Here is a 269,739-nt window from a genome sequence, read left to right as displayed (position 1 = left end):
GGAAAAGGATTACTGAAAGTAATCATAAATAGAGAATCAAATACATATGAATACAAAACAAAAATATAGATGAAATCAAATCCAAGAAGATATCAAACTATATTTCATTTGTACGGGAGAGATGAGGCAGATATTGATTCCAGTTAACCAGATGACCAACGTCTGGATCAACTAGACACATAAAAACTCAGCATCTGGAGAAAAGCCGAAAGAGCAGAACAAAGGGAAACAAAGACAAAAGCCACATGACAGAGAAACAAGAATATAAGATCTATTTGGGGACGGAACTTGAAAAGCCACATCACAAATGCATCATTTTCATTGTGTGAGTGTGTGTGTGAGACTGACTCTTTCATCACAAAATTCTGTTTTTCTCTAGTTAGTTCATTTTACGAGTCAAATAACTAAAGAAATGAAAATGATAAGGACGAGGGTTGAGACGCCTCGTTAAGTCTAAAATCCGATAACATCAAGCTGCCGTGCACATGATCATGCAAAGACATTTTCCATGCAACAAAAACCAAAAATATATCAAACCGATGAATATTTTGTCGTTTGTATTGCCAATTGCAACATCTCAACTTCACCGTTTTGTGTAATGCTGAATCAATAGCTGATTAAAATAAAGTATTTGAAATAAAATACAGCCATATTCCTTTCTTTTTTTTTAATGATGATGAAGAAGTCCCTACAGCATTTTCCGATTTCTCATTCATATCGAGCAATAAAGAATGAAAATTCAGGGGAGTCTCATTATACAGACACAGGGCAGTTCAATCATGAATATTAATATGATGGAAGATTAACAATTAAAGTCAGGGAATTGGGATTTGACTCTTGAAATGGAAGAACTTGACCTGCGGCTTTAAAAAACAAAAATAGATGTTACCAGGAGGACTGATTGCCTTGATTGAAATTCTGATCCAGAAGTAAAAGCTAAGAGTAGTAATACGCACCGATACGTAGACGTAGAACTCATTTTGTTCCACGAAACCAGAACTTGAGTGTTTTTGGGGTCGCTGCACTTTGGTGTCGTGATGAAACATTTGCTATAGGACAAAGTATTAGTTGAAAAACGTCAATTGAAAGATAACAATAACCACACTAACAAGTACTGACAGTCAACAGCATTTCACCAAGTGAGGACAAAGAGTACAGAGAACAGAGATAAAAAAAACGAGGTAGTGCTTTTGAAGTGCGCTCCAAATGAACTTTAAAATACTTGTTTTGACATTCCTGTGAGCAAATTGCTCCAGATGTCTTCACTTTGAAGGCTAGGCAGGCGTAATTTGCCTCCTTCCACACATGTTCAGCAGGATCATAGAAGGTCACCTCACAATTCGACGGTCCAAAGCTTTATCCCAAGTCATTCTTGGCTTTAGCTGTGACTTTTGTGTCGTTTGACATGACCTTTCCGTTTGACACTGGACAGCACACGTCGCCCCAAAAGCCCTTGCTAGTCTTACGTTTTCATTGCACAGAAAGCAGGTCTGGAACCTAGCACAATCTCGTCTAGATTTCGTAGCAGCAAATACACTTTGGTCTCGTCCATCCAACAGGCAGTCTCGCAGGAGCTTTGAGCACGTTCTCATCCCCTCACTTTGTTATTTTAGTGACCGCTGTCTATTTTTTTTTTTGCAAAACATACATTAAGACGCCACAATTTAATACATCCGAGAGGGATTGCCGCACTTAGTTGTTAGCGGCCGAGTTCAAATGGGCTCAGCGCTTAAATGTTTGTCTTTTCGTGAACGCTAATAAATCCTGACAGTAAATTGGGACACGTTTATTGTTCAAATAGACGACGCAGCCGGCCACTAATAGAGACGCTGTCAGCTGATTTGAAAACGGTCCTCACTTTAAGTGAAAATCGGTGTACTGTAATTGAGAAACCCGAATACCGCTCACCTCTATTTTGAACTACAATCCATCCATCCATCCATCCATCCAACTCAGTGGGGACGGGACAAGCTTCAGTTCCCTGCAAGTGGATGGATGGGTGTAATTTGAGCACTTTCATTAGAATGTAAAATGAGTAACTCTAGTTTATAGTTCAAAGCCTCCATTTGTCTTCAGATGGCTGTTTCATTCCCCATTCCCATATTGCAATTACTAATTTGATGATGTAATTAACATTGTCTGAAGCAGGACAATTAGTCATTTACAGCATATTCATTCAGACAATTTAGAATAAAGTACAGACTTTTTTTTTTTTTTTTTACAGTGAGAGTACCCAGGCATATACATACACATAAAAATGATCTCGCTGCCAATTACCATCACAGCTTTCATCTCCACGTCTTGCTAATACACAGACTCAGAATTGCGAGTTGTTAATTAAGCATCTTGGAACAATGGAAGCAAAACTGTGCACTACTTGGCTGCAAACAACATGGGCACTGTTGATTCAGACTCATCAAAGATTAGCAGTACAAAATGGATGCATGCGGTGTGGTCTAAACAATATTCTGCTCAGTAAAACATTGAAAGCGGATCATTCCATGACCTTATCTTTGCCTTCTGTGACATCGTTCATGAGCACCTCGCTCGGCTTGACTGTTGATCTACAAAGTCGCAATACGTTTCAAAAAACAAAACCTGATTGTGGCCCACCAACCCTGCAAAGAGACATTTGATAAACACCAGGCAGATTTCCAGTGAGTCATTATGGACTATCACAACACAGAGGAGAGCCATGCAGGGCCTAATGGAGGAGGAAATATGAAAGCAGACATGCATGGCTCCAAATGACTCACAGAGCCAGCCCATCACTACGCAATGAGGGCTGAGCACCAGACCTGGAAAGAGTCAATTGCTAACACTCCTTCTCTATTACAAACGGGACGGTTGATCTGTGTCACCCCAATGACTAATTTCCTAGTTAGCGTGTTTCAAAGTAGATTTTCTGCTGGGAAAATAGACATGGCAAATACATCTGTGGAATCTTCCAATCAAGCAGTATCTAAAATAGTCTTTTTAATAACAGAATAAAGATGAGAGACCTGACAGGAGTTCCAGTAAGGCCTCATCAAAGCGCTCATATACGTCGTGGTGTAAGATGTGCTTTTGATTTTGTTTTATTCATTGTGCGATTGTCCTAGATACTCCTTTTAACGTCCTGACAGTTTGTGCTACTTTCTTTGCCTTCGTTAATATCCTTGCCAATATCAAAATATCGGGGTCTGCTTTTGATCTCCGATAAGTCTAAGCAGAAACAATTTGGGAATATTTATATGTAGTATATTTACGGAATTAAGTGTCTGCCAAAAACTTCGAAGGCAATAAATCCCAAGCGCCATGTTCAACTAAGAGCCTCAGAAGTAAATAGCATATTTAATAGGACACAATTCAATATCATGATGGACTTTAAAGCTCCTCCAGGAGGCTGATTTTTCTAAAAAAAAAAAGGTGTTACTGAGACCGTGATGGCTGCAATATTGTCAAATTGCTCGAGCAAAGCCAAACTACACACGTGGAAAAAAATGTTGGTTAAAGAAAGATAAGGAATAATAGGGGGCCACTTTCGAATAGTCCAATTATTTTGCGATAAGCCATTCTCATTATAGGCTGCACCAGCTGCAGCAAGAACAGAACATCTCCCTGTTTCACGCCAGTGTTCCTCTCTCGCTTCAGTTTTGCACCAATGAGCCGATGTGCCGTGCCAAAATGTTCCAGTTTTATCTCGAAGCCTTCAATGCGCAGTTTGGCATATTTCTTATGGATTCCTTTTCCACAATGGTCGTCTCCCAGGAAGTCCATTTCTACTCAAAAGACGCGAGATGACACTAATGTACCTCAAGTAAGGAAATGACATCACAGTTACTCAGTACTCGGGCGATGACTAATCATGACTCGCGTTATATTTTGCTTGCCACACCATCGCATTTTGCCTGCCAATCACACTGGAAGCTGCCCTAAAGCTCTCATACGCTAGCCCTTGTGCCAAACAAGACGCAGGAGAAAGTGTTGTTCTCAGACGAAGAATATTTCAGGGTGCTAAATGGAGCAGAACTCCATTGTAGCCCCCGCTCTTAACCTTCTCGTGCTTCATGCAATGCATGAAAAGCACAAGAGACACAAGACAAATAACACGGCAAGTTCACTGTAAACTTGACATAACACACGCTTAGAAGAGGAGAATGTGCTCGAGTTCTAATTGCCACTCTTAATAGTCCTTTTGTGAATTAATTGTGAAAAGGGTAAGGGAAGCGACGCAGGCTGATCCCCCCACCGGATAAGTCGCTGTTGAATTCCAATACGCTCACCATGGCAACCATCCCTGCAGTCATAAAGAATTGTGCTGACATTGTGTTACAAAATGCCGCCACTCACCGATGATTGTGGAGACAAGTTGACATTTTGATGAGTGACAGCTAATGGACAAGCATCAAGAGCCACCCTGATAGCTTCAGTCGGGCGTTGGTGTACTCCAAAACCTGATGGGCATCTCTTTATCATTTTGTTGATGAGACAATTACCATCTAAATGCCACAAGTCAACCTTCTCATTGGAGCCAAATGTAATTTATTAGTTTCACTAAATAGTGGGGCATACATATTTTAGTACACATTTATTTTAATAAGAAAAAAAAAAAAAAAACTCACATATGAACCACATATGTGTCACAAGATGTTAGAAAATGAGAAGTTGCAGTGTACCTCACGGGACCTCAGTTGTGCGGGGGGGGGTTCTCCCCCTTCTTTGCTCGACTCATTAGAAAACAAGGACTAGCGTGCTGAGAAGTTGTGTTATATCAAGTGCCAGGAATGCGAATGAGTGGCGGGGATTGGTGGTCATTGTCGTTGGTACAGAATTCATCAAAAGATTTTTTTTTTTTTTAACCATACAATATGTTCTGAGCAGCCCAAATTCCTCCACATTGTGCTTGATTGCACTGCAGGGCTAGAATACTCAGACATAATGCCTTACAGATGTTATGGATGCTTTTTTTCAAACCAATAACCCCCCCGGCATCCATACTGTATATGACTGTCTGTGTGTTTAAGTGTGTGCGCCCAGGTAAGCATAACAGCACGTGTACCTCAAGCCCTGACCAGAGTGAAATACTCTGAATTCATATCACATCTCCATCTTAGCATTCATGATTTATGTTGCCCGTCCAAGGCCTGTCATTGAATGATGGCCTAAAAAGTGCAAACCAATTTGCTGACGAACCATTTCACCCGCTTCTGCCGTAATGCTAACTGAGAAACAGGCTGTACTGTAATGACATCTAAAACTCACACTTGAATATGTATCATCGAATTCGACCAAATTCAAAATCCTTCCCTAATGTCTCCAACATTACAAATCCGAAACGTTGTAATCCCGCTAAATGACGGATGGCTGGAATTTGCACGGATTGTCGACTCTTATAAAATAGGAAATGAAACATGTGGTGGCTTGGAAGCTCAATCCGATTGTGTGTATTCCTGTGGTCGCTCTGGCAATAGGGGACCCTGTGGCTGAGGCCTACTGATTGAAAACACCAAGTTCTGGTCATGACAGGAAATGCCTCCGATGAGAAACTTCCCCCAGTAGTAGTAGTGTCATAAACCCAGGCTTTTCCAAAGAAACCATGTGCCGCCGCCGTGCTTCGTCATTTGGACTTCAAATGGATGGTTGCCAGGTCGGGAAAGCGCCAAGCCACCAGCTCACTGTACATTCAATTCAGTTGTCTTAAGAGAATAATCAGATGTGTCTGGTTTTAAAAACAGCACAAATGAAATGAACTATAGAGGTGGAGGATAACGGCGAGCCATGAAATGCCGCACAATCAGCAATCATTTTGTGCGGCAATCTACACAAAACAACAAACTCAGCCACTGTGTCTTCCGTAGGCACCCTTTGAAGAAATTAAGGAAGGCTTGGCAGCCTTTTGATACTCTGTCACAGTCTAACAGGTTTAGAGCACTTACAATGGGACCCAGGCACCGAGCCCACCAGTTCACACTTCTTTGTACACGTTGTGCATGTGACAAACTCATCTGTGCGCACACAAAACCCAATCCACTGCTTCTCAGGACAGAAAAGATGAGCACCATTTAGAAATATCCATCCCAAATTAGAATACATCAAAAATCTGTTTCAATATTTGATTTGAAAAAAAATCAGGCTCAACTTAAAGTGATTCCACAATGAATTGTCATTCAACAGGGCGGGAGGAAGTTCATCGTACTTTCAAATTAAAGTGCCGAAAATGTCTTCATTTCAGATGCATTGCCAGACTTAAATAAAGCCAAAGATCAGCCTGCCAAGTGTCTGAAGGAATCAACAAATCAAATATAATATCTATTTGTTTTTCATTCTCTCCTCCCTCCCTCCCCGGCCTGTAAATTGCTCCATGAAGGATGAGATGGCAAAGCCAGAAAGTCTGAAGTGAACATTTCAAGCTGTGTGCCCTACAATGTGTCCGACAACTTTCCTTTAATTAGGCCTTGAAGACACAACTCATTTCAAGTACTGTCCTGAGAGCAAAATTAATTACAGACACAAAGCCCATAGTAGCTCAAGGCGAAGATGAATCATTGCAGTATTTGTGGAATGACAAATGTTCCACATTCAAGGGCTGAGACGGGAACAAAAATTGACTCGTGTGCCTCATCGTCACACATTGTCCACCCAATAGTGATTCAATGACTGTCAATGAACAACCGGGTTTTACAAATGAATCAAAGGACTACGACTGGGACTTTAGTGATGAATACGATGTGGAACATCCATTTTTTGGTATGACTCGTCCTCATTAGGTCGGAGGCTTATCCAAGCTGAACAAAACACATTCACCATCCATTCCGGGTAGACGTCAGGTTTGTTGGAACGCTTTTCATAGGAATCAATGGACATTGATGGTCTCGTGTGTGGTAAGAGTCGAGGGACGGGCTTTACTTTCTGCCTGTTGACTGGCCACTTCTTCATCCAAATGACACTGTCATCTGTCGGCAAGTCATTAAGCAAATCACAACAGCAACGATTGAGCCACAACATACAGAGATGGATGGAGAGAGAAGACATTTGGTATTATCGGCTACCAAGGGCAAATCCGTGGGCTTGGTGGCCACGATTGATTCAAGCGGACAACAAACAAAGCTCCTCCTGTCTAGGAAAGACAATTTGAAGTTTTGTGCATTTTTCCAGATATTGTCTTTTGCGCCTCTTGTTAAAAAGAAATGCTAGTCAGCTGGCTAATGTCCATTATATAGTTGGGTAGGAATGATATCTACCAAGTAGCAGCAAACAATAACACACGAATACAAGCTCGAAGAAAAAAAAACACCTCCTATAATGAGTTGGCTTTCGATCTCCCGTCAGAGTTTTTCTTTCATCACTCTGTCGACGCAGCGTTTCTGCACAAGGGTGGCCTTTCCTGAATCATGCTGAGGAATTGATCATGCCATCAATATGTGTGCCATGGAATGGCAATAAAGTGCAATATAAGCAAAGTGGAAACACTTCTTTGCTATTTGTCGCTTTCATCCCTTCCGCTTCATGTCTCGTGCACTGATCCGCTAGCCGACAACCAATCGCAGTGATCGGTCTTCACGCTGAATCCGCCTCCTATACTTTCACGTGTGCCAAGGGCGCAAGACACACCTGAGCGTGAAAAATCAATGACACTCACCCACCGGCGGATGCAGTTAAGACCTGAAAGGTTGCGCCACACTTCTAATTAAAGAAGTCCTGTTGATGAGAGAATCAACACAGCCAGACAAACACACAGGCTTTCCCTCTTACACACATGGGAGAAGACCGGCCGGCTCTTAGGATGTGCTTTAAGAGCAGAGCAGATCTGTACATCTAGAGACGGGCTCTCAGCTCATTTTAGTATTGACGGAACGATTGCAAAGTCAGATGAGGTAAGTAACACCTTGCGTCTGCTCTGCAGATGTGGGTGGATTCAATTAAAGTGCTCAGAGGGCTCGCCATGTCCTGAGATAAGAATAACCGCCACTATTTGCTATACTTTGCAAACAGACACCGACTCTCCTTGCCAGCCAACAGTTGTCGTGGCAATCATGCAGCAGGGGAGTTATCAGACAGCAGCAGAATGCAGCTTCCGAGCATTGTGTTACAATTGCAAGCACTAAGACTACACAATAAAACAGTATTGTGATGCAAATCCATATTTGATTTAATGTTGTCAAATGAACCGCAATAGCAATCGCACCCATTCCGTATTGCCGGGCCAAAGCATATTTAGTTCTATAGCCGGACATACCAAAGGGACCGTAAATACGTATTGCCACAAATCATGAGAAAGTGAAAATACCAAGTGTGGTAATAAAAATGGGAATGTTAAACACACAATACGCATGCCAACAGAAATATTCGAACACCATCTTAAAGAATCATATCAGAAACTGCGGAATTCATACAAGCAAGCAAGCGCGGCGTGGAAAAGGAACAAAAGGATCAAGGTCGCATTCTTCTTTTAGAAGCACTATAGAGTGAAGTATTCACTGTTCACTTATTTGCCCATTCTTAGAAGAAGCGTAAACACCAAAAATGAGATTCTGTGAAAAGCGACGACCAGTGCTAACGTCAAAGTTACCGGGAGAGTTTATTTAACTAGTGTCGTTTTAATTCAAGGTCAAATAGCAAAAACAAGCCAGATTGGAACCAAGGGAGGTTCCTTGATTGTGAAACATTCCATGGCAGCCGTGCAGGGACTGGACAAATGTTTTGCAGCTGGGCTTGAAGAAAGGTCCAAAGTTGGAGAAATGAATTAGGTACTATGAAAGAGGAAGAGCCAATGAGGTCATTTATCATCGATGACGCTGATTAGGATCGTGCAGGACAATCACTTGGAATAAAGCTAGAAGTTGCAATGACATTTCATATAAAGTTGCATTGGATTTTACAACTTCAAAGACTGCCGACAATCGTTTCAGATTTTGGCAGACTTTCAAAGCAATATTGGAATTGGGATAAAAAAATTCCATTTTGAGGGCAGCGGGATCATTTTTTGTCATTCCACATGTTGCAAGTAGTTGCACATTTTGGGCCAATACTATTTCTTCCAGAGAGCTATTGTGCAAGTCACCACCTTCACTTCTTCTTTTCAAACAGCACAGTCAACAAACATGTGACATTTGTTTTTTGTCAGTCAACTCCACCACAGTCATAAACTTCATCATGGATGACAAGCATTGTAAGCAGGAAACAAAATAGAATGGATTTCCTCTGGCATCTTTCATCATTGCTCATCTCCGCGCTAACCAATAGTCCTCGTTGAATTATGGCCTGGCCTGATCATTTTTCCACCGGCCGGCCATAATCATAGCTTGGCAAGTAGGCCAATACAAAATGTATTTCTTTCAAATTTCGGAGGCAAATATATAACAAAGGTTGTTTTTTTATTAAACCTGCAAGCACTGGATGTGCTCAAATGAACAGAGCTTCATTAATATGGAGGACTCTCTAAGCTTGATTTATTTCCCTAATAAGCAAGCATTTGTTGGACATTTCAAGAAATCTGTACAGTATATTTGGATGTTCCGAGGAATAATGACAGCTATTTGTTACCTTCTGACTTCTATATGACTTTTGGTGCTGCTGTTTCTTATGAATGCCCCCCGAGCAATCGTCATCCGCTATATTAAGTATGGAAATATATCTGCTTCCATTGTAATTACAAACTCACCGGAGGCAAAGCTTTTTGATCCATCCGCGCTCCGCATGTTCTTTTCCTTTCTCTTTCATTTAACTAACCTCTCCCAGAGTCACACGCTGAGCTAAGAGTTCCTATCCGACCGACACTCTTTCGTTTCTTTTGGCATCTATGCATCGAGTACGCTTGATAAATACGCCGTGGAGGCGCTTATCCATTTAAAGCACGTCACTTTGGATATGAATGATGGGAATTTCTGTTTGCTTCCACGTGAGTTGCATGCGGAAGAAGCCTTTGAAAGTCAACAACGGAAGGCTTGAATTATGGCTTTGTTTACTAGGACTGTCTGGATGAGAAATCCTCAGACTGTGGGAATCTTCTGTCAGGTTCCACCATATTAGAAGACCGCTTCAAGCAAACCAGATTGGATCATAAAAATATCTCTCCCAGTTGTCCTTCAAAAGGGGGCCAATTATGAACAACAGTGCGTGTAGAATGATTCAAGAGAACGGCTGAGATGATGACACCGTAGTGACCTGAAAACATGACCAAGGGAAAAAAGATCCCAAAAATGACCAATCGTTTATTGTAAGGAAGATACTGCAGTGGAAAAATAAAATGGACTGAGAAACAAAAGCAAATAGATTTAATAGGAGGAAGCTATGGAAGAAAACAACAAAGTTGCATTTGTGTCCGTCTTCCAGACTGTGACAGCAGCACCATGATAATAAAATGTCGACATTTCCCTCACGCTTTGTTTCAGTCACGCCCAAATATTAGCAAACCACATTACACCAATAAAGACAAATCAAATGAATTGAAGAACAGCTATTAATTTCATGCATAATGAAAAGGGAAGCCATCCAAAACGGTCTCCATCTCAATTAGTTTGCCATTGCATTGGCGATGCAAAGGACAAATGAAAAGGTGGGGGGGGGGGGGACGTAAGGAAAATAAATAGGACAGTCGAGGCAAATAAATAGAGTGAAAACAATAATTAAGAGGTTGCCTCTGAAGATGTAAACTGATGATAGAGCAGTAAGTAAAAATAGGATACAAGGCAGCGGCTCCAACATAACTTGCAACGACCTGCATTTTTCTTGCCAAGAGAGCTGTGATGTTATTCGGAAAAAAATGGAATCGAAAGATAAGTATATTGACAAATGTTACCGTCATGAACAAGAAGAAGAAAAAGCTCAAATGTGACTGCCCATGCACCTGTATCCAACCCGCTGAGCTTCCATCTCCATACTGTCAAGACGTATTCATTCCGCCTCCAAACCTACAATATTTGAATTGTTTGCCTTTCACAATGTTCCCTTTGAGTGATTCCCAAGCTTTCTAGTGTGGCAGTTATGCATTGGATGAGAACAAGGTCCAGAAAACACAGTGGAAAGTGGAGACGGGCAGGCTTATGCCATGATGAGATAGCTTGCCGGAACTGTTACGGCCACTGGAGCAGGATAATACGCCAGGCATTTTCTTCACAGGAGCAAAAGCTACACACGCTTGCTGTTCGCTTTAAACTGTTAAAAGGAATCATTACAGCTACGTTCCGATTGTAACGCCACATTCTGGAATGAATTCTATTACATTATATTATGAAAGGCACATCAAGTGCTGTTTTACAAATGCTCCACTCTTTCCAAGTGAGGAAAACTGGTTAAAAAGTGTCCGTGTTCTTCTTCCTTCCAAATAGTATCTGCTAAGATCAATACAATGCAAAAAGAAAGAAAAACAGAAATGGTCGGTGATTTTGTTTTTCTCTCTCTTGCCGAGGTCAGGGGTGATTCCTTAAGGGGTACTGTGGAAGAGTGATGAAAGCAATATAGCCTCACCGGTATACTAGAATCCCAGCCAGTCTTATTCTTCATTAAAATAGAAACAAAGGCAAAAGGTAAAATAAACACTCAAATGATGCACTGCTGTACGAAGAAGCGCTTTTCGGGAAAACGACAAAAGTGCAGGAGTCGTGTATTTATACAGTCCAGTATAGAAAGTACAAATGATTTGATTCCTTTTGTTCTTCACAGATGTGACAAAAAAAATCCTGCTAAGACAATTCTTTTTTGGAACATTGTCTTATCAAAGTGGAAAAAGGAATTTCATACATTCTATTATGAAGTCTCCCACTGTGGTTCTTTCTAGTAAAGCAGAGAAAAATCCTCCAGCAAATAGGCCGCTCATATAACCTAGAGTACAACACAAAGAAAAGAAAAAAAAAGGCTCATATTTTTGGTTTGGGCGCTGAGAAATAAAAATGTTATCTTGTAGAAATATCAGCACTTTGGACTTACAGAAAGGTGAAACAAATCTCTGCTGTATAAGTTGGAACGCAAACCCGAGACATCTGGCAAAATGAGCTGCCATTAACAAAGCCAATGATGCCTGCTTGTAATTCTTTTCATGGCTTTTGCTCCACAATAGTTCATGGACACATGTATGTTACAACAATAAAAAACGTTCTGATTCTTAATACTCAGAGCTACTACATCAAAATGACTATTCTTTTTCTGAATGGAATACAACAAGCCCATAAAAAGCCCATTTCCAACTTCTACGAACAATAAGAGCGTATTGGCAATTTGCTTTACCAACCTCCATTCGGACCAAAAACAAACAAATGTGCCAAAGTACTTGTGTAGTTAAGGCTTATAGGAATGCTTTCAGCTTGATCGAGTCATCCGGCATTGCACTCGTTTGGGGATATTGTCTCCGAGAAGGCTTTTAATGCTCGGTTGCGTGGTTTGGCCAGCTATGAAAGAGATGCTGCCTTCCTTTGCCATCCCTGATGACAGACATCCCGGAAGCTGTGTTGCGTGAAATGGCCTCCTCTCCAACTAGTCCTTCTCCTTTGCCAATTGTCATCCGCTGACGCACGTGACTTCCCCATCGCCAAACGTACAGTACAAGCCTGTACATCAATGCTATGAAGGGCACTACTAACAGTTCCCCGTCAAAATAAAAAGGCTACCTCGACCTCCATCTTGTCTCCAAAACAGGCTGGGGTCAAACTAAAGGCTCACCAGGGTTGATCCAGAAACCAGTAATCTTCCTGATCCCTAGCACTGAGTCACAAAGCCTGACCGGGCCAAAATTTAAGTCCATAACCAATTATTTCACTTCCTTCCTCTTTTTTTTTTAATCCACCCATCCATTGTTCACACAGCTCTTGTGGTGCAGGGATGACATGGCGACATTTTGCTGTCCAAGATTACACAACACTTCCAAGTTTTATTACAGTTAAGAATAGAAACAAATGCTTACTTCATCGACACCAAACAGGCCAGTTCCATTTTTCCAGCGCCAAATAAAAGGGCCTGTCTAAGTTGAATGGAAGTAAAGGTTGTCACCTACATTTGAAGCTTCTTTCTTCAGCTTTTGAAACAGCCACTCCTGACACGGTTTCAGTTGGCCTCACTCTATCAACGTTCCTTTGTCCCGAACCCTTCAATCCGTCTCAAAGCCGCAGGGATGACAAATGGCTCGGATTGGCCGGGAGTGTTTTTTAAGCACGACACTATTAAAACAACAATGCCACATAGTCGCCATCAACATGAGAAATGGACTGCTACTGTGGATCAACAACATGAATCCATTTTTGGTATACCAAAGATAGGACAAAGGACAGTCACTTTGCAGCTACAGTGAGAAGATCTGCATGTCGAGTCATGAACACGTTCCATCTCCTCTGCTGACTGCTGACACAGGGACATGTCAGAAGAGTGGCTTGGAGCCCCTGGAGTTAGCTGTCAACGTTTTGAAGAGGACTGGACCACAATACCCAAGCAACTTGTCACATGATGTTGCTTTTTGGATTGCAAAACATTGCCCGCAGGCACATGATAAAGGACAAGGAGTTTATCTTGTAATGTCGTTTGTAACTTCATATATCATTTGATTAATTTCCTCGTCCTTCCTTTAATAATACGCAATATGTGGCCCTGGGTAGCTGTGAAAAATGGACGGAGGGATTTTTATTGGTGAAAATGAGGAACAATTTAGCTGCAATATGAGATTAGCCTCTGTAAATGTTACTATTCAATTTGGAATGAAATATTTTTGTTTGTAACCTTTCACATTGCTTTCAGAATATTCATTCAGATTTGTGTAACGTCATCAAATCTTTGTAAGCAATGACTTTTACAGCCAAATGTTTCAATGTTCATAATGTGAGCAGAAGACGTACAAGGGGGACAGGAGAAAAAAAAAAATAATAAGGATGCTTGACTCTCAGCATTGGAACAAGTAAGGATGCTTAATGTGACTTCCCTTAACGATTCGCTTGAGGCTTAGGCAGACCAGGCCCAAATTGAAAAGTGCTGAAGCATAACTGTGTCTGATGCCCGCTTTCCTAGCCCCGTAGCCCACAACCAAGTGAATTTCCTCCTTAGACATTTGCAAATCCGAAATTAATTGAGTCCATTTTCGGAGTCACTTTGATTTGATAGCAAATACTTCACAAAGTGTGCAATCCTAATCATAAAATCCCATAAGCAACAGATTGCTTACATCAACCCTGAACTACACCAAGAAGATTCATCTTGAATTCTCTGGCATCCAGTCAAACTAATATCCCATGAAATGAAAAACACGGCGCTACTAATGAGACAGAGTACACAATTTGACTTCATCGAAAAATAATGGACTGCTCAATAAATCGCTAAACTTATGCATGTTACGGAAGACGAGAACTTAAACGACAAGAAAAACAAAGGCCAAACAAAATTCATTGTGAAAGGTCAGTCAGGCGGCATATGGTGCATGCTGACCTCCATAGCTAATCATGAAATGGAATGGAAATGGATACATCCATCAACTCGTTATAGCGTTTCCCTCCTCAGAACGGTGTCATGTACTACGCGTGGAAGCTGATATTGGGAAAGCCAGCCAAAAAGTACAAATGCTTTGAATGCTACTTGTCGGAGTACTTCTTTGGAAATGTTTACAAAGCACCGCTTGAAATGCTCATCAAGCTTGCCTTGTCTCCCACACAGTGACTATTTCCGAACAACTTCCGACGTATTCTTTCCCCACCGTGTTCCAATTTCAGATATTCATCAATTCAATGATGAGTCTCCTAGGCTCCTGAGTGCTCATTAAAAAGGCCTCGTAAATTAAGTTGTGTATCTGGAGAGGCGCATTCTCCTTCAAAAGATACTCGAGTACAGTATAAAGAGCCTTGTAGCTGACAGTTGGAGCTAAGTGCTCCCAGAGACCGCAGATCACATAGCCACACAAGGCTAAAAAACAATGGTGTTGACAAGTGGTATCAGGACTCCAAGGATGACGGCGGGGCCAATCGACTCCACTTCCCAGACAAGCCTATTATCAGGATCCACAGACTTTACTAATGCCCGAAAACAAACAACTCACAGGCATCCTTACTAATTACACCCTTGAGAAGTGACGCTAAGTGCACAAGCATTCCTGTGTTGGACGCCTGTGAACAGGCTGATTGGATTCATCTGTACTTTGAATGCGCTCCTGGTCCCTCCCACAGGCCACTTGAAGACATTGTTTGTTTGTTTAAGACCTAAGAGGAACACAGAGACTGCCAATGATGACTGCATTAGTACACAGACAAGTCACCGATAAGACAAAGCATCAATAACCAAAATCACCTTGGTTATTATACACAGCCTGATATTCAACTACACTTTTTCATTAGCCTACAGTATATTCCCAGAATCCTATAGCCATGGAAAATAAATATATGTTTGATTGGCTGTGAATCAAATACATACCCACAGCGGCGCAAGCCGCCTGTTTCTAACTGCGCCAAGAATATACCAAAACATGGTTTAACCCGCCTCTCAGTACACTATAGCTCTGACGCAGATGATATATTTAGAGAAAAAAAAAAAAACGGAATGCACACTCAAAGTAAGCTGTGTGTAGTCTTTATGGGAGGGAATTTGTGTCCACCCGCCCTCAACATGTTTATCACCATGTTTGTCAAAGATATGGCTGAGTTTATTGTCTTTGCCTTTTTATACTTGTTTAACAATTACCGTAATGTCGCTATACCATTAAATTCTTTATGATGCTGACAATTTGACCCTTTGGCAAAAGAATTTCCGATATTGATGATCCCATTTTATTTTTTTATGACAAAACTTATATGGATTGTGGTTCCGCTGTTTACAAAATTGAAATGCTGCCATACGCAGTTTAAATATGTGGTCATATTTAAAAGTTCTTGGAAATGATTTCATAAAGTAGTATATATAATTGTGAAGGGAGCCTGGCTTGTAATAAATATGAGGAGCAAAATCAATAACTCTTCCTGCAAACTGAATTTGAATTAGGATCTACTTAGGCAGTACATGGAGCAAGATTAAAAAGTCCCTGGGCTTGACAGCGAGCGCTTCTCTCACAACACTCACTAAAAATAGGTGCGACTTCAGGGCAAGGCAGTAGCAAAGTCACAAGATGCACCGTCACACATCACCTAGCATGAAAACGTCATTCTTTATCGGAGGCAAACACATTCAATATACGAGTGCCTTTCAACTTGGGATGTGGCTTCCTCGCCAAGAACTCCTTCCCACCAAGGAATTGCAATTGGTTGCGCACGCAAACTGGGAGAAAGGAACTGCTTCATACATTTGGACAATTTGTCGATTACCGTGACTAAGCGTTCAGGGTGGAGCAATTCACAATTGAGAATAGGTTCACCTTGAGATACTAGACAACGCTTGTATAACCTTGTTGGCTGGGGATTCATTATTTAAACGCAAACTGCATTCATTAGCATGTGTACATGTATACAGTGTCGCTTAGTGTGCCGAGTCAGGTGAAGATAATAAAAAAGGTCAGGAGGAGGAGAAAGGTGAGTGCATCCAGGTCACCGTGCACATCCTTTCGACAGTATGAACAGCATGGAATGAATATCAAGGATTTCCAATGATAGCAGGCTATAGCTAGAGGTAAAGGTCTCCTCCTCCGTACACGCCATCTCAGCTAGAGGGGATCAGAGCATGCTCTGTCTTTACGCCTCCTCTCTCTCTCTCTCCACAGGGGAAGAGACAGTGTAGATAAAATAGGGTGCTTAAGCTCAGACACTCATGGGGAGGTGTCATCTCCAGCCTCGGGCGGCGCTTTCGGAAGCGCGCCTAAGATTGAAGTCAAATCGCAGCCATTGATCAAGGCCCGAGATGCTTCCTACATCAGAAGCGCTGGTCCGCTCACAGGCAAGACAGAAGGGGAAAGATGGAGAAAGGCGGATGGCACTTTTGAGTACAAGGCGAAGAAGGAGGAGGAGGAGGTGGAAGGAAAGGAAAGGAAGGAAGGGGAGAACAATGTCTTTATCCATCATAACAAAGACAAAAATGCTGAGGCTTCACAGAACGCCTCCCATGAGGCTGAAATATGACACGCCGCTTTCAAGCACAGTGCTGCTTTGGAAAACAAAAAAGACTGGCATTTGATTTGAAGGCAAATACAGGATACGTTTCAGCTCATGCCCGATGCGTACGCGCTATCACGGCATCTTTTAATTCCCAGACTCCCATCCGGCTGACCTCTGTGCACTCTACAAATCTCTGGGAAGAAAATGCCAGCACTAAATACACTGTTCGTTTTTTTTATTATTATTACGGCCGAGAAATGCACCCATGGCTACATCATATTTGCTGTTAACTAAAAGTCGTGGAGACAATTAGCACTGGTTGTTAAAATTAATCATTGTAGCAGCTCTAATCTCAGAGGGCAACAGAAGTCCGGGCATTTACGGTTTGTTTATCTGATCCCCCCCACCACCACCACCACACACACACACACTCAGCAACAGTATATCATCCAACTGCGCTACTAAAAACAAAACGAGGGGTTTACTTTGGCTGCAGTGTTGAACCATCCATTTAATCCTTAGATTAGATCAACAAAACAAAGTCCACACAATGTAAATGGCACAAACCTGAATAAACGTGCAGTCCATTTCTCAGATAGCTATTTCTCTTTTTCTCTCTCCATAATAATGCAATGTGGGCAGGATTAAAGAACGGCCCACGTTTGTCAACTTTGTGACTCGTAAAGCAATAACCGTACATTTATGATGAAATGATTTAGCTGGTGAGATTTTGAACGCAACTGTATTCATACTCACGGGACAAGTATTAAGCATATTGGAAGTCAACCAGAGTTACAAAAACAAAGTTTGCTTTCACAGAGTCATATTCATTTAGAGATGTTTTTCCATACCTTCTCAACTGCATCTGAGTTTTTATGAAGCCTTGTGGTATGGCCCAAAAGAGCAAGAGCAGCAGCAGCAGCAAGAAAATAATAGCCTTGGTCATGCTGCATGAAAAGCAAACAGTCAATGGCAAGCTTTGCAGAAACATAAATGAGCATTTCATGCATTCCATCCCTTTGGTTTTGTTCCTCTCCTCTCCTCTCTCGCTGCTTTCTCAATGGACCTGCTCGCTCAAAGCATCACTAAAGTTCAAATGGCGATACATAATAAAGCTATTTATGTTCCGTTAAATTCCTTGAAACCTTTGCCCGCTCAACACGGAGAAACGTCAACGACGCACCGTCGGTAAATTCTAAACTTGAATGCGACACGTGATTGCGCAAGCACCCACACACTTAGTTGTTTCTCAGAGGTCTCTGTTTAATAATAACCCGCATCACTTATAGAGAGCACAGCCAGCCGCTAAGCTCATTTACACTATATGTGCTTGGTGCAGCTGGGAGGAATTCTATTGGAATAATCTATATGGGATTTTTCTGCTGCTTTGACTCGAATGAATGGCGACGTCGTCAAAAGCCCATCCTTGGCAACTCTGTTCCAAAAGTTTCACTCGGAAATGTGTCTCACCTTGTCAGAGTGTCCAACAGCCTCTTGTTTTGCCATCACTACTCTTGCTGTGACTGTTATTAGAAGGGCTTTAATAATCAACCCAGCAGGCATCTTCTTCATTAGGCAGGCAGGTGGAGAGAGGCCACCGAGCCAGGCTGACCCTGCTACGCTCTCCTCATTGGGGATCTGGCACAAGAATTTTAATGGGGGAGTAACAGAGGCAGGCAGGCAGGTCAGTCCAGGGGACACCGTGTGCATGCCAATCCGGGCCGACCAACCGCCATGAACACAGCCGGAGCTGCGAACAGCTCGTCTGACAGTTTGGAACAAGCGTGGAGGATGGCGAGCCTATGGGGATGAAGTCGGAGACTGATGCCAAAGGGATCAAGTGAGGCATCCAGGTGAAAGCCAGAGACGGACAGAGTTTTCACAAGACCCCGGTGGCGTCGCCGACGCTCCCCCATCAAGCAGCTTACAGTTTCTTCTCATTGTCTTATTTATGCTGAGATATTAAGTTAATATATCATAAAAACTAATTTGGTCAATTGCGGTTCTTTTAAATGGTACGCCGAATATTGTCGGCGCAACCACGGACGGCTTCTTTTAGCAGACGAGAACATTTATCGACGTGTTTGACAACCTTGTCTTATTTCGATGATGTTCCTAATGTCGATCAAATTGTTTGTACGAGTAAAGGGCTCCTCTCACAACAATAAGAAAAAGGATGCATGTCGGTTGCTATCATTTCCTTCACGGCTCTTCGCCGTCAGACAATGCTAATAAACCCACAAATGGAGGAAAAGGTCAGTCACCCTTATACATACATACCAATGTTTTTCTTTCCTATTAGTGAGGTTTCACTGTGCATACTCACCTATTGGGGAAATTCACATTGCAATTTTTTTTCACAGCATCGACAGCTGCTATATTGGAGTTGAAATGAAAGATCCATAAATACATCACTTGCAATCGTCCGCAACCTTGTCATCAGCGCAATTACATTCTGCTTCGTCAAGAGTGGGAGACGAAGACTTTAATGAAGTGCGCCGTACTGCGACTTCATATTGTTCTCATTTCTTGCCTTGTCAGCTTTCCAAATGGAGAGTGATGTTTCTATTTGTTTCCAAATGTGTTGCTTGAAAAATGATTCACTTACTAGCTCAATAGTAAGACGCGAGGTACAGCCCCTCCCAAATGTCCCACGGAACTAAATATTGTATTTTGAGCCCTTTTGAAATCCACAAATAGGATGCAGGTAGGAAGACATGAAAAGACGCACGACTTCATAAAAAAAAAAAAAAAAGCACATTCAGACTGATTGAATACAACACATTAGGTTCAAGTAAAGGACAACAGATGTAAGCATCTCATTTACATTTTTAAAGCGTTAGGCTGGGCCTTTATCATGTACATTTGAAATGTCACTTGTAAATAACTGACAGTATGTGTGTGCGTGCGCTCAACGGCGGAGGCCAGCCCCGGTTAAACGATGCAACAAAGTGCGACAAAGTGGCCGCATTAATCCTCTTTAGTAAACTTGTCATTTAAAAGCTCACCAATTAGCAAAGAACACCAAATGACGCAGAAGATGTACAGATAGTGTGAACACATTGAGTATTGATGCACAATCAATTTCTGTAGTTCAATGATTGCTGGGCAGTAGCTTGGCCCCAGTTCAAAAGGCTGCAGCCCAGTTGCAGTTTGTGTAAGTTCTTGATATGACTTGCTTTGTCATCTGTGACCTTTCCAATAAAAAGAAGCGGCAGATTCAGAGTAGATCCCTACCTGTCTCCATTTCTTCTGCGTCGCACACATCCACAAGGAACGGCCGTATTGATTGTTGTTGCTTGTCAAAATGAGTCCCCGACAGTCAGCTCTCAAGCTGATCGATCATGACGGAACATTAGCTGGGGACAGCATGAGCCTGTTGGGGGGGAAGAAAAAAAAAAAGTGCTGATGCAATCTGATGAGAGTTCTAATTTATTTTTCCAGAAAGAATTCTACATGAGACTGTTTACGGAATTGTTTCCTTCACAGTCAAAAGTAAGATTTCAAAGATCAATAATATATCCATATATTGCTAACTTGCTTTCAGACCCACATCAGCCATGGCATCTTTTGGAAGGATCACCTTCAAATGGCTTTGAGTGGCTCAACCCACTATAACCAAAGACTATTTAACAAAGTATTTGTGAGCTCGATAATAACAAAGTACATTGACTTTGAGAGCACGGGTTAGCGCGCATAAAAGGCCACATGTCTCCAAGTTTTGGTTGCGCATGAGATTACCGCCCCATCACAACTTGCTCGTCCAGTGAAGCCATCAGTCCGACACTAATCCTCCTTTGATGAGGCTTGCTTCACAGGAAAACCACTGACATTTGCCGCTAAGGCCTGCTCGCTTCCCCTCACCCCCGATCACGCACACACGGAGGGATGGAGGGAGGTAGGGAAGGAGGGAGGAAGGGGCCTCGGCTCCGGTGAGATGCTCTTTCATCCCAATGTCGGCGAGACGTGGGATTCAGATGACTGCTGGATTAGATGGCAGTTTAAAGGAGACAAAGACAGATGTTGGCGCTCAAGGGACAAAGCCTTCGAAGACCCCAGATCAGCTCACATTTATCAATTCCAAAGAATTGCACAGAAGACATTCTTTTAATTGCTCACAAAACTTTTCCCAACACGAATCGTAGTCAATCGCATGTGACATGAGCAATTGAAGACTGCCTTGCAATCTCCACCCTATCAGAAGTGGTGCTCCTCAAGGCTCTGTTCAGTGCCCACAGATCCTACCAGAAATTCATGAAGCTTGGATTCAAAATCATGAGCGCAAACAGAATCAATTAACCATACGTGCAAATAGGAAATCGTGGCATGTATGGAATGAATCACCAAAAATATTTGATCTTCAATGTGGTGGAGACTCTAAATAGGTTCATTCCTTGCAGCGCTAATACTTTCTGCTTTAGCCAGCCAATAAGATAATGAGCCAGCAGCAATGACACCAAATCAAAGCACTGAACTGAAACCCTGATGAGATCAACACAAAATGGAATTTCACTTTACATGTGATTGACTTGCTTGGTTCATTAAGCAATCCAACAGGTGAATGAATACTTGAATATTGTGATGATGTGATTGATTGTGTGCACGGAGGCACCCAAAACTAACACCTGCTACACTGAGGTGTGTCACTGCCTCCCTCTGGTACTGCAGAGAAGCACACATTCTTGGTTGGACGTCTCCATCTTATTTGTCTTTGAAGCAAGTCTATGAGAGCAGATGCATTGCCACTCATATGTTGATCAATACACATGGTTGGAATGAAAAGGCATGTGCATATTTACACGATGCAGTCGATCTGATGGTCGAGACAAATTAAGACCTTGAAAGGATACTTTCCTCAACTAAAATGACGACCCCGCCCCATTTGGTCATTTAGCCCACTCTCTACAGATGATATAATGACATTCAGCCCGTGTGAAGAGTCATTATAGCAATGTTAAGTGTGAGGAGAGAGGTGGTTGTCACGGTTACCTGATCCAGCATGGTGCTGAGCCATCTGCCGTGGAAAAGACAACTCCCTGGCTCACTGCAGTAATTACTGCAAGCCTCGAGCAGCGTGCACACATGAGCGCAGCGAGTGAGTGAGTGAGTGAGTGAGTGAGTGAGTGAGTGAGTGAGTGAGTGAGTGAGTGAGTGAGTGAGTGAGTGAGTGAGTGAGTGAGTGAGTGAGTGAGTGAGTGAGTGAGTGAGTGAGTGAGTGAGTGAGGCAGTGAGTGAGTGAGTGAGTGAGTGAGTGAGTGAGTGAGTGAGTGAGTGAGGCAGTGAGTGAGTGAGTGAGTGAGTGAGTGAGTGAGTGAGGCAGTGAGTGAGGCAGTGAGTGAGTGAGTGAGTGAGTGAGGCAGTGAGTGAGGCAGTGAGGCAGTGAGTGAGGCAGTGAGTGAGGCAGTGAGTGAGTGAGGCAGTGAGTGAGTGAGGCAGTGAGTGAGTGAGGCAGTGAGTGAGTGAGGCAGTGAGTGAGTGAGGCAGTGAGTGAGTGACAGAATGCATCAGACACATAACAGCCCATTAGCTAAGACTGCTAAAATGCTTTAAGCAAATAGTCATGAGGCTGAATGTGATCCTTTTCTAAAGATCCATCTGTTTTGCCTTTGTTCGCTGTGACCCATTATGCTGCAGCTGTCAAACATACCCAGCCCTTTGAGCGCCGGGAAAAAAAAAAAGAAAAAGACTTAAGATACTAGAGATGAAATGATTCAGCAAACAATGAAATCTGTGAATAATAACATGCAGACACTTTGAATTATGTGCAACCTTTAGCAAGCACTAAAAACACATCCCCAAGATAAATTATTTCTCTCGTCGGACAAGCTTATATTTAAATGCAGTTGGAGATGATTCATGAGACAATTTGATGAATTGCTTTTACAGCAACAGTAGCTACATTTATACGGACAACAATTTTTGGAGCCCATCAGTTTGGATTAAAATGATAATCCCATACACTGTATTCATGGCCACTAAAAATATTGACCCGATTAGCATATCTGATACATGCACCAATTGATCAGTGAATTGTCCCAGCTTTTTACAGTATGGCCATAGGGGCAGTCTGGACAGTTTGGATTTAACAAGCAAACTTGCACATGCTACATTTTGGGTGCAAAAAGCAATTAAGAGCAAGGGTTTGAATTGCTCGGTGATCCAATTAAGACGGAATCCCTGCAGATAGCAGTCTGTTACTAATGAGGCAAAATTAGCAGCATTAACATGGCCTCATATGAGGCAAACATTTAGTCCTCTCTGTTATTACATATTTTTCCTCTCTGGGAAATAAATGTGTATTTGGATTTATTATTGCTCACTCATTTTCTGTAATGAAAGTGCTAGCACGCAATGGCGAAGAAGCCATTTTAATACAAGCAGTGAATATAGTCTTGAATATTAATGACCTCATTTGCATAAATTGTGTCACTCGACTCAGGATTCCAATTAAACCCTTGATTAATTGCTTGGCTGACCCGTTAAATAGAATCCTTTAAGTGGTTCAACGGGACACCGGTGCCTGTTGACACACACAAACATGTGTGCACACACACTTGGAGACTTCACACTTGAACTACTCTGAAGAAAATTAATCTTAAGGAATTAGTGAATAAGTGAAGATGCCTTGGCAAGTATGACACCTGCAGGATGAAGCCGTGCCAGCAATTGTGACTTTTTTCTTTAACTTACCCAAACAGCACTAAGGAACATTTCACCGTACAGTATTTGAACAAAAGGGGCATGCAAGCATCAGGTGATTGATACAAGAAACAAAGAGTCATGTGACAAAAGGTCAACTTGAAAAAGTGAGCTAATGAATGAATAAAAAGCTCAAGTGCAGCAATGGAAGACAAACACTGCAACAAACAAAATACAAAACAACCTAAGCAATGGCGGGAATAAACAGGAAAGGCACAGTTGTACTTACAGGCAAAAACAAGAGAGAAGAGAAGCAGTTGGCCAGAAGAGCACAAAAGAGTCCAAATGCAGTCGCAATGGCAACTAGCAAAACAGAAATCAAACTTTTCACTTGGTCAGGATGACAACTGCCTGCAGGCAGGTGTCCTTGCAAAAGACTCCGCCCACTGACACTCTCGCTCCAATATATTTGTTAATATTAACATTTGATATTTATTCTCTCTTGTATACTTAAACAGAACCTTTCAGTCTACATTGGGCCCGTTCTGTATAAAGACAAGTATAATAGAGTTCATTCAACCAATCAATCCAAGTTTATTGCTACAGCACTTTTCAAACATCAAAATCAACCCCATCTGCTACAAGGACAAAGACACACATATAAAGCTTAGAAATAAAACCGTAGTGACCTACCTGGCTTTAATGAGACATGACAATATATGTCTGTATGCATTTGTATGAAGTGTGGGAAGGGGGATCAAATCAAGCAGAGGCTGCAATCGGGAAGAAGAAGCAGTCCAGATAAATCACATGTTGCGGTGATGTCAACTAAAGCAATGTCATGTCATATGTTCTAGCACGCGATGGAAAATTCAAATCATATGTTCCAGTGTCCTGACAGGCATCTGTTTCTTAAACAAAAAGAATGACACGAACATACTGCATTGATCTATCATCTGTGCATGTCATATTGTCTTTGTTCTTGCAGTTGTTTGTTTTCGTCTCCCAAAGAGCATCTGGTATTCATTCAACCCCAAATAAATGATACATAAAGCAACCCAAAAAGAGAAATCCCACAAAACCCACCAAATAAAACAAAACAAAAGAACGAAATTGGGTGGTTTTTGCATTTTTCATTCGACCAAACCTTTTGGGGTTAAATGAATAACCTCGAAATTGTGTATGTTCCTCTCTCTCTGTCTCTCTGTCTGTCTGTGTTTTCTCCAAGGCAAATCATTTGGCCTATCAAGAGATAATTTTCTTTGGTTCCCAAACAAATGTACTTTGCAGAATGACCAAAACCCCAAATCTTCTCCATGGCTGTAATTCATTCAAAATATTGAAATCTACTGTGGGTTGTCACAGTAACAATAAGCATGATGCGTGGCTAATCGATAATCGAATGGAATCGTAAACATAATCCCATGTCGTGCCGTGAGATTCCCTCCCACCCTTTAGCGCAAACCGTGCAACGCCTCTTAAAGATTAATGAAACGAACAAAGCACCGAGTGAGTGAAATGCCGAGTCAATCTCATTTAATACCATCGGCTCATATAATGAGCAGCCTTGTAATGTATGAGAAATAACGAACTAACTTACTTAGTGATCACACTCTGCAGTCCTCTAATTATACCCTTGAGATAAGAGCGGCAGTAATACGCTTTCAATTGTTATCAGAGTTTACATAATTACACCTTACGCACATACATCCACACAACAAGGCTAAGATAAGCACCATTGTGTAATTAATGCCGGTGGGTGATGAAACCCTCAATTACAGTTTATTCACAAGGCTAGCGGCTGGCTGACCTATGCGCTCGCAAGGGGCCGAGATTTAAGACCAGCTTTAAAAACACCGATGACTTCATGAGTCGGCCGCAGCAAAGCGGACGGACGATTTATCCCTTGATTTTCCACTTTATTTCCTTTCGCAGTTAAAAGGTAACCGTCGTTTATTTCCCTAATGACCGCGCGAGTGGGCAGACTCAAGAGATTAACGGGGCCATGTTGCTTTGCTGCCGTTAGCGTTCATCATGTGGCATTCTTTGAAATGACAACACAAACAAGAATATACCTACATGTATGTATATCCATCTGAATGATCTCACAAAACTGAACTGTTTAAAAGACCCTGAGTCTAGTATATGCATGCAACCATATGCACCTTATGTCCACCATGGGCAGGAGAAAAAAAAAAAAAAGCAGCGTCCTTATTAAATGTCTCGTATGCCCTTGAGATTAAGCCAATTGATTATATTCACGGTCCGGTTGTACCTCAAGTGAATCGATTCTGCAGCAGTAGCCGTTGTAATAATGTTGTACTTTTCGTTTTTAATTAAAAGCAGCGTCGTTTGAATGACAGCGTAGGGCTTCAAAATGGAATGAAAGTAATTATCAGTATGAAACAAAACATTTCCCTCATAATGAAGGGAATTATGTTCGACGGGATTAGAACGAGCCAAACATGCAAGTCGTACGGGCCTATGAGAGGCCGCTAACCACAGGAAATATCACGTGACAATGAATGGGAAACTAAATACAAGCAAAGTGACACTGAGCTACACACGGACCATGGAAATACGCACACACAAAGGGTTCCTGCCAACTGACATTACGAGCAAAACTCTTTGACTGGCAAGATGGAAACTCTGCTCAATGCTGGATTCCTTCCATTCAGCGCTGCCAGGAGTCACTCGTGTCATCTCCATAATCTTTTCATTTTGCGGCGATGTCATCTGTTGCGTGTGGCCTGCAGAGTCTCTCAAGATGATTGACAGAAAGAGCTTCTGACCGCTGCCAGGCAGCCTTGGTTGACGTACTCGGACTGGAGGAGTGCCAGCAAGCATTTGACAGATTTTTAGATGTGTCCAGGGCTCCAAGATGACACATTTAAGCATGTGCTGAAGGGACAGGCCAGTGTAGTCTGTGAGCAATTTGGAAAAGGCAGCTAATCAGCTATCACAGGAGAATAAAAAGGACTTCAGACACTTTCAAAGTCAAAGCAACTGCCACTTCCAAATGGATTCATAGAAAAGTGGACAAGTCTACATTTCTTTTATACCTCAATAGACTTTATAGCCTCTTTTTTTCCAAAAAAAAATAGAATACAGACTTCCTTCATCAGGAGGAAGATAAAAATGCCTTACCGGTGATGTCTCATTAATGACCACAAGATGGCAACAACAGCCAATAAATCGTCCCAAATGTTGCCTTACGTCATTTTGTGTCATTCTGGTGCAAGCAGAAGGGAGATTGTCCAAATGAGTGTGTTGAGAGGCCCTCCCTCTCATTGCCAGAGAAGACAGACAAGCAGACAGGTGGATCTGCAAGAAGCATCTGTGTGGATCAGGGGACGGGCGAGCGAGCGGGCGAGCGAGCGGGATGATGCTGTGGACGGTGGCATCATCTCTCTCCATTTCTCCAGACAAGCAATGTGTCCTCATCCATACACAAGCCAGCAGTCAAATATGTCCGTGTGAGCAGACGACTGTGCCTATTGTTTGTTTGCAATGCCGCCATGATTTCCCTCTGAGGCCAGCCAGTGGAATGGGGTGCCAGGATGTGTGCAACTATTGCTTGCGCTGCAAACATTGCCATACCGTTAAGGTCATGAAACTGTCCGGGACAAATCAAATTGGTTCGAAAAAAAAAATCAGCATTGGATTGGTGTCATTTGCATCCCCGGGAATTAAATATAGGCCTGGGAATAGATTTCACTATCAACATTGTTAATCCAAATGACTTGCCTTGGTTAGAATTAGTAACAATGATAAGTGATTGAAACGTGTGTGTCAATGCATATTTGACCTATTTGTTGATTTTTTATTTTTCCCCCTCAGCCATGAAGACAACACACACTCCCCCAGTTTGCAGTTTTTTTAATGCACAGAAATGTAACACAATTTGTGTGAGACACAAAGTGCCATGGTGTTATTTGGTGGACTCTTTGATTACGGAATTTCAACTCCTGAGACCTTCAAATGAAGTCAGCATGCTGCAATAGAGATGATCCACTAGGAGGCACTTTGAGACTTTGCATCAAAAGCGTGACAAACATGAGCCTTTAAGTACATAACATTGGGGTTTTTTTTTCCATGAGAAAAATCATTAATCACTCAATAAATTCAATCATCTATGAGTATGAGGTGCAAGATTGTTTCAACCGCTAGTCTAAAAAAAAAATGTTGCCTGACACACTCCTGGGAATGATGATGTTGGACTCAAATCCAGTGTCAAGACGTCAAAGCTTTTACAAACTGATGCAAGATGTAAGTGAATCGCTCGTGTTTACTTTTGATTTATTTCATTGTCCATCCAAATTTGTAGGTGTTAAGAGCAGGCGGGAAAGGCCAATTGAAAGAGCTTCTTCAGCCGCCGCTCTCACAAGAGACTCTCGTCACTCTCAAAGCATAAAAGTGAAAATAGAATCAACGTCACATTGGCGTTTTGACATTTTCTACAATTGTTGAATCTCGGAGGATGGAGCTTGCACTCTAAATTGTTTGACCTTTGGTTCAGTTTTAGAACAGAGCAATATTTGGGGGTTTTGTTTTTTTGTTTGTGCATCCTGTCTGAATTAGATCAATGCAATTCATCTCAAACAAAAGAGCAAACTCGAATTATTCCGCCATTACAATAATGTGAGTGTTGTTCCTTTGCTAAAAGTAGAAAGACAAAAGCATCGCACCTGCTGCTCGACCACATGTCAAGTGTTTGTCAATTAATTGCGTACAAATGCGCGCATCGGTGTGAGTGCCTGAAGCCGCCATATGTGCCTGCTGCATAATGGCACAAGACTTTTCTTTCCATCCAGCATGAATTGAAAAGGATTTTCACCAATTTATTATTTACGGAATATGATCGAGAGCGCAACAACTGCAGCTAAAACCGCCGAACCCAATTGTTGCTTGGGTGTGTGTGTGTGTGTGTTGATGTTTCTTCCAAGCTGGGTTGAATAATTAGGAAGTGCTTCTTTCTAGCGAGGGCTAAGGAGCTGTCAGGAGACATTCACAGGCAGGTTTCGGCTTTGGAGAGTGTGAGGAGTCTCATCAGGGTCTTGGATGTTTTGCTGCGCCTGTTTCTAAAGAGAGCGCTTTATTTGGAGTGAATGCATTCTAGCAAGGTCTCCGCTGTTGCTGTGCGTTGATTACAAAGTGTTTTTCGCGATTACCCGTAGCGAGCCGATTCCAGCCTAACAGGGTTACGGGCGCTTTTAATCAAGCGGCACCAAATGCAGAAGAAAGGTCTTGAGGCCTCTTTTGATGTCTGCTTCTTGTGTTCGGAGACCTCCTTTGTTTTCTTTTCTTTTGTGACTGATTGCGCAACTCAAACTATCGTTTAACATGGTTTTTATTCATTGTGATTCTGAGCTAAACAATTAATTTTGCCTCTGTTGGGTGTTTGGAAGGCAAGTCAGCTTGCTCTTCTGCTACCGCTCACTGTTTTTTCCTGCTCAGCTCGTTTTTTTTTTTTGGCTGCGGTCGGCGTCTGCCTCTGCTGGTGTGAGCGAATTTCTCGCAGCTTCTCCCGAATGTGTTTTTTGAAAGTCCTTATTCAACATTTGGTGCAACTATAATCGGCACTTAGCCATCCTGCTCATGCAGACGTGTCTATGCTTTCACACATTTATGTCTTCAAGTGTTGTGCCATCTCTTTATAGGATTTCTTTTTTCATTTAACCAAAAAATGTTACACTTCTTTGGAATATATTGCCATGACAAATGACACCCTTATAGCTCAGCATAGACCAACAAGGCTGCAATAACATCAATATAAATTTTTCTATGATCAAACCAAACAATAAGATCTCAGAAAATCACATTTTTCACACAACGCCTGATTAACATACAGTAACATGTGCCTGGGTCATTCTCCGATGGGGCCAATAGATATAAGTACAACGTGCGAAGCAATAATGAAGTGACTAGCTTGTTATTGACAAGGGAGCCGCCGCCGTTGCTTTAGTGCAAAAGCTTCCAGCGGAGAGAGACACTCCGGTCCGTGCACACATTATTGGCCTGCCTGTTCAAATGAGCTAATGTCTCGGAAGGGACCGACACTAAATTCCCATCTCACAGCTGCAAAAAAGAGGCGCAAATGAAAGCTAAACAAAGTGAAAAAAAAAGGATGCAAGGCCTTGTTACAGTAATAATGTGGAATTTCTCCTCCCAGAGTGGAAGGTTGGCGGATTTTGCATAGCCCGTTCATTGAAGGTTAAAAAAAATAATAATAATCATAATTGGGGAAAATGGGGGGCTTTTTTGTTTGTTTGTTTTTATCCTACGGTGATGTCATCTTAAATGCCAGAGCAAAAGTCAAGTCTTTACGTAAGACTTTTGAAGTTCTCATCTAGTTTCAGGATCAGAAGTACAGCTCGTTCCTTCCCCCAGGTACTTATTAGCAGTGACAGGAGATGTCTAATTTGAACGAAGCATGGCAGGTGTAAATTTCACACCCAATTCAGCTCCACACATTAATCCAATTAATTTGGAGGATGTTCCTCCGCTCGTGCTGCGCTAGCAAAGTCATCAAAAGAAGACTTCATTTTCTTTTTGACCAGCAGCTTTCCTCTAAAGACCAAACCAACATGTCAATCCAAAATCAAAAGTACCATCTGATTTTGAAAGATCTGATATGAGAAAGGATATCAAGTGCTCACAAAAAGGCAACAAATGTGTTCATCTTGAAAAAGTAACGAATGCTGGGCAGGGTCGGTGGGGGGTAACAGTAGAAACAAATCTTCGGCTTTGAGAAAGTGCAAGAGCTCATGCAGTTACCTCTCTCCTTCTCACGCTTCATCCCTCCTCTCTGCTGGCGCTAAATCACACGTTAGTACAGCCAGTGGATGTGTTGACAGTTTTACAAACAGAAATGTAAAACGCCATACTCAAGGGGGTCCGAGAGATAACGGGAAGGGGGGTCCAAAGTAATCAGGGTAGGAAGGAGACCAAACGTGGCACAGGGAAAGAAACAGAGAATACCGCCTAAAACACCTCGCTTGGGTTATTTTAATTACACAATACGTATGTGCCGCACACCGTTTGTCATTCCGATGGGACTTCCCACGGCGTGCGCAGAAGGTGTTGCTGCTTATTTTGTATTTGCATGGCCGAGCCATTGTTTGAATTTTCTTCCTTCCATTAAAACATCCATCAAATGATGGAAAGCACCGAATCCGACTTTCACACTTTGAAATTCCCCTGCAGATTGATGCATTATCTCGCTATTGGACCCTGTCGAAATAGGTATATATTGCAGGTTGAAATCACAATGAGGAGCCCACCGTGATCGTGCACTTTGATTAAATAACTGATTGAAATATTAGCCTTGAAAATGGCAGGAGAATGGAATTAGAAACAAAACAGTCGGGAGTCGCTTCGATCCAGTTTTTACGAAGAACATAAAATGCCCGATAATGTTTTCGGATTTGTGCTCGTTGAAATAAAAGACTAGGGTGGCGCCCGTGCGTGCGCGTCTTTCTATCAATTGACGGCCAAATCTGAAGCTTTTCAGATGTACAGCATTTGGCTTTGCAGCAACGATTAGCCCGGCCCGACTTGCCGTGCTGCTGGAAGGAAGGAAGGAAGGACGCCGCCGAGCGGCCCAAAAGGGATCATTAGAGAGTGACAAAAGTGCCAGGGGCAAAACTGGCCTCCAGGACAATCATCAATGCGACAGACAAGATTGCATTTAAGGGAAAGCAGGCTTTGGAACCACTTGCTATACGTCGTCCAAGGCCCCCTGCTGCTTTAATTACTGATGTGTGCGTCTCCCCATTAACAGTGCACCTCGGCTCGCTCCCTCCCTCCGCCGGCCTCTGCAGGCCTTACACAAAGCTCCGCAGGAGAAAGAACGAGAAGCACGGGAGAAAACCAGAGACGCGCATAAAAAGCAGAGTGCTCATTAGCGAATGGTAATCGGCGGTCGAGAGGTTGGCCACTCGTCTCACAAAACGCCACATGTCAATTTGTCCCCTTCCATTCATGATCCCTCTCCCATTTTACCTCGCTCCTCATGTTCCCTTGTTGAGGAGAATTGGATGGAGCGCCGTGGGGGGAAACACTCGGAGGGAAATGTAAACACAGACTTGCCAGAGGACTACGGCTAGGACAAGGAGGGAGAGGGGCCACGCTCCTCAGTCGCTGGGCTGCTTCTAATCGGCGCTGGCCTCTGAAGGCCGCTGGACTTCAGACGCGGTCCTGTCGGAAAAAAAAAAATATATATATATATATATAATATATATGAGATGCATCGATAACGGGGGATATTTGAATGAGAAGGTTGCGAGAGATCCTCACCCCCACGTTAGTAGAACGGGCAGGTCCGTATCCCCCCCTTTGTCCGATGATGCGACAACGCACTGAGCCAATGCATTAAAGCCAATTCCATCTGAACTGAAATGGAAGCGGGCTATTGCATGCTCTCCCATTTAAATATGAAATCATACCAGCAGTCAAGTGGAATCAATAGAGCCCGCCATCTTACTTTGATATGAGGCTGATTCATTCTTGCGGATTACGCCATCCAATTGGAAGAAAGTCTCCAGAGATCCAAATCCATCCTGTTTTGTTTTTTTTTAGATCCAATCTCAAGGTTAAGAAGTAAATCATACACAGTTTGGAATCCTTCAGTTGGGAAACAAAAGCCACGTGGCTATTTCAAATCTTTTTGCACCTCCATTTTTTTCTATCCCGGCAGCATCAACAAGGTTTAATTGGTATGGAAATAGAAGTGGTTGAGTTGACAGGATATTCACGAGCCCTTTTATTGGTGTGTATTGCCCTTCAACCAATTATCGCCAATCTAGGGCTCAGCAACCCCCCCACCCGCCCGCTAACCTCCTCCCCGATCTGACGGCGCTTCACGCGGTGGCAGACAGGAAACTACAGGTCGATATACGACGTGCCATCCAGGGTAGTGCAAATTGACTTTCTGCAGGGGAATTATTGTATATTATTACAAATTACGAAGATCACACCTTAAAGAATGGTTACAAAAAGCATCGGGTAGTGAGATGTTATTTGCAATTCTCCCAACAAAATAATACCAAAATGCAAAATTATTTTCATATGATCTATATCGTATAGTATAAATATATAGTATGAATAAGTATATACTTAATTCTCTTATTGAGCGACTCAAAAAATAATAATTCCAGTCCTCCGACTGAATATCAAATATGAACAGAATGAAATGGAGAGTGAAAGAGCGCTTCTCAGTTTTTGTGACAGCATTTATGTGCCTGCTTTATTTGCACATAGCCAGGAAATATCACCTTGCAAAGAAAATTCACAGCTCCAACTGTGTGCGTTTGCCACATAAGCGAACATGACTGGACCTCCAAAGTAGCAGACAAAAAAGATGAATTACATCTGCACCAACAGATTTCCCATTTGGAATTAAGAAAAAAGCAACAACGCCTTTTCACACACGACAATATGTTTGGAAAAAGTCGATAGTACCAATGATTCCCCTAATATCTAAAAAGATCTTTTTTAAATACTCAAGTCCATTTGTGCATTTCCTACACTAGCAAGCAGACTTACTCCATCCTTGGCATCCCCATTTGGCCGGGAGCAGCTTGTTGTCTGGGCCATTGTTAGCCCAGGAGGCAGGCACCGAGCCCTGAGGGCTTGGTCAGCGTTTAGGCAGGGCAGGGCAGACTGGATGGGGTGGGTGAGTGAGTGAGGCGGGGCAAGGGCTGTGGAAATGGGTGCCGGCCAAGACTGGGCAAGGCTTAATGCCAGGCTCTCGGTGGGACACCCTTCTTTTTGGGAGCGTGCTCAGGCCCCCACCCGGGGCCCCGGCGGGGTACTGAGCTACGTGGTCAGTGCAAGACAGGTCCATCTGCCCCACTACCTCTGCGCCGCTCATGCCAGCACCCTCGTATCTATCACCTGCTCCATCGGCAGGCACCTTATGGAAATGACCGACTGCTGCCTGACCTATGTGACATGCGTGGCTCACCTTCAGCATATGCCAGGGCCTTTGGAACTCCAAATGAATGGTAGTTAAGTTAAAAAAAAAATGGTGTGACACTCGCACTATTCCTATTTCTGTATAAGTAGGATTTTTAAAAAAAAGAAATTTATACATAACAATGAAATGAATATTAAAAAAAAAAATTTGTCATTTGTTGAGCATAGGTAATTGTTTGGGGTTTTTTTTCAATGAAAATGATTTTAAAAGCATTATTGTGCACACAATCAATCGTAAAATATATGTTCTTCCCTAAGCTTTACAGAAAGGTAAATAATAGTTTAGTTTTTTAATAAACCGAGGTTTGCCGCTCATTGGAGATTCCAAGAGCGCTGCAAGAACAAGACGAATTTAAAAGCCAAAGCAAATGCCTCGGGCGTTTGGTGGCTGCCGTGGTGTTCAGTGCCGTGAATAGCAGTCGTGCCTGCCCTCTGAGGAGCCACAGCTGTCTCGGGCTGATAGCATGGAGGAGGGGGGATGAAAAGGTGTAAGAAAGTTCAGGAGGGCGCTAGATTTTCTACAGGACTGAACAGCCTGCCGAGCTATAGTCATCTCCGAGCGACTAAGCGAGCGGGCCGCCAAGCCGTGTGCTGTTGCGTTAACACCCCGCTCGCTCCGAAGCTCAGAGCAAGCTAATTAATGCGGCCAAATGAGATCAGCGGTGGAGGCCCGGGCCGGGCCAAGGCCATATTGCTAAACAGCTTCCTTCACTCAAGGCCCGTGCAGCGTAATTACCAGCGGGCCACTGCACAATGCCGCCTTTATTTGCCGCTGAAAGTGATTTCATGTCTCCCCAAAATGGCAGCAGATAAGATGAGAGAAAAGGCCGCTTTTATTTGAATCCTCATCTTATCTTATGCTTGATGAGCACAAACAAATTCATTCAAGGAAATTCCAGATACACCCCACCTCAAAAGAATAAAAGCAAGATGGCTAGATTTGGAGTCATCGTTTTGTCCCATCCTAATCAATAGGTTCAGTTCAGCGTGAATGTAGTCAAGCCAGCATTTGGTGTGCAATGTAGCAGAAGCGTCCATCTTTTGCTATCACTATAGTGGCACCCTGACACTGTCAAAGGTGCCAAGTTTAGCCTGAGGCAGTACCACACAATCAGTCGGTGGATCACCAGCAGGGTCCACTCATTCTTTACTCAGCCTTCCCACCTCCATTCTTCTCTTCTACTTGTTAAAACAGGCAGAGCCAGCATCTCATTGACCCCACGCTGCTGCCGCTGCCGTTGCCGCTGCCGCCGCCGCCGCCGCAACCACACCCCTTCTATTTTCTGAGCAGCTCTCCTCTGCTTCTGTTCCCTGCTGTTACCTCCTCGGACCACCAGATGCTCCCAAACTCTGCTCCACCTGTCACCTGTTTGCCCATTTCCCCAACAGTCCCACCTCCAGGTCAAGCAGGGATGCAATAGTTTCCATTTCGAAGCTTTTAGGCAACAAGTTGCACTTTTCAGCATTAACTCCAAAGAAGACCTATAGCTCTGTATTTTCTCACTTTGCCTTCAAGCTCCTGTCACAATTTGATTGGAGTGTAAACAGTAACTCCGGGAAGAACAAGGCACAGATTCGACAGTGTAAAGGGAAGAAAATGCATTGTATAGCGCCGACAAATAAAAGGTGTCATAGATAGAAGAGATGAAGGGATAATGGAAAAGCCTAGTCGAGACATAGAGCAGCGCCATCCTTCACAGGTCCGGCCGGATAGGAGGTGAGAATACAGGGTCAGGCTCCGACACGACTCCCTGACTCCTGATTGGAAGATTCTCATTTTCAGCTCCTGAACCGAGGGCAAGATATCGTACCTGTGAGAAGCCTTCAGCCAGAACAAGGAGAGGTGTGGAAGAATCTGTTTCGAGCAAGGATGAAGGCTGCGCGGCCCAATTCCAAAAGTTGACTGATAATGCAAGCGTGCACATTTTTCGGGTGGGGCAATGCGGTCACGGATTTCCGTTGTGTTCCCTAACCGCCCGCCATGACACACATTCATCCCTTACCGATGAGTGGGGTGGGGGTACGTACGTGTCATCTCACACCACACATTTGCTGTCTCTTTGCCCCGTCACATGCACCAGCGCTCAGAGAGCTGAGCCTCTGGCAGAGCCTTGCTGCATGGCTTCCAAGATGAGGTTAACTTTCCAAACATGCCCATATATATCATAACATCAAGGGTCACGTAGCACTGAGCCGCTCGGATGCTGTGATTTTTTCTTCTTTCTGCAGAACGTCACTTGGGTTGCAAGAGGTGACGCCAAAAATGGCAAGAAAAGCTGGATGGAACAGCTGACAGTTAATCGGAGCCACTTGACGTATGTCCTGAGTGACTCATGAATGGTAAGAGGCTAGAAATCATTTGTTTGGTTCCTGTCGTCAAAGGCCTCATTGTCTGGTTCGTCGCTATCAGGGGATTTGGTTTGTGGACCTCGCTGTGTGTTTGCCACTGCTTTTGCAGCCCTCGCCAAGGTTCAGTGAAGCGAGCGTCCGACATCTTCCCACAGAGGGCCTCGCGTCTTCATAATTCCCCACACTCCCTCCCCAGCCACACGCTGCCTGACCTCTCCACCCCAAGTCGTGCTCCTCGTCTGTGCCACTCCCAACCTTCTCATGTCCTCGGAGGAAAAGAGCTGCACTGAAACCACGCTTGTATCGTCAGAGGATTTGCCAGCACTTACCTCCACTTGAACATTTAGTGCTGTCTTGTCAGCCGTGGACAGAGAATAGCACTATAGGGTCACAGATGAATTGCTTTTTAGGGACAAGGTATAAACACACTGCTTTGTCAAGATTAGCTGTCCGGTCGCTCTGTGTTAGCGGGGGCTGAGATTTGGACTTTTTAGCCTCACCTAGTCTCCAGATGTTGAAATATGATGCATTGAATATGAATGAGCACAAGTCACTTTTGTTAGTCTTGCATGGAAAAGTCACTGTTGTCAGAAGAGAGTGGAGCAGGGTGACCCAATGCACCTTGGACCAGCTTGGCTGAGGCACAGCACCTTGACAAAGCTAGTTGAGTGACGGACTTGAGCGGAAAATGAGAAAACAAACCTAATATGGCATATTTCACCATTGGGGCTAGTTCAAGTTATGAACAGGCCCTGGAAGGATTTGATGCTTAAACGGCTGTCATGTTGTCTGCGTCTGTGAATTTGAATAATAAGGTGTTGACTCACCTTTGGGGATTCCCACCAGACTCTTTCAGACATGGATGTGCATTTCTCCCACTGTTTGGGAAAGGCAGAGCTGTGCATGGCAGTGCAACACCTGCCACAGACTATGGCAGAGGCTGTGTGAGCTGGAAAGGACACGGTGGAGAATTGCCAGCAGCACAAATGGATAGTGTGCATGTTGCATACACACAAAGTAAATGGTGCAAAAAAAAAAAAAAGCCCACACACCTAAATGTATGAGAAGCATTCTCTCCAAACACAAAAGTGGACGCAATAACCCCAGTGTCGCTGTGGCTGTGGCTAGGTCCCCGGCAGCTCGTAGATTACAGCAGTAGGCAGGGGAGCCCGGCAGAGTCAGCGGCCTGCAAAGTTCAATATGAACCATCAGTGGGATGGATCTCTCAGGGACCTGGCAGCCAAATGCTTTGCAAAGTTAAAGCCTCACCAGCCCTTCCCTGCTGATCAATCCAACGCAAACATCCCGCAATTATTTTTTCGTTGAAGTGACATCATAATCAACCTCTATGTGAAGAAGTCCTAATTAGCTAAAAAGTACATCAGCAATCAAAGAATATTTGCTCGATTCGTTTTGTGTTTTCTGGCCTAGGCGAAATAACAATCAACGGCTTGACTCCAATTTGTCTTCCCCTTCCCGGGCTTGCTGGAGATGCAATAATGAACCAACAGATGGGTTTGTTCGAGAGTGGTTAAGGCAGCCGGTGGGTGGTTCGCTCAAGCTGAAATCAAGAATTAAGCACGGAGCAAGTGTTTCCCTCTTTGTTTCTTGAGCTTATGTCGTTTTCCTTCATTGCTGCTAGCGTGTGCTGGCTTTTTGTCTTTGTGCGCGTAGCAAGGTGCCATCCCGATTGGTTCTAGAAGGGCTGCACCATTTGAATTTGGGCACGTCTCCCGGTGGCGCTTGTCAAGGGCTTTTGCCATGCAAATTTCATTGATGCGGCCTTGTTAACTACCTGCCTAATAAGGCTCCTTTAAATGGTCATCTGTCGCTTGACTGCGGAAGGTGGAGGGCTTTTTCTCTTTGCCCTCCCTCACGTGTCACAGGGGGGTCCTTTAAATCCTCGTTAGTGTCTCGGTGCGTGCGTGACGGTGAGACAATATGGCCCACATCAGATCATACAAAGGCCTCATTATTCTCCAACACTTGTTAGCTCTCACTTATTAATAGCACTCAATGGAGTCGATCTGACAAAACCAACATTTACTCCGGCATATGGGAAATGGGGCGCTTAGCAGCTCAACGACTTCAGTTTGCTTTGGAAATTGATCGGAATTTTAACAGCATTTCTGCCGCAAAAAAATGGCTGAAAGAATCGTGTGAAAACGACACCATCGTTTTGAATCGATTGGATTTGAAATCGATTGGAAATTTGCTAGCGGTACAATTCGATGCTTTGAAAGCGCAATTTAATAAAAGAAAAAAATGAGATCACGTTTGATCAAAAGTGTGTTTTACAAGAGAAAGAAAAGATCCTGTGTCAGGTGTCAAAAAGATTAAGGAATGTTGAAGGAGGAGATGACTCACTTGAGAGGACACGGTGCCTTGGTTGATCCGGGGGCACAGCGCAGCACACCTGGAGGCAGAAATCAAACGCTTGTTAGGGATGGCCCTTCACGGTCTCTCACCTCCCAATCCTCCTGAGCGCCGGACACCCCAACCCCACCCGGATGCTCCCTCCCTCCTTCTCTCCCTCCCTCACTGTCCTCCATCCCCCACCCCCCCCAAAAGGTCAGCCAACCCTGGCCCATGGCCCAGCGCCCATCCAAAATCCAAGTGAGCTTTTAGCCCCTTTTCCTCTCTGGGGCTCTCCTTTGTTGTCTCACATGAGCCAATGTGTCAGCCTCCAGCAAGCTTTACATATTTTCCACTTGGGAGTGATTGTGTGAACACAAACTATATCTTTTTGTCGCACATCAAAAGATGCTTAAGTGAATGTAAAGACTTTGGGAAAGGGATATCCACATCTGTAAGATTTGGTCGCCAGGGTATGACCTGGCTTGTCACCACTGTGTTTGGTTTCTCCTCATGGCAAGCATGTGGACAGCCCACGTCTCTTCGGAAGCTGGCCGCAGCCCTCCGGCCTCACCCCCCTAACCCTAACCCTAACCCCCCCCGCTGACGTGGCTCCTTCTGGCCCGGCCCGGCCTGTCTCAAGCAGCTACCGTCTCAGCCCCGGAGCCGACACAACGGTACGCTCTAACCTCCATTCAGGTGGCGTGACACGGAGCCGCTCGCGTGTGAGATGGAAACAAACTTAAGCATCGGGGGTAAGGAAAAAAAAAAAAAAAACATTCTTGCCTGACCCCCAAGCCTGCAGCATCACTCACAAGCGCTTAAAATATCCACCCTTGACAAAACGTGATCTCTCACACCTTCCATTTGCTCGTCTTTTGCCGTTTTGTATGACACTTGCGTTTGCACCAAGCGCCAATTATGGTGACAGTGTGACCCCCAACCTTTTCCAAAAGCATCCCTTGCACTTGCTCCTTTCCTTGTCCCCTTTTCAGCCTGTCTCCCACCCACACCCCCGATGACAATATCCCGGTAATGGCGGCCTGCTTTTTCTTGGCCCAGGCGCCTGGATTTGTCAGGACGCATTTCCTGCCTGCGCACTGAAGGGGATGCCGCTGCGTGGCAATCTGGGCTCACTTCTCAGGCAGCTAAACCCTTTGACACTGTGCTTTTTTAATTAAAATTACATTATGATTAATCAGGCAGAAGCGGAGGCCCTCCCCCCCCCCCCCCCTCCCTCCCACTTCAGCCAGGCCCCCCTGCTCCGTTTCCAGGCAGGTTTGATTACAACCCGTGACGGACTTACCTAAGTGCCAAGCTGCTAAAGATGTGCTGGCAGATGCAGCCACGCGGCCAGCTTGTCCAGCCCCGGGGTTGAAAGCTACCAGAAAGGAAATGGAATTGAAAGTTGAGAAAACGGAGTGACGGCGGAAAAATGTCAGGAATTCGGTCACTCGCTTCAATCCAGCAGACACTCCCGCCGGGACTGCGACAAGGCAGCTCCTGGATGCTGGTATTGATCTGCAGCGCTTGGCCCACAACAGAAAAGAATCATATCTCCCTACAGCTGTACAAAGTGCCTGCAAGACGTGAAGCGCCTCTTTGTCTGCGATGCTCTTTTGTGGGGCAGGTGAAGTGGTAGAGCACACGTGTTTGCTCACTCAGGCTGAAATACCTAGCCATGTCAGAAACATCGGAACAAAAGGAAGAGACCATGAAAAGCATGTCGATAGGAAAGCGCGCTACACGTAGACGTGTTCATCTTGTATTATCAGAGAGTCACTCACATGATTTATTTGGCTCAAGGTTTTAGGCAACCGGATGCCCTCGATGCCACAACTCCTCCATTTTTTTATCCGGGCTTGGAACCAGCAGTGGCTGGGTACAATTGAAGCTGCGCCATCTGCACGTACGGCAACAGCATGTAGGCCCGCCACTAAAAAAACAAACATCCAAAACAAATATGACACCATTTCTTTCCAGGACGTGTGCATTATTATCGTCCAGGGCTGGAAGAGCGATTGATGTGTGCCAGAAGTTGGTCAGGTAGATAGGGATAAATGGTCGAATTCAAAAATATATACAGCTCCAGATGATTTGGTTTGGTGCTTGATGAAAAAAAAATTAAAACAAGAAGAAAATTCATCGAAAAACTTTGCATACGTCAGTTGTTGATTCGATTCCCCCCCCCTGGAAAATAAGTTCAAGTATATTAACAGAAAGATGGTTAAAAAAAAAAAAACGTTAGTTTTATAAACAGAAGATGGCGTTTCAGTAAGTGTCTAATTTTTGCGCCAAAAAAAAAACCCCCGGTTCATTTGATTAATTCTTATGAAGTCTAATCACCTTAAATTGACAAAGGCCCATTTAAGCTTTGTGTATTTTCCAGAGAAATTGCTTGTGCCTGTCTCTCTGCATGACTTTCACCCACTCAGCCCCCCGAGTTGAGACATGGCCGCCGTATTGAGCGTCCTGTGGCCACATTGACAAGGCGTATGAAAAGCCAGTAGGTGGTCTCTTTCTGTCACCGGGCAGAAGCCTCTCGCCACACTACATTAATTACATGCACCTCTGCGCTTTATAGCGCTTCACACGTGGGGATGCTCCAACCAGCCAGGACTTATTTATCGGGTGCAAAATAAGCTTCATTCTTAAGCGCATCGTACATAAACAAACACACTGGCATGTTTATTGAAAACAGGTGGCTTGATGCGCACGCTTGCCCCTTTGCATGATTTGTCAGAGCGAGCGAGCGGGCGAGCGAGCGAGCGAGCGGCACACTTTGCTGACCTGACCCCAGCGTGAACTCTCTTGCCCTTGCAATCCATACGTATCATTTACCCAAGGCCCTCCCTGCCGTCTCGCCTAATTCATGGAGGCGTGAAACACCTCGTAATGCTCAATCACAGCGGGGCACAGCGCGCTAGGAGCCATCCAGAGTGACAGCGCAGGCCCGACCGACCCACCGACCCACCGGCCGGCCGAGGGGAGAAATGCCACATCGCCCTCAGGGAGAGAGGGAGAGAGGGAGGGAGGGAGGGAGGGATGGGGAGAAGGATGCGCTGCTACAGGGCTTTGCAGACAAGACAAGATGGGGGCGGGTATTGTCTTTAAGGTGGCGTTCCATTTGGAACACAGTTTATGCCAAATCATACCATATTTTGTTTCACTTCAATTCCTCCAAATGGGATCTCATGTAAATAGGAATGCGAATGCAAGCTTTGTAAAATTGAATGTACGCTTCCATCTCGTCTTTGTGTTATTCATAGAAACTCAAAGATACGTACGTCGCCACGACGCTCAATCTGCCTCGTCTGATTGTCTGGACAGTATTACATTTCAAATCAAGTCACCACGGGCAAAAGGAGAAAAAAATCATTTGTGGACTTAATGTTTTTGCTGAGCTTACATTTCACTAGACATATAGAAGATATGCATATGGAAGACGTAATCTCACGCTTGGCTGTGTTTTGTGATCGATTGTTTCGCCTCAACACTGTCCCATTTGCACTGATTTTCAAAACTATACAACTCCAAAGCGGGGATGTTAATTACTATCAATTAAAACGATTCCATTATGCCTATTCCAAAGTACTTTTACTCGTTTGATCCCACTCACACTTTTTTATTGTTAATTAATAGAAGTAACTTTAAATTACCTACAAGAAGGTGTCTTGCCTGATTTGCAAGTAAAACGGGGAGGGAATGACTGAAAGAAGTTGGGAAGGGAGAGAAACGCCATGGTGAGGAAAAGAAGCAACAGACGGAAGTCACACTCGAGAACAGCGAGGTGTGAAGGAAAACGACTTGGTGGTGTTTAACGGCAGATTTTTGGACTGCTGTTTTAAAATGCGCCAATGTGCTGTTTAGCTCTCTCTTTTCTAACACAGCAGTTGCTTTGCTTTTACCTGTTACTCACAAACAGAGCATTTTCAAAGTCTACGCGTTATTGGTTTCCATTTCGAACATGTTTATAAAAAATACACGGTCTATAGCGAATAGAAGTCAAATATTCATGTTTGGTTTTATTAATCAGTTCAAATTCCAAAAAATCCGCCCGGGTTGAATTCAAAAGCTATAATGCATCGATTTAGGGCCGATAAAAGAGCAAACGTGGCAAGCGTTATTCCACGTCAATTATTCTGACTCACTGACACCTGCGCTACTTGTAAAAACATGACTTGGTAGCATCTGAAGAATTTTTACACATAAACCTCCAAGTGTCAGACACTGATGGCGGAGGGATCCATCCGTCTGATGCAATGAGGTCCTATTTTTGCGCAAAGTCAGCACAATTGAGGGCTGGATCCGACTCCACACTGACATTGTCTCTCTTGTCCTTGCCCCCGCCCGTGGACCCGTGCCCAGGACCAGACAAGCTGCCCACTGCTCCAGTTAATCATATGCGGCGCCATAAGGAAGCTTATGCCGGTGGATGGCGTATGCGATGGATGGATGGATGGATGGATGGATGGATGGATGGATGGATGGATGGATGGATGGATGGATGGATGGATGGATGGATGGATGGATGGATGGATGGATGGATGGATGGATGGATGGATGGATGGATGGATGGATGGATGGATGGATGGATGGATGGATGGATGGATGGACGGACGGACAGCGAGAGCCTGCCTAAAGGAACCGACCGGCCGGCTTGGCACCAAAGGCCTTGGCATGAATTTGACAACAAGCAAAAGAAGTAGCGCTAACCCCCTCTGACTCCTCCCGCTGCCCAGGTCCTGCTGTGGGGTCCTTGACCTCACTGATTGTGGACACAGAGTCCCTGCTGACCAGGACAAACACCGTCACTTCAGGATCTGGGAAAGGAGACAAAAAAAAAAGAAAAAAAAATCATCAAGGGCACATTGAAAGCATGTTCCCATTCTAATCCCATCAAGCAGAATCAATACGGTCGGGAAGAGAAATTGCTCCTCAATTTGGAGCCATCTCACCATTGGGTGAGCCGTGATTGCTCAATAACTTGTGCACCTGTGATGTCATTTCCGAAACGGCCACCTGAGTTGGATTCGACTGCTTAATTCAGTCCTATTCCACAAATGCAATCATCATAATCCGAATGGCTTTTTTAGGTTAGCAGTGTTGTATAGAACATATGGTTGTCAAGAAGATTTCCGCTTGACTTGGTCACAATTTTATAGTAGTAGGACACATCCACCTGTTGGGGTCAGTAACAACTGAAGAACGGTGGATTGTTGAGGCATCAGTGCCCACGGACTCATATTAACGCATGCATGATGTGAGCAAGAGAATGTGGCGTAAATAGATAGGTGTCAAGCAAAGCATGAGTGACTTTGCTTTCAGTCAGCGCCATCCGCCAAAAGAGCAGCGTGGTGGATTGACAGTGCGCCCGCCGCTGAGGCTGGCTGGCTGGCTGGCTGGCTGGCTGGCTGGCTGGCCTCTGGCCGCCCGTGACCTTTGGTAATTCTTTATGTCTTCACACCTCTGCAAGACAAGCTCTGTCATAGCAGCACACATGACACGAGACACTCGACCTCCCCCCCCCGCCCTGCATTTTACCGTCTCTTCAATTAAAAGCTTAATGGATGCTCTGCCATTGGAATGATGGCATCCTAATCTGCCGCTGTTGGATCTCTGGGAGGTTGATGAAGGAGGACGGCTACACAATCTTACAGGTTAGGTCTGACAATCTAATCATGGTCATACTCACTCACGCGCAAGACCCCAATGGCTTGTCGTGGTTGGGCCAGCCTTCCAGCCGGAGAGGAGAGCCTGACGGAAGCCACCATGGCTGCCACTTTGCATCTTCCACACCCAGGGGGAGAGCACAAGTAGCCTGGAAGAATGGACAACTCAAAATGCTTAAAGACAAATTGGGATCTACCAAGCCAAATGTATGCCCCGCCCACTTTTTGGACAACACACCTGATTCAAATGGTCAGAAAATTTGCAAGGGCTGCAGAAGCTGCAGAGCAATGATTTGAATCAAGACATGGAAAACATGCAGGACACCACTCCTATTTAAAAAAATGCAGATGAACTTTTAGCTTTTGCATCTCACTGAGCATCAACACCTCTAAATCGCTGTCCGTGGTCCTGAGTTGGAGGAGATCCCGCCTAAAGAGTCTGGTGAAGAAGAATTCGCTACAAGCTCTGCACGTACCTTCCCACGCTGACCTATGGACACGAGCTGTGGGTCTCACTGGAGGTAAAGCGTTGCTACATCCATTCCATCCCCCTCACTCTCACATCTTTCCCTTGCACATTTGCCCATATGTGTGTGGGTTGGATTTTAATGTTCCATGCAATGCATGGAACAATAATGGGAAAAAAACAAGTGTCAAAATGAATGTTCACGTAGTGTGAATTCATTTAGAACAATTAGCATGAGTATTATATCACTTCTGAATACAGTCCAGGGATGATGTGAAACACTAAACCCATGTGCACACTTGTTCATATTATATAGATACGTATGTGTGTGTGTCTGTGTGTAAAAATATTGCATTTGCTGGCAAAACAATAAATCATTTCTGATTAGGAAACTAATAGGAAGGAATGACAATTCACTTATTGGTCGTAGCAACAATTTGCTACATCTTTCCATCCGTCCATCCTCAGCTGCTCCAAATATGCGTTCATTGGATCTGTCCTTTCACTTACGCTCTCTCCCTCCCTGGCTCCGTAGTAGCAAAGCTGAACTTGTGCCCTCTGCCTGCTTGTTGACCTCCTTGGTAGAGTGCTGCGATCCCTCCATGATCGCCCGGCCGCCCCCTCCCTCCCTCCCTCGTCCCCCCACTCCCCTTCTCCTCCCCTTGTTCTTGCTCTTTCAGCGCAGCCGACTGCCAATCCCGCCTGGCCGCCCCTTGTCGTCTCGCAGAAGTGCGAAAATAAGATGGCATTGGATCTATTAACACATTGGGCTGAGTGTTAGTGGGGGGGGGGGGGGGTGGGGGCTCAGCCGAGACCACTACTCTCCCAAGGTTCACCGACCACCGTTCTGGCCTGATACTCTGGCCGGGGGGCAAGGCGGAAGGAAGGCTGTGGAGGTGAATGTGGGCAATTAGAGAACCTTGATAGCATTGTGAGTGTTACTTTGGAGCACGCATACACTTGCCCCAATCTCCGTTATGGCAGACTTGATCGATAGCAACATGTACGGACAAGTGGAATCTGACAAAAGCAGCGCCAGATTTGGATTGACCTTAACGTGACATCATGGAGATGTGATTTTTAGAACATATGCCTGGCTAGGCACGTGTGTCTACACAGCATCAAAACCCTCGCAGCATATTTTCTATTCATAAAGGTAAAACATAAAGTGGCATTTCTCAGATAACCTTGTTCCAATGTTATGATGACTTTACACGTGCTCGCAGCCGCAGGATTTCATTCCTGAACTTGTTGGCACGGTGAGATGTAATGTGTGTGTCTATCTCTGAATGTCTCTACCTCGGTGTGATTGCACGCCCACAGATCCACCAGCGCCATCACAACAGCCACACAAAAAAAGAAAAAAATCAACCTCACAACTTTTTGTCACACTTCAATCACATAATATGTTGGGAATTAATAGTGTGTTTGCTGCTATTTACTACGTTTTGCTTTCGTCACAAGAGAATAATTCAACGACGGCATTTTGCGTTGTGCAAATCAGTCTATCTTTTTAAAAGTGGATGTTAAAAATGTGCTGTTCATTTGTTCTCCTGGCAAAGGAGCGAATTCCACCATGGCCCCTCTGCCGTACAGCATGTGGCCCTCTCTCGGTTACCGAGCAGACTAGACGAGATATTTACAGGTGTGAAAAGATGCATTTTTCTAATACAGTGTGAAATTCTTCTGTTAAGTCTGCTCTGTCCAATACGCCTGTTCACAAAGGGACGGACGGACGGACGGATCCAAGGAGAGACTTCTTGTCTTCTTTCTTGGCTCCGTATTTTCGAAGGAGCCGAGGCGTAGCTGAGTCTTAAGAAAAAAAAAGTGATAAAATATACAGTGAGAAAATGTTTCAAGTGTCAGGAATTAAAAGGGAGCGTGGTGGTGCAGCAGGATGTCGGTCGGTAGGGGGTTGCTCGCTCCTAAAGCGATGCTCAAGATCACTACAATCTGTTTGTCTGACTTTCAGAGCGGCCGAAGACTTGTCCCGCTTCCGTAACATCTCAAATGCCCAATTCAGGGCTCTTTTAAGACATTGATTGAAAATGTGTTGTTGACGGGGAAAATGTTGAAAAGGTTGTGACGAGGCTCGGTGAATGTGTTTTTTGCTTGTCAAATGAAAATCCAATTAGAATAGCACACTTTGTTTCACAGAAGAGAAAATAGATTTCAAATGAAATCCTCCAGTTTATAAAAAAAACAAGAGGAACTCCTTTTTGTTACCTCTTTAGTAAACTCATGGCGCTGCAGTAAACAAACAATTGAGTTTTGGAACGACACAATGTGGCAAGCAGTCAACTCAAATGCCAAAATATCGCTTTTCAAAATGGAGCGGTCTTTAGGGAAAATGATTGGAGTCAATTCTGACCAACGTCTTCCTGCATCCAAAGCCGTCAATATCCACGAGCCCATCAGAATTGGTGAATTTGCATCTTTCGGTTCAAAGCGACCTCAAGTTGCGCAATCCTTCACAAAGCCTCACAAATGAAAGTGATGGAATTTGTTTGGAGGCAAAGCGAAAAAAGGGGCAAAGGGAACGGGACAATGTGTTGAGCGCTGTCGTGACCACACACCCTCACCCGTCGAGCGTGGCTGGGAGCCCAGAATAAATCGACGCCGGGCGGGCGGGCGGATTGGGTCTTCCCTACCTTGCCATGGAGAGACAGACAGACAGACAGGAGTCAGGACTCCAAACGCGCCGCTGCCAAATGTCCTCCTTGGGAAAAACAAACACACTTCAAAGAAACGCTTCAAAAACATACAAAGAAATACAACAATGAATAGAAAGTCAGCCTGCAATATAGTTCTTGGTGAAAATTCTAATTTGCTGCCCAGTTGAGGCCTCTGCTTGTTTTCTCCTGCCACTTGTAAAGGCACTTTGCACAGCTCTTTAGCGCTAGTTACAGCCATGACACACCGAGGGGGCCCAGACAGCCCTTAATTAATGGGGGGCAATCTCGCAGCTTACTAGAAGCTTTTGATAGCTTTTAACCAAAGGATTATCATCACGCGTTAACATGGATTTAACCTCCAGCGCTAGCTCTGTTTCAATAAGTATTAAACAGACTATTAACTGAAGGAAGGAAGGAAGGAAGGAAGGAAGGAAGGAAGGAAGGAAGGAAGGAAGGAAGGAAGGAAGGAAGGAAGGAAGGAAGGAAGGAAGGAAGGAAGGAAGGAAGGAAGGAAGGAAGAAAGGAAGGAAGAAAGGAAGGAAGGAAGGAAGGAAGGAAGAAAGGAAGGAAGGAAGGAAGGAAGGAAGGAAGGAAGGAAGGAAGGAAGGAAGGAAGGAAGGAAGGGAGGAAGGGAGGGAGGGAGGGAGGGAGGGAGGGAGGGAGGGAGGGAGGGAGGGAGGGAGGGAGGAAGGAAGGAAGGAAGGAAGGAAGGAAGGAAGGAAGGAAGGAAGGAAGGAAGGAAGGAAGGAAGGAAGGAAGGAAGGAAGGAAGGAAGGAAGGGAGGAAGGGAGGAAGGGAGGGAGGGAAGGAGGAAGGGAAGGAAGGGAGGGAAGGAAGGGAGGGAAGGAAGGGAGGGAAGGAAGGAGGGAAGGAGGGAGGGAAGGAAGGAAGGAGGGAGGGAAGGAAGGAAGGAAGGAGGGAGGGAAGGAAGGAAGGAAGGAGGGAGGGAAGGAAGGGAAGGAAGGAAGGAGGGAGGGCTCAATTAAAGCATACAAAGGCCAATGCACTCAATGCCCAAGATGGAGCTAGATCACCCCCAAAAATGGTGTACATTTGAAAAAAAATTGAAACCTACTTTTATGAGCGTATATTCATCTTGAAATGTCCTTTTCTTTTCGTCCAATCATCTCGAGCACTTCCTGTTTTCAGCGCACGTGCCGAGTTGTTTAGCGAGAACTATCCAAGTGGTCTACCCACAGTGCAAACGGGAGCCAAAAATCTCCAGAAATCTATTTTCTAAGTTGTTGGCTTTTTACAAAAACAAGCGTGCTGTGCCACACCACGGCCGCCTTGCCAGGTCCCCCGCTGAACAACCATGCTATTGTTCTCTCCGAGAAGAAAAGTGGCGTGGGCCAGCACGTTTATCAATTTCCCCTCTTTCTCCTGCTTTTCGCCCACCGCTTGTTTGTCATGCCATGGCAAAGGCCCATGTTTGATCCCAGCAGGTTCTCACCGGTGCACACGGTATCACCTCAAATGATGCAAGAAGATCCAAAACGACTTTTTTTTTTGTTTTCCTGAAAGGCTTCTTGGTGGCATTTTAGTAGCAATTACAAGTACGGCCTAAAAATGCAGTGCTCGCTAAAAGAAAAGCATAAATGAGGAAATAGAAGGCAGCGAGCTCAATTGTCAACAGACGTGACAGCTTGGTCATGCATTTAGTGTAAGTGTTAATGAGTTTACAGATCCTTTCTTGCTTTGCCTTCCGTCTTCCTGCTATGAGTGGAGTGAGAATGACGTGGCTCACTAGTTAAATGCATTCTCCATCACGTGTCATCCAAGCCAAGCAGCCCGCCTCCTTTCTCGCTGCAGGATGCGGCGGAAGACTTTTCTCGCCTTGTCTTCCTTTGACATGATTAGCCTGAAAGTTTTTGTCAGGGCATGTATGTTCCAGACAGATGGAGATGGATTTGCGCTTGGAACGACACCATGAGAAACCTTCATTGTATATTATTCTACTGTATCTTAACGCCTTTTAGCATGGAGGCGAGCTTGGCTGGCGCTCTCAATATGGGAAATGACAGAGACATCAGGATTTAAACTGCCATCCAGACACACGCAGCTGTATTATGAGGATGCGTCACTTTTCCAACGGATGGCTTGGAAAAGAAATCGGAATTAGAAATAACAATTTTAGGATCGGATGGAACTGGCCAAATATGCTCTCAGTACCATCACCGCCGTGCTGTCTTCTTTGCCCACGCTTTCGGAGGTATTCTCGGCCTGTGAGGGACGGACGGACTGACGGATGGATAGATAGATAGATGGACAGTTGGATGGATGGATAGACAGTTGATGATGGTTGAAGAATGTTGCTTGAACTGCAAATTGCCCCTTTCGACAAAGTCATGTTGAATGGGGAAGAAAAGTCTGTCTGCGTGTTTGTGAACTTCCCCAATGCGCCCGGCCGGGCTCATGTGTCATTGCGCTCGAGTGTAACAAAGTTGAAGTGGGCCAAGCCAAGCCAAGAAGGAACGGAGGCCTCAGCTGCGACTGAGTGGAGCCAAGGCCTGCTGAAGGCCTTTGCTGAGGTGACAAGAGCAAGGGAGCACAGAGCCAGCCAGCCAGCCAGCCAGCCAGCCAGCGCATGTTAGTTCGCTTGGTAAAAGTGCAGACAGCTCGGGAGGTGCTAATGAATGCCGGGCATTGCTAAGCGTACTGTACGCCGGCTCCGGGCCGCGCAGCCTGCCAGCCTCCTGTCCCTCCTGCCCGTGCGAAATGTGAAAGATCAACCGGTTGGAGGGAGCAGACGCGAGTAAACACACTCGAGTGCACATAGCCTTTTTCAAATGCGTGCGCGCGTGCCTTGACATACACAAAAATACAATCGCGCACACGCTTCCGCTCGGCGCTCCGAGCCAGCCACACAAGCCCACTCTCGGGCCTGGCTCGCTCACTGTGCTATCGCATCATGAGGGCTCCAGCCAGGCCAAGCCATGAGGCCTCAGCTGAGATGATTCAAGGCTCCCTGCTGGCTTGTCACTCGCTCGGCCAGGTGGAGTTGGACTCCAGAATGGCAGGAGGGCACCGGCACCGGCACCGGCACCGGCACCGGCACACACACTGACTTGTAGTATTTGAAAAATACAAAAATTGGTGGTGTTCTATTTTAAAATGGAACAAAGTAGGGACAATGATAATCATTTCTAATTACTCAAGTAAATACATGCTGGGTTTTTTTTTTTTGTAGAAAGCTCCGCCTTATTCTGCACTTTGGTTGTGTGAATAATTACACGCTGATGAATCATGTTTCGACTCATTAATATTCATGCTTTTTCCACATTTTCAATATACATAGCTCGTTTAAACAAAACGGGTGCTTGCGAATTTCAGTTTCACACTTATGATCCATAGCTGACCATCTGTATGTCTTTTCATATGATTGGAATTTCAACTTTTAATTCAGTGTGGAAAAAAAGAGAAATAATGCACATCATTTCACTTCAAATGAAGCACTGAATATGTACGGCACGTTTGCGTTCAATGTCTTTGACGTGCTGCCTCAACTTTCCTCTTCGCAGTAAGTTGAGTCTCATTAAAAGCTCTTTGCAAGTTGTCTGGAGATGTATCTATTCATTAGCTTCAAAAGGGTGTCATGTGTATGAATTATGCTAACAGGATCTAATTAGCAGATGCAAATGAGGTTAGTCAAAAATTGTAGCGGGGGGGGAAAAAGAAAAAAATAGGAAGAAAAGCTCCATGGGATAGTTGGAGATCGACAGCTCACCATCCGCCCCCACGCTGGGCACCAAATGTGATGGTTCGCCCCTGCTGCTGCTCTATACAAGAGGCAGGACCGAACCATAAACACAGGCGTGGGGTGGACAGCTGTTCACAAGGGGACTTCGGATTAGATTGCTCAAGGTTCGCTCATCGCTATCACGTCACGCCTTACACTTGTCCTAACTACCGATGATTCCTCTCCTCTCAACTTGCATAAGCAGATGATGAGAGTTCACATGAAGAGGACTCACTAATAGCAGCCGCCTACAAGCTCCTGCCGCTGTGACATCAGTGGCCCCAGATTGTGGCGAAACTGGCAGGACTCGGGGAGCGTACCTTCTGGCCTCGGCGGCACGCGAGACCAGCGGGCTGGGCTAAGACGCGTGCTTCACCTATTCTAGTCAACATACACCAAATCTCAAAACAACCCCGTTCTAGAAATTGATGACCATTAAATGAATCAAGAATAAAACGTTGTTTTTTTTAAATAAACCCCCAACTATTTCATGATAACACTGTTTTTCGCACTACATACTAGAGATGAATTTAATTGATACAAATGTACTGCACACACGACCATTAACACTTCCAGACTGTACAGTACGTGCCATGAAGTGGCTCGGCGTGTGTAAAAGAAAAAAAAAAAAGCTTTGCAAATGGCTTTATGTTGTAGACCTCACCCACTCGCATCTTCTAGTATATATCCCTGCCTGCGTGACTCGCAAGCGACTGCCAAAAAGAATAGCGATCAAGTGAAGCATCGCTTTGAGGCCACCTACTTAGAGTTCAATTCAAATGTCAAAGTTTCTGCCAGCACAAACTTTGCGCCGCATTTATTCTCATTGAAATCACATAGCGAATATGGAATTTGTTTCCAACTTTGTTTTGGGCCTTTGTTATAAAGTTTCCTATCAAGGTGTTAACTGCAATGTAAACAAACGTATAGCAGTTCTTCTCTCTTCCTGTTTCCACACTTCCCACGTGAGCTGAACGTGTCGCATTGTCCCTCGCACGGCTGTGTGTAGGACTGAGACCCCCATCGCCATTGGGGAACTCCTAGATGAGTTTCTGATTTCTTTCAACTGGATCATCAGCCCAATTTTTTTCAAATAGACTCTTGATTTGAACCCCTATGAGCTTTGCCATGCTTGTAAATCCTTCTGGCTTCAAACGCCTTCCGGAATATCCCATCCATATACGAAACGGAGTCCACCAGGTTTACGTGCGGCTTATGTCATCTGTCCCGTCGTACGGAGGTCGTCACGCAGAAAGCTGTGCGCAGAGACCTCCCTCCGCCGTATCTGACCCACCAGCACAGAAGGATAGCCGAAGCAAACACTCGACAGACGACGGGAGCTAATCGATACGGGCTCGGTTCCTTGGTCACGAGACTTGGATGTGCATGCTCGCTGCTGTTCCTAATTTCTTCTCCTTGACACCTCCCTCCCCCTCCACATCCACACGTATACTTGTCAAATATGACACGTCAACCCACAAGGAATAGACCAGGTTGTGGTACCTCTACCAAAGTATACTGCCCCCTCGAATTGATTTGAACATGAGCAGCCTCCAAGTTGACAATGGAAACGCTTCACACTCAGCCCTCAGCAAAAGCAGGCCTTCTGTTTGTTCCCGCACATGAAGAAGACGGGACCGTGGACCATGTCCATGCTATGTGGGAGTCCCTGCTGTTTCGGTAGCTGCCAGGCAGGCAGGCAGGCAGGCAGGCAGGCAGGCAGGCTCGCTTCTCCTCGCTTCTCCTCTCCTTGGCTCCAGAACGGCGACAGCCCATCTGATGTGGTCCCCCATCTGACAAGCGGCTCGCTTCCCTGGGCCCAGACGGCTGGAGGGACAGAGCAGGAGAAAGAGGCCGCAGATTGTTGTAGAGCATTTACATGTAAATACAGAAAGCGGGCCTGGGTCTCAGTTCAATATTGAAGGTGTCTGCCGCTCTGAGGTCCCTCTGTGTATGCATATATGTGTCTGTGTGTGTGTGCGTGTGTGCGCGTGTGTGTGTTTCCATGTATGTGCATGGCATGATCCACGACATCTAAATTAAACAGCTGCCAAACTGCAACAAATGTTTTAATACAAAAGCCTCGTGTGGGCTGTAATTATATCTAATGGATGCTGGATGCAGAAACGGGCCCCTTTTCAGTGAATAATTGGCATTTCTTGAAGTCCCACAGTAACCCAGCCATGTAAATAAACACCAATTGACCAAGGCGTTCTTTTTTTTTTTTTCTTTTCAAAGTGAAGTGTATTATAAATAGAGGCAATTTGTACGTATCATTAATGCTAAGCTGCTCCCTCTTCGCATATGCCTGCTTGTTAGACAACAAGTCACTTCGGGCTTTCCTGTTTTTTTTGCTCAAGAAGCTTTCATACCGAGCGAGAGATGTGTTAAAACTCTACATTCTCACTTCTGACTCACTGATTTAACCACATTCAGCATCAGAATACTCCTGCGGTGTAAATCTGTTTGTGTTGCCTGCCCGCCACCCCCCACCTTTAAAGAAAGCAAAAAAAAAAAACAAGAGTCCTCTCGAAATGCAGTTTTGGAGTCCGGGTGAGCAATGTGATAAAAGCCCAGCTTGTTTGGCAGTAATTGTGCTGTGGGGAGAACACAGAGAACCAGAGCCGCTCCTGCCTTGCGGTTGGTTGGTTGCTCGCGTGCTCGCTTGGTGGCCGTCGTGGCTCCATGCGGGGGACCTTCTCCGCCCGCCTCTGCACGAGCGAGGCTTTTCTTTTTCCCGTCGATACAAGCGTGTCAGCCTCCCCTTACACCTCGGATGCCCCCGAACACATACATCCAGTCTACACTGTCAAACTTTTAGCACCTGCTAGTTTGCTGCGCTCGCTCGGTCCCTTATGTCGATTCAAAGAGGCCGGACGAAGAGAAATGGGTCAAGAAAGGTTGACGCCGAAACGGGGGTGAGGGTGAGAGCTGGGCCGGCCAATCCGTGGCCTTGTCGCTTTAAACACACAATGACTTAGTATATGTCACAAGCAGCTCAGGCGCTAAAGATTTTTTTAACGACTACTTTGCGTACCTTCTGCTTGCGTCGTGTTCTTAGCGACAACGCAGCGCACTTGGGATTTCACACTGAGGAGCTTTGTCACTGTGAAGATCATGATTTCAGTCGGTGTATTTTTGGTGACACTCTGTAACAGATAGGAAAATTTATTTGAGCATCATATGGCTGCCTAAAACTCCATATGGAGTGTCAGGGCTGCTTTTCCCTACTTTCTAATGCAGTAATCCAAAAATCATGTTATCATGCCTTGGGGATTGAAATACAGTGAGTGCAGCTTCAATCCGATTTCCATGAATGCCGCGACGTGGTTCCCCTTCTATTTTTTTGTCAGTGGATTATCACTGCCCACTGAGACCTGCATGCATGCCGCAACACGCCGACAGAGAAATTGACAGGATAGTATATCGATATGAGCCGAATATCCAACAGAGTGGTGTATTTCAATGTATTTCCAGGGATTGGAAGGTGGCGCATATACATACGTATATAGAAAGAGCATTCCCGTGGGTCTCTCTCGCTCGCTCACTGACTGGAGATTACTCTTTTATGATGAGTTGCCTCTGCTGTAATGACATTTGAAATAGGCATCAAACATGACTATCTATCGTTGTATTGTCTTTGAGTCGACATTCCGTAATATACATTTAGGCCAGTCATGGGTAAACGTCCTGTGCGCTTTACATCACAGTGAAGATAAGAATGGAGGTTAGAGTGGATAGGTTGAAAAAAAAGTCCATTTTGTGCACTATTGCATTCATATCATCAGCACTATCCAAAAATCATATACATACTACATGTTGGACTTGAAATAAGCAATTCAAAGTTGTTTTTGTGTCCAAATGACATTTTGCATAGCGTAAGTGAGAATGGAAATGATATTGAGGAATACGTCGAGTGCCGAAAATGAGGGAAGGTATTTCCAGCTTCTTACTCCTCAGCAAGTCCTCGGTCGGTCGGTCGGTCGCTCTGTTGCTCTCCTGGGCTTTAGCACCCATCTCGCTCCTCAAATCTCCTCAAGTGTCATTTGTCTTATCCGGGCTATTTGTTACGGAAAGTGGAAAAATCCCATCAGACAGACCGATTGAAATTGCAGGATACAATGGAGGGCAGTAGCAAAGTCCCAATTGGGGTAAATACTGTATTTATATTGAGCGCAACAAGCAAGGAGAACATGTGTTGAAGCAATATGAAGCCATCCATCATCAGCCATCCATTATCTTTATGGACGACAATGCTTTGATGACAGACAGACAGCACGTCAAAAGACACATCTTTGATAACGTCGCAAGATGAATTCCTTCCACTAAAAATGTTCTGGGGGCCGATGATTTGCGAAGGAGCGGGGATCCGGCGGCGCACGTTGCTCGAGCTCCTTTTCCCAGCAAAGCCTCCCTCCAGGGGTCTGGGTGGCGAGGATCTCTAATGAGACTTGCGTTATTAATCCTTGCAATGGGCTACATGAATTGTGTCCCGAGCAAAGGCGTCGGCGGCCACCTCGGCCCATAAACCCTGGAATGTATTCCTTTCATCTGCTCCCTTGATGATCTACTCTGACAACAATATGGTAGGACTTCCCTTCCCCTGTCGCGCGGGCCCCGGCCCAGGGTCAGCTCAGATCCACTTGGGCTTTTATGGGTGGTCAAGAAACATGCTGACAGGTCACAAGTGGGTGCTCCTTTATGAGGAGGACCTAAACATCTACCTCATTTGGAATTAGTTTATTTATAGCCGGCCCGTAAATCACGTTTATTTTGTTTTTTCGCTTTCAAGCAGCAAAAGAGTCTTAAGGGGTCCTTTTGGAAAATACTTGGATGGGTGTAGTCCAAAACACCGCGTCGTCGCCGTGGTGAATATCGTGGGGAGTGCTTTCCATTCCACCTTAAGTCATTTGTGGGTACAGTAGCGGATTTTACTAGACACATCGCAAAGGCGAGGTCATGAAAGCCAGATGTTAATGTCACATCAAGCGTCGGGCGGACGTTGATATGTGAGGCGGTCATTAAGTAAGTATGTGACAGCTTTGGCTTGAAATACTCCACCTTGGCTCTGGTTGCACACACACACACACACACTATTTCTATTCTACTACACAATTGCTACTTTGATAATCCAACAGGGGTCGAATAAAAACCGTTGTTATTTATATACTTTGGAATGAAATGCCTTTGAACAAGAAGCCGTACATGCGTACCTTTACCTGTGAAAATATTTGGAACTTTTCAGGTACTGCAAATTCATTGTAATCGATCTTTTCTAAGAGTTTTGCGTCGGCCTTAAAGAAGGGTTGGGTAAAATACGGGCCGGGGACCTCTGACGGGCCCTCGCATCATGTCAGATTACGTAACCTCAACGAACGCATGCTTTTATTTTGCAAGCTGTACACAAGCGTGAATGTGAGGAAGCGAGCACCGCTGTCGGACCTGGGATTTGGGGAAGGCTTTCCGCTTTTGATTGGCAGACGGTGTGCGCTGCGCAATTAGCTCCAGTCCCCCGATGGCCCAAAAGCCAGCTTCATCGACGGCACGAGCCAATCAGCCTCCAGCCGAGATCCTTCCTCAGCTTTTCACAGATTTTGCCCGTATTCATCTCATTCAGCTCCTTTGCACTACTATTTTATCCCGACACACATCCACCTATGGACACACACGCACACACACATTGTCACAAGTTCACTTTAGTTGAGAATGATGCAGTGATGTGATGCAAGTGTGATAACAGTAGGGAAAACCTGCTCGCTTGCTGTCAACTATGTGAAATGATACACCTGAAATAGCCACTAGAGGTCACTGTCTATGATACGTGCCGGTTTGAAAGTGGAGGTATGCAATTATTGTTTGAGAAGATATGCACCAGCACCTCCTCACTGTGTGAGTGCGTCCGTGCGTGCGTGTGTGTGCGTAAGTGCGTGCGCGTGAGCGCGCGTCTGCGTTTGCGCGGCTGCCGGAGAGCGCACGGGAGAATATTGGCCGTTTCACATTGTGTAGAGAATATTTAATCACACATTTCTGTTGTCCGTATTACATTGATGTATTTTTTTTATATGATTTCGTTTTTTTATTTCATTTGACCACCTGTTGGTTAGTGTCACAATGTTTTCCCTTTGTTTAAAATGAATTGCTCAACTGCGAGGTGAATTTTACAGCATCGTTCGGTTCTCAGAGGGTTTATTTTAATGCATTAAATGTTTATCATTGATCATCACGATAAAATGTGGGGGGTTTTGTGTCGATGATTTAAAAAAAAAATCAATTTCCAAATGGTTGCGTCTTTATTGTTTGATTTGCAATGGCAACTAAGAACCCATGTGAAATGTTCACGTTGGTTTTACACAAAATATGACGTGCGATATGTTTCAATTTGCATTTTAGTCGGCGGGCGAATCCGGATGGAAATACAGGTAAGTACTTGAAGTAAACCAGGTACACGTGTGTTGCTTTTTTTTTTTTTTTCATTTTTCTTCCCCTCGACGGATGGAAGTGTTGAGGGAATATAAACTGGACGTGGTGGTGGTCCAAATATCGGCAAGGAACACTGAGAGGTGCGTAAAAGGATCAAAATAAACAGTAAATTAGATCATGATCAGACTAGGTTTTATTTAATCACCATTTCGTGTGGGGGTCATTTGGAGTGCGATTAGGGCGAATTGTGCATGGCAAAAATACATTTAATCTGCAGATGTGCTTTTGGTCGTTTTGACGGAGGCTTTAAAAGACAAAAAAAAAGAGAAACGCGGCAACATCCATGACAAGCGCGCTTCCAATAAAAGGAGAGAGAGAGAGAGAGTGAGAGAGAGAGTGAGATTATTTCTAATTGAATTAGAGCTCCGGCTCAGCCATTGGCTACGTGAAGAGGCCCGGTGCCCCGGTGTGCTCCCCTAAAAGCTCCTCCCATCACGCTTCCAAACACTTGGCTGTGCGGAGGAGCACATTTTATAAGGGCCTCTAAAAGTCATGTCTGTGCTGTGCCATCATCTGACCTGAAAAGCCAGCGGAGATAAGGAGAAGGCTTGTGAACGCCCGCCTGCCCGCCTGCCTGCGCCCGCCCGCCTGCGCCCGAGCCTGCGCCCGCCTGCCTGCGCCCGCCCGCGCCCCCTTCCATCACTGATTCTGGAGGGAGCAGGGCTCTTCTTTTTTGCCTCAGACTGACCCCGTTGGCCACGTCTCCTGAACCATGCAGTTAGAGAACATCCTCCCCAGCGCGCTCCCCAAGACCTTTTACAACCTCTCCTCGACGGACAGCGCAAATAACAGCCCGAGGCCGCCGTCGCAGCTCGAGTACCAAGAAGTGGAGCGGGCGGAACCGGAGTCAAACACTGCTCCTAAGAAATACCTGGCGACCGTGGGGAACGGGATGATGGCTGAGCCAGAAGGAGACACGTTCGCTAAAAGCGGGCCCGATGGGAGGAAAGGCTCCCCGGTGCTCGGTGAGGACGAGCTGAGCAGCGGCCGGCGATACAACTTGGATGAACTCGCTTCTGATCGCTATTTCATCTCGTCTTCTCAGGCGAGTTCCGACATGGCAAGTCCGTGCTCCCTCTTCCCTTACGCAGGGCAGACAGGCTCCGTGTACACGGGCACCACCGGGTCCAGGTACCCGGCCTCCCTTCACTACGGCTCGGTCCTGCCGCCCGCAGGCTTCTCCTCTCCGTCCGTTTGTAGCGGCCGGAGTCAGTTCGGCAGCGGGGGCTACCAATTCAGTCAGGGTCCCGGTTGTTTGTACCCGTCTTACCCCGGCGCGGGCATCGGCTCCATGTCTCTGCCCGGCTCCGGCGCCGGCCCGAGGGCGCAGGTCTATCTCTGCAACCGGCCTCTCTGGCTCAAGTTCCACCGGCACCAGACCGAAATGATCATCACCAAGCAGGGCAGGTAAGCATGTGGAGAAGTCTTTTGTCAAATTAGACCGTCCGCCATTTCATCTATTTTGATTTACTTTTACGCATGGATGTATTTTTACGGGCGCATCTATTTTGATTTACGCACTTTTGATGGATTTTTACGCACGTTCCGTTTTTTGTTTTTTTTTAGTTTCTTTTTATTGCATTTAATAAATGTATTTTTCGTTGCTGACATATTAGTTCCAATCCAAACAAATTATGCATGATAAATAAAAACGAATGCAACTTTGAAATAAAAGTCCCAAATGTGTCGCTCGCTCCCTTTCGCAGACGGATGTTCCCGTTCCTGAGCTTCAACATCACCGGATTGAACCTCACGGCCCACTACAATGTCTTTGTCGAAGTTGTTCTGGCCGACCCGAATCATTGGCGCTTTCAAGGGGGGAAGTGGGTCACTTGCGGCAAAGCGGACAATAATATGCAAGGTGCGTTAAGAAATTCAATCAACCGCTTGGAAATAGAAAACGTTACAATCGTAGCTCTATAAATATTGAAAGGGAAAAATAACGATAAACTTAGAAATGTGGTTTTGATTATTTTAGGATCATAAATGCTTTTTGAGTGCTGTAACAGCTAAAATTCTAAGATGACAAATCTGCACCAACAAAAACATCAGTTAAAATTGGGATTATTATTCATAAAATATTTTTTGTTAAATGTACCATTTTATTTTCATGACTTTAAAATGAAGACGACAATTATTAGATCGGCGTAAAAATCAAATTGTCATGCCTGTTTGTTTTTCGGTGTCATTTTGCCGTAGCGTTTGAAATAACCTTCAGACAAATTGACAGGAGAGAAAGCGGTGGCAAATCACAAGTAGTTTCTTGCATTTTTTCTTTTTAAAGCTACATCATTTTCACATGTATATGATGTGAATTTCTTAGGTAACAAAATGTATGTTCATCCTGAATCCCCAAACACTGGCGCTCACTGGATGAGGCAAGAAATCTCTTTTGGCAAATTGAAGCTGACAAACAACAAAGGAGCCAACAATAACAACACTCAGGTATACACCCCCTGTCTTCTGTTTGACATTTTATTAATTAGTGTTATTTATTTATTTATTTTACATATGTAATAAGCAGGTTTGCCTTTTTGTTTTTGTATTTTTATCAGGCCGAGCACCAATTTTATATGTCAAATGTGAAGCCGGCTGTGCACGCCACTAAAGCTGTCATGCATTTCTTTTTACAGATGATAGTCTTGCAATCCCTTCACAAATACCAACCGCGGCTGCACATTGTCGAGGTGACCGAGGACGGCGTGGAAGACATGAGCAACGAGGCCCGAACTCAAACCTTCACTTTCCCGGAGAACCAGTTTATAGCCGTGACCGCCTACCAGAACACAGATGTAAGAATTCTTCTAGCAATTTTCATTTTTCTCTCTTTTTAACATTTCCTTGATTTGTTGTTCTCCAGATCACCCAGCTGAAGATTGACCACAACCCATTTGCAAAAGGGTTCCGGGACAATTATGACTCGTAGGTTTCAGTGATTACGCTTGCGTGGAATGTCGCTTTCCCGTCCGTCTAATGGTCAACCTTTTGCTCATTTAACCAGAATGTACACAGCTCCAGAGAGTGACAGGCTGACTCCATCTCCAACAGACTCTCCCCGCTCCACCCAGATTGTGCCGGGCGCTCGCTATGCCATGCAACCTTTCTTTCAAGAGCAATTTGTCAATAACTTGCCGCAGAACCGCTTCTACGGCGGCGAACGGGCCGTGCCCCAAACCAACAGCCTCCTGTCCCCGCAGAGCGAGGACGCGGCGGCGGCGGCGGCGGCAGCGGCGGCCGCCGCCGCCGCTTCGGCCCAACGCTGGTTCGTCCCTCCGGTCCAGCAGCCGGGCTCCAACAAGCTGGACCTGTCCTACGACAACGATTATTCCACCAGTAGCCTGCTGTCCTACGGCATCAAACCTCTGTCCCTTCAGACGTCCCACGCCCTTAGCTACTACCCGGATTCGGCTTTCGCCTCCATGGCGGCGGGCTGGGGCGGCAGAAGCTCCTACCAGCGCAAGATGACCACGGGGCTGCCCTGGTCCCCTCGTCCCAGTCCGCCGGCCTTTGCCGAGGAGCAGCTCGGGGCGGCTAAAGACAAGCTGGCGGAGGAAACGCCGGCGTCGGCCACCGCCTGGATGGAGACGTCGCACTCGTTGAAATCGGTGGATTCTAGCGATTACTCGGCGGTGTGCAAGAGGCGCAGGATGTCCCCCACCGGGGGCTCCAGCACCGACAACTCTCCCACCATCAAGTGTGAAGACTTGAGCGCTGAGGATTACAATAAGGACAACCCAAAAGGCATGGGTTATTATGCATTCTACACAAGCCCCTAAGACTAACTCAATATAGTAACCGAGTGCTCGCCATTCCTTGTTAATGTCTTTTTGTTTTTTTCTCTTTTCTCTAAAGGTGCCAAAGCTTAGTGTTGCTCCCCCCCCCCCCCCCCCCCCCCAAGCAAGCTGCACAAGGTTATTTTCCCAGGCCATACCTGAGCAGTAAACATGCATAGTGGTTGTTGCTTTTGAACAAGCCTGTCCATTTCTAAAATCCAATTCTCCCCCAAATGCCATTTGCTCTTCCCCGTTCTTTCCTTGTGTATTGAAGTCGATCCCATTGTACAGTATTTGTGCACTTTAGAATGTGATGTACCTTGTAAAAAGTTGTCTTCATGAAGGTGTTAAATGGAATTAAATAAAGTTGCTTTTCATGAAGCATCATCCAAATGTCTTTTTGTCTATGATTTCTTCAGCAGAGCATCATATTTGCTCCAGGTATGCATGTCGGAATTTAGGATTGCACATTTGGAGCGTGCATGCAAGATAATTCATGCGACATATGACTTGTATCATTCTGGCCCTTTTGTGAGTTCATTGCTCCTCATTACAGATGACTTATCATGCAAATAAGCTGTAAAGGCTGTCACTTTTCCATATACAAAACTGTCAACATGGTGTTCAAATATATACATGAATGCTCCATACAAAAAAAAAACAGCAAATGATATTTTGTGTCACTGCAAAAAGTATTCTAGGATTCTAAAAAGGATGAGCAGTGTAGAAAAATGGGTCCAATTCACTTTTCAGTATGATGCAGAATACATCAACAAACAACATATGACTTCTCTTGGATCATTTATTTTTTTTTACAAAAAGAGCAGAACTATGATGTCCTTTTCTAAGCAAAGTGGTCATAATATTTGCATAGTGTACGTCTCCTTCTCACCCGTTTGCCTTCCCTTCAAATTTGAATTGATTTGCATGCTGGCTTGCTAATTAGTTCTGTTGTCAGACTGCTTGACAAAAGGAGGAGTCTTACTCCAATTAACACCTCCTAACAAGGTAGATTACCACGGACTTTCAAGAAAGCTGTAAAAAAAGAAAAAAAAACAGCCTCTCGTGGGAATTGCAGCTTGAAGAAGTGAAATGTTTGCACTTATGTCAGCAATTTGTTTTTTTCCAAGCCTTCCAACTCTTTTTTTTTTTTAAATATCATGTTTATATTACAGGTGTCTGACAGACATTCCAAAATGGTGCTAGTCCTCAGCATGGCGGTCAATGGATGTATCTCCCTCGCTCAAGCCTTCATGCAAGTAGGACGCTGATCAATAGCGGGTAATCAATAGAATTCTGTGTTATGTCGATAAGTGGCGGTCTGTTAGGACAAGTTTTCTTTCTTCAGTGTGTGTCCATGTCCTCATCTGGGGCAAGTTCATGGCAGATGAGAATTTGGAAAGAGCGTAGCCAAAAAGGGTTTTTGACATCTTAACACAGATGACGTCCTTAGGCTCTTTCTTCACCTTCAGTCACACACTATTACTGCTCTCACAGGCTAAATTTAGCCATGGGCGCGTTTGTCTTTCGCTCCACATTTTTAGATGTCTCTTTGGCCAAAAGAAGAATGGAACAGTGGCCATTTGTCGGGATTGTTTTCACACTATTTAAAGGGATGTGTTGCCGAATGTCAAACGACTACAAACAATTCAATCAATAATTCATTCTATGTTTAGTGAATCCAAATATGACTTGTTGAAATATTTCATGATGTTCTAATTTGTTGTTGATACATGTGAAGTTAATAATTGAGCCATTATTTTCTGCAGGTGTACCCAATTTTGTGACCGGTGAGCGTGTTTACAGAACAAGCATATGAGAGCTAGGCATTGATAGTTTCGATGACTTGAGGTGTTTGGGCAAGCGCCATAACACCCTGGCCCGAGTCTCACTTAGTATCTCCTCCGCCCAAACTGCTTCATCATTGCTGGATGTTAGACGGAGCGCTGAGCGAGCGAGCGAGCGCACGGCTATAATGCTCACAGGTCTGTTGGAGTGAGACCGTGGTGTGAGATGAGTCTCAAGTTAGCGGGGCCACAAATGTTTGGAGGAAGGTGTTGAGTGTTGGCAGAGAGCACAAAGGTGACAGGAAGCCGAGTTGCAGGGGAGCCCTTGTGTGCTACTGCTGGCTGGCTGGCTGGCTGGCTGGCTGGCTGGCTGCGGGGAGATCTCCAGTCACTGGTGCATGCTTAATGTTGGGGAGGGAGAGTATCCCGCGGCTGAGCTGCACTTAACAGCACATTGATTTCAAAGCCTCTGGAGGCTGGTGGGACACATCCGAACAGGCCGAATCAGCCCGCTCCGTCCCTACTGACACCACCATTTACCGTCTCCGCAACTCCTCCCGCTGCCTCTGCGATGATTCGGATACACCGTACCGTGCTGGTCATTGGCCTCTTCTGGCCCACTCCTCTCCAGAGTCTCCAAGGAGTCAGTCTGGATTCGAGGGGCACTAGGCTTCCCGCAAGATCCGACATGTTTGGGGTAGGACACAAAGAGGCAGCCATGTGGAAAAGATAGGAATCCAAATCAATGCAATGGCACTTTGGGAAGAGTCAACAGATTTGGGGAGTTCCCTTCCTCTTCTTGGTACCGTCACCATTTGGGACAAAGCAATATGCACTGAACCCTTTGGGACAGAATAACTTGAAACAAAAAATAGGGCACAGTCAATACTCTTATGATGATCTTAACCTTAAATGAGACAGACGGCATTGACTCAAGGGCAGATTTGGACTCCATTTTGCCACCGAAAGTTTTTGCCTGTCGCAGAGAAACCTTTTCTCCAATCATCACAACACCTCGCAGTGACTGTTTGTTTGACTCCCATATTCCCTGCGCAGGTGGATGCCAGCACAGTTCTTCTTCCACTTGTCTAAATTCTGACTCACCTCATAGCTGCATTATTTAGCAGGCATGGAACAGCACACTTCTTCCTTGTGCGTGCTAATGGGCTGTCAGTATCTTTCCCATTCAGGGTACAATTAAGAGGTGAGAGTTGGCGCTCCCACTTTTTCACTTCTATTTCTGAGCTACCGAGTGATTATGCCGGCCGGAGGGTGACTGGCGGGTGAGGAATAGGCTTTATTTTGACTCTGTGAACACATTTGAGTTTAGATTCCATAGGTTCATGTTATCAAATAAGAGTAACGATATTCAGGAGTGAAGCTCTTGGTGTGGCTTTTTCAGGGGAAGTGTGTTCCATAATTTCCAATTCATTTAAGATATGACTGAAGCTTTAATTGGCCAATTAAAAGAGATTTTTAAATTTGCAGTAAAACCCAGCATGGGTTTTATGTATTCTGTCACAGTAACTATTTATCAAGGAATTATCACACATAAAGGGTCAGAGTATTTGGAATACCGGATTAATAGGCGTCTTTTTTGAACATTGAGCGCAGTTGTTTATACAACACTGACCTCTGCTGGTAGAAATGAGTTAAAACCTTTCAAAATGTATTTCGTTTTGTTTTGAATGAACATAATGAATGAAGTATGAAAGCATGAACACAATATACTGCATGCATATATGCACACACATACAAAATAAGAGAAAAAAAAACGTGTTTTAAGATGAATCCTCTGCACTACTAATCGCATCTGATCCGTGGACGAAGGAGCCCGGGGAGGTAAGGTACGTATGTTGCGAAACCATTTAAAGATTTCCAAACAAATGACAAAATCTTGCACATAAAATATAAATGAAGTAATAAAGTAAGAAAACAGAAGGGTGTTAGTTTAGTATGCAACAACAAAAGTCCAACCTTACAATGACGGCATTCGTTTCGATTGGCTAAAAAATGTTAAAATCCTATTGGCTACATTAGCTGTCAGTCATTGTGGAGGCGCGGCCTGCTACGTCATTGACTACGCCAGCCAGCCAGTCCCTCTAGTGTTCGCTCAAGTGTCTCACTCGCCGGGCCGGTTTCCTCTCCGCGACTCTACCGGCAAAAAACCAAAACGAAAAAAACAAAACACTGGTGGCCCAAAAGTCTAGCGGGGAGTGCGATGGACGAATCATCGGAACAAACACGGCCCTTCTTGAGAACCGTATGTACCCAGTAGTGCTTCCTTCACGCCACATCTGTCTGTTTCTTTGTCCCGCTGGCCGCCCGGCCGGCCGGCCGGCGTCCTTTACGTTGTGTTTGCCAGGCTAAGGCAGCTGTGATGCTGAAGGCAACCAATTGAACTCAACCAGCCGGCAGCAGCTGCTATTGTAAGCCAGCCGGACAGCCAGCCAGCCGGCCGGCTTTCTTATTCTGGACACGTGGCAGGGTGATAAGATGCGCTTTGGCTAGCTTCGCGAAATGGGGACTTTTCAGACCAACGCGTGGCGTGGAAATCAAAATTCTTGCTGTTTGGCTTTAGTTTGACGCAGGGATATACTAGTTACTTGCTAGCTATAATAATCTATATAAATAATAAATAAAGTTCCAGGTGATCCTGTGCAGTCAGTCGCCTTTGACAAACTTGTGCATGTTTTTAACAAAACGCCATTCACATTGACAATACGCCATGCAGTGACGAATCGAATGTGTCACAGGGAACGTTGAATGAGTTGAATTAGAGATGAGAAAGCGGAACCGCATCACAATGAGAAGAAAAAAAAGTGAACAAAGTTGGCAAGAGAATCCCCTAAAGCGTTAGTAACGGATGGGATCATGGCTGTCAAACTCCAGAGCTGTGCGAACAAATCCAAAAAAGAAACTGTGCTAAGTTTAAAATGACTGGTGTGATATTGCTTACTGCTATGTGTCTAGGTACTTATTTGTGCATGTATAAGCATGTGGTGGGGAAACATGAGCCCTTGTGTGCTCAATGAAAAGAGCTCACTTCATCACTGCCTACGTCTTTCCCCAGCCATGGAAGTCAGTGGCTGGGTTTAGTGTTGCAGAGGCAATGCTTAAGCTGCTGGGATGCATGCATGCATGCCTGCCTGCCACACAATTCAAATCTTCAATGAAGCATTGTCTTGCTCTGGGCAAGTCCTTGTCCATTAAAAAAAAGTTAATTTTGAATGGTTTGTATACACATAGTTGGGGTTTTGCATTCCTAGCTTGAAAACAAAGCCGCCGCCGCCACCACCTCCTGAAGTGCCTGCTTCCATTTATGTGTGTGGGGGATTGCTTTTCATTTGTGACCTGAATACCTCGGCGGGTAAATATTAGTATGTCCTCCCTACGTGTGCCTATGTCCTCCATGTGTCGCTGTGTGCGTGTGTGTTTTTTTTAGCTCCTGGCCAGGTCCAATAAAATATTAATGGTGCCATGGTGGGATTGGCTGGTGAGCAAGGAACGGGCTGACAAGTGGGTAGAGCAGAGCACTGTGTTTTGCAAGCAGCTCTCTCTCCCTCCCTCCCTCACACAAGCAGAGGAATCGGGAAGAGACAAGTGTGATTGTGTCTCCGCCGAGTGCGTTCCCTACGAGGTTCTTGTCAGGATTGAGCTAACGCGGGTTGCTCGGGTCTCAATGGACAGACAGAGGCAAGAAAAACATGCGCTAACGGTAGGTGCTCCCGTGCATGGTTTGCAGGTGCTGGACGGTGTGTCCCATCTCCAGTAAGGCTGCATGCATTGTTGATGACTTTTTATTTGGTCATTGGAGACAGGAGCGCCATTAAGCAGGCAGGGCATCCAAGATTTTAGAAAGTCAAATCCAAGGTGAAAGGAGGGGGTGGTGGGAGCTTGTTGTTTTCGTCGTCGTCGTCTTCTTCTCTCATTCATTTGACATGCGTCCTGAAATGGGGACGTTTGTTTTGTCATATTTGTTGATCTTAAGGAGTGGAGATGAGTCGAAAGCAGCAGGCAGAGAGTGTTATGGCTGCTTGAAGGACAAGGAGAAAAGGATACTGTTAGAGGTGCTCTGCCAAGGTGCTGGAACGTGCAGGTGCTGCATGCTGTTTGAACAGATGACGTTTTTCGGCCTCCCTTTTGGTTTTCTTCTGAGCGCTCTCGTGTTCATCCATATTCAGTGAGGAGCGGGGCGGAGCGTTCACAGAGAACAGATTGGGGGTGCTTAACTTCAAATTTCCAAAACAAATGGCATTAATATGGATTCATTTTTTGATGTGTACGTCAGAAAAATGAAAGAAATGACTATAAGAAGCCCGAGTGCTCATCGTGTTCCCAACATACTTGACAGCATCATTAAAGCCAAGCACTACACGAACAGGTGCTAGTAGAACACAAATGGAATTTTAAGGTGCTTATGAAGATTATTATTTTTTTCTTAACCAGCTTTATTTGCATGTAAACATTGGCTCATGTGATTCTTGCACTGATCAGTCTTCTAGTGGACGCAAAGTCATAACCCGGACTGAATAACAATAGAACCATTCTGCTAATACATGTGGCTCATACTTTATGGCTATAGCGTATTTTAACATCCGCCCGCTATAGTTGTAAGAAAGGGCTTCATAGCAATGAGGGAGCATGCTAAACTCTTGCCTTTCAGTCGTGCACAAAGTCATGCCAACATGAGGTCACTGTCACCTTGTGGTATTTATAAACCGTGTCAGGACCTCATGCTTCCAAACATGACTAAAGATTGTCATTCGTCTACCTAATTGACTTCTCATTTTATTTTTCTTCATGTTAAATCGACTTTATTTTTTATCTAATTTGGTGGTGGCGGGTATACTATTTTGGGAGGCATGATGTGGTCACATCATGTTTTCTGTGCTTGTAACACGGTGTGATGGTCATGTGACATCTGGTGCGTCCACACGTGCTGCAAGAACTAAAAACAGTTTCTCTGCAGCTGTCTGAATGACCTAACGCTTACGGCTAGCGGGTCAAAAGACCACTAATGACCTTTTTGTTATTGGACGAACTAACGACGTCTGATTCTGAGGACTTCAAGTGACCCACAATCTCCTGTAAAGAGGATCGAGTCAAAGGATCAAACTGGTTTCAAGAAGGCCAGATGACGGGGATTGAAGGGTCCAACAAAGCGGGAGGGATTCGATGCCTAGTAGAAGACACCCTATTGAAAAATGTTCAGTCTGTATCATTTTCAGCAAGTGTTAAAATGGCCGCCCCCACCCCGAGATGGATAAAAACAGAAGAATTTGAGTTGGGCTCCACAAAACTTCTCATTGCATAGGAAATAGTCCATGTATCCATCCATGTGGACCTAAGGATGTGTTCACACTTTGGTTTGGTTTTGAATTCTTCTTCTTCAAGCATCCCCTTTTTGTCTTTTTCCTAGGGTCTGGATGAGGAGGCAATCGTTGACCACGGAAAGAGCAGCTTCACCATTCAAACCAACTATGAAAAGGACGACTTGGAAAGTAAGTTGCGATGGGAGGACGGCGCATTTTATTTTGATCTTCGATTGTTTTTCTAGGCCACAGAGCAGTGTACGTAGGCGTTCATGTTCCTATCGGAAGGGAGAACAAGCGGAGGCACCGTCACAGAGGACACAGGCACCACAGAAAGAGAAGGGATAAAGACTCTGATGACGGCAAAGAGGATGACAGAGAATCTCCCCCCTACGGTTAGTGCACTCCATTTCTGTTCACCTCCGCAAAGCACTTTGGCCTGAAAGTCTCAATTGTGAGAAAACAGGTGAATATAGAATCACTTTGTACTTGGATATATTTTTTTTGTTCTCATCACTTCACTGAAAATGAATTTTCCTACTCATTATCACGGAAAGGCTTAAGTGGAAAGTACCTTTTTGAAGGACAGTACTAATTCCATTCCGTTCATTCAGGTTGGATGGTTTCATATCCTAGTATATCATTTGTTCCCACGGCCACACTTTCTATGTGACGTAGGCTCGGCCCATTTTGCCACATCTCTATGAAAGCCAAGTGCAGGAGAGTTGTGATTTTCTCGAATACATTCACATTATATCAAATACATGAATATTATTGCTGCAATGTAATGATGGAGCAACTACTAACCGAGTCATTGCTTTTTGGGCATTTCTTTTTCTTCCAGTCAGACATGACAGGAACGGTTCGAGAAATACCATCGTTATTTCTCTTTCACATTTGACCAATACAAAGCTGGAATGTATATCAAACAAATTATTTTAAGTGTATTTACCTGACATGTTTCGGCGGGTTCTTCCGCGGAAGAACATGTCCGGTAAATACACCTCAAATCATTAGAAGAACCAGTGAAGTAATTGAAAAGGAAAAAAAAGATGAACTTAGTACAAAGATGGAATGTATTTGTGCAGGTGTCGAATGGCAAAGTGACAAGCGATTAGAATGCAAATGATGTGCGCCGCTACTTCAACAGACACTCCGTCCCAGCGGGTTCAATTCATTCTGGGCACGGAAGATGACGACTTGGAGCACGTCCCCCACGACCTCTTCACCGAGTTGGACGAGCTATCCTTCCGAGCTGGCAGTGCCACAGAATGGAGGGAAACTGCCAGGTCAGACTAAAGAGAAGAAGAAAATAACATGTCAGCTTATGTCACAGGAGCGAGAGTCCTCCTGCACATCACAAATCTTTGCGTTTCAATTGGTGACGTCTGCATTGCTTTTGGAACTGCTCCGCAGGTGGCTTAAGTTTGAAGAGGATGTGGAAGACGGAGGAGAAAGATGGAGCAAGCCTTACGTGGCCACTTTGTCACTGCACAGTTTATTTGAACTGCGTAGCTGCATCCTCAACGGCACAGTCATGCTGGATATGAGGGCCAACAGTATCGAGGAAATTGCAGGTGGAGACTCTTTTTGTTCCTCAATGACGTGTAGAGGTTGCCATGAACTTTTGGACCCAAAGCTGCCTTTAATACTGCGTTAGCTTGGCTTACACACTCGGGTCCGTGTGCCGTTTCTTGCTTCAGACATGGTGATCGATAGCATGGTGGCGTCGGGCCAGCTCAAGGAGGACCTGCGGGCCAAGGTGCGTGAGGCTATGCTGAAGAAGCACCACCATCAGAACGAGAGAAAGCTCAGTAACCGCATCCCTTTGGTGCGCTCCATCGCTGACATAGGCAAGAAACATTCTGACCCGTTCTTGCTCGAACGAAACGGTGAGATTCTTCAATGCACTCACTTTTCTTTTTCCGCCATGCGATGGATCCCACGTGAAGTCTTTCTAAAAATGACATGTTTATATCTTTCAACGCCGCGTGCGTGCGTGCGCGCGCGCGCACAAGGTGGATGGTAAAAGTGAGTACCACCTAGGGATGGAGCAAAAACTGTGAAAGAGAAATCTGGGTGCCAAGTATTGTGTCTGTATGGCTGCCTTGGTTTGAAAATACTCATCTTGAACAAGCGCATGGCTGTAGCGCCGCTCGGTGTGAGCATTTTCACATTGGGATCGACATGAAGTGTGTCGTCGGTGATGGGATTAGCTCGAGTGGCAAGAATAAATTGGAGTGTGATCCCTGTAGGTGTCCTGGACTGATTTGCCTCTCGATAATTGCACCCATTTTGTCTTTCCTGGCATGCAATTTTGAAGCTTTGCCTAACCGGTCACGTGATTGTTTCAGCTTGAGTGAGAGAGACAGGACCCCCCTCCCCCTTCCTCACCGAATCATTTGATTTGCTCCCTCGATGCATGCGTGGATCTCTGGAATAACATTTCTGCGATGCCTGCCGCTCACCCTCTCTGGCTGGCTGCTTCCGATACCATCCTTCACCTGTTTTTCTTATGTGCTCCTTCATCCCTTTCTTCCTCTTTCTCCTTTCCCTGCCTTCTTTCTCCATTATTAGGAGAGGGCCTTTCCTCTTCGCGTCTGTCCCTCCACAAGCCAGGAGCTGGCTCTTCTGCCTCCAACCTGCCGCAGAGACGAGAGTCCCGAATTTCCGTCCTACTCAACCACCTCCTCCCGTCCTCTTCCTCCAACACGGGGCCCCGCCCCCCGGGCACCCCTCAAAGTACCCCCGCGTCCTTTCGCCGTGCCTCCCCGAGCCCCCCGCGCAACTTTGGCCCTGGTAGCATCCCAGAAGTGGTGGTATCTCCGCCCAAGGATGACGAGCCGCCAAAGTGGGCAGAGGAAGAGGCGGCGGCGGCGGCGCCATTGCCCCAGTTGAGCCGGCAATCTTCCTGTGCGTCCCAGGGATCCGAGCAGCTGCCCTTAGAAGGCAAATATCTGTGTAGCCCGCCAGTGTGAGTCACAGCTTGATCAGAAAACACTAGCACAAGCATGAAAGCTCTGCTTCCTGTTAACTTTGCGGCCATCTCATCAATTACCCATGGCGAAGTTCATTGCCCCCTTTTCCCACCAGCCTTTACACTACTGTGTAATGTCTCACTGCACTCGTGCGGAGGGAGGGAGGGAGCCAGGGGATGAGCCAGGGTGTTCAGGGCTTCTCCTGGCCACCCCGCCCCTGCAGGTCCTTTATTTTTAAGTCGAACAGTCAGTAGCATTGTGATTCTGGGGATGGACCCAAACCATGAAAATAGACCAGGTGTCTGCACCTTTATTCGGATTCGTACCAACATGCACTGTACATTACTACGATGTACTGTTTTACGAAATGAATCTTGAAAAAGCCCATTGAAAGAAGTTTGCACAGTAGTGTAAATGTGACTTTTCAAGAATCACTCGCTCAGTCCCAAGTCTCCTCTCTGACCGACCCCTGCACATTTTCAACGCATTCCTCCATGTCTTGCTTGATCAAGTTTCTTCAAGCTAGCTTTTTGGTTGAGGTGGAAAATGCTCCGCGCTCCGTCCCAGTGCTCTTTATCTTTCTCTGCCTCATATGCGGCATGTGCTGGGACGGCGCCTTGTTAGTTGGGTTGTTATTATTAGACGTCTGCGTGCGTAGCTCTGCGCTCGGCTCGGCCGGACCTGGCTCCGTATCAATGTATGGAACTTTGGCACAAGCTATCACTTGTTGAACCTGAGAAGTTGTGCAAAGGGTTCATCTTATTTTAGCCGCTAAGCGTCTGTAATTGAATCCTCTTTGAGGAGGATGTCAACTTTTTTTTTCTTCCCAAGAGGCAAGTGACTTTGGCTGTGGGGGTTGCCTTCCTTGAATTGGATTATCACGCTGTAATCACTAGTCTCATTAGTGTGCTTTGGTGAAAGTCGAAGACTTTAAATAGCTGAGCGCACGACTGTATATTTAGTGAAATAGTAGCGGGCAACTTTGGCGTGTCATTTGGGCTCTTTCTTTTGTCGCTATAGATTCTTGGAAGTGTAAGAATGTCCTCAGGTATCCTGTTCAAACTCTTGTGACAGTATATGAACACACAAGTTCTGTCTAGTTATGTATTTGAATGTTTGGCACAGATCTGCCCATTCATCACTTGTGTAAAAGTTGGTGTGTTGGACATTCCACGGTTTAGCCTTCCTTTTAGCGGATGCAACCTAGGCTGGCTAATCCCTCTCCTATTCCAAGAGGCTTTGTCGGGTATGTGAGCAATCAGGCTCCTGTTCACCGCTCACATCTATTGTTAAAAAAACGAGATAAATCAAAGGAATCCCACGTCAAGAATTTGCAGAAAGTAGTCAAAACAAAAATGCTGAAATGTAACCTGAAGTAGTTGGCTTGGCTATTCTTGAGTCGCGGTCATTAATCCTGTTGCCATATTTCCGCGTGATAAATTGAAATTAGCCAGGGATGACTTGGGTGTTCGTTTTTAATGGCCGACGTGCTGATGCAGTTGCTGGAAATAAATAGAGAGGGAAAACGCCGGGCTCTTGCCAAGGATCCACGGAATAGTATAAGGCATGACCCCCATTCTGCGTGGACATTACATTTCACAATTCATAACTAGCCGCATGTTAACCCAAGTGCTAGCGTTTCCTGTTTGCGTTTCATTACAAAAGCAGCTAGCATATATTCCATGTGAAGTTGCCGTACTCTCTATTTGTCCTGATTCCAAAAGCAGACGGTCACGTCCGAGACAATTTTTGTAGAACTGACGAATTTCACATTCCATATATGCGTTCAATTTCCTATGTAGCTTAATCATGGCTCGTGTTTGACTTGTGATTAACCCTTTAAATGAAGGTCATCCAATCAGGAAACTGCAGAACGTAGTCTATAACCTGCATGTGTGTGCGCTCTCCATTTCGATGTACAAAACAAAGCATTGAATTTCCGCTTGAGCGCAGTAAGATGAATGGAATGGGAGAAGTGTCAACGAAGATGTACCGATGGGTCGAATAACCTTCTGTTCTCACGCTGTCCGTTATCCGTTCCCCACCAGGACCACTTGTTCATCCCCACTCGGTCCCCAACTACCTGGACAGCGAGAAAGCGGTGGAGAGGCGGCCTTCCAAAGTAGGGGTCAGTAGAGTAAGCAGCAGTGTGGACTTCAGCAAGGTCACCTAACCGTAGTGCTGAGCACAGACAATCCATCCATCGCCGTGCAGGAGTTGTGTGGACCATTCCCTGATCCAGAGGGAACCTCACCATCTTCCTTTTGAAAGCAACATTCTGGAAATGTTTTGCTTTGCACGCTTGTCCATTTGGCCATTTCTATTGCTCCTCCAGCAAGCTGGCATGCAAGCTGGCATGCAAGCTGGCATGCAAGCTGCCATTAGTGGATTACAAAAGCACCCATCACGTGTTCCAAAAATAAGGTGCACTGTTTATGAGTCACCGCGCCACAGACTGCCATTGCACTCAATTATTCAAGTGTCATGGCAGGAAATGCTTCCCAGCTTTCAACAGTCTTTGCTCAGTACTCTGTAGGTGTCAGTCTACAACGGTCAGGAGAAAAAGTTGGGCTTCGCAATGTAGTGGTTAAATTCACCATGCAGATTTGGAACCAATAGACCTGCACCTGCGGCTGCACCTTCCATATATTGCCCCAACTTTTCTTCTGATTTTAAGGTTGTAGATGCTAACTCTCCTTAGCTTACCTTTGCTACACTAGCAACCTTCTGCTCTGCCTCAGAGCCCCGTACGTAAATGGCATTCCTCACACTTTACTGTCCGTCTTCTCTGTAATCGCATTCAGTGGTTCTCTTGGTTTAGGTGGATATGAATTTCATGAAGAAGATTCCTCCTGGTGCTGAAGCCTCCAATGTTTTGGTGGGAGAAGTTGATTTCTTGGAGAAACCTATCATCGCCTTTGTTCGGCTCTCCCCTGCGGTTCTTATCACCGGCCTCACCGAGGTTCCCGTGCCCACGAGGTACTCACTTTGTTTATTTCAAGAGGAATAATGCATTGGAAAAGGACCTCTGCTGCTTCTTATTTTCGTTTGCACAGTGAATGAAATGAAATGTCTGTCTTTTCCAAAGGTTTCTCTTCCTGCTTTTGGGTCCTCACGGAAAGGGTCCTCAGTACCATGAAATCGGAAGATCTATGGCCACGCTGATGACAGACGAGGTGCCGTCGTTAGAATTTTCATATGAACCCTCATTTTGTGCAAAATTCATGTTCCGTCAGGTGCATTGTAATGAATCTCACTGGCTTATTGTAAACAAAAGAAGATGCGAGTATTTATCCATGAGGGAACTCAGCAAAGACTTATTTGTGTGATTGTGTAGATCTTCCACGATGTGGCGTACAAGGCCAAAGACCGTACGGATATCCTGTCTGGGATTGATGAGTTTCTTGATCAAGTGACGGTCCTCCCTCCTGGAGAGTGGGATCCCACCATCCGAATTGAACCCCCGAAAAATGTCCCATCCCAGGTTGGTTTCTTTCGGTTAAGTGAAACTCATTCACTAAAGGTTTGCGTCTGCCGGGTCAGAAAATGGCTGCTATCGAGTGAGTTTAAAATTCTGCAGGTGTAACCCGGCACCACTGCACGTGCAGATGGCTGTGGTTATTCTAGCGAGGAGAAGGCATGGAACAGTACCTTCGTTGTGTTCCGTGCTATATGGAGGGTCTTGGACGTTTTTTTGTACCCTTCTCCTGGGTGATACCTTTTAACAATGAGGTCTCTGTAATGCTGTGGAAGCGCTTTTGCAGGCCGTGCCTTATCACTTCGATGTGGCTCCAAAAATGCCCGTCAACACGCAATAGAACGTTATTTGAGGTTAATCAGAAGCACTTGAAATTAGGGCAGGGGAAGAAAAAAAAGAAAAAGTCACTGTACTTGTCCGTATCTGTCTTCATATGTGTATGTTTGTGAGCAGCTCAAGAGGAAGAGGCCATCCCATCCAAACGGCACCGCGTCCCCAGCGGGAGAACTGGAAAAGGAAGAGGACCACCACGTGGGACCGGAGCTGCAGAGGACCGGAAGGCGAGTACCGCACATTTTTGTGGGACTGCAGAAAATCAGAAGGATACTTTGACTTCCTCTACAATTAGACCTTTTTTTTTTGTTTTGTTTTACATAATTTTCTATAAAAACTTTTCTCAAGAGGTGTCAATTTAGTTGAAGAAATAAGTAATACTAGAGCGCGTGAAACATTTCAAATGTCAGCGGTGCCAGTAGCCGGACATTTGTGTCTTAACGGTGACTGATTGTCTAAGGTTGTAGCCAGGCGTACAGTGCAGCTTTATATAAACCACGCACACACTCCAAGAACACTCTGCACACTGATTTATTTACACCTTGGTCCTGCTTTTCACCATTTCTATAAAAGGCGCAGAGCATGAGCAAGCCATAAATGTAACAGGGCTTAATGTAAAGAAAGATAGCAGAAAGTGGGGCAGTGAGCTTTTCAAAAGGCTGCCAGCAGCTGCGGCAAAAAGAAAAGAAATGAATGTCTCAGAGAGGATTGGTGGGAAAAAAAATCAAATGAGCAGTTAATCATACTTCTCTCTCTCTCTCTTTTTTTTTTTTTTGTAGGATATTCGGTGGTCTGATACTGGACATCAAGCGGAAGGCCCCGTTTTACTGGAGTGACGTCCGAGACTCGTTCAGCTTGCAGTGTCTGGCCTCCGTTCTCTTCCTCTATTGTGCCTGCATGTCTCCCGTCATTACTTTTGGAGGTCTGCTCGGAGAGGCCACCAAAGGCAACATTGTGAGTTTGACAGATTGGTCAGGAAATGCCAAAATGCGCGGCAGGTAGTGGCTTGACTGTAATGATTGTTTACTTGTGTCGCTCGGTATGCAATCAAGTGCTGCACAATGATATGAGAAGTGACACTTTCAATATCATCGTTTTTCTTTGCTTCCCTCCGCTTGCAAGCCGCGTTCTCTCTTTCTCATCGCTCTTTGTCTCTTATGTCGACAGAGTGCCATCGAGTCTCTTTTTGGGGCATCCATGACTGGAGTAGCTTATTCCCTCTTTTCTGGCCAACCCCTAACCATTCTCGGCAGCACAGGACCTGTTTTAGTATTTGAGAAGATCCTCTTTAAGTTCTGCGTGTAAGTTGAAGTCACATTTTGCATAGCGTATATGGGGGAGTTGATTCATAACCGTCCGTCCATGTTTTTTTTCTCCCACCTCCCTCAGCGATTACGGACTGTCCTACCTGTCGTTACGAACGAGTATTGGTCTGTGGACAGCTTTCCTATGTTTGGTCCTGGTTGCCACGGATGCCAGCTCCCTGGTCTGCTACATCACCCGCTTCACAGAGGAAGCCTTTGCAGCCCTCATCTGCATCATCTTCATCTACGAAGCTCTCGAGAAGCTATTCCACCTGGGAGAACATTATCCCGTCAACAGCCACAACATCTTGGAAAACCTCACGTCGTATTCGTAAGTATTTGCATTTTTTTAATGGGTCGTGTAGATTGAGGACACGCGGTGTCAAAAATGGATAGATGCACTCGATGCATACTTTGTCCGCATTTGGTATTGTCAATTGTCAACTGGGTGGCTTAAAAGTAAACAGAAGGGCACTCTGACAGAATGGAAGGAATGTAGCTTGCATATCAACAAAAGGAATTCCTGGCAAATGAAGGAGGTTGGGAGAAGTTTACTGTTGCTCTTTTTTTAGTATGTTCTTGGGAACGATCTCATTTGCTAAATTAACTTGGAGATGCTCCCATCACAATTCTCTCCCAAAGATTGAAATACTCAATCAGTCCATGAAATGTTCTTTTTCAAATGGTCTTGCTCGCAGGTGTCAGTGCTCTCCGCCAGCTAATGCCTCAGCTCAGCTCCTGAAGAAATGGAATCAGACTGGATACAGTCCAGACTCCGTACCCTGGAGTAGCCTCAATGTTTCGGTAAGGCCAGTGTCCAAGGCATTTAAAGACGACGGTTTGATATCGTTACAATGGCTGCACAGACTGAAATGACGGTCCTGTTTTCCGTAGATGTGTAAAATGCTCAACGGGGAGTTTGTGGGCACAGCCTGCGGCAGCCACGGGCCGTACATCCCCGATGTTCTCTTCTGGTCCATCATCCTCTTCTTCACCACATTCTTCCTCTCCGCCTTCCTCAAGCAGTTCAAAACGGAGCGATACTTCCCCACCAAGGTTGAGGGATTCAAAGCGACACTGCTTTAAAAATGGATTGCATAACAGCTCTCAGTTTGATTCGTTCTTTTTGTCGTAGGTGCGATCCACAATTAGTGACTTTGCGGTGTTCATAACTATCATGGTCATGGTGTTGGTGGACTATTTAATGGGGATCCCTTCCCCGAAGCTGAACGTCCCTGATCGTTTTGAGGTAGCCATTTTTTCTTCTTCTTCTTCCCCCACCCCCCCCCCCCCCATTCAAATGACTTACAGTGAGCAATGACTCCAATGATCTTGTGAGAAGCAGGTCAACACATTTCCAGGCTGTCCAACCCAAATTTGGCGCACTTTTGCCTCCTTCCCGCACAGCCTACTTCAAAGAACAGAGGCTGGCTGATGGATCCATTAGGAGACAACCCCTGGTGGACGCTGTTGGTGGCAGCGCTTCCTGCCCTGCTGTGCACAATCCTCATTTTTATGGATCAACAGATCACAGCGGTCATTATTAACCGCAAAGAGCACAAGCTCAAGGTCAGTCCCGGCCGCAATGTGCAATACGCGAGAGAGCGCAAATTGTACTCGTCTTCTTGACTGACCCGCAGAAAGGCTGCGGCTATCACCTGGACTTGCTGGTGGTGGCGGTCATGCTGGGCCTGTGCTCCATTATGGGCCTGCCCTGGTTCGTGGCGGCCACCGTCCTCTCCATCTCGCACGTGAACAGCCTCAAGGTGGAATCGGGCTGCTCGGCTCCCGGAGAGCAGCCAAAGTTTCTCGGTATCCGGGAGCAGCGGGTCACCGGATTCATGATCTTTGTCCTCATGGGCTGTTCGGTTTTCATGACATCTGCGCTCAAGGTGAGGCGAGGAGAAGCCACGCTTGTCTTTGTGCACTCTTTGATAACTCGCATGTGCTCTTTCCAGTTCATCCCTATGCCAGTGCTGTATGGAGTCTTCCTCTACATGGGTGCCTCCTCTCTCAAAGGCATCCAAGTACGTTTGGGAAACGTGGGCTCAGTTTGTCGGAAACTTCCCGAGGATTGATCCCTTTGATTCCCTCCACAGTTCTTTGACAGAATCAAGCTGTTTGGCATGCCCGCCAAGCACCAGCCCGATCTTATTTACTTGCGTTACGTGCCGCTGTGGAAGGTCCATATCTTCACCCTGGTGCAGCTCACCTGCCTGGTACTGCTTTGGATCATCAAGGCCTCTGCTGCAGCGGTGGTCTTCCCCATGATGGTAGTAAAGTTAACGTTACAATCGGAACGACTTGATCATTGACAAGAAATTTTTCCTTTGTCAGGTTCTTGCGCTGGTCTTTATCCGAAAGCTTCTCGACTTCTTCTTCACCGAGCGAGAGTTGAGCTGGCTCGACGACTTGATGCCAGAGAGCAAGAAGAAAAAAGAGGATGACAAGAAAAAGAAAGCACGCGCAAAGCTGGTACTTTCCATCGACGGCAAACATTGTGGTGTTGAGCCAGCCGGCCAGCCGGCCAGGTAGGGCCTCACTCACTTTTTCTTTCAGGAAGCGGAGTCTCGATTGCAGAAGGAAGAGCAACTGGGGCTGCAGGTCAGCTACGAAGGCTCCAATCTGCTAAACATCCCAGAAAAGTCCCTCTCGGGAAGGTCAGTCCATTACAATGAAAGCGCGTTTCTCATTGCACCTTAATTGTTCCGTGGCGTCAAAGGTCAACAGTGGCAAGAAAAAGCAAAAGCTGCGCTTTGAGGGCTGAGATGAGCAAAAACCGGTCCGAACTTTCTGACTGTATCTTGAACAGATCGTACAGAATAGGAGTAGTCGCCGACCACAGGCTCCCACAGGAAGAAGAGGTAGCAAGACAGTGTGTTTGGAAAACGACTGATGCATCCTAACCCTTCACACACACACAGACAGTTAGAGCATGGCCTAAACTCTACACATACTTTATAAAAAGCACTTTAATTGCTTAACCTGGTGTGTGTGTGTGTGTGTTTAAGCAACCTCACTATCATGTTCATCCGTGGAAACTTAACACTGCTTTTGCTGTGCTCTGTCAACTCTGGTGTTTGTGTGTTTGAGCCGTCCGTCCGTCCGTCCGTCCGTCCGTCCGTCCTTGGCTCCTCTTGCTTTGATGCTTGTCTTCTCTAAGTTAGTATTTGTGTATTCCCATTTCGGCACGGAGTCGTTCAAGTCTGATGAAATGGCCACAAGTGGACGGATCACTGAACTGGAGGGGTGACTCGCATGGCCCGCATTTGTATCGACAGTAGACGTGGATTTATTCTGCCGATTATTTTCCGATCCGAACGGGGGAAATGTGAGAGACGGACGGCGTAAGAACGTGAAGGGAATGCGCTGGCATTTGTTAAGCCTCCCAGACTCAGCAGCCCCTCCCTATTCCGTGACGGTCTTGTGTCCTTGTCTCCTCTTTCCAAAGTCTCATTTTGTCCTTCCTGTCAACAGCCGGGAGAAGGCGGCCTGCGTTAGAGTGGACGTCAGCCCGGACACACCGGGAGAGAGTTCCACCGCAGAGACCTTCCTGTGATAGCCACACAGCTGACATACTGTACACGCAGCAGGTGAGCTCCACTTGGGCGCTAAGTTGCCGAGGGTGTTTGGCGCCATTTTGGTTTTGACCATTTGCACCTCTGATGCCAAAGGAATGGGCCTCACTAGTGACTGAGTTTCATTTCCGTTTTATGATGTCTCTTTCCATACTGTATAGCGTTCACAGTGAGTGAGTGAGTGAGTGAGTAGCCCAGCGCAGTGTTTGAAGGTCATATTAAGAGCGCACCAGCACCATTCAATGAAGGCCATTCAGGAAATATCCGTGCCGGTGAATAATGTCTCCTAACTGATGTGTCAAAAACCAAAACCCGGGAAGGAATTAGAGAGAAGTCGACACCACATCATTGCAGGTCAAACAATCATCTTTTCTCATGCTGCTTAATTGTCATCCGAAACGTCTTTTTGTATCTAAATGTAGTAGGTTAAATATGAATGCAGGTATCCAGTATCTACTGTGATCGATCTTTTCATTTGTAATATGTCAAAGTTACTTCAGAGGCCATATGAAGTCTGTACTGTACAGTAAGCACTTTGCCAGCATCCTTTTCTTACCCATTATGAATTCTAGTGTACTATTATATGATTTTTTTTTCAACGTTGCTTCTTCTCCCGACTATTTGTTTTACGGCAATTTTGATTGTCAGGAATTTTGTGGAATTTTTGGTCGCACAATTTCAATGGTTTTGTTTTGTTACCCCCGAATCGGTCCCACAACAGTTTGAATCCGTGATTTTATTTATGAATGTTTGGAATGCAAACGGCTAACATCACAGCATCTCTTGATCTTTGCACAACTGGATGATTATCATTTCATCGATACGATTAGATGCTAATAATAATAATAAAGGATCTGCCCAAGTACAGTGGAACACATTCGATTGAAAATAAAAGACACTTACTATTCAAGTATTCCTTAGTGCCTGTTCTCACTCTCATTGCGAATAAATGGGAGACGATCGTAGAACATCACTTTGAGGTAGCCTTCCAAAACAGAAGCACACGTGCCATGAATCTCAACTGACAGCGACCGATATCCTCACTTTCATACGTTGTTCACTGCCACGTCACTCAACGGACCAGACAAATGGCGAAAATAGGATTTTGGTTTACAACCTTGGGTGTTCCACTGTACTTTGCGCCAGTCCCCGTTGTGTTTCGATGACGCCGACGACACGCACACACCCGGCCGGCCGGCATACTCCTGCACACAAAACACCAGCCAAATGTTGTTGTTGTTGTTGGGGGTAAAAAGAATCCAAGTGGCCCCAGTTAGTTGCACCTATTTTTTTATACCGTCTATTACTTTTATTGTGTGTGTGTGTGGTGGACAAAAAATGTTTTTATTGTCCTGATGCTAAACATTTTATGCAACGCATATATTTCTACTGTAAATGTGACATTTGTAATATTCTACAAAGCCGATCTAATTTTGGCAAAGTGCAGTCTTGTTTTAGCAATAAATGCTCCATAGGAATGGATCATCCGTGACACTAGCTAAATATCCAGGGAAGGAATCATTATCGCTCTATCTGTGTCTAGCTGTAGTGACTATGTGCCTTGTCAGAGCTCTTTATGTGCAAGTGTCGTACTTCCAATTATTAAGTGGTCAGATACATGTACGCGGTGGCGGCGGCGGCGGCGGCATCCAATTAATGAATGCCAAAGACAAAGCGGCGTCAGTTTAGAGTGGACCAGTGCACTATTTATTGACTGGTGTGTACTAGTTGGCCCATGTCTGTATTCAAGTTGTAGCCAGCCTCCGGCTGCAGACTCCACTTGTGGACTTATTATCTTCCATTTACAAACTGAATTGCTGTTTGTAAGTGTATTCTGTTATGTCTTGAATGTTAGATGGAATGAGTAATGCGAGGAGGATCTTGGGACTAAGTTGGCTCGTGCCACACGGCTTTTAAACTGGAAGTGAACTCTGACCAATGGGGTCATGTCATGCAAAACAACCGCTGTTGAGTCCAAAAAAAGACAAACGTTCTGGTTAGCAAGACTGATGACTTACTGTATGTCGCAGTGGAAAGCAATAAACATCAAAAGTATCAACTGATCCTGGTTGTTTCTTCTCATTTAGAAATCCAAAAGCAACTTCATTCATTGGTGCTGCATGCTCTGATTAGAGCTGAAGGATTTGGATTTAGTGGTTCTCCTCAAAACGGTCACGTTTTCTGAACCGATTGTATTTCTGGCATAAATGCAAATATTGAAGCTTTTTGTGTAAATGATCATTTTTACTTCCAAAGTTGAAGAAGGAAGGAGCAAGACCATTTCTTCATAGCCCCAGAATAAGGTCATTCTTTATGACTGATCGACCGTGTTGCTCAGGGTTAAAAATTCAAACAAAACACAACCCATGACAGCGTCTCCGCATTTTAAATATGTAACAGCAGCAGCCATTCTGTGGTGTCAGGCAGTTTGACAACAGCCAACTTTAAAAAGCCATCTTGTCCCACAAAGAAAGGATTGCATCCGTTGACCTTGTCTAGTTATAGTAGTGTTACTCCTCGTGTCTCCTGATGCATTTGGAATACATTAGAGACAAGCGGGTCAGACTAAGCTAACATGGCACCACCATCGATCGATCGATCGATCCATCCAACGTCCATTCTTCACATTACAATTTTCAGCCCAAAACAAGCAGAGCAGCTCGCCGCTTTATATTGAAGTCCAGCTCAGTTGGCAGCATTTTGCGGTCCCTCGGGAATGAGCGACATGAAAAAGGTGATGATAAATGCCCACATGGAGGACAGGATGCCCGTTTGGGGGATGACGCCGTTCGGGTCCTCTGCGCCTTCCTCTCCACTTTCCCCGCCTTCATCATCGTCGGAGCTGTCGTCTGCGACGTGTTCCTGTCAGGAAGGGGGAAAAAAAAAAAAAGCCAAAACCTTCTGTAATTCTGCAATGATTGCTCAATTGGAATGGAATGAAAAAATAAAAGATCACAAGCATGTCTTTCCTAATGTCATTCTTTTAGATAACTGGCCACAACATTACAAGCACTTGCGTAAAAGCAACCTAAGCGGTTAGTTAGTTCTATTGCTGTGGCCGGTGACAACATAGCCAATCAAGCCAATAGCCCAAAAGTCAGCCGCATACCATTCCATGGAGGTCATTGTTCTGTAGCTCTGCCTCCATCTCGTCCTGATTTTCTCCAGGAAGCTGCAGTTCATTTTCCAGGTTGAAGGGAAACCAGCCGGCCTGGTGGCTGTTAAGCACAAATGACGTTACACAATTTGGAAAGGCGTCGTAGAATTGGATTGCATAAAGCGATGCGGAGGAGCCACTCACAGGTAGAGCACCAGCATGGCCGTCATCACCATGAGAAAGCGACTGAAGGACGAGTAAAAGTACACGATGCTAAGTAAGACGGCGGCCCGGGAAAACGTGTACACCCAGTCCAGCCAATCCCGGTTGAGATCCTCCTCGTTCAGTATCTCCCCCCCTTGGGCGTTCATCTCCACTTCGGGGTTGCCGCGGCGATCCGCCCGCGGGCCCTGGCTCAGGGGCTCTGCTTGGGGGACGGGGGGAGTCCTGGGTAGGCCGTGGCTTAGGTTTTGGGAGGTGGCTGCCAGTAAATGACTGTTGAGAGAAGTCGTGCATTTAAACGAGAAATGACTAGCACCTTGGAAAAGTCAAGACTTACTAGTGCATGTAGAATTGGCGAGCGTACAACTGCTGCCACCACAAGAGCGTCATGGGGTTGTAATAGGGGGTCGCGTTTGTGGGAAGGGTGGACATTGCAGAGAAATGACTCCAGCTGGGAGGGGGGGGAGAAAAAGAAAAAGAAGACCACCACGACACCATGAAGCGCATGCAACAATCGACGTGCCGCTCGGTTAATCGATTGAAAATTCCGCACGACCAACACAATTCTTGACGATCAATAAATGGATAATCACGCTAGCCGACGAACATGGATATCCATTTTTTTTTGCATGATGATGATACAGTGAATCCCAGAGTACCTGTTGATGAATTGCTGATGCAACTGCTCGTAAGAGAACTGTACACCTCGTTGTGGGAGTCCGTCACCGCTCTCCTCGGATTGGCTGTGTCGACCGGGGAAGGAAGGACGAGCAGTTTGAGTGACCTGTCAACCAGAGCATCCAATTAGTACGCTTCGACTGGCAAGAGTGGCCGTATGGGACCTCTTTGGGCACGAAGGCGAGCGAATGATGAAACAAAATGGAGCTGATGACGAAAGAGGAGCGAGGAGCATGTCACCGATGCGCTCACTCACCGAGGATTCGGCCGCGCTCTCTCGAGGCCTGCGGGTGGGCTTCGGGGAGCTGGGGGGCGTGGGTGAGGGGCACACCAGATGAAGCATATGATACTCGTCTTGCTGGAAAAGGCATTGCAAAATGTTCGGACTCGTTACGCCCTCGCCTTTGCTTATACGACTGGGAGTTACGTACCTTTCGGAGCACATCTTTTAAAGTCAAGTGATCCAGAAGCAGCTTGCCAGAATACACCAGTCTCTGGTCTTTGGAGCTCTACCCGGAAAAAAAAGGAGAAATTCCTCATCTGGCCCCTCTATTGCACAAGCCACCACAACACAAAGTCTAACCAAGCCAGTGCACATAATGTCGCTATGTAAATCTTAACCACACCACTAACAATGTAATCCTTTCTAGACTGGAGGATTTGAAATCCCCAAATAGCACATATTGCTTGACCTCTTGACCTGGCTTCACATGTCCATCAATGCGCTCATATTCTTTCCAAGTCTTAACTTGCTCTTTCCAAATCGGAAAGAGAAAAATCGATATTTTCTACTTCTATGTTTGGCGCTAACGTACAGTGCATCATTTTCAATTGTTGTTGTTTGCATTTGTTGATTGACACTTTGATGTTTCGACAGGCGCCGGCCGACGAGACGGCTCCTCTTTGACACACCCAAAAGTGTGGAAAGGTAGGCTGCTATTTTGTGTCGTCTGCTTGTATGTTTATCGTGTACTGCGTCTCGTCACCGTGGGATGGAGGAAACGGAATTTGGCTTTCTTTGTGTGTCTGGACATATGAAGGGATTGACCATAGAGTGACTTTGAACTTTGAACTACTTCTTTCTCCAATTGACCTACTTCACATGGTTCTGAGGGGAAAACAAACATTCCATTTGCACGACGCCTAACGAGCATTGGTCAATACTACTCGGAAAGATGTTTCGAGTTCACGGTTGTTTTTCGACTCACCGGTTTGCTGGGGTAGACATCTGCCAAATGGGCTTTGAGTTTCTCCACAGTCCAGTTCTGGCAGCAATTAATAGTCTGGTCATCATATTTCTGGTTGGGCGCCCTGATGACAAGTGTAACCGCACCGTCCATCACACCTTGAGCCATCATTCTCAAGCATTTGTCTTGAAGTGCAAAAGGCAAACTTGTGGAAACACCAAACGTTACGTCAAGTTCATCTCTGGCTGCAAGGTGAACAAAACAGGGAGGGCAAAGAAAAAAAAAAGAAGAATATTTTGATCAGGATCTTATTTAGAGTGCTGAAAGAGTCGGACATTTCGCAACAATGCAATCGTCAAACGTACCTCCGTGCACGCCACAAACTGCTTATTATATTGTAATCATTCCTTAATTACCTTGGTTTGGAGAGTTCAATGTACACTGTTGACGCAACTAGCCGAGCTAACATTTAGCCCCACTAGATATTAAAGCCGCTGGTGCGTTTGATCGTGTTAAGCACAGGGGGGGGGATACAGATGCCTTTCAAAAGCTAAATAAAAGGATGATACAATTGTATGGATTGCTGTAAGATGACGATCAATTGGGTTTACCTTAGGGGTTGGTTTACGCCTACCCTGCCGAGCGAGCGAGCGAGCCCAGCTGTCTTCTTACTCGTTTGCCATAAGATGGCGTTGCAAGAAACTTCAATTTAGTACAGCGCCTCTCGGTGTTCGGGACACAAACTACTCTCTTATTCCAGAGCGAGTCATGTTTTGCACGCTTGCAAATTGCAATATTGATTGGTGGGAAAAGTCATGTCATTGTGAAGATTGTATTGATGCCATTTGATTGCTGCAAAAAGTATGACTTGCGATTAAAACCTCAATCGCTTCGAGGATTCCAAAAGGACACGCAACAGAACAGGAGCGTCTTTTCATTCCAAAATGCATCGAGACTTGATTCACAAACGAGCCACTAGATGGCAGTATGTAATCATTGTCACCACTGTGTGATGGATGCACTACAACTCAATTCATTATAATATATGGGGGAAAAGCTCAAGAAGACTTTTAAATTGTGAATGTATATCTCCCGATATAAGTAATAGGTATTTTATATACTAAAATGAGCAACAAACAAAGCATTATGGACTGATCGGACCAAAAGGCCAGCCAAGACTTGAGGACTAAGAAAGGATCTGCTCATGATCCAAAAAACTGCCCCCCTCTGATGGATGGATGGATGGATGGATGGATGGATGGATGGATGGATGGATGGATGGATGGATGGATGGATGGATGGATGGATGGATGGATGGATGGATGGATAGATGGATGGATGGATAGATGGATGGATAGATGGATGGATAGATGGGAGGGAGGGAGGTTTTCCGAAAAACAAGAATGAGTCAACCTTCTGTGAATTAGAGCCTTGTGCTTACGAGACCGAACGAGAACAAGTCGAAATCAGACAAGGTCAATTACACGTTACTGGACCGACGACATCCCTCCAACCTCCCTCCCTCCCTCCCTAACTGGTGCTTTAAATGGAAGCGATAATGACTAGGAGGGAGATGGTGGGTGGCTGGCGCTTCCTTCATAGTGATGGTATTCGTATCATCTTGCGGAGCGAGGGTCATTAGTTTACATCAAAGAGAGGACGACCCCGAGCCACATCACGGCAATGCACGCGTAACATGTGCTGCAATCATGGGCTATTTGTGGTCGCCTCATAATGGCCCCTCGCAGACCTTAAATATGCTTCTCAGCAGGCTACGGATACGCGCCACTGAGACAGGAACTCTTGGCCACCGATACTGTGAAAAGGAGTGCTGAATTTAGAATTTCCATTAAGTCAAAATAGTTTCCTTTTCTCGGTGGATTGACGCTGTTTCTGTGCAGGTAGTGGATTGGGTTTTTTAGACAGATGTAATTCTCAAGAGCAGGATGTAGCTCTTTGTAAGTGAAGATTAGTTTTCATCTCAGAGAGCTCTTTTGTGAATTTTATTTCGGTCAGGAACGCTAAAGACATATCCCATTGATTGTCTTTTTAAAAAGCAGGCAATCTTTCCATTCAACCTACCGAAATACATCATACTTCCCTTTTTGGTTCTTTGAAGAAAAAAAAACAAATCTTTTTCACTCAGTCTGTCTTTACCGTATTACTAACATAGAAAGTCTCTTGATATTGTAGAAATAATTATTGAAATGCCCAGATGAGAAGGAATCCAGAAAAGGGATGACTATTTTTTGGTCATCTGCAAAAAATTGATAGTCAAGGTATTTTCCAATAATGAATCATACTTCCACCATGAATAATGCAATAAAAATGGACTTTTATCTAAACAACTAGTGCACTCGTAGCATGGTGTCTATGTCTTGGAAAAGTGGTGCAAGTCCTGCTAAGATGTCCTCTGGATGCGGAATTTGTTGGCTTCCGTTTGAAGCCGACGGAGGGAGGGACGGACAGACGGCTGGCTTTGTTGGCTCTCTCCATCAGGGCAGCCCGTTTCCTGTTGCCGGGTTACCATAATTATGACATTAGTATTCGCTGTTGAGCTGCAGCCGGAAGCATTCAGACAATGACGGCCAATGCGGGTCATTGTGATCATCACAAACGCTTTTGCCCAGCAGCAATGTTGTTGAATTGTATAGTTGCATGATATATTTCGGAGGTTCAACCTCACAAAACGTTGGTCCAGCCAGGCATATTGGTGTATGCATTGGCTTTGTGCACACACAAAAGCTTTGGTTGTCGCATCAATGCGGTTTTGCAGAAGATGCTTTGAATGCCTTGGTAAAAATCCAGCACAGATGTCCTTCTGTTTGCACACTTTTCACCTTTGGAATTTTGACCACATCACCACAGCAACAAAGCTTGCAGAGGCTCGGGAGGACTCCATATGTCAAGTTCAGTTTCCATGGTAATGTGTTTCTTTGCGGAAGAGGAGTTCCCTGTGTGAGTGTGGTACTCAACACGCCAATCAAAGCAGCAATGAATTTTTTTTTTTTTTTTAAATGTTCCTTTGGAATTGTACTTTGAGACTGTGGATGTACTGCGTGATGTCTGTGCACAATATCAAAGGCTGCGTTGATGTTGCCGTTGGGACGCAGTTGCTACTTTTTGCCTCTAGCCTGCCTTAGGCACACTTTGTGTCACTGTGAAGGTGGCAAGCGGGCGCCTCCCCAACTTGAACCTGGGGGGCTTTTTTCTTAGCTTCTGGGACTGCCAGCTTGCTTCCTACTTTTGCTGTCAAGTATATCTATCTCCCATATCTCCATATGAGTCCATCTTAGAAACAGCACCTCAGCGCCTTGTCATCAAGATGAGAAAATGTCATGTATGTAAAGGTCAAGTTGCTCACTTTAGCTGAGCAATATGAACACTTGCTGGATTGAATACGCAATGAACGAGTCATGCCGGACGACGTGTGGCGCGCCTCTCTGACTTTCTCTGTGACTGACTGGCCAAAAGATAGAGAAAGCTTCAGCCCTGTTTGACGTGAACATTTTCTGACACAGAAACAAAGGTGGGGGGTGCCGCATGCAAAAAAAAAAAAAGGCATGATTACATCGTTCGTTGTTGAAGTCATCGGGCTACGGGGAGCAAATTGCCACCGTGTCAAAATGTAAGCAGCCGATGCTTTCATCAAACCATCAGGCGTGGCCGGAACTAGACACGAGTGATTGCAACAAGTGCTCAGTCGTCGCCGCTTGCCTTTCTTACAATGCCGTTGACGTCACTGGAGTCTCGACAAGCTCTCGCATACCCTTTTGATTCGGAGCCAAACACAAATGAACCGTCCATTGAGAGAACACAAATGCGGTGGGTGGGTGGATTGCACTTACTGGTCACAATGACATACTAAGGAAGAACCCTTGACGAGCCTGGACGTCAGTAAAACACACACGTCAGGTCAAGTGATGGGAAGAATCCATAAGTTGAAACCAAGTGGAAAGTAGCCTTAAGGTCAATTCCAATTGTAAATGTATCAAACGGTTGATATGAACTGTGTTACAATAGATGTTTTTTTTTTTTCATGTGACACTTAGCCATCATTTGACACTCTTTTGTCATAAGATGCTCACTGCATTTGCATCTTTTTTTTTTTTCTTCACATCTTTGTTGTCTTGGTATGACTCATCGTTGTGACACAATGATTCACATTTCCATTGCAGGTTTGCACGATCCGTGCACAATGCATTTGTGAATAATTGGCGTCATTTGCAACGCATTGTTAAAACTCAATGCATATGCTAACTACAAAGATTGACTCGTCTGTCCAATTTTTCAGACTCCTCTGAGTGAAGCGAGTATTGTTGCCATGGTAGCTAGCCATTGTCGTCACTTTAATGCACTGCTCCCCAATTTAATGGTACTTCCAAAAAAGCAAGCAAAAACAGATGCATGTCTCAGTCGGTTCACATCTTTCTGCTGCTTCAGATAGATAGATCATCTTTCTCCACCTTAAACAGGTCCAGGAGATGACGTTATCCGTGCGGACAAGGCAGAGATGCAAAATTGAGATCAAATTGACAAAGATTCTGTGTTAAAAGCTTTCATTATAAGCTTTGGAAAGGAAGTCCGAATATTATTTTTCACAGGGAGAGTTGCTTTAAGAATGTCACCGTTCAAATCATGATGATGAGCCGATTGCGCAACGTAAACAGCTTTCATTGTTTGGAAGGCTCTTGTGTCATAATATTACACAACTCATCAGGTTATGCAGGTCAGGTTTTGTTCATGCGCATAACGTGGCTCTATGATGCCAACGAAAAGTTCATTTACAAAAGCTTCTCATGCATATTTACTCGTAGCCTAGTCGCTCATGTGTTATCCGGTCTGGAGTTTGCACTAAGCGTTGGACAAATGTCAAAACAATAAGCGCTTTGGACCCCAGCTGAAAAGGCTTCATTAAAAAACCTGCGACACTGGTTGAAAGAGGTCTGCAGCATCACATGAATACTAATGACCATGGGAACCGGAAGTGCCCGCTTGAACCTGAGGGAGGCAGACGAGAGCTGAGAAAGAAAGTACACACCAGAAGGTGACAGAGGACACTTCAGTTGCTGCTGCTGCTGCTGCTGCTGCAGTAGCACAAAAACATGAGTCACACAAAAGACACATTTGCAAAGTGCGGGGACAGAAGTCACGTAGTGGTCATGTGAGAATATCTTCATGTGCAACATACTGTACCATCCCATCCCATACAGATCCTTTTTTTACTTGACTGAACTTTCTTCTTTCTGAAACACGTGCAAGGCCGTTTGCTCAAATGAAAGAAATCACTGCAGCCAGCTCTCTTCCAGAATGTCACAAGAAGTGATTTGAAGCATTCAAATGTGCTTCTCTTTCTGTCCTGACAAGAATCTTGAAGGAACTATTTTGCAACACCGCTTAACTCAAAAGTAACCTCACAATCATCAGTAGAGAAAGAAATATCCAAATATGTTCTGAAAATGGTGGCTGGCACAGGCTGTGGCCGGAGACAAAGATCAATGAGGACTTGTAAGGAAGCGCCGTCTTGATGTGGGAGAGCGTTTGCCAGCAGGTGGGCATCATTTTTTTTACTCGATGATCCTCGTGCTTGGGGCCTTCCCGAGCCGCAGCCTACAGTGAGAATTGAAGTGGGAGTGGACAGCTGAGCAGCGGCTACACCAAACACATCACGTACTGTAGTGGAGGATGAGTAAGCAGCTCTCCAAGTGTTTGTCGCATCTACTGAGATGCACGTTCAGAAATGCTGCTAATTGCAGCGCTGAATTAAGAATGTTGGTTGAAGCAACACACAAACAATGATCTCAAAGCAAATCCCTTTTTGAAATGATTTGATTCTTCTCATGGGTGGACCCTATTGGGCGGGTTCTCAAGCGAGCACCAGAAATGATTGTTTGGTGCAAAATTCACATTTCTTTAGATCTTTGTTCTCATGCCTTTGTCCAACCACTCATCTAAAGTGTCGTGCTGGGAGGAATTTGTGTAGGCTTTTGAGGGAGGGAGGCAGGCAATAATATTTATATTGAACCGTGGCTCAGCACGCGTCTCTACACCTACACCAGTAGTCATATCTCATCCTCTTCTTTTGTTATTTGACTTGATCACTTGTTCTTCCGACTGCTGGCATCCATTGCTTTTTTTCCGCACAGGTCGCCATCTAATCCAAAGTCTTAGCAAAGACGCCGTTTGAATAGGAATGACACAAACCGTTGTCTGTACACTTCATGAAAAGTTGACGATGGTGACAGCTTGACCAAAATCGATGAATCTGAATTGATCCTTTTGTGAATTGCTGAGCCAGCTGGAGACAACACGGCCTCCGAACAAATGTGACTTATTTCCCTTCCGTATTGAACCAAATCATATACGAGGGAGGCCATTCAACTCAACTGAAAAATACACTCAACAGTTACATAAAGAGGCCAAAGATAATTACAAGTGTGTATTTGTAACATGGAGTTTAATAGCTATTGACCGTAATCTGTTTCCAAAAGCACCTGTCGGTTTGTCGCTACGTTCTGAAATAGCAAGTCAATTGGGCCCCGATTTGTAGTTCAATTTTCATAGCACACAAACAATTTAGTTGCCTCTATAAATGGCTGCATAATTGTGTTTTTCAGAGGAGTTGTATACAGCCTGCTTCTTGGAGCGGGCGGGACCACCCTTTTTATCTATCAGAGGTAATTGCCTATCAAATTTGATCAAACTGGGAAAGCAAATGAACTCTATTTTTGGAGCCATTTAGTCAGGACAGTGGCCCATGGGAAGCTCTTGTTGTCTATGCGACTCTTGTTTACAAGATGTGTCTTCATGCAGGCCTATAGAAATTCAATTGAGTTCTGTGTGTCTTTTTCCTGCTTGCTATAGCTAAAAAAAAAAGACTAAATTGCCATGTTGACGTTTCATACCATGGGAAAAAAATGTCACCTGCTAATTTCCTTTTAGGTATTTAGATTTTTTTTTTGTTTGTTTGTTTCGTTTGCGTTTATTCCTGCTTGATCATGCCACCGTTGCGTCTCATCCGAGTGCAATGACCTTCTCAGAGTAGCCAACCTGAGCTAATCTTTGATATGTCCAAGAAATGATCTGTCATGTCTCAGCTATTTTCAGTTTGTCTTTGATTTATCAAATGATTCGACCTGCTTTCTCAAAAGGACCTTTTTTTGGGTGTCTATGTACGTTTTGTAGGAATCGTGATGAATTCCATAAATGAGAGCTTTACGTGCGAGGAGCGTCACTATCCAAGCTTCATATGGTAGGACCGGAAGTGCACCTTTATCTTTGAATTGCAGCCTCCACACATCCAAAGTCAAGTATTTTTCAATCTGTTGAGTGATGTTCAGAAGGATTATATTATATTGAGCTGAAAGGAAAAGGTCGCTCAATGTATCCTCTCCTTGGTAGCTTGCACGGCAAAAGAATGACTACGCTTGGCAAAATACAAAGTTCTGTTTCACCAGCAGTCATTGACGGCTGGGTCAAGTATGGTATTTGGAAGCAGGTTTCAATTTAGTTTTCTTCAAGATTTGTTGAGACTTTATTTGGCTTTTAACTCCACATTTGCAGCAGTTTGTTTTCAGGCCATTTTAGAAATCCTGCACCTTCTTCAACCTTTTGGGGGTATGAGTTCAAATATGATTTCATCATATTAATACTAGTTCAAATATGTCTGACTGTGTCCAGTGATTGGTCGGTGAGTTGTCCAGAATCTCCAAAGTCAGAATATTAAGAAATATATTTGTCTTCAAGCAATTAAAGCTTCAAGAGGTTAGAAGAGAATACTGCATTTCTTAAAAAGATGTTTTGGAATCCTAACAAATCAATGTTTGTCTGCCAATCACCCTGAATGTACTGTTGACAAAACTCTTTGTTCCTTCTCTTTTGGTTCACGTGTTGACTTTTAGAATGTGGGAAATTCCACTGCAATATGCAAGTCCTTGACAACTGGGTTCCTACCGACAGAGTGATTCACCACTATCCCCATGGAAACCTGACGGGCGGGCAGAGAAAATGTGATGGAGCAGTACGACAAAGACGTGTCTTCAAAGTTTATCGAGCAGGTGAGACCTTTTTAATTTTACAGTAATACTAAAAAAAACTCTAGAAAGCAAACTCTGGTGAGGTTTTTAATTCAATGTCCTGCACAGAAATATCCATCCATCCATCCATCCATCCATCCATCCATCCATCCATCCATCCATCCATTCATCCATCCATCCATCCATCCATTCATCCATCCATCCATTCATCCATCCATCCATCCATCCATCCATCCATCCATCCATCCATCCATCCATCCATCCATCCATAGGTTTGATTTGCCGGAGTCTATACGAGCTGACTTTGGGAGGCTGATGACTCCCTGGACTGGTCGCCCGCCAATCACACGGCACATATACATAGCATTCACACTCACATTCACACTTAAGGACAATTTTTAGAGTGAACCAACTGTGCATGTTTTGTAAATGTGTGAGGGAGCCTGAGTACCTGACGAAAAGCCACGCCGGCCGGCCGGCACTGGGAGAACATGCAACCTCCAAAGGGAATGCTAACATCTAGTTTGGGGTGTCACCCTGTGACCCCAATGAGGACAATGGAAAAACAATATGTGATCAGAAAAGATCCCCCTTAGGTCCTCACGCCCTTGTTTATCTAATGTTATCATGCAGACTAATCACGACAATTGTCCTGCACGCTGACTCCCCAAACCTTTGCCAAGTAAATGTAATCAAGGCACTCGGCCACGTTTCTCCCTCCTCACACGCGCCGCAATCAGAGTGAAGAATGCCCAGCTCACCCGCCACTTGCACTCCCTTCCGGCTCTTGACTCAACTCCAATGAGCTCTCAATTATCTTGCGTCTCAGATCAACATAAGATGTCTAACATGCCGGCCACTCAAAGCGACCTCACCTCGCTCCGGAAGCGAGAGTCTTCCTTCAGTGATGTCACCTAACATGGATTTTGAGTCTGCAAAACAAATGCTGTCGTATATTCAATCCTGCAAACGTGCCCTTGTACATTCTCGTAATCTCCATGCTTGATTTTGTCCCCATTTGTTTCGAAAGAGCTTCCATTGTCTCTAATGCGCCCAGATGGAGGGCTAATTCCTTCTCCGATGCCTCCATTATGTCTGTCGGCGTGTTCTTTTTGTTTGTCGTTGAAACTGGATTCTCCGTGGCTGTCCTCCAAAATCTTTCCTACTTTTACGGCAAGTTCCTTCAAAATGATCCACAAACATGCATCCATCGATCTTGACGGCTGACAGGTCTTTCATCGAGGGCATCTTTCCCCAACCCTGAAAGGATAACGCTGCAGTGAAAATGTATGTCACACCGACAGAGCCGGTCATCGACGCACATAATGGCAGCAGCGCCGACACAATTGCGTTCCATAGCATGCCCTAAGCCGTTTCCGTTTTGCGCCAGCCAACTAACCCAGTAAACCAGATGTCATTGGAGCGAAGATGCAATCACAACAGCTGCCTGCCTGGGCCAGATAGTACATAAGGCTTGTTATGAGAGAGTGGCTTTTGCATTTGTTTTGACTCTACTGTATTGAGGTTGTGGTCAGGCTTAACATCTGAAACTTGCAGGTTTATTTTTCTTCTTATTTGTTACCATGATTCTGATACGTGTATGTCCAAAGGTTCCGGAAGTCACAAGAATAGATGTAAATATAATCATGATAATAATAATTGCCCTCAGCCAACCCACTTGGAATCATTCTATGTGCTGGCTAATAATATGAATGATATCATTCTTTGGCGACATACTGTATATTTGTTCCCTTTCCTTTTTAGTCCTTAATGTGGGAAAATGTTCAATGGGCTGCTCTTGTGCCAGCCAGCACTGTTTATGACGCATGTGAGATAGATAGATAGATAGATAGAGCAATGGGGGCTTGGCAAGAAAGAAGGATCCTTCCAGGCTTGTATTTTTACATGTTATTTTTAACCACAATCCCAGACAAATGCGTAAGTGAGACTACAAGAACATGATATAAAAAACAGGAAGTGGAGAAATGAGCTGTCCCTGTGGTGACAGCCCATACACACAGACTCTCTTAGCAGCCTTTGAAAGAAACAGACTAAATCCAATGCAACAAAAGATTGGAGAAATAGAAAATAACAAAAATAATTCCTCAAAACTTGAACCAGGGCTATGTTGATGCTCTTTTCTTGTCTCTTCCAAAGGTAGTCACAGGAAACGGCTTTGGGATTAACTGGCAGCCATTGTTGGCTATTCCACAACCCGAATGAGGACAAATAAGTTGATGGCAGGCTGAAAGGATTGGCAGAAGGCAAGAAAATCCTTCTCGTGTTGGCTTGATACTTGCCAGCTTCAACAGTAAACATAATGGAACATGAGCTATAATCAATATAATCCTTGTCGGGGTATCCCAGCATTAGTTTCCTGATGGGGACTTGGCAGTCAGTGTCTACTCTGCAAAATCGCTGAAGGAACATCCAGTGCTTTTGCACTCGTCGACTCAGAATATCACCAAATGCATCCTAGAACTTTCAAGTAACCACAAGCGGGACCTTCATTCAGCAGCGTTCTGCTTTTTTGTCCATCGAAGCTAAGATCGATCTATCAGAGAGTGATTAGCGCGCATGCCAATGAATACGCTGGAAGACAAATGTTGACAAACGGCGCCGCTTGTATAAATGATCATGTTTGACAGTAGCCGCTGAATCACAGGGGTCAAGGACGTCAGCGGCTGACAAAATGGATGATGAGATTTGCACTTGTCAGATTGGGGAGAATCCAACGTGTGACATTCAAGTACGAGTCTGAGGGTGGCAAAGGTGTTGATTTACCAGCCAAGATGGCGCAAAGCAATATGTTGTGGGGGTGATGTTACTGTGACAAACTTCATCTTGAGAAGATGCTGAAAAGCATCCACATGTCTAGACAACTTTCATTGGGAGTGGAACAAATCTGCCTCTCATCCACATTCCAGGCTGGCAGAAACGCTGAATTTGATATCACATTTTGACACAATTCGGTTCCCGGAATTCTAACAAAACAAAAGATGGAAAAAATGTCAGCTGACAAAAGTCTAAGACGAGTCGGCATGATGCTAAAAGCCCTCTTGAGACCTTGAGCAAGTGCTCAAACTTAACGGGGAATACCTCTGAGATTCCACCGTCTCTATTTCTAAAGCCTTCATATTTCTATGCATGTTAGGAGAAGTTGACAGGCGCTTCTATCCGTCTATTGTCTACTATTGTGGTCCGGCACACGCTTTGCTTACTTAACAAGGACTATGGGTGAAGGAGGCCCACTGATTGTAATGAAGAGCTACACAGGTTAGTGAAGTGAAAGTTTCAAGAAGCCTCCTTGAAACATTGGGTTAAGGCAGCTTGTTAACCCGCTGACCCAATGAGACGCTTCAGATAGGTCCGACAATTAGGAATATTAGAAGGATTTCTTCCGTTTCCACTTGCAACTGATTCTCACTTCCTATTCTCTGAAAGTCACGTAAACTGCTCTTTTGTCAACTATATTAGTGGCTAAAAGGATTTATTTGTCCTTTTGTATATGTTGTCTCCCTGCTGATGCGGCCAATGAGCGCATCAAGGATTGTCCATGAACCGGTGACACCATCATCCGAATGAGAAGCTCAGAGAGCAAGACTTTTCACGTCACATCCTGTTCATACAAAGATCACAACATGAGTCAAGCAGGAATGCAAAGTTTTTGGCACAATTGCTAGCTGTGCACCTCAGGGACTCGATGACGCCTTCCAACGCAGATTCCTTGCGTTGTCATGGTGATAAAGGATAACCTGGTTACCATTGGAAGCACATGTTCCGTAGGAGAATCTCGGCACCTGTTTGGCTCATTTCTCATCAAATGGTAGCCAGAAAAAACAAATAAAAGCAAATGCTCATTAAGATGCGGATGTGAAATGATCAGAAGTCAAGAAAGCCTTTTACTTTGACCAAATAGATCAAAAGGCGTGTTGCGCAAGTCTTGGAAACGAGAGAGTGTGTGCGTACGTGCTTTTTTGCTGTTGTCTTTGTGTGTGTGAGCACGTAGGAGTCACCAGATTGCCTGCGTGATGCCAAAAGATGAAAACGCTGCAAAGCAGACACAGACACCAAGCACTTGTGAGCAAATCCTCACAGTCAGACATCGCTAATGCTCCAGGCAGAGCTAATGACCTGGCGGGCAGACGTACACTTGCCATCAGTCGACACACACACACACACATATGGGCTCATGCATAAAACACTTTAGGCAAGCAAGTAGCTCCAGTTCAATTGTGAAATATGAAACATCCAAATGAATTTTCAGATGGTCAAATGAGCTTGTATTTGTAGCCAAATGTCCCGCCAATAAGACGGATGACACAGGATTATTTATCAGCATCCATTTTTAGCCTTTAATTGTTCAATTTCAATGCAAATTCATTGTATGTGAATTTTGGCTAATAATGGCAGATACCAACTGTATCTTCTCGATGGAGCAAAAGACTGGGTAGTCAAAAACAAGTGATACAAATATCAATGACGCAAACTTGGACTCGCCTGGCTTGGCAACAAAAATACCCAAGAGGTTTCAGGGTGACACAAACTCCTCCAGACTAAAGCTTAGAAACCAGATGGTCATGGTTTTTCGATTTGAACCCCCCACCCCAATCCATCTCTTTCAAGACCAGCTTAGGGGCAAGGTCACCAGCATCTGCACACGTCACTGACATCATTGTGTGACAAAATCTACACAACAGAGTGTACATTGAGTTTACCCTTGAACGATAGTCTAAAAGATATATATCCAACAATCGCCAATAGAATGAGCAAAACAATTGATCTATCGCTCATCATTTGGGTCAGGGTCTTATTTTTAGCCAAACTGCAAACTTGTTATTGTTATGGCGCACAAACATCCCACAGGGACATCATGTTTATCGGAAGCAAATAACGAGGCCACCTTTCACAACTTGGCAGCTCGAGGAAGCTCTCCTGCTGATTCATCTCGTCATCGTCTTTTTTTTTGACAGTATTTGTTGTCCTGGTCGCTCGGCCAAGTGGCTGGAATATGAAAAACAATCTTAAAAAGATCACAATCTTGATCACAAAGATACAAATCTGGAAAAGGTCAATTGACAATCTGACATTTAGATCATGACGCTAATGGCACTTTATATTCAAGTAAATGATTGGTAGCATTGGTTGAAAGAGCTAGTTTTTGGAAAAGTAAACCATTTGCAAGGGAGAAAAAGATTCAGAGGCGTCGCTTCCCGGAAAGGTCACGATTGGCGTGCAGTCAAAAGGAGCTAGCTGCCTTCGGGCATCATCGCATTGTCAGGACAGAACCTAAATGAGTCAGTGTGACTGTAAAGCTGGCGATTCCTTAAACATCGAAAAATAGACGCCGTGACAATGCCGTTGAACATTTTGAACGTGGCTGCCTGGCGCACTGGAACAGACATCAGTGGGCAGCGATGGAGTTGCTTGTGTATGAATCACCAGAAAGCCCTTCTGTTGCTTGTTTGTAGCATTTCACTACGGCCCAGATTCCCACCATGCTCTCTGCCATCACCTGCTTCTTAAAGTTCTTCAAGAAATTCCTCCTGTGGCAAAGTTGACTTTGCTGCGCTACATTGAATTTCGGAAGCTTTTCTTTGTTTGCGCAGCCGCGGCTCAGTGAGGCCTGCCTGGCCAGGTTCAACTTTTCTCAACACAGCCTTGGGACTGGCTATTGCATGCTTCCTATTTTACGATACATCTTAAAAAGGCGGACGAAGTTAGAGCTGATTCGTGACTACCGTTCGGAAATAAACAGGCGCATTAAGCAGGAACGATAATGGCCGGCCGACCAAAGTCACGAGTCTGCTTGGTGATGTGAGCTAGACCGTGAGCTACAATTACACAAGATAAAAGAAGGATCATTTGATGTGGCTGAGCGAGTGTTAGAAAAATGCGTTCTCTTATTAGTTATTCAGTCAGCCAATTAAACCCGACAGCGAGTTTAGGCCTCGTCGCAATTGTCAACGAAGAGTCAATGTTGTTTGGTTCCAAACCACGTCGGATGATTGTTTTTTTGGACTATATGGATCGACGTATTGTAGAATAAATGTTCCGAAGGTTTCAGCTTTGTGCCTCATCCAGTAAGTGATGAATACAATGAGCGTCAGTGTACGGTAGAGAACGATCTCGGTGACGTCCTTTCTAATTGCATCGATGATGTTGAGTGGGAAGTCTTGCCGTAGTAATGGATGAATCAACCGTCCGGGGACTTTTTTTTTTTCCTCTTCTCTCCAAGGGGCACCAAGATATGTCCCTTGCTGTGGTCCTTCAAGCCACTACCAGCTTGTTATGGCAATGAAGCAAGTTGTCCGCCATAATGGGCGCTCGGCTCAGTGACGTGGACTTTGGCACAGCAGAGTTGATCAGTGACGATTGGTTGTATGCCCGGGCTAATGTGGGCGTAAGTGTGATCCGATTCATCATTTAACTCCCCACCGCGGCGCTTCATCATCACACATGGCCTTGTAGGCCAGACATTTTCGTCACGGAACCACACTTTTTATTTTGGGCCATATTTCCAGTCACACGCTGTGTCAACAATGATACCCATAAATAAATCATTTGCTAGGAATAATTCAATTAGCAATCCTTCTGTCTTTTTTAGGTGATGCAGGCGAGCCAAAGCCAACCGGCACTAGCGACGGCGCCATCCCCGAAAACGCCTCCAAAAGGCAGAGGTGAAACTCGATGAGGAGAACAACAGCGGAAGAAGGTGATCAAGGTACCGCGACAAAAGCGTGGTTAGCAGAGGTCTGTGTGGCCGACGCCGTCACTCTGCTCGGAATTCGTTCCTTCCTAGAATCAAATAATTGCTCCCATTATCCCGATTAGCAGTTTAATACTCAAGCAGAAACCTGGATGCTAATTTCCAGACAAACATGATCTCATTCAATTCACTCAGCCTTTCGCTCTGCAATTATTGCTCTTTGAAAAACTTGCATCCTCACTGAAAGGGACTTCCAATTAGAAGGCTAAATGATTTGAAAAAAGAAATAAACAATTGTTGTCATGTTAGCTGACGTGGACACTTAATAGCTGTTGGCTTCATAAAGAGTCATTCTTTATGCCTGCAGCCTTTCAAATGGCGCTGCCTACTCCTGATCCACTGAGAAAGTAGTGCCATACGTTGTTTTAGACTAATGCATGTCTTAGAAAAGGGCCCGAAAGAAGCTTTTTTCCAATGAGTGCTCATTATTATTTTATTATTATTATTTCCAACATTCTCTTCCCACCTACTTTTATGACAATACATTTACTGCAGCTTTTATTTAAGCAAGGTGCGAGACAAAAGTCTTTTTGAACTTTACAATCAACATCAACAACAAATCCCAAAATATATCCCAGCTCCTAAATGTGTCATTTCTTCTCATTTCACAGAAAGCAGGCCGCCGCTTGCACTGATTGGAAACACTCAACCAATCATAGTATAAAATAGAAGGGAAATAAATTGCTCATTCCCTTTCAGACTTCAAATACGTATCAAGACATTGGTCTTTGCTTTAAAAGGTTTCAGTCTTGGCCAGGCTACTGAAAAAAAAAAAAATATATATATATATCAAGTGCTGTGAAACAACTCCTTTTCACACACAACATGCAAATTGTAGAGCAGAATGATCATGCTAACCACATGCTCCACACTTTTTTTTCGTATTTTGCCCACAGTGTGATTAGATATTCATATTTAGTCATCCGATAACGCAGCGTAATTAGTTTGAAGGGGGTGCTTGTGCAATGGATGTATTTCTTCCGTCTCATCCCAATTTACTCTTGACTGCTAATTGCTGTAATTAAGCTTTTGTTGCTTGTGTCTGAAACACACGCGTTTACAAGACTAAGGTTCTCGTCGTCTTATGTCACTTGTATTATTCTGGTCGCGACGAATACCTCGCCAACGACAGGTTTTGCCTTTTCCTTCTCTGTTTTTCGGGCCAAAAACGATTGCGCAAGATGATCGTTAATCACTGATTGATTAGTCTCTCTCAATGTATTCCGATTGGCTCAACCATTCTGGAGGATTTACGAAATGGCGAGGACCGGCTTCATCATTTTTCTGTTGCTCATTCAAGTATTCATTTACCTTTGGCGTAAGCGTGCAGTAAGCTTAGAAAAACCTGTCGACTTTTGAGGTGAACGATCATCGGCCTGACTCAGTCGCTAAGTGACGAACAGACTGGCCTCTCTCTCCATTATGGACGTTTCGCGCCTGCGGGAAGTTGGGCAAGCCTGCAGAGACCCCAAGCATCTCTTCAATGCGCTGCCGTGACTCAACCTTGCGCACAATGGGAGCAGGAAACGCTATAAAGACAAATCAAAGTGGTTTTAATGGTCCATCTGAGGGAAGGCCTGTCTCCGCAGAACTCGTTCCTCTTTTTACGCAACGGAGAGGATCGATCATCGATCTTTGAATTCGAGCCTCCTTCCTTTTCCGTAGTATCATTTGATATTTGTAAATGTCTTTTTTATATTGAAATGTGCAAATAATGTCTGTGCACAAATAAGATCACGTTCAATAAGCTCTGAGGTAGCGTACTTGATGCACAAAATCCCTTGGAGGTTAACCGACTTGCGAGCTGCAACTGCTCACATTGCAGAAGCGGCGGTCACGTGTCGCTTGTCATTTCATTCAAACGCCGACTAATCAGGTATTTATTCATCAATTCAAGCAATAGATGAGGAGGGTCTCTCTGGATGGCCTGCTCCTCTCCTCAGAGCAGAGCAGTGCAGAGCAGTGAAATGGATTTCCGGGCAGCCCTTATATGGTTGGACGGTAGCGATGAGGTGTGCAACAGATGAGTCATCCATCCCTTCGACTCCCACACTCTCTGGCCTCGCATGTGTGCCAGACAAAGAAAGACGGGGAAACCGAGTGAGGCGGCGAAGACTCGAAAATGAAAAAGAGAAAGCAGATGTAATGGCACTCTTCACATTTACGCAGAGTGACTGAATTGAAAACATTTTCCTCTCTGTACATCCTTCCTAAAAAAAAACCCAATGACAAACTGATGCTGCTTGCACAAGGATTCGTGCTTAAATTAGGATATGGTCATTTTAAATGTTCAAAAAAAAAGACATTTATGAGTATTGAGAGGCCGAATAGTATGCAGCTGCAGTGTTGTTATTATAGTTCACAAAAAATAACCAACTCAAATTGTCATAACAAATTATTATCACATTTTAAAAATACAATACTGACATGGATCATTCAGACCTCCTTTTATGTTATAAAACTAAAACGATAATTAGATTTAGATTAAGAATTAGACTATATCCCATTATAATAGTGTGTGTGGTTTTGCATAGGCAACGCAGCATTTGTTACTCCTGTCCACGTTTTCTTTGTCCCTTGTTCTCGAGCGGCATAAAAAGGAGTCCTTCCTCTCTGAGATTTGAACGGGAACGTATGAGTCACAGCGTCAGGGCTAGCCCGGTGAAGCGCTCTCTGTTGCGGTTCTGCCAGTCCCGCTGCTGCACTAGTTTGGGATTCACTGCACTAGTCATCATGGTTAGGTAGCACCATGTATGTCTTTCCTGCTGGGGCAAGCAGCACCTGTTGTCGGGGAGGGAGGCCTTCTCGGCCACAGTGTGAAGAGAAAAGACAGTGAGTCACTGCACACACATGGCTTGCTGTTTACCACCCGCATTTATTCCTAACGAAGGATTTGCTTTCGTTCAAAAACAAGGGGGGACACAGAGAAAGCTGCAAGAATAATCATGTGCCCTAACAATCGGCTCAGAATCTTTCTTAACTTCCTTCCTCTCTTCATGGCCAGAAGAGAAGCTGCAACTTTCCCTCGTTTTTATTGATGACCGGAATAACTGTGCAGACTCCCCGGGGCCTTTAGTAGACAGATCAAAAGCGTTTACAGTCATTTTGTGTGACCTGAGAGACATTGATTATGAGAGCCTGTCTCTTTTTTATAGTACCCGCTTGGTGAATGTGGACAAAAGGAGCTTTTATGTACCAAAGGGGCAATCGTTTGTTATTATTCATCCTTTTGAAACGAGACATATCCTTTGGGGGGGGGGGGGGGGGTAAAAGAAATGTTTCAAAGAGTTCCCAAGTACCTTAAGTTTTTGTTTCTTTCCAGTTCTACCTCTCACTCTTCCTCTCGCTCTCATTCTCAACCAATTTCCCACACCATGGCTTCCCTATGGCCTTTTCATCTTGCTTCCTGCTCAGTGTGGTCACAGTTAATCATTGAAAGCTCAAAGGCAGTGTTAATAATCTTTTGAAAGTAAGTATCAAGTATTAATCGAACATGCTGACGTATAGGCAGGCCTACAATGAGCGCAGTAGTATCTCCCCAATTTACAAAGGAGGTGAGGATAGCACCCCCTTCACAGAGGGAAGGCAACGTAGGCGAGCCTGGGTGCTTCCCCACGTGGTTAAAGGAAGAACCTCATGTGGGTGTCTGCTTGTTCCACTACTCTTGGCTCTGTTTCAAAAGTGAGCGCTCTCTGATCATCATGAATCAGGAAGTCCAAAACAGATCCGTTAGTCATTGTTTTTGCTCAATACTTTCCCTCCCGCAGATTCTCTAAGAATAAAATGGAGGTGGAGCGTCGTTCTGTCATAGCGCCGTGGGGATCCTCCGCCGCCACCGTGTGATGTCATTAGGAGTCCATTAGTCATTATCCTTCAAAAACAATGCTAGGTTAATTGAAGACTGTAAATTGTTCAGTGGCGTGAGCAATTTCAGGATTTTTATTTCTTTTGCTCGTCACCTTGATAGGTGCCCAGTTGAGGCGGGAGTCATATAAAGTGTCATAAAGGACAATGTATTCCAAATCATCAGGCAAGCGTGGGCTGATGCAAACATCAACAAATGAGCCAAAAAGTCAATGCAAGCATAAAAGTTTGGGCCTCCACAGGACATTCCTCACACTGTGCTAGTATTTATGGCGCTAGCAGGCAGCAGGGGCCCTATAAAGTGTCAATAGCCGAGCAAAGCTGCACATTTATTTCTTTGTGCCCATGCTGAAATATGCCATCTTCAAAGTCTGCCCTTGCAATTTCCAACTTGATCAAACCTTCTATAAAGTTTGGCTCCTCGGCAACTGTGCTCTGCCACACGTGCTGCCACTTTCTGACCTCGTGAAAGACAAAAGGTCAAGTCAAAGATCAATGATGATGATTGATTTCACTATGCATCGCGTTCATTTCTTCAGTGGGATTTTTTTTTCGTGTCAAATATGCGCTCTGCTTCCATAAGATTGGGGAATCGTGCCTTCAAAGAATATTGACGTTGCCAAGTGTACTTTTTGCCTCATCCTCTTTCTCTCTCTTTCTCGCTTTCTCTACCTGCCTCCCTCCCTCCCTCACTGATTGTGCTCATCCTCCTTCCGGTACCTTTGGCTCTGCGTTAATATCTGCGTAGTTTGGTGTTGATAATCGTCTGTATCTATGCAAACACGCCTCCCTCCATCCTGCATCAACGCATTCCCTCCCTCCCTCCCTCCCTCCCTCCCTCCCTGCACTGCTCGCGGCTCTGTGCGCAAACACGGTCAGTCACTAACACTTCTCCCACGTACACTCCTCCCTCCCTCCCTATCTCCCTCCCTCCCTCCCTTCCCCTCCCGTCTTGCTGCTGTCTCATTCACTTGATCCACGCACTGAGTGTGACTGCAAGGGGCGGGGGGGCGGGGTTGGATATAAAGCACCAGGAGAAGGCCACACGCTACACTGAGACTGAAGCCACTTTCAGTGCCACAAGCAAGAAGACTCCGAAGCCGGGAGTAGAAGTACCAACATTGATTCTGGGAGCTCAGACAAGCGAGAGGACACGGCGTTTTGCTTCTCCGGACCGTCTTGGAGCTTCACTGCAAGCCAGCCAGATTCAACACAACGCGCGCTATACGCCAGTTTCTCTGGATATAGCAGCTCAACCAAGTTGGTAGTAAACTCTTTGGAGTTTGTAAGAGTCACTTTTTAAGATAAATTCTTTGCTTGTGGGCTTCAAAGACACTCGGGGCGGACCCACTCGGGTCAGCAGCGGACCTGGCGCAGCTTTTTTTTTGCATAGCGTCCAACACTGCAACAACGGCAAAAAGTTTTGGCCAGAGCAAAGTCCGCGCCGCAGTTCCAAAGACTTCACGTTGAAAGACACGGTAAGAAAAGACACTTTCTCTTTATTTTGTCTTGTGTTGAAACGTTAATGTCGCTGTCCATGGTACTGAATGTGACTTGAGGCACCGTAGCTTCCTTCAGCCGGGTGTTGAAACGGTCATGTCGCTGTTCGTTCATCTCACTAAAAATGCTGTTGCAGCCTGTTGAAACTGTCCGTGGTGCTGAAACGTCATGCCGCTTCTCAACTAACTTCCGTGCTCTCGAGTTCACAACTTGCATCAGATATATGATATATTTCATTACGTCCGTACAACTTTTGTGACAAGCTTCAAGAACTTTCCGACGGCTTTGTTGTCATTTTGTAAGCAATTTGACAGTTGGCCCATAACATGACATCTCTTTACTTTGCTTGCCAAAAGCCGAATGCCAGCCACGTGCACATGCTGCAAATGCGTACAGCGTTCCTTAAAGGTGACAAAGTAAGAAACAACCTCGATCATTGCTTTGCAATGTTTCCTCTTGCACTTCCAAACTGTGAGCAGCATCACGCTGAGCAAACACGTTGCAGCAGTGCAATTGTTGAGCCAAACTATTTGGAACAAGGTCTCCATGACAACAGTCTCCCGCTTACTCCCTCGCCTACTTGTTTTGTCGAAACGTTGCGGCAAGCAACAAATGGTCAGGCGGAAGACAAAGAGAGAAAAAAAGGTCAGGAGGGAAAGTGCACGGCGATGTGCGTAGACGACAGCTGGACCTCCTTTCTTTTCACAGCAGCATCCGATGCACATTCATGGAGCTTCCGGTTGGAGGTGGGCTGGGAGGGAGGGAGGGAGGGAGGGAGGGGTGAGGTGGGCAAGCCAGTGTGAGAGAGAGAGAGCCCTCTCTATCCAAAGCAGATGTCTTTGCGATGCTGCTCGCAGGTGTGAGGAAATGAAGTCTGAAAAGTGCAGCAGGTGTGTGTGTGTGTGTGTGTGTCTGAGTGAATGGCAGCGCAATTAGCAAATCATATAGCGCTGCTGCCTTAAGGCTTTTATATTCACATCGATGATGTCGATTGTCAACCTGCCTGATAGTGTTTTAGAATCAGCCAGAAGAGGAGACAAATTGCACTGGGATGTTGCCTAGTAACCAGTCAGAGTATCTCCTGTCTATTCAGCCAAGGCAGGTCAAAGGGAAATCTTGCAACACTTTCTGCGTCGTGCATGACTTTGTAGAACTTGTTGCAAAAAAGAAAAAAATGCAATCTGCAGGAAACATTGCTCACCTTGAAGTTAAATGTTGCAAAAGTTGACTCATGGCCATGCATTTGCATTTCTTCATCTCAGGTGTATTCAAGTCATCAGTGTCGAGAATGCAATCAGTCTCTGGTACGCGCAAATCATTTCTCTTGTTTATCATGTCATTAGAGCCGTGCATTGTGCAAGAAAAAAAAAAAGAAAGGATGTGCCTAAGTGGCCACCGTCGCTAGTGGTAATGCGTCTATGGACGTCAGACTGACGCAGATGCTTCACAGTTTGGTTCAGCGTGTGGGAGGAAAAGACTGAGAGCTTGGCGGGAGCAGCATTTTGTGAAGAGCCTGTAATTGCTGTTTCATCACAATTATCCTGCGGAGAACCAGCCGCTTTCATTCACTCTGTACGGTCTTGAACCCGGAGAACTGACAACGCGATGCAAACTTTTGTGCATAAGAATCGCAACTCAAGTGTCTTGCATGCTGTCCTGTCTGTCCCTCTGCAGCTGCCTCATTGACATCGCAGAAGAAGCAAATGAGGTGGAGGTTCTCACACAAAGCTGAGCCCATGGCGTCGTCAGCTCTTTGCGTGGCTCTCGCCGTGCTCTTCTTCTGCACTTTGACCTCGGGCACTCCCTCCGGTCCGGCCTCTGACACCTGCGCGACCCTGGAGCAAAGTCGCTTCTTCGGCGTCTTCTCGTCCACCGCCAACCTTCCGTCGGCGCCGTGCTCCTGGACCCTGCAGAACCCCGACCCCCGCCGCTACACCGTCTACATGAAGATCACCAAGCCGACCGAGTCGTGCAAGCCCAAGCGGGTCAGGACCTTCCAGTTTGACTCCTTCATCGAGACGTCCCGCACCTTCCTGGGCATGGAGAGTTACGATGAGGTGGTCAGGCTGTGCGACGCTTCCACCACCGTCACCTACATCGAATCCAGCAAGCAGTTTGTGCAGATCCGCAAGGTGGCCTCCGCTAACGGCCCCGACAACCAGCAGCCGGGCCAGAATGACGTCAGCGAGTTCAAGTCGGAGTTTCTGGTGGTGGGGAAAAGGAACCCGAGTATGCCCGCCTGCCAGATGCTGTGCCAGTGGCTGGAGAAGTGCCTGTCTGACAGCACCCACGACTATCCCTGCGGTATCATGAACACCCCTTGCCAGTGTTGGGAGACGCCAAAAAGGAAGCCGGGGAGCTGCTACAGAGGCGGCGTTTACGTGGAGAAATGCCTTCCCGTGCCCAGGGACAACCGACAGATTGCTGAGATCACCAGTAAGTTGAGAAAGAAACAACATGTGTTTTGTAACCACCCCCCCACGGCGTCTTCACTCCCGCCGGCCCTCCCTCCCTCCCTCCCACTGGCTGACCCTTTTGTTTGGGTCTGCCGAGCGCAAGCCCAGACGAGGGATGTGCACTCGGCTGCCGCAAACTAATGAGAAGCACCTCTTGAAAAGCTAATTGGACAAACTACCTGAAACACACGCGTCGCTAACCAACCGCCTTGCGCTGCGAGTCAAGCGCGTTCACTTGGCTGATGAGGCCGCCCGTGCGTTGATGAAGGTGGAGAGGAGCGCAATGACCTCGCAGTCAACCGGCGGTGAAAATCGAAGCACGCTTGCCGTCGGTCGGTCGGTCGGTCGGCATAGCAACGCCGCCCGCCATCGGCCCCTGCGATCATTTCTAGCGATTTGGGGATAAACAGCTATCCGCTCAGTATGAGCAGACCCTGTCCTTAAATCTCGATTGATAGTTGATCCAACTCCAACATATCAATCCGAATAAAGGGGCGGCTGTAAAAAAGATGAGTCAAGTCGTTGAGGCATCAGTTGCAGCCCTAATAGATATCTGTCTCCATTTTACAGAGGGCTGGACCGGTTGGAGCCGCTGGTCAGTTTGCAGTCAGGAATGCGGCGGCGGCGTCCAGCTGCGCAGCCGAGCCTGTCAGCCCGACGATGCCGTATGCGAGGGGACCGTGGAAGAAGGGCGGGCGTGCAACCAACGGGCCTGTATAGGTAACCTCAGGTTTCCTTCATTTGGCGCCAGCTGCTCAATGCAGTGCAATGAACCGCACTGTCTCCTTCTTCCTCTTCCAGGCACAGAACGGAGCAAGAGCCAGGGTCTGCGGGCCATTGTCGGTATGAGGAGGGAGCACGACGATTCTGGCCTCGGAGGAGTCGCAACCCAAATCGGTAAGCTCGCTTTGCGCTTGCGAGCAAGATGGTGTTTTTTCCAGAGTTGAACTCACTCCATCGTTTTCAGCAAAGACAGACGAGTGGTCCCAGTGGAGCTCGTGCTCGGTGACGTGCGGAGAAGGCTGGCAAAGCCGCACCCGGGTCTGCGCCACTTCCTCCTTCACCACCCAGTGCACCGGACCCCTGCGTGAAAACAGACCTTGCAACAACACCGTTGTCTGCCCAGGTAAGCTCCTGGTTCATGACCTGCACACCAGTGAGATAGATCAATGTGTCCGTTGCATCAGGTTGACGCTTTTGACTTTCAGTGGACGGCGCCTGGGACGAGTGGACCCCGTGGAGCTTGTGTTCCTCCACGTGCGGCCGTGGTTTCCGCGAGCGCGCTCGCACGTGCAGGCTGCCCCAGAACGGAGGAGAGCCTTGCAAGGGGCCCTCAAGACAGAACAAGCTTTGCAACATCGCTGTATGCCCCGGTGAGATGTTTGCTAAATATGCTGAGCCTAAATCCTGAGCAATGTGCTAACTATTCTATTGTTGCTCATCATTGATGCGTCTCTGCCTCCCTCTAGTGGACGGACACTGGAATGACTGGTCAGTGTGGAGTCCATGTTCCGCCTCTTGTTCCAACGGTACCAGGCAGAGGACACGAGAATGCAATGGGCCATCCTACGGGGGCTCAGAGTGCCACGGGAGTTGGAAAGAGGCCGTCAACTGCTTCCTGAAAGAGTGCCCCGGTAAATTAAAAAAATCAAAATAAAAAGTCAAATAATCCCAGTTGAGATTTGACGGCGCATGCATGCTACTGTGTGTGTTTAGTTGATGGACGCTGGCACGCCTGGAGCGCTTGGGGCAGCTGCAGCAAGACTTGCGGCGGCGGCATTCAGCAAAGACAAAGAGTATGTGAGGGGCCTTTCTTTGGTGGGGAGCCTTGCCCTGGTGAAAGAGGAGAGCAGAAGCGCTGCAATGAGAAGAGATGCCCTGGTTAGTCGACAAGATTAGCACCTCGTCCAAGATCATTTCATAAGCTAACATGATTCCAATTCTTTATAGGGCCCCATGAGATTTGCCCTGAGCAGAGCGATGGCCACGTTGTGTGGAAGAAAACTCCAGCTGGAGACATGGCAGCCATCTTATGTCCCGCTGACGCTGAAGGTACATTGATGTTTGGATTGATTTCGAGTATTCATATCCATATCCATCCATGCCTGAGCGCCTACTGTCACGCAGGTCTGATTCTTCGCCGCTGCAGTCTCAATGCCGTCGGGCTCGCCAGCTGGGAGAGCCCGACTTACGTCAAGTGTGTCTCCAAGAACTACGAGAACATTCAGACCCTGGTAAGTTCCGAGAAAGGCAGCCTTGTTGTACGTGGCGTCATCCAAAGGTAGAGTCCTTCACGATCCCGTTTGCGCTCTCATCCTCGTAGTCGAGGGAATACGTCAGCAAAGTGCAGAAGGCGCAAAGCGTCGACGGCATCGCTGAGGTGATCTCCCGTTTGAGGTTCTCAACGGACGAAGGCGCCACATACAGCGGTGACCTCATGGCCGTCATGGAAATCCTCAAGAACGTCACTGAGTTGTACAAGGCAACCACGCTGAGGCTTAGCAACGCAGATGTTGAGGTAAACTGAAAAGTCAGCTTTGAAAATGGGGCGGGGAGAAATGTCAATTTACGTTTGATTGAGTCAAACTTTTTTTTTTTTCTTTTGCAGAACTATGTCCAGACCATCAGCAACCTGCTGAAAGAGGAACATCATGAAAAGTGGGAAGAGGCACAGCAGGTACGTGACAAGAAATTCTCAAGCCATTTAACCTTTAGTGCTCCAAATAACAAATGGTCACGACAAGTCAGGCAAAGACTCGGGGGTGAGCGTGAGATTGAGTCAGGGAAATACACGGCGGCGCCCGATCGCTCGCTCGCCCGCCCGCCCGCCCACTCGCCAATCTGTGGCAATCCTACAAAGAAAGAGAGGACACAGACGGCACACCTTGTACCCACACAGCTCCGGTTTGTGCGTCAGAGACACGCAAGTCCGGGGCAGCCCTCCCCTCCATGGAAAGGAAATTCGGTAGAAATATCAGGATGAATCAACAGGCACTCAGTCCATTTATGGTTGGAAGGAACTTTGCTGGTTGCCTAGCAGCAAGCGAGGCTTTCGCTGCAGTGCGCGGCGGATGTCGACACACAAAAGACATAATAGATGGTTAGTCATGACCAAAACTCAAAGTCTTTCTTTTGAGCGAATTTTCAAAGCGGTCCATTGCGGATAAAGTGGTGACATTTTGCGCTGGGTCTTTCCTGGCATCAATTGAGGCGTCTTTGCTCAGAGCCAAAAGGTTAACATAGCAGACAAGCAGACTTTTCCCCCCAAATTGTAAATAAATCATCTCCAGCAATGCATCTTGAATTGCAATGACAATTTTTCTTCCCCCCACATTTCTCGTCCAGATGGGTGCCAACGTGAAGGTGTTATTCCGTCTCGTCGAGGAGTCGGTGAACATGATCGGTATGCAAATGAGCGGCTTCCAGGATATTTACGAAGTCACCGAGAATTTAGGTGAGCGCTCGTGTCTCGTCGGGATGATTTGTCCATCGAAGCGCCTCTTTGACGTTGCGTCACATCCATCCATCCATCCTTCCGTCCGTCACCCAAACGACTTGCTGTCTCCCGACTCGCCTTAACAATCTGTCTGTCAGAATAACTGCAAAGTTCACAGCCGTGACATTTCTCATCAGCGCTCTGCAACTCTCTCTCTCTCTCCTGTCATTCCAAATGAATGAAGTGTTTTCTGTTTCCTCCTCAGTGCTGAGCATTCATAAGCGGCCCACTTCCACCAGCTCCAACTTCACTTTCCCCGCTAAAGGCTGGAGGGGAATGTTAGACTGGGTCAGGACTGCCGAGGAGAAAATTTCCATTTCCAGAGACGCTTTAGCCATTGACCACAGTGGTGAGCACACAAAGAATGACTTTAGCTGCCACGTCATGCACTTGAATGTGTATCCAAGAAAGCATTTGTTTGATTTCAGATGCCAATGAAGCGTTCGTCACCGGCATTGTCCTCTACAGGAACCTGACTTCGTTTCTTTCCTTTCAGAGGTAAGCCATCGATCGGCCAGCATCTTCATGTCATTCTTATTGTAGCCGCAAGATGGCAGCCACGCCATTTATCAACATCCATATTAAAGCTGTTTTTGTCTCTCCGCCGCAGCAACTCGACTCTGCTCAATTCAAAAGTAGTGACAGTGGTTGTCAGCCCTACCCCTGCCCTCTTGTCTTCTCCCGTCCAAATTGAGTTCCCGCATCTCCACAATGTAAGTCACCTCAGAAAAAAAAAGATCGCAGCATCCCCTCTGGGTGTTTGCTCACCGCGGCCGAGGCCGGCTTTGACATTTCGTTGACATTTGTGTTGAAACGGTGACATTTGGCAATCGTTCTGCCAGCTGAAAGCTGCTGCCGCCACCATCACAGCCTAACCAGCTGGTCAGTCACTGTTGAAAGAAAAAAAAAAAAAAAAATCCCTCTCATTGGCCCTGTAATGAGCTTCTGGAATTTGGAGAAGGTGTTGCTTTTCACACATTTTTCCTATGGAATTTCAAAGTGTAGATCGATTCCTCACAATGTTCTCTCCATCTGTCTCTCTTCTTTTAGGACACAATGAACGAGACGTGCCTCTCGTGGGATGAAAGTGAAACGTGAGTGTTGACTCGTGTCGTCTTTCTTTCGGAGTGCCTGTGCAGTGCATCAAAGTCATTAGTCACACATCTATTTTTTTTCTGGCGGGTGCCGGCGATATGTCACCAGCTCCAACCTTCTTTTAGTCATGCATAGAACATCCATCCATCCATTCATCCATCCATCCAGCACCTTGAGACTCACCAGGGGGTGAGTGATCATGTGCTTTCATCCCTTTTTCATGAAGTGGCACAAGATGTTGTTCAGTACATTTCAGACATTCACAGTGAAAGGCAAAACAATTGAAGACATTTTAAAACGAGTAAACAGCAAAGTAGACAAATGACAAAGTGAAATGAGTGCTGTCAAGTATTTTTGGAATCGATCATTCCATGGATTAATCCGATACCATTTTATTTGCATGAGTGTATTACGAAATCTTTTTCCCCTTGATTACTGTTCTTTAAGCGATTGCATTTTCTTTCGTGATTGAAAAGACGGCTAAATAACTGAAGCACTATTACAAGACGGATTGATGGTCGCTGTTTTCCAAAATAAAAGCTAATATTTGCAAATGCAAGTGTGATGGAACAGATTGCGACAAAAAAAAAATGCAGAACATGTGTAAAACATGTGTCTATCTTTGAATGGAAAGGCATTTTTAATGAGCTGTGTCAGCTGTGAAAGCAGCAGCAGCAGCAGCAGCCTCTGCTTTTGTGCTCTGCTCTGCTTTGCTTTGCTCTCCTCCTCTCACTTTGCTCTTCTCCTTCCTCCCTTGTGCAGATCCTCCCTGCTTGGCTCGTGGTCTGCGCGGAGCTGCAGAGCCGTCCCCGTTCATTCATTCCGAACCAAATGCGTGTGTGACAGCCTCTCCACCTTCGCCATTTTAGCGCACGTCAACTTTGACTCGGTAAGTCTTTCTAATTTGATCATACTGAAGCTTTTTTTCTCTGCTATCGTCTTTGTGCAAATGCGATGCGGTACGCGCTGGCTGGTGCTTTTTCAAGCCATTCGCATGGCGCCTCTTTGTCTCGGTCCAGGAGACGTAAGAAATCGCAATTTCATTTGAAAGAGGGAGGACAGTGACACGCATTGAGGCGCAAATGTGAATATATGCACAAACACATCATTTGATTGCATTTAGTGATGGAATCTGTTGTGCAGCATCTTTTGCATAATGGAATGACATGATGTGAGCTGTTTCGCTTTGTGTGCAAATGAATTGTTGTTTCAAAGATGAACCAAATCAAGAGAGAGAAAAAAAAAATCCCCTATAGATTGTGCTGCCCCAGAAGCTGCTCGAGCCAGTTGCCACGGTAACGGCTTCTGCAGCGCTAACTCGGCCTGGGGGATTTTTCATAAGTGAGAAGCTGGGGGCCAGAAAAAAACACAACCCCCCTTTCCTTTCCTTTCCTTTCCTTTCCTTTCCTTTCCTTTCCTTTCCTTTCCTTTCCTTTCCTTTCCTTTCCTTTCCTTTCCTTTCCTTTCCTTTCCTTTCCTTTCTTTTCCCTTCCTTTCCTTTCCTTTCCTTTCCTTTCCCTTCCTTTCCTCGCCCCTCCTCCGGCGGAGGATGTGATGTGGCCATCTCTGGCGTGCAGCAATTACTGCTTAGCGCAAACAAACAAGAGATAAATGCATTTAATCCAAATGGCCCAAAGTCAAAGTGCTCAAGAGCTGTTGACTGCAGTCTTTTTTGTTTTTCCTCCAGTCAGTGCCTTTTGTTTAGTCTGCATTTGCCCACCTCTTCCTCCTTCCTCTTGACCTTAAGCTGTGGAAACAAGCAGAATCACCACCCGTCATCGTCATCATGGGCTATTATCTACAAAGTCTCAATTATGTCCGCCCCCACTCACATCTTCCTCTTCCTCCTCAGCCTCATTGTGTCTGACAATGCCAAGGATGTGAACCAATGAGAGACAGACGTCTGGTTCTACATTGACGGTCCCCCCCCGCTCCCTTCCGCCACCATCCAGCCTATTATGACCACTTTCAGTAGCGTCTCCTCGATGAAAATATCAGCATGAGGCAGCGAGCGAGACCAGGCGAGGGAATAAAGGCACATATTGCGGCGGCGCATTAGCTTTCATCTCCGATATGAGAGCACGCAGAAGGAAATGATAGGAAATGTAGGTCTGCCCTTGACCAGCTCGTGGTCCATCAAGCACTAGCTCCCTGCCTCCCTCCCTCCCTCACTTGTTTCTCTTCCAACATGTGATGCAGGCAAGGGCAGACATAAGACATGTTTGATATTTAGGTCAAAGCCTGACTTACATGGTGCAACCCAGATAGAGGAGAGGGCACAACAAACCCAATCATTCAAAAGATCTCAAATGGAGCTCCTTCACTACAGTTTTGTGGCAGCCACCTCAATCTTCAAAGTCAAAATAACATTTGGGAAATATAGCAAGCGGGCGGGTGGTGGTGACAGATGAATGCGCTGGTGCTAATGGTCCACCTCTTCACCTCAGCCTGCCTGCCTGGCTGGCTGCCTGCCTGCCTGGCTGCCTGGCTGGCTGGCTGGCAGCCTGCCTGGTTGGCTGGCTGGCTACCTGCAGAGCATCAATGTATTGTAGGGGAAGAATGAGCGTCGCTGACAGACAAGTCTGCATTCAAGCGAATTGTCTCCTCTCGGTTTTGGCCGAGGGAGATGAAATGCGCAGCAAGCTGATGCGGAAATGAAGGCAGCCTGACCGTTTGTTTCCTTTGCCCTTGAGGTCACCTTGCTTGAGCTGCGCCTTTGGGCACATGTTGCTCTTGATGCAGCTCTTAGAAGATGTGTCTTTTGTCTCCTCTCCGCACGCAGATCATGGACAAGGCGCTCCTCCCGTCCGTGACGCTCATCGTGGGCTGCGGGGTGTCTTCTCTCACCCTGCTCCTCCTGATCATCATCTACGTCTCGGTGTGGAAGTAAGTCCCCCCCCCCCCCCCCCTTGCAGTGGCTGTAGGCTGGCCCAAACTCATGCTTATGCTTTTTCTTCTCCGACTGTCTCCAGGTACATCCGCTCCGAGCGCTCGGTCATCCTCATCAACTTCTGCCTGTCTATTATTTGCTCCAACGCCCTGATTTTGGTGGGACAAACTCAAGCTCGCAATAAGGTCGGTGCTTGGCCGCCTTCCCCTTTCAAGGCTTCCTAAATGCGCTGGTTTTCTAACCCTGCTTTGGGCTTGCTTAGGTGGTGTGCACACTGGTCGCGGCTTTCCTGCACTTCTTTTTCCTCTCGTCGTTCTGCTGGGTGCTGACAGAAGCTTGGCAGTCGTACATGGCCGTCACGGGTCGTCTCCGCAACCGCATCATCCGCAAGCGCTTCTTGTGCTTGGGTTGGGGTAAGGGCATCTCACCTTGATTTGAATTTTTGGGCCCCCCGAAGGCTTCTTGGGTCGATGCTAACCCGAACCTTTTTGTTTAGGTCTACCTGCGTTGGTGGTGGCCGTTTCTGTGGGCTTCACAAAAGCCAAGGGATACGGCACCGTCAACTAGTAAGCCACATTGTCTTTTTCTGAGTTTGCGTGACCTTTTTCACTGACGTGAGCCTATTAAAGCTCTTTCCATCTTTTTCTTTAGCTGTTGGCTTTCTCTCGAGGGCGGGCTCCTCTACTCTTTTGTGGGTCCGGCCGCCGCTGTTGTTTTGGTAGGTATCTGACCTGAGTTTGAAATGTTAATCCTTTTTTTTTTTTTTTCGATGGTAACGCTGACCCTTTCATTTCTTTCTGCCCAACCAACAGGTGAATATGGTCATTGGTATTCTGGTCTTTAACAAGCTGGTATCCAAGGACGGCATTACCGACGTGAAGCTGAAGGAGAGAGCCGGGTAGGTTCTATTGATCTGCCGTTAAGCTTTGGTGCTTATCGCTCACGCTACCAGCGCCATTACCAGCGTATTGATAAGGAGCCAAGGACATCAAGTCAAAGGACGCATCTCCTCTCTCCTCCTTGCAGGGCATCGTTGTGGAGCTCCTGCGTGGTTTTGCCTCTCTTGGCCCTCACTTGGATGTCGGCCGTCCTGGCAATCACCGACCGCCGTTCGGCCCTCTTCCAAATCCTCTTTGCTGTTTTCGACTCCCTGGAAGGTTTTGTCATCGTCATGGTCCACTGTATCCTGCGGAGAGAGGTAAGGGAGGATTTCTTTCGATGAGTTCAGCACGTGATGAGCTGTGGTTTAAAAGTCATTTTCTGGGATCTGTAGGTTCAGGAAGCTGTGAAGTGCAGAGTCGTGGACCGCAAGGACGACGGCAACGGCGATTCGGGAAGCTCGCATCACAATGGCCACAACCAGCTCACGGTAGCTTTCTTTGCTTTCATCACGCCTTCTGATTTTTCGATGGTGCGTTGACGGAATATCGATTTCCTTTTCATCAGTCTGACGCCGAGAAGGATGGAGATTCGTGCATCCAAGGTAAGCATCGACGTCGACGTTTGCCTTTGGCTGTGCATGCTTTTTCACCTGCCTAGCATCAACGTTGACGTTTGCATTTGGCCATGGAGGCTTTTTCACCTGCCTAGCTTGATGACTCGTGACTTTTTCTTCAAAGGAATGAGCGGCTCGTCTGAAGAGAAGATGTCACCTCCTCAAATGCCCCTCCCCATGGGCCCCAATTTCCACACCCTGCCGTCCAACAAGAGCCACATGCAGGCGCTCCCCGAATATTCCAGCCACACGCTCACCCTGAAGAGAGAGAAGAGCCGCCTGGCGGGAGGCCTTGACGTAAAAGCCGTGTACGTGTGCGAGGGAGAGCTCTTCCAGCAGCTGGACGCCGACCTGGCTCGGGTTCAGGCGGAGGGCGGAGTCTCCGACGCCGGCGGTTACATGCTCATGCCCAACACCACCTCCACCCTGAGAAGCAAGCCCAAAGAGGACCCGAGCAAATACAGCATCAACGTGGAACAGCTGCCCCAGGCCCGACTCATGCACCTGAGCGGCCCCTTTGCCGAGCCCCAAGCCGCCTTCGGGATCAAGACCATTCCCTGCGACCAGGTCAGCGTGTCCTACTCGGAGAGGGACTCGCCCATCCAGAACATCCACAACATGTCCAGCGAGTCTCACATCACTCACAGCAGCCTGGAGAACACCTTTGAGTCCATGAACTCCATGATGTCCAAAAGCGAGACCATCTCCACTTTGTCCATGAGCTCCTTGGAGGTAAGAGCGGAATAAAAGGATTTTTTCTTATTTTCTGACTTCAACCGAACTAAACCGATTTGTTCCATTTTCTTTTATAGAGGCAAAAGTCGCGCTATGCCGAGCTTGACTTTGAGGTACCTATCAATCGATCGATCGGACCTTGTCAAAAGGTATCGTTACGTCAAAATCCATGATTGAAATGTTCCTTCTTTTTCCGTAGAAAATAATGCACACAAAGAAGCGCCACCAGAACATGTTCCAGGACCTGAACAGGAAGTTACATCACGCCGATAAAGACAGAGAGTCGCCCGCTTCTGACAGCAAGGTAACATCATTTTCATTGTTCATGGCTCATTGCTCATCATCATACCAAAAGGAATTGACGCTTCATAAGCAAAAAAACAAAAAACAAATCTTCAATCCGAGGCAATGGACGGTGGAAAAAAATGCCCCTGTAAAGAATATTTGCGTCGAGCTATGGTTAACGTTTGGATTTACGGGTGCATTTTTCTTCCTACAGTCTGTGAGATGGAGCGTCTCATCAGCAGGAAGTGACAAAACGAACCAAAGCGTGAGTGTTTTTAATATGACCTCACCATTTCAAATTGTAGTCAGACTACCGCACTTGCCTCGAGGAGAAATTGTCGACCATCTTGCTTATTTGACGTTCACATTTCATTTGCGTGAGCCGTTTCTCGCAGATGCTGAGTGGCAATTTGGTGACTAAGCGTGGTCCCTTTGTCGCTCTGCAGGACAAACAGCAGGGTCCCTTGGAGAGGCCTTGGGAAGGAGTCCGGGGCTTAGCGCAGCAGCAGCAGCAGCAGCAGCAGTCTCCCCCCGCGTGGGTCCGCAAAGACTTGGAGCCTCTGGCCGCCTCGCCGCTGGAGCTCCACTCGGTGGAGTGGGAGAAGAGCAGCACTCCCATCCCTCTGGTGGGCCAGGACATCATTGACCTGCAGACGGAGGTCTGAGTCTGGGTCAGGTGCCCGCCTTATTTTACCTTTTGGCTTTGGGTTCCTGCATTGGAATCGTAAGTTGGCTCCGAGAATGGACGTCTTCAAATCCTCAGTCGGAGCAGGAAGATCATTTAAGAGTGGGCTTGCCTCTCTGAGTGGACTTGGTGGAGAGTTGCGTTGCGTCCGCGCTCCACCTAGGCCAGAGTTGGCTGCGGTTGGTTCCATTCGCCTCGGTCGGTCGGTCGCTCGGCCGTGGGAGGGCGTGCGACTCACTCACGCACGATGCCCGCTGTGCTTCTTTTCACCTTGGGCTGGACAAACAAACCAATGTCATAGGCTGTGTCCTCCCTGCTGTTTGAGAGGAATGACTACGACTCTTGGCTGCTCCCGTTCCAGCCAAATTTCCTTCCAACTGAGCAAAGAGAGCAAAAGCAAGCGTTTTATAGATGGCTGGCTGGCGCGTGCGTGCGTGATAGGTACAGATTTTTGGGGTTCAATTTCATCTTCTCTGTTTACTTCTTAAAACACCTCCACCCACCATACTAATTGTCATTTTAGTATCATCATTAGCACTATTACTGATGGTCATATTTGCTCTATTTCTGTTTTGAATGCCCATTGATTTGGGTTGGGCTTTTTTTTTTGCTTTCGTCTGTGACCTGGAAATAAAAAAGTGGAACACCTCCGTAATGTGTTGTTAGCCAGGATGCTCTGCATCGGGACAAACCTACTGAGGGGTGATGCGTTCCTGGTTCCTCTTGCATTTTTCCTGGCTAGCAAAAGAGCAGCAAGCACGATACAGACTCTTGAGACGGACGGACACAGCAGGAGAATGTGAGCGTTTGAAGAGGAAAAGGCCAATAGCTTTCATCATCGGCCATTTATCTCTCAGCCTTGCAGGACTCTTTGGACAAAGCCGAGGCGCTGTCGAGCCTTCAACACATTTGTGTTTTGAACCATCAGTGTGAAACGGTGCAATACGATGGGCGCTTGATGCTCAAGCAGGATTGATACTTTTCTTACTGACGATGATGACTCCAATCTTTTCTACCATCTTCCTCATATTTACTGAGCATATAGACGCTTTATGAGAATATTGTATAACAAATCTGTGTTAGTAATTCAAGGAATTTATTGACTAGAGATTTGTTAGCCTAAGACTCCATTTTTGGAGGTGTCTGTGACAGGTAGATCACTGTACTTCTAGTATCAAAGCAAACAATGAATGAATGAACGAACGAACGAACGAACGAGCGAACGAATATCCCCACAAATGTGCTTCAGGATATTATTACTCTCCACTGTGTTGCGATGAGTAACGGAACCTCCTCATGTCTTCTGTCAAAGTGTTTTTGATAACCTTGTCACTCGTTGTCAGTAATTGTTACGATTTCCAATTTGACCACTTCCTATGTCGGTCCAAGTCGTACCTCAACGGAATCTCTGTAATCTCTTGTCACTACTTTTATTTTTGGATGTATTTTCTCCTAATTGTACAATTTTCACCGCACAAGATGAATGTGATTGATTTCAAATAAAACCAATATACTATATTACATGATTGGAGTGTGCTTTATGAATGATGACCTCCCTTTAAAAGGCAACTGCAATTTGCTAAATCTCAGATGATGAGTAGTATCATCGTTTCGATACGTTGACGGCACAAAAGAGTGGCTATAAATGGAAGGCTCGGCCAAAAGAAGACATTTTGTCCAAGCGCCGAGAAGGAGCCTATCTATTTGTAATCTATTTTTAATAGCCATTTAAAACCTCTGTCTCTAAATATAGTCGTGATTTGTTGGTAGCAAAAAAAGCAAGCTCTTAAGTTGATCAAAGAGCAACTGTCCTCTGTCCTATTTGAATGCTTTGCTTTGCAAGGAGGCAAAGAATTAAGAAGGACAGCAGCAGTTCAATGTTTCCACACAATGACAAAAGGTAAGATCTCAGTGCAGCAAAGGGAGAAACTCATTTGTACTTTATTGTAAGTCATCTTATTTCATGCTCACTCTGCTCATTTTGCCCAAACTGACCTGATTGCACATAGACTGTGCATATATGTTCACAGAGTATTTGCTGATGTTGTCACTCCGCCAGGGCTCATCACATCTCTGCAGAGCAAGTCTTGATCCCCCCCCCCCCCTCTCCATCCACTCCACACCCCCTGATGTGAAATGCAGAATCAATTAGCACCTTGCTGGCAGTGGCAGCAAGCTCTTGGGTGGATATGAAATGAAAGGCTGTTGCTATAGAAACAACAGATGCGTATTATTACTGATGAACAAGCAAATGAAGAAAAAAAATCCATTGATATGATATTTATGTTTCTTCATACCCCAATGAGGATGAAAAGCTTGAAAGGAGCACGAGTACCTTGATGGGGCATTTAGGCCATGTGATGTCATGTTGGACAGAAGCTGACAGAAGTGCTGGAAGCTTTCACGGCTGACTTATTTAGTGCAAACTACGTGACTTTAATTACAGCCCACCTTCCAGTTAAAAAAATGCATGCCAGATGTTCCTTGGCTAAAATGACCTTGCGTGTTCACAAAACAAAGACTCGGCATGAACCCTGTTAGCGGCACTCGTGGTCGCCATGGCAACATCCAGGCAACTGGAGGCTGTTTCACCAATAGACTTGAAAGCATTCGAGCTGAAGGCATGCACGGGAAATGGGGAGAGATGGAATACAAAGCAGGGGGTAGAAACATTTCATTTATTATATTCCTATTTATATTATTAGTTGAACTGTTTTGTATGTGCCATTGATTGGCGGCCAATCCAGGGTGGACCCCGCTTACCGGCCTATGACACCCCCGCGACCCTAGTGAGGATGAAGCGGCCCCAAAGATGGATGAATGAATGAATGAATGAATGAATGAATGAATGAATGAATGAATGAATGAATGAATGGATGAACGGATGAATGGATGAATGAGAAATTGTGCTCATCCACATAGTGTAGGTGTAAATGCAGGAAGCGTACTCTTCGTTTTGCTTCCATGAAAAGCACAATCGTGGTGTAATCCTTGAAATTTGCAAAGATATGATCATGCCCTCCCTCCCCCAGAAGTATGAATTCTATTTGGATTTTTGAACAGTTCTTCATTCGATGCGTAACGCTCCAGAGATAGTTGAACGAGAATAGTATAGCTACGTGGACATGATATTGTATTTAACAGAATGTTAGAGCTTGTGAAAAGGAATTCATCCTGTGCGCATGACCTTACTCTGTCTTTGCACAGGTTAGTGCTGTTGCCAGGATACTATTTCCTATGGCAACACTTGAGCAGCTGAGGTGAAAGGATTCCAGGTAACTGGTCGCTTTTTACCCTGTGGACCGGATGTCTGCAAATGACTGTAGAATATTATGCACAAAACCCACAAAGCAGCGTGCGGGCTGGTGTTTTTCCTCACCCGAAAATTTCAAATAAATTGCAATCTGCTTAAATTTACATTGAGTAATGCTCTCTATAGTAAAAAACAAAACAAAAAAAACAGTCCTTACAGTATATTTAGTGGCTATTGATAGTTTCAGAAGCATCAGTAGCCATTTGTGCTCACACTTATATATTACATACATTAAATCAAGGACAATAGCTGGAAAATAAATGTTTGGAATGGATGTTTCAAGTAAAACATTTAATCTTGTTGAATGATTCAAAAGTCAAAAAACAAAGAGAAATGATACATGTAGTATATAGTTTATTCACTCCAGAACATAGTGATTGTCCATCTTTACTAGTATACTGCCACCATTTGTTGTAAGGCTGTTACTACCATGTTTGCACTTTTTGATTCTTATTTGTTGCCATGATTTGTTTGGTTTAAAATGTTGTTTTTCCAATTTCTATGATATTTATTTTGGGTTGTTTTGTTTCTTTTGTTTTTAAGTTACCGGTTTATTTTTTCTCTTGAAACGTGTTTGTTTTTGTTTTCTTTACTTTTGCTTTTAGTTTTGTTCTTGTTATAACTGTTTAACTATTTAAATGTTTGTTTGGTAATTGCTCCTTGATCCTTCACGTTGCAGTTCTCACCCTGGCCTGACAGCGGCAGCAACACGCCTACTTCCGCCCAGATGTGCTTGCAAATTTCCGCATATTCCCCACCCGAGCAGGGATAACGGGCATTTAGAAGCCCGATCGGTGCGTGGCAACCGCTTTCTACGGCATCAAGCAATATGTCACGGCTTCTGTTAAGGTTGAACGTGAGGGGCTGCATCTCTCCTCAGATTAGAATGGCATCAGATCAGGTAAAGCGTGCTGGACTGTTGACGTAATGACAGTTACGCTTGTTAGCATTAGCCTGCTAATGGTTTTCAACCAACCTGGGAACTTTGACCCCAGGGCCAACTCGAGCAATCCATATGTTGCTATTACAATGTAAAATTGGATTTGACGCCCCAATGTAAAAGTATTTCAGACACTTGGTGTTACTGTGGATCTGCTGGCATCAAATCAAGCCAACAAATACTACACTATGTTTCAACATTGACAAATGTCACTGACCTAATGGGTGAAAGTAGAAACGTGTGAGAGCCAAACAAAACTGGGCTGTAGCTTGACTCCTCTCCTACAAATGCATTACATCATGTAAAGGCGTGGCCGTATTATTCTTCAAAAAAAGGGGTTAGAGCTCTATTTATAAGCACACAAACGTTGATGTTGTGCTGCAATCACAATCGATATAACAAAATATGAAGGCAATAGCATTGCAAAAAAACGAGCAAAAAAACACCAGCTCTTTTGAAAGTTTGCCTTTTATTTGTTGCATGAACATTCTAGAAATGGGATGTCTTCTTGTTGTTGTTGTTGTTGTTGTTGTTGTTGTTGTTGTTGTTGTTGTTGTTGTTGTTGTTGTTGTTGTTGTTGTTGTTGTTGTTGTTGTTGAGCAAATATTCCTATTCCAGCTGGGTGAGTTAGGAAAGGGAGCAGGGAAAGGTGGAGGTGGAGGAGGCTCTGTGAGGGAAGCAGGAGGTGCCTTTGGAAAACGAGAAGCAGCAGAAGAGGAGCGGTACTTCAGGTGACACCCCGTCTCATCGAATCCCTTTCTCGTGCTTTCTCGCTAGCTAGTGGTTGACCCCATGTCCCGTCCGACCGTAGGCAAAAGGAGAAGGAGCAGATGGAAGCGCTGAGGAAGCACCACAGCGAAGAGATTGATCACCACAAAAAGGAGATTGAGCGCCTACAAAAGGAGATTGACCGTCATAAGGGAAAAATTCGAAAGCTCAAACATGATGACTGAGCCATCACAATAATGATCAAATAGTGATTGATCTAGCCCGTTATTTTCAATGCAAATCCGACCAATAAAGTGAAACTGCATGGGACGGTTTCTTATGTCTATTTGGAACAATAGTTTCCAAGTATTTTGCTCTTTCATTGTCATAGAAGCACGCAGTGAAAGCATAATCATTGTCTAATAACGTTGTTTTGCAAACGCAAACGCGAACGAGAACAGACGCGCCCCTCGAAGGTTATGTTTTCAATCCGGTATCGCGAGAGTCCCACGTGTCGTTGTTCTCGCTCACCGACGACGAGACTTGCTGTCTGGAAATTAGTCTCGTGGGTTCGACACAAAAACTGTTTTCTTCTTATTTGTTTTAGCCTCTAACCGGAGACTTTAGTTGTTCTACTGTTCAAAACGCACTTTTGTTAGTTTACAGAATCAGGCTGGTAAGTGTCGCTAACTGTTTATTTGCTGCTTTAACCGCTCGTGTATGTTTGATGTTGAAGATATGGTTGCACGGCGCGGCCTTCCTACTGCATCGCTAGCTAGCCTGTAGCTACGCCGTAAGCTAAGCTAACCTATGGTGTCAAACGTGCATGTTTTTTTTTACATTTGGACACAATGCGGATATCCTTTTAAACCACTTGTATCATGTTGTGGCCACAAGTCTTGTGATATCATCATAATCGAGCGTTATTCGTCTTAGTCGTTAGCTAGCTAGCAAGCCGTGTGCGAGGGGGCGGGACGCGAGTCTCCCTTGCTAACGAAACCCAATACCGAAATGGCACGTACTTGAAGCAATATTTACAAATAGTATTTGTTTGCATTTAAATGCCTACTAAGCACATATTAACGTATTTATTAACGATGTTTTGCCTTTAGCTGAACTACCACTGCAATGTAAGAGCTAGCGCTACTTTGGCAAATATTACCGATTACAAAACTCATAATTCTGTCCTATGTAACTTGTAGTTGCAAGTATGTTTCGTTTTAGGTGTTTCAAACTATATTACTAAAACGCTTTGCAGTGGCTTGAAAACATTCTTTTGTATCTGACAATTGTAGTTGTTGGTAAGTAGCGAGTGCCTCCATCACACCAAAATTGTGCTCGGATCAATTAAACGACTGACGTTGAATTAGGAGAATGGCTGCCGCTGAGGTGAACGGTAGCTCTGCCCTGCCGAAGGAGGAAGAAGAACCCATGGAGGTCACAGGACCACTCACAGAGAACTACCAGACACTCATTAACGCGGGACTCTCGCAAAATGTTGCTGAAAATCTCGATAACATCTTTCAGACAGGTGAGCGGCCATCTTGGTATTACATTTTCCAAGTGTGATGGAACTCATTTTGCTGTTGGAATGAAAGGTTTGGTAGCTTATGCTGAATTGGACGAGAGGGCCATCGATGCTCTACGGGAGTTCAGCGAGGAGGGAGCCCTTGCTGTGCTGCAGCAGTTCAGAGAGAGTGACCTATCTCACGTACAGGTAATGAACGATATAGTATGTCATGCTACTAAGGCCACCGCTAATGTCTTTCATATCAACGTGCTTTATTGATGCTCTCCTTTTTCCTCCTAGAATAAAAGCGCTTTCCTTTGTGGCGTGATGAAAACGTACCGACAGAGAGAGAAGCAAGGTAGCAAAGTGCAAGAGTCCACCAAAGGGCCAGATGAGACAAAAATAAAGGTATGGCACTGAGCCTAGGGGCTTTTTCTTCTTTTTTTAAATAAAAACGAGATGCAATTTGGTAAATGTTTTCTCTTTGCTCAGGCTCTTTTGGAGCAGACAGGATACACTTTGGATGTCACCACAGGGCAGAGGAAATATGGAGGCCCCCCACCCGAGAAGGTTTTCAATGGACTACAACCGGGGATTGGGACAGAGGTAAATACACTCCAAAAACAGATGACAACAATAGAAAAAGGATCAATGAAATCAGTCCGCAGTCAAATTCTTGTACAACCTTTGGGAATCTTTGACTTAAGTGATTCCACAATCGCTGCATTGTTATTGCCAAACGCGTTGAAACTCGAGTGTTTTTGCGTCGTCAGGTGTTTGTGGGCAAGATCCCGAGGGACTTGTACGAAGATGAGCTGGTTCCTCTCTTTGAGTCCGCTGGCCCCATCTGGGATCTCAGGTTAATGATGGACCCGCTCTCTGGTCAGAATAGAGGTTACGCCTTCATCACGTTCTGCAATAAGGACGACGCACAAAAGGCTGTGAAGCTCGTAAGTAATGAGCTTGCAAATCTGCACGCTTTGGGACATGTCTAACCACTTGGCACCGAGGTGCGGTTTAGCAATTAGTATTCCTGCAATAGTAGTAGGTACTCACTTTTGAATATGTTTGTCAATGTTACCCATTTATTGACTCCCCCCCCCCCTCTCTCCTTGGTCTTCCAGTGTGATAACTATGAAATCCGCCCTGGCAAGTACTTGGGAGTGTGCATATCGGTTGCCAACAACCGGCTGTTTGTCGGCTCTATTCCAAAGAGCAAGACTCGAGAAAGTATTTTGGAAGACTTTGGCAAAGTTACAGGTCCGTTTCTAGGTCACAAATGAGAGAATGGAATGAAATATAATCTTGCTACCGGCTTAGCCTTCGCTCCGATCAATTTGGTTGAATCTTTCAGAGGGTCTCCAAGAAGTGATCCTGTACCACCAGCCCGACGATAAGAAGAAGAACCGAGGCTTCTGTTTCCTGGAATACGAGGACCACAAGTCTGCTGCGCAGGCCCGTCGCCGCCTGATGAGCGGCAAGGTCAAAGTGTGGGGCAACCCAGTAACGGTGGAGTGGGCTGACCCTGTCGCTGAGCCAGACCCTGAAGTCATGGCCAAGGTGAGTTCATTCATTGATCAACTAAAATTGAAAGTCATCATTTGGTTGTTGTGCGAACACAATGTGCGTGTGTGCGCGGCGCAGGTAAAGGTGCTCTTTGTAAGGAAGCTAGCCACAGCGGTCACCGAGGAGCTCCTTGAAAAAACCTTCTCTCAGTTTGGAAAGCTGGAGCGAGTGAAGAAGTTGAAAGACTACGCTTTTGTTCATTTTGAAGAAAGGGATGCCGCAGTGAAGGTGAGATGTGCTTTCGACGCCCTGCCCTGTTTTTGTTTGGAGAGGAGCTCATTGAATTCTCAACAGGCTATGGACGAGATGAACGGGAAGGAGCTCGGCGGCGATGAAATCGAGATAGTCTTGGCCAAACCCCCAGATAAGAAGAGGAAAGAGCGCCAAGCCGCTCGGCAGACCTCCAGGACCACCGGGTGAGTCGGCGAGCCGGGGGCGGGGAGGAAAGACGAGACGACGTCTGGCGACCCGGCCGACCGACCGACGCCCATAGCAAAGCTAACACAGTGCGTCTTTGTAGGTATGACGACTACTATTACTACCCGCCTCCACGCATGCCACCCCAAGGGCGTGGCAGAGGTCGTGGCGGCCGTGGCGGCTATTCTTATCCATCAGATTACTACGGCTACGAAGAGTATTACGATGACTACTATGGCTATGACTATCACGACTACCGCGGTGGCTACGAAGACCCTTACTACGGCGGCTATGAGGATGTATACAGCAGCAGGGGGCGCGGCAGCCGTCCCAGCAGGGGCGGGGCCCCTCCATCCAGGGCCCGCGGCGTGCCCACCGCCCGAGGCAGGGGGGGCTACTCCCAGAGAGGGCCGCCCCTGGGAGCGCCGAGGGGCAGCCGAGGAGGGCGGGGGACCCCGTTCCAGCCGCAAAGAGGCCGCGGGCCACGTGGGGCCCGCGGCAATCGCGGGGGGAACGTCGGAGGCAAGAGGAAGGCCGACGTGTTCAACCAGCCTGACTCCAAGCGCCGCCAGACCAACAACCAGCAGAACTGGGGGTCCCAGCCCATCGCCCAGCAGCCCCTGCAGCAAGGGGCCGACTATTCCGGTAACTATGGTTACAGTAATGACACCATGGAGTTTTCACAGGATTCTTATGGGCAGCAGTGGAAGTAAAGACACCACAAGATTTGGGCTATGTGACGGCAACAACAACAACAACAAAAAATTGATTGGCCATATTTGTTGATTGTTTGACTTTTTATTCGTTAGTTACAAATCTGTTTGTCGTTCAAAGAGGAAAAGCCCCCAGAATTGGCTTGAAATTATTATGAATTACAGGTACTTGGAAAGGCTGCAGAATGAGTCAAATTTAAGTTGTGGTGAATAATTACAACAAAAAACAACATTAAGCCATGTATATTATTACTTTTTCTCCCTGATGACCTAAAAGCTAACTGAACATCACCCAAAGTGGACATTTATTGTGAGTAGTTTGAGAAAAGAAAGAAAAAAACAAAACAAAAAAAAGACATTGGCTTGCAGGACATTTGTGTCCGTGTCCCTCCCCCTCTTGTACTCCCTTTATTTGTGCTTCTTGTGGCAAAAATACGCTAGGCACGCAAGTGGCATGACACAGCCGTAAGAATAGCCTTCCGTTTGAACCAAGTGAATTTACGACACTACACACGGACGGACGGACGGACGGACGGACGGACGGCAGTTGTAGCGACAAAATCTCCTGCGCCTTCGGGCTAGAATGGAGTGTGTACATTAAAAAAAAAAAGGTGACGGTAGCAGGGGCAATGCGAGGTTGTCTGCTGTGTCTGCTGCATACGTGCCTGATGTATTTGAAGCATCGTAGTTGCTTAGGGACTCGCTTGTACATAAATGCTTCTGGTTAGAGCTTCAGACTTCATTTTTTGTTTTTTGCAAAGGTGGAGAAAAGAATCCACAAAGGAGGAAATCGACATTTTTGTAAGTGTATGCTTAGCATTTCTAGAGAGCGTCAGATTGTGATGATTTCTTTTTTAAACCGATACCATCATTTCCTGTTTTCTTTCAAATTGCCCAACTAGAATTTGGTTTGGCTTACCATAAGAGCCGACCCATAGCAATTTGTTCTCTGATGTTACTTGTATTTATAACCTCTACGTTTGTTCCGTTTCAATAAAACTCAGATGAGAATCAATCAGTCAATTGTCAAATTTTCAAATTCAGTCTTTTTCCATTCAGCCACACAAGTTCAATTCTCACATTGGAAAGAAGATCTTCAAATTGGTTTGCCTCAAGGAGAATCAGAAGGCTGCAATTGGGACGCGCACCCGGACCCTTGTGTTTGGATGCAATTATTAAAGCAACCCTTTATTACTGTGCTCGCAATTCTTATTGTCACAGCGGTAGCAAACGCTCTTGTGTGCATGGATGTACAGTGGATGATTGACGTGCTTCTTCCAATAGCGCCTTGCCAAATGGAATCGGAAAAGGCCAAATTTTGCCCAAAGTAATAAAGGAGAAGCGGCAGCAGCATGTGCCTTTGAAGGGGACTTTAGTGACGCTCGCTGTGAAATGCAAACTTCTCTAATCATCTGCAGAGAAATCTCTCTCGTAGAGCTCTACCCCCCCCCCCCCCCTTAAGATCTGTACATCTATCTGTCCACACAATGGTGCGGGGCAAATGCGCGTGCGTGTTGATCATTTTCACCCCATTCATGCATTAAAACATTTGTGATCCATATGGATTGAACCTTCAAATCTGCGCTCCCTTTGAAGACGAGGCCAAGGAAATGACCGCTCCAAAGGGTTCAAATTGACAGCTCCCTTCTAAACCGTGCGCTTGTTTGCCTTTTCGTGACTGCGCTTGTCCATCATGATGTCTTTTGTTTTACGTGACTGTCCTCTTATTCCAACCTGCCCAGGTGGAGGAGCATTGAGAGAGCGCCGCCGCTAGAGTGAAGAACTCACCTGAACGGTACTCAAGGGTGAGCTCTCCTAGTCTCCCCTCCCGTACTGGCCATCATTATGCTTCTTTTCTTCCCCCTTTCCCTTCCTGCTGCCTTTCACTTTCTGGGCCTTGTATTGTGACTGCTTAATTGATTCTTTTGCTAACCAATGAAAAGCTTCAAACCATTGTCTTGCTAATGTCCGTCTCCAGTTGATGGTAAGTACCAACGAATAAGGCTGAGCGACTGACACACTTGCGGGCTGGGGCGGGGTGCGTTGCGTTTCCTGTCTTTCGCCGCTAAGGGAGCTGTTACTTCAGCACCGCTTCAGCATTCTTTCATGTGATGCTGCATTTCCCGTGCGTCTTTACTTCCGCCTATGTCCTGAGTTGATGAACTAAATGTGAACTGAATACGCTCTTTTTGCATTTGCTTAGTTTTCCCACTTGGGATTCGCGATGACATTGTGGCTCAAATGGACTCCCGTTGAAACAATGGATTTGGACGCACGGCTGTGATTTTACTCTAGAAGGCCACAAGGTGGCACAAGTGGGCTGTGCAAGTTCAACCGCACAGGTAAGCTTGCAGTGGATGGAGCCCGAGTTGTCGCGCATCTTGACATATTGTGTTCCTAAGGACTCATATCCTTTATGCATCCGAATTGTCTTTGCTTCTGTGCCTTTTGTCACCAGGCAACTGAAGTCACATTGAGGACTTTGAACACCTGAAGGGACTAATGGGTAAGATGTGCTGAAATTAACTTTCAACACAGAATGAGACATTAATGAATCAATACAAATATTAAATGTGCTGATCCCCCCCCCCCCCCCTCCGTGTAATATAGACTCCACAAAGTATCATACTTCATGATGATGTATATGCCACTAAATGACTGCATCGGTAAGAAAAATTCTATGAGCGATGTGGCTTTGTGTTAGTGAATATAATCTTTTCTGAACATAGAACATTTTTTTTTTCACTGCTTGTCTTCATTATCCCAGGCTGGCTGGAGCCTACCCGGCCGGTGTTTACCCTCAAGCGGTCGCCAGCGATAATCAGGAGCGCCACTTCTGCAAAGCGCTGTCATCTTTTTAAATGCATTTGATTACAAATGTATGTTTTAATTGTGTCCCTATTCATTTTACAAGGTCAAGCAAGATCTTAAGTAGCCAGTCTTGTATGGTGTAGCTCTTACTGACAAAACATTTTTAAACTAAAATCAATTGGGCTGATTTTGCTAACCATTGCACTCACATGCCTACATGCCAAAAGTGCCTAGTACCTTTGGTTTACGACCCTACCTTTTCTATGGCAAGTTGTATACAATGCAAACTTATTAAAATTCAAAATCACTCAAATATGTTCACGCAGTAGTCGTAAAGTATTGTTTGTTTGTTTTAGGAATGGGAAACAATTGTAGGCCATGAAAACAACGCGTTTGCGTGATATACATGGGGCATAATGTTTCCATTTACATGACCTTTTTCCATTTACATGACCTTTTAAATGAAATAATATATCCAATTTTTCGAAATGGAATTGACGCAATATGATGTGACATGCATTTTCCCGTGTACTTTTAGCGAAGGCTAAATGTGGCCCGTATGGGCGTGAACGACGTGCTCACGTGACCCTTCACGGCCAACGTAAGTCCATGTCAAGATGGCGGCGAGCGGTGGCGAGTCTTCTCAAGCTCCGTCCGATGAGCTATTTCAAAACTTTTATTCGGAGGTACAGCTAAGCCGGGCGGCTGGAGCTTTTTTATTTGTTTGTTTTTGTCTTTCGCTTGATACAATGAAGCATTTGCCGCTTTTTGTGGCTGCACAGGGTCGCGCGTGAATCTCGGCTAACGACAAGCTAAACAATGCTAACGATGGAGTAGCCTCTAGTTTGGACATTTCAACACCTCACATCCAATTTATAAATACATAATAATTGTGCACTGTTTTGTAATCATTCTGGTGCAATCAGTCTGTAACGAAATGATGCAGAGCAACCTTGTTTGATCGATGACTCTTTGCTCAAGCGTTGGAAATAAGGGACATTTGGGAAGGAGGAAAGGCATTTTGTCCTGATTTTCGGGCGACTTAGTCATGTAAGCACACGTTTGAATGTATCTCGCAGGTGAAGCAGATCGAGAAAAGAGACTCAGTGTTAACGTCCAAGCAGCAGATAGATCGACTGCTCAGGCCTGGCTCGTCCTACTTTAATCTCAACCCATTCGAGGTAAACATTTGCTATGTTTTTTTCTTCTTCTTAGATCCTTCGCAAAGTATTTGATTACAATGTCGTAATTCGCATGCTTAGGTGCTGCAAATCGATCCAGATGCAACAGATATTGACTTAAAGAAACGATTCCGAGCGGTAAGCAAAACACCGAAGGGTTATGGGGTAGATTGGATTGTACTAGTTCGTCCGTAAAGTAGTGTCTTCCTAACTGGGACTCTCTTTATCACTCCAGTTATCCATTCTAGTCCACCCGGATAAAAATCAGGAGGATGTAGACAGAGCACAGCAAGCGTTTGAAGGTCTGCACGTATTTTTGAAGTGTTTTGCCTTCCCAAAACCTTTTCTTTCATCTCATGTGTTTTGGGTTGCACGCAGTACCTGATAGTTTGCTCACTTACACTCACTTGTGTCTTGTGTTTATTCGAGCTGTGGACAAGGCATACAAACTTCTTCAGGATCCAGAGCAGAAGAAGAGGGCTTTAGATGTCGTTCAGGCAGGAAGGGAATACGTGGAGCACATGGTGAGTGCGCATCAATATGAATGGCAACTCTTTACAGGAGGTCAGTGTTAAGTGACACATTTTTATTTTTTATAAGTTATACAAGACTCATCATTTCATGTCTTTTCGTTACAATGATAAGTGACAGAGATTTGTTATCAACTCACACTTCACATACGACTTATTGAATATCTTTTATTGACAAGATTATTCGTTCGATCCGTTAGAAACAACACGCACAGTAAGAAAATGAAGCAGACGGGTTTTGTTTTGCAATTTGAAAATTGAATTTGACTACTGTGCAATGTCGGTTCGAATGTGCCGACCTACTTCTGATGTACCTAAACGTGTCCTGATGATTGTTGTTTTTTTTTACAGGTAAAAGAGAAAAAGAAACAGTTAAAAAAGGAAGGGAAAGCTCAGATAGTAGAAGAGGATGACCAGGAACTAGTAAGTGTGTGCGGCGCGATGTTCAAATCAACGCTGGTTGTATGTGGCAGTCCGGAAGTGATTTCCTCTTTCCTCCACCAGTTCAAGCAAGCAGTGTATAAGCAGACTATGAAACTCTTTGCTGAGCTTGCTATCAAAAGAAAAGAACGAGAAGCCAAGGACATGCATGAAAGGTCAGCCAGCACTCGGTGTTGCAAGCCCGCCAGAAAGAAAGAAAAGAATCGGGATGTTCACGTGTTCTCTTCTGCAGGAAAAGGGCGCGAGAGGAAGAAATCGAAGCAGCAGAAAAAGCAAAACGAGACAGGGAATGGCAGAAAAATTTTGAGGTCAATTTACTCTTTGATCGTGCTATTTTTGTTGCGCTGGAGGTTTTTTTTAGCAATCTGGTCATGGTGTCAAAACACTCCACAGGAAACGAGAGATGGCCGTGTGGACAGTTGGAGGACGTTCCAGGCTAAAGGCAAGAGCAAAGAAAAGAAGAACAGGTCCTTCCTCAAGCCACCCAAAGTAAAGATGGAGCAGAGGGAGTGACTGACAACCAGGACTTCATTCACTTCAAATCTGCTGTTTTCCATACCGTTTACCTTTATATGTCCCAGCAGTCGGTCTTTTTTTTTTTTTTTTTTTTTTGTTCTCAGACACTTTCTTGGATCCTATCACCTCATGTAAGTAAATAATGCATCGTCCATATCTTGGATTTTTTTTTTTTTTTTTTTTATATATTCAGAAAATCAAAGTTCCCTTTTATGCCCATCTGTAACTCTGTATATGTCCATTTCGGCAGCTACTTCCGACGCTGCATTAAATGTCATCTAGTTGCAGTTATTTTGGCATTTGTCTCTAAATAAAAGGACAGTAAGCCAGATAAGCGGAACCTTTAGTCCTCTTCTTTGAATGGTGGTGTCATTAAAAGTGCATAGACACAAATTGACAATTCTTCTCAAAGCATCCCCTGATCTTAAGCTCCCAATGTTCACAGTGCCGCGTTCACATGACGCTGCACTGGTCTCCCCCTGCTGCGTTAGTGGCGGCGGCGGCGGACGCATTCACGCCACCCATCACACCATCCAGACTGAGGCCCTGGAAAGCTCCAAAGAGAGAATCCTCCTTTTTTGATGCTCCTTTTCTGCTTGTGCTTGTTTTCTGCATGTAGGAAAAAGGGTTGGCAATAAAGGCTTGATATTCAAAAGGTTTGGACTACATTTAAGAACAAGGCCAACACACCCTTGGCAAGCAGTGATGGCTCCTGAAGTGAGTTTTCCTGACACAGCGCTCAGCATTCTTCTTGGCCAGCGCGGCCTGCTGTCGTTTCCTTTGGGACAAACATATGGCCAAGCGGCTTAAAGTCCCGCTTAAGCGTCTTGCCAAATGTTTCCGCGCTCGTATAAATAACCTAAAGCCAGTTGAAACTGCAACTCAAGAAAGCTGAGCACATGCACTTGGCTAACAGCAACACCATATCGATCCGGTCAAAGCATGCAAGAACTATGGCATGATGATGGTTGACCCCAATAATTCACACACATCTCACTTAAATGCCTCTTTAGATCTGATGTAAAGCATCAACCAAATGGGCAACATTACCTCTCTCTCTTCATTTCAGCCTGGTACACTCTTAGCCAGTGTGAGTCTGGACCTTTCTGGGCTCCACAGGGCAGACTTCTTCGTCTGCTGATGCTCCTCCGGCGCGTGAAGCTGCTTCTGCGGCCCTGGCTCCCTTTTATGGGGGAGCTGCTCTTTCCAGGAATACATGTGCTGGTGAATTGCTTGAGAGGAGCACCCAACGACAAGATGGAATCCATTTCAACTTGATCGATTGGCTTCCAGTATGTGTGTGTGTTTGTGTGCTCTGTATGAGTCCCCTTTTAAAGATTTGACCAATGGCCTCAATGCTTCTTAAAATGGATTAGCAGATGACGCCGTCCCTGCTCATCCAATTAAACAGCAAGGCAATGAATATTCCATCACCTGCTTTTTTGCTAGCGGGGTACCTAATGAGCGTTCAAGTGACGTCACAGATCCAACAGCCAATCAGGAGGTGGGTTGTGGCACCATCTAGTGTCCAGGTGACATAGGTACACTGGGAAATGGCCGTGTACCTAATGGAGTGTCCAAGTGACGTCACAGAACCAACAGCCAATCAGAAGGTGGGGGTGAGGGCGGGTGTGGCACTTTTCACTTAAATAAAGGTTAACCTAAAAAAAAAAAAAAAAAAAAAAAAAGTGAACCCTGAACTTTGAACCCGCGGTGACCCCGCGGTGAACCCGCGGTGACCCCGTGGTGACCCCGTGGTGACCCCTGGGTGACCTTTGAACCCTGAACTTTTAACTCTAGTTAAAAATCGAAAATGTGCACATGACCCCGTGAACTTTGAACCGACCTTTGACCCCTGGGTGAACTTTGAACCGACCTTTGACCCCTGGGTGAACTTTGAACCGTAAACTTTGACCTTTGACCCCTAGCTAATTACGTTTTTTTTTTTTTTTTTTTAAACCGGCATAGCAGAACGATCCATGGTCTTCAGATGCCGCGCTGTCGCCATCTCCTGGTCAGTTAGTGAAATGCTTTTGCTGATGTTTTTTTCTCTCTCAATTAAAACAAATCAATTAGCCAGTTGGTTTTCTTTATTTAATATCTATTATCAGACAAAACCAAATTGTGAATCAGTCACCTAGGCTATAGCAGAACAAACAATCCATGGTCTTCAGATGCCACGCTGTCGCCATCTCCTGGTCAGCTAGTGAAATGCTTTTGCTGTTTTTTTCCCTCTCAATTAAAACAAATCAGCAAACTTTTAGCTTCTTTCACGTTCTGCAGAGGCTAAAAGTTTTCACGCAGGTGCGCTTAACGAGGGTCACTTGGAAAGCATATTGGAACGCGGCCCCTCGAGGACTGGAGGTCCACACCCCTGGTTTAAGTGAAGAGTGCCACACCCGCCCACACCCCCACCTGCTGATTGGCTGTTGGTTCTGTGACGTCACTTGGACCCTCCATTAGGTACACGGCCATTTCCACGTGTACCTACGCCGAAAATTATTTAGTGTGACAACGTTTGTTGGTGAAATAATATAATAATATAGTTTTGATGTGCAAAAGCCTCATGGCTTTTTAGCATTTTGCCTGCTTGGGGCCCAAAGGTGCAGCTGCCAGCCTCCGTTGACATGCCGTCGTGTTCCTTTGCTTTATTGGCGATCACCAATAAAGTGCTCGAATAAAACAATTGTGTGCTTAAATCAATTTGAGTAACAGGATTTTGTATATGTGAAGACAAATCCTAACAGGAGTTTCCCTTTGGAAATGAGGACTTGCACTTTAATTCTACAGCATCATACATATATATACACTTTTATAGGCTTTCGTTTCATACAAAAACAATTCATGTATACACGGGAGGTGAGAACAATGACCTATTTTAATACCACCCCCAAAAATAAATATCAAACAGTTGTGTGCAGCTCGTTTGAACCCCCCCCCCCCCCCCGCGGGACGTGTGCTTATCTTCAGTGGGGAAAACCTCAGGTGTGATGACCTCACGCCTGCGGAAAGGCAATTTATACTTTTGTTTTTAAAAGTACTGGGCAAGCTACAAGTCACAGCGTAGGACATTGATATAAATGTGGCGTTCCCGCCCGGCGCGCGCGCGCACGCACGTGTAGAAAACAATGCATACCATGTATGTAGAAAGAAAAGCGAAAGTCAGAAAGAAAAACAAATAAAGCCAGAGAACGTTACCTGCCCTCCTGTTCTTGGTGGCAAGACTATAGCAAGAGTGGAGTGTTTCTCATTGGTGATGACTGACTTTTCACGGCCTCCGTTCTCTAGAGCTTCAAAGGTGCGTGGGAAATGCCAATTTGGTGCAAGTGCTCATTTATGGAAAATCACTTGCATCACTCTGGAAATTCCATGGCAGGAAAGGAAAAGGAGCCTTTAGCTTGCCCTCATTCAGCATGATAAATTGATGGATGGTCTGTGGGATGATGACGATGACGACGACGACGACGTCGTCTTTTTTTCCCTTTCCCTCCTTATCCCCATCCACAAGAGGAAGACATTTCTTCTCCCAAAATGACTTGACGCGGCGCCTCGAGAAAGTCTCGGTTGCGCCATATGTTTGGACGGATGACGTGAGGAGGAAGACGTGAGATGCATAGAGGACCAGTTTGGATCATAGTTGTCCTCTTGATTCCTACTTCTTGAATGATGCACAACAGAACGCCACCGCTCCGTGCATGAAGTCGTGCCGTAGCAGCAGCAGGTGCTCCGGATCACCGGCTGATGTCTCGGTTGGCTTCCCAGCTCTTACTGCCGGCCGCCGCCTCGCTGCTCCTCCCAAAATCAAAGAAGGGGTGCTTGAGCGAGTCGGCGAGGAGCAGTCTCTTGGAGGGCTCGTACTCCAGCATGCTTTCGATGAGGTCAAACAACTGGTGGTGCTCCTCGGCCTCTGACAGCAAGTACCTCTGGAAGAGCACAAAAAAACCCAATCAAGTCATTGTTTGCTAACGCTTACTGTGCATTCTTTCCCCCTGCTCTCACTCTCAGAGGCTTGCAGTTTTCCCGGACGTATTTCCCCGCTGAGGAGCTCTCATCCCAGTCCAGACGGCCTCGATAGAAGTACTTTTGCTTTCTGAAAGAGGCGAGGCGAGGCGAGGCGCATCAGGGTAGGACTGGAATTCTTATCATGATGCTTACCTTTTGGATGTTAGTTATTCTCACCTGGTCTTGCGGATCATTCTGGATGGCACAGGTCCAAGGATTCTCTCCATCATGGCCAAATGCTCCCTGTTGTCATGAGTCTGACAAAAAGAGATTGAAAGCAACTCAGACGCCGAGTCATTCTCTGACTGCCTTAAAAGGAAAGGAAGTACCTGGAACAAGGTGAAGCCCAGGTAGTATTCAAAGAGGATACAGCCGATACTCCACACGTCACAAGGATGGCTCCATCCCATTTCTAAGCAGCGCAAACAAGGAGTCAGCATTTGAAATGGATTTTCCAGAGCAATTCCTCGCCGCCAACCGACCGGGTCGTACGGCCAAACCAAAAGCCGAATGGAATCCTCACCTAGAATGACCTCGGGGGCTCGGTAATGCCTGGTGGACACAATGGTGCTGTGATGCTCATGGTCGAACGTGGCGCTGCCAAAGTCCACCACGCGTACGGCCGTGCTCTTTACCGTCCTTTCGTCTCGTTTCTGCCGGCCGCATGGAAAAATGTCGGGTTAAAAAAAGGGGCGGACGTTTCTTAACAAGAGTTAGCGGCATAGCTTGGGGTTAATTATTCTTGCGCTGTTCCTCACTTACCTTCTCCACATTATAGGACATGGTAAAATCCGAGTTGACAAAGAGGATGTTTTCAGGCTTTAGGTCCGTGTGTGTCAACTTATTGTCATGGAGAACTGTGAAGTCAAAGGAGAAAGAGGTTGGCCAGGAAAGGTGTGTTTGCACGAGAACTCAGCAGATCCCACCAGATGAGGTGGGCCGTGCTCCACTTACACTTCACAGCCAGACACACTTGGTAGGCCATGTGTCGGACTTGACCGATGGAGTAGGGCAGGTAGTTGTTCTCTTTGAGGAAATCGAAGGTGCTGAGAGCAAGCAGCTCAAAGGAGATACACATGTGACCGTGGTAGTCGAACCAGTCGTACATCTGCACGCACAGGCTGCAAGATACGCACGCGCAAGGTGGAAAAGGGAGTCCTTTGGAAATAAACAGCACATGGCTTCATCACTCACAATTGGTTTTCAGGATCCTTCTCGTTGATCTTCTCAAGCACGTTGATCTCCAGGCGAGCTGCTTCTTTGTACTTCTCCACATTCTTGATGATTTTTAAAGCCACGCTGGATGCGCCCCTTCAAAAAACCAAAGTGGTTATTTGCAACCTGAGCGGTGAGCCGCCGCTTGAACTGACTGACGCCCGCCGCTCACCTGCGATGGTCAATGCACTGCATCACCCTCCCAAAAGTGCCTTCACCCAGAGTACTGACGATCTCATCTACAACATAGCACAAAGAGAAGAAGGGACAAGGGAACAACAGCAGGGGAAGAAGAGAACAGGAGAATTAGACAAGTGGCTCCGCGGGGGCGAAGGCATCCTAGAACCTATCCAGGGCTGCAGGCTAGTCAATGGGGCAGGCTTGAAACAAACGCTGGCTGATAACACTAGCATACAGGAAGGATCAAAAGTGGCCCTTTTCTCTGATGACCCATTTGCAGCCATCAAAAAGAGGCCCTTCCCAAATTGATGGAAATCTTTTCAAATTCCAATGTGCTGCATGTGAGCGTGTTGAAATGGAAAGGTGACATGATCTTCTATCATTTAATGAAGAAGACAAAAAAAATTGAAAAGAAAATATCGGAGAGCACTAGCTAGCATTTGCAACGCGTCAGAGAAACAATTGCAATTGAGCTTCTACTTTTAAGTAACCTGTGAAACATGGAGAAAATGCTCCACAGCTTAAGAAGGGGGAAACGCAGAAGATAACTAAAGTCCCTCACAGAATCTTTGCTCTTGCACTCCACCCGAATTGAGCGAGAGCAAAGAGGTTTCTAGCGAGGCATCGTCATCATCATCATCATCATCATCAGGCACTCCCATTCAAACGCTCTATTGCTTTAATACTCATATGGAGAAGGGTTACGATAGAGTAGTGGCAGTGAGTACATCTCTCTTGTAGGACGTCCCCACTCCGACAGATCAGGTGCCCTTCCTCGTCGTCCCTCACACTCAGTGCCCGCGTCCGGCTGTTGCTCCGCTGTTTTCGCACCCAAACCGCCATCAGCAGGTCACGACACGACCAAAGGGAACATTCGGGGGGATTCGGGGGCAGCCACAGGCGGACGAGGAGGGCCGAGGTTGGGCGGGCGGGCGTTCGTTGATGGTGTCGATGGGTTTGGTGGCCATGGGGCGATTCACGCGTGACACCACGTGAAGAAAATATATAACGATAGGGATATAGTGCAAGGGAACAAGTCAAAGATCACATGATGTCCTCTGCTCCCCCCACCTTCAAACCACAGCGGCTTCAGAATAACTAAGCAACTGGCACATCTATCCATTTTTTTTCTCCTCAGAAAAGATTAAAATCACAGCTTATTAGCTTGACTCGTAAGGAGGGAGCAAATGTAGCGAGCAGGAAAGTTACAACCTGCTCACTTTGATCTATATTGCTGGATAGACGTGGGCTGATACAAAGAGACAGACATTTTCGCAAGTAGATTTTCAATGCTAATATGATCCAGAATAATAGTTGCATTTCTTTGGTGGAACATTTTCATTTTTTTGCACAATACATACTAAATGCCACTTGCTGAGCCACAAATTTGCACTTGACCCAAAGGGGGCAAAGTCATATATTTAAAAAGAAGAAGAACAACAACAACAAAAACATGGCTGCCCAATACTAATTGATAGATTAATGACTGGAAAATTGTGCAATCCCTGAAAATGCTCTCCCAGCGTGACACACCTATATAAAGAAAAGACAAAAACGAAACAAATAAAATGCTTTTGACAAAAGAAAACCAAATCAGAAAGATTGCACTACTTACCAAGTCCAGGGGCTGTGAAGAACAAATGGTTAAAGAAAAAAAGAGGCAGAGAGAGAGCTGAGCGCGATAAATAGAATAAAAAATAAAAAATAAAAAAAAATAAAAAAACAGGGTGAAGATTGTTAAAGGCCCTCTCAGGTCTGGCTGTACTCACCGAAGACGATGGGCTATAGGACCTGGTTCTACGCCGCCTTCGTTTGTGCTTACGCCTGCTGCCTTTTCGTCTGTACGAATCATCCCGCGCCCGTTCCTTTTCTCGACCCCGTCGGTAGTCGTACATGCTTGGGGAGAAGTCGCGTGGATAGTAACTTTCGGCTGCTCCGTGCGGCTCCCTTTCTCGGTCATGGTCGCGATCTTGATCTCGGCTCGGATCCAGTCGCCTGTATCCCTCGTAGTATCTTCTGTCAAATGCTCGCTGCTCTGCCGAGCGATTGTCAAAGCTTCGACTGCACAGAAAGAAGATTTTGAAGGGTGGTGACGAATGGGACACAATTGACCCGATGCTGCATTCCAAGAGGGAAGTCAGAAAGTAGCGGAAATCTCAAATTGTCAATTTGTTCACATGCCAAGACACAAAGAAATGGAAGTGGCGTTCCCACTATATTGTTCCCATCTGAAAGCAGCATATTATCGACATCAATCCTAAAAAGAAAGCATACCTCCTTGAGCGTACGTAACTTGCATCGTGTCTCTGTCCTCGTCCCCTTCCGTGGCGATCCCTGTCTCTGTCGCTGCTCGAAGAGTACGTGGGCGATCTTCTGTGTCGGTGTCTACGCCATCGATCCTTTTCTTTCTCTCTGTAGCGATCATTGTAGCTGCTGCGACTGTCTCTCTCAGAGGACGTGTACCTTCTGGTGTAAGGCATCTGCAAGAGTATCGGAATGAAGAACATGTCAAGAAAAGGGCCCACTGTGCAAGACACTTGAAAACTACAAGCAAGTTGAGGATCAATCGATTTGCATTGACAACCTCAGTCGAGTCAAGTCAAACTTTCGTGTGTGTGTGAGGGGGTATCTTTGATAACTGAGTATATCTGAAGAGCAATGTGCAGGCAAGATTTTGAGCAAGCCTAAAAGCGGGTGACCATGAAATGACACCATGCACGTTGGGGGAAAGCGTATAAATAGCCCCAAAAAATGGCATGCTCTCGATCACACACACGAACGACCCACATACTGCAAAAGACTTAGATGAAAAGGCCACAAACTAGAGCTAAGCACTAGCCACCCTCCTCTGGCCAACTGCTTGTTTGCATTTGCTGTTTTCAAGTCATTTTCGATCATGCGAGCAACTTATGATACGTCGCAAACAATGTCTCTTTTTATTTGATGACCATACGTTATTGCTCGAGTCAAATGTGTGATGATGTTTCGTTGACAGCAGCAAATGATCTGCAAACCAGTGGAGGCACAGCAGTCTTTGCTCATGTAAATAATTTGACCGCCATCTTAGCAGCTATGCTGAGGGAGTTAGCACTCGTGCTAATCATTTGGACTGGATGCCGTTTTGTAACGACACATTTCACTTCGGGTTGAATGCCTACCGTTTTAGCAGCGAGCCCTGTACGTTTGTCCCACAAGAAGTCCGTGGTGCTGGCTTTCTTGTCACATTTAGAATATCATCGGCTCGGTATCCCAAGCTCCGTTGCTAGCAAATAGCGTTGTGTTCGTATGCCAAGCTAGTTGTAGCCGTGACTAGCGGAGCAAATGATAGGTTCCATGACACTGGGAAATCTGGATGGCCAATGTACGGACAGAAAAATCCGATTCCTGAAATTGGGGTTAACGTTCACAGAACTCGGTGGAAGGGGCGGGGCGGGACCCCCGGGGGTTGGTACACCCCGACCTCACTCAGACGTTGAAACATTACGTCGCGCAATAGTGACGCCCGCCCGTCGTCGAACATCAAAATAGCATTTTTACGATTTCGTCAGTATCAACCATTTCTTTCTGCAATCTGGTCGTTGCCAACTTCCAAGGATCCGTGAACACATCTTGGGACCGGAACCGGATGTGCCGCTTGTTATTGTACTTGGGCAGAACTTGTGGCGAAGCCGTTTTCGACATTTGACAATGTCGTTAATTAATGCAGCATTATGAATCGTTTTTATTTTGGATCTTATTCGACGGATCGTACGCTTCGATCTTATTAGAACTCTATGTCGGTGATGCGGTATTGACTTGCTAGTTACTTATGTCACATGCTAGTTGCATTCGTGACTTTTATCTGATGGTGTTTAGCGGGGGCAGCGCGGGTTCGTGGCGTTGAATCGGCTGGAATTTCCGAACGATCGGGACACTACTGCCGCTCCAAACATGAATCCATCGAAGCCATTTGGAGGAGGTTTCCAAGCTCCGAGCAACGCTAATCCGAGTTTGTTCCCGTCATTTGGACAGCAACCCTCCGGCAGCCTGCCTCGCAATGTGGGCATTTTCCAATCGTCAGCGTTCGGTCTGCCATCGGCCTCCATAGTACCCGGTAATATCATGTTTGCACAGGGTCCTTCGTTTGGACAGCAAGCAGCGCAAAGCTCGTCGTTCTCCAGCCAGTCTCCAGCTTTAAGCCAACGTCCTGTGGGGGCAAGCAACGCTGGCTTCGGCTGCAATGCTGGGCCAGCCTTTGGAGCTATGAGTGGATCAAGCCAGGGTTCCGCTTTTGGACAGACACCCGCATTTGGACAGCAGTCTGCATTTGGTCAGGACCCAAGTTTTGGACAGCTCTCGACAGGTTTTGGACAAAAGCTCCCAGGCTTTGGACAACAGCCTGCAGTATTTGGAAGCACTCAAAACAGCTCAGGATCTACTGCTGCTTCATTAGTGCCACCTCAGCAGATAAGTTTTGCACACTCTGTTTTTGGACAAGCACCAAGTACCACCGCTGCCGGTAGTGTGTTTGGTACGACTCCGACCCAGAGCAGAGGATTTGGATCTGAATTCAGTTTCAAGCCAGCCAGTGAAGTTCTTTTCAAACCAATCTACAGTGGCAGTCCTGAACCCAGTCACCCTCAAACCACGCCGCTGTCCACCTTACCTCCTTTTGGTAGCACCACAGAGAAGACGAGTTCCGGCACTGCTGGTAGCAGCAGCAGCACCATCACTGGCTTCTCTGGGGCAAAATTGGGATCATTGGGCTTTAGTTTCTCTCAGCCTGCTGCTGCTCCATCCCTTCCGCTCCAAAACAACCCAGTAACAAGCGGCGTCAGTAACAGCGGCCCTTCCAGTGCTCTGCAATTCACCTTTTCCCAGCCTGCCGCCGCGCCCTCCACTTCCAACACCAATGCTCCAATGGGCCAGCCTAAAACACCATCCACTTTTAGCTTTTCAACCAAACCCCTCCAAGCGCAGACGGCCCAACTCTTTGGTGGAAACGCAATCATTCAGCCCTCCGCTTTCAGCGACAATCAATCCAAAGCGGAGCCCGGTCAAAGGAGCCAGGGTGGAGACGCCAATGTATTTGCGCCGTTTAGAAAAGGCACCAAACGTAAAGAAGAAGACCCGGCAACGAGTGCGCCCAATGCTGCAGCAGCGCCGCAAGCTATTGCGGAGGAGGCCGAAACAACGGACTCCTCTTCACCCAGGCAGCCCCCCAAAAGACCTCTCATGAGAACTCGGCCCACTGCGGGGCTCTTCAGCAGAGCGCTGAGCGGATTGCGAAAAGCTGCCACCACTTCGGTCCAACAAGAGGGAAAGGAACCTCTGCAGCAGAAAGCCCAGCTGGAGGAGTTGACGAGCCAGCATCCCCAAGTGACGCGTGAACATGCGACTCCTAGCACATCGGCCGTACAAACCATGAGCACTGAGGTAGTGGAAAAAGCCCAAGAGTCAGGTGAGCGTTCACACTGGGTGTCCCCTGAAAAGAACGGGATTTGTTAAGATCTCTCTTTTTCTTTTCAATTTCCACCGTGCCCATAAGTCCTCCACCTCTCTTTTTGTAGACTTGCAAGACCCCCGAGAAGCGATGGGCGAAAGCAAGACGCCAAGGAGAACTGGCGCGCGGAGCGAGAGCTTGGACGGCGAGAGCTTGGACGGCGAGAGCGGGACGTCTCCCACTGACTGGACCGTCCTTCAGTGCAGGAACATCCCGGCGGCCCTCAACAAAAAGAACATCATTGAGAAGCATTTCTCTCAATTTGGCAACGTGAGCAAGCTCCAATGCCGGCCTTCCAAGGGATTAGCCATGGTGCACTTTGAAAGCCACGTGAGTCTCTTTGTTTGTTCATCTGTTGACAGACAAAAGTATCGAAAGAAGTGACCACAGCTGAGTTTTTTTTTTAAATATGTGCATTCTTTCTGGCAGGCATCTGCAGCCAAGGCAAAGAAGAACGGCAAGCTCCTGCATCAGCAAGAACTCCTCCTTTTGTGGCAGCGAAAGAAGCAAAGCGCGACTCAATTCTTAAGTAGGCACCGAGCAGCGACATTGCTCAACATTTCTGCTCCACACCTGAAATGCTTTGTGTCCGCTTGTCAGGTCCAGGGGATAAAAGCAGAAGAGCCGTGGGGAAAAAAGCAGCGGAGAAGGGCAACGAGGCTGCTCATTTCAAGGCTTTCAAACGACCCGTACTTGGCGACACCTTTACCCGCAGGTAAAGGACAATAGAGAAGGCTTGTTATCACAGCAGAGAGCGCTGATACTTTGTGTGCCTAGTAACTCACCGTCGAAGAGGCCAGCGGTAACTCTCCAGCTTGACTCGGAACTTCCGAAGGAGAACGTCACCACGACTCAGCTCTCGGAGTGCCTCGCGCCCCTCATCGGCGTCACGGCAGAGACGACGGAGGACAAGTACCGGCTTCTAGAGCAGAGGGACAAGATTTTGCGACAAGGTACGCACGCTTTCGGTTTGTCACCGACTTCTCATTAGCCTCCGTGGCTAATTGCGGGAACGTCATTTCCATCTCTTTGTGGCATGTGAAGAAATTGACACTAAAGCAGACTTGGACTCTTCTTTAAGCTTCACAAACATACTCTTGAATGATGTCCTCAGGTCGGCCCAAAAGTACGGACATGGACCTCTCCAAGGTCTTCGTAGGAACGTGTCCTGACATGTGTCCTGAGAAGGAGAGATACATGAGGGAAACAAGAAATCAGCTCAGCATATACGAAGTCCTCCCCAACACAGAGATGGTACCGTTTGCTATATTTGATCAGGATACGATGGATAATATTGTTTGCAGTCTGCTCTTTGCGTCCGGGGCTTATCATCATCATCGTTTGTTCAAAATCGGAATCGACAACTATCCAGGTGGATCACGGAGCAGCCATCAAAGAGTACAGTCGTTCATCCGCTGACCAGGAGGAGCCCCTTCCTCACGAGTTACGCCCCTTGCCGGTACTCGCCATGACCATGGACTATCTGGTCACTCAGATCATGGACCAAGGTCACGACAGCTTGCGGGATTGGTACGATTTTGTCTGGAACAGGACCCGGGCTATCCGAAAGGTAGCAACCATCCAGCCGGTCGGTCGGACTGTTGATGAATATCGCGTTGACTAATTCCAACGTTTGCCACAGGACATCACCCAGCAGCGTTTGTGCTGCCCGCACACCGTGTCACTGATCGAGAAGTGCACACGCTTCCACTTACACTGCGCCCACCATCTCTGCGAAGAGCCAATGTCCGTTTTTGAAGTCAAGATCAACAACGAGAACTTGACAAAGTGCTTGCAAAGCCTGAAAGAGATGTACGAGGACCTGGAGGGCCGTCACGTCTTGTGCCCCCGCGAGGCTGAGTTCCGCCAGTACAGTGTCCTGTTGAAGCTCAACGACGGCGACATCCTGCGGTGAGCCTCAGTGCGCCACGCTATACGCATACATAAGCTATACTGGATCGTAACTCCCCCTTTTACCCGCGGCAGTGAGGTCCAACAGTTCCGGGACGAAGTGCGCAACTCCCCCGAAGTGCATTTTGCCGTGCAGGCTTTTGCCGCTCTCAACAGCAACAACTTTGTGCGCTTCTTCAAGCTGGTGAAAAGGGCATCCTACCTGGCCAGTTGCCTCCTCCACAGATATTTCAATCAGGTCATTCTTTTGTCGTCCAATCACCATTTTTAGTCAAGTGACAGAGATGCACCTTCACTTGCTTCTTACGTAGGACTATCAAAGACAAATAGAAAATGTTCTCGAGGTGCAACCGTCCATTGCATTTACTTTGAAAAACAACGTGCAGGTCCGAGCAAAGGCATTGAAGACCTTGAACACTGCTCACACTGTGGGTCCGCGCTCAACTGCTTTTCCTGTGGACGACATCGTTCGGATGTTGATGTTCTGCAGTGCCAAAGAAGCAACCGACTTCATCCAGAAGTACGGCCTCAATGTCAGCGAGGGGTAAGTCTCTTTTTTTTACAGTGGCTATCATGAGGGAGAGAGCAATCATTTCAAAAACAACAATCTATGAATACAGTGAAATGATAAGCTGTGTTTTTTCACCTGTTCCACGTTGCGTTGCCAGCGTGGTGGATCTGAATCGGGTAGCCTATCAGGAGCCAGAGTTGCTATCCCAGAAGAAGTCTCAGGTCATTCAGGCTAAGAAAACAACCTCGACTGGGGAAGTGGTGAATGGAGGCCCCCTCCCCAATCCCCCTCAGCACAAACCTGTCTGCACCTTTGACTCTTACAACAAATACAGAGGAGAAGGCCCCTTGACTGAGTCTGCACCCAATCCATTTAAAGGTATGGTCACATGGATCGATTCTGCTGGAAACCTTTGCCGTCTCGTCATCGATTTTGCTTTCGTTCCTTTAGCTATTGCTGCCAAAGTAGAAGTGAAGGCCCCGCCCAGCATCCAATTCCAGACCCAAGTTTCACCTGATGTCCCCAATGTTTTTGGGGTGAGAGCAGAGAAGACCGAGTCCAGCCTTTCTTTCCCAAGCGTGGCCCTCCAAGCTGAAGAAGCAGCGCAGCTCCTCCAGCCTGTAGCGCAGCCGCCCGCTGTCAAAGCACCGTCACCTGTACCGGAACCTCAACCAGTGTTCAGCGATGAGGTGGGAAATATATTTGATTTTCTTAGTTTCATAGGTCAGATTTCATGTAACGGGTTTTTTTTTCCTCTCCCCCTCTATGCCCAGGACATTACGGCCGAAGTGGATTGTTTGATTGACGAAATGGTTGAGACATCGGCGAGAGCGGTAGCTGCTGACGGTGCCGCTTATGCCGCAGCAGCACTTGTGTACGTTTGCATCATTTCTCATGCATATTGAAAGATTTTTTTGAAAGCGGGGAAACTGACTGTGCCCTGCTACAATTTTCTCCTGATAACGCTGAATCCATTTTTCTCTTTCTCAATACTATATCTGCAGTGAGAGCAGTGTGCAGGCAGAGTCCGTACTGAATGAAGTTTTAGGAGAAGTGCTGCAAGAATTGTCTTCTCGCGAGATCCTTCTGGAACAAGAGCGTGTCGCTGAAGAGCAACGCAGGATTGAGGAAGCAAGGTTTGTCCACTATTGTCCTCTTTAAATGGACTTCCTTAATGCTTTCACCAAAATAGCCATTTTTTGGTGCCGTGATCACAAGACAAACGAATGGACGGCTCTCTCTGTTTCAGACGGAGACAGGAGCTGGAGAACCTTTTGTCCAAGTTCAGGCTCTCTTTGTTCGCAGAGATCACGCAGGAAGTATTAGATGAGACTATCCAGGAGATTGCCGCCACTGTCTTCCGGTAAGGCTCAGTCACGGATTCAACGGGAATTGCATTGGCGATTCTTTTTCAAAATGGTTTGGGAAGCGAATGACAGATTTCATCCTTTTCAGTCAAGCAGTGGATGAGAAAGCACGCTGTGTCGCTCAATGCTCTCAAGAAGTCTGCACTAGTTTCATTGAGGACACTTTGAAAGCAGACATTGCTCTGCTCGTCGAAGAGATCCTCACGGCTGAGCTGCAGCGCGCTCGCAAGTACATCAAAAGGTAGGAAAAGTCGAAGCTTGCGCAAATTGATGCCAGTGACATTTTTTTTTTTTTGGTCTACTTATCTGTCCAAACAGGTGGCGTGATGTGGTAGCGGTGCGCCGGCAGCTGAAGAGACAGATGAGAGGTTTCCCGGCAGCTCCTTGCTTCGTGGACCCTCGCTTCAAATTGAAGGCGCTGTCTCCGAGCGCTCCGGCGCAGCAGTCTGTTGAGGATCTGACCCGTGGAATAGTACACCTGGGAAATGCAGGAAGGTTATCTCTATCCAGCACCAGGTACTTCTTTTCTTTTTGATGTGCACGTATGTAGCTTGGAAGGTAACTAACCAACTCAATTGCTGCAGGGCATTGAAAATGAGATATTTGGCTGTCCACCAAATGAGAGTCCACTACTACTATCAGCAGCTTCTTGAGTAAGTCTTGATTTTTTTTGTTTGTTGCTCTGCTACCTTCTGGTTGTATGCTCCAAACAAATTGTGTTGCCTTTCTGCACTTCTTCCAATGTTTGCGTCACAGTGAGTTAGTGTGGGCACCACTCGACATGCCCACGCTGGTGATGGAAAATGTCCACAACCCACCTGAAAGAATCTTCTGGAAAGCTGTTGTCTTACTGCCCAGTGAGCACGAGAGTGTCGCCAGCCTGGCAGACAGGTGAGCAGCTGGTCGTGACAATAACTTTAGCGGGATTTACACATCATTTCCTGTCCAGGATTCTGTCCGATTGGCTCGAAATGAAGCTTGCTGGCAGCCAGCAAGCTTCAAAGATGATGGAGGAACAGCGGGATGGAACTCTGCAGACCCTCCACCTGTCCAACACAATCAGGGAGAAGGGGCATGGTACCCATGAAGTCCATGTCAGCATCAAGGTCAGTCTATTTGAAGTGTGTTACATTGATTCTCGTGTTGTAGTGGTGTGTGTGTGTGAGACCTTTTCTTCTAAATGGATGTGACCCCTCCCGATCGTCTTCCAGGTGTCCAGAGGTCCGTTGTCCGAAGACGGTTTATCTCAAATGGAGGAGTGCTGCGAGCTGCAAGGGACAGGAGCACTGATCATGTTGCTCCCGGCGCTGACCTTCTCGGAGGACGATGGTAACGAGCAGGACGTCCCTCTGCTCTCGGCCTTGCTTCAGCTCAAACAGTTGCAGCAAGCCAGCAGCGGGCACTGCCCGCTGCCTCTTGTCATTCTGGTGCCGGGCCCTGATCGCATCACCTGCAACACTGGCAAACTTGAAGAAGGTGATTGTAAAAGCTGCATTGTGCTACCAATGTTGGACTTGAAGCCACCCATGTTTGTCCTTCCAGAACTGATGCTGCCTATGCTCGTAAAGGATGGCCTCATATCAGAGTATATCTTGTTGTTCATCCCAGAAAGCACAAATGATATGCAAGGAACCAAAGAGGTAAGTCAGAAGTGTTGACTACTTACTGGAGGCGTTTTCCTGAAGCCTTCTTCTCCGCTGCTGTGTTTGTAGCTCAGCTGCGCTCTGCGTTGGCTCGTGCCCCGTGCACCTCCACCTATCCCACTTTGCTGCCGCACCCTGGTGCAACTCGTGGAGGACAACTTGAGTCAGGAGTTCAGCGGTAGGGTTTCTGCTCACTGCCGGCAACGTGCCGCTGCCGGCCTCCCGCCGCCGGATCCCGCTCCCGTCATCCAGCTATACAACGGCGTCATAAGCCACATTGCCGCCGCGGTGTCGTCGGAGGAGCTCTCCAAGATCTGGTGGCCGCCAGGAGAATTCTGTAACCCTGACAACGGCCGGTTTGTTCCAAATCTGGGCTGGAACTCTGGCTCGCACTTGGCCTGGTTGCGTCAAGCCGTCCTCAACTTGCAGCTCCCACAATGGAGGCAAGAACTTTCAAACTCAGGTTAGTGCGCATGTGAACAACAGTGCACGTCCATTTGATTGAACCCAACGAAGGTCTTTGATGACCTCGATTCATTCTTTGTTTTTCCTCTAGACACTTGGTCCGAGCTGTGCTCCTCCATCTATGGCTACGCCGATCAGATCCAAGCGACGCATGGCAGTCGGCCCCTCATCATGTCACGTCTGGAAAATCTCCTGGAGCGGGTCAGAATCAAAAGCCAGCGCAGGAGAATTTCTGCTTCTAAGCAGAGCTTCAACTTTTGGGATGGGACACACGACGCAGATCCGGCCTATAGTCAGATCCCTTGGGTTGACGTGCTGGTCATCTGCATTGACCACAAACTGAGAGACTGGCAGCTTCCTGAACCTGTCTGTGAAGGTTGGACTTGTCTTTGTTTCAACCCTAATGCAGGGGTCTCAAACAGGACTGGACTTTGAGACCCCTGCCCTAATGATTGATATGTGATGATAACTTCGAGTTGCTGTATCTATCTTAAGACGCTATCACAGATGATGGGGAAATCCTGGTTTACTATCTGAGGGAGTCATTAAAGGGCTTCCAGCCACCCGAGGAATGGATCGAGTCGGTCCGAATGACGCACAGGGAAAAACAGCGAGACGACAATGGGTACAAAAGTTCTCGAAAGCCACAAGATGGTTCGACGCAGCAGTGATGGCTGCAACTGTCTCACTGACTCTCTCTCTCTCTTTAAAGGACAAGTTCAGCTACCTGTACTACACCCAACCAGCTGACAGTTCGGCATCGATTGTTCCCGAGCGTTCTGGAAGCCCCTCTGGACGTCTCACACACCCCCACAGCACTAGAGGCGCTTACCCACAAGGTGTTCCAGACGTTGGAGGAAGAGAAGACTGAAAGCAGAAGGTACTTTTACTGCTCCTGTTTCAAAGCATATATGTCTTGTTAATCACGTCTTCTCCCAATACATGTCTGCAGGAGCACGCAGCAGCTCCAGCGTTGGCTAGATGGTGGTGACTGTGTGGACGACTGGGCCACACCACTCCTCATTCCGTCTTCCATCCTGCTCTCCATGCCTGCTTTTGTAAAGCGCGACTCCTCGGCCAAGCCTTCGGATGCTCCTTTCACCAAGGTTTGACATCTTCATCCCGTACGACAGCCGCACCTCACTAAGAATCACCCGTTTCCAGGAAGCGCCGAGTCTCGAGCCGGTGCCGAAAGACAAGCGGAGTCGTTTGCCGCTGACCGAGCGACTGAGAGAGCTTCGGCAGCAGATTGAAGCAAGCCAAAGGGAAGACTCGCTCTGCAAACTGAAACTGAGTGCAATGATGAGCATTGTGGAAGACTGAGCCAAGTTCTGAACCTTTTCTATTCTTCATGTATACAGTGACTTACGTATGCCATTCTTGGCCATGGAAAAGTCTTAGTGGTCAATCCTTCCGTTGATCCCTTTAGTTTTGGAATAAATAGTCAATGAAACAATACTTACTCACGTACTTCATTTCAGACAGCGAAGCAATTGGGTCGGATCTGTGTATTTGCTGCAAATCAGACGACGTTGCCCATCATTTTCAACTCGTGTCTTTCAGCTGCCGCTTGCTAAATCATTTCAAAGTTGCACTTCATCTAACAAATGAGGAGCGTAAACAGAACTTTATTCGGGAAATAATATGTAACAATACAAACGGGCGGCGCAACACTCCATCATAGAAGGAAACATGAGAGAACTATTTGGTTACTGAAATGAATTGGGATGTAAAAATGATTCCAGCATTGATTTTTTTTTCCATTCACGAATAAGGGTAGAACTAGACTACATTGACACGCGTTGTATCGTCCTTTCCATCTTACAATCAAGCGGAAGTCGATTTCTTTGATGAAGGCGAGTGCTGGTCACAGGGCACGCGTGCCTTTCATTGTCCAGCGACATGAGTTAAGAGTCTGTATGGAACTGCTTCATTTTAGCCATGATTTCCAGGCGCCACGAGCCCCTGTAGATCCATTCCTCACGTAGACTTTCCTAAAGATGACAGCGTTTCCTCAAACCGATGGACAAATGCTGCTCCACAATAACCCCATTCTTGACTGCGCCAATCATATCTGAGCGAGCGTACTTTCAAACATACATTGAGCGGCAGGCATACTGACCACAAAGCGGATCTCCATCAGGCTACAGTCGAGCGACTGAACCACACAGCTCTCCTGAACTCCACCGAGCTCCACGTTCAGGCTTTGTCCACACTTGACCTGGGCAAGGGGAGGGTAAGGCCAGACCTTGATGTATTCCTTCACAAATTCCCTGTGGTAAGTGTCACTGATGTCTTCCAAAGGGTCCTCCACTGTGACGGACGGACGGACGGACGGGAAAGCAACACAGCACAATGAAATCAAAGACAAAAAGTCTGGCTCCATTTAATTATTCAAGAGCCAGTTCCATTTTTAAAAGGTGCACGTGACCCAATAAGATTGTCTCGAATAGAAATGCACGGAAAGAAAGCATCGAAATATGAACGATGCACGGAAAGACGCCCAAACCTACGTGGTGCGCACACCAGATGAAGATGAGGCATGCCCACATACAGCGCCGTTTGATCGTCACCAAAGGCCAGAAACCTAAACAACGGAGGAATCAAACGGATCCGACTTTTGTCGCTACGCGACACGCATCGGAGATACCTCTGACGGTTCTTTCTGATGGGAAACTCGGCCAAAATGCCGGCGCGGAGGTGGCCCTCGGACTTGGAGCCGATCACCACTCGGGCGCCGACGTACAAGTAGTCCAACTTGGGTGCGTTTTTGAAAGCCAGGTGGTGCGCCGAGACCAGGCGGCTGGTCTTGTCGTAAAATTGGACCAAATATTGGACCTTATCAGCTAAGGGAAAAATGAAGAACATTTAAGAACAGCCAAGCTCCCCTTTTTCATTTTGGAAGTTTTGGCTGAGTGAGTACATGACAAAAAAAAGAAAAAAAAAAGGCAAATCTTTCTCAGTGCAACGAGCAGATTTGAGGTCAAAGGTTAACTCCTTCATAATACAAAACCAAGAATGCAGATTTTCTTTACCAACTTTGATCATTTCCCGCACTTTCCCACGCTGCCACCACATTTTCGACTTCTTGGCCAACACTCCCATTCCGACTTTAATCTTGGCTTGTGGCACTCGTGCGGGCACCTTACAAGAACGCTCGCTGGACATGCAGCTTGACGATATATACACCACACTTTGAACTGTGAGCAGAAGGGACATTTCAAGTGTATGACATGCTGTCAACAAAGCATTGTGGCGAGAACAGTACCTTGGGGAGACGGCTGGACATCATTTTTCTTTGCTTTTCCATCATCTGGTCCAGTTGCCTTTGTCTTGCCCACGGAGTTGCTTTCACTTGAGTTGCTTTTGCGCTTTGTGTTCTTTTCAATGGTCTTACTGGTGCTTGCAGTGCTCCCTAGGCTGGTCTCACTTGAGGAGTTTGGTGTATCCGGGGTCTTAGCGTTGCCGCCAGTGTCATTTGTAACTGCTCTAGTTTGACGTGATGTTTTTGCATCCTTCTTCTTTTTGTCCACCGGCGGTCCCGATGCTTTCCTGGGAGATGTATTTATAGGCCATTTAATTTTCATACGTCGCCTTTTGTCCGGTGACGGCTCCTCTAAAAATACCCAATCGCTTGCACTGTCATCAAAGTCGGAGGTGTATGTGTCGGACTCGGATGGAACGGGACTTGAGTGGTTACTGTCACTATGGTGATTTGGGATACGTCGCCTTTTCTTCGGTGACGGCTCCTCTGCGAATACGGAATGGCTTGCACTGTTCTCAAACTCGGGTGAACCAAAATCGGAGTCGTGTGTGTCAGACTTGGATGGAAGGGGACTTGACTTGGATGGAAGGGGACTTGAGTGTTTACTCGTGTCACGATCGGCAGGATTTTTCCCAGGTATTTCGCTTTTGCTCATTTTGCTCAAGACTTTCGTTGCCTCTCTCGTTAAAGTGACTTGGCTGTCAATGTCACTCAAGTAGTTGTTTGGTATAGGGCTGTCGCTTCTCGGAGTATTGCAAACATCTATCTCAGACGCATAGGACGGTGAACGGGAGATTCCTGCAAAGCCAAAGAACACACAGGAATTGTAAACTCAGCTCACTTGACGGATATTCGGGCTTTGAACAAATTTACCATCACTTATTTCGATGACGTCGTCATCGGAATCGGTGTCCGTGTATTTCCATCCCAGAAAGGCATAGAGTTCCTTCACAACGGTTTCATATGCTGTCGCAGAGCTGCTAGAAAATAACGGGCCTTCTGTCAAAGTCAAGATTTGTTTTTCTATATGTACACCGAGTTATATTCTACTCACTTGCTGAGTTCCAGGAGTCGGTCACGCTGTTTCTTGCACTTTTCTAATTGGGACTTCATCGCATTACGTTGCTCCAGTAGATTAGTAGGGGTCACATCCATTTTTGGCACGGACTCCGAAATCGAACTTTGGAGCTCTTCATGCGTCATGGCCAAATAGTGGCCAATGGATAGTAAAAAAAACAAACAAAAAATAGGAGACTTATATATGAGCCTAATGAGTGATTTGTGGCGCAAAAGTTTAGGGGTGGTCACAGAAGAAACTTGGAATCATGAACTATTGAAATATGACTTTATACTTGCGGTTAATCCGAATGACTTTACATTGAATGGCTTTTATTTTTGTTTGTTTGCGTTCTGGTCATAGTGACCTTAATATCAGCGTCACGAAACAAATGTGTGGAAACAAGGGGAGCAAAGAAAATGCGAAAACTACGGAACTTATTCAGCTCTCAACTCACCGGGTTAAAATGGCGGTCGGTAGACGGGTCCAATGAAGCACGTCATTTATCGCATGAATACATTGTCCGGGTATGGTACTTTACCGATCAAGTTAACGGCAATACCCTTATCAATTTTAACCACGACAAAAGCAGCCTCTTAGAACACGTTTTTCCCTATACTATACGTTATGACGAAAGGAGTCTTCTTCGTTCATCATTGAAACCGTTGCTGCCCTCCCGTGGTCATAAGGACGAATAACATGTATTTTGAAGGAAGGAGCTATACATAGTATAGCTATACTAGTACTTCTATTTGAATATTCTATATCGCTACTTCAACTTTTCTTTCCAGAAAGAACATTTCTACAACAGTAAAATTATTTTTTATTGTAAATGCTGCAGCATGCATTAAATTTTTCATGGTATTGTTGGATAAAGAAACAAGAACTATGTACAATTCCAATTTGTATGTTTTTTGCGCTTTTTGTTTTTTTAATGTAGCAATTAAAAATGACCTCACATAAACAAAAACAGTGTCTGAGCAGAGGTCATATTTCGTCAACGGGTCATTCGTAAGTCAAGGTTTCACTGTATAACATTTTATCAATAGAAAAATGCACAAGATTCTTCTAATGATCAACAGAGAACATACTGAACTGTACTTAAAAGTTAAAACTTTTGAAGATTTACGAACCTCTAGCGCGTTCTCTCTGATGCATTAAAACGACTGCCTGTCGTTTGTCAGCTAAACACCGCTGTTTGTCAATGACTATATACAAAATGTACACTTTTCCGGGAAAAAAATTAACACTAAACACTGGAAGAAAAAAAAAACAAGCTGTTTTTAATCGTTTGTATAGTAAATTGGAAATAAAAGGAATCCACCCAAGAATGAGCACACTCCTTTGTACAATTCACTGAAGAGAACTCGAACTAAAAGCTAGATTAAAAAGTCCGCCTTTCTGGAGAAAGGTGAAGTCTTATTACAATGATGGACTTGTAACTGGAGTCACATTACTGTTGAGCCGCCTCAGCTTCTCTTCTCCTCATTTCCAAAAACCTCGGCATATGGGACAGCCGTATGGAGCCTCGATGGATCCATTCTTTGTGCTGATTACACTGAGGAAATGGCAACATATAACCAACCGCAGCGTCAATGGGACAACGGAGATGACGAGAATTAAGATAGGATGGATAAGGAGAAAGGTGGCACCAACCTCGGAAACTGCCATTATCAAGCTGGAGTCGACCATCTCTACCTTGCACCTCTGCAGGGTTCCGTTAAACTCCACCGAGGCGTTCTGGCCAGGCTTGTATTGGGTTAAATGAGGGTACGGCCAGTCCCTTAGGTACTGCCTCATAAAACGCTGGTGAGCCTCGTCTTGAATGTCCTCTGTGGGGTCTGGTACTGATGGGTGACAAAAACAATATTTAAGACCATGATAGAATTCCATTCAATCAAATCCTGTACATTTTCACAATTGAGAAAAAAAGTCCAAAAAAAGGGGAAACGTGTCAAATTTACATGGTCTGCACACGAGGTAAAATAATGTTAAGCCAACATAGATGGGTCTGTGGTTATCCAGGAACACCAAAAACCTAAAAATGGAGACAAAGAAAAAAAAAAAAGGTCATATCATATTCAATGTTTTTATTCAAACTGCATTTTTTTCCATAATCACACCTCTCGCAACGGTTTACCTTCCGATACATTCTCATTTTCAAGCACCCACCTCAGGCGGTTCTTTCTGGTAGGGAGCTCTGCCAAGATACCAGCTCGGAACTGAGTGGTATCCTCCTGACAGTTGACGACCACACGAGCGCCGACGTACACCTGCTCCAGCCTCGGCGTGACCTCAAAAGCAATGTGGTGTCCTGAGACTAGGCTCCTTCCCTTTTCTTCAAACATAATCTTGTACTTCAGCCGGCCATCTTCTACAATGACATTTAAGACGTAGTTTATCAGGGTTTTGGGAAAACCCTGACGACGTAAACAAAATACCACTCGCAATGGGTTCAGGCTCGACTCGGCATGTCATCATCACCTTCCGAAAATAAATGCTCAATTCTTCCCACCTTTGGTAACAACCTCCACAATCTGCCCCCGTTGCCACTTCAAGTTCTTCTTCCTGGCCAGTACGGTCGACCCGACGGTGACTTCCTCCTCGGGGAGATCAGGGCGGATTTTTGTTGCTTCTTGAGGCACATAGGCAAACGCTGAAGAATCAATGATGGGTGTGTGATCTGTGGAAATAGAGGTTAGAACAAAAAGGGAATTTAGTGCTCCAAGTAATGCCTAGACCTGGCAGCTCGGTGTGGGTACTTACTAATATTGTTGACTTGTTTTTTTTTTTTACCCTTCGATTTCTTGGCCGACGCATTATCGGAATCGCTGGATTCGTCATCCTGTTCCAATTCAGAATCGGAACTGCTCTGAGATTCATCCTCGCTGTAAAACTGCGACGGCGTCGGCGGTCGAAGAGCACTGATCTTGTGATCGGGAAGCCGAACCAAAGACACCTCCACTCTTTTCAATAATCCATTTTCCAAACATGTCCTTTTGGATGAATAGCCACTAGTGGAAGGACCAGACTCACATTCAGGCAAGTTTTCTAAAACAAAAAGAATCAAAAGAAGAATGAATACATTAGACGACAACAAACCTGAATATTGATCGAGATCGATTAGAGTCATTCAAAGTCAAACATTCATTTCTCTTTGCTTCTTCTCCCGACGAGTGTCGCTGAAATGGTTTGTCCGCAGTAAAGCCACCCATTACTTACCAAACTCGAATCGGCCCCTCTTTGCACTAGTTTCTTCGGACTGTAACATTGTTACCTCCAACTGATCACCCATCTCCATCATTTTCACTAACACACAAAAGCAATCAGTGAGTAAGAAAAGAAAACATTTCGGCTATAAAATTTAAAACAGACAAGGCAGAAAAAAAAAATCAAGCATTGCTTATGAATTTAAATGGAAGGGTTTATTTTCAGAAACCAAAATTCATGAGACTGGATTGGACAAAAATGATGTAGCCACCTTGTAGGCTAATCACTGCAATTCAACAACTTTCGCAGCACATTAGTACCTCTTATTACCCAATGAAGCTACAATAAAGCCTATATTGACATGATTGAAATGTATATATTCGAATTGATTGACAGAGTCAAAGCTTAACTGATTAAACATGTCAAGTACAAAGCGACGCATTTAGCAATGCAGGACATGGGATTAGCTTACCCGATTTAACGAAACCTCCGCCTTTTTCGGGACTGCGATTTTGGACCACTAAGAGCATGAAGGGCTTCTTAAAGCCAATACCAAAGCGTTATCGCCTTGACAACCAATGCTTAATATAAGATTGTGTTTACTGTCACAGCTCGCTCGCTACTCGTCGTGGCCTTCTTCTTCTTCCAAATGTTTTCTTCTTCTTCGTTTTTTTCTTCTTTGCACGAATCGTTTGACGTTTGCCAAACGGCATAATGGTACAATGTCGCCCTCTGCTGGACAGGAGTGTGTATGTTGTTCATGTCTGTCATTTGCCATGTGAAGCGCTTTGAACTAAATATGATTTCACTTGATTTGACTATCGATATTTTGTCGGAACCCTATTCGAGGTCAGGTCTGCAGTATCTTCACATCTACCATGGCGAACGGTCAACGTCTTCAGGTAATCTGCTCCTCCTGGTAGGTGGAGGTGGAGATGGAACCGTAGGGGTCCACCACCATCTGGGCACAGCGCACCACCGTCACCAGCAGGAAGAAGCACAAGAGGAAGAGGAAGAAGAGCGCAAAACCCAGATCCACATCCACCTCCAACAGGGGGGGCTGCGTCCCGTGGTCCATGGGGCCGATGAAACGGATTCCTCCCAGTGTCAACTCAAACGTATGCCAAGGAGACACCGACGATCTCCGTGCTAGAGGAGACAAAGACGAAGCGTAGCGATGGAGAATTCTCGATGGGAGTATTTTAGCAGTTTGTATTGGTCTTCTTTCTGCTACTTTGTCACATACATACAATCTTAGTGCATGCATTCCATTTGGAAGGGTGGTGTACTTTTGACACTCCATGGATACAACTTTCAAGCATCAACGTTTGAAGTATTCAACCAAAAGAAAAGAAAAAAAAAAGAAATAGATAGATATCAACCTCACCAGATGGCCATTCTTGCAGCGGAGCGACTCTCGTGTCTCAACACGTGTCCAAACTTTTGGAAAGTTTCACATGCCAGCGTTAGTCTCTCGGCTCCTTCCCGATAATGCTGTGAGCAAGACGGCGCCGCGGCTTTTCCGCTTACGTTCTTCCCCTCATCATGGTGACACGGGAAAACGAGTAGGTCTGGAAGCTCACAACTCGGGGAACATTACACGGCGTGTATGTGTGAACAGATTTATGTCCCTACAACTTGAGGGATATTGACTCGTGACGCTCGTGCAACATTCATGGCGGCGGCGGCCTCCTCCGGATCCGTAAGCCCTTATTAATACTTGAGTGGGAATCGGATAAGTCGACAAGGCGCCGAGTGAATGAAGCACTTTTGTTCTCCTGTCAAAAGAAGCCTCATCGGGGAGAGAGATTTCACACCGTTCAAACGTACGGAGCTTATGTATTACATAAGGGGAACTAGAATTTACCAGGAGCCATGCGGAAGGACAGGAGAAACAAGAGATGCCATTGCGATTTACATGTGGAGCCAACGGGGTGGAAACTCAACCTGCCACATTAAAATGAACAGTCTTGATGAGCCTGCGTGCGTGTAAAGTGATCGGCCATCGTCAGCCTAGAAGGCCTTTTGAGCTTACGGGCCAAAACAAAAAAAAACAAGACAAGGGAGGAAACTACATCTGTACATCCAGGCTGTTAGGATCCTGAACTCACCCCCCTCCCTTTCTGCGTACTTTGCGCTATGCTTACTGTCTGCTGGACTTATTTATTGGGTTATTTGTTTATTATTTATTCATCGCTCATTTTATTTATTTATTATTTATGCCTTCTTGTTTTTATTTTGTGTCGTCTACTTGTATGTTTATCGTGTACTGCGTCTCGTCACCGTGGGATGGAGGAAACGGTATTTCGCTTGCTTTGTGTGTCTTGACATATGAAGGGATTGACAATAAAGCTGACTTTGACTTCTTTGCTGCGGAAACAATAATACATGCATGGGCTCAACATTTTAGATATCAACAAATACGTATCTATCATCGTTGGCTTGACATTCTTTCCTTGACAACAAGATGCCCACCCACCAGATGGCGCTAAGGCTCTTGCTTTGGCCTGAGCACGAGAACGGGTGCGTTATTGAAGGCCTATTGAATGATTTGCACACACGTCAAATAAAACAATAACAAATATTTTTACACAAATATTGTATTGATCTTCATTATAATATTACACATCAGCAAAACAACAGACTAAAAAATACTTTTTTTTTTTTAGAGGCAAAGCTGTTTGGAAGGAGCAGGTTTAAGTGACACAGGTTGGCGTTTAGCAACAACTCGCAATCTAAACAATAAAGGCACTTGTAAACCACACTTTGGTAAAGGGTTCCTTGAAACACGTCAAATCAAAGTCTTTTTCTTAACAGACAACCAAAACACTGACAAAAGAGAAAAGAGCAAACAAAGCCAAACCTCTGCTGAAAATGAATCAGATTGGGATCCAAATAGAACCCTATACATATGGTCTGGTCTGACTACCGTTCAACGGATCCATAAAGTGCATTTTTGGTTACGGGGGGGGGAAAAAAAAAAAAAAAAAAAAAATTTACCGACCCTGTTCCAGCCCATAAAGACAGAACGTTTTATTTCGGTTTGAGCTACGCCAAACTCTTTTGTCATTTAAGCAGGACTGGAAGGGAAAAAAAATAAAAATCAAACATAACAAAAATACAATCATAAAACTAAAAATTGACATTATGCATAAACAAAAATCCACGTTAAAATGATCTTGGACTGCGGACGCACATTTTGTTGCCCAAAAAGGCAAAGCAACTCCAACCTCCTCGGCGGCTCACTTTCGCAAATTCTTATTTGCCATTCAGTATTTTGCTAATTGCAACAAACTTTCTATTAGGTGTCAGTCTATTGACTTAAATCAAGGTAATGGTCCATCCTAACAACTGCCTAGTTGTACCACTGGCTAGAGTGAAAATGAGTCAGGCAATCCTACTTAGAGGTGTGTTAACCGATGTCGTCCGGCTGAACCTCAGCAACAACAACAACACTTCCAGCTACAGACAGTGTGGCAACAACTACATGTGATGGAGGAGAAAAAAAAAAAACAGACCTCAGCACCAAGGGCACATAATCATGGTCTCCATTGTTCCTTGGTCAATTTCCTTCAATGATCAGAATGGGGGCTGTCTATGATGTTTATTTTGTGTTGTGTAAGAAATGTTTTTGTGTCGTCACTACTATCGTCTGGATTTCAAGGCGCACGCAAGGCTTCGTTCGGCTTCCTGACCTTGCAGCGCGGTGCTTTCAGCGTCCATTTTTTGGCCGGTTGTTGTTGAGCCGCGTATGGCCGTTGTGAAGGTGACCGTTTTTCAACGTTCTATCGCCGTTGCGGTCTTCGTCTTCCGACTCGGTCTCTTCTTTGTCGCTCCGCTCATCCTCAACTATGCCCTGTGGAAGGAGTGGGGGGAAAGAAATTGTTTGGAGCGTCACAACAGCCCAGCTGGGATTGATTGTAAAACTAAATCCATACACCTACTGCTAGCAGCCTATGGAAAATCCTATGGATGGACTCATAGAACATTCAAATCAAGTCCTGGGAGTGACAATTGTTTGGTAGCGGACTAAATCATGTCAGTTTTGTGTTGCCTAAATCAAATGGAAAAAGAATCCCGATTCCTTGAGCTCCTTACGTTGCCGGGGAGGAACTTGATGACCATGCGTACTATGAGCGCCGCCCAGAAGATGTGCAGAGCCAGCAGCAACAACAGCAAGCCGTTGAAGAAGTAGAAGCCGAAGAAGGGCTTGTAGACGGTCATGGGGTACACCAAGGTGGCGTGTATGATGCTGCGCACAAGAACAGAGCGCGCAGTCAGTCACAAGCGCCTCCGCTGGCCGCCCATCAAAAGCCCATTCAACGCTGCGGGATAATGTGCCTGTTGTTATCATGGACATTGTTGCGCTGCATACGCGCAGCAATCCAAACCACTCGTGTGTTCTGAAAGTCTTGCGCAATGGGAGTTTTACCAGAAAGGGAAAATTCCCAGGCGGGTGATGATAAAGACGACCGCGAAGACGACAAAAATGAAGTTGCACGTCCTCTTCCAACCGGCATAGTTGAACATCTTGGCTGACTGAGAGACAGAGGAGGGGAAGGAATGCGCATCACAGGGTCAAAATTCATTTGGCTGGCAAAAAAACGAATTTGACCTCAATCGGATGTCTTACAAGGAAGCTAGCTATCCAATGGATGAATAGCAAATAGTGCGAAAGCTAAACACTTGAGCGTGCTACTTTGTAGAAATTGTCCTTTGAGCCCAAAAGTCAAACAAACGCTGATGTGTATTTTCCTTCCGCCGGTGAGCAGGGTGCAATAATACTACCTCCATGAGATAGTCGGAGGCGTCGTGCGCCAACATGATCAAAGTCCCTCCCCGGATGTAGTTGACCAGCCAGGAGAAGCCGACGAGCACGATGGTGGCAACGTGGTGAACTATTTGCTCTTTGAAATCCTGCAGAGAAGAAAGCAAACTTCTTGTTGACGCTGCTCGGTGACTTATCGCTAAGGCCGTCTGTCCGTTACTGATGTTCCGCTTTGACGAATGATTAACTCGAGCGTTGTTGTGGATTAGACAAGCGGCGCAGGAGGTGACCGAATGACGATAAAATGAGGAAAAGGTCGATTGGGGCGACAGTCGCGGATCCTGTTTCGACACAACGGCGTCCCGGAAAACCACACAAAGTTCAGTTAAATCTCAGGTGACAAAATCGCATCGCTATCAGTGACTTCATTGCTTTCAATCACGTGACGAGGCCATCGGAATGGGAGCACCACGCCCGCCCGATGCCGTCACTCTTTAACTATGGCTCCATTTGGAGGAAGGTTAGTTACGGCGCCATCTGTGCAACTGTAATCGGAGCAACATGCGGATCGTGGTGAAGCCTTGAGTTGAATGGTTTCATCCAAAACCAATTGGCGTACCGTTGCCGCTCATTGACGGAGGGAGGAGGCGCGTTATGAGGTAACGCGACAATTGTTGTCACCTGCCTATTTGCTTTGCCCTGTATGCAAAAAATGGCGGCAAAGCTGTCTGCGCCGCAGGACCTTTTCCGGCTCGGCTCGCTCCAGTCACACTTAAAGCCACAGGGCACCTCGTAAAAGAAACACACCGCCAGTCAAGTGTCGCCTCTCGTGACTCCAAGCGGCTGATGTGACCTAGCGGGCCTTTGTCAAACAGGAAATACTTTGCCATTCTCACGCTCGATCGACACCATACAAGTCAAAAGTCTCGGGTCACTATTTAGGGGTCGCTCCGTGTGCCTTACCTTCCGCTTGACGTCGGACGCTACGCTCACCAGCAGGGACACGTAGAAGCCCAGTTCAATCATGTAGTACCAGTACTGAGATGCTTCCAGCGGCTGGACAAAAGATGCGCGTGATTTGACTGAGAAGATGGGAAATGAAAAAAAATGGACGCACGGGAAAGAAAGAGACAGACAGACAGACAGAAGCATACCATTTTGGGAAAGTTATCCCACATCCTCTTCATATTATAGAACCATGGTTTCTGAGAGGGAGGGGAGAGACAACCGTGAGGATCCAGACGGGGCGTTTGTGGGCCATTAGATTCCGCTTGAGTGCAGATCAATAGGAATGTTGCCACGACAACAACATTTGCTAAAGGATCACTTGAGACTCACGTCAATAAGCGTTGCCAGGCCAGCAAAGAAAGCAAAAAAGTAAAAGGTAAATCTCCAACTGGAAGAGAAAGTACATTTTTGACATTGAGGCACATTGTTAGCACTTGGAGTGAAACAGACCTCCAATAACTGCTTCCTTCTACCTTACTTCAGAAGGTTAAAGCATCACACTAGTGGGCCAATCAAAATGATACAATGGTTTACATTGAACAGCATAAGAGTCCTAACTACCTGGCTTCCTGAAACTTTTTAATCTTGCTCGGCCGGTCCTGGTTCCGCCGCTGTTTGAACCATCGTCGGACCTGTTGCACCGAGTAGTCCGTTTGTTTACTTAACTTCTCAAAGGAGCCCTGAAGAGGAGCAGAAGAGCAGATGTCAGTGCTGACGCTCATGCCAAATTAACACACCAAGAACGTCGCTTTGCTCCTTCCGTGACCTGTGTGGGATGTTTAGACATGCTGCAGAAGTGGGCCTCCAGCAAAGGATTCAAAGGAGGACTAACACGCCTTTTGTCTTTCACTCCCAGCAGGGACGCCAAAGGGATTGCTACCCACCTGAAAAAGGCCATTTGTCAGAAAAGGGGGGAAAAAAAGGCGCTTACAACCGGGACTTACCTTTCAAATACGGGTCTGATGACCAGGAAGCAGATGGCAATAGGGATGAAAGCCCAAAGGTCCGGTAGCTGAGGTAGGACCACATGGGGGTCCTTGAGGTCGGCCCAACCGAAGCCTTCAGGAAACCAAATCCAGTCTGCCCATAGACGCTCGCTTAGCCAAGACAACATCCTGCTGATTTAAAAACACAACATGTTGTTACGGGAAACTGCTCATATGTGCAAGATCATACTTTTTTTTATTTTTCCTCCCCTAGACTGAAGCAAATGTAAATGCTTAATATATCCAGTCATTTGAAAATGGATTCATCATTGCACATCTAATTTAACAGTCTTCTCAGTGATGTCATCCAAACGAGTTCGCCGATAAGCGCCTCTTGGGTGCACCGTGTCACATTTGACACTTGAATAGGAATCCCGATCCTCAATCAAGCTTGTGTGTGGAACAAAACTTTTCAATAAAATCCACAAACAACAGAAGATGAAAACATATCCAAGTATTCGAGATGATCTCATCAAATACCTGACCTCCTTGGCGGGGATATTGTGTAAATCTTTTGAGCGTTCATCTAATGACGTATCTGCAGCATTTATTGCCAACCAGTTGGACAGCATTTGACAGACTCCACCGACAAGGAAGCGTCAGCTCATTTATTTAGTTACCGAGACCAAAGAACGTCATTTTCATTTGAAGCCGCTGAGTCAAACTGGAACACCACGTGACTGACTGACTGCCGCTTACAAATGAACACCCTTTGGAATGAGCATGGCGTCATGCGAGCCTGTAGTCATTCACTAACTCCTCCCACAAATTTACCAGCCCTAAATGTCCCTAGAAGGTGTATTTTTTAAAATACCAATCATTTTAAATGGAGATTAAAGCCTTGCCAGGTAAGGTCACCTGTAAAAGTTGCTCAAATTCTGTCAAGGAGATGAACTAATCAGTCATCCAAAAGGGGAAAATCGTGTGGACTTTCAAACCCATGAAATGCTAGTCATAAAGTCACGATGACCCTTTCAGGAGAGTTCTCATTACGTTAATCATCATGAGTATTTTATTGATCTCATTTGGCATCGAGGTTAGAGACACAAATCATTCAGCATGACGTCTGAACTATTTGATATCCTGCTAAATAGGTTTGGAACAAGTGGATGAAAAGCAAGCCGCTTGACTTGCACTTTTCAGCGTCATTTGGGAAAGCCAAACAACTTCTGTCGTAAGTGGATCCACGATGGAACGCTCCAGGAAAATAGGAGCTGAATTTAAACTGCACTACTTGTTTGTTGTATATCAACCTGGTCGGTCGGAGGAGCATCCTGAGGCTGACAAACTTTGGTGCTCCAACTTGCAGCTTTCTACGCACTTTGCGTAAACACTTTGGGAGTGGTTCTGGCCAAAGCAACCAACACACGCGCACACACACACGCGTGGCGCAAACGGGGAACATAGCGGAACCAGACGTTAAGAAATAAGAACGCAATCAAACAAATCGTCTGCCCTAAATGGCCATGTCACGTGAAGAGTCCAAATGGTGCGACTTTGAAGCGGTGCGTCGCACTTTACGTCGAAAAACTTTTCGGCGTAAACGGAATGAACGTAACAGACCCATATCCTAAACCTAACAACACATTTCTTTAACGCCGAGGGAACAATTAGCTATGACGAAAGGTTTATAAGTTGGGCTTGTCTTATCGCGGTTCTCCTACAAGAAAAGAAAAAAAAACCCAAGTGAGAAGACGACAAGCTTGGGCCTGCTAGCTCAACTTTGATGATTAGCTCTTTTCCGCCTCGCTCATTTTGCAAGCTGTCACGGGTGCTCGCTCTTATGCGCTTTGTTCAATAAACTATTTCTGAAAGGATAATCAAGCGCCAGTGGTGTTCATTTTTTTAACTTTCAAAAAGGAATCAACGGCCAGGGTGAATTGGGGAAAAGCGTCCATCGAGTAACGGTGCAGCCGCCAACTTACCTTCTCAGACTTTATTGGATAGGGCCAGGTAGTGTTGTATTCGGCGGTTCTTTGCAGCTGCTTGTCCTCTTTTCCTGTTCACGCGGAGTGAATTTCATGTACGCTTCCCCATTCGAGGCACTTGTGAACATTCAATTGAATGGCAACAGCCCGCTCGTTTGCCTCTTGAGCTCAGGTTCGCCTCGTTCTCTGGGCTGGGCTGGTCTAGGCTGGGCGGGGGTGAGGGAAATCGGTCGCACTTTGACTTCGCAGCACTCCTCCTCTCAAGTGGGGATTTCAAGTCTAGCAAAGTGCCAAAAGGGCCGATGTGTTGCCTTTCTCTGTCATTTCGCAGTTGGTTATCCAAGTCGGCCGATGAATATTACGGTGGCTGGTTTCGAGTGAGCCGGCCGGTACCGGGTTAGCAGGCTGGCAAAAATGACGTGAGTGACACTCGGATAAGGGCTCTCAGTCAAAATGAGCTGCGCTTTAGTGCCACTAGGGGGCGCCCACCACCCCATCATCCATAATAATCATGTGAATTCAAAAGCATTCATATGCATTTATTGGTCGCCATTTGCCCACACTAAAAACGGCTAGAGACGTAAAAACAACCACAAATAAAAACGTTATCAATAGGACAGTTCTACTTCAAAGTCAAAGTCTGCTTTATTGTGCTGAATTGTCTTGTGAGGGAGGACACGGCACATAGTAGTATTTTTAGTATTTGAGTTCTATTCAGATCCAGAAAACGATTATGATCTAGGATTTTACAATTGTATTCATATTGATTATTCTTCTCTTTCACAGCCGCTTGCAGCCAAAAAATGAGGCCGTCATACTTCAGACATGCCACAGAAGCGTGTTTGGACACATCAGACCAAACCCAGAATGCTTTGGCAGACCAGAGCTCCAAACACTTTTCCCCATCCACTCCATATTCATACAGTAAACACAATAAAACTTGTGTGATTCTTTATTTTTTACATTTATTCTTGATTTTAGCTGTCTTCTCTCTATTCAGTTCCTTTTTATGGAGAAAGGGCACCAAACACACAACATCTGCCACAAGTTCTGTCTTTTGTCTAAATTGTACTTTATTTTCTTTTAAAGACATAATTTAAAACAGCAACTGTAGAGAATAAATAAGGAAACATTATGCTTTTTTTTAACTTCCTTACATTTATGTCATTAAAAACTCTATAATAAGGATATTCATTGTCTTGAAGGAATGAGTCCTCTTAATTCTTCAAATAAATAAAAACAAATCACATAAGAACCCCCCACCCCACCCCCATCAAATTTATGACCAAATAAATTAAACGTAAAAAAAAAAAACAAGATAGAAAAAATCCCGACCAACCCCTTTTTTTCCACTTTGTAAAGTTGAAAAGTAGTGGCAGCAGAAGAAGATTTTGATTTTGACTCATCCCTCTAGGCCCGCCCTCTCCCGACCAAGGTATTTACAGTGTGAGGAAAGCCATTCAATTCTCTTCCATCATCTTAATTGAAGTATAAATAATCAAACTACTTCTACATAACAAAATGACCAGTGGTAATGATACAGAATATATTTTCTTTTTCCTCCCGACTGTGTCGAGCCGACCTTCTAGATCACAAATCACACTATACAGCAGGACCCTGTTCAGTAGAATCACATAAGTGATATGCTCTTCTTTTTTTTTTAAACATATAGATTAGAAGTTGTTGCTGACAGAATATGTACATCATATAAATGAATCCAGCTATGGAATGATAGGAACTCTTGGAGCGCTTCTGATATTGTAGTATTTGTGGCTGGATGATATTACTGCAGTTAGTCGTGTTTTGGTATTTTGGGTGTATTTTTAAATCACGTCATTGTCTTTTTTTTCTCTGTGTGTGTGTAAAGTGTTGCTCCTATGTGCTATTATGGTTGGTCAAACAACCAAACAAGGCTGGGACATCCCGAGGTGGTTTTTCTTGATTGAACTCCTAAATTGTCCTAGAGGCAAAACGAGAGAGAAAAGAACAAAGTCAACATGAGATACGTAGAAATTCACATTTCCTTGTTTTCTTTGTTTAACTGCAATCAATAAGCACTGCTTGTAATGACACTGCAGGGGAGTGTCACCGTTCAATTGGAGTGTCCATGCAAGTCAAACAGCGGCAGTCATTGTACTGCAAGTGAATGCACATTTGGACAAAAGTAGCTTTTCATCTCTTTAGGCAGGCAAATGAATTGAGAACATGCACAGTAGGAATTCTGGTGGGCACTCACTCCAATGTTTGCCCAAATCTTAGGGATGAAAAAGGTTGCCTGTTTGCGTAGCCCTATCATCATCATCATCATCATCATCATCTCCTACTTTAACAACAACTTGCATCTTGCCGGTGATTTGCAGATACACTGTGAGCATGATGTAGATTACAAATTTCAGAGGAACACGTTGATGGAAAATTGTCCATATGTTTTTGGTCCCCAGAATTCCTAAAGAGGAATACGTTTCCTCCGCCATCAGCACATGTCACAGGAACCAAAGGGGTTAACCCCAAAGGTTTTAGACCAACGTCTCCAAAATAGATAGTCAATTAATATTACATCGACGTTTACACTCCAAATTTCACTTTGTCTCACACCCACCCACACAAACACACACGTACCTACCGTCATAAAGAAACGTTGTCCTATTTATGTATTTCAATATGCTCTTTACATTTCCAGTGTCACAAACAACAACCAAAGTTCAGGCACAAAGTCACATGAAATCCAGTTACAACCAAACAAAAACCCCTCAGGAGAACTACCACACCATCCAACTAAACAAAGGGAAAGTGTAAGAATGATAATCATGACAGATTACCAAAAAAAAAAAAAGGTGAACTCTATTAAGTTCATATTTATTTGACAATTTGTTGGTTTGTTTTAAAAACAAAAAAAAGAAGCATGTCATGATTATCAGTTACTTACAAACGCTGAGGTCAAGTGACTTTTTATCGATCGGTGTTTGCAAGGATTGAAACCACGACAAAATAATAAGAGGAAACTCACAACGCACCAAACACAGTTGACGATTGCCACAGTAACCCGCCATGCAGTTGAGCATGGTGAATCAAGGCAACGGCCCCAAAAAAAAAAAAAATGCTAACGGCAACCATCACAGGCAATATCGCCACAGCAACCAACACAGGCCAATTAACTTACGACGCAGTGAGAAGGAAGGGGGAGCTTTTAGCGCTCGCTAAGCAACCGTAGCCATAGCGACGCACGTCTCCACGATTTATGTATGTAGACGGCGGGCGGACGGGCGGGCGGGCGGGCGGGACAGACGCTCTTGAGAGAGGTGTGATGATTTTGTTTCAGGAAAAATGGCATATGGCACAGCACAAAAACAATAAATGAAAGGTCAACGGAAAAATTCATGACTGACAGCACTTGCATTGTGATCAACAGGAGATTTGATTATTCCAATACTAGAAAACATTCAAAGCGATGCCTGCCTGCAATGTATCCATCCACAGAAGTGCTGCGCCGCATTCAAGTTAATCTACTGTGGATTACTGACATGTTCACATGGAGATTGGCCACTTTAGAAGAACTGTGAGCTCTCATTTACACTGGCTGAATGGCTGGCTGGCTAGCTGGCTAATCTTAGTAGCTGTCTGTCTGTCTGTCTGTCTGTCTGTCTGTGCCATACTCTACTTGGAAGCTCACCTCCTTCAGTAAGGTCTGTTTGCATCTTTGGGCCTTTTCAGTTGCACCTTCAGTCTCTTCATGCCTATCTGGAAGCCATTCATGGCTTGGATGGCAGTCTGAGCACTGGATGGGTTGTCGAAACTCACAAAGCCTGAGGAGAATAGAAACAATCAATCATTGATGAATTAAAATAGCATCTTGCACAAGTATGGCAAATTAGGATGTTCATTTTGTCAAAGTAGGTTGAAAGTAGTTTGTTCTTTCCCAGAGAGAAAAATCGGACTTTGGGCTATCACTTGAGCCTTCGTCAAAGCGTGCACACTAAAGGATGATTAGTACATCCTGTGTATGCTTTGTGACATTTCTTTTTTTCACGTCAAATATGTGCTTTGGTTCCGACCGAGATAGCGTACGAAGCAACCTGCAACGTCCACAATCCTCTTTTTGTCGTTCCTTCTAAATACCACACGGCTGACAATTACCATAAGAAGAATAGTTATCGGCAAAGGCTCCAGCTCACCGAAGCATTTGCTTTGGTTGGTGGCACGGTCGACAAAGACCTTGGCTGAGATGACATTTCCAAAGGGCAAGAACATTTGCAAGATCTCAGAGTCGGTGAACTCCTGAGGCAGGTGGTAGATGAAGATGTTGCAACCTTCCGGACCTTTGCGCAAAGAGAAAAAAAAGAGACCTTTCTCACTCCATGTAGCCTAACGCTACAAATACGACATTGTAGCATTGTAATCATGATGTACCAAAGCAAGGTACATACTAAAAGCTGATCAAGTCAAGAAGCCATAAAGCAGCCGCACTGCATGGCTGTTTGCGCGCTGATAATCTCGAATGGAAATTCTGCCAAATGACGTGTTTTCACATTCAAAGACTTGCTGTTTTTTCCCCTACCTTCACGTTGTTGCAGCTGCTGCGGCTGCTGCGGCTGCTGAGCTACCAGGGTGGGCTGGTGGGGGAACGGCTGCCCCACCAGGCTGTAGGCAGCGGGATAGGTGGCTGACAAAAGAACAATAAATAGCTCAAAAACATCACACTGACATGTTTTGAAGGGACATGGCAATTTATTTACATTCAGATTTTTTGATATAGATTTGATTCAGATGACTCCATGATTGAAGGCACCAACCATCTGGCAGTAAAGTAACAAAGTTGTGAATAGTCTCTGAAGAAATTCAGTGAGATGTAGATCAGAATACAAATAGGGCCCAAAGAACACCAAATCTCAATCGTGCAGAAGAGAAACGAAATCTTTGCATTTTCAATCATGCGTCGTGATCCCAAATTCCATTTTGTCTTGATATGACGACAGTGGATAGGATTTTCTACGGAGGATTGACTCGGAACACTTGCTTGACGATGATTCCTTGTGCACAAATAGCAATTATAAGAGAATGACCATTTGGATGTGGACTTTAAAGCCTTGCTGAAAACGGGGCGCGGGTCTTTTAGGACGTTACATAAGAGGTTTTTGTATTCAGGTCACGTATCCTGCGTAGAATGGAACGGCGAGCCAGAATGTTGATTTTTAATATTTGGCTAGGGAGGAGGAGGAATAGTGTCGTACACTTGAAATCCATAAATGCCTTTTTTACTTTTAATGAGGAATGTATTCCTTTCCTAATGAAGGAAATGCTGAGCCATCCGCTGTGAATGCTGCTGCCTCCCTCATTGTGAAAAGTGCACTTGGCATCATGACGGAGTGAGTGCGCCTCACCTGTATAGTGCTGCATGCCTGTGTAAGCTTGCTGCAGGGGGTCCAGCACAGGACTCTGAGCTGTGACACGAAAACCTCGTCAGTCGCAAAGACTGGAATACCAGGGTGGTGCCCACGGATGGAGGGATGGATACCTTGATAGGCGTGGACCCCGTTGGTGTACAGGGCCTCGGTTGCTGATTGGCCGTTGGGTGGCGCTGCCACGGAGGGGTAGCTGCTCACTGCGATGGCTGGAGGCAGAGCAGGAACAGGTGTGGCCGCAATGGAGGGTGGAGTGCTGGTACCTGCACATGAAGGGCAAGGAAATCCTATCGAAATGAAACACGAGTCACAATTACCGAGACCAATCCTCAAATCGCCCTATTTCAAGTGGTCTTGACGGGATCATCTGACAACGAAAATGAATCGGTATCAGCTCGGCACAACTTCGACGTCATTCGACATATCCTAAAATAGTGGACGCGGTCAATGAGACGAGTCCTTCTCCCGACTGTCACGATCGAGCCGACCGACTCTCTTTCCAGCGGAAACGGCGTCTCCCTTACCTGAGGAGGGAGTGATGGATGCGATGGGTGTGGCGATGATGCTGCTGGGGTTGAGGGCAGCCAGCTGTTGCATCTGAACGGCCGCCACCGTGGCAACGGGAGAAAGGTAGGCGGACTGGGCAACCAGCGCCTGCTGCTGCATCAACTGGGGGTTCCAAAACACATGGCATGAAGCCAAAGCTGCTTTCTTTGCTTCTTTCTATGCTTTCTTTCTTTCTTTCTTTCTTTCTTTCTTTGCGGTCAGCTCATTAGCTGTGGCTCGCAAACTTTGATTCTTTGGAAAGTGCGAAAAGAAAGTGTCTCTCACAGCTTGCGTGTAGGCGTTGTAGGCCCCGAGGTGCAGGGTCATGGGACTGATGACTCCCAACTGAGAGGCCACCTGCTGCATTCGCCGAAGTCCCCGCTCCTTCTCCGAATCGGCAAACTTAACCACCAGACTGGACGAAGCTCCCTAAAAGGAAAGAAAGGAAAATGGAAACGGGCTGCGAGGGAGGCAGAACGTCCGACGTGCGAGCGTGTACAAGACTCACTGGTAGAGTACGGCTCCCGTGCAGAGCGTTGATAGCAGCCTGGGCCTCCACGTTGTTCTGGAACTTTACAAATGCGCACCCTAGACGAGAGGACGCAGCGGCAGTAGCAGCGGCAGCAGCAGCAGCAGCATCATAACGTGGCCTGGCGCACGCTGGACGCGTCCGTTTCAAAATACATTTGGCGCCATTCCGTAACCTTGGTGTCATTGGTCCAGGAAGGCAGCATTCATTGCTTCATCAATCACAAGACGTAAAGCGCCGCTGGCGTCATTAGCAATGAGCCATCAAACCTATTGCGCCATTAGTCACGCCTCGGGCCACAGACTAACAGGCAGGAAAGAAAAGCCGGCGTCTATGTTTGAACTGGCGTCGCACTTTGATTGACATGGCGAATAGCATTCGCATTGTTACCCACAATAGTCGCGTGAGGGCAAAGCGCCGGCCGGAGAGATGCCATCCATTGATTTGAACCCAACCCAAGGCATATCAGATTGAGCATTGATGCCTTTTGAGAGAGCTGGACTTTCTTTCTTTCTTTCTTATTTGCTCTGCAATTGGGGTGAGAGTTTAGTTGCTTACCTTTGCTGGTACCGTCGGGCCCGCGGAGCACCGTGCACTCCTCGATGCTGCCAAAGGGTTCAAACATCTTTCTGACATCGGAGTCCGTCTGCTGCTTTCCCAGCATGCCCACAAACAGCTTCCTGTCTTCTAAGGAGGAAGGAGCGTATCGACAGATAGAACACAGTCATGTGATGAGCTAATAACAGTTGGAGCTGGGGAGAGCGATTGAGAAAAGATGCGGATCAAACGATTGGATAAAAAGAATTTCTTTCATCGTATCATTGTGTGCAGTTGTAACTCACTGGTTCGGCATTATTAGATAGGATGACATCATCATCGTCACCGTATTACGATGCATTCCAAAATTGGAATAAAAGCAGACAAGCGTCTGCTCCACTTCAATCCACCAGCAGAGTGCAGTAACGCAAATGCGCATCATAAACGTAATAACAGCAGCAGCAGCATCTGGCAGTGACGGAAAATATTCTTCCACTTATGGCCCAGTGTGTGATGTCATCTTCTCATTTGCCACCAGGCTTGTACTCCTCAGCTGCCATTGTTTATGTACACGACGTGAAATTGGATTTCAGACTGTGAAAACGCTGCTTTCGAGAGAGAGCGAACAAAAAGCGGCGCCAGCCACACTCTGTTCAGCTGTGGCCGTAACGTGACAGTGAGTCGGCATGACGACGAGCTAGCTGAAAGTGAAGCAAATGAATGAAATGCAGCTGTTGCTCACAAGCGATAGCATGTTTGGGGCAGGCGGGGGGGTTCCATCAAAATGCCCAAAATAGCGACCTAACTGTGTGTGTGTGTGTGTGTGTTGTGGGTGGACTCAGGTGTCGCTTACCCCCTCTACTCTCACTGTCTGCTGGCTTCACCTGGATGGGACGGTTCATCTGTAAACAAACGCATGGAGTCAGTCAATTGTTTTATCTCAAACGTAAAATGATTTGGTATTGATCAAAATATGAATATAGGATCATATCATTTATTATTATGGCTGTGGATGGAGATTTTTTTGAAAAGGGTAAATAGAGGAGAAAGCTCAGCATGTAGTACCTACCTCCGTAACGCTTTCAATCCCAGTTGACATGCATTGGACGTTATTAGGTGTACCTAATGAAGTGTTCCCATGTGTGCAATAGCATGACGGAAGGCTCTTCCGCTTTACCTTCCCTCTAGTGACTCTCTCTCAGAATCCACTCTAATCCCAAATCTATGGCTCCTTCCGTCCCTATCGCGTCAAAACCAGGAAAAGCACAGGCCCACACAGGGATCGGGCAAGTGATGAGATTAAGAACACTCGCCGGCTAATCTGGATTACAGGAGCATGCGGCATCGCACCATAGCCAAGATATTCTCAGCCTGACAGAGGCAAAGATGAAGCCAGGCGGCCGGCCGGCCGGCCGGGGCAGAGTACGTGGAAATGAAAGATTGAGGCAAAAGGGGGTTAGCACAACAACACGGGATTAAACTTCCTTTTCATCAACTGACAAGCTGCTGAAATGATTTGAGCCTAGCACTATATGAAATTGCACACATGAGTGTCTTTCAAATATGAGGAGCGCACAAAGGTTGTGCAAAAAAGGAAAAGAAGAAAAGCAGTAAGGGGGGGGGGGTTAAATGCAGACTGAGGGGTAGACTGGAGCATATGGAGAGAGACAAGGCAGGAGGATGGATGGATGGATGGATGGATGGATGGATGGATGGATGGATGGATGGATGGATGGATGGATGGATGGATGGATGGATGGATGGATGGATGGATGGATGGATGGATGGATGGGGTGCATGCATGTAACAGGGTGCCACTCTGTTAACTGTGTCTTAATGAAGGTCTTAATTATGGAGCTGGTGACATTTCAGCCACTCACTGATCTTGTGTCACTGATTAATCGGTTGTGATCGGTCACCGGGAGACACTATCGATCGCTCTGGGCCTCCAGTTCCTGCATGCACAACTGCTCTTGATGCCACGTTGAAATAACACAAACACCTGCTTTATGGGGGGGTCCCATTGATTGCACCAGTTAGTGGGGACGGGGAAAGTTGCTGTAGTGTAGGGCTGGGGGGGGGGGACGCTCTTCAAATCATACAGCAATTATTCAAACAAACGTTGTTATTGTTCATCTTTGCTAAACTGCACACTTTCTTAGACTTTTTGGATTGACCTCTGCAGGGCGATTGTTATTTTTATCGTCAATCAATCGATGTCACGAAATGATTCTTTGTGAGTACACCTGGCATTGTGGCCTGCGTATTTGTCCCAGGCCCATCTGAATCGTCACACACGAGATGAATTTCAATCCAGCTACATGCAGCAATGTCGTTGTCGTTGTTGTTGTTGTTGGGATCTTAAAAGCCAATTGTCTCCTTGCCCGCTGTTTGCTCGGACATCAATTACGGCCCAATCCGTTTGTGCTGCATCACTTAAAGCCGCGTCATTACAGTCATATGTGGAAATACTGGCGGGCGGCTGCCATCGTTACCGCGCCGTGTCAAGTCCACCGCAGTCCGTACAGAGAAAACATCTCTCCTGTCTATATGCTGATGAAGAGAAACTCAGACTAGTTTTCTTAACAAACATTCATCCTCTTCTATAAGAGCATAAAGGTCATCTGGACCTTGTTTGTAGCATTACCATGGCTAATATGAAAAGGATTCTAGCAACAAATCCAAAAAAGGATGGTGAAATGGGATCCGATTTGTACAACATCATCATCATCATCATCAGCTCCAGCTCCAGTGTCATGTTTGAACGACGGCGCTGGCCAACAAAGACAAACAGCCAAAGATAAGGGGCGGCACAGCAGATGGCCCCGCTCGATAGAAATCCAAATAGACCCGAAGAACAACGGCGAGAAGGAGAGGCCGTCGAGGCCCGGCCACTCCAGATCGGCACGGCAACCGGCCCCCGATGACTACCTCTCGCGTATTGGCCATCGCCATGACAACACCGGCCGAGCAGGTAAACAGCACGCGCAGGAGATGAGAGACAAACAAATGAAAGCGGACAAAGGGTGTTTATGGGTCGGGAGTCAGGAGATGCGATGGGGGGATTAGATTGGAAGGAAGGAAGGAAGGAAGGGAAAAAAAGAACGGCATGAGGGAGGGAGGGAGGGAGGGAGAAGCGTACACATTTGCGCCTGTTGAATGTTAGCCTTGAGAGCAGAGCTCCCTCGGAGCCTTCATCACTGACACATTTTACAAGCTTTTCCCTCCTCCACCTCCTGTTGCTAGCTCAGCCCCCCGCCCGCCTGCCCTTCCGTCCGCTGCACGGCTTGTTTACAAAAACCTTGTGCAGAGACCTCATCAATATTACGCGGCGCGCGACACACACAATGATGTTCTATATTCATCAATCGCAGGGATCTTCTCTTGGCATAAGTGCACACATGTGACACAAGCGACATCATCTTTCTGCCCTGCCTGCGACAGAGGGTGGCTGTCTTTGCCTGCAAGATTTCAAAAATTCCTACAGTATTTGACACTGTGTTGTTTCGAAGCGTGGCTGGCTATGTGTATGTATATAGTATCATCGTTTCTGATTCGCAAATCTCGTAATAATAATAATAGGAATAAAATATACCATCATCTCCTGGGGTGGAGATTATATTAATAGTGCCATTTTTCTTCCCTTCCTTTCTATTACAAGGAGAGAGCAATGAAAATCTCACTTCTTTCCACCTGGGTTGCATCTTTCTCGCCTTCCATTTGGCTTCAGAATGACTAATACATCCGTGGATCTCCTTCAAGAACATTTACAGCGCCGAGGCAGACTTCGTTTAGAGGGGTGGGGCCGTGGGGCACAAAGACAATTTCCCTTTTCCTTTCTGCCCTCCTTCCCTCCCTCCCTCCCTCCCTCCCTCCCTCCACTCGGCTCCATCACATAGCAGCGCTGGCCATTGCATCGTGCGGGGTCGCTTAGCAACCTGGCATCCCTTGTCCCAGCTGTCTCCAGGCAACGAGACCTGCGACCGTAATCAACCTGCCACCTCCCCCTTCCTCCCTGCTCGCTTCCGCTCCTGTCTCTGCTGCTTTTGCGTCTCCATCAACACTCTCCAGGGAGAGAGAGAGAGAGAAAGAAAGAAAGAAAGAAAGAAAGAAAGAAAGAAAGAAAGAAAGAAAGAAAGAAAGAAAGAAAGAAAGAAAGAAAGAAAGAAAGAAAGAAAGAAAGAAAGAAAGAAAGAAAGAAAGAAAGAAAGAAAGAAAGAAAGAAAGAAAGAAAGAAAGAAAGAAAGAAAGAAAGAAAGAAAGAAAGAAAGAAAGAAAGAAAGAAAGAAAGAAAGAAAGAAAGAAAGAAAGAAAGAAAGAAAGAAAGAAAGAAAGAAAGAAAGAAAGAAAGAAAGAAAGAAAGAAAGAAAGAAAGAAAGAAAGAAAGAAAGAAAGAAAGAAAAGGCACAGGTGGAAATTGATATATTCACATGTGAAAATACAAATGTAAAGGTGATAAACACACAGTGGGACAGTGGAAGGTCGGACAAAAGCTTGGAATAAAGCATGGAAGACGTGAAAGTGCTCAGTTATTGTTCTGCTCACGCACGCACGCACGCACGCACGCACGCACGCACACACAAAGTGGTAGCATAAATCGGATTGTGTGACAAAGTCCAGACATCAGCCACACTGACAGCGCGTCAGTGCACAGCTCGATAATATTCAATCACTCGATTGAGTCTGGAGCGACAGAGCTGCTGCAGCACCAGCGTGGCTAATGCACATCAACATTCAAAATCACATCACAATCAAAGACTGGTGCTTTTTTAAAAGTCATACAGCGGGCAAGGATCCACTTACGTACTATATACCCAGTACGGGCAGCTATGCCGTGTCTACCTTTCTATTCAAATGACACCACGCTGCACAAGTTCTTCCCCTTTTGATGTTTCCACACGTATGCTCAAAGCGGGTCCCCGCACAGATACGCTCTTCTGATGTTTTGCCGATTGGCAATCAACCTTTGACGTTTATAATCTTTTGCACTTGAAGCACGACTCCGCGTGCGTTGTGGCAAAGTGGGACAGCCATCTATCGAGCAGATGGCGCTGCACCTAAATGCTTGAATCTGCTCTTAGAACGTGTGGTGGACTCTCTTCGGTGGTCAGCTGGTCTTCCAAACAAAACCGCTCAAACATTGCATGATACCAGAATAAGAATTCCCCACAAATGCCATTTGGAAATCCAACAATTCAGACAGATGGATTGTTTGCACTTGGTGGAGGCCTGTGCGCTGCTTTTTCCTCGTTGTGTCTTGTTCTCCGTTTGATTTTTGAGGACATTTTACACTCGTGTGTCCTGACTGCACTTTCAACATTATTCGTACGAATAAAACGGTCAGCCGTGACCACGCCCCCAACGGCGTAGCCCCTGCCTCTTTCCGATCTGCCAGCCTCCGTGAAATGACCGATACACCGGATCCAAGCCACCTCTGCAGAGAGTTCCGCCGTGGGCTGGTCACCATTTATGTTGTTGATGAAAAGGCAGACCTTCACTGTATGCGGGCAAAATATCGACCCTTTATGTCAATTTGCATGATTTGCTACAAGGAGAAAGAAAATCTTTTTCCCATCCAAACCGCTCTTTTTGAGTTTACCGCTGGAAAATCATTTCCTTCATCAAAGAAAACGACGGTCCCTTCAGACCAGAGTTAAATATTCATGTCAGCTGCTGTTTGACACGACTCAGCGGAGCGAGTGTTGGACACATTTCCCTCTCCCTCGTACAGATAAGTCTGCCCCTTTTCAAATTGGACCTTGTTTATGCCACCCGTCGTGCAATGCGCGCACACTTTAGATGAGCAGCCTGATGCCAAAGTTCCAAGAGCCCAACACATCCATCCCCCTTCCACACACAATCAAACAACCCCCCAGCCGCTAAACACACGATTTCCCAGTAACAGATGTCTGTATTTAAGCTGATAAACACACTTCCCCCCCCCCAGCCGTCACCCTTATTGCATATTGTTCATTTGGTTTCATCCTTTCTAGCATGTAGCCCACCTAAAGCCCCGTTGTGTGCCCAATTTCACTTGAATTCACAGCCTTCATCAATCTACTCAGCATTCAGCTTTCTAAAAGTGACCTTTTTCAATCACGTGTGTGAGCAAAGGATGATCAGCGCAAAACTTTTCTGTATTTCACGTGAAAAATTGGATAGAAGTAAAACATACTATGGATTTTTGAGCGCAAAACATTACAGCCCCCTCGACCTCTTCCTTTGTCATCCTAACCCCAAAAATCCTCATGGCATCAAAAGAGTGTGCTATAATTAGCCATTTCTTTTCGACTATTGATAAAGCCCCCCCCCCCCTCCTTGTCTGGATGCTTACGGGTGACTACGTCCCACAATTAGTCACACGTTCCACTCGGATGGACGGCGCAAACACACTCACACAAGACATCCATCCCATAATGCAAGCTCCGTCCGTGTATGAATGAGCAAAGAGACGCAGACACAAAAGCAATACATCCCTCATTAAAGTGTGTTAGTGTGAACACCTGCCCACCTTCCCTTCCCCCATGGCACACACAAACACACACGTTCTCGGGCTTTTTCACATGATTAAATAGTGATTGCATTTCAAATCAAGAGCGGGGCAAATATTAATTCAGATAAGTGACTTTTGATGAAGGGCAATATACGGCCCTTTCTAACGGAGCGGAGATGAGACCACGCGTGTCGCCGGGCGGGCGGGCGAGCGAGCGGCTCGCTCAACAGTGACAAATGGCATCACTGTTCCATAATGGCTTCTCTTAACGTACCATCAACGTATGTTTGCACGCTGACAAGCCACATAATGAGTGCGCAAATAGGGGTCTGGAAAGGGGCGGGGCCTCCCCACTCTCGGGCCTCTCACCTGAAATTTTACACAAAGCCAGGTTGCCATCTGTCAACTTTTTTTTTTGCTCATGTAGGCCTTTGTTGGGTCTCTAATGATACTTAGACACCACGGTATTAAAAAAAAAGAAGAAAAAAAAGCTTGGAAACATAGCTCACAGTGTCTGGTCAATATTCTTTTTCTGCTTCTCCTCAGTCGTGTAATTGCATTCATGTTTTCTTTTGTTTTGTTTTGTCCATGGGATGCCGGACTCCATTATTCTTAGGCGGTGTAGGTGCTATTATATGACAATTACGCCACAGCTGGGAGCAGGAGCAGGGAGGCCTGGCCAATGTGGAGCTAATAAGATGCTTTTGTGTCTTTCTAAGCACATACAAAAGGGGGGAGTGAACATTGAAGCATGTTCCCCATAGTTTAGAGGTAAGAGACTTTGGGCTGGCTGGCAGAGTAGAAAGATAGACGAGTCAGGGGGGCGGGGGGTTAGCCATGGGACCTGCTGATCCCTTCAAGAGGTCAGGAAGGGTCACGCTACTGTCACGCTAACAATGGGATTAGTTTTGTCACAACCAGCTCCGTTCAAATGTCCCCAAAATAGGCAATGGCGTGCCTTTACAATAACATGAGGACATTTGACCCAGTTGGCCATCGAAAACATTCATCAAATTATACGATTTTTGTATTTCTATTTTTGTAATACCAGCTCTTTTTCGTAGAAGATAAAGAATATATGGCCGTGTTTATCTGTCTACATGTGTTGCACCACCATTTCTGTTCAAATAGCTTCTTTATTCTAAACTGAAATGATAGCGCGTCAATGGCATTCTGCATGGTTTGTTAGCATTAAGCTACGGCAAACCTTTAGTTTGGTTTATTTCCCAAGGCATCAGTGTATACAGCATTAGTGAAGCAGGAAATGATCATGGTATTTGAATGGAGTCATCAGCTTTTGGTTGAAGAGGAGGAAATGTTGAAAAAAGAAGTGAGGGAGGTCAATTCCCACCAAAATAACAAAAAAGGAAATGGCTGGGGGGGAGTTACAAAGTCTTGTGAGTAAAAGAGGAAACGACGGCAAGTTGGGTGCGCACTCAGTGGCAGTCATCCCTGGCCTTGTCGCCTGATCTCTCCTATAGGGGCTTATTATAGAGACGCGGCTGTCATGTCATATTTGGCTCTGGAGATGTTGGCACACCTGCTGCCTGGCTATGCGACTTGGATTCCAATTGGGAAAGAGGTGCCACGTTGAAAGCGGCCGAACGAGACACACATAAGCCTCGCGGTGCCGACGTGTGGCAAATTCAAACAGGAGGGGGAGAGCAGTTCCCTTTGACCTTTGATTGGAGCGGATCTGCTAAAGGGGAAGTTGGGGCGTGCTTGGTTTTCCCCGTCGCGTCACTCGGAGACTGTCTGAGCCTTTTTTGGGTTTGGTTTACGTGTATCTGGACAAAAAGACAAAGGCGGCGGCGGCGGCGGCGGCGGCGGCAGCACCACTCACCCCTGGCAGCGTCTTCTGCTCGTGCAGTGCATTCTGGGCTTTTAGAGCCGACTCACGTGCGCAGTACGTCAGGAAGGCGCATCCTGGAAATCAGCGCAAGTAGATCAGCAAATGTTAAACTCGTGTCGTTTGAATGTCAAATTTGCGTGCTAGTCAATGTGTAATGTCAGTAGCGGGCGTGTCATGTTATACGGATTGGATGGGCTTACTGTAGCTTAGGTCGTCATCATCGGATGACTTTTTGCTTTCGCAATTCTATTATGATGAGTAGAATACAATCGAAAAATGATATTGAAAAAAGCTTCTTGCTGGCATTTTCCACATGCGGTACATAAAATGGACGATGACAATAATAATAATAAACACATGGAAAAAAAATAAGATGGAAGTGTGTATTTTTCCCTGAAAAAGAATCGATTGAAAAAAAGAGTATGTCTAGATAAGATGACAAATTAGAATTCAAGGCAGCTAAGGGCTCTTGTGCAAGCCCTGATTGATTGATTGGTTGGTTGGTTGGTTGAATGCCTATGTCCACATAAAATAAGGCGAGCAGCTAGAAGAAAGAGCAAAATAACAGTACAAGAACCACTGGTTGGATTCCAAACAAATGCGCTTCTTTTTTTTATATATATAAAGCCATTGGATGTGAATGTATGTGCTCCCTCATCATACAAAATGGCCTTCATTAACCTTTTAGGGCTGCCACCAATCATGAATATGTAAATATATGCAGAGGAGGTGTCATATGGTGTTGGGGGACCGATAGCACCTGGCCTGCAAGTCTCCCGAGTGACTGATGCTTTATATGAATTCATACTGAGATTTGCATTTGAAATGACAGCCAGGATAATCATTAACCTAACAGCTTTAGCCTGTCTTTCAGAACAGGTGGATAATATACTTAACGGCGGCGGCGGCGGCGGCGGCAGCGCTGTCTAGGTTGGATCGCACAAACCTGTTGATATTTCATAATACAATCCTGCTCACTATTAAGAGACCTCGTAAACGGTGGGCGCATGTGACTCCTTCATCCTCCTGCTGGGACTTTGGTTCAAAAAAAAGTATTTCGTTTGCATTTAAATTTGTTGATTTTCTACAATTGAAGTGTGAAATAATGCGAATGAAGTTTTTGTCACTCCAAAAAAAGAGAGCTTACAATTGGGTCTGAAAGATTCTAAAGATTTGACACAAAAAATAGCTACAAAGGCCAAGCACTGACCTTGAAAAGTTATTCGAATTCAATTCTGCTGCTTGCATACAGTCATGCAAATCATCCCGATCATTTCTAAATAAGTGGGTCAAAATCATTTTGAGTAAACACCTGAGCATGATGCAAGGGGGGGGGGTATTCTATAATACAATATGTGTTGAATGAACACATTTTCAACAATATTATCTGTGATTTTTTCAAATGGCATATTAAGTGTACCCAATGTTGTGCTCTGGGTAGTATCTCGTCCAAATTGAAAGTGACATGTCAGCTAAGCCCGGAGAAAGTAACTCTATACACACACACACACACACACAAGTGGAATGGCTCCCTTACCTTTGTGCATCCCAGTGTATTTGTCCTTTATCACTGTCAGCTCATAAATCTTGCCAAATTGCTCAAAGATGGGCTTCAGGTCCTTCTCCTCCAGGTTTCGGGGTATTTGCCCAATGAAGAGCTTGATTGCGTCAGGCTCCTTCATTGAGAGTCTGTGGAAGAGCAAGAAAGACACAAACACACTGAGCCCAGGCTGCCTGCGTGCCTGCCTGCCTGCCTGCCTGCCTACGTGGCTGCCTGCCTGCGTGGCTGCCTGCCTGCCTGCGTGGCTGCCTGCCTGCCTGCGTGCCTGCCTGCCTGCCTGCCTGCCTGCCTGCCTGCCTGCCTGCCTGCCTGCCTGCCTGCGTGGCTGCCTGCCTGCCTGCCTGCGTGGCTGCCTGCCTGCGTGGCTGCCTGCCTGCCTGCCTGCGTGGCTGCCTGCCTGCCTGCCTGCGTGGCTGCCTGCCGCCCTGCCTGCCTGCCCGTGGGAGGTGCAAACAGGAGGCTGGCCATAGAGGTGCAGATGGGAGAATTGACTCCAAAGCCGTTGTAAACCCTCCTGCCATTCTGGGAGTCTCCGGAGAATGACTTGATACGCAATTTCATAAAAAATGGAACAATCAACACACCATGGACGGCGAGTAAACATAATAAATATATCTCTATAGCAGTGACAACCATTTTACGGTGGCTCCCTCCATTTCCAGGGGCTCTTATTACTCACTGGACAAATATTGTATAGCACAGAGTTCTAGTTATGATGTTGGATACTATCCCAATCTTTTGGAAGCATACATAAACACATTTGCTGATGCGTTATTGCCAAATCTATGGACAGAGAATGCAGAATGATTGTAGGAAGGCTCATATCAACACATTTGCGTGTAAATATGACATTTAGACCTACAACAAGTGTTTTTTGTGTTCTATTTGCATATATCCATACAGAAGATGTCAGTTATGAACATTTGGAATCCATACTGATAGTAGACGACCGTTCATGTTCACAGATGGTGATGTCTATGTAATAATAATGACAACATTTAATCCCTTACTCAACATGACGGTGTGTGTGCGTGTGTGTGTGTCACCACAGCTGGAGAGTCTTTGTCAAGAGAAATTCATTTAACACGTTTGCCGCTAAATTGAGAGCTATCTATCAATAAGAAAGAGTTGCAAATCCTACCTGTGGTGCTGCTCTTGGCAAAGAATGGACGAAAACAGTGGACGCCTGCCTGGCTGCCCGCCTGCCTGGCTGGCTGGCTGGCTGGCTGCCTGCCTGCCTGGCTGCCTGGCTGCCTGGCTGCCTGCCTGGCTGTCTTCCGCCTCGGACTTGTTCAGTCTCAACGATTCAGTTCATTGGACTTGTGGTGGCTCTTGAAATCCTTTTAGAAAGCAGATTTAACAAGGCTTCATTCGGAAAGGAGCGAGCGAGCGAGTTTTGCCTCCTTTAACGTGACGCTCCCGAGATTTTTCTTTTCTTTTCTTTTCTTTTCTCAGACAAAAATCCCCCAAATGTTTCGCCGACCCGACCGACGTGAATGTGTTGGATATTTCGGCTTCCTTCAGTGGAGCGCAGGGAATTGTCAGTCTGTTGGTTCTCCAGTCCTATCTATCCTCTGAGCGTGTGTTTATGTGCGTGCGTGTGCGTGTGTGCGTGCGCGTGTATGTGTGTGCACTCCTTTGACGTCGTAAGCCGGTGTCTCCCTCCCTGTCCATCTCGCTCCATCCTTCCAGTGGGCGGGGCCAGTCAACCGTCAGGGACCGTCACGAAATGACTGGCAATTATTATTATTTCGATGCTGCGCTTCAAACCTTCGGTCGTCTTTTCTAAGATCTTTATTGGAAGGAATGACATTTATTTTGTAAATAATCTGAGTACAAGATGTTACTGAACGCATGTAGCCGTCCAAACTATGGAGGGAGCTACATGACTCAGCTGAAATGACATAATCAAGCTCGTTGTTCAGACCATGAGGTGGCCGAACTTGCGCACTTTTCTTTTTATTTTGAATGCTTCGAGTCATAATCAGTGGCACAGCTTCCTTTTCTTTTACAAGTCAATCACCTAAATTGTCCTACAATTCTGGAATGGCCCATGTCTGAACAATCCGCGTCATACAAGCGTAAATTTGATGTGACAATGTCAAGAAAACATTCGTTCCCATACACGCATGCAGCTCCGAATTGTGCATCTTCGCTTCACCTTTCACTGTGCGTTTAAGGACGCTCCCTGACACCCAGCTCCGCAAATCCGTCTTTTGTTTGGTGGTGGAACTGAACTGGCCGTGGTGCTGAAAGGCTCCAACCACTACATCTCGCCCTCATCGTCCCCAATGCAGTGTGACAGACAGCAAAGAACGCTTTGGATCCGTTCGTAGGAGGATGAAAAGACAAAGTTGTGATTTGATATGTCTTTTCACACACACACGCAAGCCCTAAATGCAATGTGGCTCCATGTAAACAAAGAAGCCACATGACTGCAGGCTGGCTGCGCACGGCCGACATGCGCACAGTCACGATCTGAACCATCTCATGGATCCAAGGGCGATCGTGCATTTGCCACAAGGGAACACGTCGACTGCTCTTTAACGCTGAGACCGCCATCTGCCATTGCTCCCTAAATCCTCATAAGCCTGCACGGGGTAGAGGCGAGGCTAAAGCATTTGAATCCTCCCATCAGGACGTGATTGAGGAAGGGAACAAAGCACTGGACGTGCTTTGTGTCACTGAAACAATCGCTCCATAAACCTGCAACGTCATCTGGTGACGAAAGGCTGCTTGTCACCTTGTGTATTATGACTGGGGGATATCAAAATGAACCAAAGTACAAGTTGAATAGATTAAAATGCAGAATTCCATTCATTTCATTTTCTGACCGCTTTTCCTCACGAGGGTCGGGGAAAATACAAATTGGCAATATATATATATATATATATATATATATATATATATATATATATATATATATATATATATATATATATATATATATATATATATATATATATATATATATATATATATATATATATATATATATATATATATATATATATATATATATATATATATATATTAAACAAGTGGAAAAAAATAGGTCATTAAATCACCATTTCTATACATAGTAACACCCACTCCTTGATTTCAGTACACACAACAACAACAAAATTGCTGACAGGACAAGTGATGCAATAAGATGGACGCTTACAGGTTGCGGATCGAAAGAGGAAGCACTCCAGTGCCGCTGACACACACCTGCATCAGGGAAGATGTTCCGAAAAGGCTTCCCATCGCATGTGACACTTCAAAGTGTGGCTGTGCTGTGGGGGCCCTGAGGATGAAAATAGGAGGGGAGGAAGGCTGATGAAAGAAACAGGAACGAGGTATTCAAGCAGGATCAAATGGAGTCATGCAACACACAATCAGGCTTCCATTATTCCTCCTCGCACAGGATAGACGATGGGACAGCGCTTGATCACATCATTTCACAAACAACAAAGGATGGAAATGATCACACGCCTCCCCTTTTCCCTCATAGAGCGCGCGACAGCCTCTCCCATGACTTTTAAATGATCAGTTCATCAATGAAAAACATTCAATCGGGATCAAAGTAGGATGCTGTTGCTTCCATCAAGTGCATATAAGCTTGTATTTATGCTTCGTACAAATGTTTCTTGGGCTTTGAATTCTTTTTTGTTGTTGTACAGCATAATGAAGATGAAAATTAGACAAATGATCAGCTTTTATTGATTTGATGAAATAGGAGGCCAACTTGGTTTTCTTGGTCATCAAAGACTGGCTGAAGGAGGGAAATGTGTCGATGGTTTGACTTCAGTCTAAATGTTTTGTGCGTTGTTTTTAAGCTAGTAGCTGAACTAAGTATTTAGTTTCCATAACACTGAAACATTCATTCTTTCAAGCTAAAAGGCATCTTGAATTTCTATTTTGTCCCACTGTTTATTAGTAGCAAGCAGAAGCAGGATGCTCATGCTACCATTGATTGCAAGATATGGCAAATTGAAGGAGCCTATTTTTGGCTCCTTCTTTCTTTCAAAGTTGAAAACGTGACATCATGTCACATGAGAACCAAGATTGGCGTTTAAGCAGAAACAACACCGTATTTCAAAATCAAACGTTTATTCAACCGTACAAATAAAGTGAAAGTGAAGCATCTTCCGTCCCCTTCCGAAACGTCAGCGCTTCAGCGTAGGGTGGGGGGAAAAAAAATTCCCTCGCTCCTCGTCTCCTTTTAAGTCAAAAGGGGTCGCCTCTCAACGCGGCAAAAGGATAACGGAGAGACCATCGCTTCACGACTATAAACGTCAACGGTGAAATAGCTAACGTGAATTGTAGGAGGAACACAACCTGTCGAAAAAAAAAGGGAACTCTCCAACGGGTGCTTTAAGATGGATGGTGTGAATGAAATCAACTTGAAAACAAATGGCAGATGCAAAGATGAAGCACTGAACACGCACTTTTGACACTCTCCTGGCTAAAGATACGTTCGCTGGCTACCAGCGCGTGCACACACACTGAACCGAAATCAAACACTGATGGATGACTGATTTATACATAATTACGGGGAAAAAGAAAACTTCAAAAGTGTGAAAAGAAAAAGTAGATATCCACCTTTTATTTTCGGTAATCTTCTGTCTTCACCACTCTTCCGGGTGCTTCTGCCTTTTGGAGTCTGTAGTTCTCGTTCTTTCTCAGTCTTTGTTATTTCAGGTCTGGACAGTGGTTTTGCTTCATCGGCACTAATTTAGCGTCTGAGTGATTTTGCCCTTCGGCCTTTTCACATTTGACCTCCCACTGCGGGTAAGGAAGCTTAGTCCAGTCAGTAGCGTGGGGGCGGGAAGGCTCTTTTGGGAGCAAACATGGGACCGGGATATAGCCCTCCCCTGGGAACGGGTCGCTTGCCCCTTAGTCTCGGATCAGGCCCCGGAAAATTAGCAAACGGTGGACGTGGGGGACCCCTGGGAAACGGGGGTTGACCGGGCCGAGGGACCCGATGGAGAAGTCGCATGCCGGGGGGACGCATCGGGAAATGGGACGGCGGCGGCGGCGGCCGCCTGGGCGCAAAGTGAGGATGAGGGGGGCTCCGTCTCGGGTTGTTAAAAGAATCCAGCGAGGAAGAGGCAAAGCGCCCCCCCCTGCCTCGGAGGAGGGTATGCTGAGGGCTGCCCCCCCGTGGGTAGAAAGGGGCCTCGGGGCGCTCGTAAGGGCTGTAATCCTCGTGCTCTTGTGGGTAACGCATGTGGTCCGGAGTTGAGCCCTGCTCGTCGTACAACGATTCATCTGAACGAAAGGCTGACTTGTGTCCGTGATCGTGGACCACCATGCCGGGGAAACCTCGACTCGGTTCCGCTTGGGTCACGTCCGCGTGGGGGGGCGCCGCCTGCTGTTCGGCTGGAGTCGCCAAAACTGCTTGGAGGGTGGGAGGGGGAGGTAACTTGGGGACAGGAGGAAGGAGGTTTTTGAAGAAATCGGAGGCTTGTTGAAAGCCTTTCGATTCGGTCACTGCTTGTGCTTGGTACTCAAATGTTTGGTTACAAGCGGGCACGGAAACATTGTAGCCCGCGGCGGGCTGCTGCTGCAAGCCCCCCTCATCGTACCAAGCCCTATCGGCCATCCCCCGAAAGGCCTGCGCGCCGCCGCCTGTGGCGGGATCGGACGCATTGTTCTCAGCGTACGGGTACGTTTGGTACAGTTGGCCGTTCTGGGCCGCACCCGGCCGCAAGTGGCCTCGTAGGGTGGCGCTCTCTGGGTTCTGAGGAGTATTTTCCCGGAAAGCGAACGGAGCCGGCATCCCGCTGTCTGGGTTTGCGCCTAAAGACCTCGGGAGCCCCATGGTCACGTCCATCACCTCATCTTGGGTGGGGGTGCCTCCGCCTTCGTCACGCACCGGTGTTCCGCCCTGCGTGTCGCTTCCTCTTACCGGGCTGGAGTTATCCGCCCTATTGGGGAGGTGAAGGGCGAAACTAAGGTCAAAGTTGCTAAAAGCAGGATTGCCATGAAGGAAGTTGTGAATTTTGGATTCTAAACTGTCTGCTTTAGCAACGTCTGCCGTTCCTGCTGTCGGGGGCGTTTCTCCGGGTACTTCCGGCGTCGGGGCAGCGGTGGGCATTTCGGGGACGTCTGACGGCGTGGAGGGCGCCGGCGTAGCAGAGTGGAAGGGAGTGGAACCCTGATTGGGAGCCGCTGAAGCTGATGTGAATGAGGCTGAGGGAGAAGGCTCGCCTGTGCGGGAGGATTCTTCCGGGTCCTTTTCAGCGGGGCTGCTCAGAAGAGAAGTGATGCCTGATGACGGACGGACGGACGACGGCGGCAGCGGCACACAATCAGTGTCAAAATCCATCAAACGAGCCCATTGTTGTCAAAGTGAAAATAAGCTCACCGGCAAGGCCACTTTGGGCTTGGACTTTAGTCAGAGCGTTAAGGAGCTCGGCGGGACTCATGTCCACCTGCGCCAGTATGTCCACCAAGGCGGTGGCATCGTCGGAGGAGGGAGCTAACGTCTCAGCTGATGAGCAGCGGCTCTCCCCTGGCGCTCCTGCATTACAACAAAGGACAGACTCTTTTCAAAAAATTCCCATGTCATGGAATAGTGGATCGTTCAAAGTCAAAGCAAAGGTCTCCTCACCTGTGTTTTTCATGGCTGCGTTAAAACTGTTGAGGATAGAGCCGATTTTACCCAGGTCAATATTTTCCAGACTTCCAGATGCGCCATCCGATGAGGCGTGCTGCTCTGCCGCTACTGATGGCTCGGTCTTTTTGCTCATGGGATTAGACACCTCCAATTTTGGCCCAGAGCTCTTCGCTTGCTCCTCAACTGTGGAAGGGAAGAAGACGGGAAAAAATTGACCGAAACAAAGATGCATACGGACCAGCTCAAGACGACAAAGCATTTTTAAAAGAATCCATGTTTTCGTGCTCACCTATGATGCTTCCGCTGACTATTTCGTCATCAGACAGCTCCATGTCCTCCACTTCCCGGTTAACGTTATCGTCGCCACTATTGGGCACTCGTTTTGGGGAATCGCCAATCGAAGACAAAGGACTTGGGGCCGGAGGTTCCGTTTCGTCCTCCAAAGCGGAGGAGTCCATGTCTGGATGAGGCTTGGCCACTTCCAGGTCGTGGAAAGGAGATTCGGAGCCCGTTGGAGATGGCGCGTCCGCAGAGGGTGAGGGAATAGGCGAATCGTCCAGGTCTGGTAAGGTCGCTTTGAGGTGGTCCAGCTTGCGCTTCAGGTGGTTCACTCGGTTAGCAAACGTCTGGTAGGCCTGGGAGGGAGGGAGGTAGGGAGGACATTTCCATGGATGGATCCATGAAGAAAACGGAAGAGCCAAACAGGAATGTTATCAAGCATTCAACTTACGTTGGCAACAATCTTGACCTCCTTGTACTGCATCTCATAGAAGATATCGGCATTGCTCAGGGCTTCCAGGAGGAGCGGTCCCGTTTTATTTTGTTTGTCAAAGAACTTGACAAACTCTTGGAGCTGCGCATTGCCTTCCTCAAAGTCCCGGGAGAACTTCTTTCCTCCTGCCTTATCTGAAAGGAAAGGATCAATGTCCGTCAAAGCAAAGCGTTGGGCCTGGGGCTGGATCAAATGATAGCGGCGGAATCATTTTGGGACCTTTCAGCTTCTTGAGGGTTTCAGAACTGCAGATGTCAACCCTCATGGCTGCCAATTGCTTTTCTCGAAGCTCCACATCCTCCAGAGACCTCTTGTATTTCGACAGTTGCTCAATGAAGGACGGGGGCTTGAAGAAACACGTTTGAAACAAAAACAATGTCAAATGACAAAGAGTATTTGAAGTCATGCTTGTTTGCCTTCATTTAGCTCCAGTCTTACCACAAATTCTGCAACAATCTTGGACTGGATATCTGCCTTGGACTCAACTGGAGCTTGAATTGAATTCAAATAACCATTAGGAAGTCTCCCGCAGCTACTTAAGTCAAGAAATCCCACCGGTGAGATGATGCTTACTTTTTTGCTCCACGGGTGTCACAGGCGGGGTCTCCTCTTTGACGAGGATGCCCCTGAGCTCAGCAACGGCAGCATCTGTATAGACGCTTCTCTCCTGCCAGATGGTCAGTATCCTCTGCACCGATGTCACCACCTTTGCGTCACCTTCTTGTCTGCACGACCGCAAACAAAAAGTAAGGCCAAATTCTTAGCGTACTGACAGGACCCACACATAAGTGCCCCTCCACTAGATTAAGATTAAGATTAAAGTCCCAATGATCGTCACACACACACCTGGGTGTGGTGAAATTTGTCCTCTGCATTTAACCCATCCCCGTGTGATTTTAATCCATCCCCTGGGGGAGAGGGGAGCAGTGAGCAGCAGCGGTGCCGCGCTCGGGAATCAGTTGGTGATCTAACCCCCCAATTCCAACCCTTAATGCTGAGTGCCAAGCAGGGAGGCAATGGGTCCCATTTTTATAGTCTTTGGTATGACCCGGCCGGGGTTTGAACCCACAACCTTCCAGCCTCAGGGCGGACACTCTACCACTAGGCCACTGAGCTGTCAGATGCAACATCTGGAATGGCGGCGTTGCGCTGAATTCATCAGGCCCAGATCGACTTACTTGATCAGCACAAAGGCCTCAGGGAGCACATCGGCAAATGAAGTACGGTAGACCAGAGCATTTTTCCTTTTGCAGTTCTGAATGACATCATTGGCCAGGTAAAACAGGTTGAGCTTGTGTGCTGTGTTCGCTGTTGGGGAAGAAAGAAAGAACATGTTCAGAAAAAAAAAAATCGGAAGCTTGGAGGAAACTCCATGTGATGTTCATGACCATGCCTGACGAATGACTGAGAAAATAGTCCTTCTTAATGCACTGAGTAATAACAACATTCTATTTCGCTCATTCGAGAACAGCAGGTATGTTTTCAAACATGGCCTCATTCATACTTTGCTACATTTTGACACTGCTACTGGCGTGTCATAGCAGCTATTATGGGACATGTTCTCCGCGGATACAGAAGTGACAAGCGAAGCAATAGTCAAGTGCTTAAATCGGCGCTTCACGAGCAACTCAAGCGTTACTTTGGAAACGGCTAAGCTAATAGCATGGTAAATTCGTAGCACACTACTCCAAATACACGTTACGATTTAGACTGATCAACTTGAGTCACCCACCGATCATCAACGTCTTGAGGTCAAAAGGAAACAACACTTACATTTCTTCAAACACTTGATCCACTGTCGCACGATCATGTTGTGGTACTTCTTGTACTCGATACACCACGTTGACAGCCCTTGAATGGAATCCATTGTATTCGTCACATTTAGTAACTTCGTATCCAGCACAGCCTCAAACGAGGCACCGGAATTGCGCACTCTTGCAGCTTCCATGTCGAGAGCTTCTTGTTTGACGTTGTCCTCATCAAAACGCACTCAACTTAGCTATGGCTAGCACTAGCTTCACCGGCTAGCTTCCCGTTGCACAGACTCGGTCGCTGTGTGCGGCCATCGCTATGTTACGATCTCGTAAATATTTAGTAATTCCCTTTGTGCGTCCAGTAATAACACGCTATTGACGCGTGAATGAAAGCAACGCGTGTAGACATGAGGATCGATTCAATTAAAAATGAAGGGCGATTTCGTGCTAGGCACAACTTCGTAGGACTGTGAAGTGACAAATTCCGCGTTCCTAGTCGGAAGAAGCGAATGAGACACCTCGGGCGGGCGGGCGGATATCCGCTTGTTTACATCCGGGTTCAGGCGGATATGCACTTGTTTACTTTCGGATTCCTGCCACATAACGGTACAAAAAAAAAGATTGCGTCGTTCACAGTTGTATTCTTGTCAAAACAGTCATTCGTATAGTAGTTGCCAAACTGTAGAACAACTAGGGCAAGTGTATATATGCGATGTTCTGTATTTTGAAAATATGCCTCCAATGTATACTGTATCGTGATATACAGTCACGTCAACATACATACAACTGACACTCATGTAAGCAGTCACCGTGAATTGGCTTTTAATTCAAACATGGAAGTAGAAAAATTGATCAAAGCAAGATTTCAAATATAGTCAAGATGCTTCACTTTTGAAGTATTACAATTTGAGCGTTAGTAATGAATTGCAAAACAGCAGCAATAAAAAAAAAAAATTAAATACTCGGAGGAGTTCTGCACAAATGGTCAGGTATAAAAAGTAGAGTGAAAAAGCATGTTAAATAACTTTGGGTCCTGCAGAACTTGACATCCCTTGTGTCAAAGTGATGCAAAATATTTACATGACAAATTTGTAGCACAAATGTTAAACCCCAGCACACACAAACAACTCAAAAGTATTTCGTTTTAATCACAGCTAATGTAGTAAGTGCTGATTCTCTTAAGCCACCATTTTAAAATACGCTACTAGTGCGGTCGTTTCTTAAGGTGCAATTCATCCTTTTGGAAATAGTGTTCCATATCTATCAAAACATATTGAAGGCATTGAAGTTTCTTCATTACCATATGCATGTTACTTATTCTTTCATTTGAAAGCGCTTTCGCAGCAGCTTTCGTCGATTAAGGGAATGCATCGAATATCATTTCAGGGTACTTTGTCAGCAGCAACTTGAAAATGATCTTCTTTTGCCCTTTTCTAATCCATTTTGGAATTAGAGTGATGCGAGAGAATAAATAAATTCTAGGATTCACATTAACCCGTGCTTTTGTGCTGCAATGCGTGACATAAATAACATAGAATACAACATTCATATTGTATTCAATACACTGTACATCGTCAAATATAGTGTGCAATTGCAGGCAGATTTTGTCAGGATTCAATTGTAAAGCCTTCGTTTCAAACCAGATTTAAATTGTGGAATTCAAATACCTTAATGACACTTTGTTTCTAGGCGCCCTTTAGCAACACTCCAAAAATGCAAATACCTTGAGACATGGCACAAGTCATGTGCTTATCTACGTGGAGGGCTAAATCCTATCATCGAGTGTGATGGAATAGAATTCCTTTTTGTATGCGAAGAGTTGAATCAGACGAATACTTGGCGATTATACTTTGTTGTGTTTTGACTGCAAAATGTACAAACAGTTCCTTTTGGGTGGATTGTAGTTTGAAGGGCAAACGCCTTTTAAAAAGATGCAGTCAATTACATTGTATTGAAGCAGTGAACTTGAACTCAGACTGGCACATTGTTGTGTCGATATTGCACGCATTAGCATCAGCATCAGCACTCGAAGACACTGACTTGTCCTGTGTAACTGGGCAACTGCTGTAGGAGCTGCGAGATATTTCATATTCGTCCGTTTCGTTTTTGACATGTACACGTGACAGTTTGTCTTCAGTGGCGCGGACTCTTTCATGGTCAGGAGCGTCCCGCTTCCTCGTTATACTGGTGGAAAAGGTGCGCGGCATCACAATTGGGAAGCTTCCAGGTAAATTCATCTTTTTCTTGGGTGGGTCTATTCCGGTGTAGTCGGAATCTGACCAGATGAGTTTCCGCTTCTAGAATCATTAAAAAAAAGGGGAAAAAATGTCAGTGTTGTTGATATAAAGACGGCACTGGACTGTTTTTTTTTTTTATCCTAAGAAACTGAAATTTAGTGATGACTGAAATGCTGTTCAAATGCCAATTATAGCACAACATAAAGTTTGGTCCTCACCTTAACTGGCATGCTGAGCTGATTTTGGCACCAGTGAGTTATTTGTTTGGGGGGGAAGCTTTGGGCTAATGTGACCGTGGGATGAAGCGCCACCTGAGGGAACCAGAGCTTGAGCATTCCCTCGATCTGCAACAAGTTGTGGAGATATCGCTCCCTTCAAAGAAAAATCGGTCAGAAGAAAAACACATTAAATGACAAGCTACGCTTGATAACATCATCCCAATTTTATGAAGCTTACCCCATTTCAGGCCTCTGCAGAATCCCCAGAATTCTTTGTAGTCTATCCATGGCGACGCTTTGCTGGAAATTGGTTAAACCTGCCACAGGAAAAGAGAGAAGACAAGGAAACTCAATCAGTCATGAGAATGACAATCTGAATCAACGACAACATTCAATTGGATGTTAAAAATATTATTATTATTATTATTATTATATTTGGTCAATTAACAGATTTCATTCATTTTGTTCGTCCCCTTGATGGAAAATGTGTTGCTCCTTTCTTGGCCACATGAGAGCAGTATTATACTAGACTCAGGAAGATGTTCGCGTCAAGAAATTCAGGCCTGTTTGTAGTGCGTCTGTCTGCATTTGTTCTAGCTCAACTGCATACCTTTATTAAACCTGCCAGTTTTAAGGCCGTGAAGAAGCTCCATCAGAGGACAGATGAAGTTGTGTAAATCGATACACTAGAATAGAGAAAAATATTGGTCATTAGACAACAGCAATCCATCCAAAAGGTGCATTTAGCGAGTACTTACTTTCTGAGTGAAGGCGCGGTCTCCTGCTGAAGGTGATGCTGAATCACCAGCTGGGGCACCAGGAGAAAGGTGGTACTTTTTCCTCCCGCTAACATGTACAGTGCGGTGGGCCCTCTTGGACCCCGGGCACGTCTGATCCAAACGAACTCGGAAACATCCCTCGTAGCCCGATAAGACCTTACAAGTCACCAAGTCCTCCTCTTCTGAAGAAATTTCGGCTTCATCTTCGGTTAGCTCGCTTTCATTCAGAATGTCGTTGAAGGTGGACGGATGCAGGTCACAAGCTGGCCATTGAGAAGAAGCACTCAATGGATTCATACCTGCAGAGTGACAAAAGGTGAGGTAGAAAAGACAAAAACAAGATTAATTACATTGTTTAGGCACCACAGAAAATCGGACAAAATAGTGTAAAACCGGTTGCATGTTGTCTCTATTTTTATTTTTAGAATGAGCATCATTGACGTTTTAAACGTCTACTCATTTGCTGCGTGCACATCTGTCATAATGTCAATGATAGGATTAGAGCGCAACATTAAACTATTGAAATATTCAGTTCTGGTCAAGGATCTTTCGCTTATGTAATTCAAAACAAGCTACAGCTACAGCTGCAGGTGGCAGAGTAGGCAGGATTACTAAACGCTAAGACATTTCTTTGCAAGAGCCAATCGGTATAAATAACCCGTCCCGCCCCGCCCCCTCAACAACAACAACAACAAAAAAAGAAAAGAAAAAGCGAAGAAACAAAAACAATAAGAACATGCATGACATTAAACATTTTAAAAAAACGATATGACGATTTAATTCTGCAAGTCGTCAAAATGATGTGACTGCTAGGGAAATAAATCGATGTATTATTCTTTTTTTTTTTTAAATCTTAATTAAAATCAATTGACTTTGGTGGTATCTATAGCGACATAAATGTACAGTACAACATGTAGTCAACAATTACGGATGATTTCGTGAACTAAATCTTCAAATCATATGACGCTTGCTTCTATACACGTGCAGCAAACTTTCAGTGTCACGTTCCGTGAGTCACGGTACGGCGCAACTGATTTCTTTTTTTTTTTTTTTTAGAAACTATTTTAGTAGGGATAACATTATTATAGACATATTCATAAAAAGAATGTCCGACAGCATTGCCAACAACAATATATGCACATTGATCTGTTTCGCAAAATGTACAAACAAATCGACATCCATCTTAAATTCTAAAATGCGTGATTTATGTCAAATGGCACAGGCACACGTATAAATTGCACAATGGAAGAATGATGACAATTGCATGCGTTTGTCAAGTTTGCTTTCAGAAACGATTATTCGGAAGTCTTACCTTGTAACAGCAGCGGTCGTTGACTGAAAATGTGGATCAAGGCAAAGCTTGTTGAAAAAGCCAAAGCTTCTATGACAACTAAATAGATGCAAATTGTCGCAGCGGAATGACAGACTGCACTGCACTGCAAAGTCTTGTTAATAATCGTGCTCGCGTCTTCGGCAATAACTCCAAGTACAACTCGAGCGACAGGGAATACACGTGCAGCGTGACCACACTACTCCGATTGGTTGGGAAAGTCTTCGCTCTTATCTCATTGGTTGGAAGGCGTGACCAATCAGCAAGCTTCCTAGAGCTGATTGGCTGATCCCCTCGCAGCTGCACGTGTTGAGAGTGTGGACTTGTCACGTAGCACCCACCCATCACGAGGCACTAACCTGTGTCTGTTGATTTGCAAGCGGTGCGAACCATGTACAAATACGTCGTTACTGTACGTACTGAAGTAGAATTGCAGGTATGTTGACTTGACTTAACTAGTTACCTGGCTACAGTTGACTGGTTAACGTGATCTGATCATATCAATCGATCAAAGCTAAGCTAAAAGGTTTCAAGCAGTATTCGAACATTTTCGACCTTTTTTCCAAGGCAGTAAATGAAACCACCAGAGTGAGTTTTTATAAGAAACTTTTACTGCAACCAATGTTTCACTGACACAACAGATTGAACAGCATTCACACAATATGGCGGCAGGATCGTCTTCACAAGAACAGGATTTTTTCACACAAAATTTAGTGCCATGATGAAGTGGGTGGGACTACAAAGGTCTATATCCCATTATTTCCATCTCTCTATTTAATGACACAAATATTGGGCTGAGTTTCCTTTTCCCACTTTGCAGACTTTATTTACAATCATTGGACAGCCATCATTTCATTATGAACCAAGCCAGGGATCTGTTCGGTTTGTCCTGGATACGAAGGCGATTTTCCGGGCCATTTCGGTGTCGTAGATGCGTTTACATTTCTCATAGTTCTTCCGCTGACGCTCTCGGCAGGGCTTCTCGTAGTAGCGCCTGCGCTTCACCGTCTCAATGATCCCATCCTGGTTCAGGACCCTGAAATAGAGAATAATTCTTTGTCAGAAGCATACAATCAAAAAGTGACCGTGAGTGCAATTTTTGTGGTTGCAAAATGATTGGCATTTACAAAGTTGGAAAAAAATATATACAATTATCATAAACTTGGGGAACTTGTATATCTACGCCATTAATGCTTACATTAATAGCATTAACTTTGTGCACTTAGTAGAAAGGCGCTTCATAAAGTTCAATATGTCGACTTTCATTTGTTTACAAGAGCGTTGACACATTCAATATGTCAGACAAGCTGACGTGTCGACGGGCTGGGTCTAGTTCTATTTTGCGCAGGCGCAGTTCCATGACATTGAGCAGAGGGGTACGGTTGCTCGAGATCAACAAATAAACCACTAATTCTTGCTCGTTAGGAACGTTTACCGACAGTTTGAAAATGTTTACCTGTTGAGATGTTTGTATGCTGCATCAACGTTGCCATCTTGAACCATCACTGTCCGGGCAATGAAGCGAAGATGTCTCGCCATGACGATGTCGATGGCAACAAAAATGGTAGCCGTGCAGAAACAGTCGTTTCTGGTTAAAAGTTCCGCGTGACTTTTCATCCCACGTTTGCGCCCTCTGCTGGTTTTTGTCGGGTGGTGTCAATGGTACAAGCAGTCAGAACTCCGCAATCATCTTTGAAGAGTAATTTAAGGTCTTTCATTCTTATTTGTTTCATTATTATATTTATTTGTGCTTATTATTTGAATATCCATTATTATTTGCACGTTTGCCCGAAGCAACATGACTTTTCTTTTGCTTTGGCATAAATGAACGCTCCCCGTCTGGCAGATGTTTTCTTCCATCTCGTATTCAAATGTCTCACCAAGCTGATGCAGGGTGAAGTTGCAAAGTCTCGCTTGCTCTTCTTATTGGCTGGAGCTTCTTCACGTCCAGGCGAGCTATTAGCCAATAGAAAAGAGACGCAAATGCAAGCAAGAGGAGTGGACATCTCCGACCTGGCTAACAGCGTCACACACGCAGAGTTGGTGCAGAAAGAAACAAACCTTCTACACAGATCGGCAAGATGGAGAAGAAAATCCCGGACTTTTCTGGAAAATGGAAAATGAAGTCTTCGGAATATTTTGAGGAGCTCTTGAAAGCGCTGGGTGAGTAGACATTTTACAGACAATTCAAAGTGGGAGCTAAAAACTTTCTGGATCAAGTCGTGTTGCACATTTGACTTGATTCAATGCAAATGTATTAGTCTATTTAATGGTGTCTATCCATCCATCCATCCATCCATCCATCCATCCATCCATCCAATCTACCAGGGAGGGCATCATTGCATCACTTGTTTTTAGACAATGAGCGTTTTACAGTCGTTCTCTATAAACAACATTTCTTGAGAAAGCAAGATTTGCCGCGCATTGCTTAATGAGAAAACGGAGTTCAATTCATCTGATCTCAATTTGACATTCACCTGCATGGAAACATTCAAGTGCATCTTACTCAATTAAAGGCCAAGACCGCTTGAATTGCACGAGGGCTCAAGAGGGGGCCAACTAGTGGCATCCATTAAAAATCAAAAGGCAAACAAAATGTGGTGGAATGTCGGATTCATCTGAAGCAGGGTACTCCTCATGCGGATGTAATTAGAGTCAGCGTAAACGGAACTGAGTCTCGACATGGGCCCCCTGCAGCCAGCCGGTCAGCAGCTATGAGACAGACTCCCCTCCCCGCACGGCCCGGGGCCCCCCCGACCCAAATCTAATGCGGCATGTGAGTTCCCTTAATGGAACGAGCAGGACGGCGCACTGAAAGTAAACAAATTGCAAGCATTCGTCCTTTGCAAAGGAAGGGAGAAGATATCAAGTTTGGTGGTCACTTGGATGTGTGAAGCTCATCAAAGTAAGTCATTGAATGTTCAGGCACGGCACCCCTCTCTTTTATGATCCGAACGTTCCTTTGTGCACAGGTGTGAATATGTTTGTGAGGAAAATTGCTGTGGCGGCAGCCTCAAGTCCTGCTGTGGAAATCAGCCAGCAAGGAGAGAGTCTATCCATCAAAACATCCACCAGCATCCGCACTACCCACGTCTCTTTCACCGTGGGTCAATCGTTTAACGAGACCACAGTGGATGGACGCCCCTGCACGGTATTTTTTTTCTTCAGAGCACAGATTCTTACCGTAGTGGGAAATGGCCAATAGGAGGGGGGGGGGGACATATGGAAATCATTGTAGTGGATGTGTGACATTGCCGGGGATCTGGTCTTCATTTAATCCTGGCTGGTGAAAGGACTAGCCTCTGACTGACTTGTTCCACCCAAAAACTTTTGTGTTTTTATCAAGAGTTTTCCTACATGGGAATCAGAGAGCAAAATCAGCTGTGAACAGACTTTACAGAAAGGCGAGGGTCCCAAGACAGCCTGGACTCGAGAGCTGACTAATGACGGAGGGCTGATACTGGTAAGCCATTTTAGTGATTGTGCTGATTGTTCCGCGCGGAGCTGCTGCATAGCTTCTTTGTTATACCCCCTTTTTTTTTTTGTTCTTTCTAGACGATGACTGCAGGGGATGTTGTCTGCACCAGAGTTTATGAAAGGGAATAAGGAAATCGTCAGGCAATATTGTCCCTTTTATGTGGTTCATATATCTACTCACCTTGCGCCCACAATTTTGGTGAGCTCCACCAGCAGAAATGATTTCCTATTTTATGTTTCCTATGTTTTATCCAATGATGTAATCAATCGGAAATTTGCTTCTGAATTATTTCCTGGATTGGCTATGGAGACGTTTAACAACCGCTTCATTGTTATGATATACGACTGTGATTGTCGATGTATCGAAAATGACACTTCTTTTCCAAATCGTTGTCAATGTTTGTTGTTTAATATTTGAAGTGCGGGCGGAAACCCCCACGGCCTTCAGTTCCACAATCCAAAAGTCAACACCACGCATGCCTCGCCTGCAGTGAATAACGGACCACCAGACTTCTAAAAAAGCGTGCCGACCCGGTGACGTTCTTTCCGGTTTATGCACCCGATGCTCCGATGAATGCTCCATACTCAATGACCTCGAGGTGGATTTTCCACTCCTCAGCTTCTCTCATTGAACAGCCTCGCTGAAGCGCAATCATTGTGTGAGGAAAAATCACAGCACTCTCGGGTGGATGGAAAGTTCTCCGCTGTTTGCTCAATAAAAACCATCCCAAAAATTGTCAGCCGGGCACATATTGAATGTGCCTAGATGACGCCGCTTGAATAAAGGCTGTTATCCTCCGAAGAGAATTTGAAACCATCCGGGTCATTTTCCGCACACAACTGTGTGCCGGTCCATTCCCCGGGCAGTGACGTAATGGGGCACCATCAGCTTTGGAATGCTGCGGTTTCAATGCCTGGACTTTTCTTTCAGGGCCATCTGAAACAATCATGGATCATAAAAGAGAGTTGCAGGAGTCGACTGACAGACGTAACTGAAAGGAAGGCGATAAGCAAGACCAAGGGGACAAAGCCAGGTCCCACCCATTCCAGGCTTCCTAAACTCAATGGCTGCTTTGAACGCTAATTGGACGGAAGTCGTTGGACACCATCATGTCATTAGGCGCTATACAGGAAATGAAACATGACACACCATTTCAAGGTGTCTGTGTGTGTGTCCATTCATCCAGACGAATATTTGTGAGGTTGAACGAGAGCTATAGCTCAGTTGGCGTCGAGATAAAACGCTGGTTTTGCTATACCGGAAAGAATGTTGGCTGTATCACCCTCCACTGGTCACAACTTGGTGAGCCATGGCAAGCTATCGAAGTTGACCTCTTGAGGCTTAAGTTTTCAAAACATCGCTCATTGTTGGCAGTCAACTAGTCATAGATTCTGTGGGCTCCCCCCCCCCCCTTGTTTTGTCAAATCCGAGCGCCAAAGCCATGTGTTATCGGGTATATTTTCTGGCACGGAAAATGAGTACTTGGACGATGATCCAAGCGTGCAATCCGCTATATTGGATCTGTTGTCCTTGGTGACTGACCTAAATATGCAAGGGTGGGGTCTTCTCTCCAAATTGTTTGCACATTGCTTGGAAAGGCCTTGGAAGATGAAGAATGTTGCAAAGTAAAGCATTCAAGTGTGTGCCTGAATCTCACTCACGACTGAGACCCCCCCCCCCCCATGTGACTTGGGGGCATGGATTACAACGATAACCGCTGGTTGAATTAAAGACGTTGCAGTTTACGACACACACACACACACACCTGCAAATTGTGCAAACCATGACAAAAGCTGGAGTAAAAATTCTGCACGTTTGCCATTGTGATGGTGATTTTCTTCCACAAAAGCTGTTGTCATGAAAAGATTAGAAACAAGTCAACGTTACGCCATTTCATGTTGTTATTGTTAAACAATGCCTCCTAGTACCTCATTGATGCAGATTTCTAAACTGAGATTGCATCCCATTTAATATTCAGCTCATTTAATATCCGTTTGTCTCTTTATCTGTCCCTGACCGTCTCACTCTCTCTGATTCTCCAGATTCACGAGATTAAAGGCACAAGAGTGACATCTACCGTATGTTATGTATATGGTGAAAAAAAAAAGGAACAACAAAGCTTCAAATAGGTGATTTATCGTATTAGGCTGTATTTATTATTGCTTTTGGCAAGCTGGCCGAATAACGATTATTTGCAAATAACAGGTGTGTTATTGAATTGATCGTGTTTCTTGCAAAGCGTATTGGAATAATAATAATCATCATCACTCTTCCTCTGGATTGTTTTATCAACCGCGGGTAGGTCGAGACTTTATTGACATTATTTCTACTATTTAAAATGTGATGGGAGAAAAATAATTCAAGAATGACGGGAGGGCGAACCGAATCGTAATATACGCATGGCTTGAGTCTTTAATCAGCATAAAATGTCCACAAATGAAGGGTTTACAGAAAATGTTTGAAAAATGAATCGATAGATGGATGGTTGGATGAACGGATGAATGAATGGGTGGGTGGAGACGCATCCGGTTGCCCGGTGTGTTTTCTTTTTTTTTTTTTTTTGCGCCGCAGTGATCACATGACTGTGACTTCCTGCTTTGTGTTTTGCTCTCCGGTAGGGAAGCCGAACGTATCCTTTGGGCTGGCCAAAAAGAGAAGATCCACTAAAAGCATCAGTGAGTGCGTGTGTTTGGCTATAGTTCCAAATGCTGCGATGCCAATGAAATGCTAGCTAGCTAGCTAGCCAGCCGCATGGCCTCTCTTCCTTTTCCCTTTCGAAGGAGCTAAGTGACGTTGCTGACACTTGACACTTTGTCTTTTTTTGCTATTATGTCGAAATACACTAGCTTTCCTGAACCAATGGACGATCACAACCCTTTCCAGGTGAGTGTTATGCGGCGACCGGGGCGAGGGGGGAAGAAGCTCCATTGAATCAACTTGGCACAAATATGAGTGGCGTGTTGTCCCTCATCATGTGACGCCATGTGGTTTCTTTTCTTGACGTCAAGCTTCGGCCAGCAAGAAACAGCCAAAAATAACACAGATTGGGTTAGTGTTGTTGCGATTGAGACGATTTCCGTTGTTGTTGTCAGGACCCAGCAGTGACCCAACACAGCAGCAACACCGGCTATGCCACTTTGGACCTGTACAACCCATTTGAGGGCACGCCTGAGGTATGTCACTTGATTACAAAGTGATTAAAGGTGACAATCAATATTTATTCTGCTTGGGAAAAGCTTGGTTTCATCTCCATCGATCCGTCCGTTTTCGGAAGCGCTTTATCCTCATGAGGGCGGGTCGTGGTTCCGCTCGAGCCCAATGGCCACGTTGAGACTTTTATTGCAAAGCACCTTTTTGGTTTGTATTTCAGGCTCCGCCTCCGTACGAAGCCACCTCTCCATCTGCTCCATCTGCGCCTGCACAGACTCCGCCTAGCCGGACGACGCCCACCGAGCCCCGTAACTACGGCTCGTACAACAGCCGCAACTCCCAGGTAGAATGGACAGATGGACTGGTCGGAAAGCATCTGTTGACGATATCCGTCTTTCGTCCGTCCGTCAGACTGCCGTAAATGCTACCACGACAGAGCTGATGAAGAAGCAGGAGGAGCTGGAGAGGAAAGCCCAGGAGCTGGAGAGGAGAGAGCGGGAGCTGCAGTCTCACACTTTGGGCCCTGGAGCCAGTGCGCATTTCACTCGAGCTTTTCTGTCCCAAGGATCGGGGAAGTGACCGTGGCTTCTTTGTGCTGTGCTTCAGCTCGTCAGAATAACTGGCCTCCCCTGCCTTCGTTCTGTCCCGTCGGCCCCTGCTTCTACCAGGACATCAACGTGGAGATCAGCCAGCGCTTCCAGCGGACCGTCACCAGCATGTATTACTTTTGGTTGTGTGAGTTGGTCATGATCAAAAAGGGGAAGGACTGACCACTCGCCATACAAGTCACTAAGCGAGCCCCGTTCTCTGTCGTCTGAATGCAGTCGGCACGGGAACTCTGCTCTTTAACCTGATCTCCTCGCTGGCCATGTTCTGCATCGACACTTCAGTCGGCGTCGGTCTGGGTCTTGCCATCCTCTGGGCGCTTCTCTTCACTCCGTGCTCCTTCGTCTGCTGGTATCGGCCCGCTTACAAAGCGTTCAGGTATTTGGCCCAAATGGATGTCTCTTTCTTTCATAATTCCTTTGTCATTCTGAAAGCCGTCTTTTCCGTGTTCCCTCTAGGAGTGACAGCTCGTTCAACTTCTTTATTTTCTTTTTTGTTTTCTTTGCCCAAGTCATTCTTTACGTCATCATGACCATCGGCATCCCTGGATGGGGCTTCAGGTAATGACCTGCCTGACTCGGAGCAGTAGGGGCTGTCCTTCGATGAAACCCAAAAGTCTATCGTATTCATGGCCGCACTTGCCAAGTGTCGTCGTTGTGCCTTTCAGTGGATGGATTGTGAGCTTGACTGCTCTCAAGACAAGCGTCGCCGTCGGTGCCATCACCATGATGAACGCCATCCTGTTTACCGCTCAGGCCGCCATTGGAGTGGTCATGCTGAAGAAGGTAATTGTTGGAAAATGCTCAGCTCTGTAAATGCATCCATGGCCGATTGGACTTTTCATCCAATCAACAAAGAGGTCACGGCGAAGAAAGTGCGGCCAATCACGTATGCTCTTTCCCCGCTCAGGTTCACGGTCTTTACAGGCAGACCGATGCCAGTTTCCAAAAGGCCCAGGCGGAATTTGCCACTGGAGTCATGTCCAATCAGGCCGTCCGCCAAGCTGCTGCCGGCGCCGCTAGCAACGCCGCTCAAGGGGCCTTCGCCGCACCCCGTTGATCCCCAGGGACGTTGAGGAAAGGCTCGTTCATGTTCATTTTCCCCATTGTGGTGATTCGATTTCAATGACTGGTGAACCCGAGTCCCAAGCGAGTGCACCAGATTATGGCCTTCTGTAATGGCGTATGTCATAAATAGGCCGAAACGAGTCCACATTTATTCGGACATGCCGTCGTGGTGTTAGTAAGCTGTCTGAAAGTGCCAAGACTGCCAAATGTATCCTTTATCACCCGTGAGACATGCTGTTTTTTCAGCTCATGCTAAAAGGCTTCCATTGAAACATCTCCATCCTAACGGACCAAATGGTCCCTTTTTCTCGTGCGAAACTAACAATGATGCTTATGTATGTTGTAGCCAAAACTCTCACACACTGTAAGAAATTGTGTTTGATGTCGCACCGTTTTGTTGCTCCATCTTGTGACTAATACAAATACACTGACGTGCAAGACCGCCTGGCTGAGTTTACTGCAGTCGTTGAAGGACATTTGTGATCAATAATACGTTCGGTCAAGAGGTATGCTTCGCATACATTTTTGACCCACTTTTTGCTTTCACTGTCCTTTGTTATTTAGAAGTGCCAAAGAATAGAAATGATAACAAAAATACTTGTATGCCAATATGTTGTGTCGTGATTGTCATTTCTTTTGTAACAACAATTGCTTGATACAACAATGACATCTGCATGGCAACAAGTGTCTTTGGCGTCGTCACCAGTCGGTCGCACATGACAAGTACCACTTAGAAAATGAGCACTTAATTTGCAACTAGTTCTACGCGTCCATCCTAGTGACTGACTGACTACACGTGCATGACGTGACGTGGCTCGTCTCGTCGCACGTTGCGTTGGTTCTTTGCTATTCTAAGCGCACGCACGCACGGACGCACGCGCACATTCGGCCGGGCGCTCCTACGGACGGCAACATGACGGAGGCCGCCGCGGCGGCAACAATTCAGCACCGGTTCTTCTGTCACTGCTGTAAGCGTGAAACGCAACCCCTTCTCCCGGTAAGTCATTTGGAGTTGCCAAGAGTCGTGCCACACTTGAATCGGCATCGCCCTTTGGCGTTTAAGGCTGGCTGGGCGAGAAGAAAATGACACAATCGTTTCGTAAATGGAGCGCTCCCTAGATAGATGTTGAATTTAAGCGTACATGTCGCTATCTTCTTACATCCACAAGCGTAAACATAAAAGTCTGACTTGGGTGCTTCACATGCGTGTGTCCATATTTAGAAGGCTGTTCTGTTCTGGTGTCCAGTTGTCTCGCCTTGCATGTGTGTGTGAGAGTGTGTGTGTGTCTGTGAGGGGGAGGGCTGCACGGTGTTTTTCTATGCGGCGCCAACATGCAATTTTTACGCACAAACAAGCAGACTTCAAAAGTGACCCAATCGTTGCATTAAATCTCCCAACAGACGCTCGCTCACTTCCTATTTACAGATCATGACGTGCAGGTCAGATAGAAGAGCTGCTTTTCAAAATACAATGCTCAAATGAACGAATTGTTGATTTCAATCAATGGAAGTACAGCATGGAGCGAGTTTAATTGCTCCCTTCTTGTACATTCTTGCAACCAACCATGTAATTCCTTTCGAAATTGCATTTGAACGCTGATATTGCTGCGTTAATGCGAGGAATGAGGACTATCATGATGGTTATTAGCATATCCAGCAACCCCCTGACACCTTGCAAAGATCGATGTCCCTCGGGAGCTGTGAACAGCAGATGGATGACGTCAGCGCCTTTTAATCGGGTGCAATCCCAATCTTCCGGTACGGCCATGACGTCATTGCTGCATCATCGCTTCCTCAATGATCCATCCGGCCGGGACAAAAGATGTTTTTTGTGTTCTCCACTAGCCAACCAAGTACGTTCTTTTCTTTTCAAGGATTTTGTCTGCCCCGGGTGCAAGTCTGACTTTATCGAGGAGGTGGAACATGACTCCAGGTATAGGAGAGTTTGGGGGATTGGGTTCCTGTTGAAAACGTGCCCACTACTGAAGCTGCTTTTTCTTCAGACTCTTGGAGAGCAGCGCAGCAGAGAGCAGCCAAGACTCCAACTCGTTATTCTCCGAAGTAATTCTTTGACAATGAACATTTTGAAATCCGAGTGGGAAAAGGCCTCACGGTTTGCGTCTCTCCAAGCTATGGCAGCTGTTGTTTATGGAGCGCTCGGCTCTGCTGTCGCACCCGCCGTCATCGGAGCGGGAGGACGGCGAGACGTTGCTTAGCGCTCAAAGTCGTCTTCCTTTGGTGACACCGGGCAACGCTGAGGTCAGAGAGCTACACTTTCTCTCCCAGCCTGGGGAGGAGAGGTCACCCCGACCTGAGCAAAGACCTCAAGTGGAAGGGTGCGTGTCTGGTGATCACAATCAATCATTTGATAAGAAATGTCTGAAATTGATAGCGCCCCACTGATTTGCATATTTCGGTGTTTGTAACCATTCCCCCCCCCCCCTCTTTTGGCCCGCTCAAGGATCGTGCAACACTTCTTGGCCGACCTGTTTACAACCAATGGAAACCCCAGCGCTGCGCCAGCTGCATTGTAATCCGCTATTCAATCCTTTTCTGATTTCATCTCTGAAGAAGGGTGATCCAATGTTCTCTTTACGTTCTGTTTGGCTCTCAGATCGAGCATGCTGCAACTGTACTCTAACCCGGCAGATTACGCGTGGGGTCAGGGAGGCCTGGATACAGTCATTACGGAGGTCAGGTCATAGCGACCTTTCTTCTCTCTTTGGATTTACAATGCACTTTTCAATTGACATGTAATGATGTGTTTGAACGCTAGACAAAAGGTCACAGCAAAGAATGGAACGGATGGGATGGACCATCAAACAAACGGTTCTTGTGGGAGCCACCAAGATGGGAGCCCTGATTGATTGCAAATACAGCTAAATTGCAAACCTTTGAACACGACTTGCTGTTTTCATCTCAGTTGTTAGGACAGTTGGAGAACACGGGTCCCCCCCCTGCCGAAAAGAACAGGATCTCATCCTTGCCGACGGTTTGCATTTCTCAAGAGCAAACAGGTGGGAATCCTATTACGGCGTTGCTATTTACTCCGACCCCAAAAAATGATCGATGTTTCGTTTTCTCATCGACTTTTTTACTCTTCCTTTTCCTTGGCCTTGCCGCTTTCCCTGACTGACATTTTTATCGACTCTTATTTCCAAATCCTATTCTCTTCAATAAAAGCCCTTCCTTTGTGTTGCTCTTTCAAAGACCGCAGACTGGAGTGTACAATTTGCAGGGAGGAGTATTCATCGGGGGAATGTGTCCGCAAGCTACCGTGCCTCCATTACTTCCACGGTGACTGTATAGTGCCTTGGCTGGAACTGGTAAGGCTGTTGACTGCCTTTGGGTCGCTGGCTCTTAAAGGCACAAGGGACCCCCCCCCCAATAATATACTACTTTGTTTTTTTTACTGTCACTCAAAAAAGTGAAAGCGCAGCCAAAAAAAGGGAGATGTATTGTGCCGATTGTTTCCCTTCCTCCAGCACGATACGTGTCCAGTGTGCCGCAAAAGCCTGGACGGTGTCGACCACAGTCTCCTCCAATCTCCAGAGGGTCGCGCCATTAAGGCAACAGAGCAACACGGCAGGCGGGCCATCTGAATTATGGCCATCATCATCCTTTGCAGCTTGAAGTGTCGCTTCATTTGCACGTTTTAGCCGCCGATCCCTGCTTTTTCATGGCCCGTACTAAGTCACTCAGCAGAGCAGTAAGCTGACAAGACCACACTGTACGCTGCTTTCCTCAATGGCTGATTCCGATGTGCGGAACTTGTCACCACCAAGCTGCCAGCTGACCGGGAAATAATACTTTTCAATGAAGACTGTTTGGAAGACAGTGACCTGCTTTCGCCATCACACTCTTTGGTTATTAAAGTTCATCACTGCGATCCTCATCTGTCTGTAGTATGTTTCCCCCTCTTGTCACCATACATTTATTGATGGTTTAGACTTGGCGATTCAATCATTTACGGGTGTTAAAAAGTAAAGGGTGCCAATCATCACGGAGGATACTGCACTTGATTTACAAGGAAGACGTCATTTGTCATATTTTGAATTCAATGATATGATCTCAAGTCATTGTCAGTGGCAAATGAAGACTTCCAAAGAGAATAACATATGGAAGTGAGACTAGATCTGATGCAATGGAGAACCTGAAACAAGATCTTGTTTTGCTCAAACTGCATAGTGGAGTTGGAATGATGAATTATTCAAATAGACGCCTATTTGCTTGACGAGCATTTCGTTTGACAGCTGGCACGTGAGTTGGGGGGGAGCTGCAGCATGGAAAAAGCCAGAAGTGACATTTAAAAAATAAATAAAAAAAAGGCCGAGAAATTATTAAACGTAGACTTTGTTCTCTGTGCAAGCGGGCAAGTGACATTTGCTCCCATCTTTCCTCTCCTCTCCTCTCCTCGCCCCCCGCCCGTCCGTCCGTCCTCCCCTCGCTCCCTCGCTCGCTCGCTCGCTCGCTCGCTCGCTCCCTCCCTCCCCGCTGTTGAGAATGCCCGTGCTGGGCTGACACTGTAGCGACACGGGCTGAGCAGACATGGAGGCCCGACCAACGAGGGAGGCCCGTGCTGACACATCCCGGCTCAGCTAACACAGCGTCGGAAGTGGATTTTTGGGACATCGCGGACGACGTACACGCCACTACTCGCTGTAAGGAAGAAGGATATTACCTCCTAAGAAGAAGGCATTAAGAGGGAGATCCATTTCGGGGATCTATGTTGATTCAACGTAGCCGCCATTTTGTTGACAGTGTTTTTTTTTTTTTTTTTTAAACCTACACGATAGTGCATTTGTTGTCTTATACCGCAGGAATGTTATTTTACCCACGTATGCCCTATGTTTTAGAAAACATTTGAACCCCACGATTCCTATTTGTGGCTATGTTTTTTTTTTTTTGCCGTTTAGCGGGCACGCTAGTGCATCGTTAGCCGATGTAGCCGAGGTGTAGTAAGAGGAGTGCATGAGAGAATGTGACGGAGATGTAGGATTAAGTACATCACTTGTCCTGCTCTCTCGTAGTCATAATCTCCTATTTCAATCGAAATTCGAGAAGCCCTATCTGCGCGTGCATATTACGACTCGGAACGATTACATTGACTGTTGGAATTTGCGAGTCAATACAAGCCCGCGAACATTATTGAACATTTGCTGGATGAAAAAAAAGCCCCTGTCGTCTTTAAACAGAAGCAGCCGATAGATAACAAGATGCTCGCTATCAGGATCATAGACATTCGATGATAGTCTATTTTGGGGTAGTTTATTGCAGCTAATAGTTTATTACTACAATTAGGTCACAATGCGATGGTTAGCGCTATATTTAGCACTAGGGCGACGACGCCATCCTCCGTCACTGCTCCTGTTATTATCATTATTAACACCGTAATGCATTTCAAGGGGATCTTTTGCTGAGCTATTTGTGTCGGCACTTTCGCCAGGTTAATATTTGTCCCTCGCGTACGCGCCACAAACGATCGGCGATAAACATAAGGCGCCGCGCCGCGACACATGAGCACTGTCAGCAAGCTGCGTCCATGCCTGCATGTGATTGCTGTGATATTTATGCCAAGCCCTTCCTACAGCTTACTTTTTGTGTCATCATTTGCCAATTCAGCACTTGGAGTAATGCTTGTTGGCCACCGAGTTGCCACAACCGAACCGAGGAAGGAGACGGGGCCAAATGATGTGAATACAATTTGTGGAAAACCAGAAGAGGTGAGTACCTTACAAATGTGTTGTTTCAATATGGTGGAGATATTTTTTCTTCTTTTTATTTTTCTTGAATGGAAAAAAGACAACATTGCAGAGTTGATGATGCAGACTTAAGCCCCGTTATTGTTTGGGTGGCACAGCCGCTTTTTTAGCACACATGCATGCACTGGAATGAGCTTCACATCCCAGAGGATGTCCAAAATGTGCTGGCTCAACTAACAGCTGTCCTCCACGCCACGTTGCTTTCCCTCCTTGTGAAGACCCTGTCGGGGTGAGGGATCAGGTTGGATTGAGGTGAGGCCAAGTCGAGATAAGAATGGGGTTGTGGCTAAAGGTAGAGTTCAGGGAAAGGTTAGAGGTGGAAAGGGATCATCCAAATTCACCAGATTTGCGGATGAATGCTGTTGAACACACTTTGATGACTGTCGCTTGTTGGTTGAAGCAGACTATTTGCTATTATTGCCGTGGTGCAAAGAAACTGGAGCCCTTATATGAATGACGATGATGCATTGCATATTGCTGCAGTCAAAGGGTTGAAAGAAACAGTCGGTAGATGGGAAGGATTTGGGTCGAAAGGAAGGGCAATGTGGGATGTCTTTTTCTACCTTCTCGATAGTAGTACACATGCACTGCACGTGTAAATCTCGAGTCGATCAACTTGCTATTTCGATGGCCTTCTCAAAGTCTTTCGACAACTTGCCAGCTGATGGAAAAGGGCCATACCGGCAGAAAATGACTCCGGCCGCACGCGCGGATTTTCCGGCGTGTTTACTACCTGGTGTTGATGACTTGCTCTGTCAGTCTGTGACACAGCGCCAGATGGAAGCTTCGAAACCACTGGAGGATTACAACGATTTTGTAAGCGGACGGATGAGTGTCTGTAAACTTCAAAATCTGATCCAAAGAAGGCTGTTGTGAGTGAGTAAACTGCTGGCTGTTGGTAATGTAACACGAGCGGTGGCTGCAAGCCACACTCCAAAAATGGTGTGCTTAGAAAATATCCACTACTATTCATAATATAGCCAAATGGTGAGAATGACTTTTGTTTCTCGTAATGAATTGAATGACTTTCGGCAGGCTTCCCGGTGCATCTACTTTAGTGTGTTGTATGGTGGGGGCAGAGAAACCGTCGTCGTGTCGACGCTCGATCACTCACTTTCATTCACTGCTGAGGAAAACGTAGACATCCTCTGTGCTGCCCCAGAGGGCCCAAAGTGCTGCTGAGGTCACACTTGTCTCCAAACAATTTCACCCATCCAAAGCACCTGCTTTGCGTGGATCTGCAGTCAATCATCTCGAAGCTTTAATGAGCCGTAGACAACTTTGGAGGCTTTGCCGCCAGTGATGAAACCATGCAATGTGTTCCCAGTGCTGGAGTTGGCCAGATAACAATTCCCTAAAAGAGGCTTGCTTCAAGCTGCTTTATTTCCCACTCCTGTCAAATCCGCACATTCTTTTTATGAGGAAAGAATAAAAGCTGTACGAGTGCCACTGCAATGTACTTTAATTGACGATAACAGTATGGCAAGCTGGAGTCCAATTGAAATTGTGCTACAACTCCATTTGAGTGTGGGTCGGCAATGGTTTTTGTGTTATTGATGTATTTTTGTGAAATGTACAGGATGAAGGACAAACTGATCCAAATGTTAATCCCACTGTGAAGTCATCTTCATCGATTTAATTTGTCTTTCCCCCCTTTCTCTCCAACTCCCTATTGCAGTTGAAGGACGGAGTGAGAGGACTGAAGTGACGGACGGCAAAGGATAGAAAACCCTGTGGAAACTAAAAAGGAGAGCATCGTTATCCCCTTCCCCCTTTCCCTCCTCCTTCCCTATCCCACTCCCAAGCCTATATTCTTCACAGGATACACCTTTTGAACTCACGCTGCCCTGAAGTCAAGATGGATCCGAAGATTCACGGGAGAACTGCCACGCCGCCGCCGCCGCCTCCTCCTCCTCCTCTCTCAGCTGTTCCTTCTGGAGAGCGAGAGAAAGAAGGAGGCATTGGAAATAAAGACGATGAGGAGGAGAAGAAGCGGGATAAAGAGAAAGAGACTTCTGCTACAGCTGATGGCGCAGGAGCAGGCGCTCAAAGTGGCCCTGACCAGTCACAGTTCTCCATCAAGGAGAGTAGCCTGTCGGAAGGCAATGTCAAACTGAAGATTGGCCTTCAAGCAAAACGCATGAAAAAACCTCCCAAGATTTTGGAGAATTACGTATGCAGACCAGCCATTAGGGCAACAATGAGGAATACGGGACGGGGAGGAGGTGCCGCGCGAGGGAATCGTGCCGGGAATACAAATGATGGGCCGGGTAACCGGAGCCAGAGTCCTTCTCGTGTCAGGGAAAAGGACAAGGAAGCGAGTCCAAATGTCAACAGAGCAATCCAGTCATTATCCTCATCTTCCAAAGTCCCGCCGCCGCCACCTCCACCAACCAGCACAACTGCCGTGCCACCTTGTCAAGTGAATGGCAGTGCACCAGGAAAACGAGTAAGTGGGAGCAAGGAATCGTGGGTAGGCCTAGTAAGGAGGCAACGGCAACATTTCGTGCCGCCTGCCTGTTGGACATTTATCGCGGCATTTTCCTGCTTACCAATGACACATTTTTCTCCAAATTTTCAAAAGTCCCAATAATGGCATTAGAGATTTAGCATACGTTTTCAAAGTCTGCTTTGAATTGATTTATTGCAGTAGTTTGCTTTTCTTAAGTGCACGTCTATTTGGTTTATGTTGCCGCCTCCCCTGGTTTCTCCATCCCCCACGTCAAGATGACCACAGCGCTCCCTTCTTGTCCCCAATCTGACCCCAATAAGTGTTAGTGCCTCTGTTCACCCTTTCCCTCTGCCAGTTGCGCTTGATCGTTTGGATGAAGTCTGAAAATGGTTTTATAGCGCTCAGAAAGTTGCTACATAAATCTGATGCATTATTCTTATGATAACTTCATTTCGAAAAGACATTTTTACAATGATTGTCTTTTTTTTTTTTTTTTTTTTAGGGTCCACCAAAGATGGATTGCCCGTCTGACACAAAGTCAGACACTAAAGCAGGTGCCGCCACTTGCGAACGCCCCCTCAATCTTCATCGCCCTTTTCCAGACAGCAAACTTCATCCTTCTGGGAAGAAAACCCCAACTCTGCAGCATACCCCTCGGTCATCCGCACCCTCTTCACCGTTACCCGCGTCGAAAGAAGCGAGCTGCGAAGCCCTTAAAGCGCCACAATACACATACAGCAATGAAAGTCAAAGAGATAAAGACAAGGCAGCTCAAGGCTGGGGAGCGCCTACAGTCACTGAAAAATTAGCTCAACTCATCGCCATTTGCCCGCCATCAAAGAGCGGCAAGCCTGCCAAAGTGTCGGCTAAGACTGACGCCGCTCCATCCCTCTCCAGCTCAGGTTTTATGACACCCACGGCTAAGCAGCGAGATCGGGCAATGGCCAATAGGAATACCTATTCCAGAATGGTTCACCTTTCTCCCCCCCTACCGGTGTCGCGGCCACCAGGTCGGCCCTACGGCTCCAGGAACAAAGACATGGTGGAAACCTCGCCCGCCGCCGCCGCCGCCGCCGGCTTGACACCAGCCAGGAAGGAAGACACGGATGGCACTGGGAAAGCGAGTAGCAGCAGTATTAACGTGAACAGCAGTAGCAGTCGCAGCAGCAGTCCTGCACTCCTATACGGCAATAACAGATTGCCTTCTCTGTCAAAGGACGTTAACAGCGACAACGGTAGCGTTCCTAAACTCCAGTCTCGTCCAATTCACTTCTCTCCCCAGCCCGCAGCTTTGTGCATTTCTCCTGTTGCATCCTCTCCTACCACCACCACCACCACCACCACCACCGCAGCTGAGCAGAGGACTTTGAGTCACGTGAGCTCCCCCGCCGGCTCGCAAGCCAACCACGCAGGAGAGAGCCCTGCTTCCACGGAGGAAGGCATCGCAAGTCTCAGGCAACAAGGCAGCCCCAGAGATTGCTGTCCTCTTGCAAAGCCTGACAGGAAAGACAAAGGCGCTAGCAGTCAGTCGTTGCAAGGTGAGGGCGACAAGAGCAAAAGTCCATCCAAGCGCAGCCCCAATAGGGATGGGAGTCGCATGGGCCGGACCGGCAGCCCTGCCGAGTCCGTAAGGCCTAGAGCTTCTTCTTCACCCGAGCCGGAAGGTGAAGACAGCCCTCCGACTCCTCTTCGAGACGATTCTCTGGATTCGTCCGTAGATTCCGCAACAGATCAAGACAGTAAACCCCTTAAGAAACGTCGAGGAAGGAAGCCCCGTTGGGGCCGTGTTATGAACAAGGTCCATAGTCTGGCCAGAGTGGGCTTCGACAGTCCCTTTGACCAGGGCAAAAGCACCTTGCCTTTATCTTTCAGTCAGGAAAGGTCAACTCCAATCAAGAGACCCGTGGGGAGACCTCCAAATCCAAATAAACTCAAACCAAATCCTCTGGCGCAAACGTCAGTGTCACGTCTCTTCACCGCATCGCCCCAGGGCAAAAAAAGGGGCAGGCCCAAATCGCGGATGCCGAGGCTCGACGCCGCATCCCGTGGACGCTCCCATCATAAATTGGCTCCATCGAAGGTTTATTCGCCTTTTTTGAAGTCCAAAGAAGAGCAAGACCCCCCTGTGCTTCATCCAGAAGTTGACCTCAACCCCCCGAAAGCTACCCCTCGCAAGCGTGGACGCCCCAAGCGCCTACCACCTACTTTACCCGAAGAGTGTCAGCCTCCCACCCTGGCTCCTGAGGCAGGGGACCTTGTCGGCGACAAACGCTATCACAGCAAAGGAAATGGCCAGCTTATTATGAAAACAATCATAGGCAAGATCAATAAGATGAAAAGTGTCAAGCGCAAGCGGATTCTCAGTCAAATCCTTTTAGGACCCAGGAAAGAAGACCCCCCCAAAGTGTCTCCGAGCGCCGTGGTGGGCTCCGCGCAAGCCGCCACTCATTCTTTGTCCTCCCTGGCTGCTTCCCTCGGGGGGAAACTGGGACCACAAATTAACGTGAGCAAAAAAGGCACCATCTATATGGGCAAGAGGAGAGGGCGCAAACCAAAAAGCGTCACAGCTCCACCAGAGCCCTTCTTGTGCCCCAGCATGACTTCTCCTCTGCATCACCATCCGTCTCAGCACCAGCACCAGCATTCCTCTTCGGAGATATTTCCCTCGCCTTCTCTTTCGCAGTCCAGCGGCGGCCATAGTCCCATCAGCGACGGCAGCTTTGTTGAGCCAGGCTCGGTGCACTTTGCCGCTCACTCTCACTATTCGGGCGGTAGTCACGGCACATTTGCTTTCCCCCCGCCAACTTTTTCAGCTCCAAATCTTCGCAGCCCGCTCCTCGGCTCCTCTTTGAATATGGCCACGTCGCAGAAAAGGTCCTCGTTCCGTGGCTTCCACCCCCAGCCCCACTCCCACTACAGGCAGCAGCACTACCACTACCACAAGCTTTCTCCTCCACGGCCGCTCCATCCCACCTCACCGGCTCCCCTTAGTGAGCTGAAAGAAGCCACTCCATCCCCAGTGAGCGAGTCCCACAGTGAGGAGACGCTGCCCAGTGACAGCGGTATAGGAACAGACAACAACAGCACCTCTGACCGTGGGGAGAAAGCTGGAGGAGCGGGCGCCCTGGGCGCAATGGGGATAGCGGCCGGGTTCAGCGGCGGATTATTGATGCCCGGCGGCGTTCTGGCTTCATCCGTGGCTTTGGGACTTGGCGGCGCAAGGGGCAGGCGACGCCACTCCACTGTACTCGTGGACCGTAGCTCACCTTCTCCCTCGCCACGTATGACAAGGTTATCGCCCGATCCGCGGAGAGCTCACCCTGCAGCTCCTTCGACCTCCATATTGGGTCACAAGGAAAAACATAAGCATAAATGTAAACGCCGTAGCCACGGGTGCCCCCCGGGCTATGAAAAGCTCAAGAGACAGAAAAGAAAGCGCAAGAAGAAATACCTGCAACTGCGCTCGCGGCGGATCGACCCCAACTTTCTGGCCCAACTGGATGAGATTGTCATAAGGATGAGTGAAATCCGCATCACGCACCGGACCACCGGGCACCGTCTCGGCGGCGTAGCCCCGGGAGCAAATCGGATCCCGGGAGCGGGCAACCGTGCCGCCGGCATGGGCGGTACCGGCGGCCCTCCACCTCATCATTACGTTCACCGAGATCTCCTCCCCACAATCTTCAGGGTCAATTTTGGCAGCTTCTATTCCCATCCCGCCTACCCTTGCGATCCATTGCACTACGTTCGCAAACCAGACTTGAAAAAGAAACGGGGGCGCCCGCCCAAACTCAGCGAGTCCATGTCAGAAGTTCCTTTTGTACCCGGGCTCGGATTCCCACTCTCCAGCGGAGGCTTCTACCATCCCTCTTACAGTGTTCCTTATTCCTCCGGACCCCTGGGATTGGGCTACTATAGGGGCTACCCTCCGGCCAGCGCTCTATATCCTCACCCCCACCACCAGTCACCCCACACGGCTTCCGGCCACCACTCGCATCACTCGCCGACCTTCCCCCCTCCCCCCCCTACATCTTACATGCATCATCACCACCCCTCTCATCTTCTCTTAAACCCTTCGAAATTCCACAAGAAGAAGCACAAGCTGCTTCGGCAGGAGTACCTCGGAGGACGCGCGCCCGTTCTCTACCCGCCCATGTCCTCGGAGCTGTCTTTCAACTGGCACCACAAGCACAAACATCGACACAAACACCGAGAGCGATGCGCAGATGAGGGCGAGGAAGAAGAAGAAGAGGAAGAAGAAACGGTGGGCGCATCTGTCAACCGTGCCGGGGCAGGCTTGGCTGACAGCGGAGCATCAGCTAAAGGAGAGAGAGTGGGGAGCTTGGGAATGGCCGAGTCTTTGCAACGATGCCGCTTTGGCCGGAGCGCCCCCGCCAGCAAGCAAGCAGGCATCATCGCTTTAGCCAATTCGCCGTCTTCGTCGTCATCTCCTGCAGATAGGTACAAGCGCAAAGAAAGCTCACTATCCTGTTTGGGACCCTCCAGGCTAGCTCTGGGCAGCAGCTCCAAAAGCCAGCACCCGACAGAGTCCTGGTTCAGGATGGGCTCCTCCGACACCGACTACTCAAAGCTCTCGCGTCGTCACGGGCTTCCCGGTCAGGGGCGCTTCTCAGACGGGAGGCCGGAAGAACCAGCCGCTTGCTCTGACAGCGACGACGATGGAGCGCTCACACCCGCGGAAGATGTGGAGACAAGAGATTCTCCTAATCTTACCAATCTCTTTGCTTCTGCTCTCACTCGTACCAACTTGAGGGGGTGCAGGAACAGAAAGAATGACATGGCGCCAGAGAACCACAACAGCTTCTCCCGTATGGACCGTACGTCACGGAAAGAGCGCTCGGTATCAACGGAGAGAAGAGAATTAGGTAAGTCAAAGGTTCTCCTTGACTACGTCCAATGCTAATTCTCCCAAAATAGCCATTCACGCCAGCATGTTGCAGCTGGTGAGCTTCATAGCTTATCACACTGGTGCTATAAAATGCAACACAAGGTCAGTGGATTTACATTGCCCAATTGGGTTTTCCGGTCATCTTTCCAAAAGCCGCAGGCGGGCTTCTCTCGCTAATTGTGACGAGTGAGTGGCCCATTTTTTGCTTACATTCTCAAAACTGGACGTGGGCTCGCTCGCATCGCGGTGTGTGGGGCGGAGAATCTTTTCTCGCCGCGGTCCATTTCAGCAGCATGGCTCGATGTGCCTGAGCAGCATTGCTGGCCTCGTCAAAAGAGAAGACTTGAACATCATCTTTGCACGGCACACACTCCCTGACATTTGGTAGCGCTTAGTTGTGGTTATGGGCTTGGCAAAAAAGACATCATGACTGCACTCAAAATGTGGACGACCACTGTTGATGTAGCACTTCTGCCAAGAACCATCTTCTCGAAGGGGTGGAGTATTTTCTTTGCAAGCTATTTTGGTCTTACGTTGTTTTTGACCTTGTCCAGTTGTTTTGCACGGCCGTCAGCAAAGTTCTGCTCCTGTGGTTGTTGTTGTGAGGAAAACAGGGCCTCGGTAGAATGCTGCTTTTCTAATTTCCAGCCAAAACGGGGTCATCCTGGCTTACAACTCAGGATTTGGGGTCATTCGGTGGTCAGGGAATGAACGGACTTGATGGGGAGGGGCGACCGGGTGTCAGCGTGGGAATTCAATTTAGTAGGGAAAGATTGAACAAACACGAAGAATGCAATTCTCGCCATGATTAATGCATTCAACCATTAGCGTTGCATGGTGGAAAAGCGCGAAGCATCTTCAACACTTTAGATTGCTTGATGGTTTGTCAAAATAACAACCACGCCAATTTTTGGAAAGATTGCCCAAAGTATGACATAAGAATGGTCTTTCTGTTTGCATTTGTCTTGAAAAGGGCCTGCAAGTCTCCAGACAAGAGGCGGTGTCCTCTCCAATTCGGAAGGGCCCGAAGGATCCCTGCACCACCGACAACAGCTCCATCAGCAGCCTCCTATGTTTTACTCGCATGGCTCGGCATCCTCTTCCTGCCTTTCCCCCTCCCGGGACTGTTGCCCGGACGCCTCCCTGCCCCATCGATCGCAGCAGTCCAAGCACAGTCTCCACCACGTCAACAAAATCCTGCGCGCTAAGAAGCTGCAGAGGCAAGCCCGTACGGGAAACAACATGGTGAAAAAGAGGGGACCCGGGCGTCCCCGGAAGCACCCGTTACCTTCGCCGTCGCCGCCGCCTCCCGCCGTCCAATTCAATCCGGCGCGGCACAGAGTGGGAGAGCGGCCGGGCGGAGGGAGAATCTGGGACGGGGATGCCGTCAAAGACACCATCGAAGCCGTTGTCAAAGAGCAGCGGGGTAGCAGAGGACAAAAAAGGAAACACTGGGAGAGAGATGACGTTGAGGAAGAAGAGGGAGGAGAGGTGGAGGACACCGTGGAGCCGTTGCCAGACAGGGAAGAAAATGCGGGCAACCTGATGGCAAGGTCCAGACCGGGATCTGGAAGGTGCTGGCTCGCCCAGGATGAGATCAATCACTTCCCCGCCGGGTAAGTATGCTTCTCACAAATGGATGGAAGTTGCGTGTCGGAACATGTTTTGAACCAAATGATGGATCTAGCTCAGTGGAGAATAAGCCAGATGGCCACATCTCCACGCAACACCAAGAAAGTGTCTCCAGGGAACAAACGTCAGCCATCCCCATAACCACCCCACGGGAAAAGAGACCAGCCAGACCTCCAAAGAAAAAGTTCCAGAAGGCCGGGCTTTACTCTGATGTCTTCAAGACCGAAGAGTAAGACATTGTGTTTGTTTCTTGTGAAATACCGTCACATTTGTCATTCTATACCTTGTTTTCTTTTTCTGCTCTTGCTTGTAGCCCCCGCAGTCAGCTTCTGCAGCTCAAGAAAGAGAAGCTGGAGTACATACCCGGGGAACATGATTACGGCTTGTTTCCGGCACCCATCCATGTCGGTGAGTCCCGTTCTCTTAGGTCACGATGAGTGTATCTGGGTAACGTTACAGCGCACAGAGAGTTTTGGTGCACACGTCTTTTCATCAAGGTTTTCTTTGGCTTTCTGTGACACTTCAGGAAAGTACCTGAGACAGAAGCGCGTTGATTTCCAATTGCCTTATGACATCCTATGGCTGTGGAAACACGATCAGGTGATCAATCATGATGCTACAGTAGATGTCATTTCATTCTTTTTTTTGGTAGCGCTTGATGAGTTGAAAAAGTGGCGCTCTTGCTAGCGTCTTTTAATCACGGGCGTTTTTTTGGTTCGTTTCAGCTCGACACTGATGAACTTTTTTGGTTTGTTTGTTTCAGCTGTACAAAAGGCCCGATGTCCCTCTTTACAAAAAGATCAGATCGAGTAGGTGTCTTAAGATTGTTTTTCCGTTCTAACCAGAGAGTCATTCGAACATTTCCCGATCGATCTTGTCTAGCCTGACAAATGATACGGTGTCTTTAACGGTCCGTGCAAAATGCTTTTCTCTTGACAGACGTGTATGTTGACGTAAAGCCTTTCTCCGGGTACGAGACGACGACGTGCAACTGTAAAATTCCCGAGACTCGTTCTGAAAAAGGTTGCCTGGATGACTGCCTCAACAGGTACAATGCAATGTTGACCCCTTTTGCAACGCTGTGCTTAGTATTGACGTGCATTTGCCCATTTCTCCAGAATGAGCTTTGCCGAGTGCTCCCCCAGCACTTGTCCGTGTCGCGGCTTCTGCGACAACCAGCATATCCAGAGGCACGATTGGGTTCAGTGTCTGGAGAGATTCCGGGCCGAGGGCAAGGGCTGGGGCATCCGCACCAAGGAAAGCCTCCGCTCTGGCCAGTTCATTATCGAGTACCTGGGAGAAGTGGTCAGCGAGCACGAGTTCAGGTGAACGGTTGGGTTGCTTCTTCTTGCCCGTACGTGTCAAAGAAGTCGCGTGTCCGAGTCTAACGGCAAAATGTTTCAGGAGTCGCATGATGCAGCAGTACTTTGCTCACAGTGGCCACTACTGTCTGAACCTGGATAGTGGCATGGTGATTGACAGCTATAGAATGGGCAACGAGGCACGCTTCATCAACCACAGCTGTGAGCCCAACTGCCAGATGCAGAAGTGGTAAGTGTCAGAAAGCGCTTTACGCGGACCATGATGGCGAGGCTTCCACTCCCCAATTTGAATTCAGCCTTTTTAGCCGGGGTGCCACCTCATTATTCCATCGGGGATCTGCCAAGGGTAACTCGCTAGCAAAGCTTCAGCCCTTTCTTCCACTCGCCGCAAGTATCGCTAAAGGAGGTGAAGGAGTAAGGAAACACCGAGCGAGCGAGAGAGAGTGTGGGGAGCACAAAGAAGCCTTGCTAACCATTAAAGCTGGCTTAAGTATAAAGTAGTGAATGAGTGTTGAAGTGGCACACTTTAACAGTAGTCTAGCTTGGAAGCACCGAATTGCAGGGACCAACTGTGGGCAGTACAGAAGACTGTAGATGCATACAAAAAAGAATATGGACGATATGGAAAAAAACATCTCGTTGTTGCACAATAATAATCATCATATTTGTATAAACTAGCTAACAGCAGTCAGTCATCTTGTCGCTGGCTCTCTGTGTCTGACTTTTCAAGCTGAAGCCAGAATGTTGCGTTTTGGACAATTTACAACCTTGGATGGAGAGTTGACTGTCAAGTTGTACTCTCCTCTCCCACTTGGGCCACACTATAATCTAGGGAACTGCTGCTTGCATGTGGGTGAGCATGTGAATGTAATAAAGAGTAGCTGGACTAGACAAAAATAAAAAACCACAATGGCACTGGAGGATTTTGAAGCTCTCGGGAGCCATCAATCTTCTCAGAGAGGGGAGCTTGCAGCTGGGTCACGGTCACAACCGCAGTGTCCAGCCGTTTCGCTTCATTTTCCTTCAATGCAGACGCTCAAAAAGATGGAAAAATGCCTATTTGCACCCACCGTATGTAAACCAATCTCTTCTTTCTTTCTTTCTTTTTTTTTTACAAACGGGAAAAGAACTCAGAACCTGGTCACAGATGGCTTGCTTTAATCGGAAACTGGCATGGAGTATTTGCTGTAGCCTCTTTCTAAAATGACCTTGGGCTTTACGGCATGCTCTGCAATGAAGTTGCTATTAAAGAGGAAGGTGTGCTCACTCAGTCCTGATGACTTGCAGGTCAATCAATGGGGTGTACAGAATTGGTCTCTTTGCGCTCAAGGACATCAGCAGCGGTACCGAGCTCACCTATGATTACAACTTCCATTCCTTCAACACGGAGGAGCAGGTGAGTGACAACTCGACATGAGAGACTTCTGTGCTGGGTATTTGATCTTGATATTGTCCCCAACCCCACAGCAAGTATGCAAGTGCGGCTCGGAGAGTTGCCGAGGGATCATCGGCGGGAAAAGCCAGCGTATCAACGGATTGCCTCCCAAGGTGGCCGGTACTCGGCGACTGGGTCGACTCAAAGAGAAACGGAAATCCAAACACCAACTTAAGAAACGAGTGAGCCATGCCCCTCTTTGATATCGCCTGATTTCTTAATGACGTTGTGTCCGTGACCTGATTTCTCTCATAATGACTTTTCTTTGTATTTAGGAGGAAGACTCAAGTGACAGCAACAAGTTTTACCCTCACCTCATGAAACCCATGTCAAACAGAGAAAGGTACATTGGTGACTCTTATGCCCTTCTTTGTGAATGAGTCTGACTGACGACATGTTCTCAATCGTTAGGAACTTTGTCCTCAAGCATCGAGTGTTCCTCCTGAGGAACTGGGAAAAAATGAGAGAGAAACAGGAGTCGCTGAAACGAGAAGGTGAAAGAGATCGAGACCCCACCAACCTCTCGCTGTATACCCGCTGGGGAGGAGTCATCCGGGATGATGGCAACATCAAGTCAGGTGAGGCTGAGTCATTGAGAAGAAAAAAGAAAGTTCTTCATGATGACAAGCCAGTCTAGTAAGTCCAATGTCAAACATGCATATCTCTCCCCCCCCCCAGATGTTTTCCTCACCCAGTTTTCAGCCCTGCAGACATCCCGGTCAGTACGTACGCGGAGGCTTGCTGCTGCTGAAGAAAACACAGAAGTCACACGCACCGCTCGCCTTGCGCATATCTTCAAGGAGATTTGTGACATGATTACCAGCTATAAGGGTTCGTTGCTTCTTCTTTGTTTGGGATGACTTTTTCTCGACGTGTCTTGAAATTCTGCTTCTCCGCTTCTCAGACTCATCCAGCCAGACAATCGCTGCTCCGCTCTTGAACCTCCCGTCACGGAAAAGGTATGCGCAGGAAGCGATTGATCGCGTAGAAAGGCATGTTGTCCATTTTTGTGACCTTTTTTTTGTGCATTCTTGTGTTCTTAGGAACAGCCATTACTATGAGAAGGTGTCAGACCCTCTGGATTTGAACACCATTGAGAAGCAAATCCTCACGGGCCATTACAAGACCGTCGAAGCATTCGACACTGACATGCTCAAAGTGTTCCGCAATGCTGAGGTAGGCAGGTGTCCCATTTCGTGCCCCAATGAATATGAATAACGTCAACAGAATAGGTGGCAGTGGCCTTGTGTTATACATTAGATGGAGCAATGTTGCTTTTGGATGCCTGTTGCTTTCAAAAGTTGGTAAATGTGTGGCCTCTATGATTTCTAACAAATTGCCGTGTTTTTCCCAATTAGAAATATTACGGGAGGAAGTCGTCCATTGGCAGGGACGTATGCCGGCTGCGCAAAGCCTACTACAGTGCCCGTAACGAGGCCGCCGTGCAAATCGATGAGATTATGGGCGAGACCGCCAGCGAGGCTGACAGCTCCGACTCGCTGGAGCGTGACCGGGGCCACCTCCACGGCGTGGCCGGATCCCATGACAAGGATGATGACATTATCCGCTGCATCTGTGGCATGTACAAGGATGAAGGCTTGATGATCCAATGTGAAAAGTGCATGGTAAATAAGGAGCAAGCAATCTGACCAAAGAAAACGCGTTCAATCTACTTTATGATTACTGTTATTCTAAATAACAACAGTAACTGAAATATAATACGCACAAAGGGAAACGTCTCTTTTTTTTTTTTTTTGTGAACCGATGTTCCTCACTTGTTTTTGTTGAAGGTTTGGCAACACTTTGACTGCATGCGCTTGGAGACAGAAGTGGAGCACTATCTGTGTGAGGAGTGTGACCCGAGGCCAGTAGACACGGTATGTCTGCATGGGAGAGCCTTTCACAACAGCGTTCTGAGTGTGTGCCAGGTTTCCTTGTGACTTAGACATTTGAATGAATTGCGTCTTTGTTTTGTTTTTTGATGTCAAAGGAAGTTCCCATGATACCTCAACCCAGCTATGCCCAGGCTGGCTCTGTCTACTACATCTGCCTCCTAAGAGATGAGCTGCTTCTCCACCAAGGTACTGTCACCAGCAACCTTCTAGGAGTATAATTGTGGTTAGAAGCAAGCACCGTATGTGACATTCATTCAAAGTTTTGTACGCTGGTTGAAAAGTAAGGCGCCCATCCCATGTGTGCAGGAGACTGCGTGTACCTGATGAGAGATAGCAGACGCACATCCGAGGGCCAGCCCATCAGACCCTCTTACCGTCTCCTGTCTCACGTTAACCGAGACAAACTTGATATCTTCCGCATCGAGAAACTCTGGAAGAATGAAAAGTAAGTCCGTCAACTCATCTTACACATGATGTGTCTGTGTCATCCTGTGACTTTGACCCCCAACCTTCTACATGATGCATTTGTGTCATACTGTCACTTTGAAGGGGTGAGCGCTTCGCCTTTGGCCACCATTACTTCCGTCCTCACGAGACACACCATTCGCCATCACGCCGGTTCTACCAGAACGAGTTATTTCGGATGCCACTCTACGAGATCATCCCTCTTGAAGCAGTGGTGGGAACCTGCTGCGTTCTGGATCTCTACACATATTGCAAAGGTGAGAAAATGCGCCCCCCCCCCCCCCCCCTCTTATCTTCAACACGTCTTGAGTGATCTACTCGTTTGTCTTCCTCAAGGACGGCCAAAGGGGGTGAAAGAGCCAGATGTGTACATCTGTGACTACCGCCTGGACAAGTCGGCTCACCTCTTCTACAAGATCCATCGTAACCGCTACCCAGTTTGCACCAAGACGTACGCCTTCAACCATTTCACCAAGCGGCTGACGCCCAAGAGAGACTTCTCGGTAAGACGGCAGGCCCTGATACCCGTACCCAAAGTCAATGACTAATACTAACGGTGTGTTGTAGCCTCACTACGTACCCGACAACTTCAAGAGGAACGGGGGCCGCTCGGCGTGGAAAAGCGAGCGTTCCAAAGGATCCGAAGGCTGCGAGGACGACGGCTCATCGTGCGAGCGAGCCGACGACTTCCCGCCCGAGGCGGAAAGCAGGAGATCGGAGGAGGACGCCGACACGGCTGCGGGCGGTCCTGAACTTTTAGCCGACAAGCAAGTAGAAGGGGCCAATGATGACGGGGAAGGGCCTGAGGCTGTGGAGCAAAAGCAGCAGCAGCAGCAGCAAGAGGAGGGCTCGGCAGAAAGGATAGGGCAAATGCTCGAGCAGCCGTCCTTGTCGGCCTGCTCGTCGCTTCACCAGCCTGCGCTGGGCAGGAGAGAGGCTCAAAGGGAGCGGCTCAACAAGATTCTGCTGGATCTGCTGCACAGAACACCAAACAAGAATGGTGAGGGAGCAGGGGCACAGGAGGCTGCTGGGTCGACAGATGACTGAGGGCTTCAGAACTTGAATGCTTCCCATGAGGTGGGTGGAGGCAGGAATATTCATTCAGAAAAGGGGGAATCAACTGGGAACATTGAGGAAAACGATGACTCTTTTTCACACAGGCCACTTTTAACAGATGAACGAAGGGACACCAGTCATATTGTGCAGAGACGGATGGGAAGATATTTTTGTGCTTCTCACTTGCTTACAAAAACATGTAGCTTTGAATTGAATGATTTTTTTTTTTTTCGGACTGCATCACTGAATTCCAATAGACCAAAACACCTTGTTCAATGTTGATGTGTCTCCAGGAATCACCGAAGAAGAATTTGCTGACAAAGCATGGCCAGAATCGGATTGAGGAGCTAACATATTTCATTAGCATTTAATGATCAGGAAGATACATACAGAATAGCAGGGAGCCTTCATCTTGCAAAGACTAATCACACTACCCAAAATGATAATACCCCAACACCTGTCTACAAAGTGGTGATTTTTTTATTATTATTTTTTAAACGTCCCCCTTGTCCTACCTGTCACCTTCCCGTAAAGCAGTGAGCACTTTGTGGACTAACACAACATTTGTAGGAGAGCCCTCTCTAAAGATATTGCTTTGATTTTTGACCTTCCCTTCCTTTCAAAGCTGCTAAGCGTCCCCTTTTTGTCTTCTTCCAACAGCCGTAGATGTCACTTATCTCCTGGAGGAGGGTGCAAGGCGGCGCCTACGGCCAAGGACGCTCACATTTGCCCATTTTGTTGGCAGAATGTAAACATTTCAACAACGAGCCGAGCCGAGCCGTCTGCCTTTCACCTTCTAAAGCAAGGGAGATAGATGATAAGATAAGAAAGGAAAAGAGTCTCATTGGCTATCCAAACCCTTCCAGACCGTAATGCATCATTTGGACCTTCGAGGTCACCTCTTCCAAGATCTCAACTCACTCTTGAGATGGTGGTGGAGGGGGTTTGGAAGCACCGACTTTATGTCAATGTTTTCAAGGAGTGTTTTTTTTTTTTTAAGATGAACATAGGACAAAAAGCCCACCCATCAAGTGAAAGCACACCTTTGGTGGTACTGACTGAAAGATGGCTCTCACTCCATCGGTCCAGATGAGAATGCTGGAGAATTGCTCCTCCTTGTAGGCCCGTGCGAGAGGTGCAAGATGCTGCTTGTGGCTAGACTGCACTTTTGGTGCCATGGATAACTCTGTATCTGTATTGAAAAGACACTAAAACAGTACTTACTTGATCATGCAGTGTGGGGGGGAAACAAAAGCAAGTCTATCTATCATCTCTGACCTGTTATATTGTAGTCAGCCTCATGGAGACACGGACTAGACCTATTTGTTTTTTTTATGAGCGTTTGAGCGCTTTGTTTTGTCACACACAGCGTGTTACTGAATTTTCCGTTTTCTTCCCCTCCCTGTGAAACGGTCAGCTTTTCAACCAATGGATTCACCAGCTTAACTAAATCAGGTGGGAGGGACGCTGGCTTGAACTGTACCGCCTTACTCAGCTGTGCTCTCTGACTGCCTGTTTTCGGAGTCGACACGATTTCCTCGAGATGACCTTTTTTTTTTTTTTTTAATGAGAAAAACAAAAACAAACAAAAAAACCAAGGGCTTAATGGCAATGAACAGTTTTATGAAAACAACGCTTCACATGAAATGGTCATCATAGTCATATTTTCTTAAATTCTGTGGTGAGAGTTGTATATTGGGAGGGGAATGAACTTTTGTTGCCATGGTTTGAAAAGAATGGGTGATGAGATTTTGCCCCCCCTGACCCCCCCCCCCCCCCTCCCTTCTGTGCGCAAAAGGGACAAGCTTGGGTGTCCGTCCCCACGTTGTAAACTGACAAAGGATCCATTGGAAAGACCTGACACTGAGGATGGAGAATTGTAACGCTTGGGGTGTACAGTGCCAAGCGATGTGTACATAGACACACTTTACACGGAAGGCTTTCTCCTAAAGCAATATCTTGACAAATGATTTTGTTTATTGTTGGACTGTACAGGACTCGGCCCTAAATGTATTGCCATGATAATGCTAATATTTTAATTGCTTTTTATCGCTATTATGAAGACACTTAAACTCTGAGGAAAATACTTTTGTATGCCTCACCACCATGACTTACTTCCCTGACAACATAAGAAGCATAAGTTAAGTTTGATTGCCTAGAAATGGAATTCATGTCTAGGCGCGTGAGCGAGAAGAATGTCAAAAGGAGGCATCGGGCCATGGCAGTGACACCCTTGCCGCTCGCTGTTAATAATATTGCTTTTATAAAGGAGGCGTGTGTGACTCCTTGTTTTTGTTTTGCTGCAAAGTGTTGAACACTAAAAAAGCTAGCCAACCGATAAATGTTCTGATATTTTCCAGCAGCGATGAACAGAAAGGAAGCTGTCAGACCACGTTCTTGTTATTATTTTTCCAATAGGAAACGCTTCCGTTTTGTGATAGCGGTCATCGTATGATGCTTGTGCTTGTATTTGTGTGTTTTCTGTGATTTCTTTAGTTCTTTTTAGACAATCACAAAAAAAGATGCAAGCATTGTAAATGGCAAATTGGCTGACATTTTGTGACGTGTACAGTTTGTCAAAAACCTCTCCCACTCGTTTGTAATTATGATTCTTAAGTCATGGAAATATGATGTTGGTTTTTACTTTTTGTTTTATATTTGTTTGTTCTTTTTTTTTTTTTTTCTAATAAAAAGCACTACATTATTGCGAAGACCCTGTGTCGTGTTGACTTCCCTAGCAACCCTTTCGAGTTGCCATGGCGACGTGGCCAAGAGCAACGTTTCAAACATGGCCAGAAAGAAAGCGGCTAAAGACAAGTCCGAGAAGACTTCTGAAGTTGAAGAGGCGGCGCCGATACAAACAGGTCGATGCAATTAGGATTGCTAACTTATTTATTGATGTCATTCATGTCTGTTTATTAGTTTGTCTATCGAAAATACATCTAGTCGTTGACCACAGTGAATTCCTGATGATTATCATTGGGGGGAAAAAAAGGCGACATTTCCAAGTGAGCCCAAAGTTTTCAACGGTAGTGTACTGTAATGTCTCCGGGTCCCGTTAAATAATAAAAGAAGGATGCCTCGCTTGGATGTGTTGATCGTCTTATACTTGATTGCCACCCGCGCATTAGCCCCAAGCCCGTTGTCGTTGTTCCCCGTTGTACACCAACCAACCAACCCTCTTTCCGGAGTCCCCCACACTTCGCCACCAGGGGCGCTACACATACATGGCACAGTATAGTGGCAGACAGATCTGCCGTGAACATGACATGTCCATCCATCCATCCGGCATCCGTTTGTTTTGGAAATCAACTCTCTGTGTTGTGTGTGTCCCAGGAGCAAGTGCAGTTGAAACACCAGCCACTCGAACCTTTGGTGAGTAAGTAGCTCGCTACTGTTGAGAGAGGAGAGCAAGTGCTTTCATTCTTAACAAGCGGCAAAGAGTCGCAATGATAGAACGCTACCAACTTCCCCGCAGACGACTATGAGTGTTCTGGAAATGTGCTGACGGACTTCCCTGGCCTCTGTGCTCTTTTGGATATGAAAAATATCCCCGCTCTCAAGACCAGATCCAGTTCCGCCAACCAAGAAAGCGCCACAGGTAAACAAGTGTACGTTTGTTTGTTTGTTTGTTTGTTTGTTTGTTTATTTATTTATTTATTTATTTATTTATTTATTTATTTATTTATTTATTTATTTATTTATTTATTTATTTATTTATTTATTTATTTATTCATTTATTTATTCAGTCTTTTTTTTTTGTCATTTGGCAGACGCAGGTTTAGCAATGTACACCTGACGTCACGCTTGCCTTGACAGAATGATGTACTCAATGCCATTTTAATTCAAGTACCCACCCCCCAATGCAATTGCGCATAAACGCCACAGGAGGGCGGCAAAGTAATACTTTTCTTTAAATGAATCTCTTTCCCTCAACATTGCTCATTGAGCCCAAGATGTCAAAAGACGGCAAGAAAATAATATTGCTTTGGCGTGAACGATGATGAGTTTTTCGTGAATAAATGACCTTAAGTTCCCTGGCAAGAAATTGGAAAAATGGAGGTAAATGAGCCTGCCCATCATGTGCTGTACCTCTCAGTCCTGCAGGTGAATCTAATATTATATACTGTATGTTACTGTCTGTATAAGTTCCAAATATTGTATCTAATTCTCAGGTGGCAGGCTGGCCCACAAAAAGGCTGCACACGACGTGTTTAAGCCAATACTCCAAGTGGAGCTGGAAAATGGAGACCCTTATTGCACATTTGGCATAAAGATCTTTGGTAAGGACTATTGACAGAATGACACTACTCCTTGCCATAAGCCTTCTTAAGGTTTATTGATTCAAGGTTTATCGACAAAAAGTATGCTTGTTCACAGGATGGACTGTAGACGAAGCAATCGTCCGAGTATTGAGTAAGATCATTTCTGCCTCCGCAACGCTTCGCACCATTTCGTAAGTGGTTGTAATGCCAAAGTCATACTTTCAGTCAGCGTTCATTGTCGACACTTGTGCAGCTTTTGGCAGGCCGGACTGACGGATCCAATGATAATGGCCCTGGTAAATGCAGCATGTATGTGCGCCAGCCTCAGGTGAGTCAAGCCAAGCCAAGCCAAGTCACTCTCTCTGTTTTGAAGGTTCATCATAAGAAATATCCGACAGCCTCATTTTGTTTCGATAGAGTTATGACATTGGAGGGCAATCCTCTGGTGGATAACAACCATCACCTTCTATTTTGTGAAGGAAGCAGGTGAGTGAGTCCACATTGTGCCCTTCTACATCCACGCGACGTGCGATCTGTGATGATTCATTTTGGTGCCTTTCCAATTGAAGCCTGACTCACTTGAACCTACGCAACAATCGAATCGAAGATGAGGGCGCACGTCTTCTCGGGGCCGCTCTCTCCACCGGCACGTCGGCAAACTGGAACCTGACCTCGCTCAACCTCTCGTTCAACCGCATCGGTGATGTTGGCGCCGGGCATATTGCAAAGGTGCTCGTCAGCCTTCGTGACGAGCGAGCGAGCGAGCGAGCGAGCGAGCTCTTTGCTCATCCTTGTTTTGTCGTCTCAGGGCCTGCGCTTCAATCGTTCTCTGCTCTTTCTCTCACTGTCCAACAATCATATCGGAGACTCGGGAGCTACACAACTAGCCACGGTAGTAGAACCAGATTATGATTCCAACCTAATGCGCTTACTCAATCGGTAGCGATGGGCAAATGAAGCTTCAAGATGATGCATGGAGCAGTTTTGTTTTTCGGACCGTTGAAGCGAGTGTCTACGCTTATCAGATTTTTGGTGAGGTTGTGCTTACTCATGAAGAAATTGTGCAGAGGAGGAAACTACTCCTGGAAAAAAGACATCCTGTAAGTTTCATGAACACTCACTGAATCCATGGAATTGCTTCAAATGTTAATCTGGTGCTGAAAGAAACGCCGCGTCAATGTATCTAATATCCGATATGTTCCTTTGCAGTCGTCCGTTTCGCTGGATGCGGACCAATGGTGTGCCGCCAGGCTGTCCAGCGACCAACTGCCGTCTTTAGCCGGCAACGCCTCGCTTAACTCCAATAAAGCGGAGAACAAGAATACGGCCAAAAAACGGGTACAACAACCTTTTTGAAAAAGTCTCAACGCTGTCTGTCTATCTATCCGTTGCGGTGTTGAACAGCTAATCCTGTGAAGTGGTTAACAAGTGAAAAGAAAAGGAAGTGAGGCCAACCACTAATAGCACTCTCCTTTCTTCAAGGAATCGTCCAAAGCGGATGGCAAACGAGCTCCCAACAAAGAGCAGAAGTGTCCTAAAAAATGTAAAGACCCGTATTACTCGCCAGCACTTGTGCTTGAATGCTCCATCCATCCATCCATCCATCCGTTGTGTGTACTGCTAGGTTCGCGGGTATGCTGGAGCATACGAGGGAGGCGGGCGGGCGGGGTACGCCCTCAACTGGTCGCCAGCTAATGGCAGGGCACCTTTGTGTATGTCTTGAATGTCCTTTTCCAACCATCTTTTCCCTTTAATGTGTTGCAGTTGAAGGTCAAGACATGGAGGAAAAAACCCATGTGTATGATCAGGAGGTACCGACAATATCAAAGAAAGGTTGCTTCAAGCCATTTTGCTTTGACTTAGGATGCATTCGTCTACCTTGCCTTATCCGCTAGCACAAAAAGTCAGTGGAGATGGTGAGCCCCCTCCTCAATGAATGTGTGCGGCAAAGGGACGGAGCGCTTATTCTGCCCGGAAACACCACTCTGGCTTCCCTCAGCCTGGCGGGTCGGTTGACACCAATGTGCCAAATTCTCTCTCACCAGGCTTTTCGGAACCGTAAAGTAGCTCTCATGCCCTTTGTGTAGGAAACAGGATCACTGAGCGCTCACTGCCTCACTTCCTGGCATCCTTGCAGATGCAAGAGGGAGGTAAAGGTCTGCTGCGTCTCTGCCTGCAGGTGGCTCCATCGCTTTAGACGCCGCCGCCGCCGCCGCCGCATACCTGGTTTGGCATCTGAAGATGGATTTTCTGCTTTCTTGTAGAGAAATCCATTTGCTGCAGACTGTGAGCCCTATATGAAGATAAAGGAAGTGATGGCACTCAGAGACCCTATGAACAAAACAACGGAAGAGCCGCCAGTCGAAGAAGAGGGTGAGGGCTCGCAATCCTCAGACACTTGAACTCGACGAGAAAAGTCAAATTCTCTTTTAGACACTTTGGAAATGTACAAACTGGCTTTTAGCTTCTTCTTTTTTTTTTTTCATCTCTTTTTGTAAATCAGTCAATAAAATTCATTACCTCGATGCACAAGACTTGTTTGAAGTGTTGGCAGGTTTTCCTAGCGGATTCTACCCACAAGGGGGCGACAAATACAGGAATACAGGCGCGCCCCACTATTTGAGAAGCACTGGCCTAGGTGACTGATTCACAATTTGGTTTTGTCTGATATCAGAGATTAAATAAAGAAAACCAACTGGCTGATTGATTTGTTTTAATTGAGAGGAAAAAAAAACAGCAAAAGCATTTCACTAGCTGACCAGGAGATGGCGACAGTGTGGCATCTGAAGACCATGGATTGTTTGTTCTGCTATAGCCTTGGTGACTGATTCACAATTTGGTTTTGTCTGATATCAGATATTAAATATAGAAAACCAACTGGCTGATTGATTTGTTTTAATTGAGAGGGAAAAAAAACAGCAAAAGCATTTCACTAGCTGACCAGGAGATGGCGACAGCGTGGCATCTGAAGACCATGGATTGTTTGTTCTGCTATAGCCTAGGTGACTGATTCACAATTTGGTTTTGTCTGATAATAGATATTAAATAAAGAAAACCAACTGGCTAATTGATTTGTTTTAATTGAGAGAAAAAAAAACATCAGCAAAAGCATTTCACTAACTGACCAGGAGATGGCGACAGCGCGGCATCTGAAGACCATGGATCGTTCTGCTATGCCAGTTTAAAAAAAAAAAAAAAAAAACGTAATTAGCTAGGGGTCAAAGGTCAAAGTTTACGGTTCAAAGTTCACCCAGGGGTCAAAGGTCGGTTCAAAGTTCACGGGGTCATGTGCACATTTTCGATTTTTAACTAGAGTTGAAAGTTCAGGGTTCAAAGGTCACCCAGGGGTCACCACGGGGTCACAACGGGGTCACCGCGGGGTCACCGCGGGGTCACCGTGGGTTCAAAGTTCAGGGTTCACTTTTTTTTTTTTTTTTTAGGTTAACCTTTATTTAAGTGAAAAGTGCCACACCCGCCCTCACCCCCACCTTCTGATTGGCTGTTGGTTCTGTGACGTCACTTGGACACTCCATTAGGTACACGGCCATTTCCCAGTGTACCTACGTCACCTGGACACTAGATGGTGCCACAACCCACCTCCTGATGATTGGCTGTTGGATCTGTGACGTCACTTGAACGATCATTAGGTACCCCGCTATTTTCAAGTGTACCTATTAACTTTATGCATTTTTTGTACGTGTCATGAATGTGTATTTGACTACTTGCACTTTATTTGGGGGGACACCAACACACGACTTTTGTTTTCATGCCCACAAAAAAAAATAAAAACAGCAGACAAGTTTTTACAGGTTTTAAGGTTTATTGAAATAATAATAATCATCATCATAATAAAAGTAAATTTCATACCAGCAATCTAATGTGAAATTGCAGTAGATATATTGGATAACAACATTTAGGCGTATATATATGGATACACGTTATTTGAAGTGTTATAAAAAATCAAGATGTCCCAAAGAGAAGCATAATCTCCCTGTTTTTGCATGACGGAGGGTGCATCCCTTCATGCAATAAAGTCAGCCGTTAGCTTGGCGAAAACGTGTTGCAGTGAGTGCTTCTTTCTTTCTTTCTTTCTTTCTTTCTTTCTTTCTTTCTTTCTTAGGAAGGCAGGCAGGCAGTTCACTCGTGAACGGGAAAGTCCGGATTCGTTCCCTCACTGATCCGTTCTCGCGATGAACTGGAAATGCGAATCACTCACTCACAGATCCGTTCGGTTGTCGAACGGGAAATGCAACTCGCGACTCGTTCGTGAACGGCAAGTGACGTCATTTTCTTCGTCGTTTTGTTTTACGGCGAGGTGGCACCAGCTTCAATGCGCATTACCGCCACCTACTGGTTGAAGTCATATGAACTGAAAAAGGAAGTGATTCGTTCACTGAAAAGAGTCGTTCTTTTGAACGAATCGTTCACTCACGAGCCAACACTACTGCAAAGGAGCCCGACTTGAGAGCGGCTCCCTGCCCTGCCGCCGAACGTCAGTCAGCCTGCCTCCCTCCACGGGATGAGAAGAAGGCAGTGTGTGTCGCGCATTGCGGAGGAGATGCGGGAGCCAACTCCGCGTCCTCTTTCTTGGCTGTGAACGCGCGCGGTGGAATTCTTGCCAGAGCACCCATCCGCCTTGTTGGTGACCGCCGGGCACCACGATCTTCTGGCTCCTCAAACTATGAGCAGGCTGCAGCGGGCATTTGGGAATACAGGCAAGTTTGAACAAGTGGACCCACGTACACGTTGCGTGGATTGGATGCTGATGCTGACGCTCCCTCCTTCCCTCCCTCCTTCCGGCAGGCTGGCTGGCTGGCTGGCTTTTCTTTAGGAGACCCAATGTTTAATTGATGTCACAACGTGCACGGAGAGGAAGGACTGACTGACTGACTGCAGCAGCGCAAATCGCCGCCGCCGCCGCCGCCGCCACACATCGGCTCGACTAGTAAAGACGTTTCGAAAGGAAAAGCGTGATTTGGCCTTTTTTTCCTTTTCCAAATGCCAAGTTGTATTCTCCAAACGTCAACTGGTGGCTCTGCAGGAGAGATGCAGTGGCCAATAAGCTGGCGAGCTTCCCGTTTTCCTGCAGACAACAGCAGATGAGCACTTTCAATCGGTGATTTTTCATTTGTCTTCATGCGTGCATCAAAATGCTATATCGGGGAAAACATTGCTCGTCTGTTGATATGCACTCAACAAATCACCTGATTGATTTGGACAGCCTACAAATGACGAGGTCGTGATAAACGCGGTCGGTTCTACTTCCAAGCTCGACCTTGTGTGAAGTTTGCATTCCCTTCTCGTCTTCCAAATACGTGCACGTGAGAACTGTGCCATGATCCAGTTTCACTCCACATTGTTTTCTTTTTGTAATTAATAATACTAATAATACTAATAATATTTGACCAGTTTTTACTCGTCTGATTTGAAAACGACTTACTTTGCTTTTACGTGAAAAAAAAATCTAATTCGTGCGTCATTACTAGAACTGCAAATTGTCTTCACTCTTAATCTCTTTTTTTTTTTTTTTTAATATCTGACCAGTTTTTAGTCATCTGATTTGAAAACGAGTTCTTTTGTTTTCTACCTTTTACTGTATATGAGGTGCTCCTACATTGATTTGGGTTGACAGTCACGATGGCCCTCCGAAAGAAGCTATGACTACAATGCGGCCCGCCCCAAAAAGGTTTGCCATCCCTGAACTAGTTGAAGTGGTTACACATCATATTGTTGCACCTTAAGGGTCATGACCTCTTGAAATATTACAAAACAAAGTGATGAGTGCTGTTTGCCCCTTTTTCCTTTGCTTCGGTGAAAAACCACAGTGAGCTTTTCCTGTCATAGCGCAAAGTATCCGAATAATTGAATTTGACGACCGATTGCTCCTTCCACGAGTCAAGATTGGAATGTCTCATTTGTGATTCTCACCGCGAACGCTTGAGCAATGTTCCCTTACAGACCACGTGACCAATTCCAAATCATATCAATCCCTGTGAAAAATGAATGATTGAAGTGCAGACCTGCTTCTTCCGTCCGTCCGTCCCTCCGTCCGTCCGTCCGTCTGATTGGAAGCAGTAATATGTTTTCTCTGCTTCCAAAGGGCTCTGAGCGGGCATCATCACCTGGAGCCAAGCTCTGGAGTGACGACCCTCAGCATGAAGACCCAAACCGGCAAAGTCACCGCAGCAGCATCGTCGGGCCGGCGAAAGCCCCGCTTCACCTTGCGGGGCCGAAAGAAGAAGGACGGCGTGATCCGAGGCAAGCTTCGCCTCCGTTCCGTCGCCGGAGCCTTCTTGGTGCTCGGGGTCATGGTGGTCACGGTGGGCACGGCTCTGGCTGTGGCCGGGTACCGAATGTCACGTTTGTCCATTCCGGGAGCCGCCGAGGCCAATGGTCTTTCCCAACCACGGGGGAATTGGAGTCTGGGAGCCAAGGGCTTCCTGTCCCCCGTCAGCATGATCCACTGCGAGCGGATGAAGCTGCTGGGTCCCGTCATCATGGGGGTGGGACTCTTCATCCTCATCTGCGCCAACACCGTCTTGTACGAGAACCGCGACAGAGAGACTCAAATGCTCCTGGCTCAGATGCGCAACGTCATCTGCTCCGTGTCTGCCGCCGTACCCTCGGCGGACCTCCGGCAAATGGCCTTGGCCAACGCCGTGTCCAAACATCACTGGGTGAGCACTTTGCCCGCCGCCCAGCTCAACAGCTTATGTCGACAGCAGCTGGCGAGTTCCGAGCCCGTCCTGCAGAGCGCCGCCGCCGCCGTCTACCGCCAGACGGAGGCTCTCCATCATCAAGAGTCGTCGTCGGCGCCGACCTCCACCGATTGCTCCTCCTGTAATTCCAGCCGGATGGACTTGGACGCTCAGCGTGAAGCCCGGCTGAGCTTTAAGAGCCGGGCCGAGGACGAGGCCCAGCTGGCCGACTGCCTGATGTCGGCCAGCTCCATGTCCACCCTGGGCTTGGACGACGCGGACAGTCCAGCCGCTCAACCTCGACGCTGCCATAGTATGAGCTACAGGACTAAACCTTACGTGGCTCAAAGTTCTTTGTCGGCGGAGAAAGCAGATCAGTCCGATTGGAGAAGAGGGCCGCTTTCCGGAGTCAGCGTTGTTAACATTCCCGGACAGGTTGCGGACGAGCACCCTCATCGAAGCTGGCCTCGGCTAGACCTGGGCGTGGGCAGACGCTATCTGAAGTTGGACAACAAAGAGGACTCTGTGGACAAACTGCTGGATCACTTAGAGCAGCAATCTTCTCAGTGGGATAAGAGTTTTGGTTCAGGACCTTTCCAGTGATCAACACTCAAACAACCAGGAAGTCATCATTTTTTCAATGATGAAAGTGAACAACTAACGGTTCTCTTACGCCCAGTGAGTTCTGCGCCATTTGGAGTGTCTTGAGCCTGTTGACGGACAGTCACAATTGATGCACAGATGAATCGAAGGAGAACAAGAGCTGCTCTCATTGATGAGCTAAACATTGGTTTTTTTCCAGGTGGACCAGTTTGTTGAGCGCAGCAAGACTGAAGGTTGAAGCAGACTCGGTGTTCTCCCGGAGCCATGAGTTGTCACAACTGTGTCTGGATAGAAATGGGATGACAACAATGCATGTACGTTTTCTACGTTAGACTAAGTTACATCTGCAGAGAAGTGTCCGTTCCGTGTTGGGTCCATGTGCAACAAGGAAAGGTCACCCCAATCGATTACAACTTAATTGATGGAGTCATTCTCGTGTATCACCCCCCCAACCCACCCCTAAACGTAACAAGTGCTGAAAAAGAAGCCCAACTATGTTTTGTGAAGCTTAACAAAAGAAACCCTGACCAAAAAAAAAAAAAACCCAAATCAGATTGTTCTGCTCGGTGAGAAAAGACCATTGTTGTAATAAAGCAACATTCCACCGATGTTTGCCTGTTGCTTGCTAAAGCAGAATTAGCCTGTCGTGAAAGCAATGAGATTGTTTCCCTCCGCTCTCCTGGTATTTATGAGTGGAGGGGAGGGAGGGGGCTTCCTCTCTCCCTCCCCCTCTTAAACACACGCACATAAATACACACGTATACACATATCTGATCCAATGGACCCATTGCATTGTGCCGACTGGGCAAAAGAGATTTAGTGAGGTCACCATTCCTTCAATCCATGTGCAGCGGTGACCTCTTTGTGTTTGTGTGTGTGTGATGCCTGTTGTGTGTTCTAAATGTATACTAAGCAATATTAGCAGTGTGACAGAACAATCAATGGCTGTCTTGCCCTTTGTCAAAGCACTGCATTAAAAAACATTGCCCTGCCTTCTTTTTTTTTCTTATTTGAGCCATAAATCGGGTGGCACCTGGTTGTTGATGTTTGCCACCGCAAATCAGCCTTACGGACAAGGCCGTTCGTCACTCTAAAGGAGCCCGAGGTTTTTCTCAGGCAGGCAGCAAATATCTGTGGTGGATCAGGATGAGTGAGCCACCAGCGGTTCTTTTTTGCTTTTCTTGCATGATCGCTGCTCAGCACAGAAGAAGGTGTTGACTATGGGAGTACGGCAGGCTCTGGGAATTCCCTGGCAGCAATTATCCTCAGCAGAGTGTCCAATTTTTGGGGCCTTTTATCTGGGCAGGAATGCATTCACTTCATTGAATTGGTGGTGGGGCTCCTGGCTTTCCAACAGCCCATAAAGCCAGCAGCAAAGTCTAGGATGCTTTCACATTCCAAACGGAAAGTCCGATTATATCTGGGTCAGCGCCACTAGGTCTGCTTGTAACAGTTGAATAGCTTCATACTATTGGTTCATCATTTTATTTAGGATCTATAATGACGTACGATATTTGACAAAGTGGGCAAGGGAAGTTTCCAAATGCCCTTGTGTTGCTGATGTTTTAGCCTCCAGCAGAGCCAAGCTAAGCCGGGAGATGGCTGAGCTCTTAAATAGTCACGCACATTCAACGTCATCACGTCTGTCCTTGTTTCCACTTTCTCTGCCTCAAGCGCTTTCCCGTGGATGTGACAAAATCAAACGCGGAATTTGATGCGGATCATTTGGGGCTGGGGCTACGCTCTCTGATATTCAAACAGAATCATCAAGTTGAATCCCTCCAGTTTAGCCTCCAAGTCATGAATGTCTGCACGGTGCAGTTTCTTGTAGAAGGACGACATCTTGACCAGAGGCCAGATGCATGTGTTTAAAAAAAACCACTCACAATAAAATGCTGATACTGCAAACATTCTTTTCAACATTCTACTGGCACTTGTGTTTCCAGCACGATGAGCGTGACACGCTTATCATCTCCACGCACTGGGCTCAGCGCGCTCTCTCAGAGTTCAGCGTCAGATCAGCTCGCTATCGGCGGTCTGCAGTCATGCCGTCCCAAATGACGTCAAGCCACGCAAGCGGGTCCGACCCCCTCATGTTACAATATGTCAAATAGAGCACAAGTGTTTGTACCTGAAAGGCCGCTCGCTCGCTCGCTCGCTCGTCCGTCCGTCTATTTGGAGCCAGCCGCTACCAGACTGGAAAAAGCCTTTCAGACTATCTGGAGCCGTCTTGTCGACGTCTCCTCCACCCAACAGTGAGCCACCTACGTTACGTCTTCGATAAGGCAAACGAAAAGAAAGAAACAACCCGACCAACCTAGTGTCGCTGTTGGCTTAGCTTGTCCTTTGTGCTTTGTGCAGGAGGCAAATCCGGCGGTGGCACTTGAACCCGCAAAAGCCCTTTTGCCAGCTCTCTACAAAAGTCACACAAACAGAAGATAAGTGTCTGCGGGAATGAAGACTTTGCTCTTAGTTTTCCGTGTGCAACCGACATCACTTGTTTCACTCACTGAGCCTTGGAAGGACCTGATGAAAGTCATTGAACGACTTTGCAATGCCGGGATCACTTTCCCGCTGGGGCACGCACAAATCAGAGGAAGAGCTTTGCTTATTAGTTGTACTAAGTTCACTTGTTAATCCCTTCACTGGTTCTTTTATCTCAAACAATATCTTCGGGTCACCTGACATGTTTCGGCTTGCTCATTGTCCCACTGTGGTTCCAATGTTTCTGAGCATGACTACAGTATGGCGGTGTCACGGCCTTTGCATTATTCATGGCACGCAACTTCAAGCACAGGCAAATGCAAATCTGCGGCCGGCCTTCACTTTGGAGCTTTTGCCTTCATCTCCGCACCAAGTGCAAATGCAGCCGTATGCATCAGTACACCAAAGATGGAAAACAAAGCTGGTCTTGAGGTGAATCTCAAGAATTCCAAAATGAACGTGCGACAATAGTTGTCGTTTCATGTCTTTTAATTCACCATCCGGGGCCATTTAAGCTTTCGACTTTGTGACAGTAAGCCACTGAAAATGGACTAAGACTGCTGAAAGTCAGTCTGTGGAAAAATGGAACAGCAGCATCAAAGCAATTTGGAGCTAATGGTCTTCATAAGGAGGCGACTTGTGCAGCATGCAATGGTTGTGAAGCTAAGGAGATGAGTCAGAGGAGATGACAGACGCTGTTGTCTCTCGCTCAGGCTCTCGCGCACTCGTTTATTGCAATCATTGCGAAATTCTTCCCACTTGACACTTACATAAGAAATCAGAGAGAGAGAGAGAGAAAGTCATGTTACACCATTACACAACAAGACTTTTTGGGGGGGTTAGGGTTCTTGTGTCAAGGTCACTCACTAACTGATGAATTGCAGATGAATGAGAATGTCGATTGAAGTTTCCATTCAGTCATGCACTCTATTTATGTAACATATATACGTATATACAAGGTAGCAGAAGAAGATATGCAGTGCTGCATTTTCCAACAACTAAATGTTTGGAAAGCTAAGCTGTTGTCATCACACAGACACTCAGTCGGGCTGACTGCGCACAGCTTTAATTCCTCACTGGAACATTCCAGCAGCCCTCACTTGTTCCTCTGATGCAGAAGCAAGCCATCCATGCATCCATGCATCCATGCATCCATGCATCCATGCATCCATGCATCCATGCATCCATGCATCCATGCATCCACGCATCCACGCATCCATGCATCCATCCATGCCTCCCTCCCTCCATGCCTGTCCATCCATGCATGCATTCATCCATCCATGCCTGTCCATCCATGCATGCATTCATCCATGCATCCATGCATCCACGCATCCATCCATCCATCCCATAGGGCCTCTTCCTTGCCTTGCCTTGCCTTGCATTGTACAAATGCTGGCACTTGGGAGGTGCGTCCCACAAAGCTGCCACTGTGTCTCAAGCGGCAGTTACTTGATTGTGAACTTGAGATTCAACTGATGCTTTCTTCTCCGACAGTGGTGTCGCGTGTGGAACACCAGAAAAGAAAAGCGCTAAAGGTCTGAATTGCATTATTCAAATAAACTATTAAGACTTCTTTGAGGACTGCAACTTCCCCTACCCTCCCTCCCTCCCTCCCTCCCTCCCTCCCTCCCAGAGACATGGCGCATGCCAAACAGGTATTACCGTTGCTTTATCAGGTAATGTCTTGAAAAGTGAGCGAGAGCTTATGTGTGAGAAAAAGCCTGGGGATCAGCAATCAGTGCACGTACACAGCTGAAAGTCTCAACCCGGCCCAAGGAGCAGAGCAGAGCAGAGCAGAGCATGAATCCACTCCTAAGCTTCTTACAAAACGACTACGGAGAGGTCATAAAAATACGCTGCAATGCAATGCAATGCAATGCATGACATCCACCCTTTTGCACAGATCAATCTTGCATTCAATAGATGCCAGCGACTGTTTCTGGCCAACAATTGTTCTGTGACCAAGTGGTTTAGATCACCATCTGCCAATGTGGGGCTCTCACTTTAATTCCTGCCGTCAGAAGCCTCCGACGATGACATGACAGCCCCCCCCCCCCCCCAACCCCCCCAGGCGGGGCAATTGGCTGCCGTGTCCTTGAGTAGCCCTTTGTGTCACTACGGCAAGCCTTTCTTGCTTGTCACTCTTGTGACGCACGTTTGTTAGGATCAGATCATGAGTCAAAACATCTGCTTGCCGCTTCAATGAACCAACTGCACACAATCTTGGACTTCTAAAGTGGATTTTCCCAGTAGAGCTATAATTGTGATGATAACTTTGTCGAGATAAATGCTTTTCAATTTGCAATATTTCATCAGCTTGGACAGTGCAGGTCGCTTGTCATGCACATTTGTGAGCCTCCTGATTCAGCTGTCACTATTCCACTTCCACTGACAGCTGACAAGGCACACTTAGCAAACAGCCAGAGGGGAAAAGAGGTGAGATTCATGCTTTAGTCATGATGCCACTTTTCATTTGTGCAGGTTTCGCACAGCTCTTCCAGTATGGCACACACATTGGGGGGGTGGGGGGGGTGGGGGTTAGAGTGGCTCACAAAACAAAACAAGTTCATATGATCCATCAGAGGTGCCAAAGCCAAGGCCCGAGGGCCAAATATGGCCCACCAAAATCATTTCATGTGGTCTGGGAACAAGTTGAAATATTTGGACATTAAAGCTTTGGTATAAACGTCGCCAACCCGAAATTTGACATGCCTTCATACTAGAAACGCTTAGCTGGAATTGCTATGTTAGAGGACAAAGCAAAAACAAAAAAAAAGGAAAGGAAAGCGGGACCCTGGATCTTGCCAAAAGCACTTTTGAATACGAAGGAATTCTGCTTTGCTAGAGTAATTAGCGACCATCATAGGAACAAGCACATAGAAGATATAAATAGTAAGTCAGCAACAATGAGAAAAAAAATGGAGCCGTGTTGCTCTTGAGGCAAGTTTATCTTTATGTAAGCAAATCCTCGTGCGTCCCGTCCCCCAAGTGCCCTGCGCTTATCCGACAAGCTCCCTTCACTGCACTGATTCATTGCATTCCGTGGAGTAGCTGTACATTCATCTTTACGACTAAGTGCTGTCGCAGAGGGAGGTGGCAGATTCATGGGACGTTTTGATTTGGAAGGCCGGAGTCGGTCGCCTTTTATTGCGGACCTCCGGCTAGACTTTGCGCAGCCAGTGGTAAATTATTCAGCAGTATACAATTGATGGATAGGACACTGGATGCTCCAAAACTTTGCAGAGTTGCGTGGAGTCTTGAATTTCTGGCAAATGAAAGCTCATCCTTTTGCTCATTTGTTGCTTTGAATTTGGAGATTTGAGCCAAATCTTAATTGAGCAATTACGAGCTCATTTCACTCTGTTAGCACTCAACATAGTAGCGCTCAATTGCCGTGCATGCTTTTAGCTCGCTCGACTCGCTGAGCCGATGCGAGCGAGCGACTGCAGCGTTTGGGGCGAGCGGCACCCCGAGGGCTCCTTTGCGTTCGAGGTGACCCGGGACTCCTGACTCTCTACAAAGATCCCAATCATTAACTTCAATGGCTTTAAGAAGCTAGCAGCTCTACTCAGCGCCACACCATGATCCATAGACGCAGAGTGTCACCTTGTCTTTTCATAGAGGAAATTTAGAACAAAAAAAATAGAGATATCAAATCATTCAAACTGTTTTAGACTATCCGGGCCATTTATTGAGAGAATCAGGCAGATAGAAAACAGGAGCAACGCCATATATATTTTTTTTCCCCTAAACCAGCAGGTGATTCATCTTTTGTGGAAGCGTAATTCAACTGAAGTAACCAACCATCCATCCATCCATCCATCCATCCAGATGGTATTTGTTCACGCCTTAAGACGCTGCGGCAAACTTTGTAGGATCAAGCTAATTGCAGTTTGCTGTTCATTAGGAAGCACACGCTTCACATATGGGGGCTTAGTAAAAGCAGGACGTGCATATTGCGGTGGTTGTGCAACTACGCCAGCTGACAAGATCCATATTGCTCCAAGCAGACCGAGAAGTTGTCAGAAATGGCGCAAGAGCTGAATGCAGACAATTTGCTCAACCAAAGATGAGCAACACAGAAAATTGCTAATAAATAACTCAAGTTTGGATTGAAGCCAGCGTTTTTGAGCTGGGCTCTTTTTCTCCTTCCGAGCTGTCTGGAATCATGCGGCAGGAGAGCTGAACAAAGCAGGCCATTTATCTTGTATCGTCCCTGATTCAAATATTTTGCACAGCACAGCTCCAGGGCTGGAATACACAAGCACGCACTCTCAAAGCATCATTGAAGAGCATTCAATCACATCACAGCTACTTAGCCCACGGTGCCAAGAAGCTCTCCAAATCTTGTCAAGAGACGCCCATTTAGCAGCCTTAAATTCAAACTAACTCAATGGATATTTACATTTTTAGTTCCCTTATTTATTACGGATTTTAAAATGAATGTATAGATACACACACAAGGAATTTGAACTGTTGCTTCAGGATAGAAGTCGGAGAAAATAGAAAATATGAGTCAATGTTACAGATGGCTGGCCGCAGGGAGTTGTGGGGCAGAGCGAGCCAGTGAGGGAGGGAGGGAGCCAGCCAGCCAGCGAGAGGCTCTATGCTTTGCTTCTTATGATGCTGGCCAAGGCGATGGATGGCGGGGCATGGCCAGTTCAACGGAAGACGAGGAAGATCAGAGAGACAACAGGAGTGGCCATTTTGACCATCTTCAACTGAATTCTCCATGTAACTAAAAGCCGAAAGAGCCAATGACGCCACATAGTTTGGACGAAGAGTAACGTCATTTTTCTTCCGCAATTGCGAGCATGCTGTTTCTATTTGCTTTCCTGACGCCTTGTCAGCTTGCCTTACATCCTAAGATGGCCAAAGCCACTATACTACTAAATATGGAGAACCATATTGATTTGCATGAGAGGCCCATAGAGCATCCATATGAAGCAAGGCTTTTAGAAAGGATGGAGAGAAATACACAAATGAGCAATTATTTGCACGGCTCAGCAAAAAATGCGCCATCATCACCCACTGAGCAGACAGGTGGAGACTGGAATTGCTTGGCCCGCAACAGAGGAAGCCGTTTGCGAGAGGGAGGAAGGAGAAGAAAGACGGAAAGCAATGCGAGGTGGCCGCCTCTTTGCAGACACCTCCGATCGCATCCAGCAGCACATTCAAAGAATACCCGTCCTATTAAAAAACGGGTTCAACAGAAAATAACGACGACATGTACAAACAAATTTCATTGATGAACTAAAGCAAAATAGGATCATTCAATAAAAGGCCCATTTGGTTCCAAATGACAAATGTTATGGCACGCTGAAAAGTGCTCACGCCTGGAAAGATAAGGCACCGGTCGGTCGGTGATGTCTCCACATGATAGAAACACGATGAACGCTGAGGAGCAAAAGTGCATTGACTATATATGGAGATATGTTGGGCTCACCGTGGCTCGGAGCACAGCGCAAGCTTGGACAGAGGCTTGCAAGTATAGGAATGCATCAAGGAAGATGGGCTCAAACATATGCCAGCCACAGAACGGAGGGAGCCGCTGAGACCTTTGATTGCTTCTTTCATTCTTGCTTGCGCTTGTGGCCTGGTGCTTCCAAGTCCCTTATCAGCGCTTAGATTGGGAAGCTTGAGACGAGTGAACGTGAGTCTTCGTATAAACTATTGCAAAAACAAAAAAGCAATACATCGACACATCAGCTGGCGATACGCTCGGCGAGTCAGCGGAGATCCCATTTCAAAATCAGATTATGACGAGGAGTCACGCTTCCACTCTGGAAGATTTACCACCAATCAGTCAAGCCTGCACAATTTGGTGGCTGCAGTGTAGGAGAAAGGCAAAAGCCTCTCCGGGTGACCTTAAAGAGAGACGAGGTCAGGTTCACGCACGCAATGACTTTTGCTTTCGTTAGCCCGTTAACAATATTTTCCATGCGTGGCTCCCAAATGGGCCATTGTGGCTGGCTTCCTATTGCACAAGTGTGAGTCAGTCAGGTGGTGGCAAGAATGACCAATCGCAAAGAGCAACAGGATGACTCGAGGGGGGCGGGGGGGGGGGGGGGATGTCAGTCCTAATCACAGAGTGCAGGACAACAGTAGCCAGAGGGAAAGAGGAGGAGGACGAAAAGAAGAGCTAGCCTGCTTAGTAGCTTGCTTCCTTTCTTTCTCTCACTGTCCTTCTTTCCCTTCTAATCTATGCATTTGACTGCAGCAGCAGCAGCAGCAGCAGCAGCAGCAGCAGCAGCAGCAGCAGCAGCAACTGACTGCACCGATGAAGTTTGGCTGAATACTAAACGTTGGGGCTCAATTGAAGCAATACAATGTCCTAAACGTGAAGCAAACATTCAGAGTTTGAATGAGATCAGCGCAAAAATGGGATGGAGGGAAAGAAGGGCAGTGGCTCCAGTGCCAAATGTCTTTTGTGGAGTAAACAGGTGTGATTTACAGCTTTAAAATCAATCCACTGAGTAGTAATATGGCTTGCCTACCCTCCTCTGCTTGATTTCTTATGCCTCAGAATATGATCACACGCACTATAATAAACCCGAGGAATTCCAATGAAATAGCCAGCAAGTGTACAACGAGATCTTTTTTTTTTCCAGGGATACCGAGTTCTAGGAAGGGGTGGAGTCCACGAGAATTTTTCGGGATGCACTATTTCACCGGTGTTGCTCTTGTCTAGACGACGACTTTGTTTTGTTTTTTTAACCTTGGCATATTTGGATGTGTCAAGATCAGACGCCACTTCCAGAATGCCATTAAAGTAATTGTGAGAATTGAAATCTCATTTTCTGTTGATGCCAATGCTCAATATTATACGACACGCATACTGCCACTATCCCTGTTTGGACAAAGTCAAGTAGTTGACAAAGAGCAGGATAAAATACATTTTATTCAGTGCGCGCGCGGTGGGTGCAACATGTCTTCCTTGTGATGCTGTGGCGGCTATACAACGAAGAAAGAAAGAAAGAAAGAAATGTTGTTTACAACAAGAGAAGGACGGACGGGAGAGCCACAACTTGTAAACGGGCTGGCAGTGAATGAGTTTATCCCAAATGAAGCAAACAAAACAAGCTCTTTTGCACGCTCTCTTGTCATGCCGGAGGCTACGACAGCACACTAACTAACGTTGCATCCGATCGACGGTACGGAGCAATAACAGCGCCACAAACGGACGGCAGAAGAATGCCACAAAGCAAGAAGACGGAAAGAAGCAAAAGGTGGTGAGAGAATAGCAAATCAAGGTCTCCTTCACAAACACTACAGCAAGTACAAAACAATGAGAAGTGCCTGACAACATTCTTTTCCACCTTGAGAAAAATATTGCTTCACATTAAAAGGGAAGGAACAATTATTGATGACTCTCGAGAAGAAAGCAAGCCAATGGGACGGGAAGCGTGAGTCTCCATTTGTACAATCCCAAGAAACATTCCCTGTCTTTGAAGGACGCCACTGCATTAGTGAGAACCAATTGTGATTGTAAGAAAAGCCATACAAAAATAAACTTAGTCATCACAAAGATTAAAAGACCAAATGCCCCTTTGAAAATTTGGTTCAAATCTCCAAATTGGAGAGGTAATAATAGTTCACCATCTTTGTAGTAGCGGTTTTCTTTCCTTACAGACGTGGTTTTTTATTTTCCGTTTGTTTTTTAGTCGTCGCTCGGTCGCTCGGTCGCTCTGTGATTTTGGCAGTAAGTAGAACAGGAGAGGGAATTAGGAAGATTCTTGGGAATTTTCCGGCGACTCTCCCGGTGACTCTTGGGACACGACTTCACGCTCACGGAGGTTAAAGTTCATAGTTAGTCCCTCTGATGCCATCTGGCGCTCTACGTCCAAGGCAGTGCTGTTGGTTGGTTGGTCGGTTGGTTGGTTGGTTGGTTGAGTGTGGCTCAGTGCTGAGGTAAAAAGGATGTCAGGTGGCTGAGGAAGGAAGGAAGGGAGGGAAGGAAAGAGGGAGGAATGGAGGAAGGGTGATGAAGGCAGCTGAGAGATGGGAAAAGGAAATGAATAGGAAGTAGAGGAAAAGAAAAAGAATCGAATCAGTGTTTCGACAGCAACAACGTCTATCTCGTAGGGTGCAGGTAACTATCCTAGACTGGATCCCGGAAGTGGATTCAAAAGTCCCAGTGGCTCTCAAGTAGGCCCGGATGACATTCCATTATGACGCTATGAAAATCAGCAACAAAATGTACCGCTCTAAAATACTTGGGTAAATAAAAAGAGCAAAACAATTGAAATATAGATACACTTTAGGTGTGAATTGTTCCTAGTAAGTCACAGTGCTTTTGAACTTTTGAAAGCGAAGAAAGTCCATAGCAAGCAGCATCTGGACAAGCCAGCCAGCCAGCCACCCACCCACCCCGGGAAAACAAAGAAAGTCCATAGCAAGCAGCATTTGGACAAGCCGGCCGGCCAGCCAGCCAGCCAGCCAGCCAGCCAGCCAGCCAGCCAGCCAGCCAGCCAGCCACCCCGCTGCACAAGCCGGCAGGAAGAAAATGCATCATCAATTGAAATGTTGCTTTGCAGTTGCACAAAGTGGGAGCTTGGACTGTGTTTACATAGCAGCATAGTCAGTCCGCTAAACACTTCCAGACTCCCAGCTCGGATCACATCAACAGGGCTACAATTAAAGCCACGTGGGCGGCACCACCGTTATTTAACGTAGCCCAGGGCTGCACTTCATGTTGGACATTGTAACGTAGGCTGACACCAAACTTACTGAATGCAGAGGGCCAATGTTTGTTTTGTTTCTTGGTTTCTTGCCATCACATTTGCATCGGGCTTTTCTGCTCATTGGATTCAGTGTGCTCATCTAGCTTGGTTGCTGGCGTTTATTGTTACTGCGCTGGCTGGCTCATTAGAGGTCCATTTAGTATTTAACTACTTGAGTGAAATGCCTGCTAGGACAAAGCTGCCAATGCATTGCCATGCCTTGCAAACAGGAGAAATGATATTGCCCTAGCTAAACAATGGTCTTTGTTACAAATCACAGTCAAGTAGATCAAGCGGTGCATTTTTGTTTTCTTTCTCTCGCTAGACGCGAATGGACTACTACTTAAGTCATACATATTTTGGACAAAGCTAAAAGTGGCTTTCGAAATGAGACCAAAATATATTGCTCCATCTTGTTTTCATCGAGAACAAAGGCAAATCATTGACAGGCCGCCTTGCCAGCAAATATGGGAGGGAGCTTTTATTTTAGGTCACGTTCATTTTTGACGTCATTCCAAACGAGTTCCGTTTGATATTTGATAATGGATCTTCGTTCCAGTACTTTTGAAAAGGAGCTTCTCATTTTGCGTGACGCTCGAAAGGTGAATATGATACAAGAGGGATACAAACCTCCAATGGATGAGCTTATCTTACTCTGGGGAAATCTCCGTTTCTTGGTGGACCACCACTTTGGTGACAGACATATCTGGGTGTTGTTCTTTTGCTTCTTTGATAGCCTGAGCCAAAGCCTGGCAAAAGGACACAGCGGTGGTAGAGCTTGATCCATGGCTTGTGGAACAAATGGATTCCACTTGCATGTTAGGGTGAAAGAAAGCATCATTTACCTTGTCATGATCAATTTCAGTATCTCCAGTAATGACAATCCTCTTCTCAATGCGAGTTTCTGAGATTCCCCCTTTCACCGTCTGCCAAAGACATTTTCATATCAAGAAAGTTGGAGCTGATTGTTGATTTTTTTGTCTTCCTTCCTTCTTTCCTTCCTTCAAACAAAAGACTGAGTTGAATAGTCTGCGAGCGATACCACCTCCAACATATCGCCCTTCATTCCTGAATGCGTATTAAAGAGAGCATCAAGCCTGTACAAAGCATAAAAGAGACGTGCCAATCGGAATGACAGCGTTCAGGTCAATGGATTGCACCGACTGGCAGACCTTGGTGATCTGGGTGGTAGTGGTGGTGCTGATGGTCTCGGATGTGATGGTCTGGGCGCTCAGCAGCACCCCGGAGTCTCGTTCCGCAAAGTTGTCCACAGGCTGTGGAAGAGACACCTTTGAAGTGTTAGTTCCATTTCACAGATCAAATAGCATTTTTCATCTTCTTATTAACAAGAAGACTTGGATTTGAGCACAGTAGGTATGCCTCTTACCTGGGCTGACTCGTAGGTAATGGTCTTTGTCTCAGTGTGAACTAAGGGGATGTCTTTGTAGGCCACAGTTCCTCGAAGAGAGTTGGTGACATCCGAGATGGTGATTGTCTGGGTCTTCAGCAGCGGAGACTGCAAAATCAGAGTCAAGCTTGCTGAGAAATCCAACGAGAAACATGACAGAACAGATTTGAGCACTAAGGAACATTCGCAGCCAGGCAAAGGGATTTCATAGAGTCGACAAGCTGTTGTGACAAAATCGAAATAATACCGAGTCTCAATTAGTGTCGTGAGATAATGCTATGGAAACATTTGAAATCCTAGCCAGGAAAACAATAAACCCCATTCACTGTGTTGCACTGTGTAGGAAAAAAAAGTTGCTAAAAGTGGAAGCAAGTCAGGGTCCAATCTGCCAAAGCACCTTTTCTTACTCAGTACATTTGAAACAGTACATTTGAAATTCCTTTCAGTCATCCTATATATTTGAACTTCTTATCCAGCCAATCAAATGAATGCAGGTAAACAATTCAACAAGAGCGCTTGATTTCAGTCTCTCGGACTGGCACCTGACATCATTTGCTTATTGTCTTTATTGGGATGATAAAGCAGACTCCTAAAATAGGACTAGTCCTTCTTTTTCTTCTTCCCGTTCATTCACGACGGAAAGCGTCCCGAACGCAAACAAAAACACTTGGTCATCTTGAACGGGCATGCATAGAGCAGAGCATCTTTGAAGTCCACCTTTCCAACCGAGCCTGGAATCTCTGCCCGACCGAGGAGCAATTGGCTGTCAGCAGAACAATGCAAATCCAAAGGTGATTGGCAACACAAGGGGCCTCGGCAGTGCATGCATAAGGAGGCCTCCAAATGACCAAATGAGTAATATCGCCCGTCCGCCCGTCAGCATTTGCCGGCCAGCCATTTCAAAAAAGGAAACCTTCACATTTTCAAACAAGGCAAAAGTATCGGGCCACTCGAATTGTGCACGTGTCAACTCCGGCAACGTCTTGCATCCATTTTGGGAAAGAAAGGCTGCGGCGGCCGGATCGGAGCACAACACGTCCGTTTCGTGTCCTTTGGAGCGATCAATCGCATTTCGCGACTTGGCAGTCTGACGGATGAGCTGAGTGAGGCTTGTTGAATGCCAAGAGAACATGACCTGCTAGTCCACATGGTGCCAACTTCAAGTTGGAATGCTTGGCTTGGCTTGGCCCGCTCATTCATCCCTTCAAAAATCCGAGACGATTCGATGTTGGGAAAGCCAATTTTCATCGTTACCATTTACTGACACACTTTGTAGACGAGAGGCAATTTCATGGCAAATGGGATCATATCAAAAAGGAAAGTGTGTCATTTATCCTGGGCCCAAAACTTTTGTCTTCTAGAATAAGGAGACAGTGAACGGTTACAAGCGTGGTGATTATTCCCTTGCAACATCTACTGTTCATGCCGATTCACTTTACTGCAATTGTCTGTCCAATCATCTCCTTCATTGAGGGGGAGAATACAGTAACTGTCACGCAGCCAACATGAGGAATGTCCTTGATTGTGACAAGACTGTGTGTGATCTGCTCTGCGAAGCGAGAGAGCACAACATTGTATTCTTATTCCTTCGGCGCTGGAATCCCTCCAAAAATGTTTGCATACTGCTTGGATCTTTTTGAGCTCAACATTCAGCTGGCAACAAGCATTTCAAAAGCAGTATTTGGAAAAAGATTGGAAAGAAGAGTGCTTGGTTCGACACCTGAGGGAGTCGTGAGAACGCCCTTGATTGTCCGCCTCAACTTGGTCCGACCGACATGAGAATCATCATGCTCGTTTAAACGACCTTTACTTAAAACAGAAAACAATCGCAATTGTTCACACAATTCTGAGGACAACAGATCAACCATTACACTGCGTAATATAGCTTCTTTTTTTTTTCTCAATCAGCAATGGCATTATGCGGCCTTAAACACATTTTTAAGATTCAAAACAAATGGCGTTTTCGCCCAAAATTGATTTGAGTAATCATCGAGAGCAATTGATTGGATTGGCCAACTTTTTTTACGGTCCGTGTAAACAGATTGGCAATAGACATGCCGCAGCTGTTCAAGTGGAAATTTCAGAGAGGACCACTGATGACGGTGTAAAGCGTCCACTTTGGGTGTCCAGAACGTAGCGCTTAACAGATGGCCCCGTGACCGTGCTTTAAGAGCTGATCTGTCTGGCTTTGCTGGCAGGAAGGACAAGAGAAAGGTGCAAAGAGATAGATCAGCTCCAAACGCAAGATCAAAACAAAACGCACGCACGCACGCACGCCAAGAAAGAACGATGACTGAGGTAGAGTGAGGAAAACACACGGCTGAGGGCAACATTTTCAAATAAAAGCCAACCACAGCACGGTCAGAGCCATGGCAAGCAGGCCCGACAGGAAGAAGGACATCCGAGAGTGCCTATAGTGCGTGTGGAGCCTGGACGGGCTGACCTCACCGGAGCTGTCCAAGCGTCTGGCCTCATCTGGCACCCTGACAGCCACCTCCAAAGTCTCACCACAGGCTTGCTCATCTTCCTCCTCCTCGCCGTCCTCCTCCTCGTCTTCTTCGTCTACCCAATGTACCTCACTGTCCTCGTCGTCCAGCAGACAAGCGTGCCTGAACAGAGGCGATTCCCCCGGCGTCGGGGACAAGCTACATGCTCTTACCTTTGGTCCAAACAGCGACTGCCGACCAGGAGAGACAAATAACAATGAACACACATGTGCCCAAAAGGAAGGCTCAGCTCACAGGAACACAAAGCAAGGGGACAAGAAAAGAAAATGAAAGTGATGGCACAATTGATTGTTCCACTTAATGGGACATCGTGAAATCATGTTTTGCGTCCAACGGTCAAATGGTGCCCTTTACTCCATTAGAGTGATTCATCTCCAACAAATAAATGCCTCTCACTGCTCAAATAAATTCCCTTCGGAAGAAAAAAAAACAATAATTAGGCGTTGAAATAATGAGACTGTCATGCTGCCAAAAGAGGGGAAAGAAGGACAGGAGGGAAAGTAGGCAGCCAAAGTCCTTCTAATGTTTAAGGTTAGTTCAGCCCCAATGCATGACTAGTCAACTCGAAAATGAACTCGTCAAATGACTTCCTATAGCTCCTGAGCTGCAGCAAAATTGAACCGAGGTTGGTGGTGAGCTTTTGTATTCTTCATATATATATATATATATATATATATAAAGATTTAAAAAAAGAACATCACTGGGGATTTGTAGCCAGTCATGCAGTGGCCAAGCTTGCTCATTTCCATCCTACGTGTCATCATAATTCCCAAGGTTCTGCAGGTTTTGCCTCAAGCAATAGTCCCATTACAACGCAATTTGGAGTGGAGACAGAAATAGAGACATAAAAAGACAATGAGGGGGAGAATGAGACACACAAAATTCTTCTGGCTTTTTTCCCATCGGTCCTTTTGTCCTTCCAACTCCAGCCGGGCTCAACACATGCAAAGGAATCATCTCAGCCATGCGGCTGGCTCATTGCTCGAGGAAGCAAGATGACACGCGGTGCGGCAGCCATTGGAAGAGCAAAGCTAACTCGCTAGCTATTGCAAGCTTGCTTCAAACTGTCACCTCTTCTCCAAATCCACTTGTCATCTTTTCTTGGCTGCCTTTGCACACATTCCGACTCCTGCGGCTAAAAGCACGCTGCAGTCTTTGCTTTTGCAGCCAAGCGCAGATGTTACAGATGGGATACGTCATTGTGGCCTGCCTGCCTGCCTGCCCGCCTGCCTGCTTTTGCCATGCTGGGGTTGGCTGCGTTGACCTTTTGAAATGCAATGCACCTTTTTCCTCACATGCGCCACATGGCTACTTTGCATGGAGCCGCTGTGGCACAATTGCACGCACGCATCCAAAGAGAACCTAACAAAAGTAAATGACTGCTATTACTCATGCAGAAGCAAACATAAAATGACACAAGCCAACAGCGCCGACAAGTGGATCATTCGTGTACCTGCCAAATCATTCGGGAATGAACAAGGCAACGCGCGCACGCGCGCACGCACACACAGCCTTTGGATTGTTTGCAAAGCCCTCAACCTTAACATGCAAACGCGTAAACAACATTTCAAAACCAAATTGGACTCGCAGCCAGGAAGGCCGATGGATCAAGATCAGCGATACAATCATGTCAAATCATACGTCCCTACAGCTTGTGAAAAAAGAACTACTCTTCATTTAAGACGTTACTTGTTAACCGGACTTTGAAAGGTAAAAAAACAGACAGTATTGAATTCACACTAGAAGCATCTTCAGAATGATTTGCTCAGCTCTTCAAAGGTCGCTAATTCGCTTCATCTCAAAATAGGAAAGGAAGAAAAATGATTATCCGCTGGCCGGCCGGCAGGCAGGCAGGCAGGCGGACTCACCGCAGGTTGCAGCTGGCCGTTGATGCTCGCTGTGCGGAAAGGCGAGTTGCTGGAAAGACGCTTGTCCCATTCACTGGGTCGAGGCTCCGGTACAGACTCCATGAAACTTCTCTTCAGCTCGCTGATACTCGTGTGGTGACGCATGATCTCCGTCTGGGTCTTATCCACGTCCTTGAAAAAACAAGGCGGCGTGTTAGGAGAGGAAAGGCCATAAATACAACAATGACACGGGCAATATGGGGATGGAAAAACAAAAAGCAATCAACCGGTGACCAATGGAGAAGGTGGAAGATTGTCGACAGCATGCTTACAGTCATCCATCCAAACGAGACATGAACGTGACAATGTCAAAGAGAAATCAAATCAAGCTACTTGCATCAGAGTCAGAGAGGAAAATGGTGCATGCCAAGCCTTTGGGGTTAAGCTAATTGCACACAAGAGAAAGAAAGAAAAAAAAAAAAAGGTCGACACAAACATGAAGCAGGCAGAGAAACACCAAGACGACATTCAAAACAGAAGTGAACGCCATACAAACCTCCAACATTAAATTGCTATGTCTGATATAAATAGTTTCGCCCTCAAGTTTCTTAGCTCGTTTCTGCAGAAGACACAAGACATCATTTTGGAATCATTCACAAGATTGCATTTGCCTTGCAACCGAAGCCCACCAAAATCATCAAGCGGGAAAAGGAAGGATGCAGACACATTGGCAAAGGGAGCGCGAGAGCGAGCGAGAGCACAACAGCATTTGCATGCTAATCAAGCCTAGCTGCAGCAGTGCCTACTGTCACTTTGCAGCAAAGTAGTCTTAAGTGGATTTCAAAATGACCAATCGGTGGAAAGTGATGGAAGCGGCGGAAATCATGTCAAACCCTTTTTTCAATGACCAGAGCAATGGTGGTGGCAAAATGCATCATTTCACATCAAAACAAGAAGAAGAACTGCAGCCAGTGGAAACGTTTGCAAAATCAATCAAGTCAGCGCATGGACATGATGTCAAAGGCAGCCCGAAGAGTCAAGAAAGAAAAGAGGTGCAAGTGTCGCTCGTGACTTGGCGGACGCATGCTATGCTAACCTTCCTCACTCGCATCGTTTCCGTCTGAGGAGAGTGCTGCTCTCCCAGGGGAAGGAAAAAAGAAAAGTCATGTTTGGATGGCGCTTCTTTCCGGGGTCCAAATCAAACAAACCTGGCTCTTTTTCTCTCCTTCGCCATTGGCAGCGCTCGCAGAGGGCGAACGTCTCCGTTCTCTCCTGGCCGACGGCTGCGAGGACACACACAGCTCAGCTCGCACGTGATCACGATGGAGTCCGCTTGCAAAAGCCCATTTCGTCCTTGGAAGCTAAGCGTACGTCTCTGTCTACTGGATGTTGGAGCCCCTCCGATAAAAGAAATACGATTGCACTGACTGCGCTCAATACCTTCATTTCCGGAGTGGACTCCGGTCTGGGGCTCTGGCTTTTGCTGGATCCGCTTTTCCGACCGTGGCCCTTCAGCTCGGCTTTCCTGTCTGCCGAGCGCCGGAACTTGGGCGTGCGCTGGGCCAGCTGAAGGGTGTGCAGCAGAGGCGACGGCGTGTTCTCCCCGGGGGACAGCGGCGACATGATGGGGGCGCTGACCGGACGGCTGGATTTGATGCCCGGGGTGGACGCCATCGCTTGAGTGAGCCAAAAATATATATACACACCATTTTTGCAATTCCAGCGGGTCACGGATAGACAACTTGATAGCCAGACACAATCAATAAATAGACCGTCTACCTCCATCCATACTGCGGGAGTTCCTCTTACTAGACGTGCGCTGGAAAGCCGGAGCCGGTCTGTCAATGAGCGAGCTGGCCTGTTTGGTTTGAGCCTGAGTTCGACCGCTGTAGCGAAATTTGGAGCCCAGAGCCAGGAACTTTTTGGGAGTTGCGACCATCTCGGTGGAGATCAGCCTGCGGGCGCGGGCGCACACAAAACTGGATTATCGAATGACGTCATCGTGATGTCGGAACATCTCGGTAGCATACCTGAAGAATGTGTGATGCTCTACGCACACTTTCCACAGTTTCTTGGCTGCTTTGTAGTTTGGAAGTTTGAAGCCGATAGCGCTCTCATAATGTTCCACCTGGTAGAGAAGATATCGGACGATAAGATGAAGATACCGTTTGCACAAGCGGCCGAAGGACGGCGTACCTCGGACGGGCGTATTTTGATGAAGAAGCTGCTGCGCTTGTATGAGACCTTCAGGACTTTGGGCCAGGGGAAACGGTTGATCCTCAGTTTGTCTTTATAAACCATCAGACCATTGGCGCAAACTCCCAGCATGATGTCAACACCATCCAGATCCTGACACAAACAATGAGGAATGGCTTCCAATTTGCATCGTTGAGGAAGTATCAAATCAGGATCATATTTGGTTGAACATCTATGGATGGACATGATTTATACGATGATGGACTATCAACGTATGCTAAACGTCTTCATTAAACCATAAACAGAAGTGGCTTGAATAGGATTGTCTTGGACTGTTTGCTAAGAGCCACAAGGGGGCAGCACGTTCATGTAAAAGGCACCATGCCGGTCGGCCGGGCTGATGCAAACAGATTGACCTGATTTCTGCTCTAAGATCTGACAAGTCACATGTTTTCCTGTTGTTGGGCCCACACATGGTCTTTTCGTGCCATTTGTTGATCTGGACACAGCTCCACCATATCCAGCATCATATGCTCTCAGACCGTGGAGATGGCACTTTGAAAGAATGACCATTTGTTTGTGTTCACCTTGGCAGGGTGGAGGTCAACGCCATACATTGACAGCTTCTTTGCGTTCTCCAGGAACATCATGTCAGCTTGAGCTGGACTCATTGACCTGCAAGACAAAATGACTCGTGATCAAGTCAAGGTGGCGCTTGAAAATGTCATTTCAGCCAATGACTCCAGTTTATATGAGAGCACTTCCAGCGCCCACGGACGGAGCCAATGCTCTTACCGGTAAGTGCGGTGTAGCTCCATCATCTTGTCCTCAAGCTCCTTGCTCTGCCCCTTAACCATCTTCATCTCCTTCGCGTAATCAGCGGCGTGCACCTCGGGGTCATACTCGCCCAGCTCAGACTGCAGAGCGTAGGAGCCCAGCAAGGCCAGGGTGACAAAAGAGCACGGCAGACGCCCTTGCAGGATGTCCTTGCGCAGTTGCAGGCACAGGTAATACCTGGAAAAGGATGGTTGTCAAGGAATGATCCTCTTTCATTTCACAGAGGAAAAATACCTTGTGATGTCCTCCGACAATTGGGCTGGATCCGGAGGGTAGAATTTCACATTGAACGTGAAATCATAGTTGGCCCCTTAAAAAAGGATGACAAATGATAGGATGAGGGGAGGCCCGCCCGGTTGTGGCCCGTATGGAGCTTACCGTGCACCTGCCTGCGGATCTCCTTGGCCAGATCCATCAACGTCTGCAAAAATAAATGAGGCATGTCAACATCTAGTTTAGGTCCCCGACCGGGTGAGTGCCACAGGTTCATCCGCTTCCCGGTGACATGAACATCCATATTCAGAGCTACTGTCGGTGGGGACGGCAGCGCCAGCAAACGAGTGACACTTTGACAAGGGCTCACCTTCACCTTGGGCGTCTCCCAGATGACCAGCCCGTAATAGTCTCTCTCCAGCAGATTGAGGTGATCGCACACTTTTGTGAACAGCTCCTGGCCTTTGGCATGTTTCTGACACGCACCAAAAAGAAAGAGCGACCGGAGTTCAGTGCAAGTGCTCACCTGATGCATAGGATCACGTAACAACCAGTTCTTTCATGGGCCTCGGGGGAACAAAGGACCACTAACAGCTTTTAGCAGGTGCTTAGCAAAGCAGAGATGTTTCCTTCTAAAAATAGCACGTCCCATACGGGCGGGCCTTGTCGTCTCTGCCTTTCTATCAACTCCGTTCGAAATGATTTAGGATTGAGTCATAAAGCGGTCCTTGTTGTTCCGGGGCCTTCGCCCATGAAAAGAACGCTCTTAGTGGTTCTTACATCCAGTTCACACTCATAGAGAGTGTCGTCCAGCAGGGTGACTTTAACTTGCATGGTTTTGGGGCGACGTGGAGCTTTGGGACTTTTGGATGCCTCCTCTTCTTTCTCTTGGTTACGGCTGCCTTCAGAAGCGTCCTCCTTCCGCTCCTCGTCCTTCTTGTTATCCCCGTCTTTCTCCGCCTCTGCTTTCTCCTTGTTGAGCGGTTTGTCTTTTCCAGCCTCCTCCTCCTCCTCCTGCTCACCTTCTTTCTTCTCTACTTGGGCAGCCTGAAGAAGATGATTCAACATTTTTTTTTATTATTAAAAAGGGGGCAGGGTATGGAGTAAAAAGGCGCCATGCGTCCTGACCTGGGCCTCAGCGCTGCTAAGCGAGTGGCGATCATGGGCCACCTCCCCCTCGATCTTCAGCTCAGGTTCAGGGTCAGCAATGGGGGCTTTTGCCTCTTCTTCCTCCTCCTCCTCCTCCTGCTGCTGCTCCTTCTCCCCTCCCTCGCTCTCACACTGCGAGCGTCTCTTCAGGAAGGAGGAGAAGAGGCGGGAGAGGCCTCGGTTGCGAGGCCGGAGGTGCTGGTCTTCGGGAGAGGCCGGCTTGGCGTCCCCGCCAGCCTCCTCTTGCTGCCTCGGCTTCTTCTGGTGACTCTCTGCTTCGTCTGTCGTCATGGTGACCGCTGTGACGCACAATCATGACCATGAGGATACACTAATATACACCTGTCAACTCGATACCACGTGACGCTCGCTCAGGGCAAATGCAATTTGTTAATGAAGACGGTGATGGTAGAAAAAGCCAGAGCTGGGTCTTTGTTCCGTCATCATGCTTTTCTCCAATGACGCAAACAGGATCAATTGCAGGCAGGCAGCAATTGCAGTGTGTTTTGTCGCTGTATTCCGGAAGTCAGTCACTCTGATGACACCAAAGGTGCTGCAGAGTTTTTGCTGCCTGCCACACAAGTGCTGACACGGCAGACACAATAGAGGGTGGGCACCAGGTGGACCCAGAGAGAACAGATGAAAACAGCATGTTCTCATGGCTTGAGTGTTCAGTCAGCATGTGCAGTGTGGCTAAAGCTGACTGCGTGCACTTTTTAGTCCGGAGCAGCACTGCTGATTGTTTTTTTCCTCTGCCAAATCAATTTGCAATATGTGCTAAGTGGCCATTCTGGAAGTGGGTAGGAGGACATAAAAACACAATTGCAAAATAGAATGACATCATTTCATCATTTCTATTGGTCAGCCTATTTTGTTTTTTCCTTAGGCTACCCCTAATAAAAAAATACTCGCACGCTTTCCTGTGGTGGTAAGCTGTCATAAGGGAATCAAATTGTAATCAGTAGATGGCTCGAAATGTAGAATCAGAAAAAAGAGAACGTCCAGATGTCAGGCTGAGCTTGTTTGAAGTCACGACCTCGACTTGGCCAGCTGCTTTAAGAACATATGAGAAAATATTGAGCAGAGGCAGAATTTGGACCATCCCAGGCTTAATGTTCAAATCACGTTCAAGTTTGTCCTGCAAATTAACATTCACAAACATCCTTGTTGAAATCAAAACAATTTTCATTTGAAGATGTTTTCAAAGTTTCAACTTCAAAATTAGTCTTCATATGTTTGATAGGATTTATTATTTTATTAGGAATGCGTTCGTGAAAATGAAGTACACGGCAGCGTGGCTGCCTGCCTGCGTGGCTGCCTGCCTGCGTGGCTGCCTGCCTGCGTGGCTGCCTACCTGGCTGCGTGGCTGCCTGCCTGCGTGGCTGCCTGCGTGGCTGCCTGCGTGGCTGCCTGCGTGGCTGCCTGCGTGGCTGCCTGCCTGCCTGCATGCATGCTAGCCTGAGTCAGAGCGCTGAACGTGAGCTTAAAAACAGAAAGCGGCTTTAGAATTAATCGGGCCCTGTGTGGGATTAAAGGACACTGCTCTGACGTGGAGTGCAGCCGTCCGTCCGTCCGTCCTCCCCACCACCCACGCAAGCTATGGAGAAAATCTAGAAACTAGCCTGACCCACATGAAATCAAAGGCAACAAACTATGTGTATATATATTGTAAGATTATTTTTCAAGTAGACAATTTCCTTTGGTCAATTTGGGTGCAAAACTTGCCAATGTAGGTGTAGACTACAAAAGGCAGTGGAGAAATGGAGACTCCAGTCACAACAAACGAATCACTGTCCTCTGAGTGTGAGATGAAACAAACATGAGCAAAGAGATAAATATAGAGTGAAACTAATTTGAGCTGAAAGCAATTGCTTCAAAAGAATTGACCTGGCTGCCACACTGACTTGCTGTAAGGAGAATATTCAACAATAGAGGTCTGTCAAGTTCGTTGACAAGTCTGACTTTTCTAGCAGCAGTCGATAACCGAAATTGCAACTGGTTCTAAAAAGACGTTCCAAATGTATTTGGTCATATTGGTGTGTTTTATTCGACCTTCTGGACATGGATGTTCATGAACTTTGCCGCCGCCACCAGGGGGCAGGTGAGATGCTGTCACATCATTCATTTCGAGTCGTTTCCATGGACAACAGTGACAATGTCTGTCAATGTGTCATTGTACAGTCAATTTACTGGCAACGACGCAATCCACCGATGGATGACACATCAATGATCATCAGTCATTTCAAAATGGCAACACTCATCCCACAAACTGTCATGCATTCATTCCACTGGGTGGTGTATTTCATCTCATCTTTAACCACATACCGGCTGTATGTTTACTAACAATTAATGCATCACAAATTTCATCAGACAAACTCCTAAACTCTTAAATCAAACTCGGTCTTACTACCGCGCTAAATGTGGATTTGAGGGATTGACACAATAAAGGAAACTTTTTCCAATATATTTAAGATGCTCAAATGACATATTGCCTTAAGGTGGATGGTTGACGAAGACAGGTGGGAAGGAAGGAAGGAAGGAAGGAAGGAAGGAAGGAAGGAAGGAAGGAAGGAAGGAAGGAAGGAAGGAAGGAAGGAAGGAAGGAAGGAAGGAAGGAAGGAAGGAAGGAAGGAAGGAAGGAAGGAAGGAAGGAAGGAAGGAAGGAAGGAAGGAAGGAAGGAAGGAAGGAAGGAAGGAAGGAAGGAAGGAAGGAAGGAAGGAAGGAAGGAAGGAAGGAAGGAAGGAAGGAAGGAAGGAAGGAAGGAAGGAAGGAAGGAAGGAAGGAAGGAAGGAAGGAAGGAAGGAAGGAAGGAAGGAAGGAAGGAAGGAAGGAAGGAAGGAAGGAAGGAAGGAAGGAAGGAAGGAAGGAAGGAAGGAAGGAAGGAAGGAAGGAAGGAAGGAAGGAAGGAAGGAAGGAAGGAAGGAAGGAAGGAAGGCAGGCACAGGGAGAGAAAAGCGACACAAGGCAATCAATTTGAATTAAAAAAGACACTCACAGGCACCCCCTGCTCCAACGCTGCTGTATCTAGGAGTTTTTTTTGCTATTAGGGACCATATGTCTGCTCATGCAGTAGCCTTCTAATTTTACACATCGAAAACACAATAATGAATCATGCAATTGATTTTTTTTTTTTTAGGCGACCCACCATTGAATCACATCTGCTCATGTGCGCACTCGTAACAGCATTGACGAAGAGACGCGCACGGGTGGGTCAAAACGAGCCCAAAAAAAATAGCATCCAAATCAAACGCCGGATTTGACCGACATGTGCAATGTTTAAAAACAAACAAAAGAGCTCGTTTTGCAGCAACAAACAATTCAAGGGGCGGTGGGTGCACCTGTCGTCTGCAAATGGCGCTGAATATGGGGGGGGGGAAGATGTCAACAAATTGGCTGGCTTTAAGCTGTGGAAATTCACTCACCGGCTCAGCTCTGATCATCCAGCAGAAAATAAGCACGTCAGTGTGTAAAAATCGGTTCTTGCAAATGATAGAGCCCTTCTATTTGGAGAATTAGCCAAGATGTGATACACAAGCGTTCATCCAGCAGCTTGCAATGGGTTTAGGCTTTGCCCTCGGCTTAGTCTTACAGGCACTAGAGCAGCCTAAATCGCTGTGCAAAGATGGGCAACTTCAGCGCTCGGAGGAATCCATTTTTCATCAGTGCGACTTGGAGAGTGAGTGGGGCTACATAAGACCACACACTAAATATGAGCGTTTAATATCTTCGATTTTTCGATTTTGCCAATGTCATGCACAGACCCGACGAGTCTATTTGTGCATCATCGGGCACGATTTGGAGGCGAATGCAGGGTGCCACTAGGATTGCTGGGAATAGACTTCATTCATTCACAAACGATCAATTTCACCCAATTCTACCTGTACAAAATTGACCAAAATACCAAAGAAAACTCCACCCATGTTAAAAATTAAAAAAGAAAATATATACTAAATGTCCTAAAGGATTTTAGTTTGTATACGCATTCATTACAAATAGCACACTGTCAAAGAGTAATGGTGAAAAAAAAATGAATAAACATCTTGTTTTCGTGTTCTTTGAATATTTTGTATACATGTTCCTCAAGCCAAATAACAACCTGTTGTGCAACGATCATCAAGCCTATAAGACAAGACCCGGGGTTAAGATAATGTGCTGTTCAGAGGGGGGGGGGGGCTGCTATGAAATGAAGCAAGTGTATTTGCCAATGGTGGGAGCAAAGTGAAAAGCCTGCACCAATCGCCGTCCTTTGTCTTGCTGGGGATTTTTTTTTGGAGTGTTTTTTTTTCGTGGAGCTTTATCATCTGTAACCAAGGATACTGATGAGCCCCGATTCGTAAAAATCAATACATCCATTTTCCCTTGGGATTGCGTGAGGGGAAAAGGGAGAGCGCAACTCATTTAAATAAATTCATGAAAAAGAGGCTGCTTGCTGATTGGATTCCAGGGACTCAGTCTATTTATTATTTAACAGTCTGTGTGAGGATCACAATCTATGATTGTGTTTGGACGCCATTGCTTATATAATGCAATATGGTTGCCTAGTGAGAGCACGCTAAACATCATTCATGCAAATAATAAATATAGTAATATTGACACATGGGTTAAAAAAATGGTCCAAGTGATTTTCTTCATCATGGAGAATGATGTTGAAATCGGGTCATTTGTTGTATACATTTAATAACATGGCTCTATGCAGTGCACACGCAAGTACAAACACACACACACACACACACACACACACACACACACACACACACATTTTAATCCTCCTGGGATTTATTGTTAAGCATGCATGGGTCTCTTGAAAAGCAACCTATAAATGCATCCATCCATGATCAATAGTGCTTATCCTACCTAAGTTAGTGGAAGTCTATCCTAGCTGAACATACACAAGATGACCCTCGAATAATTAATGTGTGTATATATATATATATATATATACAGTACAAATATTTGACATGATGGATTGAACATAGTCTAAATCCAGAAATAGTGCATAAACAGGTCAAAACAGTTTGAGCTGGCTCAGCATTTTTATGAAAAACTGAAAGCTAACAAACTAATCAGCTGCTCATTCAGCACAAAGGAGACGTACGCTACGGCAGGAGTGGCCGGCCTTCTTTCTATGTCTGCCTGTAATTGGCATATCTAAGCCACTTTTGTCTGGGGAGTGCTATTTTCAGAACAACACATCAGCAGATTGTACAGTTTGGCTTTCTTTCCACATTGAAACACTGCACCCCCATCCCATCCATCCATCCATCCATCCATCCATCCCATGCATCCCATGCATCCATCCCATCCCAGCACAAAAGGCCACCATTTGCCCTCAGCCTACCCCCGCTTGGCTATCATGGCAGGTTCTCCTCCCTCACTGTCTGTCTCCCTCCCTCCCTCCCGTCCCTCCCCTCCTGCCAGTGTCAGAAGCAGGTGCTGAGCCAGATTGTCTGGCGAGATGAAGTGACAGCAGCCCCCTGGGGGGAGGATGCCACTTACACATGAATGCTCAAGACCATGTTGAAGGGAGAATGCTACAATCATATGGAGAGTACAGTCTACATATTCTTTTCAAATGCTACACAGCAAGGAAAAGTAATTCTAATAATAAAGTTACCAGGCTCCAAAAAGGATAAGTTTAGCCTATGATGTGGGTAAACCATTAGGCTATTATAATAATAACTCAAGATTTAACAGGAGTGATTAATATTTTCCATTAATCAAAAAGCCCATCATGGTAATGAAACATTTGGAATGATGTTGTTGCGTAAAGTCAACCACTCCTATTTTGCAAGATCAGCTGAACCAGCCTCAATGCATTCATGAGATCCACTTGCAGAGCGATTTAGTTTTAGTCTAGAACTGCCCTAACATATGAATCCGTGCTACACTATAGTGGCTAAACATGATGTCATCTGATGACGATGATAATCCATTGTAAATGAGACCACCTGCTCAGTTATTTCATCCATATTGCGCTCTGCTACAACCTGCTGGACACATTTGGTACAGCATAAAAGTCGACTGCACTGCAACACGGCTTGCTCAAATACTCCAACTAAAAGCGAGGCGTGCAAAAAGAATGTGAATGCAATATTCGAAATACCAGCTTGCACTCTGTTAAAGGTATTAGAAAACAACCACTGGGGAGCGCGCACCCAATCGACACAGTCAACTCAATAATTGATTCTTCTCTTTTACTCACCAGTTTGCCAGAGGGAGAATTTGAGATGTCATCAGCAGCAGTCAGCAGTCAATGTGTTTCATAAAAGAAGATGAATAAACAAGGTTATCAGATTTGCTCAGCAAAGTATTTTGGCAACAATCAGTTTCATCGCTATGAAACATACAGTTCAATCAATCAATCGATCGATGGATCAATCGTGGAAGCACTTCTACACCACTTTTGCTTTGAGAAGTCCATGTTTTCCTTTTACGATGTCTGCAGTGCTTCCAGGTGGAGACTCTTCTCCGAGATGAGCAGAAATGCACCGTGGGAGGTTAGAGTTAAACGGACCGGGAAGTTCTGCAGGCCAAACTGTGTGGACCTCAACAGCTCTCACAGAACATGACTTGAGATTTGACTAGGCATGGCGCAGCAGCAGCAGCAGCATGCACGAAGCAATACACCATTTGGCAGGATTGGACAACAGAATGGACAACATTGAATCTTTTTACTTGGCTAACAGGAATATTGTAAAGGGTACCAACATGAACATTTAACATTAAGAAGCACATAAATGTTGAATCATATTTGAGAGAGTGTATGGCTTTGACACATAAGTTCGGCTGCAAATGATTAGGATTCACAATAACTGTCAGACCAAACTAACATGTCACTGACAAAAAACGGTCCACTTTATTTACCTGTATTCTTGTGCAGTTGTGCTGTTGGTCATCCACTCTGCCGGCTACATTGTCACCTCCACGCACGTCCACGCAGCCTCCTAATTGCGCGTGGGAGTGGTCGGCGCGGTTCGGACACTGCTGCGTCAAGCTAGCATGAACACCGGAAACACTTTCAAAATACACTGCAGCTTAGCTCAGCTCAGCTCTCGTAAAGTTGAGCTTCTGCAATCGGATGAGCACAATCTACGTGGGACAGCGTCTTGGTGGATTGTGCGCTCCATCATGTGTACATGCATCATTAGGGGTCTTGATCCCGAGAGAGAGAGGGAGAGAGAGAGAAAGAAAGATACAAAGAGTAACCTGCACGATTGTGGTGGCTGGCTGGCAAGCAGCCTGGAAGACGAGGCGATCGCACTGCAGCAAAGCTAGCAGACAGCAGCAAAGCTAGCTGCTAGCAGACAGCAGCAAAGCTAGCTGCTAGCAGACAGCAGCAAAGCTAGCTGCTAGCAGACAGCAGCAAAGCTAGCAGACAGCAGCAAAGCTAGCAGACAGCAGCAAAGCTAGCGGACAGCTGCAAAGCTAGCTGCTAGCGGACAGCTGCAAAGCTAGCTGCTAGCAGACAGCTGCAAAGCTAGCTGCTAGCAGACAGCAGCAAAGCTAGCTGCTAGCAGACAGCAGTAAAGCTAGCAGACAGCACCACGATCCACCCCGGTTATATAGCGGTTGTTTTGATGCACCAAATCCCCCTTGTGGTCACAAAGGGAAGAGCGCGCGTAGCTGGGATGGCGGTACAAAGTAACTAAGTCGAAATACTTTGTTGAAGTGAACTCAAGTATTTTTCACAGCAACATTTTTCAAACATCTGAGCAACACTCAGCATATCTATAAAAAATAGACTTTGTTTATTGGAAAAAAGAAAAAAGTGCAACAGACAAGAAGTCATTCGTATCTTAGTCAGGTGGTTACAGTGGAAAAACTAAAACAATACAATACAGTCAGCGTTAAACATAACTTGTAGTACAAAACTGTACACGGTCTCAAAGTATTCACACTTGTATTTGCTTGCTGCCAAAATGGTCCATTTCTTTTTAAATAAGATGGAAATAATGAAGTTGTATCAGCAATCGCCGAGTCACGCTAAAGGTTCGTTTTTAGACTGGTCAGTATACAAAAGCCAAATATATCTTAACGATGTCTGAATCTAAAACTTCTTTTGTTTTTTTTTAATATATGCATAAAACATAAACTAGGCATGAAGGCTTATGTTGCCATATGCGCACACCCTCAGTCTATCAGCGTCTCCACATTCTTGTGGCTTTTTGTCAATTACAATTTCTCATTGGGCACAAGTCGATACAAACCTGCACACCAACTTGTCTCAATGGGGGCCAGAAATTGGCCAGGATTGTTGACATTTGAAAAAAAAGTGGTAAATATCGCTTCTGTTGATTCACACTCGCATTCACATCGTCACTACGCGAACCCATGCGGCTTGCGCAATCGTTTTGCTTGGAGCCAAAGACACCAGCACAGTGGCAACTATTGCTCTTCTCACAAGCGATACAATAATTGTCAATCAGTGGACTCGTACCTCTGTACCTTTCTTCTTCCAAAGTGAAACGTGTCAATAAGATACTAGCTTGAGATTCGAATCGGGTCTCATCGCCTCCTCCAAACTCAATTGAAAGCAAGGGCAAATGTCCGCCTGCTCGGATGAAATTGCGTGTTTGTAGTGGTCGGATCGGGGCGGACGCATGCGGTGGATGGAAAAGGCCCGGCCGGTCAATATCACACGTCGTGCTCGTAGTCACCCGTCATCCTCCGTGTGTTGGAAGCCAGGAAGATGTCGTTGTCTCTCGGGCAGTCAAAGTGGCAGGAGCAAGTCTTGATGAACATCATCTTTTTGCTGAACACGTCTCCCTCGGGACAGCGGAACTCCACCTCGGCGGTGACGGTGGTGTGAGGCGTGCAGCAGCGGTTGTCGGTGCAAACGCCGCAGAACTTGGGTTTGTACGACCTGGTGCTGGTGCAGCCCGACAACTCAAAGCGCATGCCTTTCTGGGCCTTTGGCGTCCGCACGCATTTCTTGCCACGCTGAGGGGGGGAAAGAAGCAAATCCGTACATGATGACTCATCTGTAGTCCAAAAAGAAAAATCTAAGCAAAGCAAAGCTCCCAAACCTTAATTTCTTTCTCCTGCTGGCTCTGGCAGGGTCGAAGCATACAGACCCTGCTCTGTCTTTCCAGCTGACAGCGCCGGTTGTCGTTGGTGATGCGGGACGAGACGGCCATGCCGCAGGTGGCCGAGCACTCGCTCCACTCTGTGGTCTGGACGATGCAGTTATCTCGGGGACTTTCGGCTGGCGCACCTTGAAGGGAAAGCTCTGCGGAGCCTGCCGCGGGTTTGGAGGAGGGCAACGGATGGATTTGAGAAGCTCCTGCGAGGACAGAGGCGCGCGGGCCGTTTAACACGCGGCGACGGGCTCATTGGACGGAGCCGTGTGACGGAGCCGCTACTGACCGCCCATGACGGACTGATAGAGGTGGTCCTGAGGGGTCTGCTCACACACCCACTCCTCGCAGCACTTTCCCGGGATGCGGATGCGGCGAGGGTACGGGCAGTCGGGGGACGCAAAGCGCACGTTACTGGGGCACGTGGGCACGCATCCGATTTCGCCGTTCATACACACACATTGGTGTTTACAGCTCGGCTGGAAGGACTCGCCGCTGCGGTAGGTGACGCCGCCAAGGTGGCACGATTGACCCTCTTGCGCTGGGGGGCAAATAAGACATCAATGACATCATAAGGGAGGATGCGGGTTTCCGAGAAAGAATCGCAAAGCGTTCGCCGACTTCACAAATATGCAAATGAGGGAAGTCTGCAGGACAGAATCGGTCTTACCCATGCAGATGCCCGTGTCGGTGTCGCTCAGCAGCGCGTAGTCGCAGTAGAGCTCCTTGTGGTGGTCGCAGGGCTCCAGCAGGTTGCAAGGCTCCCCCAGCTGCCTGGCACACACTTTACAGCAACCGCAGCCATCCAACACCAAGCTGGTGCCTATTGGGCAGCGAGGGGGCTCGGAGGGGCAGGCGCAGGGCAGCGAGCATTCCTGGGCCCCGGTCTGCAAGAATCGACAAAAGCACTTAGCCAGTATTAGACAAATCAATATGTTCATTCAGCTCCAAGGTGGACCTAATGTTGAGGCCACTGACGTGACACACCAAAACTAATTCCGGATGTTCAATTGAAAAGAGGTGCAAATGAGACGTCCACAAGAGGGCGACATCACACTGCACTCACGTTGCTTTCAATGTTTACAGTCTTTCTGCTGCACTATTTACATCCACAATGGAAATCATATGATTTCTTTTCAAGATTCCAAGATCAGGTGCTGTCTGTGTCAATTGAAATAATTGCACGTTAGCGCAATGACATCGCTGCTAAGTGACAACAAATGATGCTGGACGGCTTACCAATGAGGAGACAAGGAGCAGAAGAAGAGAGAAGATTGCTGAAGCTTCCGCAGACATGATTGTTCACAAAGTGCTCCCTCCTCACTCTGTTGTATGTTGGATGGGTTCTCGTGGCAAGAGTCTGTCTGGCTGTCTGTCTGTCTGTCTGGCTGTCTGGCTGCCCGGCCGGCTCCTGTTTACGCTCCTTAGCTGACTGATGAAAGGATGGTGGGGGACTCAAGCTTAAATACCAGCCCAGTGGGTGTAGCCAGAGGAACACGAGCCCATGCCACTCTGCACCGAGAGGTGAAAACATTCTGATTCAAAATTTCGACACCCCTGTTAGTTCCAATGGGTGGGTGGGGTGGGTGGATGAAAAGTGTGCCAGCTGCAGAAAGCAGCAAAGGCATGAGAAGGCGCTCTCTCTCTCTCTCTCTCTCTCTCTCTCTCTCTCTCTCTCTCTCTCTCTCTCTCTCTCTCTCTCTCTCTCTCTCTCTCTCTCTCTCTCTCTCCCATACATGCCACCTGACAACAACTCCAGAGAGGGGGAAAAACAGCATGACTTGGGATGTCAATGTTGTTGCTTTCAGAGGAGGATGACAAATGATGTCATGAGGGGAGGCGAGGCGATGGCTTCGGGAAATGCCAAACACTGACAAAGTGCAGCACAAGC

At 46.2% G+C, this 269,739-nt stretch overlaps 26 protein-coding genes and 1 long non-coding RNA gene across 58 annotated transcripts; 13 read left to right on the top strand and 14 right to left on the bottom strand.

Annotated features, from left to right (window-relative positions):
- Window positions 1-58,029: 58,029 nt before the first annotated feature.
- LOC133144762 (eomesodermin-like) lies at window positions 58,030-61,093 on the top strand. Its single transcript, XM_061267672.1, has 6 exons — window positions 58,030-58,724; window positions 59,024-59,178; window positions 59,641-59,762; window positions 59,951-60,109; window positions 60,178-60,239; window positions 60,319-61,093. Exons 1-6 carry the CDS (start codon window positions 58,030-58,032, stop codon window positions 61,091-61,093), a joined length of 1,968 nt encoding a protein of 655 aa, XP_061123656.1.
- A 3,865-nt stretch (window positions 61,094-64,958) lies between these two features.
- LOC133144148 (sodium bicarbonate cotransporter 3-like) lies at window positions 64,959-81,926 on the top strand. 5 transcript variants are annotated; one of them, XM_061266621.1, is made up of 26 exons: window positions 66,409-66,595; window positions 68,300-68,381; window positions 68,438-68,587; window positions 69,343-69,481; window positions 69,609-69,769; window positions 69,896-70,084; window positions 70,770-71,141; window positions 73,219-73,298; window positions 73,992-74,149; window positions 74,259-74,346; window positions 74,508-74,654; window positions 75,102-75,208; window positions 75,761-75,935; window positions 76,149-76,282; window positions 76,371-76,616; window positions 76,984-77,089; window positions 77,180-77,341; window positions 77,421-77,534; window positions 77,693-77,854; window positions 77,926-78,177; window positions 78,244-78,312; window positions 78,385-78,558; window positions 78,623-78,760; window positions 78,845-78,945; window positions 79,098-79,149; window positions 79,763-81,926. In XM_061266621.1, the coding sequence occupies exons 1-26, from the start codon at window positions 66,560-66,562 to the stop codon at window positions 79,784-79,786; spliced, it is 3,618 nt and encodes a 1,205-aa protein (XP_061122605.1). In that variant the 5' UTR covers window positions 66,409-66,559; the 3' UTR covers window positions 79,787-81,926. The 5 variants fall into 5 exon arrangements, with proteins under 5 accessions (XP_061122603.1, XP_061122604.1, XP_061122605.1 ...); XM_061266619.1 differs by lacking the exons at window positions 66,409-66,595; window positions 79,098-79,149 and adding an exon at window positions 64,959-65,140; XM_061266617.1 differs by lacking the exon at window positions 79,098-79,149 and having other exon boundaries at window positions 73,219-73,307.
- Window positions 81,927-82,143: 217 nt separating this feature from the next.
- Window positions 82,144-85,739, bottom strand: LOC133144149 (homocysteine-responsive endoplasmic reticulum-resident ubiquitin-like domain member 2 protein). 2 transcript variants are annotated; one of them, XM_061266623.1, is made up of 9 exons: window positions 85,659-85,739; window positions 85,069-85,292; window positions 84,292-84,369; window positions 84,117-84,218; window positions 83,842-83,966; window positions 83,520-83,633; window positions 83,165-83,455; window positions 82,973-83,081; window positions 82,144-82,725 (listed from the first exon to the last, which is right to left on the bottom strand). In XM_061266623.1, exons 2-9 carry the CDS (start codon window positions 85,216-85,218, stop codon window positions 82,549-82,551), a joined length of 1,146 nt encoding a protein of 381 aa, XP_061122607.1. In that variant the 5' UTR covers window positions 85,219-85,292; window positions 85,659-85,739; the 3' UTR covers window positions 82,144-82,548. The 2 variants fall into 2 exon arrangements, with proteins under 2 accessions (XP_061122607.1, XP_061122606.1); XM_061266622.1 differs by having other exon boundaries at window positions 85,464-85,709.
- Window positions 85,740-104,689: 18,950 nt separating this feature from the next.
- adgrb1a (adhesion G protein-coupled receptor B1a) lies at window positions 104,690-119,857 on the top strand. Its single transcript, XM_061266624.1, has 33 exons — window positions 104,690-105,194; window positions 106,891-107,652; window positions 108,243-108,392; window positions 108,474-108,569; window positions 108,640-108,798; window positions 108,881-109,045; window positions 109,142-109,306; window positions 109,389-109,553; window positions 109,623-109,724; window positions 109,800-109,906; window positions 109,996-110,190; window positions 110,281-110,349; window positions 111,018-111,126; window positions 111,374-111,517; window positions 111,597-111,666; window positions 111,779-111,881; window positions 112,219-112,262; window positions 112,372-112,452; window positions 113,026-113,152; window positions 115,046-115,149; window positions 115,236-115,338; window positions 115,416-115,566; window positions 115,650-115,719; window positions 115,805-115,871; window positions 115,966-116,051; window positions 116,180-116,351; window positions 116,427-116,522; window positions 116,600-116,636; window positions 116,773-117,380; window positions 117,461-117,496; window positions 117,583-117,687; window positions 117,883-117,933; window positions 118,115-119,857. Exons 2-33 carry the CDS (start codon window positions 106,920-106,922, stop codon window positions 118,331-118,333), a joined length of 4,689 nt encoding a protein of 1,562 aa, XP_061122608.1. The 5' UTR covers window positions 104,690-105,194; window positions 106,891-106,919; the 3' UTR covers window positions 118,334-119,857.
- A 2,523-nt stretch (window positions 119,858-122,380) lies between these two features.
- Window positions 122,381-123,644, top strand: atp5if1a (ATP synthase inhibitory factor subunit 1a). Its single transcript, XM_061267459.1, has 3 exons — window positions 122,381-122,567; window positions 123,225-123,337; window positions 123,418-123,644. The coding sequence occupies exons 1-3, from the start codon at window positions 122,496-122,498 to the stop codon at window positions 123,557-123,559; spliced, it is 327 nt and encodes a 108-aa protein (XP_061123443.1). The 5' UTR covers window positions 122,381-122,495; the 3' UTR covers window positions 123,560-123,644.
- A 150-nt stretch (window positions 123,645-123,794) lies between these two features.
- On the top strand, window positions 123,795-130,648 carry LOC133144613 (heterogeneous nuclear ribonucleoprotein R-like). Of its 2 annotated transcripts, XM_061267451.1 has the most exons (16): window positions 123,795-123,990; window positions 124,685-124,845; window positions 124,913-125,031; window positions 125,125-125,232; window positions 125,317-125,430; window positions 125,598-125,774; window positions 125,949-126,084; window positions 126,179-126,384; window positions 126,469-126,618; window positions 126,685-126,806; window positions 126,911-127,452; window positions 129,263-129,325; window positions 129,724-129,862; window positions 129,979-130,026; window positions 130,131-130,186; window positions 130,288-130,648. In XM_061267451.1, the coding sequence occupies exons 2-12, from the start codon at window positions 124,689-124,691 to the stop codon at window positions 129,292-129,294; spliced, it is 1,863 nt and encodes a 620-aa protein (XP_061123435.1). In that variant the 5' UTR covers window positions 123,795-123,990; window positions 124,685-124,688; the 3' UTR covers window positions 129,295-129,325; window positions 129,724-129,862; window positions 129,979-130,026; window positions 130,131-130,186; window positions 130,288-130,648. The 2 variants fall into 2 exon arrangements, with proteins under 2 accessions (XP_061123435.1, XP_061123433.1); XM_061267449.1 differs by lacking the exons at window positions 129,263-129,325; window positions 129,724-129,862; window positions 129,979-130,026; window positions 130,131-130,186; window positions 130,288-130,648 and having other exon boundaries at window positions 126,911-128,535.
- Window positions 130,649-130,869: 221 nt separating this feature from the next.
- On the top strand, window positions 130,870-133,339 carry dnajc8 (DnaJ (Hsp40) homolog, subfamily C, member 8). Its single transcript, XM_061267457.1, has 9 exons — window positions 130,870-131,017; window positions 131,411-131,512; window positions 131,594-131,650; window positions 131,748-131,814; window positions 131,942-132,036; window positions 132,394-132,465; window positions 132,547-132,638; window positions 132,716-132,791; window positions 132,877-133,339. The coding sequence occupies exons 1-9, from the start codon at window positions 130,949-130,951 to the stop codon at window positions 132,994-132,996; spliced, it is 750 nt and encodes a 249-aa protein (XP_061123441.1). The 5' UTR covers window positions 130,870-130,948; the 3' UTR covers window positions 132,997-133,339.
- si:ch211-81a5.8 (uncharacterized protein LOC560648 homolog) lies at window positions 133,000-134,475 on the bottom strand. The gene is made up of 3 exons (XM_061267458.1): window positions 134,050-134,475; window positions 133,690-133,777; window positions 133,000-133,608 (listed from the first exon to the last, which is right to left on the bottom strand). Exons 1-3 carry the CDS (start codon window positions 134,265-134,267, stop codon window positions 133,453-133,455), a joined length of 462 nt encoding a protein of 153 aa, XP_061123442.1. The 5' UTR covers window positions 134,268-134,475; the 3' UTR covers window positions 133,000-133,452.
- Window positions 134,476-135,755: 1,280 nt separating this feature from the next.
- On the bottom strand, window positions 135,756-141,818 carry clk2a (CDC-like kinase 2a). 3 transcript variants are annotated; one of them, XR_009710740.1, is made up of 14 exons: window positions 141,555-141,818; window positions 140,671-140,876; window positions 140,166-140,457; window positions 139,125-139,215; window positions 138,389-138,455; window positions 138,196-138,312; window positions 137,956-138,122; window positions 137,764-137,858; window positions 137,525-137,654; window positions 137,331-137,413; window positions 137,179-137,258; window positions 136,999-137,089; window positions 136,198-136,922; window positions 135,756-136,001 (listed from the first exon to the last, which is right to left on the bottom strand). XR_009710740.1 is itself a non-coding variant. In XM_061267455.1 (13 exons), exons 2-13 carry the CDS (start codon window positions 140,874-140,876, stop codon window positions 136,731-136,733), a joined length of 1,611 nt encoding a protein of 536 aa, XP_061123439.1. In that variant the 5' UTR covers window positions 141,555-141,818; the 3' UTR covers window positions 135,756-136,730. The 3 variants fall into 3 exon arrangements, 2 of the variants coding, with proteins under 2 accessions (XP_061123439.1, XP_061123440.1); XM_061267455.1 differs by having other exon boundaries at window positions 135,756-136,922; XM_061267456.1 differs by lacking the exons at window positions 139,125-139,215; window positions 140,671-140,876; window positions 141,555-141,818 and having other exon boundaries at window positions 135,756-136,922; window positions 140,166-140,299.
- Window positions 141,819-141,932: 114 nt separating this feature from the next.
- Window positions 141,933-151,233, top strand: mcm3ap (minichromosome maintenance complex component 3 associated protein). Of its 2 annotated transcripts, XM_061267448.1 has the most exons (28): window positions 141,940-143,836; window positions 143,946-144,208; window positions 144,308-144,407; window positions 144,479-144,593; window positions 144,656-144,831; window positions 144,993-145,132; window positions 145,251-145,448; window positions 145,521-145,789; window positions 145,865-146,027; window positions 146,176-146,333; window positions 146,458-146,678; window positions 146,751-146,989; window positions 147,074-147,174; window positions 147,305-147,436; window positions 147,550-147,663; window positions 147,756-147,908; window positions 147,986-148,183; window positions 148,252-148,320; window positions 148,424-148,558; window positions 148,617-148,773; window positions 148,879-149,143; window positions 149,210-149,307; window positions 149,380-149,773; window positions 149,867-150,151; window positions 150,271-150,400; window positions 150,488-150,655; window positions 150,728-150,881; window positions 150,940-151,233. In XM_061267448.1, exons 1-28 carry the CDS (start codon window positions 142,327-142,329, stop codon window positions 151,096-151,098), a joined length of 6,264 nt encoding a protein of 2,087 aa, XP_061123432.1. In that variant the 5' UTR covers window positions 141,940-142,326; the 3' UTR covers window positions 151,099-151,233. The 2 variants fall into 2 exon arrangements, with proteins under 2 accessions (XP_061123431.1, XP_061123432.1); XM_061267447.1 differs by having other exon boundaries at window positions 141,933-143,836; window positions 146,458-146,989.
- On the bottom strand, window positions 142,877-146,574 carry LOC133144620 (uncharacterized). The gene is made up of 3 exons (XR_009710741.1): window positions 146,436-146,574; window positions 143,932-146,357; window positions 142,877-143,860 (listed from the first exon to the last, which is right to left on the bottom strand). It is a non-coding gene; the product is annotated as an uncharacterized LOC133144620 (long non-coding RNA).
- A 150-nt stretch (window positions 151,234-151,383) lies between the features above and the next one.
- LOC133144614 (histone-lysine N-methyltransferase SETDB1-A-like) lies at window positions 151,384-154,764 on the bottom strand. Of its 3 annotated transcripts, XM_061267454.1 has the most exons (9): window positions 154,555-154,764; window positions 154,095-154,230; window positions 153,914-154,020; window positions 153,044-153,838; window positions 152,811-152,975; window positions 152,426-152,621; window positions 152,289-152,362; window positions 151,898-152,088; window positions 151,384-151,769 (listed from the first exon to the last, which is right to left on the bottom strand). In XM_061267454.1, the coding sequence occupies exons 2-9, from the start codon at window positions 154,193-154,195 to the stop codon at window positions 151,683-151,685; spliced, it is 1,716 nt and encodes a 571-aa protein (XP_061123438.1). In that variant the 5' UTR covers window positions 154,196-154,230; window positions 154,555-154,764; the 3' UTR covers window positions 151,384-151,682. The 3 variants fall into 3 exon arrangements, with proteins under 3 accessions (XP_061123438.1, XP_061123436.1, XP_061123437.1); XM_061267452.1 differs by having other exon boundaries at window positions 152,289-152,621; XM_061267453.1 differs by having other exon boundaries at window positions 152,289-152,621; window positions 153,914-154,017.
- Window positions 154,765-155,359: 595 nt separating this feature from the next.
- Window positions 155,360-157,978, bottom strand: LOC133144465 (histone-lysine N-methyltransferase SETDB1-B-like). 2 transcript variants are annotated; one of them, XM_061267173.1, is made up of 8 exons: window positions 157,780-157,978; window positions 157,320-157,406; window positions 156,864-157,148; window positions 156,613-156,780; window positions 156,270-156,471; window positions 156,062-156,135; window positions 155,754-155,944; window positions 155,360-155,655 (listed from the first exon to the last, which is right to left on the bottom strand). In XM_061267173.1, exons 1-8 carry the CDS (start codon window positions 157,835-157,837, stop codon window positions 155,551-155,553), a joined length of 1,170 nt encoding a protein of 389 aa, XP_061123157.1. In that variant the 5' UTR covers window positions 157,838-157,978; the 3' UTR covers window positions 155,360-155,550. The 2 variants fall into 2 exon arrangements, with proteins under 2 accessions (XP_061123157.1, XP_061123158.1); XM_061267174.1 differs by having other exon boundaries at window positions 156,894-157,148.
- LOC133144466 (cortexin domain-containing 1 protein-like) lies at window positions 157,780-158,559 on the bottom strand. Its single transcript, XM_061267176.1, has one exon. It carries the CDS (start codon window positions 158,383-158,385, stop codon window positions 158,206-158,208), a length of 180 nt encoding a protein of 59 aa, XP_061123160.1. The 5' UTR covers window positions 158,386-158,559; the 3' UTR covers window positions 157,780-158,205.
- A 1,330-nt stretch (window positions 158,560-159,889) lies between these two features.
- On the bottom strand, window positions 159,890-166,439 carry cers2a (ceramide synthase 2a). 3 transcript variants are annotated; one of them, XM_061267172.1, is made up of 11 exons: window positions 165,995-166,439; window positions 164,028-164,198; window positions 163,850-163,967; window positions 163,645-163,763; window positions 163,414-163,471; window positions 163,230-163,280; window positions 163,039-163,131; window positions 162,096-162,224; window positions 161,740-161,846; window positions 161,406-161,559; window positions 159,890-161,163 (listed from the first exon to the last, which is right to left on the bottom strand). In XM_061267172.1, the coding sequence occupies exons 2-11, from the start codon at window positions 164,195-164,197 to the stop codon at window positions 161,020-161,022; spliced, it is 1,143 nt and encodes a 380-aa protein (XP_061123156.1). In that variant the 5' UTR covers window position 164,198; window positions 165,995-166,439; the 3' UTR covers window positions 159,890-161,019. The 3 variants fall into 3 exon arrangements, with proteins under 3 accessions (XP_061123156.1, XP_061123155.1, XP_061123154.1); XM_061267171.1 differs by having other exon boundaries at window positions 164,028-164,201; window positions 165,995-166,437; XM_061267170.1 differs by lacking the exon at window positions 165,995-166,439 and adding an exon at window positions 164,555-164,610.
- A 1,289-nt stretch (window positions 166,440-167,728) lies between these two features.
- On the bottom strand, window positions 167,729-186,191 carry celf3a (cugbp, Elav-like family member 3a). 5 transcript variants are annotated; one of them, XM_061267701.1, is made up of 15 exons: window positions 186,081-186,167; window positions 184,056-184,254; window positions 182,891-183,042; window positions 181,345-181,427; window positions 173,862-173,910; window positions 173,030-173,158; window positions 172,451-172,530; window positions 172,228-172,371; window positions 171,921-172,065; window positions 171,510-171,683; window positions 171,376-171,435; window positions 170,553-170,657; window positions 170,170-170,313; window positions 169,668-169,800; window positions 167,729-167,957 (listed from the first exon to the last, which is right to left on the bottom strand). In XM_061267701.1, exons 3-14 carry the CDS (start codon window positions 183,033-183,035, stop codon window positions 169,673-169,675), a joined length of 1,386 nt encoding a protein of 461 aa, XP_061123685.1. In that variant the 5' UTR covers window positions 183,036-183,042; window positions 184,056-184,254; window positions 186,081-186,167; the 3' UTR covers window positions 167,729-167,957; window positions 169,668-169,672. The 5 variants fall into 5 exon arrangements, with proteins under 5 accessions (XP_061123685.1, XP_061123682.1, XP_061123683.1 ...); XM_061267698.1 differs by lacking the exon at window positions 184,056-184,254 and having other exon boundaries at window positions 186,081-186,191; XM_061267699.1 differs by lacking the exon at window positions 184,056-184,254 and having other exon boundaries at window positions 171,510-171,659; window positions 186,081-186,191.
- Window positions 186,192-186,992: 801 nt separating this feature from the next.
- Window positions 186,993-192,555, bottom strand: rprd2a (regulation of nuclear pre-mRNA domain containing 2a). The gene is made up of 10 exons (XM_061267468.1): window positions 192,067-192,555; window positions 191,472-191,601; window positions 190,867-191,018; window positions 190,732-190,784; window positions 190,513-190,639; window positions 190,252-190,427; window positions 189,811-190,156; window positions 189,516-189,704; window positions 189,270-189,425; window positions 186,993-189,172 (listed from the first exon to the last, which is right to left on the bottom strand). Exons 1-10 carry the CDS (start codon window positions 192,239-192,241, stop codon window positions 187,710-187,712), a joined length of 2,967 nt encoding a protein of 988 aa, XP_061123452.1. The 5' UTR covers window positions 192,242-192,555; the 3' UTR covers window positions 186,993-187,709.
- Window positions 192,556-192,852: 297 nt separating this feature from the next.
- ciarta (circadian associated repressor of transcription a) lies at window positions 192,853-196,786 on the bottom strand. Its single transcript, XM_061267475.1, has 6 exons — window positions 196,594-196,786; window positions 195,261-195,580; window positions 195,113-195,188; window positions 194,741-194,819; window positions 194,503-194,656; window positions 192,853-194,344 (listed from the first exon to the last, which is right to left on the bottom strand). Exons 2-6 carry the CDS (start codon window positions 195,576-195,578, stop codon window positions 193,985-193,987), a joined length of 987 nt encoding a protein of 328 aa, XP_061123459.1. The 5' UTR covers window positions 195,579-195,580; window positions 196,594-196,786; the 3' UTR covers window positions 192,853-193,984.
- A 414-nt stretch (window positions 196,787-197,200) lies between these two features.
- Window positions 197,201-198,222, bottom strand: mrps21 (mitochondrial ribosomal protein S21). Its single transcript, XM_061267478.1, has 2 exons — window positions 198,068-198,222; window positions 197,201-197,647 (listed from the first exon to the last, which is right to left on the bottom strand). Exons 1-2 carry the CDS (start codon window positions 198,148-198,150, stop codon window positions 197,467-197,469), a joined length of 264 nt encoding a protein of 87 aa, XP_061123462.1. The 5' UTR covers window positions 198,151-198,222; the 3' UTR covers window positions 197,201-197,466.
- Window positions 198,223-198,550: 328 nt separating this feature from the next.
- On the top strand, window positions 198,551-201,906 carry crabp2b (cellular retinoic acid binding protein 2, b). 3 transcript variants are annotated; one of them, XR_009710744.1, is made up of 5 exons: window positions 198,551-198,774; window positions 199,584-199,762; window positions 199,958-200,074; window positions 200,167-200,287; window positions 201,020-201,906. XR_009710744.1 is itself a non-coding variant. In XM_061267477.1 (4 exons), the coding sequence occupies exons 1-4, from the start codon at window positions 198,693-198,695 to the stop codon at window positions 200,215-200,217; spliced, it is 429 nt and encodes a 142-aa protein (XP_061123461.1). In that variant the 5' UTR covers window positions 198,553-198,692; the 3' UTR covers window positions 200,218-200,475. The 3 variants fall into 3 exon arrangements, 1 of the variants encoding a protein (XP_061123461.1); XR_009710743.1 differs by lacking the exon at window positions 201,020-201,906 and adding an exon at window positions 200,509-200,828; XM_061267477.1 differs by lacking the exon at window positions 201,020-201,906 and having other exon boundaries at window positions 198,553-198,774; window positions 200,167-200,475.
- A 734-nt stretch (window positions 201,907-202,640) lies between these two features.
- scamp3 (secretory carrier membrane protein 3) lies at window positions 202,641-205,521 on the top strand. Of its 2 annotated transcripts, XM_061267474.1 has the most exons (10): window positions 202,641-202,764; window positions 202,936-202,972; window positions 203,182-203,262; window positions 203,460-203,582; window positions 203,651-203,771; window positions 203,846-203,974; window positions 204,064-204,223; window positions 204,304-204,405; window positions 204,513-204,630; window positions 204,755-205,521. In XM_061267474.1, the coding sequence occupies exons 2-10, from the start codon at window positions 202,949-202,951 to the stop codon at window positions 204,902-204,904; spliced, it is 1,008 nt and encodes a 335-aa protein (XP_061123458.1). In that variant the 5' UTR covers window positions 202,641-202,764; window positions 202,936-202,948; the 3' UTR covers window positions 204,905-205,521. The 2 variants fall into 2 exon arrangements, with proteins under 2 accessions (XP_061123458.1, XP_061123457.1); XM_061267473.1 differs by having other exon boundaries at window positions 202,652-202,972.
- Window positions 205,522-205,750: 229 nt separating this feature from the next.
- On the top strand, window positions 205,751-208,807 carry rnf115b (ring finger protein 115b). Its single transcript, XM_061267476.1, has 9 exons — window positions 205,751-205,909; window positions 206,787-206,845; window positions 206,916-206,973; window positions 207,043-207,248; window positions 207,374-207,442; window positions 207,527-207,605; window positions 207,836-207,929; window positions 208,123-208,238; window positions 208,398-208,807. The coding sequence occupies exons 1-9, from the start codon at window positions 205,826-205,828 to the stop codon at window positions 208,512-208,514; spliced, it is 882 nt and encodes a 293-aa protein (XP_061123460.1). The 5' UTR covers window positions 205,751-205,825; the 3' UTR covers window positions 208,515-208,807.
- Window positions 208,808-209,411: 604 nt separating this feature from the next.
- ash1l (ash1 (absent, small, or homeotic)-like (Drosophila)) lies at window positions 209,412-228,551 on the top strand. The gene is made up of 26 exons (XM_061267467.1): window positions 209,412-209,573; window positions 210,535-210,635; window positions 212,353-213,123; window positions 213,629-218,012; window positions 219,009-219,651; window positions 219,723-219,896; window positions 219,981-220,075; window positions 220,194-220,267; window positions 220,431-220,476; window positions 220,607-220,715; window positions 220,786-220,992; window positions 221,072-221,218; window positions 222,277-222,385; window positions 222,457-222,606; window positions 222,700-222,767; window positions 222,836-223,002; window positions 223,103-223,255; window positions 223,329-223,383; window positions 223,468-223,600; window positions 223,783-224,049; window positions 224,215-224,301; window positions 224,415-224,505; window positions 224,626-224,764; window positions 224,869-225,041; window positions 225,121-225,287; window positions 225,352-228,551. Exons 3-26 carry the CDS (start codon window positions 212,533-212,535, stop codon window positions 225,829-225,831), a joined length of 8,709 nt encoding a protein of 2,902 aa, XP_061123451.1. The 5' UTR covers window positions 209,412-209,573; window positions 210,535-210,635; window positions 212,353-212,532; the 3' UTR covers window positions 225,832-228,551.
- Window positions 228,552-228,578: 27 nt separating this feature from the next.
- lrrc71 (leucine rich repeat containing 71) lies at window positions 228,579-232,630 on the top strand. Of its 3 annotated transcripts, none has more exons than XM_061267471.1 (16): window positions 228,579-228,704; window positions 229,177-229,215; window positions 229,319-229,441; window positions 230,016-230,123; window positions 230,221-230,296; window positions 230,359-230,433; window positions 230,523-230,591; window positions 230,675-230,834; window positions 230,914-230,997; window positions 231,131-231,205; window positions 231,315-231,443; window positions 231,588-231,648; window positions 231,870-231,916; window positions 232,001-232,112; window positions 232,193-232,255; window positions 232,370-232,630. In XM_061267471.1, the coding sequence occupies exons 1-16, from the start codon at window positions 228,629-228,631 to the stop codon at window positions 232,393-232,395; spliced, it is 1,323 nt and encodes a 440-aa protein (XP_061123455.1). In that variant the 5' UTR covers window positions 228,579-228,628; the 3' UTR covers window positions 232,396-232,630. The 3 variants fall into 3 exon arrangements, with proteins under 3 accessions (XP_061123455.1, XP_061123454.1, XP_061123456.1); XM_061267470.1 differs by having other exon boundaries at window positions 232,193-232,284; XM_061267472.1 differs by lacking the exon at window positions 228,579-228,704 and having other exon boundaries at window positions 228,719-229,215; window positions 232,193-232,284.
- A 1,895-nt stretch (window positions 232,631-234,525) lies between these two features.
- Window positions 234,526-238,398, top strand: tmem200b (transmembrane protein 200B). 3 transcript variants are annotated; one of them, XR_009710661.1, is made up of 3 exons: window positions 235,234-235,791; window positions 236,206-237,481; window positions 237,606-238,398. XR_009710661.1 is itself a non-coding variant. In XM_061266975.1 (2 exons), the coding sequence occupies exons 1-2, from the start codon at window positions 235,205-235,207 to the stop codon at window positions 237,404-237,406; spliced, it is 1,218 nt and encodes a 405-aa protein (XP_061122959.1). In that variant the 5' UTR covers window positions 234,526-235,204; the 3' UTR covers window positions 237,407-238,398. The 3 variants fall into 3 exon arrangements, 2 of the variants coding, with proteins under 2 accessions (XP_061122959.1, XP_061122957.1); XM_061266975.1 differs by lacking the exon at window positions 235,234-235,791 and adding an exon at window positions 234,526-235,221 and having other exon boundaries at window positions 236,206-238,398; XM_061266973.1 differs by having other exon boundaries at window positions 236,206-238,398.
- epb41a (erythrocyte membrane protein band 4.1a) lies at window positions 237,604-262,326 on the bottom strand. Of its 7 annotated transcripts, none has more exons than XM_061266967.1 (21): window positions 262,194-262,326; window positions 258,750-259,069; window positions 258,402-258,668; window positions 257,992-258,096; window positions 257,787-257,829; window positions 257,643-257,718; window positions 257,367-257,585; window positions 257,159-257,246; window positions 256,572-256,724; window positions 256,406-256,503; window positions 256,155-256,330; window positions 255,816-256,051; window positions 255,584-255,658; window positions 255,472-255,507; window positions 254,932-254,994; window positions 254,397-254,567; window positions 250,001-250,129; window positions 249,786-249,902; window positions 249,459-249,539; window positions 249,244-249,362; window positions 237,604-237,690 (listed from the first exon to the last, which is right to left on the bottom strand). In XM_061266967.1, exons 2-20 carry the CDS (start codon window positions 259,059-259,061, stop codon window positions 249,264-249,266), a joined length of 2,544 nt encoding a protein of 847 aa, XP_061122951.1. In that variant the 5' UTR covers window positions 259,062-259,069; window positions 262,194-262,326; the 3' UTR covers window positions 237,604-237,690; window positions 249,244-249,263. The 7 variants fall into 7 exon arrangements, with proteins under 7 accessions (XP_061122951.1, XP_061122950.1, XP_061122952.1 ...); XM_061266966.1 differs by lacking the exon at window positions 237,604-237,690 and adding an exon at window positions 246,774-247,884; XM_061266968.1 differs by lacking the exon at window positions 237,604-237,690 and adding an exon at window positions 246,774-247,884 and having other exon boundaries at window positions 249,786-249,887.
- A 4,172-nt stretch (window positions 262,327-266,498) lies between these two features.
- Window positions 266,499-269,418, bottom strand: ccn2b (cellular communication network factor 2b). Its single transcript, XM_061266976.1, has 5 exons — window positions 269,088-269,418; window positions 268,519-268,735; window positions 268,138-268,389; window positions 267,798-268,054; window positions 266,499-267,711 (listed from the first exon to the last, which is right to left on the bottom strand). Exons 1-5 carry the CDS (start codon window positions 269,142-269,144, stop codon window positions 267,406-267,408), a joined length of 1,089 nt encoding a protein of 362 aa, XP_061122960.1. The 5' UTR covers window positions 269,145-269,418; the 3' UTR covers window positions 266,499-267,405.
- Window positions 269,419-269,739: the final 321 nt, after the last annotated feature.

The sequence above is a fragment of the Syngnathus typhle genome, linkage group LG20 (assembly GCF_033458585.1).
Source record: "Syngnathus typhle isolate RoL2023-S1 ecotype Sweden linkage group LG20, RoL_Styp_1.0, whole genome shotgun sequence".
In the NCBI taxonomy this organism is placed as follows: Eukaryota; Metazoa; Chordata; class Actinopteri; order Syngnathiformes; family Syngnathidae; genus Syngnathus; species Syngnathus typhle.
Note: the sequence above shows the minus strand (reverse complement) of the source record. Positions and strands in the feature narration are given on the sequence as shown.

What these genes read in the sequence shown, in the direction of transcription:
- LOC133144762 (XM_061267672.1), top strand. Translation starts at nt 58,030, where the DNA reads ATGCAGTTAGAGAACATCCTCCCCAGCGCGCTCCCCAAGACCTTTTAC. An exon ending in ATCATCACCAAGCAGGGCAG is followed by an intron (nt 58,725 to 59,023) that starts GTAAGCATGTGG and finishes TCCCTTTCGCAG; the next exon opens with ACGGATGTTCCCGTTCCTGA. An exon ending in CCGCCTACCAGAACACAGAT is followed by an intron (nt 60,110 to 60,177) that starts GTAAGAATTCTT and finishes GTTGTTCTCCAG; the next exon opens with ATCACCCAGCTGAAGATTGA.
- LOC133144148 (XM_061266617.1), top strand. Translation starts at nt 66,560, where the DNA reads ATGGACAGACAGAGGCAAGAAAAACATGCGCTAACG. An exon ending in GAGCTGCAGAGGACCGGAAG is followed by an intron (nt 75,209 to 75,760) that starts GCGAGTACCGCA and finishes TTTTTTTTGTAG; the next exon opens with GATATTCGGTGGTCTGATAC. An exon ending in GAAAACCTCACGTCGTATTC is followed by an intron (nt 76,617 to 76,983) that starts GTAAGTATTTGC and finishes TCTTGCTCGCAG; the next exon opens with GTGTCAGTGCTCTCCGCCAG.
- LOC133144149 (XM_061266623.1), bottom strand. Translation starts at nt 85,218, where the DNA reads ATGATGGCTCAAGGTGTGATGGACGGTGCGGTTACACTTGTCATCAGG. An exon ending in TAAAAGATGTGCTCCGAAAG is followed by an intron (nt 84,219 to 84,291) that starts GTACGTAACTCC and finishes TGCCTTTTCCAG; the next exon opens with CAAGACGAGTATCATATGCT. An exon ending in GCCATGCTGGTGCTCTACCT is followed by an intron (nt 83,082 to 83,164) that starts GTGAGTGGCTCC and finishes TGTGCTTAACAG; the next exon opens with CCACCAGGCCGGCTGGTTTC.
- adgrb1a (XM_061266624.1), top strand. Translation starts at nt 106,920, where the DNA reads ATGAGGTGGAGGTTCTCACACAAAGCTGAGCCCATGGCGTCGTCAGCT. An exon ending in CGGCCGCCGCTGTTGTTTTG is followed by an intron (nt 115,872 to 115,965) that starts GTAGGTATCTGA and finishes CCCAACCAACAG; the next exon opens with GTGAATATGGTCATTGGTAT. An exon ending in TGTCCATGAGCTCCTTGGAG is followed by an intron (nt 117,381 to 117,460) that starts GTAAGAGCGGAA and finishes TTTCTTTTATAG; the next exon opens with AGGCAAAAGTCGCGCTATGC.
- atp5if1a (XM_061267459.1), top strand. Translation starts at nt 122,496, where the DNA reads ATGTCACGGCTTCTGTTAAGGTTGAACGTGAGGGGCTGCATCTCTCCT. An exon ending in TTAGAATGGCATCAGATCAG is followed by an intron (nt 122,568 to 123,224) that starts GTAAAGCGTGCT and finishes TTCCTATTCCAG; the next exon opens with CTGGGTGAGTTAGGAAAGGG. An exon ending in GAAGAGGAGCGGTACTTCAG is followed by an intron (nt 123,338 to 123,417) that starts GTGACACCCCGT and finishes GTCCGACCGTAG; the next exon opens with GCAAAAGGAGAAGGAGCAGA.
- LOC133144613 (XM_061267449.1), top strand. Translation starts at nt 124,689, where the DNA reads ATGGCTGCCGCTGAGGTGAACGGTAGCTCTGCCCTGCCGAAGGAGGAA. An exon ending in CACAAAAGGCTGTGAAGCTC is followed by an intron (nt 125,775 to 125,948) that starts GTAAGTAATGAG and finishes TTGGTCTTCCAG; the next exon opens with TGTGATAACTATGAAATCCG. An exon ending in CAGACCTCCAGGACCACCGG is followed by an intron (nt 126,807 to 126,910) that starts GTGAGTCGGCGA and finishes GCGTCTTTGTAG; the next exon opens with GTATGACGACTACTATTACT.
- dnajc8 (XM_061267457.1), top strand. Translation starts at nt 130,949, where the DNA reads ATGGCGGCGAGCGGTGGCGAGTCTTCTCAAGCTCCGTCCGATGAGCTA. An exon ending in AAGAGGATGACCAGGAACTA is followed by an intron (nt 132,466 to 132,546) that starts GTAAGTGTGTGC and finishes TTCCTCCACCAG; the next exon opens with TTCAAGCAAGCAGTGTATAA. An exon ending in AATGGCAGAAAAATTTTGAG is followed by an intron (nt 132,792 to 132,876) that starts GTCAATTTACTC and finishes AACACTCCACAG; the next exon opens with GAAACGAGAGATGGCCGTGT.
- si:ch211-81a5.8 (XM_061267458.1), bottom strand. Translation starts at nt 134,267, where the DNA reads ATGGATTCCATCTTGTCGTTGGGTGCTCCTCTCAAGCAATTCACCAGC. An exon ending in GCTGAAATGAAGAGAGAGAG is followed by an intron (nt 133,778 to 134,049) that starts GTAATGTTGCCC and finishes TTTGTCCCAAAG; the next exon opens with GAAACGACAGCAGGCCGCGC. An exon ending in GCCATCACTGCTTGCCAAGG is followed by an intron (nt 133,609 to 133,689) that starts GTGTGTTGGCCT and finishes TCCTACATGCAG; the next exon opens with AAAACAAGCACAAGCAGAAA.
- clk2a (XM_061267455.1), bottom strand. Translation starts at nt 140,876, where the DNA reads ATGCCTTACACCAGAAGGTACACGTCCTCTGAGAGAGACAGTCGCAGC. An exon ending in GGACGTCCTACAAGAGAGAT is followed by an intron (nt 138,456 to 139,124) that starts GTACTCACTGCC and finishes GCTATGTTGTAG; the next exon opens with ATGAGATCGTCAGTACTCTG. An exon ending in AAAACTGCAAGCCTCTGAGA is followed by an intron (nt 136,923 to 136,998) that starts GTGAGAGCAGGG and finishes GTGCTCTTCCAG; the next exon opens with AGGTACTTGCTGTCAGAGGC.
- mcm3ap (XM_061267447.1), top strand. Translation starts at nt 142,327, where the DNA reads ATGAATCCATCGAAGCCATTTGGAGGAGGTTTCCAAGCTCCGAGCAAC. An exon ending in TCCACAGATATTTCAATCAG is followed by an intron (nt 146,028 to 146,175) that starts GTCATTCTTTTG and finishes AACAACGTGCAG; the next exon opens with GTCCGAGCAAAGGCATTGAA. An exon ending in AAGTCCATGTCAGCATCAAG is followed by an intron (nt 148,774 to 148,878) that starts GTCAGTCTATTT and finishes ATCGTCTTCCAG; the next exon opens with GTGTCCAGAGGTCCGTTGTC.
- LOC133144614 (XM_061267452.1), bottom strand. Translation starts at nt 154,195, where the DNA reads ATGGATGTGACCCCTACTAATCTACTGGAGCAACGTAATGCGATGAAG. An exon ending in CGACTCCTGGAACTCAGCAA is followed by an intron (nt 154,021 to 154,094) that starts GTGAGTAGAATA and finishes GTTATTTTCTAG; the next exon opens with CAGCTCTGCGACAGCATATG. An exon ending in TGATGGAGATCCGCTTTGTG is followed by an intron (nt 151,770 to 151,897) that starts GTCAGTATGCCT and finishes TGTCATCTTTAG; the next exon opens with GAAAGTCTACGTGAGGAATG.
- LOC133144465 (XM_061267173.1), bottom strand. Translation starts at nt 157,837, where the DNA reads ATGCTCTTAGTGGTCCAAAATCGCAGTCCCGAAAAAGGCGGAGGTTTC. An exon ending in CGGAGGTTTCGTTAAATCGG is followed by an intron (nt 157,407 to 157,779) that starts GTAAGCTAATCC and finishes TTTGTGTGTTAG; the next exon opens with TGAAAATGATGGAGATGGGT. An exon ending in AAAACAAGTCAACAATATTA is followed by an intron (nt 156,781 to 156,863) that starts GTAAGTACCCAC and finishes CTATTTCCACAG; the next exon opens with ATCACACACCCATCATTGAT.
- LOC133144466 (XM_061267176.1), bottom strand. Translation starts at nt 158,385, where the DNA reads ATGGACCACGGGACGCAGCCCCCCCTGTTGGAGGTGGATGTGGATCTG.
- cers2a (XM_061267170.1), bottom strand. Translation starts at nt 164,595, where the DNA reads ATGAACGCTCAAAAGATTTACACAATATCCCCGCCAAGGAG. An exon ending in GGGATAACTTTCCCAAAATG is followed by an intron (nt 163,132 to 163,229) that starts GTATGCTTCTGT and finishes TCTTTTGTCCAG; the next exon opens with CCGCTGGAAGCATCTCAGTA. An exon ending in CTGGGAATTTTCCCTTTCTG is followed by an intron (nt 161,560 to 161,739) that starts GTAAAACTCCCA and finishes TCTTGTGCGCAG; the next exon opens with CATCATACACGCCACCTTGG.
- celf3a (XM_061267698.1), bottom strand. Translation starts at nt 186,163, where the DNA reads ATGGGAAGCCTTTTCGGAACATCTTCCCTGATGCAGGTGTGTGTCAGC. An exon ending in ACAACGCCTACACGCAAGCT is followed by an intron (nt 172,066 to 172,227) that starts GTGAGAGACACT and finishes TGGAACCCCCAG; the next exon opens with TTGATGCAGCAGCAGGCGCT. An exon ending in GCAGCTGCAACAACGTGAAG is followed by an intron (nt 170,314 to 170,552) that starts GTAGGGGAAAAA and finishes CTTTGCGCAAAG; the next exon opens with GTCCGGAAGGTTGCAACATC.
- rprd2a (XM_061267468.1), bottom strand. Translation starts at nt 192,241, where the DNA reads ATGGAAGCTGCAAGAGTGCGCAATTCCGGTGCCTCGTTTGAGGCTGTG. An exon ending in AACCCTCAAGAAGCTGAAAG is followed by an intron (nt 190,428 to 190,512) that starts GTCCCAAAATGA and finishes CTTTCCTTTCAG; the next exon opens with ATAAGGCAGGAGGAAAGAAG. An exon ending in AGTCAGCGGAAGCATCATAG is followed by an intron (nt 189,705 to 189,810) that starts GTGAGCACGAAA and finishes TCCCTTCCACAG; the next exon opens with TTGAGGAGCAAGCGAAGAGC.
- ciarta (XM_061267475.1), bottom strand. Translation starts at nt 195,578, where the DNA reads ATGAATCCATTGAGTGCTTCTTCTCAATGGCCAGCTTGTGACCTGCAT. An exon ending in ACCGCGCCTTCACTCAGAAA is followed by an intron (nt 195,189 to 195,260) that starts GTAAGTACTCGC and finishes TCTCTATTCTAG; the next exon opens with TGTATCGATTTACACAACTT. An exon ending in AACTGGCAGGTTTAATAAAG is followed by an intron (nt 194,820 to 195,112) that starts GTATGCAGTTGA and finishes TTCCTGTGGCAG; the next exon opens with GTTTAACCAATTTCCAGCAA.
- mrps21 (XM_061267478.1), bottom strand. Translation starts at nt 198,150, where the DNA reads ATGGCGAGACATCTTCGCTTCATTGCCCGGACAGTGATGGTTCAAGAT. An exon ending in GCATACAAACATCTCAACAG is followed by an intron (nt 197,648 to 198,067) that starts GTAAACATTTTC and finishes TCTCTATTTCAG; the next exon opens with GGTCCTGAACCAGGATGGGA.
- crabp2b (XM_061267477.1), top strand. Translation starts at nt 198,693, where the DNA reads ATGGAGAAGAAAATCCCGGACTTTTCTGGAAAATGGAAAATGAAGTCT. An exon ending in GGAGCTCTTGAAAGCGCTGG is followed by an intron (nt 198,775 to 199,583) that starts GTGAGTAGACAT and finishes CTTTGTGCACAG; the next exon opens with GTGTGAATATGTTTGTGAGG. An exon ending in TGGATGGACGCCCCTGCACG is followed by an intron (nt 199,763 to 199,957) that starts GTATTTTTTTTC and finishes GTTTTTATCAAG; the next exon opens with AGTTTTCCTACATGGGAATC.
- scamp3 (XM_061267473.1), top strand. Translation starts at nt 202,919, where the DNA reads ATGTCGAAATACACTAGCTTTCCTGAACCAATGGACGATCACAACCCT. An exon ending in CATTTGAGGGCACGCCTGAG is followed by an intron (nt 203,263 to 203,459) that starts GTATGTCACTTG and finishes TTTGTATTTCAG; the next exon opens with GCTCCGCCTCCGTACGAAGC. An exon ending in GAGTGGTCATGCTGAAGAAG is followed by an intron (nt 204,631 to 204,754) that starts GTAATTGTTGGA and finishes TTCCCCGCTCAG; the next exon opens with GTTCACGGTCTTTACAGGCA.
- rnf115b (XM_061267476.1), top strand. Translation starts at nt 205,826, where the DNA reads ATGACGGAGGCCGCCGCGGCGGCAACAATTCAGCACCGGTTCTTCTGT. An exon ending in AAACGCAACCCCTTCTCCCG is followed by an intron (nt 205,910 to 206,786) that starts GTAAGTCATTTG and finishes TTTCTTTTCAAG; the next exon opens with GATTTTGTCTGCCCCGGGTG. An exon ending in GAGGTGGAACATGACTCCAG is followed by an intron (nt 206,846 to 206,915) that starts GTATAGGAGAGT and finishes CTTTTTCTTCAG; the next exon opens with ACTCTTGGAGAGCAGCGCAG.
- ash1l (XM_061267467.1), top strand. Translation starts at nt 212,533, where the DNA reads ATGGATCCGAAGATTCACGGGAGAACTGCCACGCCGCCGCCGCCGCCT. An exon ending in GATGTCTTCAAGACCGAAGA is followed by an intron (nt 219,897 to 219,980) that starts GTAAGACATTGT and finishes TCTTGCTTGTAG; the next exon opens with CCCCCGCAGTCAGCTTCTGC. An exon ending in TCCAATGTGAAAAGTGCATG is followed by an intron (nt 224,050 to 224,214) that starts GTAAATAAGGAG and finishes TTTTTGTTGAAG; the next exon opens with GTTTGGCAACACTTTGACTG.
- lrrc71 (XM_061267472.1), top strand. Translation starts at nt 229,068, where the DNA reads ATGGCACAGTATAGTGGCAGACAGATCTGCCGTGAACATGACATGTCC. An exon ending in TGTATGTGCGCCAGCCTCAG is followed by an intron (nt 230,434 to 230,522) that starts GTGAGTCAAGCC and finishes TTGTTTCGATAG; the next exon opens with AGTTATGACATTGGAGGGCA. An exon ending in GGCTTCCCTCAGCCTGGCGG is followed by an intron (nt 232,113 to 232,192) that starts GTCGGTTGACAC and finishes CCCTTTGTGTAG; the next exon opens with GAAACAGGATCACTGAGCGC.
- tmem200b (XM_061266973.1), top strand. Translation starts at nt 235,763, where the DNA reads ATGACTACAATGCGGCCCGCCCCAAAAAG. An exon ending in ATGCGGCCCGCCCCAAAAAG is followed by an intron (nt 235,792 to 236,205) that starts GTTTGCCATCCC and finishes CTGCTTCCAAAG; the next exon opens with GGCTCTGAGCGGGCATCATC.
- epb41a (XM_061266967.1), bottom strand. Translation starts at nt 259,061, where the DNA reads ATGACGACAGACGAAGCAGAGAGTCACCAGAAGAAGCCGAGGCAGCAA. An exon ending in TTAGCAGCGCTGAGGCCCAG is followed by an intron (nt 258,669 to 258,749) that starts GTCAGGACGCAT and finishes CATCTTCTTCAG; the next exon opens with GCTGCCCAAGTAGAGAAGAA. An exon ending in AAGGAGAGAAAAAGAGCCAG is followed by an intron (nt 255,508 to 255,583) that starts GTTTGTTTGATT and finishes CTGGGAGAGCAG; the next exon opens with CACTCTCCTCAGACGGAAAC.
- ccn2b (XM_061266976.1), bottom strand. Translation starts at nt 269,144, where the DNA reads ATGTCTGCGGAAGCTTCAGCAATCTTCTCTCTTCTTCTGCTCCTTGTC. An exon ending in CTATCAGTCCGTCATGGGCG is followed by an intron (nt 268,055 to 268,137) that starts GTCAGTAGCGGC and finishes CTGTCCTCGCAG; the next exon opens with GAGCTTCTCAAATCCATCCG. An exon ending in AGCAGGAGAAAGAAATTAAG is followed by an intron (nt 267,712 to 267,797) that starts GTTTGGGAGCTT and finishes TCCCCCCCTCAG; the next exon opens with CGTGGCAAGAAATGCGTGCG.